We start from the raw sequence: 288,358 nt of genomic DNA, 5'->3' as shown, positions 1-288,358 counted from the left end.
AACACCAGATAAGTTTTCAGAATTGTATGCAACAGTTTACAGATGCAGAAACTGAGGTGCAAGGAGGTTAAGGGACTTTATTAAAGGTTGACAATACCATAATGTGGAGAGGCTAGGATTATAATTGTGAGCCACCACTGCTGGCTAGGGAGATTTTATTTTTTTTTAAAGTAATAAACATTTTTATTTATAGTTTGGGGTTTTAATTTTTATGCCTCATTCTCTCCCTCCCCTCACTGTTCCCTGAGGCAGTAAGCAATCAGATATAGGTTATGCATGTACAATTATGTAAAATGTTACCATATTAGCCATTTTGTATAAGAAAACTTGAATAAAAGAAAAAAAATGAAAGTGAAAAATAGCATGCTTCACTCTGTGTTCCATCAATATTAGTTCTTTCTTTGGAGGTGGATAGTATGTTTCATCAATAGTCCTTTGGGATTTTCTTGGATCATTGTATTGTTGAGAATAGTCAAGTCATTCACAGTTCTTCATCAGACAGTATTGCTGTCTCTCTGCACAATGATCTCTTGGTTCTGCTCACTTCATTATATATCAGTTCATACAAGTCTTTCCAGGACTAGGGAGATTTTAAAGAATTCAGAGGAATCAAGGGTCTAATGTGTAGTCTAGGTTCCACTGCATATACCACATTTCTACCTCCATAACAAAGTATAATGAGAGGTAGGGGAAAAAGGAGAAGGTGGAGATTGGCCCCGGCCTTTTTATCTGTGCAGACATAATAGGGGGCAGAGATCATCCATCATGTTCTATCATTTATTCTTTTATTGGCATGTTAGCTAGGCATAGAATATTACCAAAAAAAATTTCTTTGAGGACTTGAGCAACAAACACAGAAAAGAGAGCTGGAGAGGAAGGAAAAGTAAAGGGAAGAGGATCCAGAGCTGTATGCTGCAGTTGTATTTAACTCCTTCAGCTATTAATAGGTTTACCCTCCTTCGGCCCAATCTTAAGCTTGTGGACATTGAGTCTAAAGTTTCTATCAAGTCAACAAGTATTGATTGAGCACTTGCTATGTGCCAAGGCACTGTGCTATCAGATCCCCAGGCTCCTATTCTAACAGGCTAGTCATTGTGCCTTTTTTTCATTTTCTTTTTTGTTTGTTTGGTTTTTTTGTTTGTTTTTTGTTTGCTGGCAATGTTGGGCTAATAAGGCATCTAGGAGCAGAGATGGGTGCAATTGTACCTATCAGGCGCCAGCTGGATGAGAAGAAGTAATTTGGGGAAAGAACTGATAGAATATCTGCTGCTTATTTGAATTCCTTGCTAGTTATGTTGGATTTTCTTTTAAGTAAATAACATTCTTGCTTTATTAGGGTGTCGAATGACTAATTCTGGTTGCTAGGGGAAGTTTCAGGTGAAAGGAGGGAATTGTGTGACGCAGTGTATAGAGTGCCAATCCTGAAGTCAGGAAAACTAATCTTCCTGAGTTTAAATCTGGCCTCAGACGCGTATTAGCTATATGACTCTGGGCAAGTCACTTAACCCTGTTTGCCTCAGTTTCTTCATCTGTAAAATCAACTGTAGAAGGAAACTGCAAACCACTCCAGTAGCTTTGTTAAGAAAATCCCAATATGAGATCACAGAGAGTCGGACACAACTATAACAACTGAACAACAACAAAAGCAATGGTTTTGATAATGGATGCAAATGGACTATAGCGGGAGTTCTTGATCTATGGTCCATGAACCACACCTCCCCCCCCCTCCAAAAAAAAAAAAAGGAGCCCTTGGGTATATTTCAAAGGATTCATGAACTTGAATTTTCCAAAAAAAATTTTTGATAACTGTATTTCAATATATTAGTTTCCTTGTAATCTTATGTGTTTTATGCATTAAAAAACAACAACAACATTATTTTAGGAAGGAGTCCATAGGTTTCTCCAGACTGCCAAAGCAAAGGGATCCATATCACACACAAAAATGTAACAGGGGTATGACTTTGAGTTCCTTTTCTCCTTGTTTTTCCACTGGTCATTCTTTGCCAACCCTCGATCTTGTGCTACTTGTAGCACTTGACCTCCTTGCTCCTACTCCCATGTTTATGAAAAGTAATGTAATGTACTTGAAAACTTGTCAGATCAATAATTTATTTCTTCACTGCCTCATTTTCCAATGGAGAAATGCAAGACTTAATTTAAAGTCTGAGCTTTCATGATATTTCAGTGACAGAGTTAAAAGCTCCATGAAACTCAGTCTTTATTATCTTCACTATTATAAGAGATATGGACAGCAAGCAATACCCGTTAATTTTAAATCACTCCATATTTTTCTGGCTCATATTTCGGAGGCTGGATTGCTTACTGGATTTGTTAGTCATTGCTTCACAGCAAGAACAATTTCAGCACATTGGAAACTAGAGTTTGATTTCAACATTTGTTATTTTTTAAAAATCCCTTCTTACTACTGTGTAGAAATCCAATGCTTTTAAGTCTTTCTGTGACCTACTTTCTTAGTAGTTCTTTGGGTTAGTAATATAAACACTGTTTTCAAAGTGAAAATCATATATCAGGTATAAATTAAATTCCCAGAAACCCTCTTCTACTGCAAAACCATGAAGATGGAAGGATACTGCAAACAGCTAAGTTGTAGTTTAGGAGGGAAATGTATTCAGGATTTCTCTGGGACCTCAAACACAGCAGGCTTCCTCTGGGACTTTAGCATAGCAAGCATCACAGAGTGGGAGCTATAAAAATAGAATATGTATTTCTGAAGAAGTGAAAGACTTATTGCAGATTGGGAGTAAACTGTGTCTACTGAAGCAGCAGTACTATGCATGCAAACATAAAACTGAATACAACCCAGCCAACATGCTAGACAAATTTATCTCTTGGAAAATATTCAGCTCTAGCAAAAATACATGACTGCATTCGTCCAGTGATGGCTTTTCACACGGCATGTAAGAGCAATAGAGTAGTCATTTTGGTTAGATAAAATCTGGTTAATTATGAGTTAAATCAGGAGGTTTCTTTTGTGCCTTCTTTTAAGACCTATAAAAGGAAAGGGCACCAATTTTAGTAGTTTTTACATGCCCCTTGCAAAAGACCTGTGAGGTGGAAATCTACCTTCCCCCTATTCCTTAATAAGTAAAAGGGGGAGCCCAGAAGTGATGAGACCAAAGACACAAGAAGAAGGATTAGTTGGCAAGAAGTGCTACTTCTTATTCAGAGACCTGAGCAAATGGAAGATGTAAAGAAGTTTTGAGGTGTGGAATATGGGAGGCAAAGGAGCTTATGATAGATATTGTTATATTCTCATTAAAGTAGGAAGTAAGATCATGTGCTGGGAAAGGAAGAAAGGGGGTGGTTTGGTGGCCTTGAGGAGAGAAGTTTTGGAAAACATTGAATGGACAACAAAAGGGTTAATCAAAGAAGAATAAATATATTTCCAAGCAATTGATCAACAAGCATTTGTTAAGCACTAACTGTAGGGAAGGTACCATGCTAGGTGCTGGAGCTACAAAGAAAAAGAAAAACCAATCCTTGCTTTCAGGGATCTTCTATTCTATTTGGCAGTAGAAGTGGTGGTGAATGAGGTCACAATACACCCTTAAAGATAAGATAAAAACAGTAGATAGAAAGTAGCCTTGGAAAGAATGAGGAAGTCGTGATATTAATTATCCCTAGGTAATACTAAATAACTTGATTTTATAGTGGATACAGTCTGCATAGTTCTATTCAATAACATCAGCAGCAGCAGCATCGATATTCACTTTATGTGTATTATATAATTTTACTTTCAAGTCAATCCTTTGAGGTAGGTATTATAGGTATTATCATAGTTTTATAGTTGAGGAAACTGAGCATCCCAAGATCACATAGCTAGTATATATCACAGGCAGGGCTTGGGCTCAAGTCTTCCTGAGTCTGGGTCCAACACTTCACACATATGCATGAGAATAAGAATAGAGAAGTCAGATGGTGAGGTGACTCATGGTTGAGAATTAGGAAAGTGTGAGTGTGAAAGAACACAGGGAGAAGGAATTAAAAGGCAAACTGGGAAGAGAGGCCATGTACTGGGAGAAGAGAAAGATGATGAGGGAGACTGGAAGACATGCTGAACAGATTTAGGAGAAGTCAGAGAGAGGAAAAGATGAAAGAACAAGAGTTTGTGATCATAGAAAGTGACATTTCCAGTTTTGGTTCCCACTCTGCTGTTAGCCAGTTGTGTAGATGAAGTTGCCTTGTAGTCCATCAGTTAGTCAGACAATAAACATTTATTAGGTTCCTACTATGTGCCAGGCATGGTGCTAAGCACTGTGGATACAAATAAGAAAAAGAAAGATGGTCTCTGCCCTCAAGAATCTTATAATCTAATGGGGAAATGCAATATACAAAAGGAAGCAGAAAAGGATTGGGGGTGGATGTTATGTTTATAGGACAAAACCCAGCTGATGGAAAATGAAGAGTTTGGCTGAAAAGTTCTGAGCCCTCTATAAAGGAAGGCTTTGGGAGGAGTTTGTTGCTCTGCTCTCTGGGCAGAGCAAGTCCCTGGGCAAGTCACTCAATTTTTGGCTGCCTCAATTTTGTTGTTTGGTGGTTTTCCAGTTGTGTCTGACTCTTTGTCACCTTATTTGGGGTTTTCTTAGCAAAGATACTGGAGTAGTTGGCCATTTCTTCCTCCAGTTCATTTTACAGATGAGGAAACTGAGGCAAACAGAGTTAAGTGATTTGCCCAGGGTCACACAGCTAGTAAGTATCTGAGGCCAGATCAGGAAGATGAATTTTTCTGACTCCAGGCCAGGCTTTCTATCCACAGAGCCACCTAGCTACCCCTACTCCAATAGATACTTCTTTCCAAGCTGATTTCAGTGACTACCATTTGTCTCTGATCATTTAACCTAGGAGTCAGCCTGGATTCCTCACTGTCTCTCGCCCCTCATATTCAAGCTGTTGCCAAGGCCTGTCGATTTCACCACTGTAATATCTCTCAAATATATCCCCTTCTCCTCTCTGACATTCTAGTGTAGGCCCTCATTACCTCATTCCTAAATTATAGCAATAGTCTCCTGATGGGTCTGCCTGCCTCAGATTTCTCCCCATCCCAATCCATCCTCCATTTTGGAAAAGAAACTTAAGGCTATTGAAAGTGTCACACAGTTTCCTAACTGCAGTCTAGCCCATGTTCTTCTTCTTCTTCTTCCTTTTTTTTTTTTTTTTTTTGCAGGGCAGTGTGGATTAAATGCCTTGCCCAGGGTCACACAGCTAGTAAGTGTCAAGTGTCTGAGGCCGGATTTGAACTCAGGTCCTCCCGAATCCAGGGCAGGTGCTTTATCTACTGTGTCACCTAGCTGCCCCCTGACCATGTTCTTCTTCTTTTTTTTTTTCATGTTCTTCTTTATAGTCAATTCTATTCCTATTCATTTTGTTGGCTATCTGCAGAGGCAATATGTACTGACTGAATATATACACACACACACACACACACACACATATATATGTATATGTATATAAATATATATGTGTGTGTATGTAGACATACATATATAAATATGTATATATGTGTGTTTATATATATATACATATATATGCATATGGATGAATGCAATGATCTGTTTATCCTATTGCATGTCAATGTTTGTATGATAAGGAGTTTTCATCCACTTTGTTTTCCCAAGGTTAGGCCAAGGTCTTTTGAGTGATTGTACATGTTATTTATGAGGTTTTGTAGTGATTGAGGTCAAAATGCAATGCACACAATTATTATCAGAAATCAGGAATGTCTGGAGAACTTCACCATCTACAGGGAATGGGTAGGGAGGGGGTAAAGGGAGGAAAAGAATTTGAAACTGAAAAGTAAAAATTAAAAAAAATTTGTAAAAGGAGATTTTTTTTTGTTGGAGTAAAACTTTAAAAACTGTATTTTGCTCTATTGAAGGAAATCTTTTTTTTCCCATAGTCAACAAGAGGAAATCCCTCTTTTATTTGGACTCTGAGATGGATATCCTCAATGATAGTAGCAAAAATCTATAGGAACATATGTCTCCCTGTTTATATCTTTCTTGCTATTAATAATCAGGAGAACATTGAAGCAAGAAATCATGTCTGATCTTAATATGCATGAGATTCTTTGTTGAAGAATTAGAAAATTATTCTCTGGTAAAGACCTAATTTCTCAAATATATAAAAAACTGAGTCAAATTTATTGAAAAAAGAGCCATTCCTCAATTGATAAATGGACAAAGGATATGAACAAGCAGTTTTCAGACAAAGTAATTAAAGCTATCTATAGTCATATAAAAAAAAGCTCTAAATCACTACTGAATAGAGAAATGCCAATGAAAACAACTATGATCTATCAATACACACTTATCAGATTGGCTAATACAACAGAAAAGGAAAATGAAAAATGTTGGAGGGGATGTGGGAAAATATGATGAAATTGTATACTGATTCAACCATTCTGACAAGCAATTTGGAATTATGCCCAAAGTGCTGTAAAATCATACATAGGGGGCAGCTAGGTGGCACAGTGGATAGAGCACCAGCCCTGGAATCAGGAGTACCTGAGTTCAAATCTGTCCTCAGACACTTATACTTACTAGCTGTGTGACCCTGGGCAAGTCACTTAACCCCAATTGCCTCACTAAAAAAAAAAAAAAAACAACAAAAAAACCTCATACATACCATTACTAGGTCTGTATCCCGAAGAGAAAAAAAAAAGGAAAAGGAACAAAAATATTTATAGCAGCTCTTTTAGTGGTGGCAAAGAATTGGAACTTGAGGGGCTATCTATTCATTTTTCTTGCTTCCCCCTACTACAACATGAGTAATATGGAAATGTCTTCCATTACTTTATATTTGTAAGGTGTATTATATTTCTTGCCTTCTTAATAGGTGGGGGAGAGTGTGAAGGGAGGGAGGAATTTAGAACTGAAAACAAGAATAAAAAAAAGACATGGTTCACATAAAATGTAAATGAAACAACACAAAAAGACAACTGAATTCAGAATCAATGAAGTGAATAATATTGAATCCAGAGGTCAGATTATGCTGAATGCTGAATGTGGCAATCATGGGCAGACATTTGCTGTATTGGTTGTTTTTCCTTGACTGGTTTTGTTACAAAGAAGGGTTTGGGGGTAAGAAAATTAGCATAGGGAAGAGGAAAAATTATATAGGGAAATTATTGTGATGTAAAAAACCAAATAAAGATACTTAAGAAAGTATTCATGATATATAGGTGCGACTCCTATATAGTCTAGAACATTTTGTCCCTTTTTTCATTATTTTGATCCTAAGTCATATCTTTCAACGTATTTTTTTCACTATCCTCTTCTACGTTCATAGAGGCAGTATGGTATAGTGGATAGGGCTGGTCTCAAAGCCAAGAAGACCTTGTTAAAGTCACCTTTCTGACATATAATGCCAGTGTGAACCTGGACAAATCATTTAACTTTAGTACTGTAGGCCAGAGGTGACAGACATGTGCCTCGTGTTGCCCATAGTACTCTCCTGGAACCAGATTAAAATGTAATTGGGAATTATTTAATAAAATAAATTAAAATACAATGAGATAGATAATGTTAGTATGTGGGTTTCTAATTCATTATGTATCCACAAGAATCCTTGTGTATGGTTTAATGGCCCACCTTTTTATTTGAGTTTGATACCACTGTTTTAAGCAACTAAATTCCCTATGACCATAAATTGCTGCATTGGGAGAATGAATCTTTTCACCTGGGAGTTTCCTATATCAATGAAATATCAATTTTAGTGCCCAGTCCCTATCCCTTATCCTCTATAGCTACCTATGTAGTAAAGTCACTAAATATTAAAGCATATTCAAATATATCTGTAATCTTATCAATATTGATGTTCCTCCCAAGGTTGTGGATTACAGTTCACCCATACTTACTGGTCCTGAGCTTTTTTATCATGTCTTCCCATAAGTTCTTCACAGAGGATCCATCAAAGACATCAGTGCCTTCCTCACTTCCTGGATAGAGCACCAACCTTGGAGTCAGGAGGACCAGAGTTCAAATCGACCTCAGAAACTTACTGTATGACCCTGGACAAGTCACTTAACCCCAATTGCCTCCAAAAAAAAGACTGTATGATTCAACTTGATTGTGCATTTTTAAAATGGCAAAATGCAATAAAGAAATTACTCTGATTTGTTTATACATTTTTTTGGGGGGGGGGTTGGTGGAGCAATGAGGGTTAAGTGACTTGCCCAGGGTGACACAGCTGGTAAGTGTCAAGTGCCTGAGGCTGGATTTGAACTCATATCCTCCTGAATCCAGGGCTGGTGCTTTATCCACTGCGCCACCTAGCTGCCCCCAGTTTATACATTTTTTAAAAAGCAACGATAGTGAGGCTAGCAGTGGAGTTCCACTAGTGCTCCCTTGCTCTCACCATATGATCAGCCCAACTTCTTTTTCAATCATGCATTTTTTGATGACATCCTTTACTTCCTTTCTTCTTCAAATTTCCATATTGTTGATATTTTTGCAGCCTACTTAATACCACAATGTACTACTCCATAGCCCAGTGAGTGATATTCATTCTTAATTTGTCAGATACTTTAGTGTTCTATAATTCATAGCCATACAACAACACTGCTACAATACTGGCATTAAAAAGATGGGCTTTTGTCTCTTGGATAATTGTTTCAGGTATGTGTGATTCTTTGTGACCCCAATTGGGATTTTCCTGGCAGATACTGGCGTGGTTTGCCATTTCTTCCTCCAGCTAATTTTAAAGATGAGAAAACTGAGGCAAACAGGGTTAAATGACTTGCCCAGAGTGACACAGCTAGTCTGAGGCCAGATTTGAACTCAGGAAGATGAGTCTTCCCAACTTCAGGCCCCCCATCTATTCACTTAGGGGGAGTGCAAATAGTAATTGTTTTCTGTTCTGGCCAGAAACTCTGAGGGTCATCCCTTCCCAGAATGATACTTTTGTGATGGTAAACTATGCCATCTTTTGTCTCATTATTACTTAGCCCTTAGTTATTGAATGGGCATTGCCTCAGACAAACTAAGAACTGGGAAAGACCTTAATTTAAAAAGGCCAAGCTCACCCACTGCATCCTGGGCCGTTAACAGTTATCTTAACTCCTGTCTTTGATTTTGATGACTCTGGAGGAGGGAGTGAGGCTGACGATTTTGCACAGCTCTGACTCACTTAAACCCAATTCACCCCCAGGTCAAGACATCACCCTCTCCAAGAACAAAGGATGAAACAACAACCACCACTACCACCTGGCTTGGACAAGTTAGAGAGTCATTAAAGGATTTTTGTAATTTCCTGAAGGCCATACAGACTACTCCCCTTCTTTTTAATTATAGGCCCAATTTATTCTGTCCAAGATGTGTGTGTGTATATACATGTGTGTGTGTGTGTGTGTGTGTGTGTGTGTGTGTGTGTGTAGTAGTAGTAGTAGTAGTAGTAGAGAACCTTTGTGTACCAGGTTTCCATTTAGGTACAACTTCTTAGATTCTTGGCTTTCATTTATATGTATGTAGAGATATAAATAATATGGATGATTTTTATAGGTCATTCATATGACCGTATGTTGTAATCTGGACAAAAGACATTCTTCATCTACTTGGGTATTTTCTCCCCTGTGTAGATAGCAAAACCAAACTCTTTTGAGCAGTTATGTATCTCACGTAGGAGGCTTTGTAGTGTTCTGGGATTCGACACGATCAACATGATGTTATCCAACCAACAGGATTAAAGTATATGTTAATTTAATTAAAAAGGTTTTATTGTGTTCTTTAAATAATTTTCTGTTTTTTCATTCAAATAATTTTTCTACATTCTCACCCTCTGCAATAGAAATTGGCATATAAGTTGTAATTATATTTAAGGTAGGCTTTCAGTTGCATAGTGAAATGACCAAGAGCTCACTGAAATTGTATTTCTTGTTATTTTTAGACTTGACTCCTTTGCTGGTCTCTTCTAGGAGAACCTGCATGCCAGATTTCCATTTAGCTACAACTTTTTATATTCTTAGGTTTCATTTATAACCAAAATATCAATATTGATGTCATTTAGTATCTCCTGTGGTATGTCAACTCTTTGGTTCTTAGACAAAGACCTCACATTTAGAATACCAACTTTTAAATTAATGGTGTGAAATAGTGTATAGAAAGCTGATCTTGTAGCCAGGAAGACCTGGGTTCAAGTCCTACCTCTGAGACATACCAGTTGCATGACCCTGGGCAAGTCACTTAACCAATCTCTTAGTGCTCTAGGAATCTAAGAGTGTTAGTTGTAGAGAAGGCATTTTTCTGCATTGACAGGGTGAATTTCCTCAGGTAGGACTTCCTTTTATTAATGATATCATAGCTCCAGTACCAATCCCTAGCTCTTTATTATAGGGCCAAAGAAAAAATGCAGGTGATGATGAGAGTAACGGTTATTAAATTATTATAAAACTGTTTAAAAAGACAGGTGATACTGAGAGTAACAGTTATTAAGCTTGTTGTTTGTCCTTCATTCTTGAAGAGGATCATGACATCGGGGTGATGTCATGACTTTCACTGAATTGGATTTAAGTGAAGGAGGACTGTGCAGGGTTACTAACCTCATTCTCTTTCCAGAGCCATCTGGGTCCAGTGACAAGATATATATCAGGATGACTGGAAATGGCCCCTGATGTTTAAGGCAACTGGGGCTAAGTGACTTGCCCAGGGTCACACACATAGTAAGTGTCTGAGGTGAGATTTGAACTCAGGTCCTCTTGACTCCAGGGCCAGTGTTCTATCCACTGTGCCACCTACCCGCCCCAATTATTGAACTAACAGTTATTAAACTGTTTTTAAAAGGCAGGTAATGTTGACAGTGACAGTTATTAAACTAACAGTTATCAAACTGCTTTAAAAAGACAAGTGATGCTGGGAGAAGCAGTTATTAAACTAATAGTTATCGAACTATTATTGTCAGCATCACTTGTCTTCTTTTCTTTAGTTCTTCCATATTTACCCTAGAAGCAAAAAGTGTCCACATTCTGAGACTGACTAGGAGATTAAAAAAAAAACAACTCAGTAGGAAGAGACAATGACTAGCTCACTTGGACAGAGATGAAAGTGGTAGTCATGGGATTATTGATTGTGGTACCATGTATATCTGTACTTTCAACATATTGGATGAATGAATGGACCAATTCTTATTCTTCTTGCTCTTTTCAATCTTTTTAAACTTTATCATTGTTCCTTCCATCATTTCCCAAAGGGATAAAATATTAAAATAGCAAAAGAAGAATATTTATAATGGAATGCAATTTCCAAATGCAGAAAAATCAAACCAAACAAAAAACAACTCTGTGTGGAGAGAACCAGATTATAAGCAACTGTATGGCAGAGATTTCATCTTTCTAGAATTCATTATGGTGTCAGCTTGCTTACAATGTAGACTAGCTGGTAGAAAAAGAGCAAGGGAAGAAAAGGAAGCAGCCGCTAAAAGAAGGATGATGCTAACCATCTGGGGCTGACCTCAAGTATGGCCACATTTCTAGAATATATCTCTAGGAATCTAAGCCCTGAAAAGTATAGGGAGGGGGCAGCTAGTTGGCACAGCGGATAAAGCACTGGCCCTGGATTCAGGAGCACACCTGAATTCAAATCCAGCCTCAGACATTTGACACTTACTACCTTGTGACCCTGGGCAAGTCACTTAACTCTCATTGCCTCACCAAAAAAAAAAAAAGTACAGGGAAAAATTATTCTTTGGAGAAAAAAAGTGATAATTGTTATTTTGATGACATTGTCAGTAACTGATACCATATAACAAAAGCAATCCCAATGAGAACATTGCATTTTCAGCTCATATATACCAGGCATCACTTAGGGGTGTATTGTTCATTCTTTTGCACATGTGTAGCAAATGTAATATTTTAAAATCCTCCTGGAACAAAGTGCTTTTGTATTATTTTGTTTTCTTTTCCTTTCATTTGATCTCCCCACTCCCACCTAAACCTCCCCTTCAAAAAAGAAACCTAAGCTAATGCACATGGGCAATTATTTTTAAATCTAAAAAAAAAAAACCAACCAACGCAACCGTTGAGATACTTTTTACCATCAGACTATACTAAAAGATTCATAACCTGTATTGATTGTTCTTCCTCCCCCAAAGACTTCTCAACTTTCAACAAGCCTTTAGGCATCCCTATTCCCACACAATCTTTACCTCAAATTCCCTCCCATCTTTGGAAAGTCTTCCCCTTCTTCCTCTTCTTTCTTCCCCCTCCCCTGTATTTCTTTATTTTCAGGTTAAGATCGTAGGTGAAGGAAGTTATTTTTCCTTTTTTTATTTTGCAAAAAGACATGCTCAATAATAATAATGCTAATTGTACTATACTACTATTTGGCGCTACTTATCTCCCAGGGTTATTGTGAGGAAATTACTTTTTAAGTGTTAAAGCACTATACAAATAGTTCTCATTTTTCATGATTTAGAGCTAAAAGTTAACTATGGGAATATCTAGCCCAATACCTCCTCCCTTCATTTTGCACATAAGTGCTTAATAAATGCTTTTTTCCCTTCATTCCTTCATTTATAATGAGGTGGGGGCAGCTAGATGGCGCAATGGATAGAGCACCGGCCCAGGAGTCAGGAGTACCTGAGTTCAAATCTGGCCTCAGACAACACTTACTAGCTGTGTGACTTTGGGCAAGTCACTTAACCCCAATTGCCTCACTTAAAAAAAAAAAAAACAACTCAGTGGCTCATTTATAATGAGGCTAGGGGCAGCTAGGTGGTGCAGTGGATAAAGCACCAGTCCTGGATTCAGGAGGACCTGAGTTCAAATTTGACCTCAGACACTTGACACTTAACAAGTCACTTAACCTTCATTGCCCCACCAAAAAAAAAAAAAAAGAAAGAAAGAAAGAAAAAAGAAAAAAAGATAATGAGGCTAAAACACGGTTACCCAAGGTCAGAGATAGTGAGTAGCAGGGATTGAATTTGAACACAGATCCTCTGCCTCTGGGCCCACAGCACCTCATACATCATAAAGGGTTTTCTCACAGCAATACCGTCATAACACCACTTGTTTTCTTTTACAAATGAGGAAACTTTGGCTCAGAGAAATAAAGAAACGACTTAGTTCCCGCAGACAGTAGTTGTTATAGATTTAAAGCCAGGTTTCATCATTCTGAGAGCTCTTTCATGATCTGTTATTATTGCCACTAGTGATAGTTTGGGATGTCCCGCAATCTAACCATGATATGCAATGGAATTAAAAATTAAATGGTAGAGAAGTAGAATGGTGTGTCATCTGTAATATAGATGGGACTTGAATCTATGAGAATGTCTGACCTGGCTATGGGCATATGAGAAGAGCAGAGAAATAGGAACAGAGCTTTGGGGCCCAGCCAGAGGAGTTCACATGGTCAGGGAAAATGAAGGAGGAAGTAAAATTTGTGTTCATTACCCTCTCAGCTCCTTTCTCCTTCTGTCTTCTGGATCTTCTCCTTGACCCTCATCCCATTTTGAAAAACTTCACTTTCTTAGTTGTCAAATAGGAAAGTGAACCCCTGCTAAGACATTGAAAAATAACTGCTAGCATTTATCTAGGCTTTGAGGTCTGCAAAAACAGTTTTTATGTTCTATCTCATTTGATGCTTTAAAACAACAGGGTGAGGTATTATCCCCATTTAACAGATGAGGAAACTGAGACTTGGGGAAGTGACTTGGCCAGGCTCACACAGCTAAGTAAGTTTTTGAGGTCAGATTCATACTTGTGTCTTCCTCACTCCAGGTCCAAAGCTCTTTTCACTAGAATGGTTTAATATGAACTGATGGGAAGTGGAAACAAAAAAGCAGAAAAACATACACTATGATTACAATGATGGAAGTGAAAACAACACCAAAGATTGCCAAGCTTGAGTTAAAGACAATAACTATAAGTAGTTCACCAAAGCAAAGACAATATTATTTTAAGAAAGAGGATGAACCATACATGGAAGTCTACTATCCATTCTACAGAGAGATTGGATACTGGAGTGGTTTGCTATTTCCCTCTCCAGTTCATTCTACAGATGAGGAAACTAAGGCAAATAGGGTTAAGTGACTTGCCCAGGGTCACACAGCTAGTAAGTATATAAGACCTTATTTCAACTCAGGATGATGAGTCTTCCTGACCCCAGGCCCAGCGCTCTACCACTGGATACTATTTAGCTCATTTATCTGCCAAAGCCTTTCCTAAATCCTGTTTCTTACATTCTATTCTTTGTTTTCCTTAAGGATGACCACCTAGGTTAGCTTCTTTGTTAGGGCCTACTTGTCAGAAACATAAATACCCTCTACCCCTACAGTGGGCATCCATTTACCTGATTAGTTTGGGTTGGTCAAACAAGGATTGATTCCTCTGGAATGATATCTAAACTCTGAGTCTGAGGAAGAAAAATTACTTATCACTAGCTTTACACTGGTGCTTTGTATCTTGTAGGGGGTGAAGTGGGTAGAACACTCGGCCTGGAGTCAGGAAGACTCACCTTCCTGAATTCAAATCTGGCCTCAGACGGAGTGTTACTGTGTGACTCTGCACAAGTCACTTAACCCTATCTGCCTCATTTCCTCATCTGCAAAATGAGCTGGAGAAGGAAATAGTAAATCACTCCAGTATCTTTGCCAAGAAAACCACAAATGGGGTCATGAAGAATTGGACAACACTGAAAAATACAGAGATAGGGAAATGTCCTTCAGGGTCTGGGAAGGGCGGAGTTTAGGAGGAAATGGAAGGAGGCAAGCATGGGGTTGGAGAGGACTATTTCTCCATTGTTTGGGTAAAAGGGAAAAGGAATGAGTTACCTTTGGAAATCATGTCCTTAACTAATTTTTTGCAGCTACTGTTAGAGCTTTTCCACTGTGCACATTTTGCATGCAAAGGTGAGCTCTAAGCCTGGTTATAAAGAAGTCAAAAGCAAGCCTTTGATAAGGAACTAGTGCTGTCTGCTCTTGTTTCTGTCTTAAACTTTTTCTCCAAATTAAGCACATTGGGGAACTATGTACCTACTTTAAGGACAAAAAATGATGTTTGTATTAGGAGACTAGATCATAGACTGATGCTGGTCAAATCAGTGCACGTCTTTGAGGATCTCCCCACCTCCTTAATGTAGGGAAAATCCAATTAAATGAATTATCAGGCAAGCCGAAAGAAGACAAGGATAAAATAAAGTGTGTGTGTGTGTGTGTGTGTGTGTGTGTGTGTGTGAGTGCCATTGCCTGATAATATCAAACCCACATAAATATTAGAGATTAATGAGCCATTCTCCATCTTCCAGTTTTGAAAAGACTGAGGAGTAAATTAACAAGGTTTTTACTTTTGTAAGCTCTTATCTCAGCATGCTAGAATTTCTGCATTTAACTTCCATTAATGTTCTTCAATGCCAACATGACAACATGCACCTAAGACAATCTTTCCCAGTGGTGTTTCTAACAGAGAGATGATTAATCTGAATAAAAGAAAGTCATAAACCAAACGGGCAAAACTACTGTGGAAATGGACAGAAAGAGAATGTCATACTTTGTTTATAATTTTCTTTTATTCAAAATATGCTGGGAAACTGGGGAAAAGAAGAATCAGAATAAATGAATGGAAATTCAGAAAAATTAAATGGAAATAAATTATGATTTTTTTACAAGATATGTATATGTAGACCAAAATTACCTCCCTTCATAAACCATAGTACTGTAATACTTATTAATTCTGTTCAAGAATATTGAACAGGAGGGACAGCTAGGTGACACAGTGGATAGAGCACTGGCCCTGGATTCAGGAGGACCTGAGTTCAAATCCGGCCTCAAACATTTGACATTTACTAGCTATGTGACCCTGGGCAAGTCACTTGCCTCACCAAAAAAGAAAAGAAAAGAATATTGAATAGGAGATAATACAGAATGGTCCAAAACTGCCCAGAGATTTTTGAGATACTCTGTAAATACACATGTATTTATATGTAATTGTGTATGTATACACATATACATGAACAAATTCAAATACATATACATATATTTAAATATATGTTGTATATAACTGCATTAATACATTTGGTGCTTACTGTATGTGTCTGTATATATGGGGCAGTTAGGTAATGCAATGGATAGAGCACTGGGCCTGGAGTCAGACTCATCTTCCTGAGTTTAAATCTGGCCTCAGACACTTACTAGCTGTGTGACCCTGGGCTAGTCACTGAACCCTGTTTGCCTCAGTTTCTCCATCTGTAAAATGAGCTGGAGAAGGAAATGGCAAACCACTCCAGTATCTTTGCCAAAAAAAACCCCCAAATGTGTTATGGAGAATCAGACTTGACTGAAATGGCTGAACAACAACAAATGTGTGAATGTGTACACACATACACACATACTATATATATGTATATATATATATACATATATATATAGTTTGATATTGTTTATGTATACACGCACATATCTATATATCTATATAAACTGTATATATGTATATATTCAATGTCTTAATGCAAAACTGCACTTTGGAACATCACATTCTTCTGGGAATTTAACTGTACTTGCAATTTCATCATATAGTCAATAAGTCAACTAGCATTTATTAAGCACCAGTCTCTTTGCTAAGAAAACCCCAAATAGGGTCATGAAGAATTGGACATGACTGAACAGCAACAACAAAACTCTGAGTTTATTCATTATATTTTTGGATCTTCACTATTTATTCACGGTGCTCTCTTTGTATCAGAAACTGTCCCTTATTGGCATATTTTTTTTCAAGCGTTAAATCTTTTTCATGTGTTTATGTTCAGTCATTGGATCATAAATTTAAAGTTAGAAAGGATCTAGTATCCTATTACTTTTTTATAATAGGACGCATCTTGTAGACTGCTCTGCACAAAAATGGACAGCCATTATATATTGTTGACTGACTAATGTTATTAAAATTGTCACCTAGAAATATGGTCAAATGAGTCGGGTCTCTGTTAGCTGTAATTTTAGACCCCATTAAGAGAGCATTAGCCTTTTCAAGACACTAGGGAATACTTTAATAAATTACTACTTTATTCTAGTTCACTGGAATAGTGACAGTAGAATAGGATAGTGGTGCTGCTAGATAGAAGAGTCCAGGAAAAATTATAAAGTGAGAAGGTTCATCTTTAGTGATTCTTCCACCTTCTATCCTTTTGTCACGGGGGAAATAGGTGGTGGGTGTCCTTAGGTATTCCTCTTTAAAAAATTACAACTCTTAGGGGCAGCTAGGTGGTGCAGTGGATAGAGCACCCAGCCTGGAGTCAGGAGTACCTGAGTTCAAATCTGGCCTCAGACACTTGACACTTACTAGGCTGTGTGACCCTGGGCAAGTCACTTAACCCCAATTGCCCTGCCCCCCGCAAATAAAAAATTAAAAAAATAAAAAGAATTACAACTCTTGCACACAGTTCAATTGGAGTAAAATGATCTTTTATTTGGGTGCTGGAAAAAGTGACCAAGAAGGAAGTCAAAGAAAATGGCTTAGAGACAAGATTCTCTGAGACACCTTTCTCATCCAACAGAAGAAAGGCAAAAGCTTTTATAGATGGTAGATGGGGTGACCACCTGACAATGGAAAGTTCCCTTTAGGGGTGGGGAAACTTGAATGAGGGGTGGGATGGGAAAGGCTTGAATCGGAGTGGTGTTATCTCTATCCCCTGGTGCAGCTCAGGTAGCAGCCATGCCCAATGGGCTTCTTTCCCAGTGGGGTGGAAGAGGCTTGAATGAGGGGAGGTAGTCCTGACTTTAGGAGCTTTGTCCCTCTACTTCTTAGGTGTGTCCATCCTCTGGTTTAGCTTCTCAAGGAGAAAACCTGAGTTAGGCCAGACCCATAACACTTTAACATAACATATTCCCTTATCTCCATTTCTGAATGCTATTTCTTGGCTACTCAGGCTTCCTCACTGTACCTGATAGGCCTGTCCCTTTTTGGCCATGCACAATGTCCCAGATTCTTTCTTTTTTGCCTGCCTTCCTTCTTCACCTACTTTTTGTCATTATGCCACCAAACTAATTTGCTAAACTAATCTGAGCAATAGTGGTTAACCCCTTTCTATAATATAGGTATGTTGTAACTAGAAACTTATGAAGAGAATGATTTAATCAATTAATTAACAAACATTTATTAAGCACCTACCATGTGTTAGATGCTGGGGATATCAGTACAAAGAATGAAACAGCAAAGCGATGCAGTGCTTAGAGGGCATTGGGCCTGGAGTTTCATGGACTTGAGTTCAAATCTACCTGTATAGACATGCTACCTGTGTGACTGTGGGCAAGTCACTTAATAGGTATTTAATAAATGCTTGTTCCTTTCTTGCAATTAGTTGACATTCTAGTGAGGGAGACAAACATGTAAAAATATATTCAGCATAAATAGAAAGTTAATAAATAGATACATACATACATATACACACACAGAGGGCAGCTAGGTAGTGCAGTGGATAGAGTGCTGAGCCTGAAGTCAGGAAGACCTGAGTTCAAATCCAGCCTCAGGGGCAGCTAGGTGGCACAGTGGATAAAGCACTGGCTCTGGATTAAGGAGGACCTGAGTTCAAATCCAGCCTCAGACACTACTTGACACTTACTAGCTGTGTGACCTTGGGCAAGTCACTTAACCCTCATTGCCCCACAAAAAACCAAACAAACAAACAAGCAAAACAAATCCAGCCTCAGACTCTTACTAGCTATGTGATACTGGGCAAGTCATTTATCTTAGTTTCTTCATCTGTAAGATGAATTGGAGAAGAAAATGGCAAACCACTCTAGTATCTTTGCTAAGAAAACCCCAAATAGGGTAAAAAAGAGTTGGAAACAACAAAATGGCAATGCATGTACACATATACATATCCACATATATATGCACATATATATGTGTGTGTATATATATATATATACATATAAAATAAATGCAAGGTAGTTTGAGTGGGAAAGCATGAGTAGTTGGGGTGATGAGGAAAGGCTTCATGCAGAAGATGGAGTCTAAGCAGCATCTTGAAGGAAAGAAGGGACTCTGAAGTAGAAGTAAGGTAAGAACATTATGCCAGACACAGGGAAGAGTCAAGTCCAAGGGGAGGAAAATGGACGATGGAATGTCCTGTGGGAGGAACAGAATTTGACAGGATCCTAGAGTGGTGTAGGGACAATATTCAAAGAGGCTGCAGAAACAGATTGGGGCTACCTTGTATAGGGTCTTAAAAACTAAACAGAGAGGGGCAGCTAGGTGGCACAGTGGATAAAGCACTGGCCCTGGAATCAGGAGGACCTGCGTTCAAATCAGACACTTGACACTTACTAGCTGTGTGACCCTGGGCAAGTCATTTAACCTTCATTGCCCTGCAAAGAAACAAAAACAAACAAACAAACAAAACTAAACAGAGGTGTTTCTATTTTATAGAAGAGCAGTGATTCTTAACCTTCTTTGTGTCATGAACCCCTTTGGCTATCTGATGAAGACCGCAGTCCCTCAGAATAATGTTTTTAAGTGTAAAAAGTAAAATATGTATAATTACAAAGGAATCCAATGTTATTGAAATGTGGATATCAAAATATTAAACACACAAATTCACAGACCCCAGCTTACAAACCCTTATCTTAGAGGCAATGGGAAGTCATTGGAACTGGTAAAGTAGCCAGCATACTTTAAGTCAAAGAAATGACTAACTAGTAATCGCCAGCATTCAGATCATCTAGTGGGAGAATTCTTTTGAAATAGAGGCACCGGTGAGAACTGTTCATAGTGAGTTGAGTTTTTTTGTTGTTGGTGGTTTTTAAAGTAAGATCAGTTAAAGAGGCAATGTAGTGGGCTCAAATTTGAATGGGCTAAAATCTGTCAGACTCCTACTGTTTGTGTGACCTTAGGCAAGTATTTTTAGCCTCTGATCCTCATTTTCCTCATCTGTATAGTGAAGATAATATCTGTAGAGGTTATTTAATAAGCTCTTTGTGAATATCAAGTGAAATAACAAATGAAAAGCACTTAATGAATTTCAAAGTTTTATATCAATATTAGCTATTGTTATTATAGGTATAAATGGCTTTTAGTCCTTTTCCAATTCAGATAGTGATACACTTGATAAAGTTACAGCAATAGAAATTATACAGAGTCACATTTTATAGCAAGGAAGTCATTTTTGTAATACAAGATAAGCTGACTTTTGTTTTACTTCATTTGAAAAAAAGCAAACAAAATGTTGAAAAAATATTATTACTAATACTGTACTCTGTGATTTAGTCTCAAGTGCTCCAGAAATGGTTTTATTTAACATATATGTATACAAACACATGCAAACATACATACTCATGTGTACACACATACATGCATGTGTGTGTGTGTGTGTGTGTGTGTGTGTGTGTGTGTGTGAAGATTCATCTTCTTGAGTTCAAATCCAGCCTTGGATACTAGCTATGTGACCCTGGACAAGACACTTAACCTTGTTTGCTTCAGTTTTCTCATCTGTTAAATGAGCTGGAGAAGGAAATGTCAAACCATACTAGTATCTTTGCCAAGTAAACTCCAAATGAGGTTACAAAGAGTCAGACATGACTGAAAAATGACTAAGCAACAACAATTTACATTCAAGTCATTTATAGGTTGGAGAAAGAGATGTCCAAACTGGCATGCATATGCCCTCCAACATGACTCACTTCCCCAAGATTTCAGGTAACATTTATAGGAATCTTGAACAAAGAAATGACATCTTAAAATGCAGTTTGAGTTTAACATTCCCTCACTCATGGAATAAATAGAAGGACCGCTTTCCTTCCATCAATCCTTTCTCAATGGAGAAGGGTGGATCCCAGCACCAACAACATTAGGTTAGGTTAGAGAGGTTGAGATTTATACTAGACAATTTAAGCCACCGTCCTTAGTCCATTTCCCTAAGAAAAGCCTTTTTGTTTTCGCACTTACCACATTTCTAAGAAACATTTCCCAGGACTCTGGAAAGGGCTTTAGAGGAAAATATTATTTCTTAATATTTTCAGTTTTACAAAAAAATCAGATTTTTAATATGTTTGTACAATGCGAATAGAGAAGATGAAAGTCTGTCAGCAAATGAAGAGCCTGGGAAAAAAGCTGGAGGAGAAAGGTTGGTTTATTCTTATGATAAAATGTTTCATTAGAGTACATATTATATTAAATCTCTAAGAGATTGAAGTAGCATAGGTAAGTCAGTAAATCAAGAGTTTAATGCTAGATTAGGTGAGAGCTTGGTAGTTTGTAATAATGATAAGATGCTTAAAGCTTAAGGTCACTGATTATTTGGAAAATAGGAAAAGGTAAGTCTGCAAAATGGATTTCATGTTTGATAAACACAAAGTACCTGAAAATATAATCATAAGCGATAAAATTGAAAACTCTTCCAGTTCCTGAGGATTAGCTGGAACAGAGGCAGTGATTATTTTTTCTCCCCATTTGGTAACCACACAGTGCAGTTGATAGGGCTCTGGGCCTGGAGTCAGGAAGAGCTGAGTTCAAATCCAGTCTCACATACTTTGTTGTTCATCTTTCATTCTTGAAGAGGACCAATGACATCATGAGGGTAATGTCTTGACTTGGGGGTAAATTGGATTTAAGTGAGGCAGAGCTGTGCAAAATCATCAGCCTCGCTCTCCTCCAGAGTCATCAGAGTTCAGTGGCAAGACAAAAGTCAAGATGACTGTCGATGGCTCAGGATGCAGTGGGTGACTTTTGCTTTTTAAAATTAAGGTCTTTCCCAGGTCTCAGTTTGTCTGAGGTAACATCCATTCAATGACTAAGGGCTAAGCAAGAATGAGACAAAAGATGACATAGTTTACCATAACTAAAGTATCATTCTGGGAAGGGATGACCCTCAGAGTTTCTCACATACTTACTAGTCATGTGACTACAGACAAGTCACTTAACCTCTGCTTGCCTCAGTTTCTTCATTCATAAAAATAGGGATAATAATAGCACCTAGCTCCCAGGGTTTTTGTGAGATTCAAATGAGATAATAATTGTGAAGTGCTTAGCACAATGCCTGACACAGTAAGTTAGCTATTATTATGATTGCCATGTATAAATAGTCATAAGCATTCCAATGTCATTAATAAAAGAAGGCATGGTAATAAATTCATTCATTTTTCTAATAGAGACTTTTTAACTATTCTGCACCGTCTCCAAAATGGTCAATAAAGCATATGGAGTAAAAGTGTTAAACCAGATGTGTAACTAATCCTGAATTGACAAAGGACTAAAAAATAGTTATGTGGCCGACCTCATCAGCTACATTGCCTATGTTTAGCCTGCTCAGACTGTACTTTAGAAATGCTAGAGCTGATTCACAGAGTCAAAATGACTTCTACCAAAATCACATTATCTAAGGGTTTTGCTACATGCTGATATTCAAACTACTTTATTTTGCCATCTATCATCTATCTATCTATCTATCTATCTATCTATCTATCTATCTATCTATCTATCTATCTATCTATCTATCATGTATCAATCTATCATCTCCCTATCTAATTCAAGCTATTTTCTTTTTTCTTTCTTTTTTCAATTTTTTATTCATTGTAAACCTAAATACAAAACAAGAGAACAAGAAAAAGAACATTTCCATGTACACAGCAGAACATAGAAAGGATTCAAAATAAAATCATAAATTTCCATTTCAGACGGTTTGCTTAAAAAAAAAAACCTATGTAACAAATACTGCGTATTATTTTCAAAGACACCCAGCTTTTCTGTGCTTCTTTCTGTTTTCTTTTGTTTTCTGCTGTACATTTTTCAAAAATTCAAGCTATTTTAAAAGAACATTGGTTTGTCTAGGAATGGCTATTGTGTAATAACTAAGGGCATCAATAAAAAGTTATCTTAAAAAATACCTGACCGGGGGCAGCTAGGTGGCGCAGTGGATAGAGCACCGGCCCTGGATTTAGGAGTACCTGAGTTCAAATCCGGCCTCAGACACTTGACACTTACTAGCTGTGTGAACCTGGGCAAATCACTTAACTCTCATTGCCCCGCAAAAAAAAAAAAAAATACCTGACCAAAAAAAATTTATCCTAAAATCCAAAGAAGACAGGGGCAATGTGTGAAGGATTAGAGGACCCATCAAAAGTACTAAGTACACTTGTACCTTTGTATCTCTTAATTTAGTATCTATTCTTACTAAGTTCTTATCATTATATATTTTTGGATCATAGTAGCATGGATTTAGAAGTGAATGAGACCTTAGAGGGCATCTAGTCTATTCTCCTTGTTTTACAGATGAGGAAACTTAGGCCCAGAGAGGTTAAATGGCTTGCCCAAGGTCATACAAGTATAAAGTAGCAGAATTGGGATTCATACCAAGGTCACCTGACTACAAACACAGTACTTTTTCCTACAATACCTTTTATTGTCAAACAATATTTTACTGTAGTTGTAATTTCAGAATTACTGAATTGAGTAGATTTATTTTTTAATTACAATTAAAAAAAATTAACAAGCATTTATCTTCTATTGTTTTCCCTTCCCTCCCGTGAGAAAAACAAAAGAAAAACAAGACCTTTTTAATAAGTATACATAGTCAAGCAAAATAAATTCCCTGTATTGGCCATGTCCAAAAAATGTATGTCTCATTCTGCATCTTGAATCCCTTATCTTTCTGTCAAGAAGTCGATATCATTCTTCATCATCAGTCCTCTGAAATCATGGTAGGTCATTGCACTGGTCTGCATTCTTAAGTTTTTCAAAGTTGTTCATTTTTACAATGTTGTTACTATAGAAATTGTCTTTCTTGTTCTGCTCACTTTGCGTCCGTTCATACAAATCTTCTGAAGTTTCTCTGAAACCATATCTTTTATAGTTATACACCTCTTTGATAATATTTTAAACTGCTGTGAAAGCAATATGTTGAATTTGTTAAATAATTTTGAAAAGAAATCCAGGCAAATAATGGAGATTTATATTTTCATAGGCAATTCTCTTTTTCTGTATATGGAAACATTCGAGTTTGTTGATGTTTGTCAAGTTTAGAATAATAGAATGGTTATAGTAAAATATATTTCACATGGTTTTTCATATGCTAAACATATCCTACTTACACCTACTATGAGTCTTGCCATTGCCTCTCGGGTGATACACAATTTTATAGATTTGACTGTTCCATGATTATAGCCATATACTTAGAAATATTATTATTAATTTTTTTTATTGTTTTAGGGACCACCATATGCAATTCAGTGTACCTTCTTCTTCCTATTTCGTATCCAGCTCATTATCTATCTGCAATGTCTACATGAGATTTTATACCCTTATGGATCAGTTTTCCAAATAAAACATTAAAAATGGTTTTGTAAGACACTAGATAATATAGCAAGACCAGATGAATTTATATTTAACTTTGAGCCTGTTTTCAGCTTCCTTGGTGATAGCACAAATAGGTGCTTAATTCTTAATACATTTGGTTTAGAATAGGTGTTCTTAGCTTTTCTCTCACAGACCCCTTTGACAAGTTGGTGAAGTGTATGGACCCTTTCTCAGAATAATGTTTTTAAATGCATAAAACAAAATACATAGGATTACAAGGAAACCAGTTACAGTGACATACAGTTGTCAAAATATTTTAAAAGTTAAGTTCATAGACTCCTGGTTCGGAGACCCTGCTTTAGATTGAAATAGAATTCTAGATATTGACTGTATGGCAAGTGTCAAAGTGGTAATTAGAGTACAAAGGCTAGGGTTTATCTCTGATGTGCTGAAATTTCAAGACTAAAAAAGTGTAACTTATGAACGCATGCATCTTTATAGGAACAACTGAGCTTAGCACCCAGTTAACCATTATAAATTAAACCCATCTGTAGGTCATTATAATAAACAATTCCTCTCCCTCCACCCCAGATCAATGGAATTTCTCTCAATTACTTTTTGTATCATTTGCGCATTATCAAGATGAAATGAAGGCATGGGGTCATAGTAGATCCAGCAACTTAAATGGGCAGTTATAGCTCTGGTAAATGGTATTTATTCTGAGAGGAATGCTGTAATTAGTTCCCTAAGGGAATTAATTTGTCATCTCTATAGAATATTTTGGCAGTCAGGTGGTGTAGTAGATAGAACTCTGGGCCTGAAGTCAGGAAGACTCATTTTTCTGAGTCCAAATCTGGCCTTAGACACTTAACCAGGTATGTGAGCCTAAGCAAGACACTCTGTTTGCCTCAATTCCTCATTTGTAAAATGAACTGTAGAAGGAAATGACAAACCATTCTAGTATCTGTGCCAAGAAAAACCCTAAATGGAGTCATGAAGAGTTGGACACGACTGAAACGACTGAACAACAGCTAAAAATAGAATGTTTCACTATAGAAATAGATTTTTAAAAATCTTATTAAAGCATATATAAATATTGGGTTTTGTACAGTATGTTTACAGAATGGATGCAGTGAAGGACTTTTAATTTGTGTTAGTTTTTCAGACTATGGGTTTGATGAATACTTTTTAGTTATTTGTCAACAGTGTATTGAGTATTCAAATTTCACTGAAGAAAATTAAATGGTTTTTGCTCATGCCTTAGCTATTTAAAAATAGTCATGGTTTTTACCACTAATATAAAAATTTAAATCCTCAGAATTTCCCTAAAAAGCTGAAGTACAAATCTATCTGAAGATATACCCCCTAACATTTAAAAAAAAAACCAGGTTAAATGTTACCTCCTCTCTACCAAAGTTATTTTCACCCTGTTACTTATGACATGGTGTAGGATGAGGTTAGAAGACTAAACAAAATCTTGGCAACTTTTGAGTAAGGGTCCAAGGAGGGAAAAATGGGAAAATAAGTGGAAGAGATAACTCTACACTTTTTTGCCCTTACTGTATCTGGTTGTGAGAGAATGACATTTTGGGTTTAGCATAAATAGTCCTTGAACACTGAGAAGTTTCTGAAGTTGTTACAGATCTAAATCTAAATGATGGTGCTACTTTGAAGAATTAGGCATGTTGGGTCCCATCTAGTTAACCTAGTTTCATTGCAATAGTTTATCTTAATTTGTGTGAGGCAGCAGTTGGACTGATTGACATTATTACTTTAATTCCCTCAAAGAAACTATTGCCCTAAAAGCAACTGGGAACCTGATAAAGGAAAAAGCCAGTCTCAGTGGCTTGGCTTCTAGGATTCCTAAAAATTCTTTAGCCTACTAAGATAATCACATAGGGCTGAGTGAAGAATCCAGTCTCTGCCCCCCACTCATCCCCACTGTACAAACTACCATATGGACTTCTGTTTCCAGCTTTGTTTGGGGGTGGTTTCTATCGCTCTCTTCTAGGGAGTGACTCAGGCTGACCCTCTAATGTCCACCCCCCTTTAAGGAAGGTGGAGCATGGTATTTACCCAGGCCAGAAAGAGTGACCAGAAAGAATGAAAAACTGTGTGGGTGGAAGCTTCTCATCAGTGTGAAAGAGATTGGTTCCATATCAACCTAGGTGCAATAATCCTCCTTTCCCCTCTCCCACCTTGAGTTTCTACATGTCAGAAAGCTAGTTCTTCATCCTCAGTTCTCACTTTGATGCAGGCTAGGAAATTGTCCAGTGCTAATGATGTGGAAAAGAGAAAATGACATGACAGTAACTAGGGAAGATGTTAAGCATTACAAAAGCCTCATTCAAAGTTTCTTGAGCAAAAGTTTAAGGGGAAAAGGGCAAGAAGGCAGATATAGAAAGACTGGGAATGGGGCATGTACCCAGGTGAAAAATTCAGCAAAGAAACACAAAGAATGAAAAATGAGTACAGGATCCAGAAAATATCACAACATAATGAAGAAACAGTATACTTTCCCAGAAGTGGCCTGCATACACCCAATGCAAAAGAAAACAAGATAAAAAAAATCTATAGGACTCCCAGAAATAATACAACAATCAAGATATCCTAGAATAGTACATAAGAGAAATTTTAAAAAATGAAATAAGGATGAAAATTTGGACTGAAACTAAAGTGAAAATCAAAACTCTCAAAAAAGAAATCAATAAAACAAATGGTAATTGAGAACTCATGATAGAGAATATCTCTAAGAGAATAGCTGCTCTAAGAAACAGAATCATAAATTTGGGACACAAAAATATAGATGTATCAGAATATTTGGCAAAACAGAATTAAAGTACAGCATCACTCATAAGTCACATACAAATGTCCCTGTGAGTCATCAAAACAGTCTTTCACAAAACAAATAAAACTAATCAAAGAAACAAAAAGATGGGGAAAATAGGATGATCTTTGGTCATCCTAATAGATGAATGTGACAAAGGATAGAGTAAAGCTTTTGACCCTCAGAAGATCTACCTTGTTTGAAGTACATGAAAAGAAAAAAGAATGTGCAAGTGTATGTCCCATGATTGAGAGACTATATTCCCAAAGAGAATGAAAAGGGGGGAAAGAAGGAAAGAGAAGTAAATGGACATTTCTTGGAAAAGTGTGCCACAAATTAATAAGACTAAAGTTAAGATGGATGAGATGAAGAGAGGGAGAATTCTGAGTAATATTTTTCTCTGGACTGGGAGAAAAAAGGCTCAAATGATAAAAATACATAAATGAATAAAAAGGAAGAAAACAATAATATTTTAAATAAAATCAAGAGACTTGGAAGAGGCAATGAAATTAGAAGTTAGCAAAACTGAACTAACTTTCAGTTAGCAAAACTGAAAAGAGGAAATGAGTGATAATGAAAACAGAGAGGAATGTAACCTTTACAAACTCTGGGTATCCTTAACCTAATCATTCATTTCCTTAATCACACTTCCACTCTCATCTTCTAGTCAGGTCCCAGAGTAAGATTACCTATACATCCTAGTGTCAAGTCCCTCAACTAGCACTGGGGGCCCTTACCCTAACTCCCATTCTCACTGACAAGTCAGGTCCTTAAAGCAAGGCCTCATCTCCCCCTCAGGACTCATGGGGTAATGCAAAGGACTTATGAGATTCTCCTCTAATGTTTTTAGCTCAAACTTGGATTCTGTTATGCCATCCCCCATATTAATCACCAGTAAAGTCAGTATCTCCTTTGTATCACTACCAGTATCATTTAAACAATTAACATCAATTAGCTTTTACAAAGGCATATTTGCTGAGGATATATAGGAAGAAGAATAAAACTATTTCCCCCATCATCTTAGGGAACACTCTCCCTTATGTGATCTTGGTTCCTAAGGAGAATAGGCTAAAATTTAAAGCAATTGCCCTCACCAAGTTCACTTCTGAATGGATTAAAAACCAATGGATGAGCCAATCCCTCTTGGTTTCCTTTGATTCACTGCTCTACTGGATCAAACCAGTCACTTACAGCTTTGTTCCTCACTGAGCTTTGTGGCTAACAAACCTTGACCAGGACTTCTGTTGCTGGACACCTGGTGGTTCACTCTTCTGACCTTTCAGAATTCCAAAGGACATAGGCTAGTCCATTTCATTCCTAACACTCTCTTATGTAAGGCAGGAAGATTAAACACAACAGGAAGAGAAGCCACAGTGGGGCTATGTGTTTATGGCTTCATGTTGACAGGTAGAGTCCTTGACTCTTTTTCTCTCTCTTCCTAACTGGAGAGTTACTAATCATCCCCTCATTACACAAACACAACCAGGTAGAAAAGAGTGAGTGACTCACTATAGTTGTTCAGTCCCTTTTGAATGCAACTCAGTTCTGGGTCAGCATTCAATCAAAAGTCCATTTCTTCATGATGTATATAATTAGCAGATCCGAACAGCTATAGAATGCCTGTGTGTGCTCTGAAGTCCACATAGGGGATTATTGCATTAGGAGGAGTATGCATATGTTTATAAGTACTTGGCTTTCATGGACTAGACACACAAAACGAATAAATCCCGTAAGAAATAAAACAATCCTATTATTAAATAATATGGCAAATGATATGTCTACAATAAATAAAAAACTAAAAAGAATAGCAACTTAATATTTTCAAGAGACATTAATGTTTCTCTTTAAGAGCAAAATAAATCTAAGAGAAAAATAAACAAAAAACTCATATTGCTAAATGGATATTGGAAAAATTAGATGTAAAAAAATAATTCTGGAGTCTTATGAACATTAAAAAATACATGTGGGAGCAGCTAGGTGGCACAGTGGGTAGAGCACCGGCCCTGGATTCAGAGGACCTGAGTTCAAATTCGGCCTCAGATACTTTACACTTTACTAGCTGTGTGACCCTAGGCAAGTTACTTAACCCCAATTGCCTCACAAAAAAAAAAATACACGTGTTTCTTAGCATCAATGGCTCATTTACAAAAATGATTATGTATGAGGGTACAAAGACATCATAAGTAAATGTCAGAAGGATGAAAGGTTAAATATATAGTTTATATACTTTAATGTAATAAAGCAGTAATTAATACAAGGAACCTCAGCAAAAAATAGAGGCATAAATTTGGACTTAGTCGCAATATAATGAAGAATAAGTGGGACATAGGACAATCAAAGAAACAATTAATAAGTATGTAAAAGAAAATTATAACAATGAGAAAACCTACCAAAAATTTAGGGATGCAGCTAAAGCAGTCCTCAGGGTAAAAATTATACCTCCAAACAAAATAATGGAAGATCAATGAATTGTGCACATAATTTTTAAAAAATCTAAATAAATTAATAAAACTAAATGAAAAGAGAAGATGTAATTCTTAAAATCAGAGGGTAAATAGGTAAAATTGAAAGTAAACCCAGTAATAAAATGAAAAAAACAACCTGAGAGCTGTTTTTAGAGAATAACAAACCTGATAAGTAATTAGCCAATTTGATTTAAAAAAAAAAAAAGAACAAGTTGGGGCAGCTGGGTGGTGCAGTAGATAAAGCACTGGCCCTGGATTCAAGAGGACCTGAGTTCAAATCCAACCTCAGATACTTGACACTAGCTGTGTGACCCTAGGCAAGTCACTTAATCCTCATTGCCCAGCAAAAGAACAACAACAACAAAAAGAATGAGAAGAAGAAAATCAAATTACCAGAATTAAAATGAACCAGGCGAATTCACAATTGACAGAAAATTTAATAAAAATTATTAGAAATTATATATTTATATCCCCTCCTGAATCAGTGCCTTGTCATTGTGGAGGGGCTTGTGTAGCTTCATGAAACATGAGCTATGTCACACAAGGTTACCCAACACAGACAGATCATAGTGGAGAGTTCTGAAAAAAGATGATCCACTGGAGAAGAAAATGGCAAACTACTTCAGTATCTTTGCTAAGAAAATTGCATGGATAGTATTAAAATACTTAAAGATATGACATTGTAAGATGAGCCCCAAGGTTAGAAAGGCAATTTTCTTAGCAAAGATACCGAAGTGGTTTGCCATTTTCTTCTCCAGTGGATCAGAGGCCAGATTTGAACTCAGGTCCTCCTGAATCCAGGGCCGGTGCTTTATCCACTGTGCCACCGAGCTGCCCTGCAATAAAGTATTTTTAATAAAGGTATATAATCAATTTTTTAGACATAATACTATTGAACATTTAATAGACTACATTTTATTTATTTATTTATTTTATTTGCTTAATTAATTGATTGATTGATTTATATTATTTATAGTTTTGGGTTCCAATTTTTATCCCTCTTCCCTCCCTCCCTCCCTCCCCTCATCTTTCCCTGAAGCAGCAAGCAGATATAGATTATACACGTCTGATTATGTAATACATTACCATATTAGTTATTTTGTATAAGAAAACTTGAATAAAAGAAAAACATTAAAATGAAAAATAGCATGCTTCAGTCTGTGTTCCATCAATATCAGTTCTTTCTTTGGAGGTGGATAGTATGTTTCATCAACAATCCTTTGGGATTGTCTTGGATCATTGTATTGTTGAGAATGGTTAAGTATTTCACAGTTCTTCATCAAACAATATTGCTGTCTCTGTGCACAATGTTCTCTTGGTTCTGCTCTCATCACTATACATCAGTTCTGAAGTCATCCTGCTTGTCATTTCTTATAGGACAATAATATTACATCACTATCATATAACCCAGTTTGTTTAGTCATTCCCCAATTGATGGGCATTCCTTTGATTTCTAATTCTTAGCCACCATAAAAAGAGTTGTTATAAATATTTTTGGACAAATTGGTATTTTTTATTGTTTTGGGAATGTCTTTGTAACCCAGTCTTTAAAAGAAAAATGAAATGCTGAGGAGAAAAAGTCTAAACAGATTTACATTTCTACCAAATATTTAACAAGCAAATGATATCTGCTGTGAAAATATTCTTAATAATTGAGAAAGAGGTTCATCTACTTAAATTCTTTTCTGAGACAAATACAGGATTCATTTTGAAGTGTACTAATAGTTAGCTCTTTCTGCAACAAATATGTTCGTTCTATTAAAACTTTACTGCAGTTACAAATGAATTCATGCTCTTTCAAGATTTACAACTTATCCTGTGGCTGAAAAAGATGAATTAAATAATTCATTTTTGTGAATATGGAAGATTTCTAGAATCTAGTTTTGACTGTGAAGGAGTTGAAAATAAGTAATTCCTTGAAGCTAATGATGCTACTGGAAATGTTTGGTTAGTGTTCTAAAATTCAAACTCTTGAAATTACCCAATGAAACCCATAGGATCAGTTTTCTTCTATAATATAAAAAAGATACAATAGATTGTTTGGTTTTTACATAAGACATTTTATTATCTCCAAAAAACCATCAGTTGAATTTCTTACTGCTGTCAGTGAATACGTCTAAGCTTCATTTTTTTTCCCTTTAGGAGTACAAGTTAGTGATTCCTGGGTAGTCCTTGAAAACTCAATAGCTGCAAGACAAGAGTTTCAAAAAAGCATTCAAAATTCGAATATATGCAAACTGTAAAAATAACTTTTATTTTTAGACCTGTTCCTTTTTTTTTTTTTTTTACATTCCCATCCTCGTCCTCGGTTTCTTCTTCAGTAAGAGGGGTAGGGTCTAGATGCCCTCCTCTTCCAGGTGTAACTAACGAAAGCAACTTTTCTACGACCTCTTTCCTATCCTCAGTTGGAGTTATGGCGACTCTGCTCTTCGTCTACATAGTTATTAATAAGTATACAAAAAACTTGGAATGCCTACATATGAGGCCAGAAGTGAATTGAGGATGTTACACCTGGCTGAGCCCGGAGCAACAAGCACTTATTAAGATCCTACGACAGGCCTAGCCCATCTATACACATGAGGCACATTCTCACGCATCTGGTCCTCAAGTTCATTTACCCTACAGAAAAGGACACCCTCCATCTCTCTGGTAAACCAGCGATTGGAGAGAAGTGGTTCCGGTATCATAGCAACCAATGACCCCACCTACTTCCCTCCTCTTTCTCTCCTCCCCAATCCTGGGCCAGCTTCAAAAGGAAGAGGGAGGAGGTGGAGTGCCGTCGCCTAGGAAACAGTAGCTTGGGGCGGAGTTCCGTCACCTAGGAAACAGTATCTTGGCGTCTGTTTTCCCCTCCTGATGTTTCTGCGGTCTCAGGCTAGGATTTTTCCTGGCCATAACACATAGGCATCCGGACCAGACGCATGCGCGTGGGGAGACCGGCTTCTGTTTCTCCTGAGGGGACCTTGGAGGCGGAGAGGTGCCAGTATGTCTCCTATCCATGCTCCATCCTCCCCGCCTCAATCTTTCCTTCCCCACATCCATGGATCAAAGTGAGCCATGACAACTCTCTGAACCTCTAGAGTTTTTACTTTGTGTCCCAAGTCTGGGGAACAACAACAACAAAAATCTTTGAATTTTTTCTCGTTTAAAAAGTTTGATTTCCCCTAGGATTTCCTTTAAAAATATATATTGATATCTTTTGTTTTTACAGTCATTCCATAAACATTTATTAAGTGCTTACCAACCAGTTCCAGGCACTGTAATAAATTTGGGGGACAAAAAAAAGTTTTTGCTCTTGAAGGGCTTGGGCTAATAGGATAGACAAGGTGCAAATGACTAACAAAGACTAGATTTATACAGTATAAATTGAAGATAATCACAGACGGTAGGCACTGGAATTAAAGGGGATCCGAGAAAGGTTTACAGTGGAAGGTGGGGTTTTTAGCTGGCATCTGAAGGGAGCCAGGGAAGGCTAGAAGTAGACATGAGAGGGAACAGCATTCTAGGAATGGGGGATAGCCAGAAAGAATGCCAGAGATAGAGTGTCTCGTTCCAGGGATAGCAAGGAAATTAGTGTCATTGGGTAGAAGAGTTGGGGGGAGGGAGAGGGAGGAAAGATATAAAATGGGTGGGAATTTAGGGATTATGAAGGGCTTTAAATAATAACCAAAGATTTTAAATTAGGTCCTGGAAGTGATAAGGAGCTACTGGAGTTTCTTGAGTAGGGAGATGACTTGGTCAGACCTGACCTTTAAGAAGATCACTTGGACAGCTGAATGGAGAGTGGACTGGAGTGCTTTGAGGCAGGGAGACCTAGCAGCAGGCAATTATAGTAGTCCAGGCCTGAGGTGATAAGGACCTTCTCCAGGCTGGTGGCACTGTGGGAGAAGAGAAGGGGAGTTTAGAAGAGATGTTGCAAACAAAGGTAGAAAGACTGGACTTGAGAACTGATTGGATATGGAGGGGTAGTGTGAGAAAGTGAAAAGTAGAGAATGACAGCTACTTGACTTAGCCTGTTTTGTTAGAAGGATCATGGAATTCTGGCATTAATAGGAAAATGTAAAGGGGGGTGGGGAGGAGGTGATGAGTTCAATTTTGCACATGTGTGAGTTTAAGATGTCTACTGGACATCCATTTTGAGATGTTCAATAGGCAGTTGGAAATGTGGGACTGGGGGTCAAGAGGGAAGTTTTAGGGCTGGATAAATAGGCTTGCAAATGATCATCATAGTAAAGATCATTCAATCTCTATGTAGACTGGGGGCAGCTAAGTGGCCCAGTAGATGGAGCGCTGGGCCTAGGAAGACTAAACTTCCTGAGTCCAAATCCAGTTTCAGACACTCACTAGCAGTGTAACCCTGGGAAATTTACTTAACCCTGTTTGCCTCAATTCCTGATCTGTAAAATGAGCTGGAGAAGGATATGGCAAACCACTCCAGTATTTCTGCCCAGAAAAACCCAAATGGGGTCACGTATAGTCGGACACAATGGAAAAAAATGACTTAACCTTATATAAATATAATTATATATAATATAAATATATAATATAATATAAAAATACATTAGATAAATATAATATAATATAAATTTATACCTTATATAAATAGTATAGATAGAAAAGGTCCTATAGTACCTGCACAATTTGTGGGCATTCCCTGGATGAAGATCTAGTAAAGAAAACTGAGGAGTGGTCAGATAGGAGGAGAAGTAGGAGAGAGTAGTGTCACAAAAAGCCTAGAAAGAAGAGATTATCAAGGAGAAAAGGTTGATATTCTGATTATTTTTAGCTTTAATCAAAATCCACATGGTTACATTTGTTTTCATTTTTCAAATATTCTAAACAAATGCCCAGATAAAAGGTTACATTTTTAAAAAGGTACACATTACAATAAACTGACATTTTAGATAGCTCAACTTTTCAGTATTCCTGATGTATAAGTCAAATTCAGAGGTGACTTATTAGGTAAGGGAATTACATACAGAGTACTTCTCCTTAACTAGTCACTTTATTTTATTTTATTTTATTTTATTTTATCAGGGCAATGGGCGTTAAGTGATTTGCCCAGGGTCACACAGCTAGTAAGTGTCAAGTGTCTGAGGCTGGATTTGAACTCAGGTCCTCCTGAATCCAGAGCTGGTGCTTTATCCACTGTGCCACCTAGCTGCCCCGTTTTAATAACTTAACATTTTTTTTATCTTTTTTTTTTCACCATTTACAAGATTTGATTTTTCACACATAATATAAATTCATTTCCTGCAGATACTGTATATGATGCTATGGTATTGTACATTTTTTTCTTTTTTTTCTTTTTTTTTTTTTTGTCGAGGCAATTGGGGTTAAGTGACTTGCCCAAGGTTACACAGCTAGTAAGTGTCAAGTGTCTGAGGTCAGATTTGAACTCAGGTCCTCCTGAATCCTGGACTGGTGCTCTATCCACTAAACCACCTAGCTGCCCTGGTATTGTAAATTAAAGGAATAATTAAATATTCATGACTTTCCACCCACCCTGTACAAGAACTGAAAACTAGGATACAGTGTGGTGTACTAAGAAGACAATTGGATTTCAAGTCAGAGGACTTGTGTTCAAATCCTTATTCTGCCATTTAAAGTTATGTGACTTTGAATAAAACATTTCTCTGGGTCTACTGCTCTTGATATGTAAAAGGAGGTCTCTTAAAACTCTACATCTATGATACTGAGTCTCTGATCTTATTTAGGCTTTACCCATAGCCTTCTTCCCATACCTGTCTGGAAGAATTATAGTATAAACTACCAGATGAAGTCTTCTTAGGACATGGATGCTGGGAAATGTTTAACAACTGACTCTCTGGGGAGAGGAGGAGACATCTATTTGACATACTTTTAAGTTTAATCTGCATTATTTTCTCCATTGCTTTCTTTTTAAAAAAATAAAAGTATTTTCTTATTTTCCAGTTACATCCATCACTTTCTTAAGTCTAAGATTATCAACAGAATAAGTCGAGCCCCGATTTGTGGTGTTTATACATTTCTGAGGTGTAAATATACACATTGAAAATTTAACAATCAGCCCCAATAGATTATTGCCTGGGACTCAGCCTAAATTATAGTTTCAAGTGAACTTTACCCATTCCTTACTGGATAGTCATTGAAATACTTATTGAAGGCTTCCATCACTGTGCTAGGCACTAGAGTACAAAACAAGTGGCTACAAACATAAATATATTTAACTTAGCAAGTATTGATTAGAGACCTAAAGTGTGTAAAACACTGTGTCTGGGGTTGGTCATACAAAATGGAAAGAAAGTCCTTGCCCCCAAGGACCTTAGGATTTTGGGGGAGGGATTAAAAATCGACATACTTGAAACAGAGCAATAAACTAGAGTCTTTAATCAAGCTCTAAATGGCGTGATATTAGACTAATACATTTAATAATAGTACAGAAAAATAACATCAGAAAGGGAGAGATTAGAGAAATTACATCGTGAAGCATCTAAAAGGTGAGCTGTGCCAAGGCACAGCTTGGTAGAGAGGGTCCCAAGCAGGGTGCTATAAACTTGGCGAACACCTTTGAGAGCAGGAAAAAAATAGGATTTTGCAAGGGTTTTCTGAGTGAGGCAGATACTTAGAGGACTTACTTTTTCTTGCTCACCTCCCTTACTTTTCCCACAGCTGATACTCTACAACTTGGATATGTATTTCTTAAGTCATCTTCAGTTGATTTCAGCTTTTTTCCATTGCTCTGATTCTAGCTCCAGGAGAGCCAATCTTTCTTTGTGTCCCATCAAATCTCAAGTGTAGCGGGCTTCTGAGGAAGTGAAGATAGCAGATGTCATAGGTCACTAACAAGAGAAAACACAACCTATCAACTTCTCCTACTGAGAAGTTATCCTTACAACATCTAACCTATTCCATGTAGGTACGGTATATGACACTCTGAAATCAAATGCTCAATCTAAATTCTATTTTCTAAAAGAAAATGCCTCTAACTTCTTCCAGGCCTAAATAACAAACAGGCTTTAACTATGGAAAACTTGACCTTCTCAGAATAGATTAGGGATGGCTATCAGTATGCAGCAAACATAGCTGTTCCTTCTAAATCTTTTCAGGTGCTCCAGGAAGAATTTCAGCTTTTAGATTGATAGAATAGATTGGGGCTGGGGAAAGAGAAAGAGTGAGGGTAAGGTTCAGAGAAAACTCCAGATTTCCAGTTCTATCACTATTTACTGTATTCTGTTACAGAATGTATCTTGCTATCTTATAGTTCTTTAACTGTAGAGAATTGCCTTTTCAAATTCTCATGTGAATACAAAGCTTGAGGCAGGGAATAAGCTATTTTCTTGATTGGGAGTTGAGTGAATACATAATTTGTACAGGGTAAGCATGGTGGAAGGCAGTTATTGTCCCTAATAAGTATGTGGTTTTTATTGGTATCCATATATACAAAACCCTGGGTAATATTTAATACTAGTGTTTATCGTTTACTACCTGCAGGGATAAGTGAGGTTACAGAATGGATTGACTAAAAAATATGCTTGCTAGTATATGTAAATATCTGCATAAATTGCTTAAAATAACAAGTTGCCTAACATACTAAACTAAAGGAATTGTATTTGAAATGTTGGAACCCTAGCCCCTAAGTTAGCTGGGTATGAACTGAAAGATTGTTCCTTTTTAATGACTCAAACATTAGCCACCAATTGTCTAAGAAAGGGACTTTCTGTCTCTTCTCTTAAATTCATTGCTTTCAGGTACCTCCAGTCAGGATCTTAATTATTTTTGGCTTTGTTTTGTTTTGTTTTTGAATGTTGTTTGCTGGTTAATTTCCTTTGTTTTCCTAACTGGGCAAAATGTTCGTGTTTGACACTTCCATTAATGATGGAAGTCCCCCTCCGCATCATTATGTCTTTAATGGAAGAGAGGCCACATTCTTTAGGCAGTACTGGGCACTGTCTCAGGCTCTGATGCCATTCAGTTTCCATCTATCCACTCCAAAGTGCTTACTGTTTTTAGCCTAGAAATCCATACAGAAAATTAAAATCAATTGTAGTTTGTAACAGACTGTCATGGTATGATACTTATCTGTGTATAGGACTGCACATCTAGCTGAATGGAGTTTGCCTCTCAATTCTACTCTGTCTCTGGAGAGTCTAGGGGCTTGCTAGCATCCTTTATTTTCCTACACTTTCCTTGTTTTTATTTTTATTTTTCTCTCAAACTGTTTCTTCTTGCTTTTCTACTTTTCATGCCTCTGATCCAAACTCAGCTGGTTCACCTTCCCTTTTACTGTCTTTATTTTATACTTCTAAAAGATTTTAAAAGTAATTGTTTTAAGTATTCTTTGTAAATGTCAGTTAAAATAAGTGTACATCAATGGTTCAATAAATTAATTAGCTGAGGTAAGCACAAACCAAAATGAATGCAAGTAAAAACCAGAAGCTCTTGTACAGGTAACATTTATATACCGTCTTGCAGTTTACCTTTTTTATAACAATCATGTGAGATAGTACAAATGTTATATTTGTTGATATATTTATTATAATTTGTATTTATTAATATTATGTCCATTTTACAGATGAGAACAGTGGAGCCATCCAGGCATGGTGATACATGCCATTATGGTTGCTACTGGGTGGGGGGCACAGAACATTAGGTTCACTTGGACTCAAGAGTTCTGAATTGTAGTGAGTTAGACTGATTATAGGGCAACTATGTGGCACAGTAGATAGAGTGCCAGGCCTGAAGTCAGGAAGACAAGAGTTCAAATCCAGCTTAAGATACTTAATAGTTGTGTGACTTTGGGCAAGTCACTTAACCCTGTTTGCCTCAGTTTTTTTTTCTTTGTAAAATGAGCTGGAGAAGTAAATGGCAAACCACTTCAGCATCTTTGCCAAGACAACCACATACAAGATCATTAAGAGACAGGCATGACTGAAAACAACTAAACAATAAAAAACTGATTGGGTGACCATACCAAGTTTGTCACTGAGAGAAAAGACCCTATTTGGACTCTTCTCAAGAAGAGCCCTAAAGACAGAGTGTGAGTCTAGTTTCAAGCCCCACAACTTTGTTGCCTGAGCTTCCCAGCAGGGGACCCAGCACAGAAGGCTCTGAGGAGCCAAGGACCTGAGCCTTAGGCCAGAGCAGGGCCTGGAAAGGGGCCTGTGAGAACTGAGCTAAGCTGGGAGTTCACTTTGAGGCACCTGAGGTGATTTCCACATGACCCTGGTGTTCAAACCCCGACTTAAGTTTTGTTTCTTGACAAGTTATGTATGTTTATGTATGTTAACACAGCGCTGTTCTAGTGAGGAATAGATATTCTTGCCCAGAATAAGGTTAAGGTCTAGTGTCACAATCTGATTGGCCAACTGATGCAATCTGATTGGTTTTTACAGTTACCATATCTGGGAGGTTGGTACTAAATGCTGTGATTGGTTGTTTCTGTAATGCTATATGTAAATGGGAACTGTAATGTGATTGGTTGAAAGGGACCCTTGGTGGGTATAAATAATAGTGTGGGACCTCACTTCAGTGCATATTCTGGCACATTCAGGAGAGTGTCCATCTTCGAAGATGAATAAAGAAGCCTTCACCCACCCTCTGCTGCCTGCTTGGATTCTTTGAGCTGCAAGCTGATAGCAACACTTGAGTTGTGCAACACTATTTGAGCTGTGAGCTGCATTTCTAACATCACCAATATGAGTCCCTTACTGGGGGCCACCAGGCTGTTTAAGTAGAGTTGAACCTACTCAGGTAAGAAATTGTGTGGGTTAAAACTCCTGTGCCAATCAGTGGTACTATCAGGTCTGTGAGTAGTTACTTCCAATCTGAGTGAGATAGGGAGACACTGTCAAAAACAAAACAACCCCCCCCAAACAAACAAACAAACAAACCCAGAACCTGGAACTTCTAGTGGTAGAGATGAATTAGAAAGCAGGTCTTTTAACTCCAAGTTTGGGACTTAGATGACCTCCTGTATCAGGAATTCTTAACCTTTTGGGGGATCAACCCCTTTGGCAGTCTGGTGAAGCTAATGGACCCCTTCTCAGAATGTTTTTAAAAATTCTTTTTATTTATTTCATTAAATACTTCCCAATTACATGTAAATTTTTAACAAACATTAAAAAAATTTTTGATTTTCAAATTCTTTCCTTCTTTATTGCCTGCCCTTGAGAAGGCAAGAAATTTTATTTTGATTATACATGTGAGGTCAAGCAAAACATTTCAATATTATCTATGTTGTAAAAGAAAACACAAACATAATAAAACAATAAAAAGTAAAAAAGTAAAACAATGTATGCTTCAATCTGTACTGAGTTCCTGTGATTTGGGGGGGGCAGGAGGGGGCAGTGAGGGCTAAGTGACTTGCCCAAGGTCACACAGCTAGTAAGTGTCAAGTGTCTGAGGTCAGATTTGAACTCTGACCTCCTGAATCCAGGACTAGTGCTTTATCCACTGTGCCACCTAGCTGTCCCAATCTGTACTGAGTTCATCAGTTCTTTATCTGGAGGTGGATAGCATTTTCCATCATGAATCCTTATGAATTGTCTTGGATCATTGTATTGATCAGAGTAGCTAAGGCTTTCACAGTTGATCATCATAACAACATTGTTAATCCTGTGTTCAATGTTCTTCCAATCCTGCTCACTTCATTTAGCATGAGTTTATAAAAATCTTCCCAGGTTTTTCTGAAACCATCTTCCTTGTTATAGTATTCAATCACAATCATATACCACAACTTTTTTAGCCATTCTCTATTTGATGGGCATCCCCTCAATTTCCAACTTATTAGAAAAAGAGATTCTATAAATATTTTTGTATAAATAGGTCCTTTTTCCTTTTCTTTGATCTCTTTGGAATACAGAGCTAGTAGTGGTATTACTAAATGAAAGGGTATGCACAGTTTTATAGCCCTTTGGGCCTAATTCCAAATTTTTATCCAGAATGGTTGGGCTAGTCTACAGCTTCACCAACAGTGCATTAGGGTTCCAATTTTTCCACATCCCTTTCACAGAATTTGTCATCTTATTTTTCTGTCTTATTAGCCAATCTGATCAGTGTAATATGGTATCTCACAGTTGTGTTAGTTTACATTTCTCTAATCAGTAGTAATTTAAAACATTTTTTTCATGTGACTATTCATAGATTTTATTTTTTTCTTCTGAAAACTTCCTGTTCATATCCTTTGAGCATTTCTCAGTTGTGGAATGCCTCTTCTTTTTAGAAATTGTCTCAGTTCCCTACGTATTGGATAAATGAGGCTTTTAACAACTTGCTGCAAAATTCCAGGCCCCCCCCCCCCGGTTCCTGCTTTCTTAATAGTTTTGGCTATATTTGTTTCGTTTGTGCAAAAGTTTTTTTTTTTTAATTTCATGTAATACAAATTATCTATTTTATTTTCCACAATTCACTCTATCTCTTGTATGGTCCTAAATTCTTCCCATATTCATAAACTGACCTACACTTTCCCATGCTCCCCTAATTTGCTTGTGGTATCATCTTTTATATCTAAATCATTTATCTATTTTGACTTTATCTTGGCATATGGTATGAGATGTTGATTTATGCCTAGTTTCTGCCAAACTGCTTTCCAGTTGTTCCAGCAATTTTTGTCAAATGCCAAATTCTTATCCCCAAAACAGGTTTGGTACCTTATCAAACATTTTTACTATTATGTATTGTGTACCTCTCCACCACTCTATTTTTTATCCAGTACCAGATTGTTTTGATTATTACCATGTCATAATATAGTTTGAAGTCTGAAACTATCAGGCTGTCTTCCTTAACACTTTTTTTCATTGATTCACTTGATATTCTTGACCTTTTGTTCTTCCAGATGAATTTTGATACTATTTTTTCTAGCTCTATAAAATAATTTTTGGTAGTTTGATTGGTATGGCACCAAGTAAGTAAATTAACATAGGTAAAATTGGAATTTTTATTATATTGGCTCAGCCTACCTATGAGCAATTACTATTTCGCTAATTGTTTAGATCTGTTTTTATTTATGTGAAAAGTGTTTTGTAATTGTGTCCTGGGTTTTTCTGGCTATGTAGACTCCCAAGTATTTTCTATTGTCTTTAGTTATTTTAGGTGGAATTTCTCTTTCTATCTCTTCTTGCTTGGTTTTGTTGGAGACACACACACATATACACATGTATGTATGTATACTGATAATTTGTGTAGGGTTATTTTATATCCTGCAACTTTGCTGAAGTTGGTAATTGTTTAAACTAGATTTTTAGTTGATTCTTTAGGGTTCTGCAAAGAATGATAGTATTATTTCCTCATTCTCTCTCTCTCTCTCTCTTTTTTTTTTTTTTGCAGGGCAATGGGGGTTAAGTGACTTGCCCAGGGTCACACAGCTAGTAAGTGTTAAGTGTCTGAGGCTGGATTTGAACTCAGGTACTCCTGAATCCAGGGCCAGTGCTTTATCCACTGTGGCACCTAGCTGCCCCTCCTCATTCTCTTTTTATTCCTTCAATTTCTTTTCTTGTGTTATTTCTATAGCAAGTATGTCTAATATAATATTGAATAATAGTGGTCATAATGGACATCCTTGCTTGACTCCTGATCTTACTGGGAAGACTTCAAGTTTATTTCCATTACAGATAATGCTTACTCTTGATTTTATGTAGACAATACTTATGCCTTTAAGAGGGGTCCATTGATTCCCATACTTTCAAGTGTTTTTAATAGGAATGAGTATTTTATTTTTCCAAAAGCTTTATCTGCAACTGTTGATAAAATAATATGGTTTTTGTTGGTATTGATATGTGTATGGTCAATTATGCTGATAGTTTCCTTAATATTGAACTAGCCCTGCATTCCTGGTGTAAATCCCTTGTGATGTTTAAAATCTAAATGTGTTGTCTAAAAAAATCTAATGTGTGATCACCTTAAATTAGAAGCTTTAGCACCAGTTTTGGGGCATTAAGAATTTATTAAAGCATACTAGGTATTAGAAAAAAAGAGAACATATGGAGTTAAGAAAAGGCCTATCTAGCCTAGAGTTCCAGCCTGGTCTAGTTCTTCCTCAAGTCCTCCGCCACGAGCCTGCTTCAACCATGAACTCCCCTCAAACTGAGTGTGGAAGCTTTTTATAGGTCCGGAGCAGAGATGGTCCTTACACACTTCTTCAAGTTGATTGGTTGAGAGTGGTGTCCTGTTGATGTTGCAGTCCATAACCTCTGAGAACACATTCCACTCAGGGTTGGCCACTTGTGGTCTCAATTTAATCAACCTTAAGTAGGTTCAACTTCTGAGAACAACACCTCCACTCAGGGCCAGCCAGGTGTGGTCCCAATTTAATCATCGTTAAGTAGGTTCTCAGTCTCTCAGTCTCACCCAATTCAATCAATTCCAAATCAATCTTCAGGTGGGGCTCCTGGGCATCTGCCAAGTCCCATTATTTTATCACACCCTCCTGGTTATAGTGTATGATCTTTGTGACATATTGCTGTAATCTGCTTGTTAGTATTTTCTTTCTTTCTTTCTTTATTTGGCGGGGCAATGAGGGTTAACTGACTTGCCCAGGGTCACACAGCTAGTAAGTGTCAAGTGTCTGAGGTCAGATTTGAACTCAAGTCCTCCTGAATCCAGGGTCAGTTCTTTATTCACTGTGCCACCTAGCTGCCCCTTGTTAGTATTTTCTTTAAAAATTTTTGCATCTGGGGGCAGCTAGGTGGCGCAGTGGATAGAGCACTGGCTCTGGAGTCAGGAGAACCTGAGTTCAAAGCCAGCCTCAGACACTTAACATTTACTAGCTGTGTGACCTTGGGCAAGTCACTTAACCCCAACTGCCTCACCAAAAAAAGAAAAAAAAATTTTGCATCAATATTCATTAAGGAAATTGGTCTATAGTTTTTTTTTTGTTTTTGCTCTCCCTGTTTTGTGTAGCAAAACCATATTGTGTCTCAAAAGGAATTTGATAGGACTCCTTCTTTACCAATTTTTTTTCATAAAGTTTATGTAGTACTAGGATTAATTGTTCCTTAAATGTTTGGTAGAATTCACTTATGAATCTATCTGGTCCTGGGGATTTTTTCTTAGGGAGCTCATTGATGACTTGTTCAAATTATTTTTCTTTCTTTTTTTTTTTTAAATTTATTTATTTATTTTTCTGTTACATGTAAAGATAGTTCTCAACTTTTGTTTATACAAGCTTTCCAATTTCAGATTTTTCTCCCTCCCTCCCCTCCCTCCCCCCCTCCCCTAGACAGCAGGTAATCTGATATAGGTTATATATATATATATATATATATATATATATATATATATATATATATATATATATATATATATATATATATATATATATATATATATATATATATATATATATATATATATATATATATATATATATATATACACATAATAACATTAATCCTATTTCTGCATTAGTCATGTCATAAGAGAAAAATCAGAGCAATGATGAAAAACCTCAAAAAAGAAAAAAACAACAGCACCCAAAACAAAAGAAATAGTATGGTTCATTCAGCATCTATACTCCACAGTTCTTTTTTTTTCTTTCTTTCTTGGATTTGGAGATCCTCTTCTATCATGAGTTCCCTGGAACTCTTCTGTACCATTGCATCAGTGAGAAGAATATAATCCATCACAGTAGATCAACACTCAATGTCGATGATACTGTGTACAATGTTCTTCTGGTTCTGCTCATCTCACTCATCATCAGCCCATGCAAGACCCTCCAGGTTTCTCTGAACTCCTCCTGCTCATCGTTTCTTACAGCACAATAGTATTCCATTGTATTCATATACCACAACTTGTCTAGCCATTCCCCAATTGATGGGCATCCCCTCAACTTCCAATTCCTTGCCACCACATAAAGAGCAGCTATAAATATTTTTGTACATTGGGGTCCCTTTCCCCTTTCCATGATTTCTTTGGGAAAAAGACCCAAAAGTGGTATTGCTGGGTCAAAGGGTATGGACAGCTTTATCGCCCTTTGGGCATAATTCCAAATTGCTCTCCAGAATGGTTGGATCAGTTCACAGCTCCACCAACAATGCATTAGTGTTCCAATTTTCCCACAGCTTCTCCAACATTTATTATTTTCTTTTTTTGTCATTTTAGCCAATCTGATAGGTGTCAGGTGGTACCTCAGAGTTGTTTTAATTTGCATCTCTCTAATCAATAGTGATTTAGAGCATTTTTTCATATGGGAATAGATAGCTTTGATTTCATCAGAAAACTGCCTGTTCATATCCTTTGACCATTTCTCAATTGGGGAATGACTTGGATTCTTATAAATTTGATTTAGTTCCCTATATATTTTAGAGATGAGGCCTTTATCAGAAGTACTAGCCACAAAAATTGTTTCCCAGCTTTCTGCCTCCCTTCAAAGAGTGATAGTTTTGTTTCCTCCTTGCCTATTCTAATTCCTTTAATTCCTTGCTAAAGCTAACATTTCTAGGACAATATTAAATAATAGGGGTGATAATGGACATCCCTGTTTCACCCCTGACCTTATTGGGAAGGCCTCTAACTTATCCCTGTTACATATAATATTTGCTGATGGTTTTAGGTAGATACTGCTTATTATTTTAAGGAAAGCTTCACCTATTCCTATGCTCTCTAGTGTTTTTAATAGGAATGGGTGTTGTATTTTGTCAAATGCTTTCTCAGTATCTATTGAGATAATCATATGATTTTGATTAGTTTTGTTACTGATAGGGTTGATTATGTTGGTAGTTTGCTTAATGTTGAACCAGCCTTGCATTCCTGGTATAAATCCCACCTGGTCATAGTGTATTATCCTGGTGATCACTTGCTGTAATCTCCTTGCTAATATCTTATTTAAGATTTTAGCATCAATATTCATTAGGGAAATTGGTCTATAATTTTCTTTCTCTGTTTTTGCTTTGCCTGGTTTTGGTATCACCACCATATTTGTGTCATAAAACCAATTTGGTAGAATTCCTTCTTCACCTATTTTTCCAAATAATTTGTATAATATTGGAATTAATTGTTCTTTAAATGTTTGGTAAAATTCACCTGTAAACCCATCTGGCCCTGGGGATTTTTTCTTAGGGAATTCATTAATGGCTCTTTCAATTTCTTTTTCTAATATGGGTTTATTTAAGGATTTTACTTCCTCTTCAGTTAAAACCTGGGAAGTTTGTATTTTTGTAAATATTCATCCATTTCATTTAGATTGTCAAATTTATTGGCATACAGTTGGGCAAAATAATTCCTAATTATTGATTTAATTTCCACTTCATTGGTGGTAACATCACCCTTTTCATTTTTGATACTGGTGATTTGGTTTTCTTCTTTCTTTTTTTTAATCAAATTAACCAAAGGTTTATATATTTTATTGGTTTTTTCATAAAACCAGCTCTTAGTTTTATTGATTAATTCTATAGTTTTCTTGCTTTCAACTTTATTAATTTCTCCTTTAATTTTCAGGATCTCCAGTTTAGTATCTAATTGGGGATTTCAAATTTTTTCTTTTTCTAGCTTTTTAAATTGCATGCCCAATTCATTAATCTCTTCTTTCTCTTTTTTATTCATGTAAGCATTTAGAGCTATAAATTTTCCCCTAAGCACTGCTTTGGCTGCATCCCATAGATATTGGTATGTTGTCTCATTATTGTCATTTTCTTGGATATAGTTATTGATTGTTTCTATGATTTCTTGTTTGGCCCATTCATTCTTTAGAATGAAATTATTTAGTTTCCAATTGATTTTCATTCTACTTTTCCCTGGCTCTTTCTTAGATGTAATTTTTATTGCATCATGATCTGAGAAGGATGCATTTACTGTTTCTGCCTTTCTACATTTGACTATGATGTTTTTATGCCCTAATACATGGTCAGTTTTTGAAAATGTGCCATGTATTGCTGAGAAAAAGGTATATTCCTTTCTATCCCCATTCAATTTTCTCCAGACATCTATCATGTCTAACTTTTCTAGTAAGCTATTCACCTCTTTCACTTCTTTCTTATTTATTTTTTGGCTAGATTTATCTAATTCTGAGAGGGGGAGATTTAGATCTCCCACTAGTATAGTATTACTGTATAATTCCTCTTGTAACTCATTTAACTTCTCCTCTAAGAACTTGGATGCTATACCACTTGGCGCATACATATTTAATATTGATATTACTTCATTATCTATAGTACCTTTTAGCAAGATGTAATTTCCTTCCTTATCTCTTTTAATGAGATCTATTTTTGCCTGTGCTTTGTCTGAGATAAGGATTGCTACCCCTGCTTTTTTTACTTTATCTGAAGCATGATATATCCTGCTCCAGCCTTTTACCTTTACTCTGTGTGTATCTCTCTGCTTCAGATGTGTTTCTTGTAAACAGCATATTGTAGGATTCTGGTTTTTAATCCACTCTGCAATTCGCTTCCGTTTTATAGCAAAGTTTATCCCATTCACATTCACAGTTATTATTACTGACTGTCTATTCCCCTCCATTTTATTTACCCCCTTTGTACTTTTCCCCCCTTCTTTCACCCTATTCCTCCTCACCGACGTTTTACTTCTTACCCCTGCCTCCCCTGATCTGCCCTCCCTTTTTATCACCCCCCTCTCTTTTCTTTACCCTTTTCTCCCTTGCTTTTGTCCTCCCTTCTATCAGTCCCCCCACTTTCCCTTCCCCTTTTGCTTCCCTAAAGAATGGGCTAAGTTTCTTTATCCCAATGAATGTATATGTTATTCCCTCTTTGAATCAAATCTAATGAGATTAGGGTTGAAACAATGTTCACCCCTCCTTTCTTTTCCTCTATTGTAATAGGTTTTTTTTTTCACCTCTTCATATGATATAATTCATCCCATTCCACCTCCCCTTTCCTTTCCTCCCCTTAGACTCCCTTTTTAACCCCTTAATTTTTTTTTGTATCATCACATCAAAGACAATTTATATTTATACTCTCTGTGTAAACTCCTTCTCTCTGCCCAAATACATTTACAGTTCTTAAGAGTTATGAGTATTATCTTCCCGTGTAGGGATATAAGCAGTTTAACTTAATTGAGTAACCTTTTTTTCCCTCTGTTTACCTTTTTAAACTTCTCTTGAGTCTTGTATGTTAAGCTCGAATTTTCTATTCAGTTCTGGTCTTTTCACCAGGAAAGATTGAAAGTCCCCAATGTCATTAAATGTCCATCTTTTCCCCTGAACGAGAATGCACATTTTTGCTGGGTAATAGATTCTTGGCTGCAATCCAAGCTCCTTTGCCTTCCGGAATATCATATTCCAAGTCTTGCGGTCCTTTAATGTTGAAGCTGCCAGGTCCTGAGCAGTCCTGACTGTGGCTCCATGATATTTAAATTGCTTCTTTCTGGCTGCTTGGAGTATTTTCTCCTTCACCTGATAATTCTGGAATTTGTCTACAATATTCCTTGGAGTTTTCCTTTTGGGGTCTCTTTCAGGAGGTGATTGGTGGATTCTTTCAATGATGATTTTATCCTCTGATTCTATGATATCAGGGCAGTTCTCCTTAATAATTTCCTGGAATATGGTGTCTAGATTCTTTTTCTGGTCATGGCTTTCAGGCAGACCAACGATTCTCAAATTGTCTCTCCTCGATCTGTTTTCCAGATCAGTTGTCTTTCCAATGAGGTATTTCAAATTTTCTTCTATTTTTTCATTCTTTTGATTCTGCTTGACTGATTCCTGGTGTCTCATGGATTCCTTATCTTCCAACTGACCAATTTTAATTTTTAAGGCATTGTGTTCTTCAGTGAGATTATGCACCTTTTTTTCCATTTGGCCAAGTGAATTTTTTTAAGGCATTGTTTTCTTCAATGAAATTATGCACCTTTTTTTCCATTTGGCCAAATGAATTTTTTAAGGCATTGTTTTCTTCAGTGAAATTATGCTCTTTTTTTTCCATTTGGCCAGTCAATTTTTGTGCTTCCTTTTCCAAGCTGCTGATTCTTTTTTCATAGTTTTCTTGTTTTGCTTTCATTTCTCTCCCCATTTTTTCTTCTACTTCTCTCAATTGATTTTAAAAATCCTTTTTGAGCTCTTCCAGGAAGGCTTTTTGTTCTTGAGACCAACTCACCTTCCCTCGTGTGGCTTCACATGGAGGCAATTTGAGGGTATTGTCCTCATCTGAGTTTGCGTTGGTTTCTTCCCTGTTGATACAGATGCTCTCAATGGAGAGGGCTCTTTTTTGCTTCTTACTCATTATTGCAGCTTATTTATTTATTTTTTAAGTTGAGGTCTGCTCTTGGGGCACCAGGGTCCCTGTTTTGGGCTTCTTGTGCAGGGGTATAGGTGCTGTGTGACTGGCTTTTTACTTTGAGGCCTTTATAGTGTGTGCAGTTCGCCCCCCTGCACTTCCTGTCTGAGTGCTCGGCCAGGCGCCCGATCCCAGCGCCCGATCCTGGTGCCTGATCCAGCCTGACCCATTCGTGGCCCTCCCGGCTGGTGCAGGTAGGTTTTTCCAGTGTTCTTCTTGGCCACCAGATTTTTGAGCCAGGTTCCAGGGGCCTCAGTTGTTCGGCTGTGGCCCACAGCTCCTGCTGACTTTCCCTGACCCCCTTGGCGCTGGGCTGCTGCCCTGCGCTGGGCCTCCCTTTTGCCCGAGTTAGACCAACCTTTTCCTGAAGTCTTCTAAATTATCTCTGGTTGGAAGACTGTGTCTCTCTGTCTCTTTGCAGGTTCTGTAGTTTCAGAATCCATCCAGAGGCTTGATTTAATGTTCTTTTTGAGGGAACAGAAGGAGAGCTCAGGCAGCTTGCTGCTTCCTCTCTGCCATCTTGGCTCTGCCCCCCCTCCCCAAATTATTTTTCTAAGAGAGGGTTATTTAAGTATTCAATTCCTCTTCTGTTAATCTGGGCAGTTTATATTTTTGTAAATATTCATTCATTTCACTTAGATGGCCAATTTTACTGGCATATAATTGGGCAAAATAATTCATAATAATTGCTTTAATTTCATCTTAATTGGTGATGCATTCATATTTTTAATTTTCGATACTAATAATTTGGTGTGTTTTTTTTAAAAAATCAAATTAACCAAAAAAAATTAACCAACAGTTTATCCATTTTATTGTGTGTTTTTTTATAATGCCAGTTCCTAATTTTATTCATTAGTTGATTTGCTTTATTTTAATTTTATTAATGTAGCTTTTGATTTTTCAGGGTATCCATTTTGGGACTTTTTTAGAGATTTTTAATTTATTCTTTTCATGTTTTTTTTTAAGTTGTCTGCTCATTTCATTGATCTGTTCTTTCCCTCTTTTACTGATCTATGCATTTAAAGAATAAAATTCCCCCTAAGTACTGCTTTGGTTGCTTCTCACAAATTTTGGAATGTTGCCTCATCATACTCTTTGATGAAATTATTTGTTTCTATGATTTGTTGTTTTTTTTTTGACCCACTTATTCTTTAGGATTAGATTATTTAGTTTCCAATTATTTTTTAACCTTTCTTTCCATGGCCTTTTATTAAATGTAATTTTTATTGCATCATAATTTGAAAAGAATGCATTTAATATTTTTGCCCTTTTGCATTTGATTGTGAGGTTTTTATTTTACAATACATTATCAGTTTTTTGTGAAGTCACCATTTACATCTGAGAAAAAGGTATCCTCCTTTCTATTGCCATTCAGTTTTCTCCTGAGGTCTGTCATATCTAACTTTTCTAATATTTCATTCGTCTCCTTGACTTTTTCCTTATTTATTTTATGGTTAGATTTATCTAGCTCTGAGAGGGAAAGTTGAGGTCCCTGACTAGTATAGTTTTACTATCTATTTCCTCCTGTAATTCATTAAACTTTCTCTTTATAAATTTGGATACTATGCCATTTCCTGCATGTATATTTAATATTAATTTTAGTTCATTGTTATTGGTTTCTTTTAGCAAGATGTAGTTTTTCTGCTGATACCCTTTAATTAGGCCTATTTTTGATTTTGCTTTGTTTGAGATCATGATTGCCACCCCTTACTTTTTTACTTCAGCTGAAGCATAATAGATTCTACTCCAATCCCTTATTTTAACTCTGTGTCTGTCTCTTTTTTATAAATAACGTTAGATTCTGGTTTTTAATCCATTCTGCTGTTTTTGTTTTATGGGTGAGTTTATCCCATTCACATTCAAAGTTATGATTGCTAAGTGTACATTTCTTTCCATCCTATTTTCTTTCTTTTTCTTTTTCTTTTTCTTTTTTTTTTTTGTGGGCAATGAGGGTTAAGTGACTTGCCCAGGGTCACACAGCTAGTTGTCAAGTGTCTGAGGTCAGATTTGAACTCAGGTCCTCCTGAATCCAGGGCTGGTGCTTTATCCACTGTGCCATCTAGCTGCCCTCCATCTTATTTTCTTCTGTTTATTCTTATCTTTCCTTTTATCTTGTCCCTTCTCTAAAGTCTGTTTTGCTTCTTACCACTACCTTCTTTTTCTCTTATCCCCTTCCTGTTCTACTTCCCTTTTAGGAAAGATAAATTTCTATTACCAATGGAGTCTGAGTCAGTCTCTCTCTCTCTCTCTCTCTCTCTCTCTCTCTCTCCATTTTCCCCCTGAAGGATTATACTCAGTCTTGGTGGGTAGGTTATTCTTAGTTGTAATCCAAGCTCTTTGGCCTTCCAGAATATTATATTCCAAGCCTTTTGCTTCTTTAATGTAACAGCTGCTAAATCTTATGTGATCCTGACTGTGGCTACATGGTTTTTGAATGTTTTTTCCTTGATTCTTGAAATATTTTTTCTTTGACCTAAGAGTTCTGAAATTTGACTATAATGTTCCTGGGAGTTTTTGTTGGGGGGGGGTCTTTTTGAGGTGGTGATTGGTAGATTCTTTCTATTTCTATTTTACCCTCCAGTTCTATAGTATTGAGGCAATTTTCCTTGCAATTTCTTGAAATATGTCTAGGCTCTTTCATTGATCATGGCATTCAGGTACTCCAATAATTCTTAAATCTCTCCATTTTCCAGATCAGTTGTTTTTACTTTTGTTCTATTTTTTTCATTCTTTTGACTTTGTTTTATGGTTTCTTGATGTCTCATGGAGGTATAACCTTTGACTTGTCCAAGGAATTATTTTCTTCAATGAGTTTTTATACCTCTTTTCCCATTGAGCCAATTTGTTTTTTAAGGAATTCTTTTTATCAGTGAATTTGTGTACCTCCTTTTCCATTTGGATCATTCATTCTGTTTTTAAGATGTTATTTTCTTCAGGGTTTTTTTTCTTTTATCATGCTCTTATTTGTCTTTGCATCCCTTATTCCTTTGCTTTCATTTCTTTACTTAAGTTTTCCTCTACCACTCTTATTAATTTTGAAAATATTTTTTAGTTTTTCTAGGAATTCTTGTTGTGGTTATGTCCAATTCTCACAAACACACACACAGAGACACACACACACACACAAAACTTGACTTGTAATTGTTTTGACTTCATTGTCTTCTTTTTGATTGATCTTCCCTGTCACCATAATAGTTTTTTTAGGGTCAGGTCCATTTTTGGTTGTTTGATCATTTTCCCACCTTACTTCTTGATTTGGAACTTTATGTTAATGTTATGTTCTGTTGCCCTTATGTGTGTGGGGGGTGGGGAGGGCACTGTCTCAAGCTTCAGGCTTTTTCTTACTTCTGTTTTCAGAGCTAGTTCTGAGGGTTTCAACATTTTTGATGCTTCCCGGTTGTGTGATCTAAGGAGAAGTGTGGTCACTGCTTTCTTTGTCTGTACTGTGGTCCTTACCCAGGAAGGGCCCCTGATCTCTTGGAAGGGTAATCAACATTGCTTTTCAGGGTCCTTTCTCCCTTGGGACCTGAAGCCCTGGGACTGGAAGTGACACTGCCTCTCTCTCTTGACAGAAAGTATTTCTCTCTGCCCTTGAACCCAGAAATGGGTATAGACAATAGAGTTGACAATCTAGTGTTAACACATGGAATCTCTTTCTGACCAGTTGCCTGCTCTGTTGACCATCTCTGGATTGAGAGACCCTTGAAGCTACTGCTGCTTCTGCTGTTTCCACCTAGTCCTACCACTGGTGTTTCACCCATCCAAGCTTTGGATCAGCCTCCTCCACTGTGTCACAGATCCATATTTCTGACTTCTTAAGTAGGGCTGAAATAATGTGTCATCCTGTTGTTTTATTGGCTTTGCCACTCCAGGATTCTATTTGAGGCATTATTTTAAAGCTATTTGGAGGGGAACATTGTGAGAGTTTGGCTGAGTACTTCTCTACTCATCTTGGCTATACCTCTGGAAGATCAGAATGTTTTTCTATTCATAAAATAAATGTATAGAATTACAAAGGAAACCAATCATATTGAAATATAAAATCAAAATAGTTTTGAAAGGTTTACAGATGTCAGGTTAAGAATTTCTATCTATCCCAAGTGCCTCATGAAATAGAAAATACCACACAGACAAAGCAAAATTGTATTTTTACAATTTTATTGTCCCCATATTTATTCTTTTAAAATGTGTAGCTTATTCAACATATAAACTAATCTTTAAAAGGACTTTAAAATATCTCTGGGCTATTAGAAATACTTTCAAATCTTTAAGGTTATTGAACTATCAGCCCCTGCCTTCCTTAGATTTGGATAAATACTTTATTGATTCCCATTTCAATACTTTCCCTCTTCTGCTTTTTCTTGGAAAGTATAATATATTCATATTTCTCCTTTAGTCATGAAAATGAAGTGGAGGGATATGAAGAATGAGACAGAAATTATAGAGAGGCATCTTTCAGCTTAAAGAAAGGGGAAAAACTCCCTAATGATTGACACTATTTAAAGGATGAAATAGGCTTCCTTGGGTAATGATGGATTCCCTTATCTCTAGAGATCTTCAACTAGAGGATGGATATAGAATGAATCTTTGTAGAGGACTTGGACTTTATGGTCTCTGTGTTCCTTTTGGACTCTGAGATTCTGTGACATGACTAGGTGGCATTATTGAGGGCTGATTTTGGAGCCAGGAAGTCATGAGTTCAAATTCTGCCTCAGACATTTACTATCTGTGTGAACCTGGGCAAGTAATTTAATCTCTGCCTCACTTTCCTTGACTGTAAAATGGGGGCAATAAAAGTGTCTTCCTTACAGGATTGTTGTGAAGATCAAAAGAGATAATATTTGTAAAGTTCTTCACAAACCCTGAAGCTGTATATAAATATTAGCTATAGTTCTTTTTCATAAAAAAATTAAGAATCTAGAAGAAATTATTTTTAAAATATAGCAATTCTGAATCAAATAGAATTTATTGATGACAGATTCTCTTGGAATCTTGTAAATGACAACTTTATTGTCTTTGGTTTCTTACCGTCTCTTGTTTGAATTACTAGGAAGTGAGCTAACTAGTATTGTTTTTACCCCTGCGATTTGTACAGTGCCTTGTATTTGATATGAATATTTTCCTGGATATTATTATTTGATCTTTTGACAGATGAGAAAACTGAAGATTGGGGGTGTTAAGTCTGAGCCCCTATGGAAACTGAGTCTCAAACCCAGAACTTCGATGCAACTCTTTTAATTCTTCTGTCACACCATGATGCATCCTAAAGGAGAGAACTAAATAGTATTTCTTACTAACTGAAAATAAATGATCTCCCATACAAAGGTGGATATACTATGAATGACTTTTGGAAATGAGACTTTGAGCAATTTGAAGTAATGGTTTCATATCTCTATTACTATAACTTTTCTGATTGGTCTCATTTTAGTGGTCACTTAAAGGTGGCTTTTATTTTTCTACCCTTTTTTTGGTAATGATTCCTTATACTGCCTGCCTCCCTTTGCTTTGTTCGCATTTTACCCTGACCAGTTTGGATCCCTAAAGTTAGTGAGTTCAATTTGCTTTTAGAATAATAGGCTTAATTTTTTACTCAAGGTAAACATGCAATTGATTTCTTGTTCAGGAAACTGAAATAATTCAGGCCTTATTTACTAGTACTGACAACTTTGTTCAATTGATCTTATTATCTTTATATTTTTTCCAATGATAGGAAATTACACATGTTAGATGGTTAATAAATGCTTGTGGAATGAATGTTAATGACTGGTCATTTAGGGCCCCAGAAGAGCAACTCAGAAAGGCATAAAAAAATATCAATGTGCATGATGGATAGAAAAAGTATTTGCTTGAGAAAAGGTTCATATATTTTGACATTCTTAGTTGGTTCCTGTATTTTAACCTCCTCCTCTTCCCAGGTACTAGATTGGAATCTTTGCTATTTTGTCACCATTGTTTAATTCTAGCATCTTCTCTCTGTTATTTCCCATTTATCCTGCATATAGCTTATTTTGTATATAATCATTTAGGTCTTATCTCCTCCTTTAGATTAAAAACTCCTTGAGAGTAGGGTCTGTCTTTGGCCTCTTTTTGTATCCTCAGCACTTAGTACAGTGCCTGACACATAATAGGGCTTAATAAATGTTCACTGATCAATTGTTTTACAGTAATAATAGTATAACAGTCTGTTTATTGGGATGTTGTTTGCATGAAGTAGACAAGTTCACCTGCTGAGCTATGGTAGGAATCTTACTGCCTTTCCTGTGTCTCCCTCCCACCCTTGGACATTGCCATTCTTCCATAGTCATTCCTTTTCTCTCCTCACCTGGTATGACCTATTTTTAAATCATTGCCATTGACTCCATCCCGAGAGAGGGATCTCTCTAAGTTTGTGTGGAGAGCAATGGGAGGAAAAGGCTTTGTGACCACACCAGTCCGTGTCCTATTTGACAGCCATTATTATATCAAGCTCAAGTTTTGACTAGAAGAAAAGGACCATATCCATGCTTGTCTCACTTTGGTAAGGTATGTTTTATCAAATAGGACATCATATATTCACATAAAATATGAAATTATATTCTCTATGATATAGCCTCAGGGCCCCCAGCCAGTATGACCTCTTGACAATTCTGAGGGGGTAGGGGGATGGAGAAGATCTATCTGTTGTTCACCAGCTCCTTTTCTCCCTATCTCCCTGCTCCTGTATCTTGCAACTTCCTACATTCACAGTAGCAGAAGCAGCAATGATTGATCATATCTTTATCTAAGCTAGTATTCAAAACTAATTAAACAGAAATATAAATGCAACTTTAAAGAACAGAGAAAAGCTCTGGAATGGGAACTCACTTTCCTTGAGAGGGAGAATAGTAGATGAGAAGGGGAGAGGGAAGAAGTATTAATGTCATTGTTCTTAGCAAATTTAAATAGCTACAGTCAATCCATCAGCAAGCATTTAATAAGCACTTACTATGTCCCAGACTCTGTGCTAAGTATTGGGATTACCAAAAAAAAAAAAAAAAAGCAAAATCAGAGACCCTTGCAGAACTAACCTTTTAATGGGGGAAATTACATGAATAAAGTTTTACATACAAGATATTCATAGATTTGTAAATGAAAGATAATCTCTATGGGGAGGCACCATGGGGGGGTGGGGAGAGAAGATTTGGAAAGGTCCCTTGAAGAAGATGGAATTTGAGCTGAATCCTGAAGCAAGCTAGAATTTGAGGCAAGGAGGGTTATCAGTGTAGAGAACTGAATGGAAATGAGGGAAGAATTTAACCTGAGCTTTAAAAGAAAAAAAAAGTGATTTTAAGAGGAAGAAGGGAGGAGACAAGGCATTCCAGGCACATGGGATAGCCAGTACAAAGGCATGGGATAAGGAACTGATGGGTGAAGAACAATGTGAAGGTCAGTCTGGGGGATCCACAGACTGAAAAGGGAAGGGCAGTAATGGATAACATGGTTTGGGGCCAGTTGTGAAGGATCCAAAGAGAAGAGTTAATATTTGATTCTTATAGCATCCTTATGAGATGGTTGGTATGAGTATTATCCAATTTTATAGATAAATTAAACTTTTTACAGATAAAGAGACTGAGTTTCAAAGATGTGAACTGATTTGTCAATGCCTTTAGTCTTACCAAAATTGACCTTTGCATTTATTGATATTCTTCCTCCCAATTTCCTCCTTTCCATCAATTATTCCCTTTCTAGCTCTTATGTTCAACTATTACCTTTCTTCTGGTTCCTTCTTTTACTATAAACATGCCCAGGTCTCTGCTATACTGAGAAAACCTTCATTAGATTATATTATTCATTCAAAATTTCTCCTCCTCGTCATCACCCACTCACTCCTCTACTTCTTGAGATTTAGTTTCCATTCTAAATATTTTACTGAAATTGTTCTCTCCAGTTACCTTAATTGTCAAACTTGTTGTTCTCTTCTTATTACTCATACTTCTGGACCTTTATTCAGCACTTGACACTGTTGATCACCTCCTTTTTTATATTCTTGGTTTCTGTGACACTATTCTCCTAGATCTCTGTCTTTCTGATCTCTTCTTTTTTCTGCATTGATTGATTTTTCTCCTCCTATCTGCTGACTGTGGGTATCCCCGAAGGTTTTTTAATCTGTTCTCATATCTTCTCTACTGACACTCTTTCCCTTGGTGACCTCACTTCCATGACTTCAATGACCACATCTACATAAATGAACATAAAATCTATATGTTCATCCACAAAACTGAAGTCTTACATTCTCAACTGCTTTCTAGGTATTAAATGGTTGTCCCACTGAATATTATTATCCTTTTCCCCATTTCTCCACTAACTCCCCTATTTCTGTTCACCGATCCATCATTGTCCCAGTTTCCCAAGGATTTGGAACCTAAAGTCATCTTTGACATCCTTTTCCTTCATCTACCACATTCAATTAATTGCCAAATCTTAATTGATACCTTAATGATTTTTCTGAATATTTCCCATCTTCTTCAATAACCTAGCCTTCACCTTAGTTCAGTCCTTTATTATGTTTTTTCTGGACCAGAACAATAGCTTCCTAATTGGTTTTCCTCAATTCCATTTTCTTGCCTATCCAATCCATCCTTCATACATTGGCCAAAAATTATTTTCCCAACACATAGATCTTCCTAAGTCCTTTATTTGCTCAGAAACTTGCAGTAACTCCCACTTAGGAGGGAATAAGCATTTAGACACTACCTACTATGTGCCAGGCATGGTGCTAAGTACTTTACAAATGTCTCATTTGAGTCTCACAATGACCTTGTGAGGCAGGTGCTATAATTATCCCTCTTTCATAATTGAGAAAACTGAAGCAAACAGAGGTTAAGTGACTTGCCCAAGGTCACACAGTTTACTAAATGTGTGAGACTGGATTTTAACTCAGGTGTTCTTGACTTTAGGCTTAACACTCTACCCACCGGACTACCTAGTTTCCTATTGCCCAATGAATAGAATACAAACTTCTTAAATGGTATTCAAGACCATGGACAATCCACTTTTAATTTACCTTTAGAGACATTTCAATTTACATTCCCCAAACTATAAAATTTGCTATTTCCTTATCTTATTTTTTCTTTTTTCTTGCTTCTACATATTCACATGGACCTTTCTCTTTTGCCAGGAGAACATTCTCTTTACTCACTCCACCTGTTGAAATCCTTCATGGATCATCTCAAGTTTGACCTCTTCCATGAAACTTGTCTTTGATTCCTTCAGGTGAAATTGACATATCCTTCCTTAAATTTCTTGTAGGACTTTGTCTAGACCTCATTTATTATACTTATCATATTCTATTTATTACCTAAACTTGTCTTTTGTGTTTTGTAAAACATTATTTCATAAAAGGCCATGGGCACAAATAATAATATGGTCATTTTACTTAGGACTCACGCCAGCAGAAGATATGTGGTGTTTCAGAAGCCCCAGCCTTTTTACTTATGGAATAGGGTTAGAGATTGGACTTGATTTAATTAGTATGGGGACCCTCCTAGGGACTTTCTACCAATCCAGGTTGGTTACTTGTCTGTAAACTATAGTCTCAGAGTTGCCTATGGGACTGAGATGATAAGTGATTTTCAGTCTCAAATAGCCAGTATGGGTAAGAGAGACCTGAGCCCAGTCTTCCTAGTTTCAAGGCTAAATATCTAGTACACCATGTGGCCTCTATTTATGTACACATCATGCTACCTGCTATTAGACTGTAAACCCCTTAAGGACAGGAACTGCATTGCTTTTCATTTTTGTATCCTTGGGAACTAGTACTTAATAGTAGGTGCTTAATAATTATTGAATTGCCTCTGGTCATGTAATTCCTTAGTCTTATGGTTCTAAAAAACTGGGACCACAATCTCGGGTCTCATGTCTCCTGGTCTAGCATTTTTTCCCGTGTTGGTGGTTTCTTGGTTTCCATAGTTAGTTAATAGTTAATAGCTATTAACAGAACACCAGAGTAATAGAAGCTGTGGGTCTGGTCTCTCAATCCTCCTCAGTACTAAAGTGTTGGAACTTTAGAATTTTAAGGAATCTTAGAGATAGATGGTCATACTGACCCATGGAGGTGACAAAGAGAGGAAGAATTTTCCCAAGGTCATCCTTATTGACTAAATCATTTATCATAGTGCCTGTTACATAATAGGCACTTAATAAATGCTTGTTCATTAACCATCCACTTTGTTTTTAGGTATATAGTATCAGTGAAAAGATTCTTAATCTATAACTCGTTTGGAGATTGATCTGAATATTAATATTAGCTGAGCTATACTGTGCTTTATTTACAAAATACTTGACACACATGATTTCATTTAATCCTTGCAAAAACCATCTAAAATTCAGTTATTCTATGACATGTACCAAATTAAGACTTGGTTATCATATGGATACTGTATGATTTGCTTTTTGGGGGATAACCACTGTTGAAGAGCAAGATAGAAAAGAGTTGGCAATACCTAGAATTGTAGTTGTAGAGCTGTATGAGAAGTTAGAGAAGCCATCAAGTGCCCCTCCTACACACACACACACACACACACACACACACACACACACACACGCACACCCCAATTGTACAGGTGAGGAACTTAGACACAGAGATGTGAAGTGACTTGCTCAGAGTCACATGACTAGTGAAGGCCTGAGCCAGTATTTGAACCAAGTCTTCCTTGACAATGAGCTTGATACTCCATCCACTACACCATCTAGCTGCCACTTCTATTTGTGGGTCAGTTTTAGGAGTTAATTTCCACCCCCTCAGTCTTAGAATTGAATTGCTGGAAAGGACCTTAAACAATCTATTCAAACTCCTTCATTTTAAAGATGAAGACACCGAGATCCACAAAACGGGGAAATAAGGCGCTTGAAGTCACATAATACCTCACACATAATAAATGTTTAATAAATAAATGTTTGTTGACTGACATTGAGCTAGTCATTGAGAGATGTGGAACTAGAACCCAAGTTTTCTGACTAATCTGTTGGGGGGACTTGCAACCTGGATTGGGGAGGGGGGTATAGCTCATCACGAATCTTGTAAAAATAAAAAGATTTCTTAGGAGAGAGGAAAATATGGCCAGGGGATAGATCACTATGGTGACTATCCCAGTGGAGTAAGAGAAAACCTGGTCTTTTGTATTTTTACAAAACAAAGAAGAGGGAAGGGCAAGATAACTGTGACGGGATCTTTGAATAATGGGGTGTCAGTAAGATATGAAGCATCCATCCATATCACCTTGCAGACCTTAATATTGCTTATCTGTGCACCAGGGTCATGCTCAGCTGCACCCTATTCCTAAGGTGGGAGACAGAGCTGCTTTTCCCTTGGGAAAGTTTTAAGGATTCCTTTGGGGGTTGGTATCTTTAGGTTTCTTGGGGTCCCACTGCATTCCCACAACAAATCCAGGCTGCTTTCTGCTTATACTCTTCCTTTTTGCATTCAACCTATGTTTGGGTTACTTATTCCCTTGAGTAAGAACAGGTTAGACACAGAGAGAAAACAGCTTGCTTATGAATACCATCTGAAGTAACTAAGGGGCAGGTGAGGCCCTGTTCTCCTGCTTATTGCCCCCAATCCACTGCCCAACACCCATCAGTATTTTCTACTGATTAGAATGGAAAATTCACATTCATTTCTCTCTATTTCTCCCCTCACACATATAACTTGCAAGTATGTATTTTTACATTCACATTCTCTGCTTATCATTTCTCTCTGACTCCCTTAAGCTACATGACATCAATGTTTGCTCCATGCAAATATATTTCCTTTGCCCTCCCTCCTTTCTGTAGGGCCTCTCCTTTGTGCATCCCTATTTTGGCCTTGCACAGCAGCTGACATCTCCCCTGGATGGATTGGCCTCTTGTTAAGCCAAAATCTACGGCTGGCTGGGGCTTCTGAAGCACCACATATTTTCTGCTGGCTTGAGTCCTAAGTGCAGTGACCATATTATTATTTGTGCCCACGGCCCTTTATACAATAATGTTTTACAAAACACAAAAGACAAGGTCTCCTGCCCTAAGGACTGAGCAGTCTATAGATATACACGAGATGACAGAGAGTGATGAACTCTCTCCTCTTCTTGCTATACACTCTATCTTCCACTGGACTGAAGCTTTCCTCTTCACCCCCTGCCCCCCCTTTTTGTTTCATTTAATACCCGCCACCAAAGTACCCTATTACTGAGATAGACCAGGAGCTGACATGTGCCAGATTCACTCTTCTAAAAACACCCCCGAAATTCTCCCGTTTCATAATGCTGCTCACTTAAAACACCCCCTGCTTACTATATTTCTGTTTGGCTCTTCATCCAAGCTAGTATCATTTGTTTCTGTGGATTGAAAGCTTGTCAGCTCATGGGACCTGGCATGTATCAATTAGGAAGATGTTCCAGAAATAAGAGGCAGCTGGATGGAAAGCATGAGTTGGGAATTGGGCAGAGAATCAAAGGGAACAGTGACCAGAAGAGCTTCAAGCAGAATAGGCCCAGGGTATTTAGATTTGTGGACCCTGAACTCAAGATACCTTGTTTCTTTCCTTCTTTCCAGTTCACAAACACATAGTTTCCACTTTAGATAGGCTGGTCTCCTTTCCATTCCAGAAACAAACCATGTCCATTCTTATCTCTGCCTCAAATTGGCTTTATCTTCTATCATACTTCCCGCCCCCCTTTCCCCATTCCATACTATGGTAGGAAAAAACCCAATAACTACGCTGGACTAGCAGACAGAAGATCCGAATTCTAGTGTGACTTTGCCACTTAATGCCTATAGATGTTGATCTTATTATTTAACCTCAATAAGCCTTAGTTTCCTCATCTGTAAACGAGAACTGGCATGGGGCAGCTAGGTGGCACAGTGAATAGAGCACTGGCCCTGGATTCAGGAGGACCTGAGTTCAAATCCAGCCTCAGACACTTGACACCCACTAGCTGTGCGACCCTGGGCAAGTCACTTAACCCTCATTGCCCCGCCAAAAAAAATTAAATTAAATTTTAAAAAATAGAACTGGCATACTTACTGAACCTACAGGTGGTACAAATATGAGAGAGATAGCTAACATTTACTGAATGACAGAGTCAAGTGAAAATAGTTTTGAAAGGATAAACCACTGGGCCATATCTAATGAGGTGAAATGCAATAAGAATAGATAATTTATATATTTATTTAGCATTTATCTAAGGCTTTAAAGTTTGCTCAGTGCTCCACATATATTAATCCATTGGAAGCATGAAGCCTTATACTTGGGCTAAAGAAATCAACCTTGAAAGTACAGGATGAGGAAGAAAAGGCTGGATCAGAGTTGGTCTGAAGAAGATTTGGGGGTTCAGTGAATTGCAAACTCAGTGATTCAAAGTTGTGATATGGCGGCCAAGAAAGCCAATTTAATCATTTTTTTGTGAGGCAATTGGGGTTAAGTGACTTGCCTAGGGTCACACAGCTAGTAAGTGTCAAGTGTCTGAGACTGTATTTGAACTCAGGTCCTCCTGACTCCAGGGCCAGTGCTCTATCCACTGTAGCACCTAGCTGCCTGCCAATTTAATCTTAGTGTAGTGAGGTCATGCTGTGGGCTGAGTGTGGGTCCTGTAGTTAGGAAGATGTGAGTTTAAATCCAGCTTTAAACACTAGCTCTGTGACCTTGAGCAAGTCACTTAAACTGTTTTGCCTCAGTTTCCTCAACTGTAAAATTGAGATAATAATAGCACTTACTTCCCAAGGTTGTTGTGAGAATCGAGTGAGTTAATATTTGTAAAGTGCTTAGCACAGTGCCTGGCACATAGTAAGTGTTTAATAAATACTTGTTTCCTTTTCTGCATTGAAAGGCACAGTATCTAGGACTGGGGAGGTGATAGTCCCTTGGTATTCTGCCCTGGTGAGACCACATCTATAGTATTGTGTTCAGTACTGGTCACAAAATTTTAGGAAGATGTTGTTAGGCTATTGAACAATAGAGGAGAACAATAAAAATGGTGAAGGGCCTTGAGCATAGTGGGTAGAGAGTCGATTGAAGGTACTAGGGATTTTTAACTGAAAGAGAGAATCCTTATGGTATATGATTGTTAAGTTGTTCAGTTGTGTCTGATTCTTCATGACCCTATATGGTTTTCTTGGCAAAAATACTGGAGTGGTTTGCCATTTGCTTCTCCAGTGGATTAAGGCGAACAAATGTTAAGTGACTTACCCAGGGTCACATAGTCAATAAGTATCTGAGGCTGAATTTGAACTCAGGTCTTCTTGACTCCAGACCCAGCACTCTATTATTCACTGACCCATTTAGCTGTCTGAGGGTTTTGATAGTTGCCTTCATTTTTTTTTTTTTGGTTTTGTTTTGGTGGGGCAATGAGGGGTAAGTGACTTGCCCAGGGTCACACAGCTAGTAAATGTCAAGTGTCTGAGGCTAGATTTGAACTCAGGTCCTCCTGAATCCAAGGCCAGTATTTTATCCACTGCACCATCTAGCTGTCCCATGATAGTTGCCTTCAAATATTAGAAAATGCGTTTTTTTGGGAGAAGGAATCAGACTTCTCATGCTTGGTCCCAGAGGACAAGCAGCAAAAAATGGAAGTAGTAAAATAGAAAATTTAGACTTAATATAAGGAAAGACTTCCTAATAATTAGGGCTAACGACAACTAGAATGGGCCCTTCTGAAAGGACTCCAGCTCACTGGGATTGTTTAAGCAGAGGTCAAGACCATTCATTCTCAGGTATGTTGTAGAGTGAACTAATATGTGGGTTCTGGTGGGATCACATGGCTTCTGATGTCCACTCCCAATATGAGATACTGTGATTCTATCTTGCCAAACTAACTCAGAGCATTGTTATGAATATCAAGTGAATTCATGGAATAGAATGCCACTGGTGAGCTCTAAAATAGTATTCAAATCATATGGAATTATTATTACCTGATTAAGACTTGCCAAAAGCCTTTCATGGGGGCAGATAGGTGGTACTAGCCCTAAAGTCAGGAGGGAGTGAGTTCAAATCTGGCCTCAGACACTTACTAGCTGGGTGATCCTAGGCAAGTCACTTAACCCCCAATCACCTTTAAAAAAAAAAGCCTTTCATGACTTCTCCATCCTTCATTAACCTTTCATGCCTACAAACTCCACATTTATATAGTTCTATAGAACCAAAGTCATCAATGTTGTTCATTCATTCAGTTCTTTTTGTGACCCCATGGACCATAGACACTTCTGTTTTCCACTATCTCTTGAAGTCTATTCAAGTTAATGTTCATTGTTTCCATGACACTATCTATTCATCTCCCCTGCCATCCCCTTTTCCTTGTGCTTTCTTTTTTGGGGGGGTGAGGCAATTGGGGTTAAGTGACTTGCCTAGGGTCACACAGCTAGTAAATGTCAAGTGTCTGAGGTAAAATTTGAACTCAGGTCCTCCTGTCTCCAGGGCCACTGCACCACCTAGCTGCCCCTTGTGCTTTCAATCTTTCCTAACATCATCAATACTTTTAATTCAATTTAATCCAGTTCCTAACATTGCATCTCCCATCTCCATAGCTTTGTACAGGCTGAACCCTATGCTTAGAATGTTCTTCCTCCTCAGTGCTTCCTCTTGGAATCCTTAGGTTCATTTAAGAGTTAGCTCAAGGTCTTTCTGGATCCCCTAGTTGTTAGCACTCAGATGTTATTCTGTTCCATCCCCCTCCTTATGTAAACTCCTTGAGGATGAAGACTTTTAAAATTTTGATCATATCTCCAGAGATTAGCATGGTGCCTGGTACATTTGGTGGGATGAGAAGGGTTGGAGCTGGGATTTTCTTTGTCCTGGGAGTTTCCAGGAGGGAAAACTCCTTCTATCAGTTCAGATCAGGCAACTATTCTTTAAGATCTTATGGTCTTAAAGAATTGCTATATAGAGATTTGTTGGTGTCCAGCCAGAGGAGAAACAGAACTAGCATCCTGGGGCCAGCTAGTGAGAAGGTTAGCTCTGGCTTTCAGCTAGCAACATTTTGCTGGGGATGAAGTGGGAACTTCATGCAGACATTGTGGGTTCATGGGACTTGGGCCATAGGAACTGAAATGATTCTGTCCCTTTTCCACTAGAAACTTTGAGCATGAAGCCCAAGGAATGAAGTTGTGAACTCAAGTCATTAATGAGGCCAATCCAATAGGAATTGCTGAAATCTATTTTACTCAAGAAGCTAGCATCTGTTTAGATAGTCTCAATACTGTGTTATTAATTTTCATTTCCTTCCTTCCTTCCTTCCTTTCTTCCTTCCTTCTCCTTCTTGTAAGAGTACCTAAATTTGTTATATAAGTATTTTGTCCTTTTAGATTATGTGAAGTTAGGATAGAGATAAGAATCTTCATGAGAAATGAGAAGACATACACTATAATTAGATTTTCCTAGAGCTCAAAATTCTAAGTAGGGGTGAGATGCAAGGCAAAGTTGTGGCAGATTTGTGAAATATTGTATGTGGATGATTTTGAATTTTTGAAATCCTAGGTTAAACCTAGAGAAATCTAGGACTAGATAGGCTGTTTCTTCCAGATTAGTAGCAAAGTGCTTTGCACATAGTAAGTACTTAATAAATGTTTCATTCATTTATTCATTCTAGGGGGCAGTTTCCTTTAGCAGCTACATCAGCAACAGCTACATCCTCTTTACAGCTGGGGACCAGGATATTCCCTTGTGCCCTTCCCCTCCAACTCAAAAATGAGCTACTCTCTATCTTATAGATCTCTATTTCTTTTCCATTAGATTGTAAGCTCCTTGAGGGCAAGGACTGTTTTTTGCCTCTTTTTGTATCCCCAGCACTTAGCAAAGTGTCTGGCAAACATTAGGCACTTAATAAATGTATTTTTTTTTTGGCGGGGCAATGGGGGTTAAGTGACTTGCCCAGGATCACACAGCTAGTAAGTGTCAAGTGTCTGAGGCCGGATTTGAACTCAGGTCCTCCTGAATCCAGGGCCGGTGCTTTATCCACTGTGCTATCTAGCCGCCCCCAATAAATGTATTTTTATCTATAATACCCTTTGGACATAGTTCCAAATTTCTCTTGAGAATGGTTTTTTATCAGTTCTAACATCTCTGTTCTTTAGGTTCAGGAATCAGATAAGCAGTTGCACAAAGTGGACAGAGTGCTGGACATTCAGTCAAGAAGAAGTAGGGGAGTAGAAGAACTAGGTAAAGACCTGCTACTGACACAGCCTCAGTGTCCCCATCATGAAAAGGGCATAATTATACCTGTATTATGTACTGTACAAGGTTGATGACACTATGTATATAAATTACTTTTCAAACATTAATGTACTGTATAAACATCTGTTTGTCAACAAGTATTTACAAATAACTTGCCATGTGTCATGTACTATGCAAAAACTATTCCTTGTCCTCAAGGAGATTACATTCCAAGGGAGAGAGACCATATAAATGTCAGTTATTATTATTATTATTATTATTATTATTATTATTATTATTATTAATCAGGAAGGCAGCAGTTTGGGTCTCGAGTTTGAATCTCAGTTCTGCCACTTGTAACCTGTGTGGCCTTGGACAATTCAATTAACTCTCTAGACTTTATTTGTAAAAGAAGGAGCCGGGACTAGAAGAATTTTAGAGATCCTTCCAGCTCTAGATATAAGGGCCCATAATTCAATAAAGATTTTATTAAATATCTACCATGTACAACCAGACAGCCAAAACATCTGAAGGTGTTTTGGGGAATGGCATTTTGCTTTGCCAATATTCCACTGAGGAAAATATAGCTTGAGATAAATGTTTCTGACATGTCTTAGCCATAGAAACATTACATCCATATTAGATCTTTCTGCCAAGGAGTCTATTGTGTATTTTGCATTCCTACAATGCCAGCTCCTTTAACCTGGATGGGAATTCAAAGAGAGACAGATGGAGAGAAGAAGAAAGTGTTGCTATCTAATTTAATCTTCTTTTCAATGTCTCCAAGTGAATTTCATCACATCGTTTATCTGACTCACCTCCTTTCTTGTAAGTTTACCATTGTCCCAATGATAAAAATGGAATTTAAAATCTGATACTGTGTTCCTGGAAGATACAGAAAAATTAGGGGGGAAGAAGTCACATTGAGCTGTCAGAAACGTGACTGGCCCTGAGTAAAATTGTACTAAAGTCCAGCCAGGAGGTTACAGGGGAATTAAGATTTCACTGGGTCTATGAATCTCGCTAATGTGGATATTCTCTCCACCAGCTCAGGTTATGATCCATCCATGTCAGTTCTGTGGCAAAGCCAAGATGGCTGAGGAAAGGCAGTGAGCTCTCGAACTCACAACAAGATCACTCCAAAAAACCTACAAGTAATGCCACAGGACATTTCCTGGAGCAGCAAAATCCACAGAAGAATGTGCTGAAATAATTTTCCAACTAAAGATGGCTTAGAAGATTGTAAGGAGGAATCTGCTGTGCTGAGACAGGAGTGGAAACCAACCCCACAGTCACCCTGACACAGATCCAGTCCCAGGAAGGCCTCACCAGAGAAAGAGACCCCCAGAGACTCTGAATCAGCTGCAGTGCCAGTGTCGTCTGGAACTAAGCTCACAGTTTGGTGAGAGGGCTGAACCCTGGACAGTGGGGAGATTACAGGGGTCTCTGCTGGTGTTGAGGCAGAACTTGGGTTTTTCACCCCTGCTGGGAACCAGGAGGTAGGCTTGAGTAGCAGTGGTCCACGTGGATGAAGGGCACAGGCTTGTCAGAGCTAACAACCACAGCACACAAAGTTTTGCTGTCTGATTAATTAGCAATTTGGCCTAGGGTTATCTACAGACCAGGGAATAGACCAGGCAAGTAAAGAACCTGCCCCTCCTTAAATCATACCACCTGGGACCCCCTGAAGCTTGGGACAGTGCAGACTGGAAACAGTGCCCCACTTTAAGGAGCTAAAAGTCAAGTAAAAGAAAGGCAAGATGAGCAGACAGAGAAAGGTGAGGACCATAGAAAGTTTCTTTAGTTACAAGGAAGATCGAGGTGCACCCTCAGAAGAGGATAGCAATGTCAGGGCCCCTATATCTAAAGATTCCAAGAAAAATATGAATTGGTCTCAGGCCATAGAGGCACTCAAAAAAGACTTTGAAGACAAAATTAGAGAGGTAGAGGAAAAAGATGGAAAGAGAAATGAGGGTGATGCAGGAAAGACATGAAAAAAAAAGTCAACAGCATGAAAAGTCAAATGGAAAAGCTCTCTGATGAAAATAATTGCCTAAGAATTAGGATTGAACAAATAGAAGCTAGTGACTTTATGAGAAATCAAGACACAATAAAGCAAATCCAAATGAATAAAAAATAGAGGGCAATGTGAAATATCTTCTTGGAAAAACTACTGACCCAGGAGAGATCATTTGAATATTATTGGACTACTTGAAAACCATGATCAAGGAAAGAGCTAAGACATCATGTTCCAAGAAATTGTCAGGAAAAATTGCCTTGATATTCTAGAAGCAGAAGGTAAAATATAAATGGAAAGAATCCATTGATCATCTCCTGAAAGAGATCCCAAAAGGAAAATTCCTAGGAATACTATAGCCAAATTCCAGAGCTCCCAGGTCAAGGAGAAAATATTGCAAGCTGCCAAAAAGAAAGAATTCAAGTACTGTGGAGCCACAGTCAGGATAGCACAAGATCTAGCAGCTTCTACATTAAAGGACTGGAGGGCATGGAATATGATATTTCAGAGGGCAAAGGAATTGGGATGACAACCAAGAATCATGTATTCAGCAAAACTGAGTATAATCTTTCAGAGGAAAAAATGGGACTTCAATGAAAAAGAGGACTTTCAGGTATTTGTGATGAAAAGACCTGAACTGAATGGAAAATTTGACTTTCAAATACAAGACCCTAGAGAACCATAAAAAGTTGAAGTTGGGTGACATGCCAGGGGTCATACAGTGGCTGAGTGTCCTGTGTCTGAGGCTGGCTTTTGGCTGGGGTCCCCCTGGGTCTAGGGTGGATGCTTTGTCCACTGTGTCACTTAGCTGCCCCATGATGACATCTTTAGGGTAAAATTGAGGGGTTAGAGGAATGCACTGGGGGAAGGGGAAGGGCAGAGGTAGCATGAGGTGAAATCCCACATGAAAGAAACAGGAAAGGTGTTATGGAGTGGGGGAATAGATGGGGGAGGAGCAGGGCAGTAAATGAACTTTACACTCATCAGAATAGGCTCAAAGACCTTGATCTCATCAGAGTTGGCTCAAGGAGAGAATAACATACACACTCAATTGGGTGGAGTAATCTCTCTAATCCTGCAGGAAAATAGGAGGGGAAGGGGATAAAGAGAGAGGGGCAAAAGTAGGGAGGCAGATTGGGGGAGGGGACAGACAGAAGCAAATCCCTTTTTGAAGAGGTATAGGATGAAAGAAGATAGATAATAGAGTAAATATCATGGGGAAGGGAATAGGATGGAGGGAAACAGTTAACAATAGTAATCATGAAAAAGAGAAAAGGGGGGAAAATTGTACAAAAAGTATTTATAGCAACTCTTTCTGGTGGCTAAGAATTGGGAATCAAGAGAATGTCCATTAATTAAGGAATGACTGAAGAAGGTGTGGTATATGATTATAGTGGAATGGTATTATGCTATAGGAAATGACAGACAGGATGATCCCAGAAAAACCTGGAAAGACTCATATGAACTGATGTATAGTGAAGTGAGCAGAACTGGGAGGACACTGTGCACAGTGACAGCAGTATTGCTCTATGAGCAATTGTGAATGACTTAACTACTCTCAGCAATACAATGATCCAAGACAATCCCAAGGGACTAATAATGAAGCATAATATCCACTCCCAGAGAAAGAACTGATATTGATTGAACACAGACTTAAAAAAAAAGAGCACTTGTGGATTGTACATATATAACCTATATCATATTGGTCACTGTCTTGTGGAGGGAGGAGGAAAGGGAGGGAAGGAGAAAAATTTGGAAATTTAAAGAAATGTTTGTTACCAAATGGAATAAAAAAGATCCATCCATGTCTTATTGCTAAAATTCTTGTCTACAATAGGTAATAGACAGTCCATAGTGAATCTTCCCCTTTTTCTAGACACCTTCCAAGTCAGGGGTTCTCAACCTGAGGTCTGTGAGTTTACTTTTTTGGATAATTATATTTCAGTGTATTGTAATCCGATGTGTTTCATTTTATGCATTTTAAAATATTTCTGACTGTTTGCCCCCATGTTTGATCCTATAAAAAGTAGAGTGCTACAATAGAGTGCTAGGCCTGAAGTCAGGAAAACTCATTTTCCTGAGTTCAAATCCAGCCTCAGACACTTATTATGTGTGACCCTGGACAAGTCACTTAACCCTCTTTGCTTCAGTTTCCTTATCTGTAAAATGAACTGAAGAAGGAAGTAGCAAATCATTCCAGCATCTTTGCCAAGAAAACTCCAAATGGAGTCATAAAGAGTCAGACACAACTGAAATAACTGAATAACAAGAAAATTCCCTTCTGCATACTACAGTCCTAGACCTTCATTTTAATGAGATTTGCAGGTTCATTGTTAGCCATCTTGACCTTTGTCTTGCCTCTGGACTTTGATGACTCTGGCAGAGAGAGTGAGGCTGATGGCTTTGCTCAGCTCTGCCTCACTTAAATCCAATTCATGTGCAAATCAAGACATCACCCTCAGGAGTCATTGGTCCTCTTGGAGACAAAGGATGAACAACAATGAGATTTATATAAATTTATATAAATGTGATGCTTAAAATAACGTTAATATTCCTTCAAGCTCATTATAAAGGAGTCATCTTGGATAGAATCCTTTGATAGAGACTTTTTTGGGGGGTGGGCAGGGAAGATCAAGGTCAATGATATCCAGAACCACACCCAAGAAACCCTGGGCAGGGCCTTTCTTGACAACGAATGTGGAAAAATCACTAGACTTTACATTGTATCAATTTTCAGAATGTTCCTCGGCCCCGTGATCATGAAGAAATAGCCCACTAAGTACTTGGAATTCTTTACAGAAGCTTATAAATAAAATATCCAGTTATTGCATATATTTTCCCTTTGCTAGGAACTTTGCAATATAATATTGCAATATGATAACTATATTAGGAACTTTGAACATCATATAAACACAGACAGAGCCACTTCCATAGAAATTACTAGAATCCTAACAGGCATGTTGAAATTGACATCAATATGAACCTAATAACAGAACTCCTAAATGGCAGCTCTGAGCTATTTACTTTTGTAAAATCATATTGAGCGTAAATGCCTTTCTGGTTTCATTATCAGTATGATATATTTGGAACAGTCAAGGGGAAAAAGAACAACAAAGAAGCTTATATTCAGAAGGTAAGGATGCTTAAAATATTCTGGGCACCTTAACAGAAATAATTTAACCCAATAAGAAGATTAAAGAGGAAAGTCTTGAGTTTGGAGTCAAGCCCAGACCAAGAGTGTTGAAAGGATGGGAGGGGAGAAATGTGAAGCAAGGCCATTGTGGGGGACCAACCATCCCTACATGAATGAAAATCATCCAAGAACACACAAAAGAAATGAGACAAAGATGTAGAACTCCCAAAGCAAAGATTTCTATTTCTATCCCCAAAGACAGCATTACATAAATCCCCCACCAGACTATGAGCTCCATGTGTTTTTTGACTCTTTTTGTATCCCTCCCAGACTTAGTACATGATAGGAACTTAAAAAATGCTAGTTGACTGACTGACTGATATTCATTAAGGAGGCTAAAAGGGTTAAGAGATAATTCTAGCTCCCGGATCTCCCTCAGCTCATAGACCTCCCATGGGCCCCTACGTTGCCTCCCACTCAGGAGGAAGTAGATACAGAAGAAATGATCTTCCCTTTTCCCATTGTATATGAAAAGGGGTGAGTGATGGAGGAGGCTGAAAGGGTTAACAGATCACCTATCAACTGTAGCTAAAAAGGGATTAACAGATAACCTAAGACTTGATCAATAGTAGCTAAAAGGATTAACAGAGAAACTAAGGTTAGTGTTCTTATCAACAGTACAGTTATCTAGAGGGTTTGAGTCCCTATCAACCAAACCATCAATAGAGACAGTAACTAGGGACAATTAACCATTAATAGGCATTAATATTCCTAGATGACAGGACACCTAGAAAGCAGATCTTAAGTAAAGAGATATCATAAACACAGAGACCCTCTAGATCTGACAAGTTTAAGCACGTCTTTATGAATATGCACAGAAAAGGCCAGATGTGTCCTTAGGTTCACCTTATGACATGTAAACCCCTAAAACACACCCCTAGGGAAAAAGGTACCCACTTTGGAGGATGTCTTAGGAGCCCAGGAAGTCCAAATTAGGATAATCCTATGTACCTCCTCAAGGAGGAGATTAGGATAATGAGATAACCTACTTTTTCTTACTATAAATATAACCATTTTCCTCTCTCTATTTGAGATACTAATCTCCTTGGTGTCTCCTTGTGGCCTCACAATATATATATATATATTTTTTGCAGGCAATGGGGGTTAAGTGACTTACCCAGGGTCACACAGCTAGTAAGTGTCAAGTGTCTCAGCCAGGATTTGAACTCAGGTACTCCTGAATCCAGGGCCGGTGCTTTAACCACTGCGCCATCTAGCTGCCCCCGGCCTCACAATATTTTAATAAAACTTAGGAAACTGAGTCAGTGAGTCTTGTAATTCTTTGGGATGCCTCATGATCAATTTGATCAATTAAATTCATCCCCACATCAATATCAGGACCTTATATGACAGTTATTCCTTCTACGTCACCATATTGGGGAGCCCTTGTGATCTGAAAAATCTGTGTAAAATTTTTTGACCCTCCATTAGTATCAGAGAAGTCTGAATTATTATGGCATTAAAAGATAAAATAGGGTGATATTATACAATACTATACATATATTTTATGCATTTCTGAGCTTCTAAACTTTTTTTGTGTCATCTTCTGGCCTTCATGTGTCATTTGCATCTCCCGCCAAACTCTCCCCAGATTCCCTTATGTTCTTATGTTGACCCGAGCTACATCAAAAACATGATGGGGAAAGTTACAATGTGGAAGGGATAACTGTATTGTCCATGGAGCATTGCCTATGAATTTAAGTGAAACAGAGTTCTAGAAACAACCAAAGAGTAAAAAAATATGATAGGCTGGGAAATGTGGACATTGTGGCATTGTAATGTGAAAAAATAATTATTAATAATGAATTTCTTGGGAGGACACAGGGATCCAGTTTGTTTGTTTGTTTGTTTGTTTGTTTTTTTGCAGGGCAATGAAGGTTAAGTGACTTGCCCAGGGTCACACAGCTAGTATGTATCAAGTGTCTGAGGTCAAATTTGAACTCAGGTCCTCCTGAATCTGGGGGCCAGTGCTTTATCCACTGCACCACCTAGCTGCCCCCTTTTTTTATTTTTTATTTTTTGGTGAAGCAATGAGGGGTAAGTAACTTGACCAGGGTCACACAGCTAATAAATGTTGTGTCTAAGGCCAGATTTGAACTCAGGTCCTCTGAACTCCAGGGCTGGTGGTCTATCCACTGTGCCACCTAGCTGCCCCTAGTTCAGGAACTTTAGGTAATCTCTTTCAGAGCCAGCCCAAAGGTACAATAGAGATAAGACTCTTTGTGTCCAGGCCAGTGAAGTGAGGGGAGTAAAACCACACCTATCTGAATGTGCCCTTGCTCCTCTGGGTCTCTCCCATTAGACCATGATGTCATCATAGTAGAGCTCATTTTAATATGGAACACCCTCAGGTCATGTCAACCAATGAAATTGAATGATGCTAGCCAATTAGCTTTGATCAGAGTGTAAGAGCCACCTCTATCAGAAGAGGAAAGACAGACCACAAGGTGAACACCATTCTTGGCTCATACACTAGGCTGTCTGGTGGGTGAGCTCTCTCCTCTTAGGAAAGAATAGGAAATGTAGAGACAAAATGGCACTGGGCAGGGTGGGGTTGGCTTGGGTTAACTGTCATGCAGTCTATGCTCTTCTAGTATTTAATATTTAATAATAAATGCTTACTGTCCAAAATGGGTGCAATAGCCATTAATTTATCAGTAGCAATATTTTAGAAAAACCCAGTCTGGCCCCTAATAATTTAGCTAAAAACAGCTAGCCCCCTGAAATAATTTAATAAAAACGGTAATAATACTTTTCATTCATTCAACAAATGTGTTTAGTTTGTAGTGTTGGTTGCTTGGTTGGTTGTTGTCCTTTGTTCTCGAAGAGGACCAAAATGATATGGGCTTTGAAGGCTCTACCAGAGGTTGGGCACAAATAGTCCATGTGGACAATTGGAGTAGAGATGTCTCTAATCTAATAGGTAATGTCCTAATTGCTGTGGGAAATACAAAGTTTAGATAATTGAGGACCCCTGACTTCACAAATTTTATTGATTAGGACTTCCCATTTTACTTAGAGTTATCTCATAAGGGAGATAGTGTGTTGTTGTTTTTTTAATAGAACTTTCATTTTTATAGAGAACTGCCAGTGAGGAAACTCTGCCAATGAAGACAGGCACCTGCTCTGCAACTTACAGACTTAGAGAGGTGCATGGAGTACTGAGGGGATTTGCCCAGAGTCATAAAGTCAGTATTTATCAAAGATTGGATTTGAACCCAGGGCTTCTTGATTCTGAAATCTGTTCTTTATTCGTTATGGCAAGCTGTCTTGCACTGGAAGCGTGAAGTATGCCTTCAGGCAGCTAGGTGGCACAGTGGCTAAAGCAATACACCTGGATTCAGGAAACCCTGAGTTAAAATCTGGCCTCAAATACTTACTAGTTATGTGACCCTGGGCAAGTCATTTAACCCTATTTGCCACAGTTTCCTCATCTGTGAAATGAGTTGGAGAAGGAAATGGCAAACCACTCTAATATCTTTGCCAAAAAAAACCTCAAGAACAGGGTCACAAAAAAATTTTTTTTTACCACAAAAGAATAGGACATGACTGAAATGACTAAACAATAACATATGAGAGATGAGGAAGGAAACTGAGGGTCAGAGAAGTGAAGAAATGTATCCAAAATCCCAGTAAGTAAATTAAGTAAGATCCCAGTAAGTAAGAACAGAGTAGAGTCTTGAGCTTGAGCCTTGATCTCAGTGCTCTCCACTTGCCATGCCACCTATAATCAATTAATGCACAGCTATTTATTGTCCAATTAGCAAAGACATTGTGCTAAGGTGCTGTAAGAAAACATGATATTATTATAAGGAAAGTTTCACACATGCTGCCTGCACAATATAATATGCACAAAATGGCAATGTACCATTCATGATATAGTGTTACAGAAACGCAAGACTGTTTGAAAAAGAAGCCATTATGATGGCACAATTTGTTTAGGCTAGGTGTATATTAAGAATTCAGAGTGTGTGAATCCTAAAAAAAAAGGCTAGTGGTGCTATGGGGCAACCCACCCAAAGACAGGTAACTGTCATCAGCTTTGGACATGCTAATCATCCTAAGACATGTGCCCTACTTGGCATGTGGCATGTGGCATGCCAACACTCTTCACGGGGTATAAGGGAGAGAAAGGTGGGTTTAGAATGAAAAGGTCTGGGGGCAGCTAGGTGGCACAGTGGATAAAACACCACCCCTGGATTCAGGAAGACCTAAGTTCAAATCCAGCCTCAGACACTTGACACTTATTAGCTGTGTGACCCTGGGCAAGTCACTTAACCCTCATTGCCCCCCTCCAAAAAAACAAAACCCCCAAACAAACAAAAATCAAATCAAAACAAACAAAGAATGAAAAGATCTGTATTCTGATCCTAATGATGCTGCTAATGAGCCATATGTCTATCGGCAAGTTCTTCTGCCTCTCTGGGCCTCAGTTTTCTGGTCTGTAAAATGGCATTTGAACTATGACAACTCTTCAAGGTCTCTTTCTGTTCTAATATTCTATCAATCTATTTTAGAAACACTGGCTGACTCTGGGGGGCAGAGCCAAGATGGTGGAGAGAAACCAGGAAGCTGCCTGAGCTTTCCCATATTTCCCTCAAAAACAACATTAAGTCAAGCCTCCAAACAGATTCTGGAACTACAGAACCTACAAAAAGACAAGAGACACAATACTCCTACTTGAGATAATTTAGAAGACTTCAGGAAAGGTCGGTCTTACCTGGGCAAAAGGGGAGGGTAGTTCAGCCAACTCACAGACTCACCTGCAGCTTGAAACAGCTGCAGCTCAACATTGCGGAGACTGGGACAGCTGAGAGTGGTAAGAAGCTTGCAACAGTGACCCCTGTGCCCCAAGAGCTGACTTCATATTTATAAGTTTAAAAATAGGATACAATATGAGTAAGAAACAAAAAAGGACCTTTACCATTGACAGCTTATATAGTGAAAGGGAAGACCAAAACTCAAACTTAGATAAGTTTGTCAAAATGCCTACAAGTGAAGACTCAAGTAGGAAGATGATCTTGTCTCAAAACCAAAAAACCTTCTTTGAAGAGCTCAAAAAGGCTTTTAAAAACCAAATGAGAGAGATAGAAGAACAAATGGAAAATGAAATGAAAGAAATGAGAGTTACTCTGGAAAAAGAAGTACAAAAATTGACTGAAGAAAACAATTCCTTAAAAAATTCATTTGGCCAAATGGAAAAGGAATTGCAAGAGCTTACTGAAGAAAACAATGTCTTAAAAATTTGAATTGGGGGGCAGCTAGGTGGCGCAGTGGATAGAGCACCGGCCCTGGAGTCAGGAGTACCTGAGTTCAAATCCGGCTTCAGACACTTAACACTTACTAGCTGTGTGACCCTGGGCAAGTCACTTAACCCCAATTGCCTCACTTAAAAAAAAAATCGAATTGGACAGATAGAAGCTAATGACTCCATGAGACACCAGGAATGAGTCAAACAGAATCAAACGAATGAAAACATAGACGAAAATGTGAAATACCTCATTGGAAAGACAACTGACCTGGAAAATAGATCCAGGGAGATAAGTTGAGAATTATTGGACTGCTGAAAGACATGATCAGAAAAAGAGTCTAGACACCATATTCCAGGAAATCATAAAGGAGAACTGCCCTGATATTGTAGAATCAGAGGATAAAATCATCATTGAAAGAATCCATTAATAACCTCCTGAAAGAGACCCCAAAAGGAAAACTCCAAGGAATATTGTAGCCAAACTCCAGAATTATCAGGTGAAGGAGAAAATACTCTAAGCAGCCAGAAAGAAACAATTTAAATATCATGGACCCACAGTCAGGATTGCTGAGGACCTGGTGGCTTCAACATTAAAGGATTGCAGGGCTTGCAATATGATATTCTGGAGGCCAAAGGAGCTTGGATTACAACCAATAATCAACTACCCAGCAAAACTGATAATTCTCTTTTAGGGGACAAGATGGACATTCAATGAAACATGAAATAGGGGACTTCCAAGGTTTCCTGAAGAAAAGACCAGAACTGAACAGAAAATTTGATCTCCAAATACAAGACTCAAGAGAATTATAAAGAGGTAAACAGGCGGGAGGGGGGAAGGTTGTTCAATGAGGTTAAAGTGCTTACATGAGGGAGGATAATACTTTTAACTCTTGGGATCTGTATCTCTATTAAGGTATTGTTATTAAATTGACTTTGATGTGATGATATAAAGAAACTCAAGGGGCAGAATCAAAGGAGACTAGGGGGAGAAAAGGAAGGGGGAGGAATGGGTTTAATTCCATCTTATAAAGAGGCACAAAAGGAACCCATTATAATAGAGGGAAAGATGGGAGGGGTGAGCATTGTTTCAACCTTATTCTCATCAGAATTGGTTCAGGGAGGGAATAATATACACTCCCATTTGTATAAAGAAACTTAACTTACTCTTTAAGGAAGCAAAAAGGAAGGGGAAAAGGGTGGTATTGATAGAAGAGAGGGCAGGAGCAGGGGGGGAAGGGGGGGAAAAGGAAGGGCAGATGATAAAAGGGAGAGCAGATTGAGAAGCAAAACAGTGGTCAGGAGGAATAGGGTGAAAGAAGGGGAAAAGAGTAAAAACAGGGGAAAAGAGGATGGAGGGAAATAGTTAATAACCTTAACTGTGGATGTGAATGGAATGAACTCTCCCATAAAATGAAAGTGAATAGTAGAGTAGATTAAAAATCAAAATCCTACAATATGTTGTTTACAAGAAACACACTTGAAGCTGAGAGACACATACAGAGTAAAGGGAAAAGTTTGGAGCAGAATATATTATGCTTCACTTGAAGTAAAAAAAGCAGGGGTAGCAATCCTTATCTCAGACAAAGCAAAAGCAAAAATAGATCTAATTAAAAGAGATAGAAAAGGAAACTACATCTTGCTAAAAGGTATGATAGATAATGAAGTAATATCAACACTAAACATGTATGCACCAAGTGGGTTAGCATCCAAATTCTTAGAGAAGTTAAATGAGTTACAAGAGGAAATGGACAGCAAAACTATACTAGTGGGGCAGCTAGGTGGCGCAGTGGATAGAGCACCGGCCCTGGAGTCAGGAGTACCTGAGTTCAAATCTGGCCTCAGACACTTAACACTTACTAGCTGTGTGACCCTGGGCAAGTCACTTAACCCCAATTGCCTCACTAAAAAAAAACAAAAAACAAAAAAACAAAAACTATACTAGTGGGGAATCTGAACCTTCTCCTCTCAGAATTAGATAAATCTAACCACAAAATAAATAAGAAAGAAGTGAAAGAGGTTAATAGCATGTTAGAAAAGTTAGATATGATAGATATCTGGAGAAAATTGAATGAGGATAGAAAGGAATATACCTTTTTCTCAGCAGTACATGGCACATATTAAAAAATTGACCATGTAATAGGGCACAAAAACCTCATAGTGAAATGTAGAAAGGCAGAAACAGTAAATGCATCCTTCTCAGATCATGATGTAATAAAAATTACATGTAATAAAGAGTCATGGAAAGGTAGACTGAAAATTAATTGGAAACTAAATAATCTCTTCCTAAAGAATGAGTGGGTTGCGGGGCGGCTAGGTGGCACAGTGGATAAAGCACTGGCCCTGGATTCAGGAGTACCTGAGTTCAAATCCGGCCTCAGACACTTGACACCTACTAGTTGTGTGACCCTGGGCAAGTCACTTAACCCCCATTGCCCCGCAAAAAAAAAAAAAAAAAAAAGAATGAGTGGGTCAAGCAACAAATCATAGAAACAATCAATAACTTCATCCAAGAGAATGACATTAATGAGACAACATACCAAAACCTATGGGATGCAGTCAAAGCAGTGCTTAAGTGAAATTTTATATCTCTAAATGCTTCCATGAATAAAAAAGAGAAAGAAGAGATCAATGAATTGGGCATGCAACTAAAAAAGCTAGAAAAAGAACAAATTAAAAATCCCCAATTAAATACTAAATTAGAAATCCTGAAAATCAAAGGAGAAATTAATAAAGTTGAAAGCAAGAAAACTATAGAATTAATCAATAGAACTAAGAGCTGGTTTTATGAAAAAAAAAACAATAAAATAGATAAACTTTTGGTTAATTTGATTTAAAAAAAAAAGAAGAAAACCAAATCACTAGCATCAAAAATGAAAGGGGTGAATTCACGACCAATGAAGTGGAAATTAAAGCAATAATTAGGAGCTATTTTGCCCAACTGTATGCCAATAAATTTGAAAATCTAAATGAAATGGATAAATATTTACAAAAATACAAATTACCCAGGTTAACTGAAGAGGAAATAAAATCCTTAAATAGGTCCATTTTAGAAAAAGAAATTGAACAAGCCATCAATGAATTCCCTAAGAAAAAACCTCCAGGTCCAGATGGGTTTACAAGTGAATTCTCCCAAACATTTAAAGAACAATTAATTCCAATACTATACAAATTATTTGGGAAAATAGGTGAAGAAGAAGTTCTACCAAATTCCTTTTATGACACAAATATGGTGTTGATACCTAAACCAGGCAGAGCCAAAACAGAGAAAGAAAATTACAGACCAATTTCCCTAATGAATATCAATGCAAAAATCTTAAATAAAATATTAGCAAGGAGATTACAGCAAGTGATCACCAGGATAATACACTATGACCAGGTAGGATTTATACCAGGAATACAAGGCTAGTTCAACATCAGGAAAACTATCAACATAATCAACCACATCAATAACAAAACTAACCAATATGATTATCTCAACAGATGTAGAGAAAGCATTTGACAAAATACAACACTCATTCCTATTAAAAACACTAAAGAGCATAGGAATAGGTGGACCTTTCCTTAAAATAATAAGCAGTATCTACCTAAAACCATCAGCAAATATTATATGTAATGAGGATAAGTTAGAGGCATTCTCAATAAAATCAGGGATGAAACAGGGATGTCCATTATCACCTCTATTATTTAATATTGTACTAGAAATGTTAGCTTTAACAATAAGAGAAGAAAAAGGAATTAAAGGAATTAGAATAGGCAAAGAGGAAAAAAAATTTTCACTCTTTGCAGATGATATGATGGTATACTTAGAGAATCCTAAAGAATCAACTAAAAAACTACTTGAAACAATGAACAACTTTAGCAAAGTTGCAGGATATAAAATAAACCCACATAAATCATCAGCATTTTTATACATGACCAACAAAGCTCAGCAGCAAGAGATAGAAAGAGAAATTCCATTTAAAGTAATGGTAGACAATATAAAATACTTGGGAGTCTACCTGCCAAGACAAACCCAGGAACTCTATAAACACAATTACAAAACACTTTTCACACAAATAAAATCAGATCTAAAATTGGAAAAATATCAATTGCTCATGGATAGACTGAGCTAATATAATAAAAATGACAATTCTACCTAAATTAATATACTTATTCAGTGCCATATCAATCAGACTACCTAAAAATTATTTTATAGAATTAGAAAAAAATAACAAAATTCATCTGGAAAAACAAAAAGTCAAGAATATCAAGGGAACTAATGGAAAAAATGCACAGGAAGGTAGGCTAGCTGTACCAAATTTTAGGCTATAATATAAAGTGGGAGTCATCAAAACTATTTGGTACTGGCTAAGAAATAGAGTGGTAGATCAATAGGTTAGGTACAGGAGACACAGTAGTAAATGACTATAGTAATCTACTGTTTGATAAACCCAAAGACTCCAGCTCCTGGGAGAGGAACTCAGTATTTGACAAAAACTGCTGGGAAAACTGGAGGATAGTATGGCAGAAACTAGGCATAGACCAACATCTTATACCATATACCAAAATAAGGTCAAAATGGGTACAATATTTAAACATAAAGGGTAACACCATAGATAAATTAGGAGAGGAAGGAGTAGTTTACCTCTCAGATCTATGAAGAGGAAAACAATTTATGTCTAAACAGAAATAGAGAATATTATGAAATGCAAGATGTATGGCTTTGATTACATTAAATTTAAAAAGTTTTTGTACAAACAGAAACAATGCAGTCAAAATTAGAAGGGGGACAGAAATCTGGGAAACAATTTTTACAGCCAGTATTTCTTATAAAGGCCTAATTTCTAAAATATATAGGGAACTAAATCAAATTTATAAGAATGTAAGTCATTCCCCAATTGAGAAATGGTCAAAGTATATGAACAGACAATTTTCTGATGAAGAAATCAAAGTTATCCAGTGCCACATGAAAAAATGCTCTAAATTGATTAGAGAAATGCAAATTAAAACAACTCTGAGGTACCACCTCACATCTATAAGATTGGCTAATATGACAAAAAAGGAAAATAATAAATGTTGGAGTTGTGGAAAAATTGGAACACTAATGCATTGTTTGTGTATCTGTGAACTGATCCAACCATTCTGGAGAGCAATTTGGAGTTATGCCCAAAGGGCTATGGGAATGTTCATACCCTTTGACCCAGTGGTACCACTGCTGGGTCTGTATCCCAAGTAGATCATGGAGGAGGGAGAGGGACCCACATGTACATAAATATTTATAGCAGCTCTCTTTGTGGTGGCAAAGATTTGGAAATTGAGAGGATGCCCATCAACTGGGGAATGGCTAAACAAGTTGTAGTATATGAATGTAATGGAATACTATTGTGCTGTTAAGAAACGATGAGCAGGAGGAGTTCAGAGAAACCTGGAAGAACTTACATGAACTGATGCTGACTGAGAGGAGCAGAACCAGGAGAACATTGTATACAGTAACAGCAACATTGTGTGATGAACAATGGTGATAGAATTGGCTCTTCTCAGCAGTGCAATGATCCAAGACAATTTCAAAGAACTCATGATAGAAAATCTTCTCAACATCCAGAAAAAAAGAACTGTGGATCATGAGTGCAGATTGAACCATACTGTTTCTATTTTGGGGCCAGTTTTTTCCCCTTCTTTTTTTGAAAAATTTCCCTTGTGTTCTGATTCTTATTTCACAAGATGACTAATGCAGAAATATGTTTAATGTGATTATACATATAAACTATATCATATTGCTTTCCATCTTGGGGAGGGGGGAGTGAAAGGAGGGTGGGAGAGAAATTTGGAACTAGAAATCCTATGAAAACAAATGTTGAAAACTATCCTTACATGTAACTGGAAAATAATAAAATAATTTTTAAAAAAGAAGCACTGGCTGAATGATTGCACATGTATAACCTAGATCAAATTGCTGACTGTCTCAGGGTGAGGGGAAAGAGATGGGTGGGAGAGAATTTGGAATTCAAATATTTTTTAAATCCATGGCAAAAATTGTTTTTACACGGAATTGGGGAAAATAAAAAATTGTTCAAATCTTAAAAAAAGAAAATATCAGGTATTCCAAAAAAGAAAGAAAAGGAAGGAAAGAAGGAAGGAAGGAAGGATGGATGGATGGGAGGGAGGAGGGAGGGAAAAGGGAAGGAAAGGAGGAAGGGAGGAAGAATGGATGGATGGATGGGAGGGAGGGAAGAAGGAAGGAGGGAGGTAGGGAAAAGGAATGAAGGAGAGAGAGAGAAAGAAAGAGAAAAAAGGAGAGAAAGAGAGAGAAAGAGAAACACTGCTTGATGAAAGCAGTGGTCAAGAAAGAACATTGGAAGGTCAGAGAGAGATCTGATGTTTTGTCCTGGGGTTGCTCCATGAGTTCAGGTTGGGATTCTTCTTAAACTGAAAGAACTGTCCACTCTGCACACTGTGAAGGTTATCTCTTCCACATTGTGGGGGTTAGGGGAGCAGTGCCCCCTCAATCTGGAATATCAGAGTAAAATTTTTTGGCCCTCCCTTTGGATGAATAAAAGTCTGAATTATTGCAATATTAAAAGATAAAAATGTCAATATTATATAATACTATACATATATTTTATGCATTTCTGAGTTTTAAACTCTATTTTTTCTGCTGGTCTTTCCGTGTCATCTGCAGTTTCTCCCCAAAAATTCCCATTTAATTTCTTATGCCAACCTACGATTAAAACCATGATGAGGTTTATACTTACTAGCTGTGTGACCCTGGGCAAGTCAGTTAACCTTCTTTGCCCCACAAAAAAAAACAAAACAAAAAAACCATGAAAGTTCTGATGTGGAAGGGATAACTATCCTCTGATTTGGCCAGTTCATGTCTACATTATTGTGTTTAGTTTGGGTTGCTATGTTTTTAGAAAGAGGTAATGAACTAGAGATCCCTGAGAGGATTGATGAGGATAGTGAGCAGCCTTGAAATCGTGCCATCCAAGGATTAGTTGAAGGAGAAAAGAAGACTGGAAAGAAGATGACTCTGGCTGGTTCCTGAGTAGTATGAATAATGAATCCCCTCAAGCACATACATATATTCAAATTTGCACTATTTGAAGTTATAATTATGTAAAATATGGTCATTTGTTCTAGTCCAATGGAAATATGCCGAGCGAATAAGAATAATGTGACCACTTCCATAGGATTTATTATTCACACTAATCGGGACCTACCATTACCTTCGAAAAATTTAATAGCTATTACTTGGAAGAAGGGAATTATTCTTTTTTTATCATAAAAGTATTTTATTATTTTCTAGTTACATGTAGAGATAGTTTTCAACATTTGTTTTCCTAAGATTTCTAGTTTCAAATTTTTCTCCCTCCCTCCCCTCCCGCCCCCTTCCCCAAAGACAGGTTATACATGTACAATTACATTAAACATATTTCTGCATTAGTCATGCTGTGAAAGAAGAATCTGAGCAAAAGGGAAAAACCTCAAAAAAAGAAAAACAAAAAAAAGTAGAAATAGTATGGTCCAATCTTCATCTAGAATCCACAGAGAGCATATTCCATCATGAGTCCTTTGGAACAATTTTGGACCATTGTATTGATGAGAAGAGTCAAGTCTATCACAGTTGATCAGCACACAATGTTGTTGATACTGTGTACAATGTTCTCCTGGTTCTGCTCATCTCACTCAGCATCAGTTCATGTAAGAGAAGGGACTTATTCTTGACCCCAGAGAGGAAAACCAGGAGCAATGCATAAAAGTTGCAGGGCATCAGATTTCAGGTCAATACAATTTAGAGCTTCCCAACAACTAGAGCTACATGACAATGGAATACACTACCTAGGGGATAACAATACTGCATTCCCAGTATCACAGGGCTCTCTCACGGAGCTGTTGGGAGGAAAGCACTTTGTAAAATCTGTCTAGAGGCAGCTAAATAGAACAATGGATGAAGCTGGGCCTGGACTCAGAAAGACCTGAGTTTAAATTCAGCTTCAAACACTAGCTATGTGACCCTGGTCAAGTCACTTATGCTCTGTCTGCCCAAGTTTCCTCATCCGTAAAATGGACATGATAAAAATACCTCCCTCACAGGGTTGTTGTGACAATCAAATCATAGAAGACATTTGCTTAATAAATGTTTCTCCAATCCTGTCCCTGACCATAGAAATTACTATTCAGAGAGAGGGAATTCCCAGTCGCTGTTAGCAAGCAGGTTGGATGACCACTTCTCTAGAATGTTGTAAATGGGATTCTTGTATTGGGCAGGAGGATTGGACTAGATGAGTAGTTCTTAACTTGGTGTCCGCGAACTTTTTAAAAAATGACAACTATTCTTCAATTTTGTTGTTTTCTTTTGTAATCCTACATAGTTTATTATCTAGCAGACAGCTAGGTGGTACAGTGGACAGAACACTAGACCTGGAATCAGGAAGATCTGCATCCAGCCTACCTGCATGAATGGACCCTGGGCAAGTTACTTTCTTTCCTTCCCTTCCCTTCCCTTTTCTTTCCCCTTCAGTGAAAGTTAAGTGATTTGCCCAGGGTCACACAGCTAGCGTCAAGTGTCTGAGACAGGATTTGAACTCAGGTCCTCCTGAATCCAGGGCCAGTGCTTTATCCAAGGCACCACCTAGCTGCCCCAAGTTACTTCGTTTCTATTTGCCTCAGTTTCCTGAACTGTGAAATGGGGATACTAATAGCACCTACTTCATAAGGTTGTTGTGAGGGTTAACTGAGATAATATTTGTAAAGCACTTAGCATATTGTCTGGCGCACAGTAAGTACTATATAAATGCTAGTTATAATAAAAATGGCAATTATTATTAGTATATTATTAATGCATCTGAGATGGGGTCCATAAGCTTCATCAGACTGCCAAAGGGTTTCTAGGATTCAAAGAAGGCTAAGAATCCCTGGAGTATGATGGTTTCCCACTCTGAAATTCTGCGATTCTCAGAAACATACTGATCAGTTCATTTATTAATTCAATAAAAACAGAAAGCCAAAGCCAAGCCTGAAATCCCACCTGACATTTGGATCTAGAAGGAACTTTCTTGAAGAAATATCTAGAGAATACCTTCCAGATGAGGAGACCAATGGGACACCAAGAATGACTCTAGGGTCAGCAAGGATCAAGGACCTTGTCTTGCCATCTTTATCTGTCAACTTTCAGCTGGTTTCTCTCCAGTGGGAATCCAACCAGGAAAGACTCATTTTTAGAGAAAATGAGGGAAGAGGATAATGGTAGCATTAGCTTGAGTTTAGATACTGTCACAACAGAAAATAATGATTGTTAGTTAGCTTTTTCCTTCCTTTTCAAGCACTGTGGTAAATTCCTCCCATATCAAACTAGGAAGAGATACCCAATTCACATGTCATTATTCTTATCCATTGGTCTACATATTGACCTAATCCTGGTGTGCATTTACTAATTCACCTGAGAGGGGATATAATCAAAATTGCAACATAGGGAGAATTTTTATCATTCTTTTAAGTCTTAGTTTTGAATTTTGAAAAACAGTCTCACAACTTCCAAGATTCATAGATCAAAAGCAATGCAAAGTTAGGAGCTATTCCTTTGTATAAAAATTCCTTTTATCACAGCCTTAAAAAAAAGCACTTTGTCAGATTGTAACGCTTCCTTCCTCTCTTATTTTTACAACCTTTGCTGAAGATTAAAGGCAATGAACCTCCAGTGTCCAAAGGGCAAAAATAGGCAACAGATATATGTTCATCTGACATTTTACCTCAGTGTTCTCTCCTATAACGATTATTCCTATTTTGGGGGAAAAATTTTGAGTCTTTGCTAACTGTTTCTCCTGCAAAGTGACAAACTATATTTCTCCTTCTCCTTCTCCTCCTCCTCCTCCTTCTTCTTCTCCTCCTCTTCCTCCTCCTCCTCCCTCTTCTTCTCCTTCTCCTCCTCCTCCTCTTCCTTCTTCATCATCATCAAAAACAACAACAACAACAAACACTTAGTGAAAACCTATTATGTATGGGAAGGGCATTGTGCTAGGCACTAACAGGGATACAAAGAGGCACCAGATAGGAGTTCAAGCCTGGTATGTTTGTATAAGACTTTCTTCATTGGTGGAGAACATGGTTATTTGGTGTTGGATGCTTACATGAGTGTCAGAATTGGCTTGAGACCCTCAAAGAAGTGAGACATTTTTCTCCTTGCTTTGAAAGAGGACATCTGTGGTTCCAAACCTTACTCTTAATAGAAAAAGAAATGAAACTGGAAAGTAACAGACATGTCGGGGAAACCATCTTCCCCCTGCCCTCCCCCTGCCATGTTTCTAATTTGTAGCTTGCCTCTCAATACTTTGAAGAATATCTCCTTGGATGATATTGGAAACCCTCTTTTCCCATCTTTGTTTCTGTGTCTCTCTGCCTCAGTCTCTTTCTCTCTGAGATATCTTGCTTCCAATGGGAGAATTCATTTATTCATATTATCTAGTAAGTTCTAATCTGTATAACTTCTCTGATTTCTGGTTTTTGCTCCTTATTATTCATACTAGTCTTTTGTGTAACTTTCATTTTGTGGGAAACCTTGGAATATAAGCTTGGGGGTACTCCTTCCCCTTTAAGGGGTAGTGACCAGGAAAACAACTTAAACCTAAAAATGAAAACACATTCCCTAGACTAATAATATTTAGGAGGGGGAGAAAGATATAATTCTAGTCTTGCACCTTTTGAGGAGAGCAGAGAAGCCAGCCTGGTGGCCCTAATCTCCTGCTTCCCTTTAGGTGAGAATCAAAGTTTCCCTGGAGAGGTCAAATGAGATGCCAGAGATATATATTCATGCCTCTCTGCTGTCCTCATTTAGATTACCCAGGTGGACATACATAAACTATATGAACACATGTAGGGGACACAACCTACACATATATACAAAAAAAGGTAATGAACAATACATTACACAGGGCAATATATAATAAATTCTAAGGGTCTATGAGAATTCAGGAGAAAAAGTGATTACTATTGATTGAGGTAGTCATGGAAGATTTCTTGGAGGTAGTGGGACTTGAACTTGGCTTTGAAGGGATGGCGGAACTTTGACACATGGAAATGAAGACAGAGGCCATTCCAAGTAGGGGGAATAGCATGAGAAAAGTCTTAGGGGAATGAGTACGATGATTTGTTTGTAGGACGAGGAGTAGACCAGTTTGGTTGGAATAGAGGGTTGGTTTGAGGAAATAGAAAAATAGGGTTGGAGAGGCAGGAGGGATAAGACTGTGAGGTTTGGATGTCAGATAAAGTTTGTACTTTGTCTTTGAGAAATCCTAGTGATTTCTCCCTCCTCTAAATGCATATCACTGTCCCTTTATATCAATGACAGTTACTCATATACTTCTTTAACTCATGTTCAAGGAGAACTAGCATCTCTGGTGTGAGGGTTTGCTGAGCCCTTTTCAGGGATGCTCATCCATCTTTGGTGTCCCCTGTGGCTCCAAGAAACTGTAGTATGTACAGTGGCCAGACCCCAGTAAAACTGTCTCAGCAGATAGGCTAACTCAGGTTAAGGGTAACCAACAGGCCTCAAATGTGTTGGTGAGCTAGGGTGATGTCTACCCCAAGCATGTGATGACTTCCTCCAGGGGAATGGGTGATTGAAAACAATTTATTCCAACAACCATGAAAGCAACTGAAGCACGTGCTGTGGAGTGTTTAGAGCATGGTCAGACATTGAAGATGCCAGGGTCATCCACTGCACCCTGGGCCATCACTAGTCATCATGACTTTTGTCTTGTCACTGGAGTTCCAATGACTCTGGGAGAGTGAGGCTGACAACTTTGTGAAATTCTACCTGCTTCAATCTGATTCACCCACTAATCAAGACATCACTCCATGATATCATTGATCCTCTTCAAAAATAAAGGACAAATGGGGGCAGCTAGGTGGTGCAGTGGATAAAGCACTGGCCCTAGATTCAGGAGGACCTGGGTTCAAAATCCGGCCTCAGACACTTGACACTTACTAGCTGTGTGACCCTGGGTAAGTCACTTAACCCTCATTGCCCCGCAAAAAAAAAAAAAAAAAAGGACAAAGAGCAATGTGACCATTTACATTCCACGTATTTATCTCTTATCTCCCCAACCATACTCTGAGTACCTTGACAGTAGGAAGTATTTTTATTAACCTCTGTAGTCTCTATAGAATTTCACAGAATACATTGCATATAGTAGGTAATTAGTAAGTATTTGTATGTTTGAGTACTGTAACATTTTAATTCTAGACTCAAGAATAAAGGACCTCATCAATATGATGGATGAAAATGGTTTACTTTTTTTATATAAATGTATTGCTATTTTCCAAATATGGAATGCTTAATATGTCTACATACATATGTATGTATGTGTGTATACATGTGCATCTATGTGTGTATATCTCTATCTCTATGTTGATATGTCTATATTGACATATATATATATATATATATATATATATATAAACACATGCATATATTTTACAGAGGGAAAGTTCTTGTATACAAGACATAGACTTCCTTGGCATTCCATTGGGAAGTGACAAGAGACATAGGCTAGAAAGAAAGACTTGTGCTCCCCAAACCCAATGTGGTGTAATAGATATAGTACTTGTCTTAGAGTCAAGAAAACCTAAGATCAAACCCTTCCTCTTACTCTTTGACCACGTCACTCAACAGCTCTGTGCCTCAGGCAACTTTCTAAGACTGATCTACTAAGTTATAGACAGAGAATGACACACAGAGGAGATCAGTTCCTTGCTGTATTGACAGAAACCTTCACCACTGAAAACAGTTGGTCTATAAGTCTTGATGCTGATGGGATTTCATCCAAGGAGTTGGCATTGTTGGTAGTAGTCCCTTTTCAAAAACTCAAGGGACACTGAAAAAAAAATAGTTATAAATCCATAGGGTACCAAAATATACTTTAAAAGCAACCTAACTCAATGCAGCTGTCATCTTGAAAATAATAAGATTAACGATTATTACTGTGAGAAATAGAAAAACTAATATGGTCACTGATAGAAATATTTGCCATTCCTCTTTAAACTAAGCTACCAGACAGCAGAATGTTCAGCAGGCCTCCATGTATTTGCTTTTAATTAAAATGTGTTGAATGAACCATTAGCTCCAACTGAAGTAAGGAAGACAAATCAGCTAATTGACAACTCTAAACATGCTCTTTTGTACTCATTGGTGTATGTGATTAGAGATTTCCAGTTTAGTCCAGTTGAAATAATAATTTCACTGAGTTGTGTAAAACATCCAAATGTAGATTAAAAAAAAAGAAACAAAAGATCACAAAGGGAAAAGGCTAAGTCTTGAAATGTATGTACATATACAGTCTCGATGCTTGAATACATAAATTTGGGTTTTAGAAATCTAATATTAAAGTCAAGCTTTGGAGCAAGGTACTTTCTTTTTTAAAAAAATTTATTTTATTTTTAATTTATGGAATAAAACAAGCATTTCCAGAATATAATATAATAAAAAGATGATTGTACATGAAACTGCAAATCTACTATGTACAAGTTGCTCTTCTTTTTAAATATACAACAAAGTTATCATGTAAATTTCTTTTTTTCCTTCCCTCCACACCCCCACCCTAGAGATGGCTATCATTAGACAAAATAGGTATACAGCCCCCCATATATATATGTATATATATATACAAATACATAGAAATATGTACATATGTAAAATTATTCTATACATACTTCTATTTATTAGTTCTTTCTCTGAATGCAAATAGTGTTTTTCTTCATAAGTCCTTTATAGTTAATTTGGGTGCAAGGTACTTTCTTAAGAATAAAATGCAACAGGGGCAGCTAGGTGGCGCAGTGGATAGAGCACCGGCCCTGGATTCAGGAGGACCTGAGTTCAAATCTGGTCTCAGACACTTACTAGTTGTGTGACCCTGGGCAAGTCACTTAACCCCAATTGCCTCACCAAAAAAAAAAATAATAATAAAATGCAACAATAGCACAAAACTTGAGAGAGAGAGATAGAGAGAAGGTGGAAGAGGAGAAAGAGGAAGACAAAGGAGAGAAAGAAAACAAATATGAAAGGGAGAAAAAGACAAAGGAGAGAGAGAAAAGGGAAAAAGGAGAAAGAAAAGAATTCTGGAAGAGTAATAGAGAGTGAAAGGGGAAAGCACACAGGAATGAGTGAAAGTTAATTAGTTTAGAGTGTACCATCAGAAGCGATGCAGGCGGGCAGCTCGGTGGCGCAGTGGATAGAGCACCGGCCCTGGAGTCGGGAGGAGTTCAAATCCAGCCTCAGACACTTAACACTTACCAGCTGTGTGACCCTGGGCAAGTCACTTAACCCCAATTGCCTCACTAAAAAAAAAAAAAATGATGCAGGAATGTGTAGGATTTGACTACAATTCTAAGAATTTACATTTTTATCCAGCACACAAGGAACTAGCTCAGCTGCCTAAAGGAAAGAGTGTCTTGGGCATTGTGATGTACAGACCCAGTCCAAAGTGGAGCAAATATTCAGAGCAGGCTGTAAACAAGAGGCTTACAGAAGGCCTTTCCAAAGGATGGTGGCAGAATTCCAGCTGTGAGATAACCAGGATGCAGGCCAAGATCAAGGATGATGGAAATTGTCAAATATCTTTGGATATTTTGTGGAGATTAATCATTTGGCAGTGACAGACTCCTAGTGAATGGAGAGGGATAATTTGGAGTCAAAGAACACCCATACTCTTAACTGGAGGGGCAGGATATCAATGAGATAAATTAACTCCAATACATTTAGGGTTTATTTACAACTAAACTGCAAAGCCTCGATCTCATCCATATTCAATCAGAGAAAATTGTGGTTCTTCCAAGATGAGATATGAGCCAAATTTGGGGAGATGCAAAGGGTGACATCATCTGAAATGGTTGGAAATGAAGTGCAAATTTGAATATCATCTGTGTATAAGTGATAATTAAAGCTGTGTGAATCAATAAGAGCCAAGAGAGAAAGTAAATAAAAATGAAGAACAACAATGGGCCAAGTCATGGGGGGGTGGCATTTGACATGAAGGGGGAACCAAAAGAGGGAAGAGTTTGTTTTCATGTGAATGACCTCGGACACATAGGAACAGTACCACTTACATGACCTTGATCAGGAGGTTAATTAGTGGAACATCTTGAAGCTGATCAGAGTAGAGGACTTTCCCCTAAGATCCTTGTCCCAGGTACACATTTGCCATTTGGTTTAGATTTTGAAAGATTCACAAATTGGTCACTCATAGAATCATAGATTTAGATCAGGAAGGTGCCTTAGAGACCACTGAGTCCAACTTCTTCGTTTTACAGATGAGGAACAGAGAGGTTAAGTAACTTGCCCAGAGTCACACAGCTAATAAATGTCTGAGACAGGATTCAAACCCAGGTATTTCTGATTCTAATTCCAGCATGCTCTCCTCTTCACCTAACTAAAGCACCAATAGTTGAGGTGAAGTACATAATAATGGATGTAGGATTGGTCTTGGAGTCAGGAAGATCTGGGTTCAAGAACGGCCACTGATATATACCAGGTATGTGGCCAGAAGCAAATCCTTTGACTTGTCAGTGTCCCAGATAACCTTCTAAGACTCTAAGTTACAGACTAAATGCTTATCTTCTTTAGTAGAAAAAGATACAGCATTGAGAGATCCTTACACAGATGAAATTAGAGGAACCAGCTGAGTTAAGACAGTACAATGATGAATGAATGAATGAATAAAAAAGCACTTATTAAACAATTCCTATACACCAGGCACTGGGGATCCAAGAACAGAAGTGAAGACTGCTCCTGTTCTCGAAGAGCTTACATTCTAATAGGGGGAGAAAACCCATAAAGGGTAGGAATGGCCAGGAGTATTTTGACTTCAGAAGGTTTAGGGAGTGGTAGTATTGATTGATTATGGTTTCCAGCACTAGGAAACAGGGAAGGCACGGGTGGCAAGGTGGTTGTTGAGAAGATGGCAGGTGAGTAAAATGAATCAGGACTAGAACAGTGAGTCTAATATAGTGGATCAGGCATCAGCCATTCACCAAACAGTCACAAGGATCCTATGGTGGGAATCCAAGAGTTGAAAGGGTTGAGTCTGTGAGGTCATGCATGGTTTATAGTCCAGGTGGCAAAGAATCTGGCAATTAGTCAATGACATAAGGTCCATTTATCCAACTGAGTCTTTTTCTAATTTAATTATAATAATACCCATATCTCAGCCATTGGTCAGGCCACCATTAATAGGCAAAGTACAGCGTTTATAGATTCTTATGAATCTCAAAGTATTTTTAGTTGGATGTACCTTAGGGATTATTAATTCCAAACCCATGATTTTACTTATGGGAAAAATAAAGCTAATGAAAGGAAATGAATCATAGAATTTCAGAGTTGGAAGAAACCCCATAGGCCATCTATGCCAATCAATACTTAAGGAAGAATCTCCTTTATAACATCCCTAGGAAATGTTCATCTGAACTCTACTTAAAGACTTCCGGGTAAGGGGAAATGCTCCTTAAGCAGCCCATTTCACTTTTTGGACAGCTATAGCTGTTAGGAAGTTTTTCTTTACATCATCCTGCCTCTTTATAGCTCCCACCTACTGTTCTTAGTTCTATCTTCTAGGGCAAAGCAGAACAGGCTTAATTCCACTTCCATCTAACAACACTTCAAAACCTTTGAATGTATTATGTATTATGTCTTCTCTTTTCTAGAATAAACATCCCTAGTTCTTTCAAATGATATCTTTGTACAACAATCTCTAGGTTCTTTACCATCTTTGGGACTTACTCTCCTTTGTTAATGTCCTTCCTAAAAAAAAAAAAAATGACCTATCCAAGGTCATATAGTGAGTTAATAGCAAACCTTCTACCCAGACTTTTAGATACCTGCTACCCTGGAGACAGTTTAAAAAAAAAAATAGTTCTGGTGGAAGCCTCACTTTCATCTCGATAGGCATGTAACCTAGATTAATTAACCTGGGAGTATATGATCCAAATAACCGAAGTTATTTTCCACTTTGGCCACAGAGTATTACACTCCCCACCCTCTCCTAGAATGGTGTAGAACAGAGCACCATAGTGCTACTTCTTCAGCTTGGGTAACTTACTACATGAATCTTTTTCTTGTAAAGAATTAATTGTTATTTCAGGTTTTTATGCCTCGGCAGGCACTGGCCTGGGGCTCCGCAAACCGCAAGGTGCTCCACCCACTGGTTGTAGCTGTTGCCATGGCGCTGGCACCTCATGTCATCACCACTCACCCATGCCTACATGGGCCTGGCAAAATTATAATGACTGGAAGCCTAGTGAGGGTAGTCATGTGACTGTCAGAGCAACCAGCCAAATGGCTGGGGGCTGTGTGGGGTTTTCTGGGAATGGGGAGGTGAATTCACCATTCTAGCTGGAAGCTGCAAGGCGACAGGAGTTCTGCTGTGTATTCTCAGCCGATTCCTGGGTGGTGGTATTTTTTCAGGTTGTATAATTTCCCTTTCCCCATTTTATTTCCTTTCCCTTGATCCTACTGATCCTGTTTGTGTTTTTTTAAGTTCATTCTTGTTAAATAAATCCTGCTCTGTTTTGAGGTAGGCTGCCGGTCTTCTTCTTTGCTCCAATATTGCGGCGAGCCACTTAATTAACACTCCCCAATTAAAAGTTGGTCCCCACATTCTGATTCCCCCCCCATAAGTGCTAATGCCTCTCCCTCAACATTTATTTAGCATTTGATTTCTACATATTTGGCATTTACATATTTGTTTATATGTTGTTTCCTCTTATTGGAAGCAAACACCTTGAGTTTTGTCAGGGATCTTCGTGTCCCTAGTGCCAGGTACATAGTAGGTGGTTATTGATTGGCATGTTGATTGCCTGATTGATTTGGAATTAAATGATATTGGGATGAATCTTAGTTCTGGGACTTAGTTCCAGGGTGGGCTTGGTTAAGTGACTTAAACTTAATGAGCTGCAATTTCCACATCTGTAAAATGGTGGGATTGGACTAGATGATTTCAAAGGTCCTTTTCCAGGTCTAAAACTTACTATCCCCATGATCCTATAATCTTAAAAATAAAACACAGAGTAAACCACGAGGATAGTTCATTGTGATGGGTATTATTGTTTGATTTTGAATTTATTTTTGAGAAATAGTGCTAAGTTTCTAAATTCAATTTTTCCTTCTACTGTAAATTTACCTAGAGACCTAAGTAATTGTTGCCTACCTGAACGGAAATAATAGTAGTAATTACAGCATATTACTGGGTAATCAAATTGCTGAAAGCATTTGTTGCCATTAGCTTAAAGTGATTTTATTAAGCTCCTATTAATTCAGAAGAGCAATATATCATAGTGTTTGGCATAGCAATCCAACTAATAGCATAAATTCCATTTTACAGAGAAAGAGTTGAAAGGTAAAGCTAGGATTCTGAGCTATAGCCTTTCAATCAAGGATTTGGAATTTCTCATTCTCATTCCTAGCTTCGCTTTAGGAATGTTGTAATTTTTAACATTTTGGGGTTTTCTATTGGCAGAATAAAATCATGGGACTGAAAGGTATTTTAAGAATTCATGTGGGGGCAGCTAGGTGGCGCAGTGGATAGAGCACCGGCCCTGGAGTCAGGAGTACCTGAGTTCAAATCCGGCCTCAGACACTTAACACTTACTAGCTGTGTGACCCTGGGCAAGTCACTTAACCCCAACTGCCTCACTAAAAAACCAAAAAAAACAAAAAACAAAAGAATTTATGTCCCATTTTCAGAAGTGGAGGTGGATAAGAGAAGTATATTGCATCACTGTGGGGAAGTCAACTCAGTCCATGACTTATTTTCTTGTTTGGGTTTTTTTTTTCAGGGCGATGAGGGGTAAGTGACTTGCCCAGGGTCACACAGCTAGTAAGTGTCAAGTGTCTGAGGCCAGATTTGAACTCAGGTCCTCTTGAATCCAGAGCTGGTGCTTTATCCACTGAGCCACCTAGCTGCACCCCCCACTCCCACCCCTGCCATGACTTATATTCTTACAGAGTTGTCTGAGACACTGAAAGGTTAAGTGATTTGTTTCTGGTCACACAGAAGTGGGAATTAATCCAGTTCTTATTCAGTCCAAGGCTGGCCCTTTATTTACTAGTCCTTGCTGTCTTTCATCTAAAGTATGATCTCCTCAGTGAATAAATATTTATTGTACACTTAATCATATGCAAGGCAATGTGTTAAGGTACTGACAGTAGTCCAGTCTCTAATGGTACTGAATTCATTTTTTTTTCTTTAAACCTATCAACTGAGAGATCTTTTAATCAGTTTGCAAACTATTCATCAGTGTGACTTACAATCCCTGTCATAGTGAGGGTAAATCTGATTCTAGTGATCACAGGATAACCGCAGCTGCATGGGAAGGATTCTCAGAGGCCAATCTAGTCCCACACTTTCCCGAACAGGTAATCCTTCTATAACATTTCTAACAAATGGGCTTCCAACCACCTGCTCCAGGAAAGAAACTACTTCTTTTTAGGACAACCAGATCTACTTTTTCTCAGGGGTGGACTTGTGATTTCATTATTGAAAATCATTTTATGATGCCTCAATCTAGAAGTTCCTGACACAGGTACATATCTGGTGACTCACCTGTTACTTAAGAGTATTAGGAGGGCAGCTAGGTGGTGCAGTGGATAAAGCACCGGCCCTGGATTCAGGAGGGCCTGAGTTCAAATCTGGCCTCAGACACTTGACACTTACTAGCTTTGTGACCCTGGGCAAGTCACTTAACTCCCATTGCCCTGCAAAAAAAAAAAAAAAGAGTATTAGGGAACTGCCTTGGAGGCACTGAGAGACATGGTCACACAGGGAGTATGTCAGAAGCGGGACTAGGACCCAGAGTCCTCCTGGCTCCATTATTTACTATCTATTACCTTTCATTCCTTTACCTTTCATTTTAGATAGTTCTCAATGGCCCTGCCACATACAAAAACTTTAAACAATAGTCATTTTCATTTTTGTTGTTGTTGTTAAATAGACCTTGGTAAACATTGATAAACATGGACATTTCTACGTACGAGGAACAGAAAGATATTGCATATGAAATCCCATATCTCCACTTAAAGCTTTCATTAATTTTCTAAATTGTATTATACATTTAACATGTTAGTTTCAAAGGAGTCCTATCTATCTGTGACTCCTTCTGAATCTCATGTTCTCTGTTCATTTAAAAAAAATGCTAGGGACAGCTAGGTGGCAAAGCAATGAGGGTTAAGTGACTTGCCCAGGGTCACACAGCTAGTAAGAGTCAAGTGTCTGAGGCTAGATTTGAACTCAGATCTTCCTGACTTCAGGTCTAGAGTGCCATCCACTATACCACCAAGCTGTCTAAAAAAATGGAATTGTTTGGGGGCAGCTAGGTGGCACAGTGGATAAAGCACTGGCCCTGGATTCAGGAGGACCTGAGTTCAAATCCAGCTTCAGACCCTTGGGAGCTGTGTGACACTGGACAAGTCATTTAATCCTCATTGCCCTGCCTCCCCCCCCCAAATGCTACCATGATCTTTTCTTTCTTTTTTTGGAGTATTACTATTATCACTATCTTCCCAACTCCTTTCAAATCTCTCCACCCCCGATTAAAAAAGGAAAAAAACCCTTGTCAAAAAACAAGCATAGTCAAGCAAGACAAATACCCCACATTGGCCATGTGAATATATCTCAATCTGCACCAGAGAACCTTTTCAATTTGTATTAACATTTTAAATTTTCTGCTGACTGATTTCTCTCTGGCTCATTCTTACTTTTTTTTGGCCACTTTTGATCATTTGTGTTTGATCTTGTTCTTAGTCTATGCCTACATGCACAACTGATTTGACTCTTTTGACTAAAGTGGTCAGTTCAGTCAACCAACCAGTCAATTCAGATGAATGGGTCAGCCCCATTGTGCAGGCCTCTCTAAGGCTTTATAGTTGTTCAAATACAGTAACCTCTCTGTGTAGGGCTGCTACATGCTATGGATGGACAGCGAAGCTATCTAAGGTAAGGGTTTTCAGAATTAGCAAGGTGCACATTACATAGTAAATTATAGATGATTAAGATTGTATTCTTTATATAATTTTCATTATATGTTACTATAACATAATAATTTCAGTTATACTTAATTATATAATGTTAGTATACATAATATTATATTAAACACATAAAATATATTCAATTTAATTTTTCCTCAGCTTAAATTGGAAATTGTTCATTAGAATGGCACAGAACAAAGATGAAATTCATGTTTCCTGAACTAAATTCTTGATAGATATCTAAATCATTTATTTATATTGTGTGTTTTTAGAACTTTTTTAAAAAAAGGTATTCCAGTTATACTTTCTGGTCTCTCTGTACATGAAATATAACATATTATATATACACATACACACGTATGTACATATGTGTGCAGATGTTTCTGCATATGTGTGTATATTTCTTTTTTTGTAAGAAATCTTTGCTTTTTGCATTAAATATCATGATATCTATATCAGCTCCTTTCAAAAGAATGTTGCGTGGATTTTAAATGTTTCTTGACTGTTTTATTCTAATTCAACACTGTCATCCTTTTAGAGCCAAAGAGCAAAGGATGGGAAACCTGTAAATAGTCATTTGAACATGGGGTCCACTGAGCTTTCTTTCAATCTCTTTCTTCACATTTTAGGTCTGTGTTTCCAAAATTGTATTTGAAGAAGCTGTGGTGTTCCTTGTGATGTGAAGAAAGGTTCCATGAGAAAGTGCTTTCCTTTTTAAAATATTTAGAGGACTAGTGGTTAAGTAAATACCTATAGACAGTTTAAAAAACTGTGTGATTCATAGCACCTTCTGCTCCTTTCTTGAGTCAATAAGCATTTATTATAACAGGCACTGTGCTAAGCACTGGGAATACAAACACAAGTCAGAAAAGACTGGGGTGGGGGTGGAGAGTTAGGAGGAACTGGGGGAGGAGTGAAGAATGGCTTGCCTTCCTCAAAATGGAAGTGAGAGGAGGAGCTACAGTGTCAGATTTCTTGCAGGTGAGAAGGCAATTTAGCCTTGGTGGCAGAATACAGGCAGGAGCAGAATTGGAGGAGTAAAGGACGGATGATCTGGGCATTTTTCCAAAAAACACACACACAACAACAACAACCCACAAACCAATGGGAGGAGGGACCATGGGTTCTTAGGGGTCTTCCACCCTGTGGTGTCATGGCAGAAACAGAAGGGGGGAGGGTGACCACATAAGACTGAGGATTATTTTGCATTTAAGAAAATTTCATGGCTAGCCACAGCCAAAAGCTTTACTACCTAGCAGTCAAACTTTTGGTATTGAGTGAGCTGCTCTGTGTTTCCATGCTTGCACGGATGCTTCTGAAATAGCAGACTGTTGCCATTACTTGATTTGAAACTTTTCTAGCTCATTTAAAGCTAACCTCTGAAAACCCAGGATGACCTTGATGTCATGACAAGGAATTAGAGGGCAAATAAAAATATGTATTGAGAATTCTTATTGTGGATGGCAGTTTGGGAGTATGGAAACAGGCTTAAATTCCTCTCTCCCTTCACAGTCCTTTCATCCTGGATCCAATATATTTGTAATGCACTTTGAAGTCCTAATGCCCTCAGCAGTACTCAGGGGGCAGGTGACATCATGGATAGAGAGCCAGAAGAACATGGGTTCAAATCCAACCTCTGACAAATACTGGCTATGTGACCCTGGGCAAATCATTTGCTCTCTCAGTGTCCCAAGCAACTCTCCTAGACTACAAGTTTCAGAGAAGGGGATGTGCGTTAATAGATAGTTTCTTCATCTGAGAATTCTTGGTCCCAGTGGAATAACAAATCAACTACATAGAAAGAGTCTTTGGAGTCAAAGGATTGGAATTCATATCCTGCTTCAGTTAATTACTATCTGTGCTTGGGCAAAATAGAATCTTTAGGTCCTCCTGAATCCAGGGCTGGTGCTTTATCCACTGCACCACCTAGATGTCCTTGCCATATAGCACTATTAACTTCCTGTTAATTCATATCAGAGCTTCAGTCTCCTACCACCCCCCCCCCGATATTATTCAGATAAAATTTCATCTCTGTGACTCCCCCATTTTTTACTTGTAAAATTGATTTTTTAAAAACACAACTTTGCTTTTATCATTACTATGAGTTCATCTTGTTATATTCAGCCCAATCTTATAATAACTATGATGATAAAGATTATAATAATAATAACTAGCAATTATTTAGGGTTTTAGAGTTTGCAAAGCACTTGACAAGTATCTTATTTTATCCTCACAACAATCTTAGGATGTGGGTGCTATTATTCCCAGTTTATAGATAAGGAAACTGAGGAAGGCAATAAAGTGATTTTCCCAAGATCACATGGCTAGTAAATATCTGTGATTTGAATTTAGGTCTTCCTGATTTACTGTCATCTAGCCATCTTGTAGTTTATCAGGATCTTTTTGGATCCCAATTTGTCACCTAATAGGTTAACTGTACCCCCTACCTTTGTGTCATCTGCAAATTTGATAATTATGCTATGTCTTTTTTTAAGTCATTGATAAAAAGTGTTAGACTGTATACAGCCAAATATAGAACCCTGGGGCGCTACACTTCTTCCAAGTTGGCATGGACCCACTAATTACTGCTCTTTGGATCTCATCATTCAGTCAGTTCCAACTGCACACAGTGCGCTATTGTCCAGCCTAGTAGTTTCGAAAGTGAGGCATGCAAACTCTACAGGGTGCCCAAGACAATATGATGGGGTGGGGTAAGGAAATGTTAGCATCTTTATTTCCATTTATTTTTATCTTTAAAAAGAGACAAAGCTTTATTAATATTTAATATCTGGATTGACAGTTGTGTCTGCATTTGGTCCATGTCAGATGGTCATGTGTCACATTACCATGCACAAAGTGTCCTGAGGAAAGTATAGAAATTCCATGATGTGAGGGGGTTGAGAGTGGCACTTTACATTTGTAAGGCCGGATACTCCCTTTGGTTTCATCTCAGTATCCCCAGTGCAGAGAGCCTTGCATATAGTAGGTACTTGCTGTGTTAGATTGGGCTACTTATGTATTACTCAAATTAGGGGTCCAGAAACTATGGATTAATTTATTCATGCACTAAATAACATATCTAAAGAAAGCACTTTGCAAACCTTAAAGGTGGGGCAACTGGGTGGCACAGTGGATAGAGCACCTGCCCTGGATTCAGGAGGACCTGAGTTCAAATCCGGCCTCAGACCCTTGACTCTTACTAGCTGTGTGACCCTGGGCAAGTCACTTAACCCCAATTGCCTCGCAAAACCAAACCAAAACAAAAATTTTAAAGGCAATCTATAAATGCTATTATTAATCCTAGGTCTACCACTTATCAGTGTGACTTTGGGCAAGTCTCTTCTTAGCTTCTTTTCATATATAAAATGAGGAAGTTGGACTAGATGTTCTTTAAGGATCTTTTGACATCTAAGTGGAGCCATAGTGCACAGAGTTCTGGGCCAGGAGTGAAGACTCATCTTCCCGAGTTCAAACCTAGCCTCAGACATTTACTAGCTATATGACCCTGGGCAAGTCACTTAACCCTGTTTTCCTCATTTTCCTCATCTGTAAAATAAGCCAGAGAAGCAAATGGCCAACCATTCCACTGTCTTTGCCAAAATAACTCCAAATGGAGTCATGAGAAGTTAGGCATGACTGAAATGACTGAACAACAGCCACTTACTAGTGTGACCTTGGGTAAGTCTCTTCTTAACCTCTCCCAACCTTAGTCCCTCATATGTAAAATGAGTGAGGTTGGGCTAGATGACCTATAAGGACCTTTCAAGCTCTAAATCTACGATTCTCTACCTGATGCTAGCAAAAGACTCCAATTGCCAGAAATTGCTAATATACTAAATCAGTGGGGGTAGATGCCACTATTTAGGGGTCACTGGGGGAAAAAACATAATACAAAATAAAGCCGCCTTTTAACAGACATCAAAGAACACCAGTTGGAAGAGGTGGGGGCTGGTAGGAGGGTCTCAGGTTAGGAGCAGACATGTGTTTTCCATGTATTTTGTCACATTACCATTGATCAAAACTAAATCAATAAGAATGAAGTCCTTTCTCAATAAATAAAGCACCTTTCTCAATATATTAACTGCTGTTTCTGATTAGGGTTGAAACATCCTGGGCTGATGGAATAATGAACACCTCTCTGGTACTGTGCATGACAGGAAATTGAGCCATCAGGCTTCCCAACTATTATTTCTGCACTTTCTCCAACTGTAAATCCATCAAATATGAAAAGGAGGTGTATAAATTGTACAAAGTAGGAGGAAGGAGGAGGAGCTTCCCCCCTCCCTTACCCCAGGGTTTGCCCACAAATGTTCAGTCTCCGAAATGAAAACATCTGCTCTTGAAAGAGGGGGTCATTTTAGATGGGGAATGGAGCTAGATGTAGGTTTGCTTCCAAGCACCAGATTTCTTTCCCTTGAGTCTTTCAGCCAATACTTTGCTTGGATATGAAAGTAGTTGTTTTGCTTTTTTTTTTCTTTTAAAGATACTACTGGTGGTTAAATAACCAAAACTTAAATGTGATCATGTTTAGGACAAATATTATGAAAACTGCATAAGTCATATCATATCAAAATCTTGGCCTTTGTCAAAAAAAGAGATTTCAGAATCCATTGGATAGTTGAAAAATGCAATTCAATCCCATTTTTTCACTTTCTCTGCCAATTTTATAGCACTTCATTTAAAACAGAGTCTCTAAAGAATCAATTCAAATTAGTTTTACAATTTCCCCCCCAAAGATTCTGCTTTAAAATAAATTGAATTGGAGCATGTGACACAATGCATAAGCATAAAATTCATGTTAACTAGTTTGAGAGCAAACTTTTTGTATTATGGAGGCAAATAAATCTCATAGGACAGGGAGAAAAGTCGTCTTTGGGTTAGCTGTTGCTTTGACATTGGACAAAACACAGTCGGAGTTGTTAAAATGACGTAGGACATTTTCCTCCTGATATGATGGACAAGTATCACTTATGATGGGTACTTGAATTAGGGTAGTTCAGTGTATAGATATTTGAATGAGGGCTACTTGTGGGAGTTTTTAGGAGTTTTAAGATGAGAAGGAGCCTTGATTAGCTCCCTCCCCTCCTCTATGTCACTTCTTACATTTGGTGGCCAAAGCCTCTTCAAACTCATTGATTATATGGTAAGCCAGTGTTTACACCAGGGAGAGAAAAAAGAAGACAATCTCACCAGAAGACTTCTATGTCCAAATGAGATTTATTAAAGGATATTCTGTATAGCCAACTGAGAACTTAGAAAGGTTGGAGACAGGAAGGGCGCCTTCATCTCCCAACTTTGAACAGATATTGGAGTGGTCATTTGGTAGCACCTAAGGTGGTTTCTTTGCTTACCCTTGGTGTACAGAAAAAGTTCCACTTCTCACAGGTGTTAGGGATGATTCTTTGCTTTTTGGGTGTGGTAGCGACTGGTAGGGAAGCAAGGAATTATTTGTTGTTTCTGCTTCTAGAGCAATACTTTGGGATCTCTGAGATGGGGATAGGCTGAAGGAGCGAAGGAGGGAGAAAAGGAAGCAGAGAGAGAATAAAGATGTAGCCCATGAGTTACTTTGCTCTTATTCTCACATAGATAGGAGTTTTTTTTTTTTCATGGCTTCAGCTGCACTGTTGACATACTATCCCCTGCATAGGTGGTCATGACCTTGAGAAAAAAACAAAAGGTGTCAAATGTTCATGACCTGGATTCAGATTTAACTTCCAACCCATCTCGAGCCTCTAGGGTTTGCAGTAGGTGCAGTGAATAGGTTAACATTCACTCAGGAAATTTTATTTAGTACTTTACATATTGGGATATCTTCCATCTGAGATCAGTAGGCAACTGACCGAGACTAAAAGAAGCCCCAACACAATACTCCCTTGGGAACACAAAAGTTAAGAACTTTAGTTTTTTTTCTATAGCTAAAGCAAAGAAAACTTTACAGAATAATCATGAGAAGAACTTTCCATTGAATTGGACACTCACCATAAATCAACATGGTGGCACTACCAGTAAAGAGTAGCACTCAACAGGCTCCACCAGACAACCACTGTCAGAATCATTCCAAGATAATTCTGCAATGGCTTGTGTAGACATAATATCATTTTACTCAATCTTCTATGATAGGATTAAGATCTATCAGAGTTTCCCTGCAACATAGGTTGGGTACGTGCCTTCTTCCCTACTGCTATAGGAGTTAGTTTTCCCCTGGGGCAGCTAGGTGGTGCAGTGGGTAAAGCACTGTCTCTGGAGTCAGGAGGACCTGAGCTCAAATCTTACCTCAAACACTTACTAGCTGCATGACCCTGGGCAAGTTACTTAACCCCAGTTGCTTTAAACACCCTGGGCTATCTCCAGTTGTCCTGATGTATATCTTGCCACTGGACTCAGATGGCTCCGGAAGAGAGAATGAGGTTAGTGATTTTTCACAGCCCCCTCTCACTTAAATCCAATTCAGTGCAAATAATGACATCACCCTGTTGTCATAGTCCTTTTCCAGAATGAAGGACAAACAACAAGGAGTTAATTTTCCCTAAAAGGAGACAAAACTGCACCAGGCCCTGATTGACCACTGTTTTGCAGATGCAGCTTACTGGTTTCCCAAGGGCATTAAAAAAAGTTTCAGCTATGTGAAGGTCCCAGTCTCTGACTTGGTGGATTTCTGAGGACCATGTCCTTCTCCATATACTGCTCTGATGACCAGGCATGTTTTCATATGGAGGCAAGAGAGAAGTTAAGTGCCGCTATATCCTTGCTGCATTTTCTTGCTGTCAGGGAAAAGTAAACCTTTTGTTAACTGTTCAATGACTTGTGAGTGCCTCATTTCATTCCAATGTTGAATCGAATCTGAACTAAGAGAATACAGGTGTTAAAGCCACCTCCAACATCCTCCTTTTCAATAGCTATCACAATCATGAATGTGTAAAAGTCCCTTTGATAATGTTTATTCTTCTTGGTCAGACAGTATTAAACTTGATGCCTTGATTAAATCCAAACACCATTCCTAGATCTGTATCTATCATTGGGTCATAAATTTTAAGTTGGAAAGTCACTTAAAGGGCATCAAGTCCAACCTCCTCATTTTGCAGATGAGGAAATGTGATTTGTCTAGCATCACACAACTAGTTTCTGAGGTGGTATTTGAACTCGAGTCTTCCTGGCTCCAAACCCAGTATTGCATACACTGTGTCACTGAGTTGCCTCTAAAGCCCAATGAAGATACTGGGGCTTGACACATGCAACCATGTACTTTACCACTGAGTAGGACACATCTGCAGAAACTCACCCATTTCATGTACTTGATGTCCATATTTGATGGAATGGGAAAGGGGGATATGACTATTTAATGGAATGGGAAGCCGGTGACTGCTATGTGGACATCAAAGTTTGGATTCTTGCTTTTCCTATGTGATTTTGATTGAAAAAAAAAAACTTGCTATTTCACTGATGATCATGAACCTGTTAAAAGAGCCATTCCAATAAAATATAAGATCTTTAAGGGTAGGGACCATTTCATTTTTGTCTTTGTATCTACAGTTCTTACCACAGTGCCTGAAATATATTAGGTCCTTAGTAAATGCATGTTGAATTGATGCCTTAAGACCCTGAAGAAGCATATCATTAATGAACATATGAATAGATCTATGTCTTAGTGAAAGATGTTTGTATAGGAATTGTGTAGGAACTACCAATTTTGGCTTCATAATGAAGTAGTAAAGGTCCCTATTTTTCTCTGTTCTTCATTAGGGAACTCTTTTTAAATGCTATATAAAATGGACAGCTTTACTACTCATCACCTTTACTAAATTCATTTTCTTTTTGGTGGGGGGGGGGGTAGGGCAGAGAAGGTTAAGTGACTTGCCCAGGGTCATACAGCTAGTAAGTGCCAAGTGTCTGAGGCCAGATTTGAACTCAGGTCCTCCTGAATCCAGGGTCAGTGCTTTATCCACTGCGCCACCTAGCTGCCCCCAACTCATTTACTTTTAATGACATCTAAAGACATGAAGTCCACACCACAAGGTAGCACAGTTAAGATTTTACCTTACAGAGATTTACTATAAGATGCATTGTCTAAAGTGGAAAGGGAAGGGAGCAAGCACTTATTAAGCATCTTCTCTGTATGAAGAATTGTGCTGAGTGCTTTACAAGTGTCTCATTTGATCCTCAAAACAACCCTGGGAGGTAAGATGTTATTATTATGCCCATTTTATAGCTCAGGAAACTGAGGGAAGGGCTAAGTGACTTGTCCAGGGTCACAAAGTTAGTAAGTGTCTGAGGCCAGATTTGAATTCAGGTCTTCCCAACTCTAAGTCTAGCACTATAACTATCTAAAAATGGGGGCTGTTTATGGAAGCCAAACTTAAGATAATAATAATAATAACTAGCATTTATATAGCACTTACTATGTACCAGGATCCCTGCTAAGCACTTTACAATTCTTATCTTGTTTGGTCCTCACAATAAGCCTGGGAGGTAGGAGCTATTATTATTCTTGTTCTACAAATGAGGAAAGTGAGGCAAAAAGAAGCTAAGTGACTTTCTTAGTGTCTGAGGCTAGATTTGAACTCAGATCTTCCTAACTTCAGGTCTGGAATGTTATCCACTGTAACACCTTGCTATCTAAAAAAATGAAGCTGTTTCTATAAGCCAAACTTAAGGTCATTATGTTCAGTTAGGATTAGAAGGGACCTCAGAGATCATCTATGGAAGTGGACTCTAAAGTGGGGTATGCATGATGATTCGCTGAGGTGTGCGAAGAAACTATTAGCACTTCTATTTCCATTTAGTTTTTATGTGGAAAAAAATAAGAAAGAAATTAATTCGTACTTCATAGTAAGTTCCTGCCTGACTCCATTCTACCATGAAGAAACTTGGGGGACTCTACTTCTAGCCACGTGCCAGGGGATTGTACTGTGTGATGACCAAGAGTTCTCTAACTGACTGCTGAGCCTTAAGAACTGATGTCTTGGGGGTTATACAGAGACAGGCTACTGGGTTCTTTTTTTTCCTTTGGTGAGGCAATTGGGGTTAAGTGACTTGCCCAGGGTCACACAGCCAGTAAATGTTAAGTGTCTGAGGCCGGATTTGAACTCAGGTCCTCCTAACTCCAGGGTCGGTGCTCTATCTACTGTGTCATCTAGCTGCCCCACTACTGGGTTCTTAATGATCTTTCTTCTTCTCACTCCCAACTGTGAAGTATGAGGACTATTTAGATTTAGTCCCAAGAGTCAGCTGGGGAAGCTGGTGGCTTCCCTGGCTCCCACTGGGCCTCTATGTGAGCATCTGGGCCCTTTTGTCTCTATAATTGTTTTTTTCTCATTTTCTGTGAATGAGGATTTTAGGACTGGGAGGGACTTTGTTACTTACAAAAGGGCAGGAGGTCTTGAAGGCTTGTGAAATGACAGTTATGGTGTCCCCAGAGTATCAGTGGTTGACAGCAAGGGAAGCAACAGCATTGGAAGTGAAAGATACATTGATGACACACATTTATACAAAAAAATGGTCACTCAAGAGAGCAAGCGGCTTCAAGAAGTATGACCCCTTGCACCAGAGAGGAATACTGCCTGTGGACTCAAGAATGGACTTTCAGGGAATAAAGTACCAGAATTTGTGAGTAACTCTTTGCCACATATGTACCTTATGTTTTTTTCCTCCCCACCATTGAGCTCAAAGTTTGAGCCTACTCTTTCCAAGAACCTGTGCATATGTGTGGGAGAATGCACCCCAGGTTTTTTGAGGAAATGTTTTATACCAACTATTTTTCTTATACCATCTTAGTAAATACCTTTGCTAAATGCTAAGTAGTTTTAGTCCTGATTTATAATGGGAAGCACAATGGTGGGGATTCATAAATTTCAGTAGTAGGAATAGCTATCCATAGAGTTATCCCTAAACTAGATAATAGAAGTCACCCCTCTAGGGACCCAATCAACAAATGTTGAATGTCAATTGGAGGGAATATTCCAGTGACTGTTATACTATTATTTATTATATAAATTGGCACATATGCCCTCACTTAGTCTCTATGTCAGTTGGTCACATCATGCATAGTACCTGAGTATCCTAAGGAAAGAGTGAGTTCCACAATATGGAGTGGTTAACAGAGTAGCATCCTCATTTGTTTGCTCACTTTCAGTGGAACCTGATTGATTTCAGTTTATGGGCTCTTGGTTAATATCTCAGTGATATTATCTGGTTTTATATGCAAAAAATGGAAAAATGGCTTTAAAAAGACTCCTGCAAAGAAACTGAAGATAATACAAATAGTACAAATACAATTTGAAGTCAAGAAAATGACAGAGTCAATACTTCTACTCTTGATACAAGCTCTTTGTTAGCCATATTATCAGGTTAAAACGAGGATGATCTCAGAGCAAAGTACTTGGAAGAGCCGTTAAAGGTAAAGATATTATGCCCGTTTCTTAAAAAAAAAGTGATCCAAAGGTACTTTTTCTGTAATTAAAATGGTTGTTAGTAGAACACTACCTTGTAGATATTAAATGCATACACACAGATATACAGATACACAAATATTTAATCTTTCTAAGATGAGCATGATAATTTAACAATGAGTAAGAAAGCAACTACTTTTCAAAAAAAACTAGTGCTACATGAAAGAAGATTTTGAACATGGATATTAGGAAATATTTCTTTTGTTCTGAGATTTTTATACCTAAAATGATATGATGTCACCTAAAACACTCATCTCAGCTTACTTAAAAAAAAAGTTAGAAACAGAATTTTCTAGCCTGTTTAAGACTCTTCCAAATATAGCTTCCCTGGATTTTAAATCCATTTGTTAAATATTAAAAATCTAACATCACCTGGTTAGTTTGCAGTAATTATTGATTGACATTAGAGAAGATGAAAAGACAAATTTCAAAAAATCCTTTGTATAATTGGTGGATGAGACTGAAAAATGAGTATCATTATTTAATTGGTGAAGCCATCTATGATCTCTTTCCACTTGGATCTACATATCTTTGTGATGTACCTTTTTTTTTCTTAAAAAGCTATGACATCTATTACATCCAAGTATTGAAATAAATTGCTCTTAGAATGAAATTTCTGAATTATGACAATCACAAGGTGTTCAACTAAGATTTTAAAAAAGAATATAGCATATTCAATCAGATTACTCTATGACTTAATTAATAATAATATTTTTGAAATCAAAACATTTTGTATTTCTAAATAAAATGAAATTTATTTAAAATATTGTTTATTTAATTTTCACCTCATCCTTTAAATTTTCTGTTTTTGTATGTGTTTTTTTGTTTGGTTGGTTTTGGTTTTTTTGCGGGACAATGAGGTTAAATGACTTGCTCAGAGTCACACAGCTAGTAAGTGTCAAGTGTCTGAAGTTGGATTTGAACTCAGGTCCTCCTGAATTCAGAGCCGGTGCTTTATCCAGTAAGCCACCTAGCTGCCCCTAGTTTACACACACACACACACACACACACACACACACACACACACACACACACACACACACACGTGTGTGTATGTACATATATATATGTATGTGTATATATGTATGTATATAATTTTTTTGTGTGGAGCAATGAGGGTTAAGTGACTTGCCTAGGATCACACAGCTAGTAAGTGTCAAGTGTCTGAGGCCGCATTTGAACTCAGATCCTCCTGAATCCAGGGCCAGTGCTTTATCTACTGCACCACCTAGCTGCCCCTATTGTTTATGTTTTATAATGTACATGATAGAACAATACAATAGTATATGTATATCTTATAATTTATACCTATATATAAGGTTGTATGTTCAACGTGGGGTGTTTTTTTTGGTTTTGTTTTAATTTTTTTTTACTGATCATGGTACACATTTTAAAAAAATTTTAAAAGCTTGTAGACCACTGATGTAGAGGATGACAAGTATTCGTTGGCTATCATGGCACTTAGCAGGTCACAGGGTCATAGTATTAAATATTTAGAGTTGGAAAAGACCTCAGATGTCACTTTGTCCAACCTCCTCATTTTATAGTTGAGGAACCTGAGACCCAGAGTTAAGTAACTTGCCCAAGGTCACATAGATACTTATGTGTTGTTGTTTTTCCTTTCTTCTCAAAGAGGACAATGACATGGGGGTGATATCATGACTTACACTGAATTGGATTTAAGTGAGGGTGGGCTGTGCAAAGTCATCAACTCTCTCCTCCAGAGCCATCTGAGTCCAGTTGCTAGATATACATCAAGATAACTGGATGTTTAAGGCAATTGGGGTTAAGTGACTTGCCCAGGGCCACACAGCTAGTAAGTGTTTGAGATGATATTCGAACTCAGGTCCTCCTGACTCATAGGCCAGTGCTTTATCCACTGTGCCACCTAGCTGCCCTTATGTGTAATAACTCATTACACATTATTATGTGTAATTGCTTATGCATAGTAACTATTTAGTCAATGCACGTAATAAGCATCAATGTAAGGATTTGAACTCAGTTCACATGATTTTGAATTCAGCACCCTTTCTGTGAAAACAATTAAGTCAATTAAATTTAATTGTATGACCATTTAAATAAGGGAAATATACATCTAGGGGAGTAGGATAGGGATGGCCTTTTAAAAAATGCCTAAACCTGATATCCCTTGTGTTTTCAAATAAAAATAAAAGAGGAGGGAGGTATCTCATTTGTATCTAACCACCTTGATTAATGGCACTCTTGGTTTCTGCCTGGAAAAATGTTCTCACTGATTTCCATGGGGGCAATAACACACCAACAGCACACAGTAGAAACACCAAGTGGGAGTGTAGAACACATGTGAGATTTTCCGTCGATATCTTTAGAAGAGTCATCTTTTTTGAGAAACTCATTATTCACTTAATTATTCATTCTGTTTATTTACTGTATAGTTATTACACAAAAATATGGTGCAAATCCCTAGAATCCTCAAACACCAGATGCTGGTTTCTCTCTGTAGTCCCCAAAGGCACAGCCAAGCCATCGCTGTGAGAATTAAAACAACAACAACAACTAAAACCCAATTAAAATTGTGCCAGCATGTTCATTTCCAAGAGAAAAACCCAGAAAATTAATAAGCTCTTATTCACCCCTCCCCTTACTTGATTTTGAAAAAAAAAGGAGAGTATAATCAGTATTTCAATCACAGCTATGGTAAACTTTGCATTTGTATAAGGCAGGGGCTATGAAGCTCATATAATTTTATCCTTCTCAAAAATAAAATGAATGAAAAAAAGAGGCTTTTTGCTTCTTAGACTTTCAATTTGTCTAGTGTATTCAAAACTCAATAACAGAGAGCAGAGTAATTATATACCATTATTACCGAGTTACTGGAATCCCTGGTCACATAACCTCCTCCTATTGATCTAAGCTAAGACAAGGACCAGATGGTCTATTGCCTACCCGTATACTCTCACACATGGGTCAGCATTCAAAGGATCAACAACAACTCTGAATTCTTCAAATAAAACCTAATCTAGCACAGGTTAACTATTGAAGAGGAGGAGGAGGAGGAGATAAAGGGAAATCTGTTCAACTTAAGAGAAATGGTCAGCGGTTGTTGGTTTGTTTTTGTTTTTCCAATCATCAGTCATGGACAAAAGCAGTTGCCAAGACTACTAAAAGTATTACAATAATGGCTGCAGGGATCAGGAATATGGCCCCAGGGAAGGAGTTGAGGGTTCTCTAAAGGAGAATCTCATAGATTTGGAGTTGGAAAAGAATTTGAAGTTCATTTTTAGCAGAGGAATCTGAGGCCCAGAGAGGATAAGTGACATGTACATGGTCACACCCATGGTGAGTGATAAAACCAGAATTTGGACCAAAGGATTTTGACCCCAAAAGCCAGTGGTCAGAAGGTCAGGGCTAGCATGGGTAAGGAGGTAAAGAATAGCTTTTGGGAGTGACTTTGGTTGTGGTCTCCACAAGTTAATATAAATCAGCTCATTAGATGTACCATCAGTGCCACTATACATTTTTAATGGCTTCTACCCTTTTAATTGTTAATAGAGGTCTGCTTGAGAAGCCACATATTAGACCTCTGGTGACCCCTATCACAGTGCATTGGCAAATAGTAAGTAAGCGCCTAATAAATACTTTAAAAAAATTCATTCATTCACCTGAGATGCAAAGATACCACTCACTACTATAGATAATTAATTACTACTGAAAAGTCTATAGGTCTTCAGCCCCTCCAAAAGATAGTAAGAATATATTTGACATATATTCCTGCTAAAATGTATGAATATATTTTTATATAAATATCTTCCTGCTAAATATATAAATTTGTCTATCTATTTATTTAAATGTAAAGAACTTAAGCTCTGTAAACTATCCTAAATACCAAGGACATCCTCGTGAGGTCAAATCCCATCTCAGACACTTACTAGCTGTGTGACCCTAGACAAGTCATTTAATCCTGTTTGCCTATAAACATCTATAAAATGAGCTGGAGAAGGAAATGGCGAACCACGCTAGTATCCTTGCCAAGAAAACCCCAAATGTGGTCACAAAGAGTCGGGCATGACTTAAATGACTCAACAGCAACAAATACTGAGGGTAAGGGGTCTAGCTTGGGACTCTGGGGATTAGATTGTGATTGCTTATTTTCCTTTCCATTCCTGGTTTTATGAATGATTTCAATTCCTGGCATTCTGTACCATGATGCCTCATTGTGGTAGGGAGGTCAGCCTGGTTACTTGAATGCTATGCCAGTAGAACTCAGGCTTTGGCAGCTTCTATCAAGCGTGGGCTCAGAGGCAGAATGTGGTCGCTTCTAAGGCTCAGCCTAGCCAAGTAGGGCAAGTTGGACCAGCCTAGTCAAGGAAGGTAAGTTGGCTATTAGGTAATGGATTTTTTGGTTTTGATGTCCTATGAAACAGATTTAAAACAAAATAGCCCTTAGGGGGGCAGCTGGATGGCACAGTGGATAAAGTACTGACCCTGGATTCAGGAGGACCTGAGTTCAAATCCGGCCTCAGACACTTGACACTTACTAGCTGTGTGACCCTGGGCAAGTCACTTAACCCTCATTGCCTTGCAAAAAAACTCCAAAAAACAAAACCCAGCCCTTTACTACTTTGTTTTCACCATCTCAATGGGAGAGTAACGAGAAAAGGAGCAGAAGGCCTTAAGAATCCCATTCATTGTTCTTGGACCACCTACAAACATTATTTTAGCTTTTGATATTTTTAACTCATGATCCTTGTCCAATGGCCAAATTAATGCATACTGTGGGAAATTAACCATATCCACATTGGTATTTTCCACTACAAATGAAACAACAGCACATAAGAGAAGAGCTATTACCATCTTCTTTGCTTCTATACCCTAAGGACCATGGGATATTTCCATCTGATTTGCAGCTGAAACCTTCCATATGTGTTATCTCCCCCATTAGAATTTGAGCTCCTCAAGAGCAGGGTTTGTCTTACTTTTTCTATATGCATGCCCAGAACTTAGGACAGTCCTTCGTATATAGTAAGTACTTAATAAATGCTTCGTTCATTCATTCATTCATTCATAAAGAATTTGCAGTTAAATGGAAGGAAGTCTCACAGGTCCTATTTGGAGAAACAAAGAAGTTGGTAGAATCTCGGGGAACATTGATTATTTCACCTTACAGTCCTCATGATGAGTGCAAATAGATGGCCATAAAGATAATGGCCACTTATGTACCATCATCTATTGTACAGGATGGAGAAATAGAGAAAATCTATTAAGAACTTGACAAAATCCTCCAAACTAGGTCAGCATGTACCTTGATACTTTAATTGAAGTTGAACAAAAACTTATGTAGCCTTGTGGGCCTCCTTGGATATCATCTCCAGGTTTGGGGTTGAAGGTCAAAACCAAATCACTCAAAACCATGTCCTCTTGATGCCACTGAGGATGGGAGTCCCATGCTGCTCTATTGTCTCTGCTGGACTGCTCTTTGCTGGACATCTCTACTATTGCAGGGTGCCTTTGAGGTTAGCATCAATTATGTAGAAAGAGTCTTTGGAGTCAGAGGATTGGAATTCATATCCTGTTTCAGTTAGTTATTATCTGTTTGTGCTTGGGCAAAATAGAATTTTTAGCCTCTTCTTCTCTCACTCTTCTCCCAAGGGGGACTATTTCCTCCCAGGAGAAGCAGAAGGTTGGGTCTAAAAGCTTGGTCACTGTGCCTTTTGCAGAGAGAAGTGTCTAGCATTGGGCCAACATTATATCTGTCTGGGGCAGCTAGACAGTGCAGTGGATAGAGCACTGGCCCTGAAGTTGGGAGGACCTGAGTTCAAATCTCACCTCAGACACTTACTAGCTATGTGATCCTGAGCAAGTCACTTAACCCCTATTGCCTTAAACATCCAGGGCCATTTCCTGTCATCCTGATACATATCTTGTCACTGGACCCAGATGGCTCTGGAGGAGAGAGTGAGGCTGGTGACCTTGTACAGCCCTCCCTCACTTAAATATAATTCAATGTAAGTCATGATATCACCACAATGTCATGGTCCTCTTCCAGTATGAAGGACAAACAACAAGAACAGCAGCATATCAGCTGAATTGCTCTCTGCTACCATTTGCTAATCTTCAAACTCTTCAGGTCCTCTGCTGCTATCTGCTGTCATATGTTGGAATGAAGCTACTGGGCAACCTTTTCCTCTTTTCACACATAGTCCCTGCCAACACAGCCAAAGCCACATTTAACTGGGCAACCAAAAAAACCCACCAGTCGTTCTCATGCTAAGATTAATTAACCATGCCATTTCAACTTCTTTTCCTTTTTATGGGTTCAAGATTTAGTCTCTCAGTCTTTTTGACTTGGGGTTAGAAAATTAATTCCATCTCTCTGATAGATTGATCATTAGACAGGTCATTAGTCTATATCCTGGGGAATCTCCATGGAAAAAATGAAAAGGAATTTGTGATAGAGTGACAAGATTCTTTTCAACTATTATGTCTTGGTTGCCATTCAAAGCAACTTGGAATAAGATTGAAAGGGCCAGGTGGAGCCACAGGAGCCCATAACCCCTGTCCTAATTTCATTTTCCTGCTTTCAAAACTTTGGTATGCACTCCTGCTAGCAGCAAAGTTGACGGTCTCCATAAGCTTAAAAAGTTGAAGTCTAGAAAAGCACCTGGTCTTAACCAAAAACAGGCAGAAGAAATAGATGTCAAAAGCTTAAAAAAAAAAAGTTAAAGGAATTGGTTTTCAAGATTTCTTGAGGGGAAGATTCCAAAAGGATGAAAGAAATAAAAAAAATTACTTTTACCCAAAAAAGTGACCAGCAAGATATTAACAGACAACATACCATTTTCGTTTCACTGGATTGTTTTGGAGAATGGGCTAAACACATGATGAGGGGTTCTTTGGTGAAATCATGAGAAAGAAAATAGGGGCAGCTAGGTGGCTCAGTGGATGGACCACCGGCCCTGGAGTCAGGAGGACCTGAGTTCAAATCCGGCCTCAGACACCTAGCACTTACTCGCTGTGTGACCTTGGGCAAGTCACTTAACCCCAATTGCCTCACTTAAAAAAAAAAAAAAGGCAGGCTTTCGCAGATCTTTCTCTATAGTACATCATCTTCATAGTCCCACAATTCACTGAGATTTAGAATATGCCATATTCCATTGTACATAGTTTGCTGACTTGAGAAAAGGCATTTGACTTGACAGAAGAAAATGTAGCTTTAAAGACTAATTTCAGACCAAGTGCCACTTGGGTGTATATTAAAATCAGATAAGATGCTATGGCAATTATGACCATGGAGATATTTTTCTTGAAGATCTAATGAGGGGGCAGCTAGATGGTGCAGTGAATAGAGCACCGGCCCTGGATTCAGGAGGACCTGAGTTAAAATCCGGCCTCAGAAACTTAACACTTACTAGCTGTGTGACCCTGGGCAAGTCACTTAACCCTGATTGCCCCACAAAAACAAAACAAAACAAACAAAAAAAGATCTAATGAGGATCAACATTAGGTGAGACATATATATAACCCACATCTGATTGCTTACTGCCTGGGAGGAGGAGAGGGAAGGAAGGACGGATAAAATTTGGAACTCAAAACTATAAATAAAAATGTTTATTATTAAAAAATGAGTGTGATGAAAAAACAAAAGGCAAATAAAAAACAAAACTAAATACTAACAAACAAAACTAAATACTAACAAACAAAACTAAATACTAACAAACAAAACTAAATACTAACATGGAGGATGTCCTGAGCATAGTATAAATAAAAGACGTATTTTTCTATAAAATGGCAAAGTTTTCCAGATATTCACAGGTGACATAGTGCTGAGTTCTGGGTGCGTGACAACCATGTCAATTAAAGGGGACTAGCTTCACCATCCACACAGGAAAAACAAAATGGATAAAGATGAAATATTTTTCATTTTATATGAATTTAGATGGGTAAATCAATTGGTCTGCCAGCACTTATATTTTAGATCAGTACTACAAATAAGCAATAGACTAGGTCTGAGTTGAATAGGAGAAGGCTAGATTGGAGTGTTTTGGCAAATTTTCAGTGCTTTCCGATGATACCAAGCTAGTTATTGCAATGATGATATTTTTCTGGTGATGATATATGGTTATAATGGAACACCATGATCTTACACATAACATTCCATCTCAACCTCTGTTCATTTTCACAGGGAATGCCCTCACCTACAAAGCACCTTCTCCTGACCTTTACCTCTTAGAATCATTAGCTTCTTTCTAAGCTCAGTTGAAATGCCCCCTCCTACATGAGGCCTCTCCAGATATCCCCAGTTGCTAGGGGAAATGCCCCCTCCTCCACTATTTACTTTGTATTGTTGAATATTAAAATATAGTTTTTGTATCTGCCTGTCTCCTACAAACAGATCAGAAAATAATCTTTAATTTCTCCTACAAAATTTTTTTTTTCCTTTTTTGCAGGCAATGGGGGTTAAGTGACTTGCCCAGGGTCACACAGCTAGTAAGTGTCAAGTGTCTGAGGCCGGATTTGAACTCAGGTACTCCTGAATCCAGGGCCGGTGCTTTAACCACTGCGCCATCTAGCTGCCCCTCTCCTACAAAACTAATAAACAGATCAGAGAAATTATAATATCTTATAATATCTCCTACAATTGGTTCCTATACCTGTCCTCCTACAAATATAATAACCAGATTAGAAAACATGGTTAAGGGGCAGCTAGGTGGTGCAGTGGATAGAGCACCGGCCCTGAAGTCAGGAGTACCTGAGTTCAAATCTGGCCTCAGACACTTAACACTTACTAGCTGTGTGACCCTGGGCAAGTCACTTAACCCCAATTGCCTCACTAAAAAAAAAAAAAAGAAAAGAAAACATGGTTAAGAACCAGATCAGAGAATTTACTATCTCCTACAAGACAAACCAGATCAAAGACAGACAGAAAAAACTAAACACAATATCAATTTAATATTTTGTCCCGAGAAGAAATATATAACACATGATCATGTGGAGATTCCCTTCCTAAGAGGGAAGCTCAGCTCCCCTTCTTTCTAAGGGTTTTTAAGGTTCCTTTGCTCATAGGTTACAGAATAACTTCATTGGCATGATACAGATCAACCCAAAGAAAATATTACAAATGTCAATCAGTTAAACAGTACAAATCAGTTTGACAGCTCAACTTAAAGCAGATGCTATGGTTAGATTATGCAGAGACAATGAGGGGTATTATCAAAGACAAGGAAGTCTAGATAGTTCATCAGGAGAACAATAAGATCTATTCACTTTCTTGGGAAAGAAGATGTGAATAAGAATTTCAAGGGGGCATTTTCATTTCTTTATTCTCTTAGGGAAAGTAAATAGGGACTGTTGGATTTCACTTTGAAGTTTTTGAGCAAAGGGAATTTTGCTCCTATTAATCCAGGGTCTCATAAAATCCATTTGGATAACAAGGCAGCTCCATCCAATCCAGGTGGTCTATACATTCACATTAACAGTATATATTTTGCATCTACTTATATAATGCACATTATATATTTCCTCCAGTTGAATGCAAGTTCCTTGAGGGCAGGAAAAGTTTCCTTCTTTCTGGTCACACGATAGAGTCATAATAATACCTGTTGATTTGTTGATTGAACTCAGAAGAAACAGGATTGCAGGTGACTCAAGGAAAAATGGAAAGGCAAGTGCTGGAGCTGAGTATGCTGCAGATATTACCAATAATGATTTATATGTCAATAGTGTAAAAGGCATGGGCAGCTAGGTGGCACAGTAGATAGAGTGCCAGGTGTGGAGACAGGAAGACTCCTCTTCCTGAGTTCAAATCTGGCTTCAGATATTTACTGGCCATGTTACCCTGGAGAAGTCACTTAACCCTGTTTGCCCTATTTCTTTCCTTATCTGTAAAATGAGCTGGAGAAGGAAATGGCAAGCCCCTCCAGTATCTTTGCCAAGAAAACCCCAAATGGGGTCATGAAGAGTCAGACATGACTGAAAAATGACTGAACAGTGTAAAAGGGATCACTGAAGACATGCATAGCTGGAAAAGGAGGTGGGCTGCTCATGTAGTTAGTGTAAAGCATACAGGATGTGCAGCCCAAGAGCTTGTGATTATAAAAAAGAAATATTCCCCATGACTCAAGTGAATTGGTTAGATTTTGGTGGGAACTTCTGATTCAGTTTATATAAGGAACTTCTACATAAGGCAACTCTACTACTATGAAATGGTTTGTCCAGTGTCAGAGCTGGGACTTGAATACGAGTCTAACACTATTCCCATGATACCATGGTAAGAGCGATATTTGTTATTACTTTCTTATTAACATAATGTGAATTATCTATTTTATGAATCCATTTGTATGTCCTGTCGATTGCTTGGTGTAATAAGCTATGGATCAGACTAGATATATTAAGCAGTGAAACACCAGTGACATAATGATAGAAATACTGAAGAACCAGGAAAATCAGTTTTAAATTAAAATAAAATCATTTTCAGTGTCTCAAGCTAAAGGTCTCAAAGCTGCAGATCTCTCAGATTTGCAATGACATTGCCACATTATGAGTGGCATGGTGCCAAACCTGATGCCACCTCCAATATTTCAAGGAGGGAGGTTCCAACTGTTTCTCTGAGAGGGATGTGAAGTTCCACTGGGAAGCTTCTCTATAAAAACCAGAAGTGATTCAGAGGCAATAGGATCACTATTCACACACATCACTACAATAGATCAGTGAAAATCTTGTGCCACCAAACTATAGGTTCTGGATTATTGCCTTGCTATCTCACCAGGTTAAGTTTTCTCATGCTTGTCCTCAAAATTACCATGCCACCTTCCACCTGCTCATGGAGCCAATTGTTAAATTTTTAGTGTGAGTATTTACACTTTGGGAATCAACAGTGCTGAAAGATCAGGGTTTGCTTATTATTTTGTTGAAGGTATAGACTTTAGAAAGTGCTGAAAGAATGTTTATAATGCAAATTAAACTTAAAAGTATGTTGGGGGATAAAGTGCCAACCTTGGATTCAGGAGTACCTGAGTTCAAATCCAGCCTCACACACTTGACACTTACTAGCTGTGTGACCCTGGGAAGTCACTTAACCCTCATTGCCCCACAAAAAAAGTAGGTTGGGGGTACATTTCCTGCCCCCTCCCCCCACACCAGAGATCCAGTTAAATATTTGCCAGCATGCCCCTGGCTGCAAGTGTTATGGAAATACTGTGTTCTCTCTACTTCTCAGAGAATAAGCAGCTTTCTATACTCTAGCTCCTTTTCTTTTGGAATAGCCACACTGTCTCATCAGTTTAGATGGTGCAGTTAGTGGACACAATCAACTATAAGACCAATCCTATTAGAAATCCCACATCCTTGCATTTGTTATGTTTCATTGAACCCTAGTCGGGTGACCCTGGCATAATGAAATTACAACAGAACATGCTTGACAGTGTACAGTGTTCTACTCTTGGCTTAAGAAAAGCAAAAGCAGTAAGTAATACCTAGGGATAGGAACTGGACCTGTGATTTCAATAATACAAAGAACTCTCAGACAAGGAAATTCCCTCTATCAGTGCATTTGCCTTCTCTGCAACTTGTTAACTTGGATAATTGCTCAGAGCATTGAGTAAGTGATTTGTACAGGATCACATAACCAGTCCTCCCTGCACCACGCTGCCTCTTGTTCAGGGAGGACTAGCACGTCTGGTGTGAGGTCTTGCCCAGACCTTTTAAAGACTGCTCATCCATCTTTGTCGTCCACCTCATTCACCCGACTATTAGTTGTGGCTCTAAGAAGCTATAGCTTGCTCAATGGCCATACTCCGGTAAACTTTCTTGACAGACTAAACCAGGTTTAAGGTAACCAACAGGCCTCAAACCTGTCAATAAGTTAGGGGGTTAGGAGATGTCTACCCCAGGTATATGAAGACTTCCCCCCAGCAGAATGGGAAGATGAGAACAATTTACTCCAGCAGCCACAAAGGCAGCTGAAGCAGGCACTGTAGCATGCTTAGAACTTGGTCAGACATGAAAGATGCCAAGGTCATTCACTGTAATCTGAGCCATCACCATTCATCTTGATTTTTGTCCTGCCACTGGATTTCGATGACTCTGGAGAGAGAACGAGGCTGACGACTTTACACCACTCTGCCTCACTTAAATCCAATTCATGCATGAGTCAAGACATCATCCCATGATGCCATCTGACCTCTTCGAAAACAAAGGACGAACAACAATAAAACATGTCACATAGCTGCAAGCCAACATGTTTCAGTTTCCACCCTGATTAGTACATAGACTGTTCAAAATCCTAGGAATTCTAGGAAAGGGACTGTTTGGCTTATTTAGTCACCCACTCCTAGAAGCAAAGGAGTATGGGCAATAAAACAGTCCCAATTGCTGTTCTACTCATGTTATCCAGAAGGGCCACTTAGTCACAACTTTGGAACTCTGGACCCAAGACTTCTTAGTTTCTTCTCATGAAGGAATGAGGCATGGGATGCAGGGGTAAGTACAGACCGAGGCTCTTAGGGATGGTGCTTTTTTCTTTGCTGTCCTGTTGCTAATAGGGTCCTTTAACTGCTTCTTCTTGTGGCAAGCTCATCGAATTCAATTCAAGGAGGGTGAACTCAACAGCTGGCCCACTCTGAGCTATGCTGCCTTGGCATCTCTCTTTCCTTGACTTGGTTGGCATGTCACGTCTGCTTTGCTACCACACCCTATCACTTCTGCTCTGACTTCCAATTATCAGCCAAACTTGACCTCCTTCTCCATTGTCTCTGTAGTTATGGAGAGAGGGGGTATTTGTGGTGAGGGACCACTGCATGTCTTATCCCTTTGTGAGGCCATAAGCTATAGGAGAGCAAGCCTTATAGAAACTATCTAATCCAGTACCTGACCACAGGAAGTACTTAATAAATATTTGTTGAATTATATATTTACTACTAAATTTGTAAAGTACACAAGTCAGAAATGAAAACTGGATTTTGGGTATTTTTATGGATTTAACTTTTTTATTCAAGGGAGAAGGACCTGTCTTGAGCTGTAATACAGGGGATAGAACCTTTTCAATTAATTAATTTCAATTTTGATTCAATTCAATTTATTCTTTGTATAGTCCCCTAAATGACAAGTACATATTTTTTAAGGTGAGGGTCATGGTGTGAGGGGTGAGTTGTAATTTCATCTGGCTAACTGAATCTTGGTGTGGAGATGTCCTTCATCAATCCAGATTAACTACATATCTGTAATTTATAACCTTCTAGAGTTATCTGGAAGCAGACATGTTAACTTACCTCATGTGTGTCATTGGTTGAACTTGAGCCCAGCTCCCTCCTACTCCAAGGTTAGCCTTCTATTTATGACTCACTGCCTCTCTCTTACCTCTACTCCCATATTAATTACTGATTCCAACATAAAATAACAAAGTGTTTCATTTTTCAAGGATAAAGCCTTCTTCAGGTAAACTAATTAGAAATGTTGAAACCAAAGTAACTGGCTTCATGGAAACAATTTTATCTATGCAGCTGAGATATTCTTGACTCTCTGATAATATCATTCTTTGCAATGTGGATGAAAGAAGTTATTTTGGATGTAATTCTGACTAAGAGCAAGAAATATCCAAAGTTGTGAACCTTGGAAGGAAGTAACCACATTTAATAATAAGAGAGTATTGCCTAGTATGGTTTGCCATGCAACCTGGAATTTGGGAGAGTGAATTTCAAAGGGTTCAGAGAAAGGCTTGGCGGTGAGGGGCGGGGGGAATCTCATGGTCTAAGATTTTCCATGGAAAGTTAAATTCAAGAATGAAATTCTGGAGAAGTAACAGTGGTTTAAAGATACTTGCATTAATGCACAGGGAAACATATCAACCAAGTTAGATATTAAGAGACCCGTATACAACATGCAAGCAAGGGCAGAAAACGGAGGATGAACCTCAAAGTATGAAGGAATGAGAGTTTAGCTGAAGCTAGTGATTACTAAGCACTAAGGAGTACTAAGATCAACAAAAATGACTTTTTAAAGCTATGTTGGGGATAAGAAGAAGTTCAAAGGGAAATCACCTCTGTGTGGGGTAGATGGGATAATGTAGAGAAAAAATGCCTATTTTGCTTCTGATTTCTCTTAAAGTTAATTACTTTTACATTAGGAAGGAGGGAACCTTCTAAAAATATTAATAGGGATTTGAAATCCAAATTTCAAATATAGTAAGAGAGTATCTAAGGGCAGCTAGGTGGCATAGTAGATAAAGCCCCAGGTCTAGAGTTAGGATGACTCATCTTCCTGAATTCAAATCTGCCCTCAGACACTTACTAGCTGTGTGACCCTGGGCAAGTCACTTAACCCCTATTTGCCTCAGTTTCTTCATCTGCAAAATGAACTGGAGGAGGAAATGGCAAACAACTCCAGTATTTTTCCAAGAAAACCCCCAAATGGGGTCACAACAGAATATTTAGCCCCCCCCCCCCAGTGAGTTCAAAGTAGATTTAGATAAGCTATATCCTAGGGAAGTTTGTTTTTGTTTTTGGTTTTTTTTTTTTAGTGAGGCAATTGGGGTTAAGTGACTCGCCCAGGGTCACACAGTTAGTAAGTGTTAAGTGTCTGAGGCCGGATTTGAACTCAGGTACTCCTGACTCCAGGGCCCGGTGCTCTATCCACTGCGCCACCTAGCTGCCCCCTAGGGAAGTTTTAAATGTCATACCTGGGCTATTCGTAAAATCATAGAGAACAATGATAAAGAACAAGAGATGGACAAATATTATCCTTTTTTTTTTTTTGGCGGGACAATGAAGGTTAAGTGACTTGCCCAGGGTCACACAGCTAGTAAGTGTCGAGTGTCTAAGGCCGCATTTTCACTCAGGTCCTCCTGAATCCAGGGCCGGTGTTTGATCCACTGCGCCATCTAGCTGTCCCTCCATTAATTTTTTTTTTTAAATAAAAGAGAAAGTAGATTTTGGAAACTATGGGCTGGTGAGCTTGACTGATTCCTGACAAAATTCAAAAATGCCTTTGTAAAGAAACAGTTTATGAGCATTTGCAGTAAGTTGCAGAAAGTTTAATTTGCTGATTCTTGAGAACCAGTATGACTTCATCAGGACTAATTTCACTTCCACTTTTATGGGGTGACTAGGAGATCAGGAAAATGCCATAGATATGGTATGCATAGACTTCATCAAGGTATATTCCAATGTCTCTCAAGAAATCTTTGTGGAAAATATGGAGAGAGTATAAATAGCCATAGAATAATAAATTAGTGTAGTATAAAACCAGCTTCAGCTAACTGAATGACTAGACCAAAAAAAAAAAAAAAGGAAATGAATGGGCTGATGTCATCCTGGATGGCAATCAATGATGCAATGCCATAGTGCACTGTCCTAGGTCTGGGTATGTTCAACATTTTTATCAATTACTTGGATGAAGAAGTAGATGGAATGTTTATCAGATCTGCAGATTCTATCCAATTCAACAAACCTATTAAATACTTGCTATATTTAAGGCACTGTGTTTCGTAATGTGGACACAAGTCAAAAATAACTTAATCTCTGCACTTAGGAAGCTTATATTTTACGGAGAGAAGGGACAGAAGATATAGAACTAGGATGGAAAGTTAATAGTGGAAAGTGATCCAAATGAAAAGTGTCATAATACACCAAAAACTTTACTGGCTGGAATGGTAGGCTAGATTTAATAAAATAAAATTTATAATGGGAAAAATGTAAAGTCATAGGATTATAGGTCATTCCCTAGAACTGTAAGGGAACTTGTCCAATTCCTTAATTTTAGGTCAGTTGGAGAGGCTGGGATTTGAACCAAGGTATACTGACTTGATACTGGAGCTGTTAGGCGGTGCAATGGAGAGAGTATTGGGCTTAGAGTCAGGAAGATAAGTTAAAATCCAGCCTCAGAAATGTCCTAACTGTGTGACCTTGGGCAAGTCATTTAAGCTCTGTTTGCCACTGGAGAAGGAAATGGCAAAACACTCCAGTATCTCTGCCAAGAAAACTTCATGGACAGAAGTCCATAGGGTCATGAAGATTAAGACATGACTGAAATGATTGAATAACAGCAATAACACCAACATACTGACTCTAAATCAAGCATCCTCCTTATGCCTCTGGTATACACCCTTCCTTTCTCTTCTAACAGTGGCACCAACCTGATGCAAGCCCTCAAACATGGACTATTGTAATAGCTTTCTTATTTGTGTTCCTGCCTCAAGTCTCTCCCCATTTCAGTCCATCTTCCACTCAGCCATCAAAAGGATCTTTTTAAAGTACAGGCCTGACCACATCATCCACCTATTCAATAAACTCTGTTGGCTCCCTATTTCCTCTAGGATCAAATATAACATTTTCTATTTGGCTTTTAAAGCTCTTCATTACCAGACCCCTTCCTACCTTTCCAGTTTTTGTTTTTGTTTTTTGAGAGGCAATCAGGATTAAGTGACTTGCCCAGGCTCATGTAGCTAGTAAGAGCCTGAAGTTGGATTTGAATTCAGTTCTTTCTGACTCCAGGGCCAGTGATCTATATCTACTCCCTCCTTTCTAGTCCTCATATACCTTACTCTCTTCTACATACGCTGTGATCCAGTGACACTGTCCTCCTTGCTGTTCTTTCCACAAGCCCCTCCATCTCTCAACTCTATTGCAGTTTCACTGGCTATCTAGTCTATCTATAATCCTCTTCTTCCTTATGTCTCCTTTATAGCTTTCTTCAACTTTCAGCTAAAATAGCACCTTTAACAAGAAGCCTTTCTCAATATCCCTTAATGCTAATGCTTTGCCTCTGAGATTGCTATTGTTGTTTAGTCATTTCTCTTTGTGTCTGACTCTTGGTGATCCCATTTTCTTGGCAAAGATATTGGAATGGTTTGCCATTTGCTTCTTCATTTCATTTTACATATGAGGAAACTGAGGCAAACAGGGTGAAGTGACTAGGGTCACACAGCTAGTGTCTGAGGGCAGATTTGAACTCAGGAAGATGTCTTTCTGACCCCCAGCTGGGGAATCTATCCACTGTGCCACCCAGCTGCTCAATCTCTGAGATCGTCTCCAATTTATCCTGCGTACAGTATATCTTGTTGGTACACAGTTGTTTGCATGTTGTCTTCCCATTAGACTACAAACTTTTTGAGAAAAGGTGCTCATTCTTATTGTTGTTTTTTGGCCTTTATTTGAATCCCCAGTGCTTAGCGTTGTGGCTGGCATGTAGTATGCTCTTCATAAATTTACTTGACTTGAAGAAAGATTTCTTCTCTATAGAAGGGAACAAAAAAACCTTCCCAACACTTAAAACTGTCAAAAAGTATAATATGCTGCCTCAGTAGAAAGTGAATTTCCTTCTGCTGGAGAACTCTAAGTGTATACAGGATGACCTCTTGTTGGGGATACTGTAGAAAGGATTACCCAGGAATGGGGTGCAGTAGATGATCTGATCAGAGGTCTTTTCCACCTCTGAGATTCTATGGCTATTTTTTTTCTGAAGGAAAGACACACCACAGAACTTGCAGCACTATTGCAAACTGTTTGGTCGCTGTGAAACCACATGTAGATATTGAAAAACCCATCACCATATTATTCAATTGATAGTCACTTACAGGCAAGCTAGAAAGATCAATCAGCAAAAAAAGGGCTTTTGATATCTGCAATAGAGAGGTTCTTATGAACTCCAGAGGAGATATAGAGTGCTTTCATTTGAAAACATACAAAGCTAAGAGTTTTCCTTATTTGAGATATAGACATAGTTATATCTAAAACATACACACAAATTTAAGGCAATAGAATAGCAATTTTAGGTTGGGAGGTTGTTTATTTTTGATGCTCTCCAAGCACAGAGCAAAAAAGTGGTGTTAAATGAGTACTATTTGTTGTCTATTTGTCAGATTATCTATCTATCTATCTATCTATTTATCTATCTATCTATCTATCTATCTATCTATCTATCTATCTATCTATCTATCTATCTATCTATGTCTATATTTCTGACAGACAACACATTTTCTGTTATATATTTATATATAAATTATCTATATAATTTTTAGGTACTATACAATATTTTTATATATGATAAATATAGAAACATTTTGCAATTACATAACCAATAGTGATGATGTCGTCTATGTCAGTTTCTATTTCCTAACATCAAGGAGGATCCACTGGGTATTTGCAAAATCATGGGATCTCCCTATGGTGCTTTAAGTGTGTGTCCCTTTATTTCTTGAATGTTTTTGTAAGAGGAAAGAAGGGCTCTTGAATATGTTGGCTAAAGCAAAGACCTAGGAAGCTTGGAAACTGAGGGAGTGGGATGCATTGGAAAGACTAATGGACTTGGGATCAAGGGGGCAGGGTTTAGATTGAGGCTTTGACCCTTACTGGCTATGGGATCATGGGAAGTCACTTAAATTCTCTGAACCTCAGTATCAATATGACCTCCCTGAAGGCTGGGAATGTTTTTGCTATTCTTTGTACACCCAGAGCTTGGCATGGTGCCGGGCACCTGGTAATTGTTTAATAAATGCTTATTGACTATTTGTGAGAAAAACACTTTGGAAACCTTAACTTGCTATATAAACATAAGCTATTGTTAAAAAAACCCAACAAAACAAAACTGGAGGACCAAATGGTCCATTATCTTATCACAGGACCATAGATTTAGAACCCTTCATTTTACAGATAAGGAAACTGAGACCCAGAAGGTTAAATCACTCGCTCAAAGGCACAAAAGGCACATGGCTAATAAATGTCAAAGGCAGGATTCAAACTCAGGTCTTCTTGATTCCAAGTCTAGTGCTCTATGCACTATACCATGCTGCCTCTTTTTCAAGTTCTCCATGGGAATAATATCTTAGCATCATTTTAAGAAAAGAAGATAAAGAGGAAGTATATTAAATGCAATAAAAAAGTAACAAAATGTTCTTCATTTGGACAGACAGAGAAGGAAGGAAGGAAAGAAAAGAGGAGGGAGAGACAGAAAGAAAGAAAGAGGGAGGGAGGGAAGAAGGAAAGAAAGATGTGAAATAGGTTGTATATTTTTTTAAGTCCATTCAAATCCCAGTTTTGCTACTGACTATATGTGTGACCTCGGAGAAGGCATATTACTTCTTGGTTAATTTCCTTTTATCTATAATGAAGTTAGTATAACATGGCCTTTAATTCACTATGACTTGATGGATTAAAAAAATTAATGTTGGAAGAAATCTTAGATCTAGTCTATCCACCAATTCCATGCAGGAATCCAACCTTTCAGAAGTGAACATAATTATCTTTCAGCAAAAATTAGTTATGGGTCATGAATTGTAAAATGCAGGTAACAATCATTCTGTAATCTGGTTTTGGATGGAAAAATGGAGATAATAATAATCTTGGATTCTGATTCTCTATTTCAATAATTTGTGACCTCACGGTTCTCAGGCTGACATAGTCCTGTTCTTGCCCAAGATGACCCACGATGTTACCACTTCTCTGAACATCAGTAGAATGAAGTCTCCAGGGACAGCTAGGTGGCACAGGGGATAGAGCACCGGCCCTGGAGTCAGGAGTACCTGAGTTCAAATCCGGCCTCAAACACTTAACACTTACTAGCTGTGTGACCCTGGGCAAGTCACTTAACCCCAATTGCCTCACTAAAAAAAAAAAACAGTCTCCATTTTACATGTGGCTTGTTTTTCTTTTTAAGTATATAGTAGGTTCGACATATAACTTTCAAAGCTTTCTTGCTTGTTTGGGATTCTTTTTGTCTTTCTTTCTAGTCCCTTCTGTGCACTGAAAAATACTTCAATGATCTACTTTTCTTTTTTTGGGCCACCATATAGCTTCACACTCTCTTGCACCCTCTTCCCCAAATTTGAACAAAGGGAAAAACAAAACCCTTGCATAAAATATACATAGCCTGGCAAGAAATCCCCACATTAGCTGCATCTGAAGATTTGTATCTCAATCTTTTTATTCAGTTCATCACCTCTCTGTCAGGAGGTGGAAACCAAGTTGTCCCCTTGGATCGTTGTTGGTGACTGCCTTGATCAGAGTTCTCAAGCCTTTGAATGCTGTTTTCCTTTACAATATCGTTATTATTGTACATATCCCCCCCGCCCCCCAATTCTGCTCATTTCGCTCTGCTGAATTAGGTTTGTGGGAGTCTTTCACTGTTTCTCTGAAACCATTTCTTTTGTCATTTCTTATGGGTAATAATGGGCAATAATATCCATTACTATAATTTGTTTAGCCATTCTCCAGCTTACGGGCACACCTTTAGTTTTCTGAATGGCTATATTTTTATCACATGAGCCTTTTTCCTTTCTTTGATCACTCTGGGGTATAGGCCTAGTAGTACTATCATTGGTCTAAATGTGTAGTTTAGTGACTTTGTGTGCACAATTCTAAATTCCATTCCTGAGGAGCTGGACCAATTTTCCACCCAAAGTGCACGAGTGAATGTGCCTATTTTGTTTTGTCTTGTTTTATTTTTTAACAGCCCTTCCAACAATTCTCATTTTCTTTTCTTTCGGTAATCTTTGCCAATCTGATGGGTTTAAGGTAGAATCTCAGAGTTGTCTGAATTTGCATTTCATTAATCATTAGTGAATTGGGACAGCTTTTCACAAGGCTGTTGATAGCTTGGATTTCCTCCTTTGAAATATACCCATTCATGTCCTTTGGCCATTTATCTATCAGGGAATGGCTCTTGAGAACAGTACATTCTCTCCCATCCCAGGCATCCTTTCCAACCATGTGGAAAAACTGTGTCTGGCTGAATTGTTTAAAAACAAGTCCCTTTCATTTTTTGTTTTGTTTTGTTTTGTTTTTTTTGTTTTTGTTTTTTGAGGGGCAATGAGGGTTAAGTGACTTGCCCAGGGTCACACAGCTAGTAAGTGTCAAGTGTCTGAGGCCAGATTTGAACTCAGGTCCTCCTGAATCCAGGGCTGGTGCTTTATCTACTGCGCCACCTAGCTGCCCCCAAGTCCCTTTCATTTTGATGTGACTCCCAAGACAGTAAGCACATAACTGAAGCATCTTTTTGATACAACACTGCAAGGTCATCCACATATATAGTATGGGCAAAGTATATACCTGATCATTATGTTTTCTGAATAAGTCAACAACAACAACTACAACAACAATCTACATGCATTCATTAAACACTATGTGCCAATTATCTGTGACAAGTGCTGGGAAAACAAATACAACCAGAAAGATAATTCCTGCCTTCAGTGAGTTTGCATTCTAATAGGGGGAGATAAGACATAAAAGAGGGCTAAAAAGGGGGTGGGGAGGCAAAGGTACCATTATGGTGGCATGTTAGAAAAAGATTGCAGTGTAGACTACGTGGCAGGCCTGGGTGACTTCCTTAAATGGAAGTTCTGGGAGGAGCCATCCAATCAGAGGAAGAGGCTACAGGGGTGGGAACATTTCTGATGTGTGGATTGCAAGGCTAGAATAAGTCTCTAGGATGAAGAGGTTTCTACGGCAAGGGAGAGAAAGTCCTGGTGAAGCCTAGAGAGGAATAAGTGGTTTAATAGTGACATTAAAAGCTATCCGGATCAATGAGAGTCTGTTCCACACCCCCATGGATAAATATTGGATTGATGTGATAAACTTGTGTGCATAGGGTGATAAAAGATCTGAATTAAAGCTCAAATACTGTGCTGTGGTGTTTACTGGTTTACTCTATTTCTGGTGGGGTCTGCCTCTAAAGGCAATTTCTGGTGCTATTAGACTGCTTGATAAGATAGCTGTGGTTGCAAGTGACTAATGACATGGCGGGAACCTTTCTTATGACCAGGAAGTCAACCTCAGATCCAATAGTGAAATTTAATTACAGGTAGTAAGCTCCTCAAAAGCAGGGGATTTCTTTTGCCTCTTTTGTTTTCTCAATGCTTAGCACAGTGCCTGGCACATAGTAGGACTTTAATAAACGTTTACGGATTGACTGATTAAGCTCCATAAGGTGAGGAATAATGTCTCAATTCTCTTTGTGTCTCTATGAAGCACTGGGCAAGTGTTTTCCATATTCCATAATTGAATTCAACCTTTATTAAGTATCTCCTATGCTCAGCAAGTCATTGTTGCATGAGTTAATGATTCTAGATCTGTAGCTATGTAGGTATTTTGAGATATACAATTACGTTATCATATATATAAGCATACATATTTTTTACACACGTTCACAATGTATATCTGACAAATGAAACTCCATGACCTCTTCCTCTTCCATTGTCTTTCCTCTGTTCCAGCAACTATTACATTGATGAGAATAGAAACTATACTCAATTTTTACTATAAAGGTTTAAAAGTAACTTCTTTCTCTCAATTTAACTGATTTGCCCTTCAATAACCTCTTCCTTCAAATTCTCTTTACATTAATGTTTCTAATCAGCCTTTCCAAATGGAATTACAGTTTGGACGTTTCACTTTTTAATACATTCTCCTTTAAGGCTACTGGCCAGGTAATAGACTATCCTTTTATCAGTAATAATCTACATGTGATTATCCACTAGAATTCTAAGACACTTAAATTTTTATCATATCACATTCCAACTTCCTCTAATGCATTATTAGCAAAGAGACTAGACCATTATAAAAGCTAAAAGTCACATTAAAAACTAGAATCAAGAAAGGGTCTAATCACGGGGAGTGCATAATTAAAGTGATATTATTTGTAAATTGGAAGGATGCAAAATGAAAACATGCTGAATTATATATTTATAATCTATTAAGAACAAGATAAATTTTACAGTAGGCCTGAAAGCGGTTTCTCAAAATATTGGATGTTGTGTTGATCCCAAGCTAAATTCCTTGCTTTCTGGAATTTGGCGTAAGCAGATTCCAACATTCATGCTTCATTTTGACTGTAGTTCATTGCATATTCGAAGTCTTTAAAGCTGACATGTCCATCTGAGTCCTGATCTACTTCCCTGAACAAAAGAAAAAAAAGAGATTAAATTTGCTGATTAAAAAACTGCTTTTGGAGCATATGAGGGTATTTTTCTTTCATTTACAAATCTACACAGATATCTAAGGATCAACTGATTTAAAGTATCATCTGGTCAACCCCTCTTATTTTAGAGAAGAGGTCATGATGGAAGGCAGAGGTGACAGAAGATAGAGAAACCATTCCCAAATGTAGTATTTCATCTCCCATCTCTGATAGGCTATGCTGCGTGAATCTATATATTCCCTTATCACTTCTGCTTTATAAACTTGAGCTTCCTTGAAGACTTAACTCATGACCTACCTTCTAAGGAAAGCCTTCCCCATGCTCTTAGCTGTTAGTATTCTCTTCCTCCTTAAATTACATTGTATTTTTTTCCTTGAACATGTAGCATACATACCTCAGCCCACTAGAATGTAAGTTGCCTGAGGGAAGGAGCTATTGTTTTTCATGGTTTTTTTTGTGCCTCTAGTCTCTAGCACGAAGGCTTACAAACATGTAGTAAATTTTCGCTTTATCCTTACAACAACCCCAGGAGGTGGGTGCTCTTATTATCCTCATTTTACAGGTGGGAAAACTGAGGCACAGAGTTCAAAAAAATGAATGCTTGAATTGGACAGTTGAAGCAACTTGTCCAAGGTCACAGAGGAAGTAAGTAATAAGAGGTCCTCTGTTACCAGACCCCAAATTCTTTCTACCATACCACATTGCCTCTTCCTTTGTTTTGGAGTAAAAGCTGCTGCAAGGCAAGGGTTATGTCTCTTTTCTTTGTATCTACAATGCCCACATAACTAGAGCCATTGAATGCTATATAATAAATGTATCTACCTTCCATGTAAGGTATAAAAATCACTGAATTAATTCCAGAAGTTACATATAAAGTCATTCTTACTATTTTATAGCTGTACCTCCTGTTATTTGTTTTTATATGGAATTGCATATATTTTATGATATCTCATTGTAGTAGCAATAGTGGTGGTAGTAGTAGTAGTAGTAGTAGTAGTAGTAGTAGTAGTAGTAGTAGTAGTAGCAGCAGCAGCAGCAGCAGCAGCAGCAGCAGCAGCAGTAGCAGTAGTAGTAGCAGCAGCAGTAATACCAGTAGTAACTGGTTGGCATTTATATAGTGCTTTAAGATTTATGAAGTACCTTATAAATATCTCATTTTGTCCTCAAAACAGGAGGCAGGTGCTACTATTATCCCTATTTTACAGGCAAGGATACAGAGACAGATATAAAATGACTTAACCAGGGTCCCACAACCAGTAAATGTCTGAGGTCGTATTTGAACTCAGGTCCTCCTGAGTTCAGTACCTTACTCAATGTGCCACCTATCCATTTAATGAGAAATAAAGCCTTATGAGTACATGTGACAGTCCTAGGGAAAAAAAAACCCAACAACCAACTTTCTAATACAATTTAATACAGGACAGTGCCTATGTGGAAAACCTTTGTTTCCAAAGCCATCACAATATACAAATATTTGCATAAATTTGGTAAAAACAAAAGAACTTTCCTGATGAATCCAACTATAAAGTCACTTCCTAGAGAAATACTCTCCTTCCTTTCAAGATCCAGCTAAGGGTCACCAATAAGAGGCCTTCCCTTATCTTCTTCCCCCAGGAAGAGGGGACTCTCTCTACCCCCAACTCCCAGTTTCTTTACGCATCTCTGACTTCTCTTATATACTCTCTTTATTTTAGCTTTTCTAATCCCCCTAATAAACTATTGTCCTCTTGTGGTCAGGGGCTGTCTGATCTTCTATCTTTGTGTCTAGCACAGGGCCTTGCATATAAAAGGTGCTGAATGTGGTATTACAGAATCTCAAGAGTTGGAAACGACTCCAAAAGTCATCTGGACTAATTTGTCCCTAAATAGGAATCTGATCTACAAAATCTCTGCCAAGGGAATCATTCAATCTGTGTTTAAAGTCTTCCAGTGAGGCAGTTAATCCCACTTTGGGGCAGTTCAAACGGTTAGGAAGTTTTGTTGAATTGCTGCACCAACCAATTGGCTTAGGGGGTTGTGGGGTGGAGGTGGCTACACCTCCTGTCTGTGTAGGTCCCCTAAGCTCAAAGTCAGGTACTGTGTTGTTTTGATTCTGGAACAAAAACTTGGGCCCTTGTAGGACATCAAAGATAAAAAAGGTGGACAGGCTGCAGAAACAATATAGTGCATCTTCAGTTTAAAAACCACAAACATGTCTTTCAATGACTACTAATGGTGTTCACAGGAATATATCTGAAAGGATGTTTGATGACCAATTGTTAAGTGTCTCTGAATTATTAAAACCTCATGTATCATATATAACACTTATTGTCAAAACATAATATAAAAATGAAAATGAAAAATAGCTTTAAGGTTTGCAAATATCCCATTTTATTTATCATACAGCATTTATTGTATCATACAACATTTTATTTATTACACAACAACCCTCAGAAGTGAGTGCTCTTATTATCCTCATTTCACAGATCAGGAAACAGAAGCATAGAGGTTAAGTAACTTACTCAGGGTCAAATAGCTTTAAAATAAGCATCTTAGGATGGATTTTAACTTAGGTCTTTCTGACTTCAGGTCCAACACTCTATTCCTGTCTGCCTAAGATTAATACCTCAAGAACACCCTTTAATCCAGAGACCGGCCCAAGTTACAGAGGCCATTAATGTTGAATTACCTGTAAAGTAAGATTTTAAAATATCGAGTTCTAAAATAAACTGTCTGAAATATTTCATTCAAAAGTGCCCAAGTCTGTAACGGTCCTAGACAGTGTCATACCAATTTTTCACTGTTTTGAAATACAGAAAATCTTGACTTTTCTGTCCTAGACCAAGGCTCAGTTGCAATGAGTTGGTCCAAAATGACTGGCAAGCTTTGTAGCTTCATGTTACTTATTTGGTGAAATATTTCATGTTATGCATTACTAGAAACAGAACGATAAATCTTTTAGTGACTATTTAGTAATAACTGGTATCACACATTACTGTCTACAGAATACAAATTGCCCCTCTCATTAAATTATACAATTGAAGACTCCCAAGATTGCTGAAATATTCTTTCTTAAGAAGTGGATCGGATAAATGGAACCTTTCCTCTCCTTGACTGGGATATCTGAACTGCACATTTTACTGTGTGGTTTAAATGAACAATCCATAAAAGTGGCATTGAAAATACGCCATTCCTGATAATTCTTGGTTTATTCATTTACTGACATAACAGAATTGTGATGTACTTGCCTGATTTCAAAAATTCACTTTCAGTGATTTTTTGATCATAACATTATGTTATTTATTGCTTACTCTCCTTGTTTTCTTTGCTGGTGTTCTCCATTGCCATAACATTTAGACAATATTAAGCAATATAGCCAAGTAGTTTTACAATGGAGAATAGGATCGAGAGACCATTTTTAATTTACAGGTCAATACCCGTGTTTATCCAAATAATGTACAGAATGGGCTGCACTGTTGAATTTATGGAATTTTGGAATGTAGAAGGGTAAAATAGTTAATGTCTGATGACTTTTTTTCTCATCATATCACAGTGAACAAGGCTGGTAGTCAAGAGGAAAATGAAGCAAAAGGACGAATTTCATAGCTGTAATTTTAAAAGGGAAGATATATTATTACTTTATTTTTACTGCAGAAACGGAATTATTCTGAAGGAATATTCCATTGCACCAACACACAAATCATTCATGTGAGAGGAGAGCAGATGGATCATGTGGGTAAAATTTTGCAGTGATTTGGGGAGAGAAATAAAATACTGTTAGGAAGGCAGGAGGTGGAACATAAAGCTTCATTGTTCTTTTCCACAGGATTCTATGCTGACAAGTGCTTCCTCTAGTTCCAATTGTATTCTCCCCAAAAAAATCTGCTTCCAAAATTTTCAGGACACCATGCTGAGACATCTCGTCAATTGCAGATGTCTCCTATAGAGAATGATAATTACAGAAGAGTTTGATGAAATTTGTCTAGCCAGTTATTGAGTGCCAGATAGGTATAGATGCCTGTATTTGGAATTGTGACGAGATATAGAGAAGCTTTTGCCTTGAGGAGGTAGCTAGAGAGCATAATAGATAGAGTGCTAGGCTTAGAGGCAAGATCTGAATCTGAATTCCATCATAGATACCTATAAGCTCTGTGATCCCAAGTAAGTCACTTTCAGCCTTAGTCTCTTAAAATGGAAAGAAGGAAATAAACATTTATAAAGCACCTTCTATGTGCAAGGCACCATGTTAAATACTCTACAAATATTATCTCATTTGATCTTCACAGTGATCTGGGAGGGGGAGGTGCTATTATTATCATCCCAATTTTACATTTGAAGAAACTGAGGCAAAGTGACTTGCCTATTAGGGTCACAGAGCTAGTAAGTTTCTAAGGCTGGAGTTGAACTCAGGAGTTCCTGAAACCAGGCCTGGCACTCCATCTACTGTGCCAGCTACTTGTCTATAAACTGGGATAATAAGAAAAATTATAACAATAATACCTACCTCTCAGGATTGTTGTGAGGATCAAATGAGATGATATCTATAAAGGACCTAGCACAGAGAGTGGCATATGGTTGGTGCTTAATAAATGCTTACTTCATCCATCCATCCATCCATCCATCCATCCATCCATCCATCCATCCATCCATCCATCCATCCATCCATCCATCTGTTAAGGGCTAAAATTCTAGCTAAACTGTCTAAAATATCTAATGAGTGGTCGCCAATAAATTATAAGCTTTAGCAAGAGTTAGACTTTTAAGCATTTATTAAGGAGAATAAGAATTTGGTAAAGAGAGAGAGAAAGGCCTAGATTCTTATCTATTAAAGGGAGAGCACATTTCTAGCTCCGCTCTCCACCAGAGTCCAGAGGAAAGAGAGCGAGAGTGAGCGCCAGTCTCTTCCTTCCTCCTCCCACTAGTCCGCGTCACTTCCTGATGCCAAAGAAAAGACTCCTGGTCTTGCCCTCAAAGACCTTCGTTTCATGGGCGGAACTCTTCTACAGTAAGTCTCCAGCAGGTGGCGTCATTCCAATCGTTACACATCCATCCATCCAACCCTTAAGTGCTATGTAAATGCTAGCTGTTATAATTACCTAAGTGGACAAGGTGCTACTTGGAGATTAAAATATAAAATCAACACATCATTCTACTCATCAACTAGAGATCATCTACTCTAACCCCTTTCATTTTCTAGAGGAGGAAACCAAAACCCTAAAAGGTGAAATGACCAAAAGGTCCAAGGTCAATGAAATTAGAGGTCAGAGGTCTCCTGATCCTCTGGGGATCCTAGGATACTTTGTACTATACCACAATATTTCTTCATCCCCCCAAAATCATCTGAAGCTAGTACACAAGTTCTGTGGGAATTCAGAGCAAAGGGGGGGGACACTATTTGGATAAGATCATTTTTTTAAAAGATAAAAAGGGGGCTTCTTGGAGATAAACTTTGAGCTAGGTTTTGAAAGATGGAATAGGCAATGAGTTAGTGTTTAGATAGAATTTTACATATGTTAATTTACTTGATCTTCACAACAATCCCAGAAGGTGTGTGCTATTATAGATGGGGAAGCTGAGGCTGAATGTCTTGTTCAGAGTCACACAGTAAGTATCTGAGGCTGAATTTGAACTCAGGTCTTCTCTTCTCCAAGTCTAGTACTCTTATTTGTGCTATCTTACTGTCTAAAATCGCTAATATTTATTTAGTGCTTTATGGTTTGTGAAGAGCTTTACATAAGTTATCACAATTGATCTTCACAACAACCCTATCAGGTAGGTGCTATTATTGTCTCCCCTTTTACAGATGAGAAAACTGAGGCTAGGAGAGGTTAAGTGAGTTGCCCAGGGTCACATTGCTAATAAGTATGTAGGCAGGATTTGAAATCAGGTGTTTCTGATTCCATAAAGTAGGGCACTCTACCCCTTGTATTCCCTAAGAGCCAGTGTGATAGACATGGATTTGCACTATGGAGAGAGGAAGTCATTCCTTAAATGCCTGTGGAATAAATGGCAGAAGGAAACTTTTCTGATGCCTTTCAGTTCTAGAGTCTTCCCTGTGCTAATTATTTTAAATTTATTTAGGAAAACCTAAGAGGCAGCTAGGTGGTACTGTGGTTAGAGCACTGGGCTTGGAATCAGGAAGGCTTATCTTCATGAATTCATATTCAGCCTCAGACACTTTACTAGCTGTGTGACCCTGGGCAAGTCACTTAAGCCTGTTTGCCTCAGTTCCGCATCTGCAAAATGCGCTGGTGAAGGAAATAACAAACCATTCCAGTATCTTTGCCAAGAAAATCCCAAACGGGGTCATGAAGAGTCAGACAAGATCAAAATGATTGCACAGCAGCAGCAGCAGCTGGAAGACTAGGTTTCAGATTCTGCCTCTGATACTTATATTAGCTGTGTGACTATGGGCAAGTCTCTTAATTTTTCTTTGCTTAAGGGTCTTCCTCCATAAAATGGGAATAACACCTAGTGTAACTACCTCACAGGGTTATTATGAGTCCCAAATGAAATGAGATCTATAAAGTGCTTTGCAAAAGCCTGAAACACAATGTAAATGTCAGGTGTTATAATTACCTAAGTGAACAAGGTGCTACTTGGAGATTAAAATGTAAATTGAATATATGACCCCAACCCTTGAGAAATGTATGTAACCCAGTTGAAAGTAGGATTGAGCGGAGCATAAACCCAAGGTAATCTATAAATACTTCAATCAATTTGTCATCTCACTTTTGTAGATATCCCTCAATTGGTATGGATCACAACCCTCCCAAAGGTTCTGGAAGCTTTCAACTAGGTTTTTTTGTTTTATTTGTTTCTTTGATTTTTTTACATTTAGCACCTGGGGAAGGGAAGGGAGGGGGATAAACAGATATATGGAGCTTAAAGTGTGCCAGCTACAGTCCTAAGTGCTTTACAAATATTTCATTTGACCCTCACAACAGTCCTGGGAGGTGAGTGCTATTATCATCATTTCTATTTTACAGATGAGGAAAATGAGGCAAATTGAGGTTAAGTGACTTGCCCAAAGTCACACTGCTATTAAATGTCTGAGGCCATATTTGAACTCAGATCTTCCTGAAGGAAATAGCAAATCACTCCAGTATCTTTCCCAAGAAAACCTCAGATGGGCTCATGAAGAATGAAAATGATTAAACAACAACTTTCTGACTCAAGGTCTAGTGCTCTATCCATTGTGCCATCTACTAATCCTCATTCTTCCTACATGATTGGCTCAGCTCTGTGGAATTCTAAAACCTCAGAATTGGAGAGGATTCCAGTCGCTGTTTAATCTGACCCCTCACTCTACTAGCAGTCCCAAGTGATGACCCGGCCTTTTCTTGAACAACTCAAGTTATAGGGACCTTATTAAACAGCCAATTTCATTCATTCATATATATATATAATATTTTAAATAATAAACATTTTAATTTAAAGTTTTGAGTTTCAAATTTTATCCCTCCTTCCCTCCCTCCCCTGGCCCCTCCTTGAGACAGTAAGCAGATATAGGTTCTACATGTGCAATTATGTAAAACATTACCAAACTAGTAATTTTGTAAAAGAAAACGTGATTAAAACAAAAAAAAAATGAAAGAAAGTAAAGAAATAGTATGCTTCAGTCTGTGTTCAATCAATATCAGTTCTTTTTTTGGAGGTGGATAATATGTTTCCTCATTAGTCCTCTGGGATCATTGTATTGCTAAGAATAGTTAAGTCATTCACAGTTCTTCATCAAACAAAATTGCTGTCACTGTGCACGTGTTCTCCTGGTTCTGCTCACTTCACTATACATCAGTTCTATAAGTCTTTATCATTCTTTCTGAAATCATTCTGCTTGTCATTTCTCATAGCACAATAATATTCCATCACAATCATATACCACAGCTTGTTTAGCTACTCCCCAATTGATGGGCATTCCTTTGATTTCCAATTCTTAGCCACCACAATAATTTCACATATTGACAAATATAATAGTACAGTGTGAACTAAATATAAAAGTTCTTAGGCGATATATAAAAGGAATGATCAGAATATTTCTTAGGAAAGGGAAACATTAAGTGAGTTTTGTGAGATAGTGGTGGCAACTGATGGGAGGCTTTGAATACCTGGTTGAGATTAGATTTGAAAATGTAGGCAACCTAGAACCAATATAAATAACTAAATGAATGTGAACTGCATTTATAATATAGTCTAAGAAGGATTTCCTCCAATGCAGTGATTGATTGGTATTCTATCAACTTCTCTATGTGGAACTCCTATTTCAGAACTTTCATTTTAAAGTGCTTATCAAAGATTATAGAGAGAACTTCAAACAGATCCAGTTCCAATTCATTCAACTATATTCTGACAGTTGTGAAATCTATTAAAATACTAACATTTTCTAATTCATTGTATTAAAAACTACTTATAAAAAGACTTCATCACCGATGCAAACCTGGATATGTGTTCTCTTTTTAGCCTGATTTTACTAAGAAGGAATATGCCCTTTCCCTTTCCAGTTATGTATTGACTTAAATAGTTAAGGGTAAGTGTGAATTGTAGAGACAGTTCTATAACACTGTGTGAATCTTGTATTAAGCCAGGTCACATTGCTTTTCTAACATCATCTGAAATGGCTTCTCTAACATAGTCTGAAGGAAAACACTAATTGATAAAGAAATCACAACAGGTTAATTTTATTGTATAAGTAACAAATATTTCTTGCACGGAAAATTTCCATCCCAAAACAGAAAGGAAAGATGCTAACAAATTATCCTGACCATTGTTATCTCTTGGAAAATATGCTCCATGTAAAATGATTATTTTCAAAGCATGTGGTAATAGTTTCACAGTGCTCAAATTGTTCGGATAACTCAAGACCAAACCCTGGACCTTTTTTTTTTTTTTAACAACACTCGAAAACTAGCAGAAGGGACTATTTTTCCTTTTTTGAAGTTTTCAAATATTTTGACTTATGCTTCAGGTTTCATGTTGTGCCCACACAATTAAAGTGAAACAGGGTTGTGGCAATTTATTGGATGATTTTGATGAAAGTTAAATTTTAATAAAATGATTCAGGTAAGGGTAGTTTGGAAAAACAAAACAACTGAGTTATTTCTAGAGTAGTCCAGTCAGTCCGTGTCAGTCAGTCTGTCTATCATCTTTATCTCTTTATCTCTCTATCATCTATCTCTAACTACCTATCAACTATCAATGAATCATTCATCTATCTCTATTCTATCATCTATCTGCCTATGTGTATAGATATACATAGACATGTGTGTATATATTTACATATATGTGTATATGTGTACACACACATATATATTCTTTGCCTGAATTACTCAGGTTAATTCCTCAACACCATACTGAAGTGACTGGGGTTTTTTTCCAATTAAATTTTTTTCCTCCATCACATGTAAACAAAACTTTTTAAACATTGGTTTTTTGAAAGTGTTGAGTTCTAAATTCTCTCCCTCCTTCCTTCCCCATCCTTGAGAAGGCAAGACATTTGATATAGATTTTACATGTGCCACCATGTAAAACATTTCTATATTAGACATGCTGCAAAAGAAAATTCAGACCAAAAAACTCAAGAATAATAAAGTGAGAAAACTATGTTCCAACCTTCATTCAGACTCCATCAATGTTTTTCTCTGGATGTGGATAGCATTTTTCATAAGTCCTTTGAAATTGTCTTGGATCATCATAGTGCTGAGAATGGCTAAGTCATTCATAGCTGATCTTCATACAATGCTGCTGTTACTATATACACTGTTCTCCTGGTTCTACTTATTTTACTTTGCATCAGCTCATTTAAGTCTTCTCAGGTTTTTCTGAAAGGATCCTGCTCATGATGTCTTATAACACAATAGTATTCCATTACTCGTTCAGCTAGTTCCCAATTGATGTGCATTCCCTTGATTTCTGATTCTTTGCTGCCACAAAAGTAGCTGCTATATTTTTGTACAAATATGTTCTTTTCCTTTTCTTTTGATCTTTTTGAGACACAGACCTAATATTGGTATTGCTGAGTCAAATGGTATGCAGTTTGATAGCTCTTTGGGAATAGGCCCAAATTGCTCTCTAGAATGGTCAAATCATTTTACAACTTCACCAGTAGTGTAGTCAGTGTCCCTATTTTTCTACATGTGCTTTAACATTTGTCATTTTCCCTTTCTGTCATATTAGCCAATCTGAGATGGTACCTCAGAGTTGTTTTAATTTGCATTTCTTTAATAGTGACTTAGAGTATTTTTTCATGTGACTATAGAGATAGCTTTGATTTCTCCTGGAAAATGCCTATTCATATCTTTTGACCATTTATCAGTTGGGGAATGATATATATTCTTATAAATTTAACTCAGTTCTTTATATATTTGAGAAATGAGGTTTTCATCAGAGAAACTTGCTGTAAACCCCCCCCCCCCGCCCCATTTCTTGCTTTCCTTCTAATCTTGGCTGTATTGGTTTTGTTTGTGCAAACCCTTTTTAATTTAATGTAATTAAAATGAACCATTTTACATGCTGTAATACTCTTTTGTTTGGTCATAAATTCTTCCTTTATCCATAAATTTGTTAGGTAAAATATCCTATACTCCCCTATTTTGCTTATGTTATAGTGCTTTATGTTTAAGTCCTGCTCATTTTGACCTTATCCTGGTACATGGTATGAGATATTGGTCTATACCTAGTTTCTGCCAAATTGCTTTCCAGTTGTTCCCCAAATTTTTGTCAAACAGTGATTTCTTATCCCCAAATCTTTGATATTTGGGTTTGTCAGACACTAGATTAATATGGTCATTTACTACTATATATTATGTACCTAATCTACTCCACTGATCCACCACTCTATTTCTCAGCCAGTACCAGACTGTTTTGATGATTACCACTTTGTAGTACAGTTTGAGATCTAGTACTGCTAAACCATTTTCCTTCACATTTTTTTCATTGATTTGCTTGATATTCTTGACCTTTTGTTCTTCCAGATGAATTTTATTACTTTTTCTAGCTCTATAAAACAACCTTTGGTAATTTAATTGGGATGGCACTGCATTAAGTAAATTAATTTAGATAGAATTGCAATTTTTATTATATTGGCTTGGTCTACCCATAAATAATTACTATTTCTCCAATTGTTTAAATCTGACTTTATTTGAGTGAAAAATGTTTATAATTGTGTTCATATAGTTCCTGGGCTTGTCTTGGCAGGTAGACTCCCAAGTATTTTAAATTGTCTGCAGTTATTTTAAATGGAATTTCTTTTTCTATCTCTTCCTGCTGGACTTTGTTGGTAACATAAAGAAATGCTGATGATTTATATGGGTTTATTTTATATACTGCAATTGCAGTGACTCTTAACACCTGGTCACATCCACATCCTGGATGCAGAGGAGCCAACGCTAGAGTTTTTCAGATGGTATGTATGGTTCGCGGTGTGTGTTGATGGATGTATCTAGGTACCTCGCTGACTGTTGCGGTTATTTCCAAACAATAAACCTACTGACATTTTTTTTATTTTGAGACACCGTGACAACCATACAGACACCGTGTTTGATAGCTTCATCTGGAACATGAAGAACAAAAATCTAATGGTGAGGCAGAGGTCTAAAATAGGAAAATTTTTATGAATTGAGGTGGTGAAGGAGGGGAAAAAGGGAGGGCAACTCTCTCTTTCCCCCACTTCCCTCCCCCACAATTTTTTGACTGTCACAGGAAATAATTTAAATTTAAGTTGACACCATCACTGCATTAGAGCCAAAGCTGTTGTACTGACCAAACAGTGAGAGAAAAAAGAATACTTCATGGAAGGAGCCCCTGCCGGTGATGAAATGACCTGCCAATTGAAGATGTAAGGATGACAGTTTTTCCAACAAGCTGCCTTCCTTCTCCTCTGGTTAACCAGCTCTAGTCTAGTCCTTTCTTCTGGTAGTGCTTCCTTCTTTGTTGCTGAGAAACCCCTGCAGGGTTCCACAGTAATCTAGTTGGTAATGCGTATATTAATTTCACTCCTTTAAAGACACCAGTGTTCAGAAAAGCTACTCACATACTCAAGTAAACACAGGAAAGATCTGCAGACAATTTCTATTCCTTTTTAGATGACTATATGACTTAACATTGATGCATGACTTGTAGTGGAAAGTTTATTTTGAGAGATGAAGCCCTCAAGGAGGCATTTAAATTGTCATCAGCATAGCATGTCACATCATACTATCATTCAGGTATAAAGAATCTTACCACTTAGAAGAGGCTAGAGTGTTCTATTTGGCAAATTATTTTTAGAGCAAGTTTCAAATTAAATATTGCCTTCAAAAAGAATCTTGAAGTGTTAGTTTTAAGGAAACAGAAATGTCAGAGTTAACAAGGATAAGAATAGGAGCACTCTTCTTCCTTGATCTCTCTCTCTCTTTTTTAAAGATCATATCTCATTTAATCTCATTTATTCTGCCAATACCAAATAGTGTGATTAGACTGAGTTCCTTCAAGGAAGAGACTATTTCCTAATACATACACAGACTGACTGACTCTGTCTCTGACTCTGACTCTCGCTCTCTCTCCATATATCTATATTTATATCTATTATCTATAGGTATAGATATATCTTGTGCTAAGATACAGAAATGGGGGAATTGTATACTTGGACTTGAATTGGTAAAAGCATCGTGTGTGTGTGTGTGTGTGTGTGTGTGTGTGTGTGTATGTATGTCTTTCTCTCCATACAACCACACACACACACACCTTTTTGGTTGAAAAAGATAAAGCAATTTGATCTGCTGTTACTATAAGATATGCTGAGTTTTAAAACAAAAATCAAGTAAACTCTCTATCTCAAGTCCTTTCAGAGTTTAATCTTATTTATTTATGTACCTGTTTTACCTAGCCAGACCAGATTGTAAGCCCCTTGAAGGCAAGGACCATGTCTCATTTAGTTTTGATGGTGTCTTGTTTATTATTAGGTGTTTAACAAAGGTATATCTACTTCTCTATTCACTGTTTCTGATCATTCGTGAAATAAAGACACCCCTGAAAAAAGTGCTTAACATTAAAAAGGATTTAATAATTTAATCTAACAGTTAAGAAAGAAAAGCTTAAAAAATGTTTTCATTAATAAAAATGTAGAATTTAAGAAAGAGAGCACCAAAGGGGGCAGCTAGGTGGCGCAGTGGACAAAGCACTGGCCCTGGATTCAGGAGGACCTGAGTTCAAATCCAGCCCCAGACACTTACTAGCTGTGTGACCCTAGGCAAGTCACTTAACCCCCATTACCCAGCCCAAAAGAGAGAGAGAGAGAGAGCACCAAGATAGACTTATGACATAGGCACTAAGCATTTTATTAAACAGAAACAACTTATTAAATTTTTGCTATGGTTTCTGTGTGCTGTACCATATTATTTATTCTGTGGCGTCAGAAGGCAATGAAAGTCTGGATAAATAAACATGGAGATAAATGAAAAATAGCACTTTTTTGCCTCTGATTTCAGCTTCCTTCATTGTCAAACACTTTGCCAGAGTCATATGTGGGATATATGGATTGTCACATCAAATTATTTCCCCAATTGCTGTCCTTGATAGAGGAATTATGAAATGGGAAAATAATAAAATTCAGGTATCCTTAATAAGAAATCTAATGCCATGGTAATCAGTCCCTGAAAAATTGAGAGGACTTAACCAAAATTTAAACGGTGTAATCTGTCCTGTGTGTCTGAAAGTAGTTAAAATGCAATTTTGGGTTTTATCCAATAAACTAGTAATGTGAACAACCTTGTGCCAACCATTTAGGGGACAGTTTTAGGAAAGGGCTTATTGTTATAGGTGACAAAGCAATTTAAGCTTTTATCCTACTAAGTCATATACATTTTCTTTTGTATATATATGACAAGTTTGGTGAAGTTATCTTTGTCAGACTTTGCTATAAGATGATCAAAATCATGTCATTTTATATGATGCTCTTTGAATCGATCTCAAAATGACCTATTTGTTGCATTTCTGGTCTACTCTGTTCTCTACTTCTTGCCAAACCGCCCCACTCTGCTCTCCCCTAAACCAAATTTGTGTAACTATAAACATACTACTTAAGGAGGCAGCGTGGCTTGGTGAGTTATTAAAGACCCAAGGGCTGGTCCTCTTGTGGTCATTAAATAGTTACTTGATCTTTGGTATTTTACTCCTCCAGGTATTGACTTCCTCATCTGTAAAACGAGAGACTTGGACGAGGTGATTTTTTTGGTCCCTTCTAGCTTTAACATTCTCAGATTCTAAAGTAGATCTCCATTCTCCCCATTATTAACATGAATAAAGCATTCTAAAACACTCCCATTAGCTGAGTTACTCTTTAAAATGTAGTTCAAGTCTTTAACCAAAAGGACAGTTGTAAAGAACTATAAACATATTTAAACATAAATGGGGAGAAATAGTTCTGCCTTCAACACTGTGATCACTAAATGGAGATAAAGCCATTTCTATTTCAAATATATAATCACTTCAACAGAGATATCTAGTATCATCTTGAACTTGATTATGAGATAAAAGAAATGGGACAGAGATGGTAATCATTTAATCCCTTAAGAACTGCTATTCTGAAGAGCTTTTCACTCTATGCTCAATAGATTTCTAGCAGGTTATGATCCGGCTAGAAAGAAAGCATAATGATGAGGAAAATTATGTTTTTCAATAACACAGGCTTTTACAGTACCAAGTCCTTCCACAAAGGAGGCAATAAAACGAACTCTGACCACTTTAACAGATGGTGTAATGACTGAGCTCACAGACGCAGCCTTTTTGAAAGTACTAAGTTCATATCCTTTGACTGAGGGTTCAGGAGCAAGCCGAACTTTCAAGCATAATGTAGAAGAGATTATGTGTGGCCATACAAGCAAGCTGAGTGTTCCTTGGGTTCGCACGCTTGGAAAGATGGGCTGGGGTAATGAGATTTAATGAGTTTCACTTTGCTAATGCAACAAATAGAGGAGGAGTTGAAATTGGAACTACAAGCATCGAACCATTTCTAATACCCTGTTCATAAAAAGAGACTAACTATCCTATGTGGTAGGAAAATAGATGGAAAGGTATGCTTTCTTGAATGTCAGAAAACACCCATTGGAGACTGACAGTTGTTTCCCACTGTATTTTCAAAATGGAATATTTCTTTAAGGACATGATAAAATTATATAAGAACCTAAAACCTAAAACTACATAAATCCTAATTACATAAATTAGGTTAAAGAAAAGCAAAAAAAAAAAAGATTTTTGAAGGATTTTCTCTCTATTACCTTCTGGAATGACTATAATATTTTGATGAGTATTAAATACTCAAATGTCATGGTTCAGGAATTCCCTCCAGCAATCCAGATCACCACCATTCACACCTGCCCACTCTGTGCTGTTCTCAACTATGTTTCTCCAAGTTCGTCATTAGAGATACACACAACATGCCAAAATAATTTCTAGCCTTTTTTTGATACCACAATGGTAACAGGGGAGTCTCTCTTGGCATTTGATCAGACCATCTTCTCTTCCTACTATAACATTTCCTGATGACATCCATTACTTCAGTTCTTCTTTGGAGTTTTTCATGGATTATAGGTTTCTACCTGCTTATCTTATTATGTACCTTTCCATCACCCACTGTGTGACATTCATCTTTAGTTCTTTAGAGAAACCAGTGTTCTTAATAATAGCTTGACAAAACTTGACTACTTTTTTTTTCTTTTTTTTTTTTTTTTGCAGGGCAACAAGGGTTAAATGACTTGCCCAGGGTCACACAGATAGTAATTGTCAAGTGTCTGAGGCAGAATTTGAACTCAGGTCCTCCTGAATCCAGGGCCGGTTCTTTATCCACTGGGCCACCTAGTTGACTACTTTTAAGAAACAACATTACTTCTTATGTGCCTGCATAATCATTACCTTCTGGGAGAAGCTAGGTGGCCTGGTGGATAAAGCACCGGCCCTGGATTCAGGAGAACCTGAGTTCAAATCCAGTCTCAGACACTTGACGCTTACTAGCTGTGTGACCTTGGGCAAATCACTTAACCCCTCATTACCCTGCAAAAAAAATCATTTATTTCTATTCATCTATCCTTTCATTCAAACATTTACTGAGTACTTTCAAGTAGCAAAACCTAGGTTGTTTGGAAGTGGTTTTTGGAATACCAGGAATTCTTCATAGATTTTCCAGAAATTTTAGAAGCTTCCCAAGCAGCATGTGAATCACAAAGGAAAAGAACATTCCATTTCCCCAATAATATTACCTGAGGTTGATCCTTTTGAATGCCATGTTAATTGACCCTAGATACAAGGTTACTAGAGATCATAGGGCCATTCTCTTTTTGTTTTGTTTGTCTTTTTTTGTGAGTCCTTAATAATAATAAATTTACTTAGAATTTTCCCCAAGTTACATGTAAAAACAAATTTTCACATTGATTTTTTTAACTTCGTGTTCCAAATTCTCTTCCTCCTTCCCTCCCCGCTCCTCCTTAAGAAATCAAGCAATTCAATATAAGTTATACATGTACAGTAATGCAAAACATCTCCACATTAGTCAGGTTGTGAAAGAAAACAGACAAAATAACTTTAGAAAGAGGAACTAACAAAAAAATTATACTTCAATCTGTATTCAGATACCATCAGTTTTTCTCTGTAGATGGATTGCATTTTTCATAAGTCCTTCTGAAAGCATACTGCTCATCATTTCTTTCACTGTTATTATTGTTAACTGTATTACCCTCCATCCTATTCTCTCTCCTTGATATTTACTCTATTTTTTATTTTTTTCACCCTATTCTTCCTCAAAAGTGTTTTGTTTTTTACTGCTCCCTCCCCCAATCTGCCCTCCCTTCCTTCACCTCTCCCTGCTTATCCCCTTTCCCTGCCACTTTCCTGCAGGGCAAGATATATTACTATACCCATTTGAGTGTGTATCTTATTCCCTCTTTGAGCCAATTCTGATGAGAGTACAGCTCAGTCACTCCCCCGCTCCAACCCCATCTTCCCCTCTACTCCATAAGCTTTTTCTTGTTTCTTTTATGTGAGCTACTTTACCCCATTCCACCTCTCCCTTTCCCTTCTAGTGCATTCCTCTTACCCCTTAATTTTATTTTAAAGATGTCATCATGGGGCAGCTAGGTAATAAAGTGGATAAAGCATCAGCCCTAGACCCAGGAAGCCCCAAGCCCAAATTTGGCATAGGGCCATTCTCTCTGGAGCTTTTGATGATTTGTTCAAGATATTAATAATAACAGCTGATATTTATATAATACTTTAAAGTTTGATTTTGTTCTACTAGGAAAGAAGGATAATTGATGGATAACTCATATGCTCCACTGGCGTCCACACAATGTTAAGAGAACTAGAGGAATATCTATCCCCACATGTTGCATGGGCCTCTCAGAAAGCTTTATGGGAGGCCATGGACAAAAGTCCTATAAGATAGGCAAGTATGGGTGGGTTGAGAAAAGTACTATTAGTGGTAGTAGCAAGGTTTAAAGTTTTCAGTGTTTAACATAGGATACAGAATGTGAACCTAACAACAACTTATGAAGCTGGTGCTATAAGTATTATCCTCATTTGATAGATAAGTGAACTGAGGCTCAGAGAGGGTAAATGACCCACAACCAATGTGTCAAAGGGCAGGATTTGAACCCAGGTCTTTTAATCCATCACTCTATCCATTACATCACCTTTCCCCTGATCAAACTGTGACTCTGCTGCTAATACCTTTATATGGAGTCCTTTCTTCTGGTGGGGACACTAGCAGGAAAAGAGTAGACTACCATTTCTTTCCTTGGCTGATTCTTTGGAGCTTAGGTATTGATACAAAGATAAATTATCAGTTACTATGGCTTGAATCTTTTTCTGATCTGGGTGTAACTAAAAGTCTTTGGGTATGGTTTAATTAAAATAAAGCTTTAGTTAGAGTCTAGTAATTGTTTTTAAATGCTTTTTATAAGTTGTTTTGAAGCTTTGGATATTCTAAGTGCTTGTTTTGATCCTTATAGTAATTGATCTGATGTTTCTTCCTTTTCAGTTTTCTTTCATACTTTCCTTCTTTCCTTCCTTGCTTCCTTCCTTCTTTTGTTATAGGACAGTGGGATGTACAGTGTTCTCACTCATAAATCAGATTTAGATTATTATCTTGGCTCAGTCACTTACAAGTTGTAGGATCTTAGTGAAATCACAGAATCAAAGGATGTTATAGCTGGAAGGGAACTGAGAAATGATCTACTCCAATACCCTCACTCTAAGAATACTGAAATGAAGACAGATCATGTGATTTGCCCAGGTTACACAATAAGGAAGGCCAGGGCTCGAACCCTGGCCTTCTCTACTTCCCCATTTGTAAAATAAAGTTAATCACGTCTGTTTGCCTGTCTTATTGGATTTTCATAAAGATTAAATGAGATAACATATGCAAAATACTAGGTAAACCACAAATTCTATCCAAATAGGTGCTACTTTATTAACAATAATGTTTGAGTAAAGCTAGCTCAATCTGATTTATCCTGTATTTATTAGTTATGGAAAAATACTAAAATTATCTGGGTATTCTATTCAATTAGTATTTTTTGTAGAGTAGCTAACATGGAATGCTTATATGTTGACTTTTCTTCCATTAGCAAAAATAAGTTTTGGCATCATCCCCTCCTCGTTTATGTTCATCACTATACTAACATGAAATCTGGCATCAATTCAGCAAAGACGTATTCATTTAATTATTTATGTTTCAGTTTATAACATATTCCTAGTATTTATAACCTTTGGGCCTATGGACAGCGATATAAAACATAAAAAAATGAATCATGTTTTATAAAGAAAAAATTCCTTCTATTATCCAAAATGTCTTTTTAATAAAGCTCATCTATATGCTCAGAGAACTATAAAGTAATATAATGAGCAGAGTTATAAAATTAGAACACCCGTTGGAAAAGACAAAGACTGAGAGGAGATAAGAACACAATTTTTAAAACTATCAAGGCCTAAATGGTGTGACCATGGGTGTGTTTGTAAATTCGAGAATACTGTGACTAAAGTTTCAAGAAGATAGTTTGGGTACCTGATCCCTACCCCCACAACTACTCTTTCACTTTATATAACACTATAAAATACAGAACATATTATCTCAAAGGGAAGGAACAGTTTGAAAATATAATCTATTTATATATATATAATTTAATTTTGTTTTTGTCTACTGTGCCAGACAACAGAGAAGAGACAGAATATCCTTTTTTAAATTCTTCTTTTATCTCTTCATTTGCTAGGAAAGCAATAGTGTTTCACTGACTTTTGGTTTTAGATATGAATATTAAAGATATATTAAGTTAAAATTAAATAGGTAAGAAGGTGCCTTCTAGACTTCTGCTTCTTAGGATATTTAACATAAGTGCTGCTGTACTTCATAAAAGTATTTGATATGATCATGTTGTTTGAAATTTTATATTATTAATTATGTTTATTGTTTTTGTAAGGTTGAAGCATACTTTCATTCAAGCTATAAACTGAACCTGGTGAATAATCATCAAATAATAATAACAACAGCCAACATTTATATAATTCTTACTATTTGCCAGGCACTGTGCTAAGCACTTTGCAATTCTTAGCTCATTTGAACCTCACAACAACTCTGGAGGTAGATGCTACTATTATCCCCATTTAATAGATGACCAAACTGAGGCAAACAGAGATTAAATGACTTGCCAAGGGTCACATAGTTGATAAGTGTCTGAAGCCAAATTTGAATTCAGATCTTTTTTATTCTAAGCCCAGTGCTCTACCTCACTGCACCACCTAGCTGCCCCGTTTGAATATAATGCTATAGTCTCTTTGTTAAAAGTTTATTTAAAATTTAGCATCAATATACATGAATGAAACTGGTTTTCAACTATTTTTTTTCTTCACAATATTTACTACTGCAGTCCCTATCTAATTTGCCCATTTGATCTAGTACTTTATCTCTTGTCTATGCTCCCTTCTCTCTTCTGACACTGCTGTCATCTTGGTGTAGACCCTTATAACCTCATGCCTGCTACTGTAATCTCCTTGACTCAAGTCTCTCCCCATTATAGTCTATCCTCCACTCAGCTGCCAAGATCACCTACTTAAAGTGTAAGGTCTAATCATGTCATACATGCTAGTCAATAAACTTCAATGGTTCCTTATTACCACCAAAACTGAATAGAAAATGTTCTGGTTGGCTTTTGTGTGTGTGTGTATGTGTGTGTGTGTGTGTGTGTGTGTGTGTGTGTGAGAGAGAGAGAGACAATTGGGGTTAAGCGACTTGCCCAAGGTCACACAGCTAGTAAGTGTCAAGTGTCTGAGGTTGGATTTGAACTCAGGTCCTCCTGACTCCAGGGCCGGTGCTCTATCCACTGTGCCACCTAGCTGCCCCCTGGTTGGCTTTTAAAAACATTCACAACATGAATCCTTCCTGACTCTCCAGTCTTCTTACACTTTACTCTTTCTGTAGAGTACTATGATCTAGCCACATTGACTTGGTGTTCTTCGAATGTGATACTTCATTGCCCAATTCTATACCTTTGTGGAATGCTATATCCCATATACCTTTCTTTCTTTTTTTGGTAGGGCAATGAGGGTTAAGTGACTTGCCCAGGGTCACACTGCTAGTGTCAAGTGTCTGAGGCCGGATTTGAAGTCAGGTCCTCCTGAATCCAGGGCCAGTACTTTATCCACTATGCCACCTAGCTGCCCCCCATATATCTTTCAATCAGCTGTGTGACTATGAACATGCAGTGTCATATGGAAAATGGTCTACAAACATCTTACTATTTCCTTATGTTTCCATCAATGATACTTTTGAGAGGTACATAGACAGTTTTCATATTTTATAGAGATGAGAAAACAGTCAGGCATGTGGGTTAGTGTTTGCTGGTGTCTTCTATTTTACTATTCTTTCTTTAATTAAAGTACTACTTGCTATCTTTTTCATTATTTTTGAATTTTCCCCTTGAGGTATCTTGAAAGCTCCCAGATTCCTGAGTGCTTTAAAAATTATGTGACCGTTGGCAGATTTTTTTCCCTACATATATTTGGTAAGGTCCAGCTGCTTTTCTCAACTTCATCTTACATTCTAGTCATTTCCTCAAATGATGTATCTGAAGTAAGGTGCCAAAGTCTAAATAATGACAGTCCCATTATCATTGATAATATCGGTCTTTATATAGATGCTAGACATTCTGTTCTACTTTGTGTTGTTTTTCATGTTTTATTCCTTCAGGTTTAAACCATAGTTTTAGAATTTTCTATATTAGTTGGCTTTTGTTTTAGTGTAGATCTTAGTTTGTATTATTGAATGATGGTTTTGAAACTGGAAAATCCTTCAGAAGTTATCTAGATGAACCTGCTCATTTTATAGATGAGGAATCAGGTCAAAAAAGATTAAGTGACTTGAACAATATCACACATTAATTGGCAAAGCTGGGATTAAAATTCAGTTCTTCTGATTTTAAATCCCATGTTTTTTTTCCTCCCAATGCAAAGTGTTATCTCTTTGATAGCTTTTCATTTTTTAAATCATAAAAGTATTTTATTATTTTCTAGTTACACATAGAGATAGTTTTCAACATTTGTTTCTATAAGATTTCCAGTTCTAAATTTTTATCCTTCTGTCCTCCCCAAGAAAGCAAGCAATCTGATATAGGTTATATATGTACTATCACATTAAACATATGTAATGATTGGAATGACGCCACCTGCTGGAGACTTGCTGTAGGAAAACTCCGCCATGAGGAGAAGGCACCTGAGGGCAAGACATGGTTTTTCTTTGGCGTCAGGAAGTGATGTTTGCTTGTGGGAGAAAAAGGGGGCAAGGCTGGTGCTCTTGCTCTCTTTCATGAGGACTCTGGCGGAGAGCAGAGATAAAGATGCGCTTTCCCTTTGATAGATGAATCTAGGCCTTTCTCTCTCTTTTCACCAAATTCTTATTCTCCTTAATAAATGCTTAAAAGTCTAACTCTTGCTAAAGTTTATAATTTAGTGGCGACCACTCATTAGATATTTTAGACAGACTAGCTAGAATTTTAGCCCCTTACACATATTTCTGCATTAGTCATGCTGTGAAAGAAGAATCAGAGCAAAAAGGAAAAACCTCAAAAAAGAAAAACAACAACAACAAAAAATAGAAATAGTATGGTTTAATCTTCATCTAGATTCCACAGTTCTTTTTTCTGGATTTGGAGAGTATTTTCCATTACGAGTCCTTTGGAATTATCTTGGACCATTGTATTGCTGAGAAGAGTCAAGTCTATCTCAGTTGATCATCACACAATATTGTTGATACTGTGTACAGTGTTCTTGTTCTGCTCATCTCACTCAGCATCAGTTCACCTAAGTCCTTCCAGGTTTCTCTGAAATCTGCCTGCTCATTGTTTCTTACAGTAAAATAATATTCCATTACATTCATATACCCCAACTTGTTCAGCCATTCCCCAATTGATGGGCATCCCCATAATTTCCAATTCCTTGCCACCACAAAAAGAGAAGCTAGAAATATTTTTGTACATGTGGGTCCTTTACCCTTTTTTATGATCTCTTTGGGATAAAGACCTAATAGTGGTATTGCTGGGTCAAAGGCTATGCACAGTTTTATAGCCCTTTGGGCATAGTTTCAGATTGCTCTCCAGAATGGTTAGATCAGTTCACAATGATAGCTTTTTATTGTTAAGTGAAGCTGTATAACTTCTTGTAATTTTCTGTCATCTTCATCCATTATATTTTACCTTGATTTTGTATGCTAAACTAGTGCTCTGCTTGGCTGCTATGTTTTTCTACTAGGAAAAGAGAAGAATTATTTGCTCAATGGTTTCTGAGACCTTTTGACCTCCTCACTTGGCCAATTCTTTGGATAGGTTAACCCAGAGCAGCAACATACTTTGTAGAGTTTGGGGGTGAAGATTGACAGAGAGAAACAGAAACGAACCTGTCATGAAAGCATACTACAAACTACCAGGGCAGAAGGAGGAAATAGATGAGGAATTCAGGAAACAATAAAAAGCCTGACCCAGAGACATATTATAATTATTTGAACATCTAAAGCAGAGTACCTAAGGTAGAAATAAGCTTTACCTTACTTTAACAATAATTTCATTGTTTAAAAGACGTTTGATGGGGGAAGCTAGGTAGCGCAGTAGATAGAGCACTGGCCCTGGATTCAGGAGTACCTGAGTTCAAATCCGGCCTCAGACACTTAACACTTACTAGCTGTGTGACCCTGGGCAAGTCACTTATCCCCAATTGCCTCACCCCCCCCCCCAAAAAAAGATGTTTGATGAAGGACTTTGGTAACTTAACTATTCTCAATACAATGATCCAAGACAATCCCAAAGGACCAATGAGGGTGCATACTGTCCACCTCCAAAGAAAGAAATGATATTGATGAACACAGACTGAAGCATGTTATTTTTCACTTTCTTTCATTTTTTTCTTATTCACGTTTTTTGTACAAAAAGACTAATATGGTAATGTTTTACATAATTGCACATGCATAACCTATATCTGATTGCTTACCACATCAGGGAGGGGGGAAGGAGGGATAAAAATTGGAACTCAAAACTACAAATAAAAATGTTTATTATTTTAAAAAAAGATGGACAAAATGACAAGGGGAACTACTATTTCAGAGTTAATTCTAAACATTAAAAATAAACTGGTTGCTGAAGTAGAAATGAGAACATTATATATAAATTACTATTCTAATGTAGAATTTGTGATAAAGGAGAGGGAAGGATATCTCAACATAATCTGACAGGTACTTTATATTTTGGGGGGTGGGGGACAGATTTTTAGACAGTTCAAAGAAGGTATAGATAAGGTCCTATAAGCTAACGGGCTCTTAAGAAAGTTAATACAAGGGGGCAGCTAGGTGGCACAGTGGATAGAGCACCGGCCCTGGAGTCAGAAGTACCTGAGTTCAAATCCGGCCTCAGACACTTAACACTTACTAGCTGTGTGACCCTGGGCAAGTCACTTAACCCCAATTGCCTCACTTAAAAATAAAAAAAAAGAAAGTTAATACAGAAAGGATGGGGAGCTCTCAAAAATGTAATCTTAAGACACAAACAGAAACAATTTCAAAGAGGAATAAAAAGGGATATTCATCTAAAGAAACCAATATGGATACAGCGATAACTCAATGGATGGTATAGATTTTTAAGACATAGAATTAAGGGTAGACAGTGGAGTATGAATGAAGAAAGTGTTTCAAAGTCCTTTAAGAAGCCAATATCATTGAAGTTCAGAATAAGCTGAGACTGGTTATGAATGTTAGGAGTGTAAAAAAAGTTGGGATTACTTTTTCTTCTTTCTAGCTTTGACTGTATGGACCTTAGTCAGCAAGGTGATGTCTCTGCTTTTTAATATGCTGTTCAGATTTGCCATCACTTTCCTACTTTTGATTTCATGGCTACAGTCATCATTTGCAGTGACCTTTGAGCCCAAAAATGTAAAATCTGACACTCCTTCTATTGCTTCTATTTCTTTCAGTACATGATGGAACCGGTTACCAAGATCTTAGTTTTTTTATGTTAAGCTTCAAGCTAGTTTTTACACTGTCCTCTTTCATCCTCATCCAGAGGCTTCTTACTTCACTTTCTGCCACTGGAGTGATTATCATCTGCACATCTGAGACTGAAATTTTTCCTGGCAACCATAATTCTTGCTTTTGATTTGTCCAGCCTGACATTTTGCATGATGTACTCTTTATATCAGTTAAATAAATAAGGCAACAATATACAGCCTTGTTGGACTCCTTTCCAAATCTTAAAATACTCAATTGTTCCATGTTCAGTTCTAATTATTGCTTCTTAACCTGGATACAGGTTCCTCAGGAGACAAGTAAGATGATCTGGTATTCCCATCTCTTTGAGGACTAGCCCCGTTTTATTGTGATCCACACGGTCAAAGGTTTTAGTGTTGTCAAAGAAGCAGAAGTAGATGTTCTTCTGGAACTTTCTTGCTTTCATCATAATTTGGTGAATGTTGGCAATTTGGTCTCTAGTTCTTCTGCCTCTTTGAAAACCAGCCTGCTCTTTTGGTAATTCTTGGTTCACATATTGCTAAAGCCTAGCTTGCATAGTCATAAGCATAACCTTGCTGGCATGGGAAGTGAGTGTAATTCTCTGGTAATGTGAACATTCTTGGGCATTATTCTTCTTTAGGGTTGAGATGTAAACTGATCTCTTCCAGTCCAGTGGTCACTGTTGGGTTTTCCAGATTTGCTGGCATATTAAACACAGCACTTTAACAATACCATCTTTTAGGTTTTTAAATAGTTCAGCTAGAATTCCATCATCTCCACTAGCCTTACTGTTATCAATGCTTCCTAAGGTCCACTTTTCTTCATTCTCCAGGATGTCTGACTATAGATCAGTAAAACAGCTGGGTGGCATAGTGGATACAGCACTGGCTATGAAGTTGGGAGGACCTGAGTTCAAATCTCACCTCAGACACTTGCTAGCTGTGTGACCCTGGGCAAGTCACTTAACCCCAACTGCTTTAAACATCTGGGGTCATCTCTTGTCATCTTGATATATATCTTACCACTGGATTCAGATCACTCTGGAGAACAGAGTGAGGTTGATGAACTTGCAGAGTCCTCCCTCACTTAAATCCAATTTATTGCAAGTCATGACATCACCCCGACGTCATGGTCCTCTTCAAAAATGAAGAACAAACAACAAGAACCCCATCATTGTAGTTATTGGTTATGTTAAGATCTCTCTTGCACAGTTCTTTATATTCTTGCTACTTCTTAGTCTCTTCGATTTCTGTTAAGTACTTACATTTTTGTTTTTTATCATGTCCATTTTTTTTCATGAATCATTCCCTTGATATTTCTAATTTCTTAAAGAGATCTCGTCTTTCTCATCCTATTGCTTTCTTCTATTTCTTTGCATTGCCCATATAAGAAAAACATTCTTGTCTCTCCTTGCTATTCTCTGGAATTCTGCATTCAATTGGGCCATTTTCTGAATCTCCAGCGGATCACCTTTTATCAGAACTCTCCAGTATGACCAGTTTGCCTTGGATAATCTTGCATGACATAACTTAGTTTCAATGAACTACACAAGTCTCTCCACCATGCCAAGGCAGTGATCTAGGAGGGAATGGTTTACCTAGATTTCAACAAAGCACTGGGTCAAGTCTTGGTGAACAAGGTCATCCTTGTGAACAAGATATTGAGGGAATTTTAACCTTGATGTCAGTACAGTTAAGTAGATTCAGATCTAGAATAACTAGATCCAAAGAGTAATCCAACTGGGTTAAAAATCAACTGGGGGGGCAGTTAGGTGGCACAGTGGATAAAGCACCAGCCCTGAATTCAGGAGTACCTGAGTTCAAATCCGGCATCAGACACTTGACACTTACTAGCTGTGTGACCCTGGGCAAGTCACTTAACCCTCATTGCCCAGCCCCTCAAAAAAAATCAACTGAGAGGGAGGTTTCTAGCCAGGGAAATTTGTCCCTGGTGCTTTGTTGTTTATTAATGATGCAGTGAAAGACATGGAACAGATTTGCTAATGACACAAATCTAGTATGCTATATAGTTGTCATGTTGGATAACACAGCCAGGATCCAAAAAAATCCCAATCGCCTAGCATGTGGAGCTTATTCTAGTAAGATATACTAAAGTAGGGATAAATATCAAGTCCTCTACTTGGGTTCAAAAAATCAACTTGAGTCCAAAGGGTTAGCAGTGTGATATGGGTCAAAAAACCCCCTAATTCTGTTCTAGATTGCATTAAGAGAAGTATAATGCGAATAAGGAAATAAAAAATGAGGATGAGAAAAAGATAGTTGCAGTATACTCTGCCCTATCTGGACCACATTGGGTACAATGTGTCCAGTTCTGTGTAGCATTTTTAAGGAAGGATATTAATAGGATAAGAATTCCAAAAGAAGACTACTAGCAGAGTGAAGAGTCTAGGATATATGCTTACTTGTGGAGTTGTTGGGTCAAAGGGAATGAACATTTACTTTTTTAGCATTACTCTAAATTGTTTTTCAGAATGGTTGGACTGTTACACTATCAATCTATTACTATGCCTATCTTCCCATTTCCTTGTCAACATTGTCTATTTCCACTTTTTGTTTTCTTTGCCAACTTTCTGGGTGTGAGTGACACCCCAGTGTTGATTTGTAGTTCTCTTATTATTAGTGATCTGGAGCAACCTTTCTTGTGTCTTTTAAGCACTTGTAATTCATTTGATGTCAATGTGCTTGTATCCTTTGATCACTTATGTATTATATTGGGGAATGGCTCTTGGTCTTACATATTTGTGTCAATTTCCTAAATGTATTGTATACTAAATCCCTATTAGAATTATTTGGTAAAAAGATGTTTTTCCCTCAATTGGCAGTTTCCCTTCTAACCCTAACTTTATTGTTTTGTCTATACAAAAACATTTTATATACTCAAAATTATTTGTTTTACCTTTTATGATCTTCTCTATCCCTTGTTTGGCTAAGAATTCACCAGTCATAACTATGAAAGATGCCTTTATCCTTCTCCCTTCATTTAAAAAGAATTATGCAAGACTTTATATACTCTTGAACTTATGGTATAGGTCTAAACCTATTATTTTTTTGGCCAAGCAGCTTGCTGGTTCTTTTGGCTTTATGAATTTAAAGAGTGTCAATATGAATATAGTTCAGCTCCTCCACTAGTATTTTAACATGCTGTTTTATTGTTTAAAAATTGAACATTAAGGGGAAGCTAGGTGGTGCAGTGGATAGAGCACCGGCCCTGGAGTCAGGAGGACCTGAGTTCAAATCCAGCCTCAGACACTTGACACTTACTAGCTGTGTGACCCTGGGCAAGTCACTTAACCCCAATTGCCTCAGCAAAATAAATAAATAAATAGAAATTAAAAAAAAATTGAACATTAAGAGTATGAGAAAGGGGTGGCTAGGTGGAGCAGTTGATAAAATACTGGCCTTGGATTCAGGGGACCTGAGTTCAAATCTGGCCTCAGATGCTTGACTAGTAAGTACTAGCTGTGTGATTCTGGGCAAGTCACTTAACTCTCATTGTCCCCCCTTCCCCCCCACCAAAAAAAAAAGAGTATGAGGAGTCAAATGAATATTTCTAGATGGTCTGAAAATTGCCCTCTTTTCCTATTAATTTACCATAGTCACTTCTGGAGCAAAAGGGGGACTACATAGGATGGAGAACAATTTTGTATTTTTGTGTAGCTCATAGGTTGCCATGGCCAAATGACTGGCCAGTCTTATGGCAATGAGCACTTCTAGACTTAGGCCAGTCCTCAAACTGGAGAGTTTGTCACCAGGTCCTTACTAATCTCTTTTTAAAACCTCCCACAGCTTGAGCTCCATTGGCACAGTCTTAAAGGACCCAAGGTCACTTGTACATTATGATAAAACTTGCGAGGCCTTTTATAGAAAATGGCAGTAATATAATATTAACAGCTCATATTTACATAGTGGTGTTTTCTCTATTTCAGCATGAGGAAGCTATGCTTCAGAGGGGTAACTGATTTTTTTTTTTTGGCGGGGCAATGGGGGTTAAGTGACTTGCCCAGGGTCACACAGCTAGTAAGTGTCAAGTGCCTGAGTCCAGATTTGAACTCAGGTCCTCCCGACTCCAGGGCTGGTGCTTTATCCACTGCACCACCTAGCTGCCCCGAGGTAACTGATTTTAACACAGTCACACAGGTATTGGGTTTCAGAACTCTTACTTAAACTTAGGTCTTCTGACTCTAAGCTCCAGTATTCTTTCTCCTCTACAGATTCTATTGCCCTTCTGTCATATATACTGTTTCTAGAATTTCCTTTATGAATAGGATACTCTAACAATTTAGAGTGCCATATGCATTCTGGGTTTTTTTTTAATTATTGACATTTTTTGTTGTTATTGTTTTTACTTTAAAGTCATTTCTGGCTAAGTTGGATAAGGTCTGCATAAAAGGCCACTGAATTTTTCAATTACAGAGTCACTGGCATTCTGTCAGGAATGGGGACAGATGGCAGATTAAGTGTCTGACAGCAAAGTAAGTGATGAGGAAGGGGGCATACTGGTGTCCACCACGTGGTTATTTCATCACCATAACAGAAAACTGCAAAACATTCTGGGGAAAAAAATCTGCCAAGATATTTCAAAATGAGATATTAAGTATATATTTTTGGGGGGAGGGGGACCAGGGGTTAAGTGACTTGCCCAGGGTCACACAGCTAGTAAGTGTCAAGTGTCTGAGGCTGGATTTGAACTCAGGTCTTCCTGAATCCAGGGCTGGTGCTTTATTCACTGTGCCACCTAGCTGCCCCTGATAGTAAGTATACATTTGAAAAATTTTCACAAATCCTTTCATTACAATTACTGTCTTTGGGAAACATGCTCTTAGAATAATGTGAGTTTAATCAAAGCACTGGTGTATCAATTAGAACAATTTCATTAGAAAGTAACTCTCCTATCTAATCAATATTCTAGGTTTTGTTGTAAACTTTAGCTTTAAACACTAGTGGGGAAGATAAACTATTAGAGAGTGTTTTGAAGGCCTACAAGACTGTAAAGTAATGATTAAAATTTTGATTGATCTGGCAGAGCATTTAAATGGAAAGAAAGAAATCAATTGGAAATTAAGTATAAAGGAAATATAGAATGACCACATTAACGTTTCAGCAGCTTGAGATAAGAGAACAATGTTTAATCCCTAAAACACAATTGATTGAAGATAGACAAGGCCAAGCAAATCTTGGAAGATGGCAGGGGAAAAGGTAATCTTGGGCTCAACTTCTACTTCCACAGCTCAGACAAGAAAAATTCCCAAATATGTAACCAAATCAGGAATGCTGAGAAGAAAAGAAAAGAAAGAGCTCAAAAAGCCGATTCTTACAGGAAAAAATGGGAGCCCTTTAACCAGCTAATCTCTTTTCATTCCTAGTGCCCTCCTTACACAGCCCTCAGTTATGTAGGCCCACATCTCTCAGGATAGTTGCAGCAGTAGGTATCAACTTCTGGAGTTAACCCCTTGGCAATGTCATGGGCTGGTAATTCAGAATGCCCAGAGACTGGAAAGGGAAAGGGCTCAATACAGAGGGGCATGGGGCTCAGGAAGAAAAGACTGGAAGAAGGAGAAGTCTAAAGTATAGTACTGGTTATAACTAATACTTACAAGGATAAACAAGTTAACCAGCAGGAAAAAGAAAAGAATGGGTGACCAGATATAGAACATTGTTGGGAAGACCATAGAGGGGAGAAGTGAGATTTGGGTACTTGCCAGGAGAAAAGGAATTCTTTTAGCAGCATTTTGAAACAATCACACAGAGGCAGTAGGGAGTCAGAGGGGAACAAGAACAAACTGTTGGTCAAGGAGAGGTTTAGATACATCAAGAGAACAGCTTCACAATTTTTGCACAAAGAAGTCCAATGTAACAAAGATTAGAAGGGAAATTTAAAAAAATCTTTGCAACAAGTTTCTCTGATAAAGGTCTCATTTCCTACTCCTGTCCACCATGGGGCCAGTTTCCTGATAAGGATGGAGCAACTAGAAGGCTGGTAAGGGAGAGCTATGTCAAAACCTGAATTTCATCAACATATTTCTCATACTCCCATATTGTCATATTTCTATACTCCCATCTTCTCTTAGTCTCCACCTCACAGTGATACTGAACTTCCTACTACTGAAGACCAGAGTCCCACCCCCAACCTCAGCTGTTCATTCTCTCACTCCTATACAACCTTGACTCTAAACACCCTTCCCTCTGGGTTCCACTTCATCTCTGCTTTCCACGGTGTCTTCTTGAATTTCTGCTCTATAATTAAGAAATTGGCAACTAGGTGCAGTGGCATAGAGTGCCAGGCCTGGAGTCAGGAAGACCTTAGCTCGAATCTGGCCTCAGACACTTACTAGCTATGTGACTTTGGGCAAGTCACAGAACTGTTTGCTTCAGTTTCCTCCTCTATAAAATGAGCTGGAGAAGGAAATGGCAAACTATTCCAGTATCGATGACAATAAAACTCCAAATGAGGTCACAAAGAGTCAGTTACAACTGAAACAAATGAACAATAACAAAAAATTAACAAACTTTCTTTCATCTTTTACCACTTCCCATTCATTTTGTGTTCTTTTCATCTTCTGGCATTCCTTAAGAATGGCTTCTTTTGGATAACACTGGATACCTGACCATTGTTTCCAGTATTGTCTATATATTCTCTCAGGACTACAGATCTCATCTCAACTGGGCCCTCACTACAGCAAGACAATTCTACTCCTCCTTAACAGATTCCTTATTCCATTTGCCACGGCTGCTATTCCATACTTTCTCTGGTCAAGCTTCCTAGGCCATACCCTTCCCTCACCCTTTCAGTTGAGAACTTTGCTTCAGATTTTACCAAACAAATTGAGGCCATTCCCCAAGAGCTCCTGCTTCTCCCCCACTCCTCATTACACAACTCATTGATATCATCCCCTACTATCTTCTTTTTTACTCCAGTTTCTGATGAAGAGATAGGTCTTTCCCATATGAAAATCAACCCTGCCATAAATGTCCTTGCTCTTCTCTTCTGGCCTCTCCAACACTTCCTTTTGCCTACAAACAAGTTTGGATGACCTCTATCCTTAAAATGCTAACTAGATTCTACCATGCCCTCTAGCTATCATCCCATATCTTTTCTTCACATCTCAGCTAAACTCCTGGAAAAAAACCCCACCAACATATCTGGCTTCTGACCTGTCTTTCACTTAAAACTGTTCTCTTCAAGGTTACCAATGGTCTCCTAGGTGCCAAACTTAATGTAATCCTTCTTGACTTCTCTCATCACATTTCACCGCTGACGACCTTGTCCTATAAGATACTCTCTCCTTTCATGGTTTTACCAATACTGTTCTCTCAGTTCTCCTCCTACCTGTCTGACTACTTTTTCTCAGTCTCCTTTGTTGGATCAATCAAGCAATAAATCAAATAGATGTGCTGGTTATGTAAAAAGTGAGGACTGACAGGTGTCCAGCACCAGTGCCTCACTGGTATCTGCATTTTATCAGGAAAAAGTGAAGAAAGCCACATATTTGATGGCCAATTTGAGGGAGGATTGACAAAAGGTATAAAGTATGGGCAAGGGTAGATGGGTTGCAATCTACATTGTGGGAAAGAATAGTTAAACATGAGATCACAGTGTCATTTGAGAATATGAATAAAGTGTACTTCTTGCTTTTCATTGAGACATGAAATGAAACAATGCTTATCATCACAGAATATTAGAGTTAGAAGAGTCCTTAGAGATAATCTAGATGAACCCTCTCATTTTACAGAGGAGAAAACTGATCTAGAGACCCTAAATGACTTGTCAAACAAAGTTGATCCAGGTAATTAGTGGCAGAAGTAGGACTATTCTTGATTCCTAATCCAGAATTCTTTCCATTAGACCACACCATCCTTTTATCTATTACAATATAAAAATGAATCAAAGAACATTTTGCCATATTTTAAAATAGACTTTTAGGGGTAGCTAGGTGGCTCAGTGGATAAAGCACCGGCCCTGGATTCAGGAGGACCTGAGTTCAAATCTGGCCTCAGACACTTGACACATACTAGCTGTGTGGCCCTGGGCAAGTCACTTAACCCCAATTGCCCCACGCCAAAAAAAAAAAAAAAAAAGAAAATAGACTTTTAGATGAGCTTGCCCCCTCACTCATTCTCTCCCTTTCTTTTATTTGCCATCTGTCTTTATCCATTGGATCTTTCCCTGCTGCCTATATACATGCCCAACTCTCCCACATCTTTAAAAGCCAAGCCAAACAAAAAACAATCTTTGCTTGATCCTGCTGGCCCTTCAAACTACTGCCTGGTATCTCCTTTCCCTTTTATAGCAAAACTTCTAGAACAGGTTGTTTATACTTATTACCTCTATTTCCTAACTTCCTACTCACTTCTCAACCCCTTGCAATATTAGCTTTGGATCCTATCACATGACTGAAACTGTTCTCTCTACCGTTACTGACAATAGCTTTCTTGTTTACATATATACATACAAACATACAAATACATACATACACACACATATCCATCCATCCATCCATCCATCCATCCATCCATCCATCCATCCATCCATCCAGTGGTCTTTACATAACACTCCTTCTATCTGATCTACTTATTCCTTTTGAAATTATAGACCACACCCTCTTCTTAGATACACTCTTTTCCCTTGGCTTTGTCAAAAACTCACTTTTTGTTCTCTTCTTATGAGTCTGTTAATTCTCAGTCTCCTTTTCCACAATACCATCTTGCTTAAGCTCAGTTAAATGTGAGGTACCTATCCTTCTAGACTCTTTTCTGGGCTTCCTCTTCTTTCTCTATACCTTCTCTCTGGAAGATTGTGTCATCTCCTACGGGTTTAATTATAATCTTTGCATGAATGAAGCCCAAATCTATATATCCAACTATAATCTTTCCTCTGAATTTCAGGCCTATGTCATCAATAGCTTGCTGGATACTTCCAGCTGGATGTCGCATAGGCATAAGAAGTTAGATTCTGCCAAATCTAACCCTCCTCCAAACTTCTCTGTTTTTACTGAGGGCAACTTTCTAGATGCCAAGGTTTTCAACCTCTAACTCATCCTTCTCAGCCTGGACTCTTCTCCCTCTCGGACATACCCATATGCCAAGTCTTGTAGATTCCACCCCCACATTTATCACAGTCATCCCTTTCTCTCTACTCACACAGCTACTATCCTTGTTTAGACCTTTTCCACCTCTTGCTTGGCCTATTGCAATAGACTCTCAATTGATATCCCTGCTTCTAATCTACCTCTTTTCCAAGTCATCCTTAATCCACCAGCCATTCTAGTGACTTTGCACAGCTCTTCCTCAACTGAATCCAATTCACTGCAAGTCAGGACATCACCTCCTGATGTCATGGTCCTCTTCAAGAAGGATGGATAAACAGCAACAACAACGATGACAATGCAATGTGACCCTGGTCAAGTCACTTAACCTTAGCCTCAGTTTCCTCATCTCCAAAACAGGGATAATACTAGTACTTACCTCATAGGGTTGTTTTGGATTTCAAATGAGATCACTTATGTAAAAAATTTTACAAACCTCAAAGAGCTATATAAATGTTAGCCATCATCATCATTATCACCTCTCCAGTTATTGCCCTCTATCTCATGAAATTACTTTGAATTTTTAGATTCATTTGCATTTACACATCTGTATATACATACATACATATATATTTATATTGCATTTTCCCTCAGTAGAATATAAACACCTTGGGGCAGGGACTGGTTCATTTTTGTCTTTCAGTCCCTAGCAATTAGCATAATACCCTGAATATAATAGGTCTTAACAAATGGTTATTTAATTGAGTTGAATTTTATTTTAGGGAAATTTTAGAGAATGCAGATCACTGATTAAGAAGATGGAAAAGGATTTATCACATAGCTAATTCTAATCATTAAAATATCTCACTATCTTGAAAAACTCTAGGACTATGACTTATTTCTGAAAATGGCAAAGACTTCTGAAGAATTGTTTTTTCCATCTCTATTTTCCTTTCATTTTCTCCCTCTCACACACTATCTCCTAACAATCTTACTATATAAATGATTCATCTAATCTAGCATTACTCAAGCTTACTGATTATTTCACAAGAAATTTTGCTCAAGTAAAAGCTCTAAGATAGAGATTCCTTAATTGGGTGAAGGTCTGAGGTGACCTACTTATTCAATTTTTTAATTGACTTAGTTGTCAACTCAATCAATGTTAGTTCCTTGATTCACAGTGTTTGTTTATGTCTTATATCTTCATGCATTTTTAAAAAAGGTATTTCTCTAATCAGTTTTGTCCAAATCTACTTAATCAAAAGCCTAGGTATCTAAAAGTGCCAGAAATAGTCATATGGCATCTTTCTTCCTCAGCTGTACACATCCAGATGAGATATTGCTATAGCCTTTCATTCCTCAAAAGGTGTTAAGATGAATTTACCTGAATTTACCTGCTGTTTCCCTAATCTCGACACAATGTCAGTTCCTCACAAACTCACCTGCTGTTCCTGGCTCTTTATTCAGATCAACTCTGCCTTTTTACTGATTGTGCTCTGATACAGCATCTTATAATTTGTTTGCAAAATTCCACAATGATTATGTATTATGAATACATAATTCAGCCAATGAATTTTAGATATTTAACATTTAATATTAATTTTAAATTGTTTTATATAAATTGTTAGATTATTTTATATTTTACTGAGAAAAAATAAGAAGTTAGTTGATTAATTTTTTTTTAGTGTTCAACTAATTATGGCATCATATAACTACAGCTACTATACAGGTCCTTAAAACACACAATAATAAGGGGCAGCTAGGTGGCGCAGTGGATAGAGCACCAGCCCTGGAGTCAGGAGTACCTGAGTTCAAATCCGTCTTCAGACACTTAAAAAAAACCAGACACACACATACTTACTAGCTGTGTGACCCTGGGCAAGTCACTTAACCCCAACTGCCTCACTTAGAAAGAAAGAAAGGAAGAAAGAAAGAAAGAAAACACACACTAATACTCAGCACTTAATTTTACTTTTCACCTTTTTTCCTCTGTTTTCCCCCTACACTTGTTTCCCTTCACTACTCCTTTAATTACTCTGCTGATGTTTACAAGACATATATCTTCCCCCCACGCCTGCTTTATTTCTACAATCATTTATTATAAGCAAAGCAGGAAAGAAAAAAAAATAACACGACTTACAAATTTCTAAAAATGTTAACTAATGGAAGCATTTAACATTGACAACTCAAACAGCAATTAGTAATCATAAGCTAAATAAACAGCAATTACTAATGATACTGTTGGTTAACTTTAAAAGGGAAAAAAATTGATAAAGGATCTAAGAGGGAACGGCCCTTTTTAGATTATAAACTTCTTGAAGGCAGAGATATTTATATTTATATATTTTTTTATTATATTATATTTTTTTATCTTCCACAGTGCTTGTGTGCAGACATTATTTACTCAATAAATAATTCCTGAATGAAAATTTTCATGCAGTTAGATAAGAATAAAAGCAGGGGGCAGCTAGGTGGCACAGTGGATAAAGCACTGGCCCTGGATTCAGGAGGACCTGAGTTCAAATATGACCTCAGACACTTGACACTTACTAGCTCCGTGACCCTGGGCAAGTCACTTAACCCCCATCGCTCCACCAAAAAAAAAAAATAAAAGAATAAAAGTGACTGTTATAATCACATTTTTTTCCATTCAAAGTTAACAAAAGCTAAACTTCATATATATGGTTAGAATAGTTAATGATAGATACACATGCCATATTTCTAGAAGGTTAACCAAAGCTCATGACTTCTTACTGAATTTTGTCGATTTCCCCTCTTCTTGTACTAACTAGATTTTTCCCATCTGTTTAATTATAAAATAATCCATTAGGATAGCATAACACAGACGGCTACCAAAGCTGTTTTGTATGGACAGATGGAATCACAGTAATATCATCTTCAACATATGCCATTGTTCAAGAAAGGTACTATTTATTAAAAAGAGAACAGAAAGGTTCGGGAAAGAAATCTGGACAGGTAGCTACAGAATACAAATTTGGTAAATGTAGGTGACAGTAGCACATTTCTCAGATATCTATCCAAAGATCCGTGAATAACCATAGTACCTACTCTAGCCTCTCTTTTCTTCTCAGTTTTGATCCCATAACAAAGCTGTTCAGTCTTGCATTATCTCTTACTCTAGGATCCCTTGTGCCTTTGTCTTATTGCTTTTTGTAAGAGACCGGCCTTATATCAGCATTCCCTTGGTTCAGGTGCAACAGGGAAACAGGGGCCCTTCAGCTTTGGTAGATACAGCTTTCTTTGCTTCCTTACAGAAAGGAGTCTGGTCAGCAGGTCATTACAATATGGTAATTTGTGTGGGCTCTGGCATCACCAAGTATGAGAGGTCTAGAATCCACCTAGCTGGAATTTTTACATCCTCAAAGTGACCAAGAAACTTTGTCAAGGAAGCGGGGACATACTGGGGACAGTTTTGTCTCCTGTTAGGGAAAGCTAATCCCTGTTTGAGGAGGGAAAAAAGGCCTACCCCATGTTGGGAGAAACACTAGTAGATATTAGTCCTATCACACTATTCATACCTTGAAAAGTCCAACCCTGGGATGCCTTCTCTGTTCCTACTCACCATGCTGCTGAATGCTGCTAAAGGAAGTCATATAGCCACCAGGATGGAGTCTGACATAAATTTTTGCTATTTAAACTTAACTGGCCAGCACTGATCTACAGCAATCTTTTTACTTTTCCCTTATTGATTTCTATCACACTCCCTGCAGTGGCCATTCAAAACCTTATCTTCAAGGCTGCTATTGCCATCCCTTCCCTCTTCGCAAGGACTTTACCTCCTACTTTTCTGAGAAAATTAATACCTTTTGCTTTTAGTTCTCTTTTCACCTTGTTCCACACTTCAAAATCTCTCTACATTGTGCCTTTCTTCTTCCCTCCTCCTTTGAGTAAGAGAATTTTATCCTCTTACCATTTAGATACTAATTGTATCCAAGTCTTCACTATCACAAAAGGTATACATGGCTAACTTTTAACAATTATCAATGGCCTCCTTGGGGTGGGAGCCAAATTATGGAATCTCTGGGTCAAAGGGTATGGACTCTTAAGTCGCTTCACTGGCATAATTCCAAATTGCTTTTCAAAACAGTTGCACTTATTTCCAGCTCTATGAACAATGCACTATATATCTATCTTCCTCCAACATTTATTATTCCTATCCTTTTGATCTTCGCCAATTTGTTGGGTGTGAAGTGAAACTTTGGGGTCATTTGGATTCATATTTTTAAACTGGCAATTTGTAGTACTTTTTCATATGGTTGTTAATACCTTGTAATTCTTTTGAGAACTGTTTGTTCATATATGGTCTTAACATATTAAGAGAAGACACCTTGCTAGAGAAGAGGCTTTAAGGCTTCATTTTGTCCCACCAAGCCAAATGCCTTTTTTTGCCTTTTCTCACCAAACAAACAGCAGAATCTTGAACTCTCGTAATCCCTTAGTCAATTGTGTAATTGTGAAGACAAAGACTACCAAGGACAGTCACCTCCATAAGCCTGACTGTTTTTCATCTCATTTTCATTCAGGATATCATCAAGATGTGCATTTATCTTTCTCATATAGATTTTATAGAGATGAGAAAGTAGAAATATGGATTGGTGGCTGCTAATATTTCTCTAATACCTCTTTAATAACAATACCATCCATAATGTTTTCTATTCTTTTGGACTCTCTCCCTCTTCCCCAAGAGATAGCTTGAAAATCAAGTCCTGAATGTTTTGAAATAATGTCATCTCCAGCACAGATTTCTTCAGTATGTATCAGGTCAAGTCCATCCATTCTTCCTGACTTCTTTTTCTTAAGTGATGGTTCTAATTCTGTATATAATGATTGAGAAATAAAGAAGTAGTTTCTAAATATGATGATCCCACAATCAGCAATGATGAGGATAGATCACTAGAAACAACGGCAAATTTGATATACCTCATGTTATTTGCTGTACCATTTCCAGTATGATCAATAAAAGCTTTGGTGATGACCCGGCTTGATTTTGCATTAAATTTTCTGCAGACTTGTTTTTTCCTCCATTGTTTTTCTTTGTTTTGTGTGGCATAATCTGTCATTTGCAAAACCTCGTCTTAAATTCTCTGGAAATGATCTTGCTGCCATTCCTATTTGGTAAGGAGATAAAATACTTGCTAGTTGAGACAGTTTGGGGGCTTTTTTGTCCTTGCAACTATTAAACTAGTGACCATGAAACATCCCTAAATTGGTGATAGGTCACTGTTTTTATTTTTATCTATTTTTCAGGTATTTTTAAAAATCAATAGTCTATATAGGTATTTCAGGTTGGAACTGAAACTGAATGAGTATGTTCTTGTCTTAGGCTTTCTTCTAAATTGGTTCTGACTGGGGATAGCTGGGTGGCACAGTGGATAAAGCACTGGCCCTGGATTCAGGAGGACCTGAGTTCAAGTCTGGCCTCAGATACTTGGCACTTACTAGATATGTGACCATAGGCAAGTCATTTAACCCTCCTTGCCCTGCAAAAATAAAAAAAAAAAATAAAAATAAATTGGTTCTGATTTTGACCCTTAACTAGTTAACGGTCTGACAAGCACAGATGACTTCTTTGGGGGGGGGCAGGGCAATCAGGGCTAAGTGACTTGCCCAGGGTCACACAGCTAGTAAGTGTCAAGTGTCTGAGGCTGGATTTGAACTCAGGTCCTCCTGACTCCAGGGCCAGTGCTTTATCCACTGTGCCACCTAGCTGCCCCTGACTTTTTTTTGAAAATAAATCCCCCATGGATAGTAAGTTATTTCTGTCTATTGAGATGTAGATTGCTCAGAAACAGAATATATTTTGGTCTCTTGTTTTTTAATTGCCAATCACATTTTCCAAAATGTTCTTTTTCCCTCTTCCCCTGTGCGCTCCTATACACTTAAGTCACTTACTAAGTGATCACTGAGGTATATTTTGTCCTGATCTATCTCTACTTCTTCATCCCCCACAGTAGAGATTAGCACATAAACTGCAATTATCTTCATGACAGTCTTTTTCTTTAATCTCATCCAGAGCACTTCATGATGAGCTGTCCAAGGGTTAGGTGACATGCTGTTGCTTGTTGCCTTTGGGTCAATGATGAAACCAACTCCACCAAGTCTTTTCTTTTCTTAAGGAGAACCTGTCACTTGTTCTTCCATTTAGTTGCAACTTTTTAATGTCTTCTGGCATAATTTATAATAAGAATGCCAATATGGATATGTTTCAGTTCTTCCATTAACATCAACTAGTTGGTTCTTGGATAAAGATCTCACACTCTCTCAGCAGTCAAGCTGATGTTTACAGATGTTCTAAAGACTGATTCTTGGCAGTCCTTAGTTATGTTTCATGGGTAGGCATGGACAAAGAATTAATTACTTAGTAGTGTACTTGCTATGGCTGAACTTTTTTTTGCACTGAGCTGGGCTGGTCCACAGGCAGCAGATGCAGTTTGTTGCCATGCCTGGACTCCAAACCACTTTGGCTTGTTAGAACCTGCTAATGTTTGTATTCTTATGGCATATCTTTGAGAAGCCATGATCACCTTGTCACAATGTTGAGCCACTAGAGAAGATCTCTAACAGAAGTCAATAATGATATATTCAGTTCACAGTGTATAGTACTTTATGACTTACCAAAGTGTGTTTTCCCCCTGATAACTTTTTGAGGTAGGTAGTTTATGGTAGTTTTAAGAAATATTTTATAGATGAAGACACTGAGACCTGGTGACTTGCCCACAGTTGAGAGTGATTCATGGAAATTACATTTCGGCTCTAGTAATTCTACCAGTTTTGGATGCAAATGACAAGACCATTGTCTAAATCAAATTTCCCCATCCTGTCCTCAAGAAATAAGGAAAGACTGTCAAATGTCTTGTGGAAATACAAGCATCATGGTGCAGCAGAACAAATATTGCATGTGGGATCAGGAACATGGGGTTTACTTCCAGTCTCTAAATTTACACTTAGTAGTTATATGATTGTAAGTCACTTTATCTCTGATCCCCAGGTCTCTTTGTCAAATGGAGATAATATTAATTGTACCACTTACTTCACTGTGTTCTTGTAAGGCAAGTTCTTTAAAATCTGAAGGCACTACATAGATTTGCACATAGTAACTTGCTAATAAATGTTTCATTCATTCATTCGCCAGTCCAATAACTACATCTGTCCTCAAATACCACATTCTACTGAAAGAAGGTAGGAGAGTTTCATCATCTATGCCCCGGAATTTATTTTGGTCATTGCATTTAGCAACAACAGCAACAACAGCAACAACAGCAACAACATCCAGCATTCACACAGAATTTTAAGGTTTGCAAAATACTTTATAGTGTTATTTCATTTGATCTTAAAACGACTCTGTGAGGAAGGTGCTATCCAATTATTCCTGTATTAAAGATGAAGAGACTGAGTTTGAGAGGTACAGTGACCTGCCCAGAGACACACAGTTAGTACACACTGAGGCAGAATTTGATTTCAGGTTTTTTTTTTACTCCAAGTCTAATACCTTACCAACTATGCCACCTAGACAATCAGCTAATTGGCCTAATCTGAGTTCACTTGTCTTTTTGTGTTTTCATTAATATTACTGTAATCATTGCACATGCCATTTTCTTCGTTCTGCTTTATTTTGTATCAGTTCATATGTCTTGTGATAATTTCTCTGATTCCCTCACATTCATTGTTTCTTATGATATAATAATATTCCATGATGCTCACAAGCCTCAATTTATTCAACCATTCCCTGATCAGAGGGCACTTATTTTCTTTCTCTAGTTTTTTGCTACCACGAAAATGCTGCTCTGAATATTTTGGCTTATCTGGGTTCTTTCTGACTTTGACTTTCTTGGGGAGAATGTCCCAGTGGTGGCATTACAGGACTAAAGGACATGAACAGCTTAGTAGCCTTTTCTCACATCATTCCATATTGTTTTCCAGAATAAACCTACAAATAACCTGTTATTTCTTTTCTTGGAGAAACAAAAATCTAAGTCTTAGAGAATATAGTTCATTTTTTTCCTTTCTGGTTAAATTATCAGGACATATAAGAACAAAATACAACAGTGTGGGAAAACAGTTTAGCAAATAATCTCTCTGTTGTATTTCTTATAAGATGGCTATATCATTTCTGTTGCTAATGTATAGTCATATTTGTTCTGAAAATAAGCTATTACAATTTTTTCTCTCTGTGGACTCATGCTGCAACAAGTAATATATTAGATATAATTGGAAATGTGCACAATGCCAAGAAAATGTTTGTTTCTTTTTACAGGAACTTTAAAGAGATTGAATTCTGAAGTCAGTAGCTAGACCTGTCTATATTACCTACCACTGTGTATTTCATCTGTATGGAATCTGCATAATTATGTCATATTTATGCCCTATATATATGTCATAAATATATTTCAAAATTTGTATTTGAAAATTTATAGTGGCAAAGGAAAGAGATCTTTTACTCGCTTAATCTAACACCTAACACTGAATTATGAAGGTGGAATGTTGTTTTTCAGTCATTGAGTCATGTCTGACTCTTCATGACCCCATGGACCTTAGCACACCAGGCCCTTCTATACTCGACTATCTCTTGAAGTCTGTCCAAGTTCACATGCGTTGTTTCCATGACACTATGTATTCATCTCACCCACTGCTATCCCCTTTTCCTTTTGCTTTCAATATTTCCCAATGTTAGGGTCTTTTCCAATGAATTAGGTCTTCTCATTATGTAGCCAAAGTATTTAAACTTTAGCTTCAGTATTTGACCTTTCAGTGAATAGCCTGAATCAATTTCTTTAAGTATTGACTGATTTGATCTCCTTCCTGAAGAATATGGAATGTATCAATTAATAAGTATCATATGTAAAATAGATGTATAAGAAAGTTCTTTGAATATATAAAAGCTCTGGGGCAGCTAGGTGGCGTAGTGGATAAAGCACCGGCCCTGGATTCAGGAGTACCTGAGTTCAAAGCCGGCCTCAGACACTTAACACTTACTGGCTATGTGACCCTGGACAAGTCACTTAACCACTAATTGCCTCTCAAAAACAAACAACAACAACAACAACAACAACAAAAAAGAATATGTAAAAGTTCTGAGCTGCAACTTGATTACCTTTTCCTTCTTAGCCCCACCAGAAGGGGTTTGACTTGGAGGATGGGGAGCATGGAGAAACCTAACAAAGGCTTTTGGGTACACATTAGACTGTTCAACTGACCCTCAGCTGCCCACCTTACAGTAGGAGCTTTTAGGAGCCAGAAAAGAATAATTGTTGTTTTTGAGTCATTTCAGTCCTGTCTGACTCTTCCTGACCCCATTTGGGATTTTCTTGACAAAAGGTACTTGAATGGTTTGCCATTTCCTTCTCCAGCTCATTTTACAGATGAGGAACTGAGGCAAACAGAGTTAAGTGACTTGCCCAGGGTCACAGAGTTAGCATACTAAGAAAAACCGTTAGATGAATGTTGGACAAACAGAACACAAGACCACACTGGGTCACAGTGGCCATGAGAGAGAATGATTAGCATGCAAAGCTAGGAAGCAGTGAGAAGTCAGTTGGATCAACTGACATGATTCTGTCAAAATGCTAAGGCAACCACTAGGCCAAGGGTAGGACCTTAAATGTGTAAGATTCAGGAAATAGTAATGGCTATATATATATATATATATGTATGTATGTATGTATATATGTATGTATATATGTGTATGTGTGTATCTATTTTACATGTCTGTGTATACATACATAATATATGAATGAAAAATCAGTGTCAGCCAAGCAACATTTTGGCCTATGTTTATATTTAGAAAGTCTATATTTAAAACAGAACTAACTATCACATCTTCTTTGAATTTACATCAGCAAAAAAGATAGGCAGAGGTGAATGTTTTATCAGGAAATGGACATCAGGATCTGAATTTTAAAAATATTTCCCCTTTCAACTTCTCTGTCACATAATTGCCATCGTCACAACAACTCACATTTATATAGTGTTTTAAGGGTTAGAGAAAAAACCAAACCTAGGTCTTGGATACAATAAACAACTAAGGAAAGCCTGCAAACTCAGGGTATAGAAAGGCTTAATGAGTTTATCTCATAACAACTGCACTGGAGAGATGAATTCACAATTTCACTGAAGAAATTTTATTTTCATCTTATGGATGATTTGGGAGAATAATTGATTCCAGGAATCAATTTGTAATCATGCAAAACACAACACATCTAGGCTTTTGGAATCAAATCTTCTTACTATCACTATCACCATCACCATCAAATTATAAAAATATAAAAATAAACAATGAAAGGTATCTACTAGCCTTTGAATCTTGAGTGTTAATTATGTAAGACAAACACAGTGCATTTAGAAAGAATGACATCTTTTTAAAGAATGGGAATGTAATACTTTTAATGTGTGGTTCTCTGCATTTTAAATATGTAAATCAATGAAGCAATAAATTTGTTCGTAATAAATAGATTTTTTTAAACCTAGGGAGACTGTAATGTTTATGACATCACTGTGGATGAACATAAAAGCAAACAACAAAAGCACATAATGATGGATTTGAGTTACTCAGAAGAAATTAATGGTTTGGTAAATAGAGATGAGCACAATTGGTGGGAATCCCATACTGCTAGTTAAATTGGTTACAGTCTAATAAGGACAAATGTGGTGTAAATGGTCAAGGTTCAAAATAAAAAGTCTCTTAAAAGGACAAGCTGAAAAATGCTTCCAGAATATGCACTTTCCCTCTTGTGCTGTGGTAAGAAAAAAGGAAATGGAAGTAAATCTTTGAACAAATGGACATAAGCTGGAATCACTGTCCAACATTTTGCACTTTAAGCACCACTTATTCATTCATTTCACCTCCATCAGTGTTCTGAATTGCTCAGGAATTCATCCAAGTACAAGACTTCAGTGAGACCTTTGCAAATAGATTGTTTGAATATCAAAGAGGACAACTTCAGCATGCAAAGGGCCAGGCAAGATGTTTTGAAAAGTTTTCACCAAGTAGTAACTGAATTTAGAAGTAAATTAATATGGTTTTCAAGGTGATTCTTCTTATTGGGTAACTGCTTCTATTATTTATGCAGAAATGGCTTTATTTATCTTATGTAAAGAATTAATTGTTATTTGAGGTTTTTATGATCCCATCTTTTGGCTAGAATTAAAAAAAAACAAAACAAACCTCAACCCGCTCGCTGGCCTGGGGCTCTGCAAACCGCATGGTGCTCCACCCACTGATTGTAGCTGTAGCCATGGCGCTGGCACCTCACATCATCACCACTTGCTGATGCCTACGTGGGCCTGGCAAAATTATAATGATTGGAAGCCTAGTGAGGGCAGTCATGTGACTATCAGAGCGGCCAGCCAATTGGCTGGGGGCTGTCTGTGGTCAGCCTAGGGTCTGCTGGGAAGGAAGGAGGAGATTCGCCATTCTAGCTGGAAACTGGAAGGCGATAGGACGCTGCTGTGTCCTGGGCGGTTGTGTTGTTCAGGTTGTATAATTTCCCTTTCCCCATTTTATTTCCTTTCCCTTGATCCTACTGATCCTATTAGTGGTTTTTTAAGTTCATTCTTGTTAAATAAATCCTGCTCTGTTTTGAGGGAGGCTGCCAGTCTCCTTCCTTGCCCCAATATTGTAGCAAGACGCTTAGCTAACATTCCCCAATTAAAAATTGGTCCCCACACTTATAACTCTTGCACTGCTTTTTTTTTGAACTATGAAGTCCACTTCAGCATAACATTCTTATACTTGGAAAGACGGAATTTCTTGTTATAGTAATTAACTGAGTCTTCTTGAAGCAATTCTCTGATACATGAATGATAGAATACATAGAATTGTGTTCATCTTTCTTTCAAATAATACCACCAAACCAATTTTTTCTTTTCTTTTTTTTTGGAGGGGGGGCAGGGCAATGAGGGTTAAGTGACTTGCCCAGGGTCACACAGCTAATAAGTGTCAAGTGTCCGAGGCTGGATTTGAATTCAGGTCCTCCTGAATCCAGGGCCAGTGCTTTATCCACTGCTCCACCTAGCTGCCCCCCAAACCAGTTTTTTCTTAAAGCAGCATGAAGTTTAAACTTGTTGTTAATATGCTTTAATATCCTGAAAAGAAGCATTTCTCCAAGTATTATTATCCTAGGGTCACATTTGTATGTTTTCATTCGTGTCTGATTCTTCATAACTCCACTTGGGGTTTTCTTGGCAGAGATACTAGAGTGGTTTGCCATTTCCTTCTCCAGTTCATTTTATACAGATGAAGAAACTGAGGCAAACAGGGGCAAATGACTTGCCCAGAGTCATACAGCTAGTAAGTGTCTGAGGTCAGATTTGAACTCAGGAAGATGAGCCTTCCTGATTCTAGGCCTAGCATTCTATCCACTGTACCACCTAGCTGCCCCTCACATTTATATACTTTTTCATATTTACTAACTGCTTTTCTCATGATTCTGTGAGGTAGACAGTATGAGCATTATTATTTCCATTTTTCAGATGAAGAAAACTGAGGCTCAGAAAGGTTAAATCCCTAAAGTTATGCAGTTAGTTATATGGCAGACTGAGGGATTGAATGCCTGTCAGCTGACTAAAAGTCTGAGGTCTTTTCCACTGTGTCATGGTGCTTTTCTTACTCTTGCAATGTTTCTTTTATGTTGGCTCTTTATATGAGTAGAACTTTTTCCTGACATTCTTTTTTTTTCTTTCAGGGCAGTGAGAGTTAAGTGACTTGCCCAGGGTCACACAGCTAGTGTCAAGTGTCTGAGGCTGGATTTGAACTCAGGTCCTCCTGAATCCAAGGCCAGTGCTTTATCCGCTGCGCCACCTAGCTTCCCCCCGCTGACATTCTTGAACTAAGAATTATCTTGCTGCCCTTGCTACTGGATGGAAACCCTAGCTAGGTACCAAGAAGTTGATTATCTTGCCTGAGGTAATAGCAATTTGGGGGTAGATTTAGGTTCCTATGGAAAAGCCTCCAATTTTTTAAAAAAAAATTTAATCTTTTGCTTAGTCCACTGAGTCACACTGCTTCTTTACTTTTAGTTGCATTAAAGCAATTAATTTGGTGTAGGGATCTAGGGAAGTTTACAGTAAACACTTGATTTTGTGGTCAAGCAATTAAACGTGTGAGGTCCCAACCCTCTGCCTGATCATTACCTGAAGGACATTTCTATCAGCCCAGGAGTGATTTGTTGGGGTTGTAATGTAGCCAGTCTTTTTACTTCTGCTGCTGTGGCTGCTGAAATCTTGGCTTGCACCCAAATGTCCCACTTGGGTTTTGTTCAGGAAAGAGTTCTTCCAGCTGCTATATTTGTTCCACGATTACATGTATGAGCTTCCAGAAAGCACAAGATCACCCATCAAATGAAAGGCTTTGGTTTCCAGTTCACATAAAGAGATAAAATTCGAAACCAAGGAAACAACAAAATAATACTAAATGAAGGGGCTAAGAATAAATGAAAGAGAATGGTCTTTATGATGAAAGGGCAGCGGTATATCCTGATGCTGAAATGCTCTGGGAGAAGGAAAAATTGATACTATGCGATGATTGTAGTATCTTTGTGCCATATTTAAAAGCACATTTTAAAAGGGAGTCAATCATCCTTCCCTTTAGTGTAAATAATTTGGGTCAGAGCAAGTTGAATAAAGTGAAAAATGAGTCTGATTTTTAAAAGAGGGGTTTGCATTTAAGCTTTTATGGATGTGTTTTCTAAGAGTGGGTTGGGTTTCATTTGGGAAACTGCATAGCCCTTTCAGTGATTCTAAGATGCTTGCTGCTACCAAACCCTACTTTGTTAATGCCAATATTCTCCCAGTGATAGCAGAAGGCTGTTATTCATGGAACATTACTGTCTTCAAAGAATCAAAATGATAGGTACCCCAAAGGGCAATGGAATGACATGGTGAGTGCAAATGGGGACAACTAGGTGGTGCAGTGGATAGAGCAAATGGAAAAAGTTTAAGAAGCCCTGGTCTATAAGCACATTAAAAAGGTGGATCTTTTAATTTCTTTCTTTCTTTCTTTCTTTCTTTCTTTTTGTGGCAATCAGGGTTAAATGATTTGCTCAGGGTCACACAGCTAGCAAGTGTCTGAGGCCAGATTTGGACTTGGGTCCTCCTGACTTCAGGGCCAGTGTTCTATCCACTGAGTCACTGAGCTAATCTTAGAGGGAAGCTGACATAAAAGATATTATTAAAGATCTATATGATTCAAAAAGGAGATAGACAAGTCATATTGTCAGAGTGAGTTGCCACACATGGACAGCTAGAATCAGGAAGACTTGAGTTCAAGTCCGGCCTCAGACACTTCCTAGATGTGTGACCCTGGGAAAGTCACTTAACCTCCTTCTGTAAAATGGGGATAATAATAGTATTTACCTCCCAGGGCTGTTGTGAGAATTAAATGAGATAATAGTTGTGAAGTGCTTAGCACAGTGCTTGGTAAATTGTAGGTGCTATATAAATATTATTTACAATTATTATTATTGGTATCTTCAAGATATTAAAAAGGACAAGAGAAATGTTTGGGATGGGTGGTCTATGGATGAAATGAAGGGCATAGATGAGAATTCTGGAGGAGAAGGTGTGGAATGGCTGCAACCTGCAAAGAGGGAAGGAACACACACACACACAAGGGTACATATCTATCACAGAACCCTAAGGGAAGAGTCACAGCTATTGAAAGTAAAAAAAAAAAATAGAAGAGTTATTTAATGTTTGTCAAGGAACAAACCGAAATTTTAATTGTGTTGTTATCAGGTTAGGATTAAAATGGGAATAAGTCACACAGGAAAGAAGTGAAGAGTATACAGTAAATAATAAAAGCCAGATCTGGTAAACATTTCCCTTTGAAGAAAAAAAAAAAAAGATCCAGAGAGCTTACGCATCTGAGAAACTCTGAATCAAAAACCAGCAAGTGTCCATCTATACTTGGAAAAGAAACCTTCCATTTTATCAGATGGTTTTTCTGGATTAATTCTGGTGAGATTTGTAGTCAGCTAAAGAAATGGAAAAATATCTGGCCTCAGAGACTTGACGCTTACTAGCTGTATGACTGGGCAAGTCACTTAACCCCCATTGCCTGGCCAAAAAAAAAGAAAGAAAGAAATGGAAAAATAAAGCAATACTTTAAAATGGATACAGACAACATAAAAACAGAATGCTTAAGAGTACCGGAACTTATGGAGTATGCATCTCTATTCAAAGTAGTATTGTGTCTGCCTCTGAATTTTCCATTTGAAGTTTTGACCAGGTGATAGTTATATGAATATACATACACAAACACAATCACATTCTTAAAGCTTTTTGCAGTCTTCAAAGCACTTGACACTCCATTATGTGTTTCAATATGTCTCTTGTAGGTACAAGTATTCTGGTTACTTTGGTAGCCAAGGCACTTGGTCTTACCTCTATATAAACAGTAGAACTAAAGTCATACAAGTTTTCCAAAAAGGCCTCAGGAGAGCTCCTGACATAGATGAGATGCACTGGCAAATGGATGGTCCATTATTTTATTTACAAGCCGTTCCCTCCCACCCCATATCAGGGCCATTGAGATATGACAATAGGCAATGACAGGACAGCTGATGGCCGCTAGGTGGCGCAGCGGATAGAGTACCAGACTTGGAGTCAGGAAGACCTGAGTTTAAATCTAGCCTCACTCACAGACCAGCTATGTGACCTTGGGCAAGTCACTTAACCCTGTTTGCCCGTTTCCTCATCTGTAAAATGAGTTAGAGAAGGAAATGGCAAACCACTCCAGTGTCTTTGCCAAGAAAACCTCAAATGGGATCATGAAGAGTTGGACAGGACTGAAACGACTGAACAACAAGAAGACAGGACAGCATTTTTCCTGAGTACAGCTGTAGTTTCTTCTTCAGCATCCTCCATCATGAGTCAGATGGAATATGGTGAATAGCAATTTTTTTTTGGAGGGGGGGAATGAATTTGTGATGTCATGGGTGAGAAGAGCTCTAAGGGAGGAAACTTCCTCTATCAATGCAGATTAACAACTTTTCTGCAACTCACTTTCTTGGTGGGTCTGTTTTAAGCTTTGAGAGGTTGTGACTTGTCCAGGGTTACACAGCCAGTGCATATGAACTTGAACCCAGGTCATCCCAATTCTGACATCAAGCATTCTATTTACTATGCCATAATGCCTCTCAGAAGCTAATATTTTCCAGGAATATGGAATACTGAACAAAGATCTTGTTTCTGAGGTACCTACCATCATTCTGTTCTTCTGGAAAAAAAAAATAGTGTGGAAAAGACTCAAAGCAGGTCATAAAAGGAATCTTCCAGCAGTGAGTAAAAGTTTTGTTGTTTTTTGTTTTGTTTTGCGGGGCAATGGCGTTAAGTGACTTGCCCAGGGTCACACAGCTGATAAGTGTCAAGTGTCTGAGGCCAAATTTGAACTCGGGTCGGTGCTTTATCCACTGCGCCACCTAGCCGCCCCGAGTAAAAGTTTTAAAGAGGTAAATTCAGGCTTGCTATGAGGGAAAACTTTCTGCTGTTATCCATAAGGGAAATGGGTTTGCTAATAGTGGGTTTCCTCTCAATGGAGGCTTTCAAGCAGGGTGGATGACCACTTACTGGTTACAGTTTAGTGGAGATTGTTTTCTTCAGGTATCTGTTGGACTAGTGGGTTGTTTAGGCCCTGCTGATTTTTCAAATCCTGCAAAACGATAATCCAGGGCAAATTTAATAATTTTTAGATTAGAGGCTATGTCTCTTTTATTTCCCTGTAGCTAGGGATCAATTTTTAACATTTTCATCAAGGTTAAGAGCTGAATCCTTTCAGTAAGTCCTCAAGACTATGTCTCTGACAGATTTGGCTCCTAAAGTTGCAAGGAAGGTGTGGTGGGAGGTGCATTTATTTTACCGACTGTGTGATCTTGGGCAAGTCACTCTCTCAGCCTCAGAATCCTCATCTGTAAAATGGAGACAATAATGGAACCTACCTGTCAGGTTTGTTACAGGGATCATATGAGATTGCACATGTACAGAACTTTGCCAATGATCAAAATATGAACTAAATCAAAGGTAAAATCTCTACCATTATGATAGACATCACCACTCTACCCCACCACCAGCAACAGATCAATCACAGATTTTCTTCTGTTCCTATCCTCCCCGGCAGCTCTTTCTTTAGGTAAACTCCTCTTAGGACTCAGCATCTTTAGCTTCTTCCTTGAACATTCCTGGTATTATGGTGAGTTGGGCAGGTAACATGCCTTTCCTCTAGATACCCCGTTCGGTTTTCCATATCCAACTTAAGGACCAAACAAGTAGGCACTATTTCAGAAGGAAGTAAACCTATTTGTGGCTAGCTGGGAAGAGAGAGAAGATGTGGGGCAAATTTCTGGGAAATCTTTGTAGAAGTAAATAAGTAGTTTTGACAAAGATGGGCATGTTTTTCCCTGTCAGATGTTACTTTAAATGATAAGAGATTGCCAGGAGGTAGTAGACAGAGAACACTGTTAAGCCAAGAATAGACACTACACTTTGGTAAAACCAAAGTAAAATTATTAGTGGTGGGTTAGGTCTAAGTAATAGCATTTTAAAAAATGAGCCTGATTGGGGCAGCTAGGTGGCGCAGTGGATAGAGCACCGGCCCTGGAGTCAGGAGTACCTGAGTTCAAATCTGGCCTCAGACACTTAACACTTACTAGCTGTGTGACCCTGGGCAAGTCACTTAACCCCAATAGCCTCACTTAAAAAAGAAAAAAAAAAGAGCCTGATTGATGGTTACATTGTGCACAGCACAGAATAAAATATGGATCTTCACCAGAAGGGACCATTTCAGGGACCGTAATCAGCCATACATGTTGTTTTATGGGAGTTTGGTGGTTAATAGATTGTGTCTTGTTATGATCCTCAAGTCAGTCTCCTTTCCTTTAATCAGTGAAAGTTTCCTGGAGAAGTTGGACTAGAATGGAGAAGAATGTTTGGCATTTAAGGAACTTCACAACCTGGCTCCCACCTATATTTCTAGACTGATTTGACATGACATTCCTTCCCACAGACCAAGGCCTAGACAAACTGGCCCATTTGATGTTTCCTGTATAAGACATTTTGTCTCCTATTCCCTTCCCTTGGAACAGGCTGTCCTCTATCTATGAAATTTGTTCTTAGCTTTTTTGTACTTCTTGGAATTCCTAAGACCCTTCAAAGCTCAGCTCAAATCTATCTCCTCCTAGAAGCCTTTCATTTTCTGTTGTTAGTGCTCTTTTCCCACACCTCCCTTTCCCTCATTGCTCTGTTCTTTGTATCTCTTGCATTTACTTATCTGAGTCGATGTTCCTCCCCAGTAAATATAAATCTTTGAATACAAAGACTCTCCTTTTTGTCTCGGATTCACTTCAGAGCCCTAGGTATTTGGCACACACTTGGCACACAGTAGGTATTTAATAAGCGCTCATTGAATTAAACTGAATTGAATTCAAGAGGCTAACTAGCTTTTATCATTCAGGTTTTAATTGATCAGAGCCCCAGAAGGATTCTTAGAGCAGAAATTATTATCTTCACTGTGGCATTCTTGCCAAAGCAATAATACTGCCTATGGTATTTGTCATAGACCAGATGAAATCAACCTCAAGATTGGCAGTGTGTCATGACAGAGAAAACCCCAAAAGACTTTGTGAAGTTAGGATACTTTGACTTTAAGTGTGGGTTCTGCCACTGACTAGCTGGGTGGCTTTGGGCAAGTGCATTTCACCTGGATGGTTCTTATGAAGGGGGTGGACTAGCTTATTTTCTAAGGTTCTCTCCCGCTGAAGTAATCTTTATTTTGTAGGTGGAGAAACTGAGGCTGAGAGAAGTTATATAACTTCTCCAAGATCACACAGATAACTAGTGGAAAGTTAAGTCTAGAGTTCTTCGAAATGACTGGACCAGAAGCTAGGAGACTTTTCTTCTCATTTCTACTCATAACTGGTTGGTATGACTTCAGGCAGGTCATTTAAACTCTCTTCATCTTAGCTTTCTCATACATGAAATGAGGGAGACGAATCAGGTGATCTCTAAGGTTTATTACAACTTGAAAGTTCTAGGAAGAGATAATCATTTTACTATAGCCACTTATCTTGTGTGAACAAATAAAACTCCAATGCCAAAATTATAGATGGGGAATTAATAGCTCTGGGCTCTTATCTCAGTGTGTCGAATATCTCTGGACAAGAAGTTAAATAAATGTGACCAGCAACTCTGTTTTAAGCATGTTATAAATTTATACTGACATTTACTTGCTTTCATGAATTCAGATCCTTGCCCAAAATCTTCTGAATTAGTCTCAGTGTTTTCATGTTATGACTCCAACATTGTAGCTCTAAGGTTTTAATGTCCAATTTAACATAATTTCCTAGTAGTTTAAAAAATAACCCATTACCAACAATGCAAAATTCCTTTAAATAACTACAGGCAGTGAGTCAATAAAAATAGCTCCAACTGGTTCTATTTTCAACATATCTTTTGCCTAAAAAAACAACATGACATTAGAAAGTATAGACATTAAATGGGTGAAAAGGCTGGTTTTGCCGCATGTCAACTTCTTAACAGAGGGTTTAAAGTTAAGAACATTCAAAAGGCATATAAAGAACTTTCGAATAAGTTATAAAATTACCAATAGTATATAATAGAAAAGAAAGATATAGATGAATAAGAAGGCATTGAATTAGGAGTTAAAGATTTTACTTGGAATTCTCGAACTCTTTCTCATTTTGGGGAATTTAGAAACTCCACTCCCTCCTATCTCTTTAAAATAACAATTTTTAATGAGTAAACTGAAGTGAGAACCCAAAGAATCAGCGATATTCTTGTACAAAGAATATTGAGCCATTTTTTCTTTTCATTTCTTCCTTTTATATGTCACAAATTTTAACATGCAGTCCCAAACTACAAGGCAGTCTTGGTCAGGAGGCATAAGAATAATAACCAAGTATTTTTATATCATTTTAATGTTTGCAAAGCACTTTACATATAGTATCCTATTTGATCCTTATAGTAAAATCTTTCTTGACTGGTTCCTCCAAAGAGAAACAGAAGATTTCAAGAATTAGAAGCAAGTTTAAATACATTTTCTACCAATACTAGAAAGCACAACTGACTATTATGGAAAGTTTTGCCTTCAGTTCTAGGTGCTGTCAATCTAAGATATCTTACGAGAGAGTCACATGGAAAAGGAACAAGGTAGATATGAAGTCTCTCAAATTATTATGGTTGCTACGAAAAAAAAAACTTTTGAATTTAAACTCTAGGAGGCATGACGTAAGCATTACTGAAAATAGAAATCGCAGAATTTTTAGAACTCAATCAATGACCTAGAAAACAATTTCAGATGTCAGTTAAATATTGAAAATGTAGAATCAAAGAATACAAAAATGTTGTTTTCTAAATGGCTTATAAAAATGTTTTGTGCAGGAATGTAGAAATAGGTGCATTCCGATTAAATGGTATTAAAATAAACTAAAGCACTATTATACAACATAGAAGGGAATTTGACATTGACGAGAAGAATTCAACATAAAGGAGGAGCTACCTTGAAAAAGCGTATTATGGGAAAGTAATTGAAAAACTTGTGTTAACCAAATTTCACTTAGTTTCAGGATCTATATGGTATTTTTCTACTACCACTTTGCTTAAATTCCTTTAAGGTCACTAATTAACTCAGCCAACTCCAGGGGTTTTTTCCTTTGCATGTATACATTTTCCACAACTTCTCTGTGGGAATGTGGGGATGTTGCTCACTCTTTGTTATTCAACCATTCTCTTTCCTTGCCTTCCATGACACCATCATCTCCTGCTTCTCCCCTATATACTAGCTGTGGATTCCCATAGTTCCTCTTCCATCTACTGCCTCATCACAACATCGGCTACATTATGCTCTTTTAGAATTCACCACCACTGAAAGGATCATTCACTTCATGGCTTCAATGATTATTTCCATGATGGTGCTTTTCAAATATACATTTCCAACAATGACTGTATCACCAATTACCTTCAGGATTTCTTAGCTTGAATTTCCTTGCATTACTCTAAATTCAACTTGTTTAAAGCTAAATTCCTCAGCCCTTCCCCCAAATTGGTTTTCCATACAAACTTTTCTATTTTTATAATATGGAATCATTATTCCCTTTATCCCTTAGGCTCCCAATCTTCAAATTTAAATTTGGAAAGTCTCTTTTGCAACAATGAAAAAATGGAAAAGTACCTATTTACACAAAAATATTTATAGCAGCTCTTCTCATGGTGGCTAAGAATTGAACATTGAAGGGATGCACATCAATTGGAGAATGGCTATGGGGCAGGTAGGTGGCGTATTGGATAAAGCATCAGCCCTGGAGTCAGAAGGACCTGAGTTCAAATCCGGCCTCAGACACTTGAAACTTACTAGCTGTGTGACCCTGGGCAAGTCACTTAACCTCAACTGCCTCACCAAAAAAAAAAAAAAAGAGGGGGGGGGAGAGAGAGAGAGAGAGAGAGAGAGAGAGAGAGAGAGAGAGAGAGAGAGAGAGGGTGGCTAAAGAAGCTGTGGTATATGATTGTCATGGAATGTTATTATGCTGTAAGAAATGGCAACATGTATAAACTATATCTGATTGCTTACCACCTCAGGAAGGGGGGAGGGTAGGGAGGGAGGGAGGGAGGGAATAAGAGAGGGATAGAATTTGGAAGTCAAAGCTTTAAATAAACAAACAAATAGATAAATAAATAAATCAAGGAATGAATAAATATATAAATAAATAGATAAGAAATGACAAGCAGGATTATTTCATAAAAATCTGGACTTACATGAACTGATGCAAAGGGACGTGTACACAGCAACGGCAATATTGTTTGATGGAGAATTGTGAGCTATTCTCAGCAATACAATGATCCAAGACAATCCCAAAGGACTAATGATAAAGTATACTATCTGCCCCCAGAGAAAGAACTGATATTGTTTGAATATAGACAGAAACATACCATTTTTCACTCTTTCACTTTTTTCCTTTTATTTGAGTCTTCTTGTACAACATGAGTAATATGGAAATGTTTTACATGATTGTACTTGTATAACCAATATCTGATTGCTTACTATCTCAGGGATGGGGGGATAAAATTTGGAACTCAAAACTTGAAAAAATATTTAAAAAGTTATTTAAATATGTAATTGGGGGAAAATAAAATAAATATGATTAACAAAAAGTCCCCTTTGGCTCTCAGGTGCATCCAGTTTATAAGGTCAGCTGTAATACTTCTTAGATTTGGCCTTTTTACTACATTTCAATAGCAATCACCTTAATTAATTACCTTATCACTTAACTAATGAATCACTGTAATACACTGCTTGCTTCTAGTCTTTTCATCTTATATATTACAGCCAGGTTACATTTTAAATACTTCAGTGGATTTGTGATGTGGAAGGTGTGGGTTCATCCTCCAACAATTCAATCCCTGTATATACTAGTCTTCATGAATTGCTATGATTAAAACATTCAGCCCTTTGTGGTCAACCTGGTGAAAAGCCTCTTAGAATTTTTTTTTTTTAAGTGAGGCAATTGAGGTTAAGTGACTTGCCCAGGGTCACACAGCTAGTAAGTGTTAAGTGTCTGAGGCCGGATTTGAACTCAGGTCCTCCTGACTCCAGGGCCGGTGCTCTATCCACTGCGCCATCTAGCTGCCCCAAGCCTCTTAGAATTTTGCTAGACTCATCCTCAAATAAAGGACATGTAGTCTATTGCAATACCCTGATAAATACCTAGGTGAACCCATGGCCACCTTCATGTCATGATGATGAGTTGTAGTAATGGTTGGATTAATTGTTCCAAAATGCCATTTTTATGGTGGATTAGAGACAGTTATCCAGCTGAACTCTTTCAACATTCTCCTCCAAACAACTTTAAAACAATGACTCAAATCAAATTATGGAGTGGCACATCCAAGTGAAGGTCAAGGTAAGACATTTTTGTGGCCTAAGAAAATTTAGGAGGTTGGCAGGAGAGGTAATCAGGAAAGAGATCATAAGAGAAACTACATTTTGCTAAAAGGTACCACAGACAATTAAATAACATCAAATGTTTTTGCAATAAGTTTCTTTGATTAAAAAAAATGTAGATATTTCTCAAATATATAGAAAACGAAGTCAAATTTATAAAAATAAGAGCAATTCCCCAATTGAAAACTGGTCAAAGGATTTAAGAAGGCAGTTTTTGGTTTTTTTGTTTTGTTTTGTTTTGTTTTTAGTGAGGCAATTGGGGTCAAGTGACTTGCCCAGGGTCACACAGCTAGTAAGTGTTAAGTGTCTGAGGCCGGATTTGAACCCAGGTACTCCTGACTCCAGGGCCGGTGCTCTATCCACTGCGCCACCTAGCTGCCCCTAGGAAGGCAGTTTTTAAAAGAAGAAATCAAGGTTATCTATAATCATGTGAAAAAATGCTATAAATTACTATTGATTAGAGAAAGGCAAATTAAAACAACTCTGAGGAAGCACCTCACACCTATCAGAAATGACAAATGCTAGAGAAGATGAAGGAAAATAGGTATACTAATGAATTGTTGGTAGAGTAGAGAACTGGCCCAACCACTCTGGAGAGCAATTTAGAACTATGACCAAAGGGCTATCAAATGGTACATAACCTTTGACCTAGCAATACCACTACTAGGACTGACACCAAAGAGATCAAGGAAAAAAGAAAAAGACTTATATGTGCAAAAATATGTAAAGCAGGGTTTTTTTTGGTGGCAAAGAATTGGAAATCAAGGGGATGCTCATCAACTGGGGAATGGTTGAACAAGTGGCATATGATTGTGATGGAGTACTACTGTGCTATAAGAAATGACAAGTGCCTGGTTTCAGAAAAACATGGCAAAACTTATATGAACTGATGCAAAGTGAAGTGAGAAGAACCAGATCATAGTGCATGCAAGGTTGTAATGATGATCACCCGTGAAAGACTAGGCTACTCTGATCAATACAGTGATCCAAAACAATTACAAAGGACTCATGATTAGAACTGATGAATTCTGTGAATCAAAGTATAATTTTCTTACTTTATTATTTTTGGCAATATGGCTAATGAGGAAATATATAATTGATATATTGTTTGCCTTTTCAGTAGTTGGGGAAGGAAGTGAGAAGGAGACAGAATTTAGAATTCAAAATTTAGAAAGAATAGAATGTCAAAATAAATAATAAAAAATTTAAACATAAAATGCCATTTTATGCCACTTCCCTTTATTCACAAACATTAATTAAGAGCTTGTTATGTGTACTGAGAACACTGACTGATGTAAATAAGACACAGTTCTTGCCCTGAAGGAGCTTAAATGGCCTTGCTCAAGAACAACACATTGCATATTGGACTAAGTCCAAATTCCTTAGCCTGTCATGCAAGATCTTCCACCAACTGGACACAGACTTTTGGCTCTAACCCAATCCATTCAACTTTACATCTCTCATTCTTCTTCAGCTTTAGCCCTCTGCTCTACTCCATGGCCTTCTGCATGTATGACACCAATTTCTATCTCTGCCTCTAGAGAATGTTATTTCTTCTCTTTTCTTTTTCTTTTTTTTTTTAGTGAGGCAATTGGGGTTAAGTGACTTGCCCAGGGTCACACAGCTAGTAAGTGTTAAGTGTCTGAGGCCAGATTTGAACTCAGGTACTCCTGACTCCAGGGCCGATGCTCTATCCACTGCGCCACCTAGCTGCCCTTCTTCTCTTTTCTAAATCTTTTGTTTCCTTTCAGATCCAGCATAAGTAAATCTATGGTAGTCTCTGCCTCCTTCTAAAAAGCATATAATGATCTCAGGTCAAATAAGAGGATTGCAGAAGAAAAAATGGTTATTTTATTTTATTTTTTTGCAGGGCAATGGGGGTTAAGTGACTTGCCCAGGGTCACACAGCTAGTAAGTGTCTGAGGCTGGGTTTCAGCTCAGGTCCTCCTGAGTCCAAGGCTAGTGCCTTATCCACTGCGCCACCTAGCTGCCCAGTTAATTTTGATTATATACAGTTAAAACCCTTTGTTACACACAAACGTAATACAGCTAAAATTAGAAGGGAAACAGTTAACTGGGAAAAACATTTGTCTCAGGTTTTTCTGATTAAAGGCTTCATTTTGTTTTTTAGAAAAACTGGGAAAGACTTGTAGGAACTAAGGCAGAGAGAGTGAAGTGAACAGACCTAGGGAAATTTATCAATAACAATAACATTAATAGCTTAATAATTTATAAATAACAACTTATAAAATAACAATACTGTAAAGACAATAATGCTGGCTGATGTAGGACCTCTGAATAATGCAATGACTAGTGGACTGAGGATGATACATGCTTCCTGGCTCATGACCGAGAGATAATGGACTCAAGATGCAAAATGAGAGATCTCTATATTTGGACATGGCCAATTGGAGTATTTGTTCTTCATAATGATGCATGTTTGCTGTAAGGATTTTGTTTTCCTTTCTTTTCTTTTTTCCCTCAATTAGATGGAGAGATAATAAATGCGTGCTAATTGAAATTTTAAAACAACCACATCGGTGTAAAAGAAAAAAATAAATTGTAAAGCCATCTGCTAATTTACTCCAGATAAAATAAGAGTATTCAGTCTGTACTACCTTCTCATACCTGTTTACATATTGTTTTATCACTATATCTAACTTCTCTCCCCAAGTGGAGTGTCAGCTTCTTAAAGCAGGGATCAGTTCATCTGGGTCTTTTGTATTCTCCCAGCTATCATATCACAGTGCCTAGCACAGAGGAAGTCAATACAAGTTTGTTGGGCTTCACTGAATTATACCAATGTTCCAGTATATTAAATTGCAATTATATAAAGATTTGGTGGAAGTAGAAAGCACATGTTGCTTTATTTCCAATAGTAGTTTTCATTTCTTTCAAGTGTATGCCCAGAAAGAGATCCATAACAAGAAGTAATTTTTTTTAAGATTAGAAAAATCATTAGAGAAATCATCTTGCTAATGAATTTATATAATGTTTTAACATTTGCAAAGTACTTTACAAACATCTCATTTTATTCTCACAACAAATCTGGCAGGTAGGAACTATTATTATTATACCAATTCTTGAAGATGAGGAAACTGAGGCAAATAGAGGTCACAAGAGGGATTTGAATTCAGGACTTCCTGACTAAAGGTTCAGCACTCTATTCATTGTAACACCGAGCTAATTTAAATATTCTGCTGAAGTTTTTTCCTTTCTGATCTTATCATTCTGCAAGAAGACTTTTAGTATCTAAGTAGCTGAGAATTGATGACACTGGCAAATGTAGGAAGGATAAATTGTGTCCAACCTCCAGTGGGTCACAGAGTTACTTTTCAAATGGGAAATGAATTCTGAGAGGAAGTAGCCTACTGGGAAATAAAAGCACTCTGTGAAAAACTAGACGTTATGATGAATTTGGAGTTCCATTGCCTAATCTGAAATAAATGTATAATTTACAATTCAGTTGTAGTGAAAGGAAAATGTATTATTTTGAGGAACCATTGCCTTTAAAATGTGTGTTCAAATCATCAAAAAATTTTAATAAGTCACAGATTCTTTAATAAGTCACAGGTCTTTTTCAATAGAGCTGGTTTCTAAGTTTATGCCTGTGCTACATAGACTTAATCACTTCCAAGACAAGACTAGCTCTTGGTGAGATTGTCTGAGGTACAGATTACCTGAAGAGATGTTGCAGTAAAGGGGGCTGTTCAAAATCCCACATGTGTGAAACCTAATATTATATGCATGCTACAATACAGATTCTTAGAAAATTCCTTTGTTTAATAACATCATAGATCTAGACCTGGAAGTGACCCTCATAGATCAACTACATAGACCAACCTCTTCACTTTTATGGAGAAAGAAACTGGAGTCAAAGTAGGCTCAGTGACATGTCCAAGGCCAATAGAAGTAATATACATCAGTGAGGCCATCTGCCTCCACAGCCAGCTCTATTTTCACTTTATTACACTGTTGCCATACTCTTTCTGCAGATATCAGTTTTTAGGATGAAGGAAAAAAGATAAAGATAACTGGATAATATGGATGCAAGGAAGCAGTAAGCAAAATGGAGGATTAAATTTAGTTTTATTATTTTTATTTATGTTTAGTTATTTATTGTTTTATTTATTAGTTTTATTAAACTAAGGAGTTTAGTCCATGTGCCCAAGAGTACAGCAGGAAACTCAATCACTGTTAGAGAATTTGTCTTGTAATAGTTGCACATCTAAATGTCTCCATGTAGACAGGCTTCATGGTGAATGCTTGTAATCCTTGCTATTGGGGAGGCTGAGGCTGGTGGATCATTTGAACGTGGGAGTTTTGAGCTGCAGCAGGTAAAGCTGCAGTAGGTTAAGGTGTGTGTACAAAGTCTCACACCAAAATGGTGAATCCTTGGGAGGGAGGCCCTATCAGGCTGCCTAAGGAAGGGTAACCTGGCCTTGGTCAGAAACAGCCAATAAAAGCTCCTGTGTCCATCAATAGTGGAAGTGCACTTCCATCTTGGGAGAGATATACAGACCCAGCCTTATAAATAAATAAATTAATTAATCAATCAAATCATTGAATAGGACAAATATAAATGTATCCATACAAAAATCTGAAGTGGACAATAGTACAGAACATTGTAAGGCACTAAAGCTACCATGTTAATCTTTATAATGTCCAAATGTGACCATGTCACTTCCCTGCACAAAAACCTTATGTGGTTTTCTTTTGCCTAAAACATGAAATATAAACCCTTTGTTTTGGTGCATAAGACCCTTCCCCCTTCTTTCCTACAGCCTTCCCTTATCTGGCTCCAATTGTTGTGCCTTCTTTCACATGGGGGTCATAAAGAGTCGAACACGACTGAAATAACTTGAACAACAACAAAAATCTTAGTTAAAATACCATAGGTAATTGAACTAGAGGGGGAAAGCACTTTGGAAATCATCTAGTCGATTTCCAGTGGAAATAAAAAACCCCCACAAACCTTTAATTATCTTAATAATATATTTTAATTCTCTCCCTTCCCAGGTATATTTGTAGAAATTATTTTTAATATATTCAGTGACCCAAATTCTTAAACAATACCTCAATACAAATAGCCTCAATACAAATCTGTACAGTCTTCAAAGATTATTTTCAGCACCCTTCTTTTTCTCTGTTCCTCTCTGTCCTAATTCGGTGTTCTTGTTCCTGGAGTTTGCTAGTGCAGTTGTATGTCCTGAGGCCCCCCATCATGAAGCAAAATGAGCTCATTCATCCTGAGGGGTTAGCAGCTTAATGTTACTCACTGGCTACAGAGATGGTATAGTTGGAGTAAGCAACTGTTACATCACCAAATTTCAGAATTAGAAGGGACCTCGAAAGTCATCTGCTCCAACTCATCCCTGAACAAGAACAATGTAATTCTGCAGTGAGAATATAGCATGTGGTTAACTACAAGGATTGAAATTGGGAAAAGTGTTAGGAAAGCGGTCAGGACAGAAATATTGGTCAGAGACAATATATATGGAGGGTAGAGGGATTGGGGGTCATGACAGAGAAGGAAAATTGCTTTTGGTCGGGGTGAGACATAAGGACAGATGGAATGACAAGAGGTTATGGCTACTCTGTTTGACTGACTAAGGGGGACAATCTGTGGGTAATGGTGAGATCCATGGAGAAGGTACCTGAGGTAGAGTGGAGTAGGTTATAGGTTTTAAGAAGATTAATAAAATGGGAAGCCGGAGTACTTGTGGAGGCATGAACATAAGCACTGCAATCTCCTATGTGTGGATAAGAGTTAAAGAGAAGGAGATAACAGTCAGGTGTTGGGTTCCTTGGGAAATGATAGAGAATGACACAGGATCTAGTACACAGGAACCAGCAGGATCTGGAGAGGTTGAAAAATGTAACTGAAGAGGATTGCTAACTCACGGTAGAAAAGAGAGAGTTTGAAAGTGACTGTGCGAAGCCCCTTCACAAGCAATGTGGTATGGGGTGTGAGAGAAGGACAAATCCGTGATAGAGAAGGTAGCTAGCGATGCAGATTGGACGGTCACATCCACGCTAGGATGAGGCATTGGATAGACATTAAAACGTATATGAAAAGCTAGAGAAATCTGCCACCATTGAAACATGCTCCAAAAATCGGGGTACAAATGATCTTTCAGGAAAGGCTCAATAAGATGTTCTCTCTGAAATTTTAGTAAAGAATCGAAGATTGTTTACCAGCTCTCACTCCAGCATTTAGTCTCCTTATTTAATGATGCTTGCAAGCTTAAGGGGCTTCCTGTGGGAGGCTTAAGGCAGATATCGTTGTACTGCATTGTTTCAAGTGCTCTGCAAGTTAGATTAAAGTATTCATTTTGTTTATTTTTCCATTGCTGAATAAAAGCAAACCTACATGTATAAGGATAAAAAATACTTTGCACTTCTGCCTTTTGAAGCCCATTACACATAAAGTAATTGACTTCTCTCATGGGGACCAATTATAAATCAAGGGAGAAATTACACTCATTCATAAATGCTTTCAACACAACAGTAGAGACAGCTTCACTATTCATCAATGCAATGCTTTTTTTCTTTTTTGTTAACAGAAGTTAATTTGATATTCACACTCATTCCCAATTCATTATATTAAAAAATTAAGCCAGTTCAAAGTCATCAAAAATACCTCTGATGTTTATATTGTCACAAGTGTTGGCCCCTAACACTTCTCAGATGAGGAAATGCATGTTCCGTTTATCTGTAACCCCACTTTTAAAGAACTGGTTTTGCACTGAAGAACTCTAAAAATTCATTAGAAAGGTCATAGTAAAAAAAAAACCACAACACCCTAAGCTTAACAACCAAAACCTATCACAATATTCCTGATGAAGTATATAGACATGAGAAAGTCAGTTATAGGGGTTCCCATTTATCAATAATGTGTAACTTTTGAAATTCAGGATGCCATGTCAGAATCAATTTCTGCTTCCATTTTATTATCACAATAGCAAATAAAATGGATAAGTTTCAGGACTGTCATTTGATACTTGTTGCTTAAGTAAAGGGTCACTGTGTTAAACTCACAAAATCAACCTTGGACTATATGGTGGGGCTCTGTTTCTGCAATCATGAGGATGAATAATCAACTTCCAAAAGGACCTTGATGTAACCTTCAGTGTGGTGTGTCTTGGGCCAAGGTAACAAGATGGTGGCTAAATTCTGGGGTATGTATATACAGCAATTTGGTTCACTCAAGAAAAGGTGTAGTATTGCCTCATGCATTTGGGTAGAGGGGAGAATGTCAGTGGGCAAAGATTGTGGGAAAACAGTTTATGAGAATGCACAGAAATATCCTCCTGTGAGTGAAGAAGACATGGGCTGGTTTATATATTGTCTTTTTACTTAGTAGATTCTTGAGAAGTTTTTATCTGGAAATGATGATGATGAACTATAGAGGAAGACATATCAAATGAAGATCACTCTTAAGACTAGTGGGAAAAATCAAACAAACTCTTTCAAAAGTATCATGAAATATAATGATCAGAGATAGCTCTAAAATTCTATAAAAGTGAAATACTATGGATCTGAATTAGCATCAGAATTACTCTTCTATTGTTTCTCCTGTACAGTGATTTCTAGATACAATTTTGTTTATGGGCAACAGTCAAATCGCTTTCTTGCTGAAGTTTTAGCTGCTTGAGGTACAGAGACCAGAACATGCTTTGTAGAGGGTTATAGATAGAAATTTATCAAATATCATTGATGGTGGTACTTGTGTTTGGTAATACATTCATAGCAATTAAGGAATAATGAGTAAACAATCTATGTCAGCTATATTTTTACAAACGTTAAGGAAGATGGTCAGAAGATTTTATTCAACATACCAGAGATGAGAAAATACACGAACTAATTCTCTAAGTGTTAATAGCTACAGAAAAGGAAACATTGCAGCAACTTCATTTCTCAATGAGTTATAGATTTTAAGAGATATTGTGGTATTAGAGTACATTCAACTTGGAGTCTGAAGAGCTGGGTTTGAGTCTTAGTTCTACCACTTTTTATGGCTATGGACAATTCAATTCAATAAACATTCATTAAGAGCCTATCATGTGCCAGGTACCAGGCTAAGCACTGAGGATATGAAGAAGTTATGGTACAAGAGAAAGAGGGGTGGCTCTGGAGTTAGAAGAAGTGGGTTCAAATGCTTCCTCTTTCACCTACTACCTTTTGGGCAAGTCACTTATCTTCTCAGCCTCAGTTTCTTAATTTTATTGTTGTTGTTGTTGTTTGTTTGTTTGTTTTTTGCAGGGCAATGAGGGTTAAGTGACTTGCTCAGGGTCACACAGCTAGTAAGTGTCAAGTGTCTGAGGCTGGATTTGAACTCAGGTCCTCCTGAATGCAGGGATGGTGCTTTATCCACTGCGCCACCTAGCTGCGCCCCCCCCCCCCGCCAAGTTTTTCAACTAATAAGCATTTATTCTTCCTTTCCCATTATACCTCCAATGGGGAAAAAGAGAAAGAAAAATAAAACCCTTGTAACAAATATGTCTCTTTCTGAATCTTGTAGCTATCACTTTTCTATGAGGAGGTGCTTCTTTTTTAAAATTAAATTTATTTCATTAAATATTTCCCAATCACATTAAAAATTTTTTCTTCAACATGTCCTGATTACAAGCAGTATTTTCAGATGAAATAATACCTGTGGTGTGAAAAGGTAAGAAATGACAACTATTTAAAACCCATGCGTGATTCCACATAGTGGCAATCAGAAGCTAGTTGTGTTTAAAGACTATTTGAGAGGCTCATGTCTATAATGTGTATTTCAAGGGAATTCTTGAAAAGGAAGAATGTTTAATAGGGTGAACAAATGGTTGGTTGACACAAAAGATGGATTCTCATTCCAGTTTTGGAGTTTATATGCTGTGGGGTCTTGAGCAAAATACTTAATCTTCCAGTGGCAGTTTCTTTCTCTAGAAAGCACCAATGTATTGTTCACTTGAGATTTAATTAACGTTTGTAAGACTTAAAAACCCATTGACAGATGGAACTATAAAATTACTGCAAAGTATTATTCAATGTTTGTATGGCCACTGAGTCTCACTAATCTAGTATTGACCACCACGTTTGCAGGGAAACCTCTTTCTCATTTATATTTTCTTCCAATTTCTTCCTTTTTTCCTGAACCCTTTTCATCTCCTATGTTACTAATGTACTGACCTTCCACAATTTGCACTGCATTTATTGCAATTTGTTCTCATTTCCCAGAAAGGCTTGGAGAATAGGGCCATTTTGATTGTGAAACTAGCCTTAGGGAGTGGATACTGCTGAGCGTGAGTGCTTAGCTTGCCAGAGATACATGGCTCCCCTACTGCAGTCCCACTGCCTATGTTCCATAAATAAGGTGTTAGTAAATGGTTAACACATTTAGACATGTCTTCTGAGCTGATGTCCAAGCTAACAATGAGAAGTAAATGAACACGTAATAATCTGACCCTGGCAAAGGCTTTGTTGGTCTCCTGAAATATGCAAAACCTATACTTTTATGCATTGAAGGATCTATGATTTCACTGATGTAGATGCTATATTTGTTCTAATCAAGAGAGGCTAGAGCATTGGGTTGAATATAATAAGATAAAATTCAAGTGGGATAGATGTAAAGTCTTAAACTTCTATTCAAAATATATATTTTGCAAATACTAGGCTGAGGAAGCATGGCTAGATAAGTCTGCCAGGAAAAGATCTAGGGTTTTTAGGAGATTGTAAGCTTAAGGGAAAACCAAAAGTGTGATGAAGCACACATATCATGGGGCTGTATATTAAGAGAGGGATAGCTTCTAGGAATATGATGCTGATGGCTTCTTTGTCCTTTGCCCTGGTCATACCACATCTGTTTTACTTCATTCTAGAAGGTATTGTTAAAGAGATGGTTGGTGGACATTTAGAAAGGGAGACGATTACAAAGAATTAGCATGGCTTCATCAAAAACAGGATGTGTCACTTGCCCAGGCTCACACGGCTAATATTTAAGGGAATTTCTTATCAAGTTTTCCTGACTCCCAGACAACACTTGACCATAATTTCTATGCCATGCTGCATATAGAGGGGAAAAAAGTGAGCTGGGTCAATTTCTAACCTAAAGAAATGAGGTATTATCTTTTCAATGAATGAAAATTAAACAAGTTTGGTCATTAAGGTTATAAAATAGTCCTCAAAACAAGAACAGGTCATGCCAGACTAACCTCATTTCCTTTTTTGATAGGATTAACAAATTAGTAGTTGAAGGAAATGCTGTGGGATTATCTAGACTTTAGCTAAGCTTTTGATAAAGTATTTGATACTATTTTCTGGAAGATGGAGAGAAATGGATTGGGGTCTGTGCTTGGCTCTGTGGTGTGTAACATTATTATCAATGACTTGGATTAAGGCAAAGTTGGCTCATCAAATCTGCAGATGACTCAAAGATGGGAGGGAAAGCTAACACATTGGATGACAGGGTTAAGATCTAAAATGACTTTGACAGGCTAGAGCAAATTCAGCAGGGTTAAATACATGTAAAAATCTTGCACTTACATAGACAAATAAATTTCCCAAGTATAAGATGAGAGAGGCTGTTCTGGAAAAAAAAAAAAAGGTCTAGTTTCAGTGGACCACATGCTCAATTTGAATCAATAGCATGATGAAAAGCCCAAAATGGGATCTTGGGTTGTCAGAAAAACAACTAGAGCTACTGAAAAGTGGAAGGGGCTGCCTAAAGAGATGGTAGGCTTTTACTTGGATGTTTGTTTTTTTTTTAGTGAGGCAATTGGGGTTAAGTGACCTGTCCAAGGTCACACAGCTAGTAAGTGTTAAGTGTCTGAGGCCGGATTTGAACTCAGGTACTCCTGATTCCAGGGCCGGTGCTCTATCCACTGCGCCACCTAGCTGCCCCTACTTGGATGTTTTCAAGCAAAGCCTGGATGGGTGACTAGTTTTCAGGTATGTTAGAGGCAGCTAGGTGGTATATAAATAGTACATAGAGCTCTGGGATTGGAATGGGAAAGATCTGAGTTCAAATCTGGCCTCAGAAACTTATCCTGGGGTTCTCTGTGCTTTAGTTTTCTCATCTGTAAAATGACGATAATAGAAGCAATTATTTCTCAGGGTTGTTTCAAGGAACAAATGAGATAACACGGAAAGATCTTTGCAAGCCTTGAGGCATCAAATCAATGTTACCTCTGATGATGGTGATGTTATAGTAGATATTACTTCTGTATATCAGCTGCAATGGGAGGTCCCTTCCAATTCTCAATTTCTATGATTTTGTTCAGTTTTGAAAGGACTGTGATAAGCTGGAAAGCATCCAGAGGTGGTAAACCAGGGTTGGTGAAGGACTGCAAGTCCATGCCATGTGAGGATTAGTTGAAAGAAATGGGTTTAACTTGGGAAAAAATAGAAGACTCAGATGCAAAATGACAGTCATATTTAAATTTTTTTGAAGAATTATTTTGTGGAAGAGGGGTTAGACACATTTTCTTTAGTTCCAGAAGGACTGAAGCTTCAATTAGGCAAAGCCAGATATCAAGAAAAAGACTTCTGGGGCAGCTAGGTGGCATAATGAATAGAGCACCTGCCCTGGAGTCAGGAGGACCTGAGTTCAAATCCAGCCTCAGACACTTGACACTTACTAGCTGTGTGACCTTGGGTAAGTCACTTAACCCCAACTGCCTCACCCAAAACAAACAAACAAAAAAGAAAAAGACTTCCAACTATCTCAAAATGAAATGAGTTGCCTTAGGAGGTGGTAGGGTCCCCTTTACTGGAGATCTTTAAGCAGAGGCTTGTTGTCTATGCTATTGAATTGATTCTTTTCAGGAATGGGTTGAAGTAAGAGGTCCCTTTCAAGTGTAAAATTCTGTGATTCCATGATATGTAAAGCAGTTGCCAAAATAAGGAAGTCAAATGACTCTCCAGGACTAGAAATCAGGAGAGAGACCAGGGCTCAATATATAGATCTGGGAGTCATCTGCATAGAGATGAAGACTGAGGGGTGATAAGATCACCGAGAGAGTATATATATAGAGAAGAGAACTGAAGACAGAATCTCAGGCGACAACCATAGTTAGCAGGCAGAACATGGAAAGGGATACAGCAAAGAAGACTGAGGAGGGGCAGCAAGACCAGTGGAAGGAGAGCCAAAAGAGAGCAACAACACCAAAATACAAAGGGGAGAGAAGATTCAGGAGAAATGGGTGACTAACATTGTCAAAAGCTGCAGAGAAGTCAGAAGGATAAGGATTGAGAAAACACCACTGAGTTTGACAATTAAGAGATTATTAATAATTTCAGAGAAAATATTTTCAGTTGGGTGATAAAGTCAGAAGCCAGATTTTATTGATAAGTGAGAGAAGTAGAGGAAATTACTACAGACAGATCTTTTAGGAGCTTAGCTGTGAAAAGGAAGAGATATAGAAAAACAACAATGTATAGAGGCACAGATGGATTAGAAAAGGCTTCATTAAGGAGTTATTATTTGAGGTATGTCTTGAAGCATAAGTAGTAGTATCTTTTTAGTGGGGCAACTAAGTGGTGCAGTGGATAGAGTCCTAGGAATGGAGTTAGGAAGAACTGAGTTCAAATTCAGCCTTAGACACTTACTAGCTATGTGACCCTGGCAAGTCACTTAATCTTGTTTGCCTCAGTTTCCTCATCTGTAAAATGATCTAGAGAGGGAAATGGCAAACCACTCCAGTATCTCTGCCAAGAAAACCCCCAATGGGGTCACAGAGAGTTTGAAATGGCTGAACAACAACAATAATCCTTTATTATTATTTTTATAATATAATTTTATAACTTTATTATTAGTTATTAGTCTATTTAAAATGTTTATAAATGGATTCCAAATGAATTCTCTTAAAATATATAAAAATACTAACATTTTAACTATCAATTGTGCTAAAATACTATTTATTAATAGTAATCAAGCTACCTGCTTCTTAGGAATACTCTTTAAATTATCATAATTTGATATCTAATAAATAAAAAAATCTGCCTGAAAGACCATTAACAAAATAGGAACATTTATCTTAACTTGCTTTGAAGTCTGAATTCATTCTCCATCTTTGCTTTTCTCATTTTTGCCTTATCCCTGATTGTATAAGACACGTCTTCTTTTAATTACATTTATTACTTCCTTTTTCATCCGTATCCCCCTTTTATTGCTTGTTGCTAAGATTATGCCGAACAAAGATATACATTATCTTTGAACATTTTTTACTTTGTATCATTTCCCTTCCTTACTTTTGACCACATCAAGATTGACCCACATTGAACTTTATTCTTTCTTGTGGATTTTCCTTTTTTATAAAAGCATCATTCTTACACCATCATTCCTTTGATCATTTCTCAACCATCTATGGCTATTTCGTCTCCTTTTTCTATTCCGTGCCATGTTTCGTTTAAGCACTAATGGACAGGATGGATCTTCCCCTTTATGATTCTCTTTTGAGTTTTTGCTTTTTTGTCTCTTCTCTTTTATTTGTGTTTAGGGAACTTAAAAACAGACCGATGCATGAAATTTAGCTCTACTTACAATTTATTTATTTCTTTGAATTCTTGAGCTTGGTTCTTTTTTGGTATCATCAGTATCTGCAATTACTTCCTTCCACCTCTATCTTTACTTTAGGTATTAATAACTGACATTTAGAGAGAGTTTTATGATTTGCAAAGCACATTACAAACATTATCTCATTTGATCCTCACAACAACCCTTTGAGGTAAGGAACAGACTGGATATAGAGGTAATTCTGCTCAGAACTAGACCAGTGGGCCTGGAGAGATTAAGTGGCTAGTCCACAGACCCACAACTAGTCTGCATATGAGGTAGGATTTAAAATCCAGGTCCTCCTAACTCTTTCCATACCTTCCATAGATTGTCATATTTCTTCTTTCAGATTCCTTTTTTTTCCTTTGGCTGTGACATTCTCTGTGGTGCTTTTAAAACCACACTCCCCTTCAACTATTAATTCAAATTATCTACATTCTTATTGAGTTATAGTCTCTTTTAACCATTTTCTTTTCATCTAGTAGGAAAAAATAATAATGCCAGAAAAGCTTAAACCATTTTTTTCCATTTGTATGCTTTTAGATTCTTCTACACTATCTTAGGAATGGTGATTTATTTATGAAACAGCAGTATTCTTTTTTTTTTTTTTTTGCAGGGCAATGAGGGTTAAGTGACTTGCTCAGGGTCACACAGCTAGTGTCAAGTGTCTGAGCCCCATTTGAACTCAGGTCCTCCTGAATCCAGGGCTGCTGCTTTATCCACTGTGCCGCCTGGCTGCCCCAGTAGTATTCTTTAAAGTATTAAAAGAGGTCTTACTTGTTAATATTTTTTTTGCTATAGACTAACAGATAATTTAACTGAATATTCAATCCATTTGAAAACACAATTAAAATGCCAAACTAAGAAGCAGAGATGTGATTAGTTCACTCAATTAATAAATGTTTGAGTATCTACTATAGGCAAGGTACTACTATGTAAAAACACTGAAGAGAACAAAAAATTTAAGAAACTATCCCAGCCTTGAAGGAGCCTCAAGTCTATTGGGGAGTATATAATACATAGGTAAATAATTATAATGTAGGAAATTGTAATAACTAATAAACATGCTGGCATGTATAGAACATTGACATTTGCATAACCTCATTTCATTTTCACAACCAACCCATTTTTGGATGGGGAAACCGAGGCTCAGAGAGCATGTGTCTAGTCAAGTATCATACAGTCACTACATATCTGAAAGCAGGATTTGAACTTTGACTCTAATTCACTATACCATGTACTACATGCTTTCTTTATGGAGAAAGAATATAAAACTGTAATAACAGAGGTATGAATTGCCATAGAGGCAGCTAGGTGATGCACTGGATACAGTGCTGGGCCTGGAGTCAGGAAGACTCATTTTTCTGAGTTTAAATCTGGTTTCAGACACTTACTGGTTGTGTGACCCTGGGCAAGTCAATTAACTGTTGGCCTCAGTTTCCTTGTCTGTAAAATGAGCTGGAGAAGGAAATGGCAAGCTACTCCACTATATTTGCTAAGAAAAGCACAAATGGGGTCACAGAGAATGGGATAAAACTGAAATGACTGAACAACAACAAATGAATTGCTATGAAAGCTTTGTGGAGGGATAGATAATTTCTCGTTGAGAATCATGAAAGAGTACTATGAAGGAGATGACTATGAAGGAGATGAATTTTGCTTTGAAGAATAAACAGGGATTGAACAGGCAAAGCTTGAAGGAGGCAGATTGGTTTAGCCAGAATGCAGGGCAGGTAAAAAGAAAAACAGCATAGTACAGTTAAGAGTTTGGAGTTCAAATCTTGATGCTGCTTTATCTATCTGTATCACTTTGGGCAAATCATTTACATTCTATGGTCCTCCGTTCCATCATCTGTAAAATGAAAGGACTAGAGTAAATAATCTTTAAGATTCCACAGGGGCACAGAGGTGAATAGAGGCCAGCCTGGAGTCAGAAAGACCTGAATTCAAACTGACTTCAGATACTAGCTCTCTGACCCTGGGCAAGTCACTTAACCCTGTTTGCCTCAGTTTTCTCATCTGTGGAATGACCTGGAGAAGGAAACTACAAACCACTCCAGTGCCTTTGCCAAGAAAACCCCAAAAGATGTCACAATGAGTCAGACGTGACTGAAAATGACTGAAAAACAATGAGGTTCCTTTCAGGTCTAATCTATGATCCAAAGAAGCAGGGGATAAAACTGCGAAAATGGGTGGGTCCCTCATGTGAGAATCCTGAATGTCAGACTTTAGACTTTTGTCTAAATGTCAGTATAGAGTCTTCCTTGATCTGAGCAGATATCATTATTTCTATTTTTTGTCTAAAATCAGACTGATTCTCCTTTTATGGCTTTAAGTGATATAGCACATACTTTGGAAAATGGATTGTCTAAATTCTTGCATTTCTTCCCATTCCCAAAGATATCTTATGGAGGACTTTACTCCAAAAAGATGGTGAATTAGATTGAATGTTAAGAGAAGACACTAAATAATATTCCTAAAAAAGGAAAAAAAACCTCTCCTAAATCGTAGGTTATGACCTCTTCTATTAAAGAATGAATTTGGATCTGCCAGCTCATCCTCAGGACTCTGTCTGGGGGAGATACCCAGAGGTAGTGAGACTTCTTAAGTACATGAGACCTGTACTTTTCTTTTACTCATATAGAGATCTGCCTACGTATGCTTCTTTTTTTTGGGGGGGGGGTTACTTAATGGATCTCTTTCAGGCTTCAAGAGATAGTCCTTTATTCCTGAATTGTGGGATTTTAGTAAATTTCACGTTCCATACCCTCATCCATTCCCCTTCTGATTTTTTTAGGCTTTCCAGATGGATGAATCTTAATTTCTTTAGCCTGTCCTCATATAGTATCATGCCTAGCTTCACCAGCTTCATGCTTTAAGGGCAGATTGAGAAGACTTGCAAAGGGAAAAAGAATCAGAAAATTCAGTCAAGCAGCGTGTGACTATCACAGCTTTGTAATTTTTAAATTGTGAGCTCCTTGAGAGCAGAGATTATTATTAATTATTATTATTTTGCCTTCCTTTGTATCTCCAGTGCTTAGCACAGTGCCTGATATTTAATAAATATTTGTTGATGTGACCTTAAGTGTTTGAATAAAAGGTCAGTCTGGACACTGGAGGTGGTTTTGTCTCTACGATTATCACCTTGGGCAAAAAAAACTTCATCTGTTTTGGCCTCCCTTTCTTCATGTTAGATGACTTCTAAGGTCCCTTCCGGCCATAAATCTATAAGCCTAGGCTCCTTCATTTCCTATGCTGCCAATGAAAACCTGACAGGTGGCAACTCTACTCTTTTCAGATCTAATGAAAATCAAATATAATATCTCAGGCAAACAGATTGCATCTAGATAGAATTAATTTATTTTGCTGTCTTTAACAAATCTCCTTATGAAGCAGCATATGTCTTGATTCACAACTGGCTGCACCTGATTCCATATTCATAAAGTGTCTTAAATATTCCAGGCCCATGTAAATAAACACAATCGTGAAACAAGAGTGGGTTTTTTTTTGCCAAAGGTTATAACTAGAGATTTCTACTCTCATTCTCCTTCACCATGCTTATCCAAACCCTTTGTCATGACATAATTTAAGTAGTATTTCGCCCCCTATAAAATCCATTGGGAATTACTAAAGCATTTATTAAGAGATACTAGTAAAAGCCACTATTACCCTAGCATATACTCCAGAAATTCAGACAGGTGGCATATAGAATGCCAGCTTAGGCAAAGAATCAAAGACAGGTGACTAAGGAGGGGAAAACAATATTTAGTCAGACATTAAACATCTGCATCCTCTTTTGGCCCATGCGTTAACATTCAGGAGCTTTCCTTGAAGCTACAATGTGTTTTCTTATGGTAAGTAGCAGACTGCTTCATGTCATTGGAAGGGAAGTGATCCAAATTATCCTTAGAGGATGATGATCTGTTATGACCCAGAAAGGGTAATCTAGACTGCTCCCTGAAGACATCATCTAATGATTTCTTAAAAAGGCCGACAACATTCTGGACATTATCCGGGAGAGGGCTTCAAGGAAAAAGAAAGCATAAGCATTATTCTAGCCTTTAAATCAATAGTCGAAGTATTCAATGTATTTCTTACTGTAACATCTCAGGAGAAAGAACAGAGACAGAGAAACCTAAGGGAGGGATAACTGAAAGGATCATCTCTGAATCTTAATGCCATGCACAATACCTTATATAATAGTAAAACACTTAATAAATATTTGTTGAATGGAATCAAGGAGATAATGGGCTCTTTGGTGAGGAAATTTGAAAACAATTAGAATTCTTCATTCTGGAAAAACAAAGCCTGGCTGAAATCCACAAAGGCATTCTTTTTTTTTTTTTTTTTGGTGGGGCAATGGGGGTTAAGTGACTTGCCCAGGGTCACACAGCTAGTAAGAGTCTGAGGCCAGATTTGAACTCAGGTACTCCTGAATCCAGGCCCGGTGCTTTATCCACTGCGCCACCTAGCCGCCCCCCACAAAGGCATTCTTAAAAAAAAATCTCTAGTGGCTGTCTACCACTTTCTGCATAAGGTTCAAATTTCTCTGTCTGACTTTCAGGTTCCTGTATCATCTGGGGTCACATTACCTTTTTGGCCTTACTCATTTTATTTCCCTCCATACACCCTGTACTCCAGGCAACTATCTACCTGTGGAGCTTCTCTTAAACTCTGTTCTCATGCTGTTACTGGTGCTAGAGTACAAATCCTGACTCTGAAATATATATATGAGCTCAGGTATTTCATAGTCCCAGGTCTCAGTTTCCTCATCTGTAAAACGAAGGTGCTGTACTAAATGGCCTCCAAGGTCCCTTCCAGTTCTAGATCTATGAGTCTATGAATGTCACCCCCAGTTCTCTTGGACTATGGAATTCATATGCAACTTTTCAAGCCTAACTCAATGTTGTCACTTCCACTATGAAATCTCACCTAACCTTCCTCAGATCTTTATTGCATTCTGTTTTGAAACCCTCTAACATCCTGGTGGTATAAATAATATGTATTGGCTAATTTTTGTGTGTGTTCTCACACTACTAGACTATAAGCTCTGACATAAAAAATTGTACAGGGATTCACTGATAGGAACTACTGCCAATCATTCTTATCAACACGCAGAGACATTTTAATAACTGGTTTATTATATGCATGGAGCACAGTCCCTTGGTAAATGACAACCAGTGGGCCTGACCAACATTTTCAGAAACCTTTTATTGCTTTTAGTTACTAGGCAGGATGGATACAATGGGATTTTGCAGAAGGCAGAAGGGGAAGGTAAAGATTTACACATCAAATAACAGATAGCAGGAGGGGAAGATCTACATCAGGTAAAATAATAAACTTATCAGCAAATACTAGAGGATTTAACTGGAATTTGCAGACTAACCATTAGTGCTAGAGTTATGGCTAGTGACAAAAAAATGCTCATCATAAGTAAATAAAGTTAATAAAGCTGAGCCAGAACTTCTTCTATCACTAACCAGTTAATCACCTGTGCTAAAATCTGATGTCTCAGCTAAATACTGTAAACTCTAGCTAGTGATATGACCTGCTGTCTCAAGTCAATGGCAACAATACTAAACCTCTCCAATGACAGCCTGAAGAGGGCAGACTCATCATCTTATCCAAAGTCCTTACCTTCCCACAAGTATGCTAGACACAGAATTTGATAAATATTTGTTGAATTGAACAGAATAAAAGGTTGGGCTAGGGCAAACAGGAACTTGTTCCCCAAATCCTAGAAACATAGAATAATCTTTTTTTTTTTTAATTTTTTTTTTAGTGAGGCAATTGGGGTTAAGTGACTTGCCCAGGGTCACACAGCTAGTAAGTGTTAAGTGTCTGAGGCTGGATTTGAACCCAGGTACTCCTGACTCCAGGGCTGGTGCTCTATCCACTGCGCCACCTAGCTGCCCCAAAACATAGAATAATCTTAAAGATAAAAAGATGTAATCTTAGGACAAAGAAAAAGAAGGTACATCTTGACCTCAGAAATTTTTGATTACTACTGTCCTCTCCCCCAAGTCCTTTCTTCCTGGGTTTTTGTGACATTATTCAATTCTAGTTCCCTTACTTATCTAAATACTTAGTATCCTGTGCAGGATCATGTGTGTGTGTGTGTGTGTGTACTCCTATCTCTATGCTCTGTCTTGATGACCCCATTGACTTCAATGGGTCTAACTTGTAATCTCTATGCAGATGGTTCCCCAAATCTACATATCCAGCTCTCATATCTCATCAGAATTTCTGTTCTGCATTTCCAACATCTTTACCTAGATTTCTCAAAGTCAGTATATTCAAAATAGAATCTGCTAAAGCCAAAATAACCTGCTACCCCCAACTTTGCCCCACTTCCTAACATTTTTAAATATAAATTTGTATTGATACTTTTTATTTTTACATCATCTATAGTTTTCAATGCTTATTAATAGTTTACAGTTATTTAAAAAATCTTTTTGTTCATATTCTCAAACAACTTATCTTTTAGGAGATATTTCTGCCAATTGCCATTATATCTTGGATATGAGATTCTTATGATAGATATTTGATAGAAATATTCTTTCCAGTTGACTTTTCCACTTCTTAACATAGTTACATTAAATTTGTTCATGCAAAAGCTTTTCAATTTCATGTAATTGAAATTATCTATTTTATCTTTTGCTTGTTTGACTGAGAAGTCATTCCTTAACCACAGTTGTCAAAAGTACCTGATTTGCACTATTGATTAGAGAGATGCAAATTAAAACAACTCTGAGGTACCACCTGACACCTATCAGATTGGCTAATATGACAAAAAAGGAAAATAATAAATGTTGGAGAAGCTGTGGAAAAATTGGAACACTAATGCATTGTTGGTGGAGCTGTGAACTGATCCAACCATTCTGGAGAGCAATTTGGAGTTATGCCCAAAGGGCTATGGGAATGTTCATACCCTTTGACCCAGCAATACCACTTTTGGGTCTTTTTCCCAAAGAGATCATAAAAAAGGGAAAAGGACCCACATGTACAAAAATATTTATAGCTGCTCTTTTTGTGGTGGCAAGGAATTGGAAATTATGGGGTTGTCAATCAACTGGGGAATGGCTGAACAAGTTGTGGTATATGAATGTAATGGAATTCTATTGTGCTGTAAGAAACAATGAGCAGGAGTTCAGAGAAACCTGGAAGGACTTGCATGAACTGATGATGAGTGAGATGAGCAGAACCAGAAGAACATTATACACAGTATCGTCAACATTATGTGTTGATCAACTGTGATAGACTAGATTCTTCTCACCAGTCCAATGGTACAAGAAAGTTCCAAAGGACTCATGATGGAAAAGGCTCTCCAAATCCAGAAAAAAAAACCTGTGGAATATGGATGCTGATTGGACCATACTATTTCTTTTGGTTTTGGTGCTGCTGTTTTCCTTTTTTGAGGTTTTCCCTTTTTGCTCTGATTCTTCCCTTATAATATGACTAATGCAGAAATATGTTTGATGTTACACACACACACACACACACACACACACACACACACACACACACATAACCTACATCAGATTACCTGCTATCAAGGGGAGAGGGGGAAGGAGGGGAGGGAGAAAAATTTGAAATTTGAAATATATAAACAAATGTTGAAAACTATCTCTACATGTAACTGGAAAATAATAAAATACTTTTATTAAAAAAATACCTGATTTGGCTGCCTACTAATTTTTCTAGAGTATGATTTTCATTATTCAGGTCACATATTCATTTCCAGTTGTGTTACATTGTGTAAGATGCTGGTCTAGATATAATTTCTGCCAGACTGATTTGCAGTTTTCTCAGTAATTCTTGTCAAATAGAAAATCCTTTATGAGGCCATTTATGTTTTAGTTGATCAAACAGTGAGTTATTGGTTCGTTTTCCCCCAATTTTTCCTTCATTGGTTTACTTTTCTATTTTAATAACAACAACAAAAATAATATTAGCCAACATTTATATAGTGCCCACTATGTACCAGGAACTGTGCTTTACAATTATTATCTCATTTGTTCCTTAGAATAACCTTGGAAGGTGGGTACTATTATCTTCCCTATTTCACAGATGAGAAAACTGAGAGAAACAGGTAAAATGACTTGCCCAGAATCACACTGCTAGTAAGTGTCTGAAGCTGGATTTGAACTCAGGTCTTCCCGAATCCAGGAAGACTCCCATACTCTGTGCCACCTAGCTCCCTTCAGTACCAAATATTTTTGAAGATCATTATTTTATAATATTGTTTGAAGTTTTAAAATGCTATCTTTCCTTTGTTCTAACTTTTTCCCATTTTTTTACTTGATATTTTGGATATTTTCTTCCTCCAAATCAATTTTGTTATTACTTTGTCAAATTCTGTAAAATACCCCCTTGGTAGTTTTGAGTGATATACCACCAAAACTGTTCACTGGTTTCAGTAGTATTGTTATTTCCATTATAGTTGCATAGTGCAAACACGAGCACTGAATACCCCTCTAATTATTTAAGTTGGTTTTTTAAAAAAAATTTCTTTAAGGAATATTTTGCAGTTGTATTTTTGTAAGTACTGTGCTTGCTTTTTTCAGATTGACTCCCAGATATTTTAGATGTTTTATAGTTATTGTGAATGGTACTTTCCTTTCTATTACTGCCTTCTGGATTTTGTTATAGCTTTACAGAAATGATGTTGGCTTTTGTAGATTTTATATCCTTTTACTTTGCTGAAGTCATTAATTGTCTACATTAGTTTGTTTACTTATTCCATAGGATTTTGTAAGTAAACTGTCATTTCATCAGAAAATAGGGATGGTTTTGTTTCCTCTTTGCCTATCCTTATGCCATTAATTTTTTTTTAATCTTACTGCTACTATTAGTATTTCTAGAACTATGTCAAATAACAGATGAGAAAGGAAAAAATTACTATTTTTACTTCTACATTTGTTGGAAAAGCTTCTAGTGTTTCCCCATTGAATTTACTGCCAGCTTTTGGTTTTTAAATAGATAAATTTTAGTATATTACCAAAAGAAAAAAAAACAACCAACCTTTCCATGCCTATGCTTTGTAAGGTTTTTAGCATAAATGACTATTGTACTTTGCCAAAGGCTTTTTCTGCATCTCTTCCTATAGTCACATGAATTTGAATTTGTTACTTTTGGTAGTCTTAAAAAATTAGGTACTAACTTCAATTTTGAATAAAGCTCAGCAAAGAGAGGAAGAAAGACAAAGAAATCAGTCCACCACTTTCTTCTTTTAAAATGTTTGATACCAGGGGCAGCTAGTTGGCGCAGTTGATAAAGCACCGGGCCTACATTCTGGAGGACCTGAGTTCAAATCCAGCCTCAGACACTTGACACTTACTAGCTGTGTGACCCTGGGCAAGTCACTTAGCCATCATTGCCCTGCAAAAAACAAAAAAAACCAAAAACATAAAATGTTTGATACCAATACAAATATGTGACTGTCATGAAATATATACACTTTAACTGTATGCAGTATTTTCTGGCCTCCCCTAAAGTCCTATTTTCTGGGCTTTGCTGTGGTACAGGTTCTGCCAGTGGAAGATAGCTCTGAAAGATCTAGTAAGCTTCAGATATGGATTCAGTAATGGGCTGTGTGCCTGGCATTTGAAGAACAGACTAGCTAAATATAGTCGGGCATTTAGCTAAATGCACCAGGAGATTGGTCTCTAGGTAAAGATTTTTTTTTTCCTGAGAGCAATCAATGAAGATCATTCTGTAATGCATGGAAAGGCTGTAGTTTTTGCTGGGAGGAGTTTCTGCACCAGGGAAATGATTCACTTCATGAATCTTCTGATGTGCTACAGTGTTTCAGGCCCTTTACTTTTATGATTAAGTTCTTTCTTCAGTCTGTTCTTCAGAACACTGCCAGAGTAATTTTCCTATGGCATAAATTGAATCATATCCTTCTTGCTTGGGAACCTTTTGTAGCTCCCAACTGTAAAGCAAATAAAATACAAGCTCATTCTCCTGGTATCAAAGGTCTTCCACAATGTGGCAGCTCTTAATTTACTCATCTAGCCTTGTCTTACATTGCTGGTCTTCATGCATCCTTTGTTCCAGCCAAACTGGATGCCTTGCCTTTTACCAATTTTGTTTGGTCCCTTCTGAGTATATCATCCTCTACCACTGGAAGAGACTCTCCTCACATTTCTCTACTTGGTGAAACTTTGCCTTCTGTCAAGATATACCAGAGGAGTTTCCTCTTCATGAACTCTTTTTGCCTTGTTCTCTCCAGTTATGCAATCTCTGCCACCTAGAAACTCTCACAGAATTCTATTGGAGCTCTCCTCTGTTTGAGGGAACTAGGTGGTACAGTAAAGAAAGAGCTGGGCCTGGAGCCAGGAAGGTCTGAGTTCAAATCTGACCTCAGATACTTAGCTGTGTGGCCTTGGGCAAGTTATTTTAACTTCTACCTGTGGCAGTCTCCTCCACTGTAAAATAGGAACTAAAAATAGAACCTACCTTGCAGGGATGTTTGGATGATCAAATCAAATGAGATATTTGTAAAGGGGATTAGCACAGTGCCAGGCACATAAGTGCTAAATGTTTATTCCTTTTCCTTCCCTTCACCATTTCCACCCCCACCCTGTACTTTACTTTGCATTCTATACATGGGCAGAACAATTGATCTTTCAGAAACTCAGTTTACCCATCTGTAAAAATGTCATAAGAGTTGTACTATTGATCTCATACAGTTGTAAGAAAAGTACTCAGAAAAACTTTAAGCACTATATACAAGTGAATCCATATCATTGTAACATCCTATCCCCTCAACTAAACAGTAAGCTCTCTGAGGGTAAGGACCTTCATATTTGAATCCCAGAACCTAATACAGTGTTTTTCACATAGTACATGCTTAATAGATATTTGCTGAAGTACAGCAAATGGTCACTGAGATGATGTTGCAGACTGATAATTATTCAAAAGAGTGTACAGTAATAGCTGGACACATTCTCCAAATACTAACATGATAAATCACAACAAAAAGCACTGGAATTGCCAGACCTTGTTAAATAAAGCATTACTCATCTTTTTTCATTTTTCTGTATCTATTACAGGTATCTCTTTAGACAATTTTAAACCTAGAAGCCTAGCATCCTGCCCAATAAATCAAAATATGAAAATTTTAAAAAAGCAACAACTAGAAAGGAAAAGTGTATGGGAAAACAAATTAGTTAAATATGTGGTTGCTAATGAAATAAAACCGTGACTCCTTCATTAACCTTGTTCATTAAATTGACTCTTTATCAGAGCCCATTTAAAATGTTTAGGAGCTTGAATTGCTATTATTGAAATTAGCATTTTGTAGGCAGTGCACAATGAATGGTGTTCTGAAAAAGTAAAGGCACTGTGAGTAGTATGTGCTTTAAAAAACATTAATATTTACACAAAATTTAAGATAAAATATTTACGTATCAACACACATAAGCCAAATGGTTAAAATTTAGATTTCATTTTTCAAATAAGGCAAGTAAATATTAAAAAGTTAAACAATTTAGTTTAAGATGTCTGCAAAGCTTTTCTTCTAGGTATTAATATTAAACTAAAATACTTAAATGCATATATATGTATATATACACACACACACACACACACACACACACATATATATATATATATGAAACCTGTCACAAAATTCACCAAATGTATTAATTAATTACAAACATTTATTAGGTGTTTACTGATTACCAGGACCTATCCTCATCACTGGAAATATAAAGAAAAAGCAAAAACATTCCTTGCTCTCCACTTTATTTGCCCCTGTTATATTTATACATGAGAATGACTAGTATTTAAACACCATTAAAAAACAACACCACTTCTTCCTTGCAAAGCTAAGTCTGAACTGACAATATTACACTGAACTCTACCAACTAAAGAAGTGGAATTACTGAAATAAATTCCACATTTATAGAAATTGAGAATATAATTCTAAAGTAAGTCAATGATAAGGCTTAGGGAAAAGAGCACTAGTCCAGGACTCCAAAAGAGGTAGTTCTGGAATAAGATCTGCTAAGTATAAGCTGTGTAAGTTTAGCTAAATTACTTTATATCTACTGAACTGGGTTTTCTTATCTGTAAACTAAGTCCCTTTCTGGATCTAAAACTATGATTTTATAACAGATTAAAAAAATTTTTTAAAGAGTCCCTAAGGAGATCTATTTGGCTTACTATTTGAAGAAATTAAATTGATTCTGTATCACTTTATAATCAATTTCATTCTGTAATTGATTCTGTTTTCTATTACTGTCCCATTCTGTGTGATTGCTCAGGCTATATTTCTTTGCCTCTTTGCCAATGAGCTAAATTTAAAAGTTCAGGTTTCCTACTAAATATTGTTCTATTCTTGCCTCAAGGAAATCTGTTATCCTTGAGGGATGCAGGTGGACATCAGGGAGTCTGGTCTAGTATCATTATACCACCAAGCTATCCTCCAAGGATGTCTGGTTTGTTATCTAAAGGAGTCTGGTGCACTACCCAACTCTAACCTTGTAGGTGGACTCAAACAATGAATATTTAGCTCACTAGTCATAGGAGAGAAAGAGGGCATTGTTGTTAGCCCCTCATTTCCAATTTCTAACCAATCATGTCATCCTCAACCCCACGGTGCTGCTAAGCCCTGTAAACAAATGCATTATTTTCCCCACTTACACAATTCTGTTCTTTGTTCTCATGTACTTTCCGAAACTGTATGAAGGCTAATATGCCCTACTTCAAGGTCTTTGGTTATTAAGAGGCCATTTACCCAATTTATTGGTTACTACTAGACTAATAAACCGATCATGCTCACACCACTGTTTCTCAGTTTACCTTAATTTTCAAATGTATAATATTTCGGGGCAGCTAGATGGCGCAGTGGTAAAGCACTGGCCCTGGATCTGGCCTCAGACACTTGACACTTACTAGCTGTGTGACCCTGGGCAAGTCACTTAACCCTCATTGCCCTGCAAAAAAAGAAAAAAAAAAAAACAAGGCATCAAATGTATAATATTTCTATTTGTTGCCAAAGGAGAAATGATAAAAACCTTTAAGACATATAACCTCATTACTTTGTGATGAAGACAATGAAAGCCATGTCATTGTCAACATGCACTTGAGATTTTGGGAGAGTAGATTTTCAAATGTTCAGACAGAAGACAGGTAAGGTCTAATGGTCTAATATTGGTCCAAGAGGAATGGGTGGCAAGAATGAAACTTAAGACACATTTAGAAATCATTTTGGTGATGGAGGTGTTAAGGGCTAAAATTCTAGCTAAACTGTCTAAAATATCTAATGAGTGGTCGCCAATAAATTACAAGCTTTAGCAAGAGTTAGACTTTGAAGCATTTATTAAGGAGAATAAGAATTTGGTAAAGAGAGAGAGAAAGGCCTACATTCATCTATCTATTAAAGGGAGAGCGCATTTCTAGCTCCCTTCTCCGCCAGAGTCCCTAGGAAAAGAGCGCGAGTCAGAGCACCAGGCTCCCCCCTTCTTCCTCCCACAAGCAAACGTCACTTCCTGATGCCAAAGAAAAGACCCATGATCTTGCCCTCAAAGACTTTCACCTCATGGGCGGAGCTCTTCTACAGTAAGTCTCCAGTAGGTGACGTCATTCCAATCCTTACAGAGGAGAGACTGACATAACTGCACAGAGAACTCACTAATGAACTCGGATTTTGGGGGGGGGGTAGAGGTGGGGCAATGGAGGTTAAGTGACTTGCCTAGGGTCACACAGCTAGTAAGTGTCAAGTGTCTGAGGCTGGATTTGAACTCGGGTCCTCCTGAATCCAGGGCCAGTGCTTTATCCACTGCACCACCTAGATGCCCCTAGGAACTCAGATTTTAAGATATGTATAAGAAGAGGTTCCAAAACAGACTCAGAACTACCCCAGATAGTGTTCTTTAGGGCAGTAAACAATGAGAAGGGAAATGGTGTTGGTGACTTATCGACTAGATGGATTCCAGTAGGCTTTTTCTGTGTCCAGGGAAATTGTAAAAATGAATCAATAATTCTCTTTTTTCAGCCAGTAGGACACTGCTCCCCCCACCCCAATGAAAACAAAACAAAACAAAACAACAACTCTCTCTTTCTCTAAATCTCTATTCTTCTAGACACAGCCTGCAGCATTTGTTCAATAACAGCAGAAATGCAATGATAAACCTATTTATCCCAGCAGTGGACTTAGGACATAAACAGAAAGGTAAACAAAGTTTTTAGGAACAGAGATAAGCCTTGTATGCCCTGAAGGAAGGCTTTAGGAGGAGTGTGGGAGTCTAAAGGGAGATGGGGAATGATGATCTGCCCACACAGCCTCATTCTTGACAATCTCTTGGAGCTGTCTCCACATGCTTATTGACAGCTACTTGCCATCTCTGGCTCTGTGGTGGACTCACTGCTCCTTCTGCCCTTTCCATGCTGTTCCTCAGTATCCCTTTAGGATGGGAGGGGCTAGTTTGTCCATCAAATCTGGCTCCATCAGTCACAAGGTCAGGGCAAACTCCTTGGGAGACTGAGGAGGGGAAGCCTAGGGGTCTTTCTGCCCTCAAATAGTAGACATACATCTTCAGCATCAGGATCACTTGGGCAATGCCAAGAGCACTGCACTTGTCACTGGAGGAAATGCCATTGTTTCCCCCATTATAGAAATCCATACTTGCTGGGAGAAAGGACCTTAACTCTCTAACCTGTCATGTTGGTAGGTCTTAGGGTTAACTTACCTAATGACCTGTTGTATAAGACTGCTTGTTTGCCCTATCTCTTTGTTCCATTAGGAACTCATGCAGCGGAGGCTTATGAGTAAGGCTTTATTTAACCATAGTAAACTTCTTGACTTTTCCCTCTCTTTCTCTATCTATATTATTTTGTAGAGTAAAAGCTTATCATAGTCTCTACTAACTTCTGTTTTAAAACCAAGGTATTCTACCAGAGAAACAAATTTCTCAGTAGACTTAATTGAAAATTTTGGAGTTGGCAGGAGTTATAAAGGTGACTATTCTCATTCTGGGATGTTGGACTTCATCAGCAACATTGTGACTTAAGGGGAATGATTTCCAGAGATACTAGACCCTATCATTAATCTATGGTATTCTTGTCCCTCTCTTATTCAATTTAACTTTCTGCTCAATGAACAAAGAAAAGTTTCTGGATCTTATGGATTCCCTAAGTCCACATGGACAGCTCATGGAAGCTTGTTGTCTACAGAAACTTAGAATGTTATAACTAGATGGGACCTCAGGGATCATCTAGTCACTTATCTACAAGTAATAAATTATATACTCCTGCCTAAAAACATGTTTAATTCAAGTTATCTGATTAGATAACAAATTAATTCAAAGTGTTATCAAGGACAAAATCACTTACAACAAGTTTACTTAAAATGAGGGACACCAGTAATAAGATACTTAGAAACTGATGTCCCTCAGGAATGCCACTGAAGTGAACACTACTTTTCAATTTATGTATTTTTACCTTGCTAATCTTCCACATCAAAAATGGAAGAAGAATCCATTCCTTATTTTAAATCCAGCTATTAATTTAATTAAGTTTTGCTACCTTGAGATATTACATTATCTTCTAACCAAATTACCTTGTACTTTCTAGCAGTGGCATTAGCTATCTCAATATGCAGCAGAGATACTCTTGTAGTGCAAAAGATAGTGAGGTAAAAACAATGTGAGCACATTATTGAACAAAAATGCTCAATGTGATTCCTTCTTCCATCCTGGAAAAGGAGACACAACACCTTAGATCAATCATCAGGGATGAACAATGCCAGCCAATTCTGCTTTATAAATGAGTCAGGCTCCTATATCTCTATTGCAGAAGGAATAATTGTATTTACAGACAGCACACATAAAGGATGAAGCTATAGTTTCCACTCTTCGAAGGAACGTCACTTAACTCATTTAGTTTTGGAGGTTAGCTAGGGTATAACTATAGTGCAGTAGCAAATTAAATTAAAAATTCATCATTTTCCATACTTAGCCTGTTAAAGCTAATAGGCTTTCAAATAACGAACATAGACAGAATGAGAAAATACCTTATTACTTTAAAAATGAATGATTGTGCTTAATTTGAACAACTATAAAAAACCCCACCCCTAAACTCTATGCTACTTTCTACTAAAAAATAAACTCTTAGAAGTAATAGTCTCTCTTTGTTGTTGTTATTGAGTCATTTCAATCGTGTTTGACTCTTCACAACCTCATTTAGGGTTTTCTTGGCAAAGATACTGGATTGGCAAAGATACTGGAGTGGATTGCCATTTCCTTCTCCAGCTCATTTTTCAGATGAGGAACTAAAAGCAAATGGAGTTAAGTGACTTGCCTAGGGTCACACAGCTAGTAAGTATCTGAGGTCAGATTTTAACTAAGGTCCATCCTCCTGACTCCAGGGCTGTTTCTCTACTCACTTGGTAAAACATGGCTTGCTTTCTTAAAAACAGAAAAAGTGTCACAAGTTCTTGATAATATGACAATACCAAGACAAAACTTATAGACCAAACTATTTAATAATAGCTAACATTTATATAGTGCTTCCTATGCACCAGGTGCTGCGCTAAATGCTTTATAATTATTACCTGATTTGATCCTCACAACAACCCCATGAGGTAGGTGCTATTATCATATCCATTTTATAGATCAGGAATCTGAAGCAAAGAGAAGTTAAGTGACTTGTCCAGGGTCATACAGCTATTGTGTTGAGGCTGCATTTCAACTCAGGCCTTCCAAGCTCCAGGAATCCATTCACTGTGCCACTATTAACTATTTCCCTGTTAACTGTCCCTGTTAACTATTTCCTTGAGTTAAGATTTGTTAGAATATTAAAAACTTGGGGGCAGCTAGGTGGTACAGTGGATACAGCCCTGGATTCAGGAGGACCTAAGTTCAAATTCGGCCTCAGACACTTGACACTTACTAGCTGTGTGACCCTGGGCAAGTCACTTAACCCTCACTGCCCTGCAAAATAAATAAATAAATAAATAAATAAACAAACAAACAAATAAATAAATAAATAAAAACAAACCTTACTCATCAAATGTATATGTTGGATTTTGCTCAGGTAACTTAACTATAAAAGGCAAAATGAAGCCATGTGGTAGAACTTGGAATCATGTCACACTTAATTGTAAAGCAACTTTGTCAATGGTTGAATGGAGTAAAAAAATCATCTATCAATACTGTGGCTTAAAGGTAACTATCTGGGTGACAAGTCACTTCAACTTCCTGAATCTCAGTTTCCTCATCTGTAAAATTATGGCTAATACCCAACTCATAAAGTAGTTGTAAAGCTCAAGTGAAATAATTTATGTAAATCTATTTTGTTATCATGTATCACTAGGCAAATGTTAATTATCTTTCATATTAGATAATCTATAGGTCCCCTTGTAATTAGCAAAAAATGGAACCAAGGGAAGATCAATAACTACTGACTTCTAGTCCTACTTTCTCATCTATTTAAAAGTATTATGAGAATAAACTACACATGCATCTAGGATATGGAAGGATTTGAGGGAAGGAAACATGCAGCAGGTTTTCACAAGCAATATTCCACAGTACTCTATCATTACTATCATACAGTTGACTGAAAGTTAAAGCAAACACAAGATCCCACTACCCTTACTCTACAAAGACTTTAGAAAAGCATTTGATTTAGTAAATTTTAAAAGTGCCTTCAAGGTTTTCCTTTAACCAGGTGTTTCCCATGAATGCTCTAAAATGATGCAAGACTCCTTGAAAAATATAATAAAAGGGGGCAGCTAGCTGGCACAGTGGATAAAGGACCAACCCAGGAGGACCTGAGTTCAAATCCAGCCTCAGACACTTGACACTTACTACCTGTGTGACCCTGGGCAAGTCATTTAACTCTCATTGCCCCTAAAAAAAATACATATACACATACACACATATATACACATACATACATATATATATACATACACACACACACATAAAGAGATAGCATTGTTCAATGACTTTCTGGTCATTAGTAAGGCATAAAATGGGGACACATTACTCTCAGAGAGACGATGTAGTATAGAGGGATTCCATATAGATGGTGAGTTCTTAGGGAAGCCCCTTGTCTGCTGATGACATTTTGTGAACTGCATCAAAGGTCAGCGAAGTGCCTCCTAAGTGAGATCTGCAAGACTGCACAAGATGTTGGTCTACCCATCCACACTGGAAAAACCAAGTTGATGAGGAATTCCTATGGTCCAGGTTATAACATGCAGTTGTATGTACAATCAAATGAGCTCACCTATCAGGCCATATATCTGGGACAGACTCTACAGAAACAACGAGATAGGCCTAGAATTGAATAGGAGGAGGAGGAGGAGGAGGAGGAGAATGGGTTCCTCCTCCTTTGGGAAATTGCAAAGTTTATTAAAGAATCCATTCTTTGAGTGGGCAGCTAGGTGGCGCAGTGGATAGAGCACCAGTCCTGGATTCAGGAGGACCTGAGTTCAAATCCAACCTCAGACACTTGACACTTAATAGCTGTGTGACCCTGGGCAGGTCACCTAACCCTCATTGTCCCCCCCCCAAAAGAATCCATTCTTCTCCCTGAAACAAAGGTCCATGTTGTTAATATGAATATCTTTCCAGTATTCTATGGCTACAAGTCATGCAGCATTAGATCATCTGGAAAATCTGAAAATTAGTATTCCTCTCCTGTATGACAACAATGGAGAGCTATGTGATGAGTGTGAGTGAGCTATGCCATATTGGAAATGAGGTGGAGGAAGACAAGCAGCATGAAGGATGTAATAAAAAATATATATGCGTGAAAAAGAAGATGGACTGATCACATAGTCAGAATGAGGCACCAGCAATGGATGTTGCATTCCACTGGCAGTCTTAAAATGACATGAGAACTTACTAGCTGTGTGACCCTGGGCAAGTCACTTAACCCCCACTGCCCTGCAAAAAAAAGCAAAAAAAAAAAAAAAACCCCAAAAAACAAACAAACAAACAAACAAAATGACATGAGAAAGAAAGGAAAGTCCTTGACATGTTGGGTGGATCCCTCATAGCAAATTTATAGGCAAACAGGGACAAGAGTCTCACAGGAGGTGGTCAGATTTAGATGGGTTGTGATCCTTATCACTGTGGGGAATGGCCCCATTAATAAGATCACAAATCCAGGGGCAGCTAGGTGGCACAATGGATAGAGCACCAGCCCTAGAGTCAGGAGGACCTGAGTTCAAATTTGGCTTCAGACACTTAACACTTATTAGCTGTGTGACCCTGGGCAAGTCACTTAACCCCAACTGTCTCAACCAAAAAAAAAAAATCACAAATCCACCTCAGTGCTTTTGAGATTATGAGGTTCCTTCCATTTCTCCAAATGAAGGTTTGTATGATAACATGACATTTATATATGACTTTACAGATTATAAAATTTTTCTCACAATTTGAACTAACCTCTTAAAAAAAAAAAGGAGGCATATTCTACAAGTGCCCTAGCTTTAAAAAGCAGGATAAGATGGATAGAGCACCAGCCCTGGAGTCAGCACTGGCCCTGGAGTCAGGAGTACCTGAGTTCAAATCCGGCCTTAGACACTTAACACTTACTAGCTGTGTGACCCTGGGCAAGTCACTTAACCCCAATTGCCTCACTAAATAAATAAATGAAATTTTTAAAAAGCAGGATAGGTCAGTCATCACAAAATTACCTACGTGTTCCTTATCACTAACAACCCCATGAATAAAACAAAAACAAAAACAACTATTTGTGCTGAGAAGAGATGATTCAGATTTTTAAAATCTTATACAAATACTCCTCCATAGCCAATAGGAAAGCATTTTTTTTTTTTCAGTATCAGCATCAACAAAAACAGAAATAATGAAGTTGAGAGGAGGGATTGGCTTAAGGGAAAGAGAATGAGTTCAGTCCTGGACATGTTGAATTTGAGGTTTGAGGGACATCTAGGTGGAGAATCCACTAGGTAGTTGGAAAAGCAGAAATAGAGCAAGGGGTATTGATTGGTGCTGAAAATAAAGATTTGGAAGGTAATAAAGCCAGAGGAGTAGATGACATCAGCTCTGAGCCAGAGCAGTCAGATGATAAGTACCTCTGATTAGGTAAGCTAGGCTTTGTTCAAAATAGAATGTTTGCAGAGTATCTAGATCCTTCTCTGAGAAGTCTAGCTACCTAGCAGAGATTCAGGAATCTACCTGAGCTTAGAAACTGAAGTGTAAAAATTGTCAAGGAGGTAACTGTTTATCCCACTTAGCCTGATTTTTCGAAGCTTCTGTCTTTTTTATTGCAGTGGCTTACATTCTCTATCCATAGCTGGTCTGGCCATGGGCAGGGTCTACCAAATTTTCTTAGGATTCAACTACTCTAATGGACCCAGGAGAGGACGGTATCAAGTATACAAATATAGGGGTTAGACTTGGTAAAAACAAAAAACAAACAAAACAAAACCAGGATCAAGGACATAAGGAAAGGTGGGGAGAATGGGTCAAGACCAAGATATTTTAAGATATTGAGAAGAGAAAAGCAAGCTTAACAAGGATAGCGTCTGTTAATGATGGCACTATTAAAACAGAATTTAAACAAAACAAAACAAAACAAAACAAAACAAAAAACAGAATTAGGAGAGGCAGCTAGGTGGTGCAGTGGATAAAGCACTAGCTCTGGAGTCTGAGTTCAAGTCTGGTCTCAGACACTTACTGCCTATGTGACTCTGGTCAAGTCACTTAACCCCAATTGTCTCCCCCCCCCCCCAAAAAAAAAAAACCCAAACAAAATGTAATTAGGCAAGCCTGGCCAAAGATCTGGTCTGGGAAGAACAGAGGGCCTACCTACTTTCCTGCAGGGTCTAGCTCAGGGGTACCCCCATCCTCCATGAAATCTTCCCCAATATCTCCAGGTGGAAGTGATGTTTCTCAAATATTCTTTTTTTTTTTTTTTTGGTGGGGCAATTGAGGTTAAGTGACTTGCCCAGGGTCACACAGCTAATAAGTGTCAAGTATCTGAGTACAGATTTGAACTCAGATACTCCTGAATCCAGGGCCAGTGCTTTATCCACTGCTCCACCTAGCTGCCCCCTCTCAAATATTCTTAAGACATTTTTTCTGAACCATTCCTTGGCCTCTATCACACTGTACTTTGCATGTTACTCATCTGTGACCAGTGTCCCCTCTGTTAGAATATCTTGTACATAATAGACTCTTTTTTTTTTTTTTTTTTTGCGGGGCAATGGGGGTTAAGTGACTTGCCCAGGATCACACAGCTAGTAAGTGTCAAATGTCTGAGGCTGGATCCGAACTCAGGTACTCCTGAATCCAGGGCTGGTGCTTTATCCACTGTGCCATCTAGCTGCCCCATAATAGACTCTTTTTTTTTTTTTAAGTGAGGCAATTGGGGTTAAGTGACTTGCCCAAGGTCACACAGCTAGTAAGTGTTAAGTGTCTGAGGCCGGATTTGAACTCAGGTCCTCCTGACTCCAGGGCCGGTGCTCTATCCACTGCGCCATCTAGCTGCCCCATAATAGACTCTTAATAATGTTTTTCAAGTATTACAAATAATTCTGGTCAAAGTGAGACTGAGGTGATAGAGAAAATTCAAAGGCATTATCAACCTTTCTCCACAGTGGCCAATTTTGAATAGACTAATGAACCAGGAATATTCTAGGTCAAGAGCTAACATAACTGCTTTTGTCATACAAGGGAGCGTTATCATATACATCTTATTAAGGATGCTCTGCACAACCAACCTCTCCAGTGATCTCTTTTCAATGACGTTCTTATTCAGCTCTCAACAGCATCACGATATAGACAGTTCATAACCTGGGCAAGATTCCACCTCTTTAGTAAATTCATAACTGGAACCCATTAAGACCAGTTGAGCCAACTGATCCATCTGTATTATACTTGAACATCTGCCAGTTAACACATTTTTCCTGGAGCAGACTCAAGTAGATTTAAAATTTTGTTTTCCATTACAGAGAAAGTTAACAGAAAATACTGTAAAAAGGTTTTATACTAATGTGCAACATACTAAGGGATCACTGGGTATAAAAGGTTTGGTGTTAATGTTAATACTGAATAAGCTTTCATGCTAATAATGTGACAAAGAGGGCCAAAAAAGCCTCAGGAGAGATGTATGTTATCTAAAACTGAATGGCCTTGCAGGTCAAATAAGGCTGATTCTCAGTCATGGAGGGTTTGATTATCAAGACATCAAATCGTTCAGGTCTCTACTTTTCCTTATCTCTCTTTTTTTGACTTTGTAGACTATTTCACTGTTCATTAGCAGTTTCATCAAATGTAGGTCAAGGGAAATTAAAGGAATCACAGAATCGAATTTTCAAGCTGGACGGGTTACCTAAGAAATCATCTGTTCTAAATGCATTATTTTGTGGATGAGGACATTTGCTCAAGGTCAGATGGTTACTAAGAATAAAGCTGGGACAGACTCCCGAGGTTTGATTCCCAGAGAAGTACTCTTTCTATTGCCACTGAATTGGGAATTAATACTAGAAAAGAAGGAAGGAGAAGCATTTTTTAGTATCTACTATGAGCCAGGCAGTGTGCTAAGGACTTTACAAGTTTAATTTAGTCCTCACTACAAGACTGCAAGGGAGATGCTACTATTATCTCCATTTTACAGTCGGAGATATTGAGGCAGAAAGAGGTTAAATCAGGTTCACCTATGTAGTAAGTGCCTGAGGTCCAATTTGAATCTTGGTCAACAGCCAGCCCTAGAAAATAGGTTGCTAGGATGGAAATGATGAGAACATTGGGGAAAAGTGACCACTGAATCTTAGAATTTGTGATGAATTATCAAAAAGCTGGGCTTAGAGGACAGGCACCCTAGATCTTGGCAAAGAAGATTTCAAAGGGCTTAGGATCCCACGAACTAAATAAAATTTTACAGGGAAGTCAGACTTGGAGAGATGCGAAGCTCTCAAGAATGAACTTCTGAAGACAAAAAAGACACAATTGCAATGAGAAGAGGAACAAAAGGAGAGTTGTCTAAAGAAGCAGATGTGGATGTACTAGGAACTAGGTGACCAATTTAGTTTTTTTTTAAAAAGACACGTGGTATTAAAAATAGAGGAAAGGTCAGGCAATGGAGGATGGATACGAAGTGTGGCAAAATCATGTAAGAATAGCTTTAGGGACATTCAAGCAGAAAATGAGCTGAAGTTGGGAAGGACAGCTAAGGAGAACAAAAAATATTTTTTTTTGTGTTTAAAGTTATGATAAGAAAACCAGAAGAATAATGGAAGAGATGGGCCTGTCATTCAATTCTTTATTTTCCTTCTGTCTCCTCTGCCAAGGAAAATGTTCTTTAGATTAAAAGGGAGAGAAAAAAATTGCTAATAGGGCGTTAAGACCCAAGAAAAGTAGCAAGTGGGAGAGCTCCCAGTTGCCCTCAGTCAGGGTTAAGTCACCAAGCCCAGATGAGTCACATCTAATAGTGTATTTTTAATAATACTAATATTAATAATAATGTTTCATAACCAGTTCTCTGGAAAGGGAAGACATACTTTTAAGTTTAATCTACATAGTTTATATTTTCTCTATTATTTAAGTCTAGACAATTAAGAAAACAATATATCAAGCTCTGATTTGTACCATTTGTCAACTTCTGAAGTATAAATGTTCACACTGAAGATTTAATAATCCAATCTGTTCAACCTATCCCTGATCACATCCCAGGGTACCAAAAGAATGGTGGATGTAATTCATGGGCTACTAGAGGCAGCTAGGTGGCACTGTGGACAGTGTTGGACTTAGTGCTAGGAAGACCTGAGTTCAAATCCAGCCTGCTTTAGATACTCACTTAGCCGTGTGATCCTGAGCAAGTCATTTCACCAGTTTTAGTTTCCTTACCTATAAAATAGTAGCAACCACCTAATAGGGTTTTTGTAAGGATCAAATGAGCTAACACATGTACAGTGACTCGTAAATCTAAAAGCATTACATAAGGCTAGCTTTTATTATTGATATTGCTATCATTGACACTAACAGGGGTTAGTATTAATTGGTGGTTTGTATCTTGTTCTCCACAATCTTTGTCTGTATCTTGATCTCCATGATTATGGAGACTGGAAGAGAGCAAATGTATCAATTATTTTTTTTTTAAGGGATGTGATGAAATAATAGGATTTAGCAGATACTCAAAGACCCACCTGGAGATTAATCGAGACTGACTGAATCAAATGAGAGTGATTGACTGCTGATTAAGCCTATTTCAAGTTAATTGGATTGTAATCACACCTGGCTAGCCCTTAAGAAGGTATTGTTCTCAGAAACTAGACTGTGAACTCAATTTGAGAATACCTTCAAAGGCAATGGATTTGGATGATGCCAACCAATCACCTTGAAGCAGTGTGTAAGGACCGCCTCTGTTCCAGAACTATAAAAAAAGCTTCCACAGTCAGCTTAGAAGGAGTTCCTGATTAAAACAGGCTTGTGGAGGAGGACTTCAGGAAGAACCCAACCAAGCTGGAACTCTAGGCTAGGTAGGACTTCTTTTTCATAACCTTCTGAACTCTTTGTAAATATCTGTATGCTTTAATAAATGTTTAATGCCCAAAGACTGGTGCTAAAGCTTCTAATTTAAGGCGACCACAATCTAGATTTTAAACATCACAGGGAAGAGAATAGAATCTGTCCACAAGAATCCAGGGAGAATAACTTTGCTTTCTGTTAAGATTCCAGAACATATTAAAATATGCTAAATGAACATCTTGAAGGGAAGCTAGGTGGTGCAGTGGATAGAGTGCTGGGCCTGGAGTCAAGATGACTCATCTTCCTGAGTTCAAACATGGTCTCAGACAATTACTAGCTGTGTGATCCTGGGCAAGTCATGTAACCCTGTTTGCTTCAGCTTCTTCATCTGTAAAATGATCTGGGGAAGGAAATGGCAAACCACTCCAGCGTCTCTGCCAAGAAAACTCCAAGCAGGGTGACAAAGATTTGGACATGCCTGAAAAATGACTGAACAATGACAGAAAATCTTAAAAAGGAAGATTTGCACAAGAAACAACCAGCATGGCTTCCAGAATTCCAGATCAACTTCATTTCCTTCCTTGATAGGAAAACAAAAGTGGTAAAGAATATTGCAGATATACTGTAGGTTAGCTAGTATTTAGCAAGGATTTGACAAAGTCTCTCATGTTATCTGTAGGGACAAGATGGAAAGATATGGGCTAGGTGTGTGTATGTGTAGCTGGTTGAATGACTTGCATGATTGATGCCAATTTTAAAGTAGGCTTCTACTAGAGGGCTCAGGGGATCTATGCTTTTGCCTGTGCTATTTAATATTTTTATCAGTGACTTGAATGAATGTATAAATATTAAAATAAGCATTTATTAAGTACTTACTATGTACAAATTACTATAAATACAAATAGAAAATTAAGACAGTCTCTGGTTTCAAGGAGCTCACATTCTCAACACATACTGGATTTCAACATGCTCTCAGCGGGGCAGCTAGGTGGCGCAGTGGATAAACTACTGGCCCTGGATTCAGGAGGACCTGAGTTCAAATATGACCTCAGACCCTGGGCAAGTCACTTAATCCCCAATTGCCCTGCAAAAACCAAAACCAAAACCAAAAAACAACATGCTCTCAGGAATCCCATCACCCTACAAGATCAACATCAAACATGAAATTCCTTGCCCCTGGGTAACTGGAGAGAGTGGAGAGCTCCCCCCAGAGCCTGTGTTTAAGGAGGATGACCAGGGCAGTTGTCAAACCATTTCCTAATCAATTGTACTCCTCTAGATTTCATCATGTCCCAGGCAGGTACACATACCACCTCCCCCATTCTCAGCTTCTTTTTACATGTTTTCTTCCTCCATTAGATTGTGAAGGTAGGGATTTGTCTTCTGCTTTTCTTTGCATACTCAGAGCTTAGCACTCTGCCTGGCACATGGCAGGTGCTTAATAAATGTTTACTGACTGATACATATGGAAGGTTTCAGCTGAAGGTCAGATGCGAAAGTCCCATGATCTTTAGGATGGAGCAGCAAAGCAGAGGGTGATGTCTCTACTGTCATTTCCACTGAGAGAATCTTATCAGTCTCTTATACTGAACCATTTCATTTAAAATTGGTTGGGAAGGGGGCAGCTAGGTGGCACAGTGGATAAAGCACTGGCCCTGGATTCAGGAGGACCTGAGTTCAAATCTTACCTTAGACACTTGACACTTACTAGCTGTGTGACCCTGGGCAAGTCACTTAGCCCTCATTGCCCCACAAAAAAAAAGTCAAAAATGATTGAGAAGCAGTTATTCCACAGGATCTTGGGTTCAAGATGTGCTAAGCTATTTCCATTGGGGTCTGCGGGAGGTTGAGTGAAGGTAGAGATGGCATGCCAGAATGAATGGCAGAATCAGGATGAAATATCTCAACAGGCCAGAAAATCAAGACTAAACTAAGAAGACGAAATGTAGGCACCAGCTAAAGAATGCTTTTAGATCAGACAATTTCAGGTAATTAATAATAATAATAGCTAATATTTATATGACATTTACTATGTGCCAGGCATCTTTTGTATCTATGAACTGCATAGCCATACAGTTTTAAAATGGATAGATAGCAATATTATTTAGCTTTGTAATTAAGAATAGCCCTATTTTCAAAGGAAATCTGAAATTTCCCAGTAAGGGTATAAATATGGAGAAGATTTCAGAGAGAGGATGGTGACTCCTTCCTTGCATTTTGGTTATGTCCATATGTCTTCCTGTTTCATACATGAATATTAAGACGAGTTATTTTCCTTGTATAGACATAGTCACAAGATCATTTTCTTGATCACCTTACTTTCTCACATGCCTTTGTATGACAGAAGTTATAAATAAAAGTTACTAGTTAATTTGAAATTACTCATTTTTTCAGCCTATAGAGTTTTTGGAAAGAAGAATGGTATCTTGGAAAGTGAGTTTATTGATCTACTTGAGAGAATATGAGTGTTTCTCTCTTTACTTTCTCCCCCTTCTCTCTACCACCAAACTGATATTCCTAAGTGACATGACCTTGTCTCTCCCCTAACTCAAGAATCTTCCTTAATTGGTTCCCTCCTGTCATTGGGATAATATACAAACTTCTCTGGCATTTAAAGCCCTGGACACTTTTGATCAAAACTATCTTTCCAGATGTATTTTATATTCTCTCTTTCCTCCTACACTCCCCCCACCCCTCACCTTCCCATATGGTTCGGCTGAATTGGCCTATTGTTGTTCCCCATATGGGATGTTCCATCTCTCTCTCCTTTGGGCTTTTACACAGGCTGTGTAACCCATACTTCAAATGCCTTTCCTCCTCATATCTACCCCATGGAATATCTCGTTCCTTTGGAGACTCTGCTTGGGTGCTATCTCTTGTGTGATATCTTTCCTCATTCCCTCTCAGTTGTTAATGCTCTCCAAATGTCCTTAAATTACTTAGTATTCAGTAAACTGTCCAAGCACTGATTCCTAGCCTAACCTTCTCAATAGAATGCAAGCCTCTTTTGGACAGGGATGAGTTTATTCATGTCTTTGTTTCCTTGGCACAGAGCACAGTGATCTGTATATAGTAAGTGCTTAATAAATGTTGAATCAAAGTGAATTCAATATTAGAATTCCTTAAACCAGTTTCCTAAACGTATTTCTTCACTATCTTTTCTTTTTAATATGATACGATTTGACTCTTCTCCCTACTCTACTCTCTTTTCAAGTCTAAAACATCCAGTGTTCATTTTTCTATCCTCATTCTCTTTGAAACCTTTTTATACCATTAATCATTTCTTCCTTTTAAAAACTTTCTTTCCCTCGGCTTCACTGAGATTCTATTACTCTGGTTCTCTATCTTGTGTTCTCTTCCTTGGTTTGTCTTTCTCATCCTAACCCCTAATTTTGTGGGTATCCTCTAAAGCTCAGTTCTCAATAGTCTGTGCTCTCAATATATTCTTTCCCTTGTGGTAATGAAGGTTTCAATTATCAACTTTATTCTGAGGCTTACTGAATTCAAGTTTGGAGCCCTGCCTTCTTATTTAGGAATTAATCTGGGGCAGCTAGTGGCACAGTGGATAGATCACCAGTCTTGAAGTCAAGAGGACCTGAGTTCAAATCCAGCCTCAAACACTTACTCGTTGTGACCCTGGGCAAGTCACTTAACCCCAAATGCCCCCCAAAACAAAAAAAAAATCCCTTGTTTCTAGCTTTGTTCAGAACTTTTTAGTCCCTAGGATAATGAGTTGGAGGTGAACACAGGACATGTAAAAATGCATTATCTTCCTTATAAAGCCAATACTTTTTACCATTCCTAATTTATCATATCCTTTTCCCAATCACCAAATATAAAATTTGGGAGGTATTTCCAAGTTCTTTCTCTCATAATTCCTAAATTAAAGTTATCACCAAATTGTGCTGATAATCCTGTGCCTTTCAGATTTGGACCTTTTCTGTTCTTGCTGTCTTCGATCTAGTCTAGGCACTCAACTTAAAAAAAATGCCTGGAGATTTTTGGTTAAGATGTCAATTTGGGGGGCGGCTAGGTGGCGCAGTGGATAAAGCACCGGCCCTGGATTCAGGAGTACCTGAGTTCAAATCCGGCCTCAGACACTTGACACTTACTAGCTGTGTGACCCTGGGCAAGTCACTTAACCCCCATTGCCCTGCAAAAACAAAACAAAAACAAAAGATGTCAATTTGGAAAGTTGTGGAGGAGCCTAGCTCTTCCACATATACTATAGTAAAGAACTATAAAAGACACCAGATCAAATAATGATCAAGAAATCCAAAAAGAAGCAACAGTAAGTTTCTTCACCTAGCCCAGGACAGGACAAAAGCTACCTGAAAGTCTGTTGGCATTAGAAGAAGAATCCTAGCAGGAAATCCAAAATGAACACAGGTGAACAGGCCAGAACGTGGCCAGTTCTCTAGCTAGTGACACTTTAGTGGCACCAGAAGCCTACAACAGCACTCCATTCTTGGGGTCCAGGACCTAGCAGGGCTATGACTGGGACACTATAGGAGGTGGTCAGAAGCTGGTGGTACTCTGAAGGTCTAAAGGGGGCTGGAACTTGTCATACTTTGAGTTCAGACACTCCATTGGGAATGGAATCAAAGGTAGGATTCCAGAAAATCAAGGTTAGTACCAAACAGAAGCTGACCACCCGATTCAACAATGCGAGGGGAGGCAGAGTCCAGCCCTGGCACAAAGACATAAACCAAGAACTGAGGCTAGAGATATGAGTGAAAAGAAGACAGTGAGCACAATGAATAAATACTATGTGTCAAGAAACACCCAACAACTATCTAAAAGAAGAAAGTAACTATGTAATAGCTATAAACAGAACTTCAGAAATAAAAAGGTATGATCAGTAGTATCTGGAATACAATGAAGCAAGAAACAAAATGAAATGAGAGTCCTGAAGGGAAAAAGATGACCTTACCTAAGCAATGGATTCCCTGAAAATTACGATGGAGTCAAAAAATCTGAATACATCTATGAAATAACAGGAAAAAGTAAGGGAAAACAAAACAAAACAAAACAAAACAAAAAACAGAACATTGAAAAAACAAAGAAGAAAATGTAAGGGAAGGTATATAATACAAAAACAAATGACAAAAAAAGGTTTTAGGTGATAATTTTAAGAATCATCAAACAACCTGAAAATCATGATCAAACAAAAAGTCTAAGTAGGTACCATGTTTCTTTCTTCTTTTTTATTCTGAATTTAACTTCTTTGCCAAGAAATCCCCAAATGGAGTCATGAAGAGTTGGATGTGACTGAAATGACTGAACAAAACAGGGACAAATTTGAATCAATAGATAAAACTTAGGAGCTGATTATTTGATAGATAAAACCAGGAACTACTTATTTGAAAAACTAATAAAATAGAACATTGGCTGATCTGATCTTTTTGAAAAAGAAAAGAAAACCAAGTTTTCAGTTTCTTAAAATGAAAAAGGAGACTTCACAACTAATACATAGGAAAAAAATAAATTGTTAGTATCTATTTTGCCCAGTGGGAAACTAGGTGGGACAGTGGATAGAGTGCTGGGCTTGGAGTAAGGAAGACTCATCTTCTTGAATTCAAATCCAGTTGCATACACTTACTGGTTGTGTGACCCTGGACTATCATTTATGTTTAGAACCACTAAATAGCATAAGGATAAATGGATCTTTCCTTAATATTGCAAACAGTACCTATCTAAAGCAAAGAGTCACCATTATATATAATGGAGAAACATGAAAGGCCTTTCAAATAAAATCAGGGGTAATGGATTCTTATTATCATCCCTTTTATTTGATATAAGTATAGAAATGCTAATAATAAGATAAAAACTGAATATGCATAGACAGAGGGGAAATATGGTTTTTTGCAGAAAATATGTTCTACTTGGAAAACTCTAGAGATTCAACTAAAATTAATTAAAACAATTAATAATTTCAGCAAAGTTGCAGCATATAAAATAAACATGTACATCTTCAACCTTTCTGTATATGAGTAAGAAAACCCAGCAAGAAAAGACAGAAAGTGAATGTCCATTCAAAATAGTTACAACATATATTAAAATTTTGGTATTTATGTGATCCACTCACACACAGACAGAAACTATGGGAATACAACCGCAAAATAGTATTCACAGAAATAAAGGCAGACCATAACAAATGGAGACATGATAAGTATTCATGCTTGGGCTATTCTAATATCCTGAAAATTACAATATTACCTTAAACTAACTAAGCTCATTGCCATACCAGTCAAACTACCAAAGAGTTATTTTATAGAAACTATAGTAGTTGTTCATCTAGATGAAGAAAAATTCTAGAATCTAGAGGAATAATGAAAAAAAGTAGGAAAGAAGGAGGCCTAGTGTGGGTTTTCAAACTATAGTATAAAGCACTAATCATCAAAACTATTTAGTATTGGTTAAAAACAGTAAAGCTGATTAATGGAACAGATAAAGTACACAACATATAGAAGCAAACGAACCCAAGAACATAGTGTTCAATATTCTCAAACACCCTAACTATTGGGGTAAGGTTATTATTATTATTGCTGTAAGGTTTTATTATAAAAACTGCTGGAAAAGCTGGAAAGTCATCTCACAGAAATTCCTTCTGTGATGTAAATCTTCACAGCAGTAAGCTCCAAAAGTACATAGGATATAGATATAAAAGCTTAGATCATAAAAATTAGAGGAATAGGGCAGGATATACCTTTTACAACTATTGATATGAGGATAATTTTTCACCAAACAAGCAGATCACAGACATAAACCAGCTAACTTTGACAAGTTAAAACCGAAGTTTTTTGCACAGACAAAATACATGTAGTTAGAAGTAGAACAATACCTAAAACATTGATCATGGAAAATTATTTTAGATGCAAGTGTGGGGAATAGTTTATAGTGGGTAGACATTAAAATACAGAAGTCTAATATGAAGAGAGATATGGTAATCTGAGTAAAATGTTAATTTAGATTAGACCAGGAACTTAGAAAAAGGGAAAATAGGAATTTAAGCAGTTAAAAATTATGAAACAGCTGGACTTGTAAATAGATTATTTATGAGTGATGAAAAATATTAGTCTGAGGTTTTGAAACTGGAAATAAAAGAAACTCTATCTATAGTGATCAAATACATAGAGGAATAGTGGGAGAACTAGAGTTTTACCTTAATTATATTGATTTTGAAGAGAAGTAGAATGTACAGTCAGTGGTCCTAATGATGTTGACTGACAGGAAGCATTCTGGGATTCACAGACTAATTTGAAAGTTATTGTTGGAAGAAGCCATCAAGTGGATGAAGTCTTTTAAAAAGGGGGTGTAAAGATTTCTAGGGAAGAATCTTGAGAGTTATTATGTTCATTACTTTCAAGACTTCTAGAATTCATATTTTTAGAGTTGGAATGATTGCTACAGGCCATATGCTCTCTTTTTTTTTTTTTAGTGAGGCAATTGGGGTTAAGTGACTTGCCCAGGGTCACACAGCTAGTAAGTGTTAAGTGTCTGAGGCCGGATTTGAACTCAGGTACTCCTGACTCCAAGGCCGGTGCTCTATCCACTGTGCCACCTAGCTGCCCCAAGCCATACACTCTTAATACCTTCATTTAAAAAACTACTAATGCATAGCCTAGAGAAATCAAGTGACTTGCACTGTATAGAACCAGAGTTAGAATCCAGGTGCCCTGGCTTCCATTGCAGTCTTCTTTCCACCATATAGCACACTTAAAGGATTTTCTACTTGGAAATTAAAAAGAGCCTGACCAAAAGGGATCAGATATAAGATAAGTTTTCAATAGGGTAAGGAGGCAGGTGGGGAGAAGGGCTAGAAAATTGTAAGCACCAAGGATATGAAAGAGGGAAAAGGATACTATGAAAGAGGAACAAAGATACTCTGAAAAGGGAAAAGGAAGAGACCATTGAAAAGGGGATCAGCGGAAGGGCTCATTGAAAACAAACTTCTCTTCCTTTACAATTCTTTGGATAGAATTGGCCCCATGCCCAAGAGCCTGCAAATATAAGCAATGTTGGAAAGGACTAGGAAGAAAAGAGAAAAAACATTAGAAGCTCTGTATATTTAATCAATGATTTTTGTACAAAGGTTTAGACATAAATAAATAGCATGGAGTTAATAGCACAGAGGTTGACGATATGAAAAATGTAATGGTTGTTAACTTTTAATTATTAAAAATTAAACCTATGAAGCTAGGTGACTCAGAATCAAGAGTAAAAAATAAATTAATCAAAGGCTACTGATCTTAGGAAAGAGTAAAATCAACTAAAGTTATACCAATATTGTGAATTAAGCTAGCAAAAGTATATCACAAATAGAAATAAAGATGGGGTGGGGGGTGGGAAGGAAGATGAAGGCTGGAAGGGAAAAAAACTTCACAAAGTAAAACAGACAAAAGACAAAGCTAAACAAACAAAAGCTAAACCAAATAAATACATTTTGCAGTGTGCCCTGGAGGACTGCCAAGAAGAGTGAATTCCAACAAAGAATGCTGTGCCACTAGTTCTGAAACCTTCAATTCCAAAAAACCCAATAGCAAGAGCACCCTGGCCAATCCTAATTGACATGAAAATATATGGAGTTACAAAGGAAGCCTCAGGGACATTTTTCTCCTCCGTTTTACTGATTAATACTAACAAATTCACCAGGACGTGATCATCTTTGCATTTAGTTTACTGGTAGTAAAAGTAAAAAGAGCCTTGGAAGGTGGGTCAGAAGATCTGATTTCTAGTCCAGGCTCTGCCACTAAATTGTCCTGTAAGTACCTTGGAGAGATCACTTCTCTGCTGCTCACCTGATAGTTGCCAAAGGACCTTTCCAGTTCTTAGATAACTAAGATTCTATTATTCCCAGCACACCATATTTAACCCACACATTTCTATTCAGAACTTGATGTTGGTCAGACTGGCAAAGTAAGGAAGCTGAGGAGAAAAAGCTTTATAAATCTGTAGTCTCTTTTGGTTAGCATTACCTTGAGACCCTAAATTTAGACCTATACTCAGCTGAAAACACTGGGGAACATAAGAATCTCGATTTCCAAAGTTTCTCTATGCTAGTTTTATTTTCCTATCAGACCTCTTTAGAGCCCCTTAAAATATAACTGTTAAAATTGGAGGGGGCTGGCATTAATACATGAGAGGTGATTGTGGCATAGCGGACAGAGAGCCAATCTTAGAGACAGGATAAAATGGGTTCAAGTTTGACTTTGACCTGAATGTTGACTATGTGATTCTGGACTGTTCAGTTGATCTCTCACTGCCCCCAAGCAATTCCAAGTTGCAGAACAGGTGCAGAACTGCATTGCTAGAGTGAGTGTCCTTACTGAGCTCTATAAACCAATAAAATCACAGGTATGGTTAAAAAAAAAAAAAAGAAATTAAGCACCAAAACAGCATATATGACCTGTTCTCCCAAAAGATGAAGGGAAGAAACAAACAAAAACACAAATGCCTGTTTAAAGCTATGAAAATTTAAATTATCTCCCTGCATGTAAAATGATGCTCTATTTAAGATGAAAGATAAAAACTTGTGTACATGACTAATTGTAATGATGAAAGAATGCAAGACAGTTGCTTAAGAAACGAGAACAACAAAGGGATAAACTACTGCAGGCATCACCAGAACTGGCATGACATTGCACTGTGTACTATATTGCCATGGCAACTAGCAATGGGAAGATGAATGTTTCATATTCACTCAGCTCTGCAGTACATGTCTATAAATCAAACTTGCATAAAGAACACAAGATTTCTGCTGTGGGCTGTACCCAGAGCCAGTTTATTTTCCTGTTCCTGTATAATTATGGAAAAGAAGCACAAAACAATGAGGTCATTTTTAGTATGGAACAAAACTCAAAAATTACTAAAACACCTCTGACATGTGATTCCATTCCATTCCATTCATCTAGCAGGAGAAATGAAGCAACAAATTCAGGGTACGAATGGAAATCCTGTTTGCATATATTCAATGAGGACACAGAATAACTAACTATATAAGAGGGGTACGGTCTCCCTGGCCTTTATTATTGTTTTAAAATGCATTTAGGGCATCTTAATTATTAATTCCTTCAGAGTTGCAGCCTAAGTTTTCATTTTGATAATTTGCAGGCACTGTCATTTCATGTTCAGCAGAAAGTTCACTAGGAATAGACTAGGAATAGCTCCTTTGCTTATATCATACAACATCTCATAATTAAGGAATTGAGACAAATGACTACATCTCTATACATAAAGAAAACAGTTATCATATTTTTAAAAATCAAAGGCTGTCTGCGATTTCTGGAAAACATTTCTTAGGAGATATTAAACGATATACCAGCTAAAGCACTTATTTAATGGTTATATGATTTCATCAGCCCTTCTGAGCTTTACTTCAAGGGAAAATGTATGCAATTTAGCCAAGAAAGCACTTCTATAACTGAGTTTTCCATATGAGTAATATATGTATATATGTGAGTACCATATATCAATGAAGTCAAAGATCTAGTTCTTATCTCCTTTATGCTTACACTATACTACACACACACACACACACACACACACACACACACACACACACACAAACACGATTTAAAAAAAAAACACTAACTCAACTATCAAGATAAAGGCTCATCAGAACAAGTATGCCAGTGATGGTTTGCAGCTATCTTTTCTTAAGTCTTAGTACTGGGAATTATTTCTAAGACTCAAGAAAACAATTAGACCCATTTCCCTTGGTGGGAAATGTTCTAGATTCTTAGGTTCCTTTCATTTCTTCAAAAGTACAGAGACAGATTCTGAATGATAAGTATACTGGGCTTACAGTCACATTATTTTTTTTAAGAACAGACCAATCAATCAACAAGCATTTCTTATGCAACCAATATTGACTAAGCCCATCACTAAAAATGGCACAAAGCCTATTTATAAGGAGCTTATATTCCAATGGGAGAAACAAAAAGCACAATATATAAGTATATACAGAATAAATATAAAGAGAATAGATACAAATCAATACAAAGTAGTTAAATATAAGGTAGTATGGAAGGGAGGACACTAACATTTTGGAGAGATCAGGATAGAAAGTGGAGGTTCAAATAAGGAGGGGGGAGAGCAGTCCAGGAGGATGACTGGGGCTAAGGCACAGGACTGTAAGACAGAGATGTATATGAGGAACAGAGAGAAGTATAGTTTGGCTAGATGGCTAGAAGAAAGGAGTAATGTCCAGTGAGGTTGGAAAGATAGCTAAGGGACATGTTGTGAAGGGTTTTCAAAGCTGAAAAGGAGTCTATACTTTATCCATGAGGCCATAAGGAGCCAATGGAATTTATTGCATAGGGAAGTGATATTGTTAGATCTGAATTTCAGGAAAATCATTCTGGAAGAATGGTGGTACCTTCAATGGAAAGAGGGAAGTTTGGAAGAAAGAAAGGTTTGGGAGGAAAAGCGATATAGCCCTATCAATGCCTCTATCATCCAAATTTACAACTTCCATGGAAAACCTCCCATGTTATATTTCCTTCTCCATATCCAACAGGGATGTTGTTCTTCTTCTTGCCAAGGCCAACCTCTTCACTTGAATCTTGATGACATCCCTTCTTATATCCTTCAGAACCATGTCCCTTTGGTCATTGTCACTCCCCTCACCTTGATTCTTGCTTTCTAGAAATCTGTCCATGTATTCCCAATCATAAAAAACCAAAAAGAAACCTTCCCTTCATCTAGCTGTCTTCTTGAGCTATTATTCTATGTCCTTTCTTTCTATTTTGCGGGGGGAAAAAATCTTCACATTATTACCTCCTATTCACTCCTCAACCACTTGGAGTCCAGTGGTCTTTCTAACTACTAATTAAACTTTTAATTACATTAGATTGGGAGGTTCTTGAGAACAAGGACTGTCTTTTGTCTCTTTGTATCTCCAGAACTTAGGACAGTGACTGGTATATAGTAGGTGTTTAATAAAGGCTTATTGACGAATTACTAAATCCAGTAACCTTTCCTTAGTCTTCATGTTACTTAACCTCTTTGCTGTTCTTGTCTCTACTGACCATCCCTTTCCCTGGATCTTCTCTTCTGCCTCAGTTTTTGATACTGTTCTCTTCTGGTTCTTTTCCTACTCATCTGGCCATTCCTTCTCAGTTTCTTTTTCAGGATCATCATCCATATTTAAGGGTTGGGACCCTTAAATATGGATGTCCTCCAGATTTCTGTCTTGAGCTCAGCCCCTTCTCTCTCTTTCTTTTCTCACTTTTATGCATATTACTCTCAAACTAACAAATCAAAACCTCATTACTCCTCCGACTTCCAGTTCTATATCACTGACTGCTTGTGGGACATGTACACTTGATGTCCCGTTTGCATCTCAAACTAACTAAATTCAAAGAGGGCTTATTGTCTTTGTCCTGTATCCAGAGTTCTTCCAAACTGCTTTATTTCAGAAGAGAACATTCTATTCCCTCAGGTAGGGAACCTTGGAGTCATCCTTGATGCTTCACTTATCCACTGAACCCAATTTGCAATCAGGTCTTGTTGATTCTATCTTCATAACACACATCACATCTGTTCCTTTCCTTCCATTCACATAATCACCCTATTCATACCCTAATCACCTCTCACCTGTACTAATAGCTTCCTAAATGAATTACTTGCTTCCATCCCGTCCTTTTCCAATTCATCCTCCAAACAGCTACTAAAACAATCTTCCTAAAGGAAAAGTTTGACAATGTCACCACCACCCCTCCTTATTCAAGAATATTCAATGGCTCCCTATTAGTCCTAAAGAAATATAAAATTCTTTGCTTGGCATTTCAAGTCTCTCTCACAATGTAACTACAACTTACCTTATTTCACATTAATCTACTGTATGCAGTCTGTATTCTAGCCAAGCTGACTTACTTTCTGTGTCTGAACTCAATATTCCATCTACCTCCATGCCCTTGCATAGTTGTCCCCTATGTCTGGAATGCTATACCTTTTCATCTTTGTCTCTTAGACTCTTTACTTACCTTCATGGCTTAGTTCCTTTTCAAGGTGTGAATTCTAGTGGGAGTTCTTCCGTGATCCCTCTAGTTGTTAATGTCCCACCCCACCCCCGAAAAAAAAATTATTTTGTATTTTCTTACTTGCTTATACACATCCCCTCGTAAAATGAGGGGAGAGACATTCATTTTTGTCTTTGTATCTCCAGTACCTAACACAGTGTTTTAAATCTAAATTATTTAATAAATTCTTATTGAATTGAATAGCATGTATTTTAAAATGGTCATGAGTTGGTGTTAGCCTTCCATCTTTAATTTATTCCCACTTCTATTAGAAAGAAAGGTTTGGTGGTGATGGTGGGAGGACACAGGAGTGTATGTTTTGGGAACTGAATGTAACAAAAATAAAAGTCATCAACAGGACTTCAATAATTATATGTGGGCATAGGTTTCTTACTAGCAGGGGACCAAGGGCAAGTCAGTTTAATCTCTTGGTTTCCCCATTCATTTAACAGGAGGGATAAATAATTCCTGTAGCACCTAACCTATAGGGTATTGTGAAGAACAAAAAAATTTCAAACCTGAAAATCTTATATGAATGTCAGTTATTAGTACTGCTGCTACTACTACTGAGATGACAAATACAATTATGACCAGTAGTCAGTCAGTAAGCATTTATTAAGTGCCTACCTAGTATGTGCTAGTCACTGTGCTAAGCATTAAGGATATAAAGAGAGGCAAAAAACAGTCCCTGCCTTCAAGGAGCAATCTAAGCTAATTAATTAATCCATTCGTTTCACAGTATATGTAAAATAAGTAAGCAACAAAACATCTTGGTGGTGCTAACAACATCTAAAATTATACATATTCTTTTATATGTTGTCTATGTGTTTGAGTATAATACAAATTGGTTAAACATATATGCATATATACAGGTATCAGCATATGTATAATTTTGAATGTTCTGGGGTAACCAGAATGTTTTGTCACAACTAACTCACATATACTAGGAGCTGGTGGACTGGCAGCATACTCCATGAGAATGAGGAAAAAAAGGACCCCGAGAGGTTAAAGTTACTAATCTCTTAATGGCCCTATGTACAGCTTTATATAAATCATTTCACTTTTCTGTTCCTAAGTTTCTTATCTTTAAAATAATGGACTTCAAAATGTTATGACTCTGTGACTTATAATATGTTCCAATGAGTGAATCCTGGCCATTTGGGGCCTGTAGGGCAAACTAAAGGGCCCTGCTCTAGTCTAAACATTCCTTGGGAGTATGCTCTGAACCTGATCCAGTTTTGGCTGTCTATGGTTGCAGGAAATAGGTTTAAAATACTCATCTACTTAAAGTTCCTATAAATGATCAATTACCCAGTTTGGTAATGGACCACCTGTGGTAACTATACTACAGCTGATCTTATTTTATGGACTTGAAGAAAGGTCAGGTTCAGTGAGTTATATCCCATGCTTAATTGGTGGATGTTCTGTTAAACTATGGATAACCAAAAAATGATGCATAGTGATGGTGTACCTAGGATGATGGGAAATTGGCACTTTACCTTTTCTTTTTTTAAACCAGAGTTCCCACCGACATAGTAATGGTAGGTCTGGATTATAATTATAATTTTTATTTTTAAAAATCAACAAATTATTCAAATCAGAACTATTTCTTCTCATTTAACATTAATAATTACTCCATCTTTACAGCTAGGTAAGCATGTAAAAGGCCATTTGGGGGACAGAATGGAACTCTACTATATGTTTTAATTTAAATGCTTTATGTAAAGACTAAGAGGAATTTTATAGAATTTTCATTAAAGGTTATTTATATTGGATATTAACGATGGTTGGCTAACCCTCAAGATGTAAGAATCTGGCATTAACCTTATGGTATAAATATTCTGAGTATAACACACATTTGTTAAAGTAAATCTAGAGATTAGACACCTTTTAATCTTCCCTAGTTTATCATGAGAACATTTAGCACCACCCACTGGTTAAAAAGTTCCACTGCAAAAATAAGTCTTTGAGTCAATAAGCTTTGCATGTTATTTAGAAATTTCTAAATGTATTATAATAAATTGAAAGAAAAATAATTTATTCATCATCAAACATAAAATTAGAAAGAACTTAATTCTTGAACCCTAAGCGTCTGATATTCCACACTTTACTCTGACTAGTCCACATAAAAATTAAATATAATTAAACTAGTCCAACAGAAGATGAGAAACCATTGCATGTTAATACTCCAATATTCCAATTAGTCTGTGATTCCAATGATGTGGGTATTTCTTGAAATGATGCAGTTCATTACCCCTTTATGCCAGCCCACCTAATGAAACTCAATTCCATAAATTCATTCCATATATTCAACATTGAGGGTCTATCCAATGTGCTGAGGGGTTTTCCATCTATTCTCTTTACACTGGGTGAATAATGATAGATCATATAAGGTACCCACTGGTTATATCTTGCTCCAGTTATGAGACTGGCCATTGTGAAAAACTATATCTGTTTTTCAACTAATATGTATTTATTTTCTTTCCTTTCCATCTCCTCCCAGCCTAGAAAAAAAAAAAGAACAAACAAAACCCTTGTAACAAATAATTATAGTGGCCCAAAACAAATTCCCATATTGGCTATGTTTTAAAAAATGAGTGTCATTTTTCATACTTAATCCATCACCCCTCTGTCAGGAAATGTCAATTATTCTTACAGACATACATTTCACTGACATTCCTTACACAACTTCTGCATGATTTTTTGTTTGCAGTGTTTGTGCTTCTGCCCACCACGCATCTCTTGGTAGCCCTTTAGGTTATCTTCAACTTAAATTCTGCAAGACTGCAGTATTCCATGACTTGGAGCCATCCATCACTACTTTAAATGAAATCAGAAGACAAAAGGAAGTTATAGCTAAATGGAAAGATGGCTTACAGGTTTTCTGTGGAGACAGAGTTGGTTTTATTGTGCATACAGGCAACAAGAAAAATTATTTAATGTGACATTTGGTCATCCATATTGCAGGGCTCATGTGATATATTTGCAAAAAGACAATTATGAAAATAATTGTAGTTTATGGGTCAGCATCAGTTGCAAAAGATGAAGAGAGAGAGAGAAAGAGAGAGAGTGACAGAGAAATTTTATGAGAATTTGATAAGACACTCTAAATTAAATCAACATTAATTCAGATACTTGGTCGCTTCTGGAGAGCATGTCAAGGACAGCGAAAAACATGTAGGGAAAATGGTTGAGACATAAGGAATGAGTGCTTGTAGAATGCCAGAAACCCTATGTCTATTCATCATGAATATAATATTCAAGAAAATAATTCAAGTACTGGACATGGTGGGCATTTAAAAGTACCACATTTAACAATACCACAAAAACAAACTATATTTTGACAGAAAACTAATTGTTACTAATATGGGAAGCATGCCAGAATTGGCCAGTCATCTTTACATACTCAACTTGACAAAGTAAGGATCAAATAAATAAAGATCAAAATTAATGTAAAGCTACAATAAAAATAAGAAAAATATATGGTATATAATCAAAACAGTTCCAAAGTCACCTATTTAAAAAAGTTACTGGTGCTAAAAAAGGGGAAATGGATGAAGGAAAGAAAGGGCATTAAAAATAAGTATAATTTCATATAGAAGTTTAATTGATATAAATTAACTGCCAAGACAAGGAGACCGGAAGACCCTAGAAACTGCCTGTACCTATAGGCCAGTAAACACTTGGTCTCCTTGTCAAGCATGGAGACATGGCGGCCAAAGGCAACATTAGTTTAGAACATGAAATGGTTTGTAAAACCTTATTGATAGTACAACATTATGAGTAGCATTGCCTCAAAAAAAGGGGGAGACAATGGAAAGAAAAACAATTTTACTTAGTTTTAAATTGGGGGGGTGGGGCAGTGAGGGTTAAGTGACTTGCACAAGGTCACACAGAATAGAGAAGGGTGACATAATTTTGAGGGCATTGAGGGATAACTGTCAAAGTGTGCAAAAAAGGGGGAGGTTTGAAAGATGGGGAAAAATTATGGACCAAGTTCTTACCTAAAAAAAGGCAATCAAAATATCAATAACTATTGATCTATATGTCTACTCTCCCCTCTATATAGAATTTTTGAGTGAATAATCTACAGTGCCATTGTGGGCATATTCGATGATCATATTAGAAGGGAACAGGCAGAATTTCACAAGTGATATTTAAAAGATTTAATGATTTTGTTCAGCCACATCTAATTATTGATATCAAATGAGGCAAAAGACAAGGTGACATGTTTATCAGTATGAAAGAGGTCAACATGGGAGCTAGGTTGAAGAGAGATTCCCTATACAGAGTTTGGTCCTACTGACGCTCCTGTGTACAGATGAGATTGTGATGACTGGATCAAACCCTGGAACAGTGGAAAATCTCCTAAATGAGAACCGAAATCACTCAAAAGAACTTGGCCTGTTTACATTGTAAAAAAACAGTGGATGAAAAATGCCTTTTGTAGAGACTATAATATGCAATTGGATAGACAAGCAGTTCATCCATCAGTGTACGTCTATTTGTCTGTTTGCTTGTCTATCTATACTATCTGGGAGAGACTCTAAAAATAGATCTGTCTATCTATGAATGACAGACTCTGAAAATGGACAATCAGCTGATCCCAGAAGTAAATAGGTAGCAGCCTGTGATGCCTTTGGTAAATTGCACAGTTCTTTTAATGATACCAAATCTATTCCTGAAACACTGGCTCATAATAGCAATATTCTTCCAGCAAGATTGTGTAGCAATGACTCATGGAATACTATAAGTTCCAAAGAATTCATGTTGTATGTCTTTGCAGAGCTGAAAATAAGATATGTAGCAGGCATGCAAACCATGGATCCTGAAAAGGAATGATACAGAAGTGATATAAAGGATAATATCAGAATAGTATAATATATTTTTATAAGACTGGAAAAAATAATGGGCTGGACACATACGTAGCAAGAGTGAAGGACAAGGGATGTGCCTATATATTCCACTGCTTCCCAAGAAATGTGAACAGAATGTGAAGAAGCCCTCCCCCCTAGAACATTCAGTGAATTTATAGGAAGACATTGCTGAGAGTCAAGTAACTTGAGTGTGCATAGACTGGTAGGCCTGTGCCTGCCTGCACTGTTGGAGGGAGAACGGTCACACTGGTGAAATCCTCCATTTAGGGGGATATTGAAAGAGGAAGATCCAAATAAATCGAAATGAGAATCTGTGTGGGGGATTTGAAACTCATTCCTAATGAGTTTTACCTTGTTAGATTCATCCCAACCTTCTGGCCAGCAGAGATCTTTTGGGAGTCTGAACTGTATCATCTAACCTGTTAGCTATTCTTTTTCTTTCTGTAATCCACAAATATGATAGGAATTCTATTTATGTGTTCATAAAATCACTGATAAAAATGTTAAACAACACAAGATGAACCACATTTCACACTGGAACATTCTGCTAGAAACCTCTTTCAAACTGACAATGGTTCCTTCCTCTCCTTAACCACTTTTTTTGGGGGGGCAGGACAGTGAGGGTTAAGTGACTTGCCCAGGGTCACACAGCTAGTAAGTATCAAGTATCTGAGGCAAGATTTTAACTCAGGTCCTCCTGAATCCAGGGCCGGTACTCTATCCACTGCACCACCTAGTTGCCTCGCCTTAACCATTTTTTGACCTGAAGTTCAGAGTTGAGGTAGAAGGTACTAATGTTGGAAAGATGATAGAAGATGACTGCTATGTATACACACAGGTGAGTATGTGTATATATTTCTATGTGTATATCTACCTACCTACCTACCTATCCATCCATCCATCCATCTCTCTATCTATGGGAAGGGGTCCTGCACCATGAATCTGGCAAGTTCTCAGGTCTGTTGCAGAATTAAGAAGTCATTTGTCTAGAGCATTAAATAGAGGAATGGGATATCAAAAACTATGAACTTGACCTGCAACTCAAACTCTGATAGTAGTGAGGTCTTGGACCAGTAATTCACCTAAATCCATCCCAGTACACATCTATCATATGGCAGGTGGATGGCATAGAAGGACAGACTTCTGGACTTCCAGTTAAGAAGACATGAGTTATAGTCCTGCCTCTGATGCTTATCACACCTGTGGGACACCGGGCAAGTCATTCTATCTCTCTTGGCCTCAGTTTCCTCATCTGTAAAGTAGGGATAAATAAAAGCACCTACTTCACAGGGTTGTTACAAGGATCAAATGATAAAGCATGTGTAAAGTTCTTGGTATATCTCAAAGTGCTAAATAAATATTAATTATTATAAGAGTTCATAGTTTTGAAAAGTACTATTATAGGTAAGACACATAGTAGTAATACAAGATTTTTCACCCAGATTACTATCTGCAGAGAATGAGAAATATAGGGAACCCTTTTCTCTAAAGGCAAATGTCATGAATATATGAATGTTGTACAGAAATGAATAACTCCTTGGATGAATGGAAGGATTAACTATAATTAGTCAATAAGAAACTTTAACAAGCATTTTATATTTTGCAATGGGTAAAAACGTACAAGGGTTATTACCAGAAGAACAATTTGTTCTACTATATATGTAGATGGGGAATAGGATACTTCAGCAGTAACATTTGTTTAAGCAAGAGGTTAAAAACGAGGCAGGATGGGAATCGTTTAACATAGTGACTGTCTCCTGGGAATGCTATTTGCCAAACAGACAGACCACATCTGTATTCATTCTGTATTGAATTCTAAAAGATACCTGCAAAGCAAACAGAGATGATGAAGGAGATGGTTGAACTGTTGTCTAGGGCAGATACTGCGGTAGAATTCTGAAGTTTGAGGGGATCTCATCAATCTAATCCAACAACTCATAATATGAGTGGAAATGAAGACACAGAATGGCATTATGACTTGCTTGTCCAGGGTCAAGCGGCAGACAAGCTAACACTCGAATTCAAGTTTGACTCACATTTTCAGGTTCTTTCCACTAAACTATCCTGCCTTCAACATGATTCCAATGTTGCATTTGAGAATTGTGTGATGAATATAAATATAAATATATACATATATATGATACATCAGGCAATCTGGTATGATGTAAAGAGGGCTGTATTTGCAGGAATGATTTGGGTTCAAATCCTGCCTAAACTAACCCTTTGTTGTGTGTAATCATGGCCAAGTCACATGCTCTCTCTTAGTTTCATTTTCCTTACCTATAAAATAGATGATACTTATAATATCAATAATACTCATAATAGCAATCTAACAGGATTGTTATAAGGCTCAAATAAGATAATGTATATAAAAGACTTTGAACACCCTGAAAATACTGTATAAATGTGAGATGTTATAACTATGATTAGAAATATGCATCATATACACAGCAGAGAACTGGGCAAAGAGATAATTAGCATTCCTCACACTTGAAATAAGGATAGATCATTCCCCAATCAGGTAATGGAAATTCCTAATTAAACTCTTGACTAATGAAAGCCAATCCATGCATTCTGATTGATAATGCCTAATCATCTTATTCTTTATTTATAAAATTACACATAGGATATATAAGACATTGATATTTTTATTATATTAATTAGAATCATTGCCCTCTAAGATTTGTTTTCTACTCCAATTACAATTAGAAATCACAGGTATTGATTCCAATGGTTTAAACAGTTGGGTAAAGTAAACTATCAAACCTTAAAGATGAAGCTATAAGTATCACCAAGGCAACAAAATCAGTCCTCTGTGGAATTCATCTTTTATGGGATGAACAGCAAGATGAATTCTAATGATGAATATGAAGAATTGTGATCATATGCAGAAAATCACTCAGCACATATTACACACAAAAGATTCTCTGAATTTCCCTTTAGCAAAAGTGGACATGGGGTCGATTTAAAAAATTCTCAATATGCTTCTCATGCATAATTGACAAAAGTGGGAAGAGAAAGTTGGTGGCAAATCAAATGTCCTGTTTACCAGAAAATAAATAGCAAGGCTCTCACTGCAGAGAAAATGAGCACCTTCATAAAAACAGATAAACGGACAGCTACATTTCATTGTCTTTTGAAGTCAAACGTCAGGTATTAATGATTCACTACCTGCGTGATGACAAATATCACAATGATCAGTCTCTTTGGTATTGTGCACACATGCATGTAAATAGAGGCAAATCTGAGATGTGAGTAGTACCCCGTGTTATGTAGAGGAGGCGGTCACTGTAATACAGTCTTGATCTTAAGGTCAATATGATTAAATTTATATATACATATATATGTATAATTGTATATATATATATAGATAGATAGATATAGATATAGATATAGATGTAAACACACATACACAAGATCAAGATGCATGGGATGACTGAGACACCTCCTTTGTTCAAGTCTGGAGGGGAAAACAGTGTGAAACAAGTCATTAGAATTGGACATTGGCAAGAATTGACTGCAGGCAAGGTGTAGACTACAGAGAAGTTGGGCTCTTCATAAGAGGTACAGATGAATGCTTTGATTTGAAAATGCTACCTTAAATCTTCTCCCTGTAGGCTTCTCAGCACTGTAACACTTTTCCATTCAGTGGAACAGAGAGTTTGTCAGCTCACTGATACCCAAGCTCAAATCAATCCTTTCTCTTAATTTGGTTGTGGGGTGTTTTTTTTTTTGGGGGGGGAGAGTAATCTCTCTTTTTAAAAGAAATTCAAACATCGAGCTTCTATTCCCACTTAACAACCTTATATTGAAAAAGCATTATTTTCGCTTAAAAATAAGTTCTAGTAATCCTTTGTGTCTTATGGTAGCTATATGTGTATATGGCTCCCTTCCTGAATTCCTCCCTTGTAATCAAATTAGTTAAGCAGAAATAATTGACATGGACACTGTGGGACAACGTATGCAACTAACATTCTGCTCCTTTAGTCTTGTCTCTCTTCCAAGAAGAAGGAGGAAGGCTTCATTAGGTTTCCAAAGACCAAAACTAGTTAATACAATCACTCAAAATGCAGCTTCCAATAAAGGGATGATTTAACAGAAAGTGACGGTCATGCTTTTTTCACCACTCCTAAGAGTTAAAGGTTTTTCATGTGTACTTTGACCTCTAGCATATAACAAATGAGGTTTCTTGAATCCCAGAGCTCTATTATAATGGTCACTAATCACCTTAGTTTGGGAGTAGAAAGCTTTGTGATGCTTCAGTATTTATGCTTTACTTCAACAACTGGCATTAAGCCTCAGTATTCACCACCTGATTGGGGATTGGGGCAGGGGGAAATCAGAAGGTAGGCCTTTTGTACTTTTTGCATGTTGTTCCATCACTAGGGAAAAGAAAAAGCAGCCTAGAGCTGTATGCCAACTGTCAGGTGGTGGGGGAAAACAGAAATTTCACTGCTTACATTCAGAAAGAGAAAGCTCCCAGGCAGTTAGAGGTAAACATATCCTATCGTAGAGAAAAATGCCAGCCCCAAATACTGTAGGGTGCCCATTAAAGAGCTGTGTTAAGAAAGAAGAGCTTACCTCCTGATGACAACCAAGACTAAAATATGAATTAAGCACCTCTGAAAACAGGGGAAAGTTAGTGATGAGTTTGTGAAAATGCTTGTAGAAACTCCTATTATGTTCAGCTCCGGGCACCGTAATTTTAGGCACTGACAAGCAGCACTGCATTCAGACAACATGGAAAAGGCCTCCCAGCCGCACCATACAGGAATCAAAGAGCACAATTTGCAGGGAGGCAGACTTTGACTCACAACCAAAATAGAATGGGCTCCTCTAGGAGGTACTAAGTCACCCGCCCCACCTTAGAATTTTTCAATGAGATGTAGTGATAACCACTCATTAAGGAGGTTGTTGTGGGGAAAGATGCTTCAGACTCAGCATACCACAAAGGTTTCATTATCTCCTTCTCCCCTCAAATCCAGCTTCAAACTCCCTACTTCAGTGGAGGTGCCAACATTCTTTTCCAGTCACCTAGATTCACACCTTCTGAATGTTCTGCTCTTCAGTGTTCTTTACCCCCTTATCAGTTGCCATGTTCTGTTAATTCTATCTCCACAACACCTCACATATGTCCCCTTCTTCTCCATTCAGAATATACAATGTTCAGTCAGTCAGTCAACAAGAAGTACAATTAAGCACTTGCTTAATGTGCCAAAAATTTTAATTCAGGTCCTCGTCGCCCCTTATTAGGACTACTGGTCTGCTTGTCTTTTTTTTTTTTTTTTTTGGCTGAGGCAATTGGGGTTAAGTGACTTGCCCAGGGTCACACAGCTAGCAAGTGTTAAGTGTCTGAGGCCAGATTTGAACTCAGGTCCTCCTGAATCCAGGGCTGGTGCTCTATCCACCGCGCCACCTAGCTGACCCACTTTTTTTTTTGTCTGTCTTAATATTCTCACCTCAATATATTCTTATGGAATATAAATGAATGTATAAAAACAGTATATAAAGGAAGATTAGGGCAGCTCAGTGTCACAGGGGATACAGTGCTGGGTCTGTATCTTCCTGAGTTCAAATATGGCCTTAGACACTTACTAGCTGCCATGTGACCCTGGGTGAGTCACTTAACCCTGTTAGTCTCAGTTTTCTCATCTATAAAATAAGTTGGAGAAGGAAATGGCATCTTTGCCTAGAAAGCCCCAAATAAGGTCATGAAAAGTTGAACACAACTGAAATGACTTAACAACAACAAAAAAAGGAGGGAAGATTTATTGTCTATTAAGGGTTACTGAATTCAGCAAATTCAGTAAGTCAATTAAACAATACAAATTCATTAAGTATCTGCTATGTGTAAGCAATTGTACTAGGTACTATGGGAGATAGTAGGCAGTATGTGACATGGTTCCTATATGCAAAGAAAGGGTCACTGAATTCAGTGATAGTAAGTCAATTAATTGAATAAATATTCATTAAGTATTTGCTATTGGTAAGGGCTGTTACGGGGTCCCCTGAACTTGTCTTTTCGAGTTGCCATATCTTCCAGAGACCCAGAGCATGGAGGAGGCCCTGAATGTGTCAAGGACGAAGCTTTCCCTGAGCTGACATAATTTATTGTTGCACCCCAAGCTGTACTCCCTCTGTGTCCTGAGGAGGCAAAATGGGGGCCAGGGATAATGCTTGTGCACCTGGGGTCCTTTACAGGTAAGCAGACCCTCCCATCTTCATAATCTAGCAGTTCCCAAGGGAAAAGACTGAGGCTTTTGCTATCCCCTAGTTCCTTCCCCATGGGGAGTGATCTTGTCTTTTTTCCCCACCTCTGCTGCCCTGGTCCCCCTCCCATGTCACGCCCCTTCCTGCTATACCCTCCTCCCTTAGTCCTGCTATTATAAAAATGTAAACCTCTATAAAGACTGGGGTCCCACATGCACATTCATTCCTCTGTAATAAACCTGCTTTTCACATAAGTCTTGTGATGCAGTGACTGCCTACTGACATTATGTATAACCAACAATACTAAGTACTAGGTGAGATACCAGGCAGTACATGACACAGTCCCTGTGTGCAAAGAGCCCGGTCTAGAAGTACATATACATGCAAAAGCCTACTGTAGGATCACAGAAATTCATATCCAGAGAGAATCACAGAGATCATCTAGGCCAACCTCTTTCTTTTTAACAGATGAGGAGACTGAGGCACAGGACATTAAATTCCTCGCTCAAAGTTACATAGCTAGTGAGTGGCAGAGCCAGGACTAGCAGCCAAGTCTCCTGACTTCTAGGCCAAGTTCAATAAGAGGGTGGGAGGAGACACAATTAGGAAAGTAGAATGGTATCAAGTTGTACAGGGGCTTGGCCATTTGGATAGTGAGTTTATCCTGTTGATCCTGCAGAGTTGTTGAAGGCTTTGGGGCAGGGAAATGACATCAAAGGTCATTTCAAGAACTTAAAATACAGCTGTTACCGAAAAGAAAGATCTCTTCATTTAAAACTTTACAGCTCTAGAAATTAGTGGTCATTCCATTCTAATTCTCCTTACGTGAACTCAGTACTAATTCAGGCTGAAAAGAATTTATCTGTTTTAATAGAACACAAGCTCTTTGAGAGAAACAGAGGCTTCCCATTTGTCCCTCTATCTCCAGGGCCTAGCAAAGTGCCTGGAACCTGGGAGGTATTTAATAAATGCTTGTTGATTGACTGATTGACTGGCCTTGAGCTATCTAATAGGCACAGAAAGAGGAGATCCTCAATAGCATTAGTTTCCTAAGAACTCTGGACTATATATAGGCCTTAAAGCAATGTCTCAGATACAATATTTTACATTGGGGCACAACTATTGGTTCTGTAATTGACAGATAAGTTGCCAACACTGAAGGAAGTCACCATCAGGTCTTGAAACCTTCGTGCTAAAAATGTTATAACCTTTTTAGGGAGTTTTTGTAAGCTAACAACTCTTTTCATTTTCTATGACTTCTAAGCATGTGAACCTGTGTGTTACAGAAATATTCTAGAGCTCTTACCTGAAAGCTTCAAGCACTATCCTTTCAGGCAACTTGGGAGCCACTTGTCTGAAGGCTTTTTTGAAATCTTCCAAAGTTAAAAATCCACGATCTTATTTAAAGCAAAATTAAAAAAAAAGATTTGAATTATTTGTTCAGATGTAAACCACTTATTGTATTTTCAGAGATTTCTTTTGTATAAAAGACTTGCATCAATAATTTCAACCACAGTATTTGTATCAAGCTTTTGATTGGTGATAGTGGTGTTCAGCAGTGTCTGATTCTATGTGACCCCCACAGGCTTTGTCCATGGGGTTTTCTTGGTAAAACTACTGGAGTGGTTTGCCATTTTACAGATGAGTAACTGAGGCAAACAGAGGTTAAGTGACTTGCCCAGGATCACATAACTGGTAAGTGTCTGAAGCTGCATTTGAACTCAGGTCTTACTGACTCCAGACCTGGTACTCTATTATGCCACCTAGCTTCCCCTTTATTAAAAAAAAAAAGAATTTAGAACAGACCAATAAAAGTGATAATAGCAAGCATTTACATAGAATCTCAAGTTTTGTAAAATGTTTTACATATTTTTTTTAATTTGATCTCCACAACAACTCTATGAGGTAGGTGCTGTTACTGTCTTCACTTTACAGAGTCACCCAGCTAGTAACTATCTGAGGCAAGATTTGAATTCAGGTTTTCCTGACTTCAGGTCCAGTACTCAATAGTGTGTCACTCAGAATCTTGCAGAAAATCCAGTGTTCTTCCACTGGTTACATATCTGTAGTATACAGTGAACTTTCTTTTATCAGTAAACTAAGGTAATGGAGCCAAGAGCATTGAAAAGGTTTCTCCAAGCATAAAAATACCTTTGAGCAAAATACCTTTCACTGTGTTTTCATAATTTATTGCTATATTCTAAGGAGAGCCTTTTTAAATAAGGAGTGCCAATTTACTGTTGCATGTCTTTTGTTCTAGAAGAAGACCAATGACATCAGGGAGGAGATATCATGACTTGCAGTGAATTGGATTTAAGTGAGGCAGGGCTGTGCAAAGTCACTCTTTCCTCCAGGGTCATCTGAGTTCAGTGGCAAGACATAGATCAGGATGACTGGAGATGAGCCCAGAGGTAGTGGGAGGCCCTGGTCTTTTTAAGCTAAGGTCTTTCCTAGATCTCAGTTTGTCTGAAGCAACACCCATTCATGAGGCAAATGATGGCCTAGTTTGCCTACTCAAAAAAAAAAAAAAATCAAACTGTTAGAGTAAGATCCTCAGACAATTTACTAATCTATTCTGACTGTAAAATGAATAAAGTCATCATTCTCCTCTATTTCCAAGGTATAAGTTTTATTCACTTTGAGCAATAATTAGTGAAACTAAAGGTGGCACAGTGGATATAACACTGGGTTTGGAATCAGGAAAGACTCATGTTAATGAGTTCAAATCCAGCCTCAGACACTTATTAGCTATCTGGCTCTGGGCAAGTCACTTAACCCTATTTGCCTCATCTGTAAAATGAGCTGGAGAAGGAAATGACAAACCACTCTGGTATCTTTGACAAGAAAACCCCATGGACAGCAATGGAATGCTGTAGTCCATGGGGGTCAGGAAGAGTCAGATACGACTGAAATGGCTGAACAACAAAAAATGATGAAGGTGAGAGAGACAAATGGCATATTTCAGGGAGAGGCAGGCAGAAATAACCTTTTGACTTTGATGCCATTGGCAAGACTCACACCTTGTTACTTCAAGAACCTCTAACTTCATACCTGTGGGTACTCCCTCCCCTTTACTGATGCAGAGCTAGATGGTTTTTGAAAGTGATTGTGGGTGACTTTAGTGATGAATCCCTTTGATTTTACCTCAGCTGGTCCCTGAGTAACAGAAATACAGTCCATCACCAGGGTTGTAATCAAAACCTTTTCTAACATACATTCTTAAACTGAATTCTTTTTCTTTCTTTTTTTTTGGGGGGGGGGTTGAGGCAATTGGGGTTATGTGACTTGCCTAGGGTCACACAGCTAGTAAGTGTCAAGTATTTGAGGCCACATTTGAACTCAGGTCCTCCTGACTCCAGGGCCAGTGCTCTATCCACTGTGCCACCTAGCTGCCCCATAAACTGAATTCTAAAAGATACCTGTAAAGCCCACAGAGACAAGGAGATGGTTGGACTATTTGGGAACCCAAAGTCACTGCTATACTAAAACATTAGGCAGCCAGGTGGCACACTGAATTGGAACTGTGTGACTGGGCAAGTCACTTAATCTCTGTGTACCTCAGTATCCTCCACTGTGAAATGATGATAAAGAGTATCTACCTCATAGGTTGTTGTGAGGATTAAATGAGAGAATATTTATAAAGCACTTACCAGAGTGTCTGATACATAATAAGTACTTAAAAATGCCTGTTCTCTTCTTTTCCCTTCACCCAATAGGGTATATCAGGGTAGGACTTTAGAGGAATTATGGCCATGACCTCCTCGAAAATGTGAATTTTTGCAATTGTAAAATAGAGGAAGGAAAGAAACAAGCACTTTTAAAGCACCTACTGCATGCCAAGCACTGTGCTAAGCACCTTTACAAATATTATCTCATTTGATCTTCAAAATAACTCTGGGAGACAGGTGCTATCCTTATTTCCATTTTAAAGTTAAGGAAACTGAGGAAAGCAGAGGTTACACAACTTTACCAGAGTAACACTTCTAGCAAGTTCCTGAGGCTGGACTTGAACTCAGGTCCAAGTGTTTGTGTCTGCTCATCACTTAGCTGCTTCTAGGCAACTCCAAAAAAGAGTTTGGAGATGGGCTGAAATTCTTACATATCAAGTGGCTAGTAAGTTCTAGGATTTTCAAGTTTTAATATCAAAGTCTAGAACTGTGATTAAATTAAAAACTGCTTTTAGGATGTGAAGTTTTTAGTACATTTTAAGTTTTCTGTATTTTTTTAATCCTCCTAAGCCAGGATAAAAACTTTCAGGTTTGTTCTTTAGGTTTTATTCAGGCTAGCCAGGCCTCTTGGCTTGCTCAGAGGTTAAAAATATTGCACCAGTCAAGCCATTTAGCCTTGGAATTGACAGAATGTGGACCTACACTAAGTCCATAAGTGGCAGCAGGCCCTAAAGAACAACAGCCTCTGAATTAAAGCTGTCAAGGAACAGATGACGGTAAGGCTCAGTGGAAGTATGTGAGCCACAGGGCCTTACGCGCAATCATTCTGCAAGGTTGTAGGGGAGTCACTAAGAAGGACTGATGACAAATCAGAAGAATATCAATCAGAAAGAAAGAAACATGACTGAGCAAAACAGAAGTGAGCAATGATAACAGGACCCAACTGTGGAATCATAAAGAGAAATGGCGTACACTGGGAAAAGAATTAGGTTCTGAACTAAGAATCAGGCTTCCCCAGTTCTAGTATTACCCCTAGCTAATGCTAGTTGTGTGATGTTGGGTTAAGGCCATCGGATCTGTTTCCTTATTCAAAAAATGAGAGATAGATTAGATTGCCAAGGTCCTTTCAGCAATGAAATTCTATAATTTAATGAGTCTTTCAGAGAACAACATTCTAAAACAGAATTAGTTCTAGGTAAGTGATGGAATTCAGAAACATACAATGAATATGGCATTCAATTTCTACTAGTTATAAGCCACCAACATGGTTTGTACTTGAAAAATGTTTTAAATCTATTTTCTTTTGCTACTTAGCAATAAAATAAAGATATGCCATTGAAATCCTTTTATGAGTAAAAACAAACAGACCATAGTGGGAACCAAGGTATTAACCTTGACTTAGTGCCATTGAAGACCCCTGTCCTTGGTTTGTGGGGTCCCTACGATGACTCAAAGGAGTCCAAATGATCCTACTTTGGCTGTTCCTGATAGGCACAGTACTCTCAGGAACCTCTACCATTTCTGAGAACCTAGCAATATCTGGACTTGGAGAAGAGGGTAAGGATTGAAGCCGGATATTCTTACTTATTTTTCAAATGAGAGTCCCAAGCCAACTCTTAAAATGATCTCATGGCCATCCTTTCCCTTCTCTACCCCAACCTAAATTATAATTCAGGTCAAGCTTTATTTTCCTTTAATATACTCTTACTTATAATTCCGTGTATGATAAATGTCAAGCACTTAAGAGAGAGTGGTCTTAAAAGTCACATATTAGAGATAATTATAAATGGACAAGAAGAAAAATCCTAGAAGCAGTATTTAAAGCAACCATTCCAGAATAGAAATATTCTACACAAGTATATTTCATCAAGTAAATAATGAAATTAAAAATATACATGTTTTTAACCAGGATGATTTTAAAACACTCACATTGGGGGAAGCTAGGTGGCACAGTGGATAAAGCACCTGCTCTGGAGGAACCGAGTTCAAATCCAGCCTCAGACATTTGACACTTACTGGCTATGTGACCCTGGGTAAGTCACTTAACCCCCATTGCCCTGCAAACAAAACAAAAACAAAAAAACACCCCCAAAACCCAAAACACTTACATTGTCTGTCAAAAGCTGTGAAGATCTGTCTTATTTCATTCTGATGGAGTTGGGCTGACTTCTTTCTCTGCATGAGTTTTATAAACTCTTCAAGACATATACCTAGAAATCAAAAGAAAGATGGTTTCTCTCTTTTAGAAAAGTAGGTATAATAGCTAACATTTATATAGTGCTTACTATATATGTGCAGGTATTTTATAAATATTATCTCATTTGATCCTCACAACAATCCTGGGAGGTATATGCTATTATTATCCCCATTTTATAGATGAGGAAATTAAGGCAAAGAGGTTGAGTGACTTGCCCTGGGTCACACAGCTAGGAAGTATCTGAGGTCACATTTGAATTCAAGGCTTTCTGACTCCAAGCCCAGCTCTCTATCCACTGTACCTTATAAGTGCCCCTATATTTAAGTGAAGAGATTTTCAGAGTACCGAGTTAACTAATTTTGACTTAATTTTGGTTAAAAAGGATATTATTCTCAAAGACTTATAAAGCTGAAGATTATGCTAAATATTATACCTAACATCAGACATGAATAATAGAAAAATTCCCCCTGCCATTGGTGTGTACTTCTTTCACAGAATTGGGAAGTAAACTGATCCTTCCTCCAAAAGAGTTGTGTGTGTGTGTGTGTGATTCACTATTGAATTCAATAAACAGGCACAGATACCACTTATGAAATAAGGTCTTAACTTTTCTTACTTTGCTTTCTTGTATTCCTTTTTTTAAGTAATAAACATTTTTATTTATAGTTTTGGGTTCCAATTTTTATCCCTCTTTCCCTCCCTCCCCTTCCCCCTCTCTGAGGTGGTAAGCATTGAGATATAGGTTATACATGTATAATTACATAAAACATTACCATGTTAATAATTTTGTATAAGAAAACTTGAATAAAAGAAAAAATGAAATAAAGTGAAAAATAACATGTTTCAGTCTGTGTTCAATCAGTATCAGTTCTTTCTTTGGAGGCGGATAGTATATTTCATCAATAGTTCTTTGGGATTGTTTTGGATCATTGTACTTTTGAGAATAGTTAGGTCTTTCACAGTTCTTCATCAAACAATATTGCTGTCTCTGTGCACAATGGTCTTGCGGTTCTGCTCACTTCACTATACATCAGTTCATACAAGTCTTTCCTAGCCTTTCTGAAATCATCCTGCTTGTCATTTCTTATAGCACAATAATATTCCATCACCATCATATACCACAGCTTGTTTAGCCATTCCCCAATTGATAGGTATTCCTTTCTTTATCTAATTTTTTTTTCCTTCTTGGATATCATTACGATATTTTTTCTGTACCTGGAGATCAGGTCAAATAACTAATTTCTCAAAAGTCAATATCAATTGCACACCACAAATATAGGTGGAGAGAATACTATATAAACACTAGAACTGGCACCATCCCCAGGACTGAATAAACCCCATGATATATTCAGTCACCATAGGCCTGGATTCCTGTGACTGTCACAATAAATTACCAAGTTGGATACTATAAGGTAGAATACTATACTTACAGTGACTACTAAAATAAACTCTAATGATATTTGTAGTGGTTTTTAATGGCAATGGTGGGATTTTTTTTCTTTTTATTTTTGTGGGGCAATGAGGGTTAAGTGACTTGCCCAGGGTCACACAGCTAGTAAGTGTCAAGTGTCTGAGGGCAGATTTGAACTCAGGTCCTTCTGAATCCAGGGCCAGTGCTTTATCCACTGCACCATCTAGCTGTCCCCTATATTGCTTCTTTATGAATATTTTTTTTTCTGAATGTTCAGTAACAAGTTGAGTTTAAGATGTTTACAGGACATATAGTTCAAGATATCTAAGAGACAGTTGGAGAAATGAGATTGGAGATCAGCAGATTAGGGCTAGATAAGTAGATCTGAGAATTATTAACACAGAGATAATAATTAAAGCCATGGAAACTGATGAGATCACCAAGTGATATAGAGGGAAAAGAAAAGAGGATCCAGGACAGAACCCTTAGAGACCCCCACGGTTAGGTGATGTGACATGGATAAAGATGCATCGAAGGAGAATGAGAAGGACCAATTAGACAGGTAGGAGAACCAGGAGAAAGTGGTGTCATGAAAACCTAGCAAGAAGAGAGTATCAAGGAGAAGAAGTTGATATTTCTAAATAGTCCATTCACTGAACTAGACGGCATTATTTTTAGCTTTAAGCAAAAACATCATGGACACATTCGTTTTCCTTTTTAAAAACCTCTAAACAAATGCCAGGGGAAAAGGTCACATTTTATGTAAGTAGTTAGTACAATAAAATGACATTTTAGATAGTTTGACTGTTCAAGATACCTGATATATAAGTAAAAGCCAGAGGTAATTTATTAGGAAAGGGAATTGGATACAAAGTGTATTTCCTTAACGAATCATTTTAACTAGTTTGCTGAGAGGAAAGAGAGAGGCACCATGGGAGAATGATTTAGAAGGGGATTGTTATCCAGAGGCAAGCCCAGAAGCCTTCTGTCTCAGAGCCCAAGACGAAGATATGGTTAATGCCCTTCCTGGGTCTCAAATTCCCCACATGGGCCCTTTGCTTTCACCTGAGTATCTATGTGGGGGAAGGGGTATCAACTACTTAGCCCTCTTCATAGTTATTCCTTCAACCAGTAAAGATTATAATTCTTCAACACCTTAGTAGACAGTGGCTAAAAAATATTCATAATCTGGTGGCCAATCTATCTGGTAATGAGTCTCTCAGCTGTCTAGTCAATTAGCATTTATTAAGCATCTAAGAAGTGTCAGGCACTGTGCTAAGGCAGGGGATATAAAGAAAGGCAAAAACCAATCTCTGCTCTTAAGGAGTTCACAATCTAAGTGGGGAAGGCAACATGCAAACAACTATGTATATACACTGTAGGAGACAAGATCTGGGAAATGCTGCCATTTTGGTGGGGCCTGTCACAACTTTTCCTACAGAGATATAACCTTTGACAGCCTAAGGACACTTCTATGCTTTTGCTTTTGTTCTTTATCTCTTTATGATCTGGTGAGGTTTTAGGAGTAGGTTTTCCATGATGATAATACTTCAAATAACCGTGGTTTCATTAGTAGGCACACTTCTACTGATGCAGATCACAATTCTTGTAGGACTTTGGAGAGGGGCTTGAAAAATTTCCCTGGTTGAAAACAAAAATCACTCCTCTTTGGCCTAGTGATGAGCCCCTTTACACTTAGATAGGCGGTACTAAGATGATGGGTATATAATCTAGCACAGTCCCATGAACAGGAGGCAAAGGATCAGGAGGGTTTTACATAATGAATGGGACCCAAAATATTTAAGGAAATATCATGGGCCTTTTTTAAGCACATAAGATTCAGATGCTTATAACCTTAGAAAGCATAGAACTGTTTGCTTGGTGAAATGGATAAAAGAGAAATATTGTGAATTTCACTACAATGGGTCACCATATTCTTTCAATTTCCTTTCAGTTTACCTTGATTTTTGTCCCAAACAAGTATTGTAGTAATAGAACATCCTTATATAACTTTCAGGGCAGTTAGGTGGATAGAGTGCCGGGCTCAAAGTCAGAAAAACTCATCTTCATGAGTTCATATGTGGCCTCAGACACTTACTGGATGTGTAACCCTGTGGAAGTCATTTAACCTTGTTGGCCTTAGTTTCCTCTTCTATAAAACAAGGTGGAGAAGGAAATGGCAAACCACTCCAGTATCTTTGACAAGAAAAGCCCAAATGGGATCACAAAGAGTCAGACATGACTGAAACAACTGAACCTTAACATAGAACTTTCAAGGATGACATCATTCAATCCACCTTCCTGATGCCAAAGTCATTTTCTTTAATGACAGATCTAACTATTATATTCCCCCTCCTCCTGTGGTTGCTTACTGCCTGTCTTGGATAAAATATTCTTCTTTTTGGCTTGTAAACCCTTCCCAATCTGTTATCAACCTACCATTCCAGTCTCAATTGCGCATTACCCCCATTCCTATACTATCACCTAGGCAAAATAGCTTCTATCTTCTATGTTCAAGCCTTTTTACACTGGCCAGCTATGATGCATGGAGTGCTCTCCTTCTCACCTTTTCCTCACAGAATTCCTTATTTCCTTCAAAACAGCTCAAGTACTTTCTTGATTCCCCAACTGCATACTAGCTCTACAAACTACTTTGTACTTACTTTATTTGAATAAATATATATACAAATATAAATATTTCTTTACACATACATAAACAAAAAATACATTTATTTAAACTGCAAGCATGGGTCCAAATAGAATGGCAATATAGTTTTATCATTAGTTATGCTAATTTAGCAATTCCTCTCATACAGCTCTTAGAATTACATATGTAGATTCTGTGCTAATCTAAAATAGGTTTATGTCAGTTTGAAAAGTAAAACTAAGATTATTTTTATTGGTAATAATGATGAGAAAGCATGGGGGAAAATTCAACGTACAGATAAAGACAGAAAGAAAATGATACCAACCACGGCCACTTTCTTTTATAGTAATGTATATATGTAAAAAGGGAATTCTTTGTAGGCTAAATGTTTCCATTTGTCTTTGTACAAAATAGGAAGCTAAAAGAGAAGAATAAATTTGATGTAAGAAATCAATTCTTACTAATGAAAAATGGAAATGAAGAATAAGCCAGAACTGGGGATTAATGATCTAAGAGAAGAAATTTTAAGTCAGAAAACTAATTTTTACTATTATTTAAACTATTACCAAATTCATCAAAACCACTCAAGATAAAAAGCTTCTCACTACCTAAAAGATAAAATCACAGATCCTTAGCCTCACACTTAAGGTCTTCAAAACTTATTCCCAAACTACCTTACCAACCTCATCTTTCATTCACCTCTCATTTAAACAGTTCATCTAGAACATATCTTGCTTATTTTTGCCTTTGTACCCCAGTTAATTTTAGGGACACCCCTCATTCTTCCTGTTTAAATGTTAACCCTCCATCCTTTGGGGGCTAGTTAAAGTGCCATCTCCTTGATGAAGGCTTCCCAAACATGTCTAGCTTAAGTTTCCTGAATTTATTGTCTTCATAATTTACTTAATTAATTATACTTGTATTTTTTTATATTTGTGCCATCTTGTCTCTGAAGGTGGAGACTGTCTTGTGCTTTTTTGTAGATCACAGTGTCATACATATAGAAAGTCCTCAATAAGTGTTTGTTAACTGAATGAATTTGTTGTAGATGAAATGAAATGATATGTAAATACAAATTCAAACAAGAAAAACTTAGCTGGATATGGTAATGAATAATTATCATGAATAATGAGGAGCCTGAAAGGCATAAATGGTGTCTTATTTTTATTGTTTTAACCCAATTCAATTCAATTCAACCAATATTAATTAAAGGACCTATTAAGTACAAGCCACTATATTAAGGACTGGGGATAGGACGACTAAAACGGAAGAGTTCCCTCTCTCAAGAAACTTACATTCTTGGGGAATAAAACATGTATACAAATAAGTAGATACTAAGTAATAGTTTCTTTTTTGTTTTTTGTTTTGTTTTGTTTTTAGTGAGGCAATTGGGGTTAAGTGACTTGCCCAGGGTCACACAGCTATTTTTGTTTGTTTGTTTTTTTAATCATAAAAGTATTTTATTATTTTCCAGTTACATGTAATGATAGTTTTCAATATTTGTTTTCATAAGATTTTTAGTTCCAAATTGTTCTCCTTCCTCCCCTTCCCCCTCAAGAAAGAAAGCAATCTGATATAGGCTATATATGTACAATCACATCAAACATATTTTTGCATTAATCATGTTATGAAAGAAGAATCAGAACAAAAGGGAAAAATCTGAAAAAACAAAAAACAAAAACAAAAGTAGAAACAGTATGGTTCAATCTGCATTCAGGAACCACAGTTCTTTTTTCTGGATGTGAAGAACATTTTCCATCATAAGTTCTTTGGAATTGTCTTGAATTATTTCACTGATGAGAAGAGCTAAGTCTATCACAGTTGATCATCACACAATTTTGCTGTTACTATGTACAATGTTCTGGTTCTGCTCACTGCACTCAGCATCAGTCCACTTAAGTCTTTCCAGGTTTTTCTGAAATTTGCCTGCTCATCATTTCATACAGCACAATAGTATTCCATTACATTCATATACCACAACTTGTTCAGCCATTCCCCAACTGATGGGCATTCCCTTGATTTCCAATTCTTTGCCACAACAAAGAGAGCTGCTATAATATTTTTGTACATGTGGGTGCTTTTCCCTTTTTTATGATCTCTTTGGGATACAGACCTAGTAGTTGTAATAGTTTCTTTATGTCCATTTTTAAGCATCTATTCTCAGTTCTCTTCTACCAATGAGCTTAAAGTATTGATATGTATTGTCTATCTCCTTTTCTGTAGAGGGATGCTAAATTATCATTTAAAGGAAAAATACTCTATTTACCACAAATGTTTCTAAAGCTCAGCGACACTACTTTTATTAAAGAGTGATACAAATCTATATACGATTGCTCACTGCCTCAAAGAGGCGGGAGGGTATAAAAATTGGAACCCCAAACTATAAATAAAAATGTATATATTTTTTTTAAAAGTGATACAACCTGGCTTTTAAAAGCCCGCATAATTTGAAAACAAAGCAGAAAAAAAATACTGTCTCCACATCTGTTCTTATGTTATCTTTATGGATACATGAATATAAAAAATAAAAATGAAAAAAAAATTATATTACCTGAAGCATTTGGATCTATTGATGTCATAACAGAATCTGCTTCTATCTGGAACAGAGAAAAAAATGTAAGGTTAGTAATCTTATCAGTTCTTTTAGAGGTTAAGGTTAATGATTGATTGTTGGAAAAATATGAATTTAATGAGAAACCAATATTGCATACTTAGTAGATTATACAATAACTCTGATGGAGTCCTTATATATTTACTATCAAAATCCATAAATAGGCATTCAGATTTTCTTCAGAATTGGTGTGGGGGGGCAGCTAGGTAGCACAATGGTTAAAGCACCAGCCCTGGATTTAGGAGGACCTGAGTTCAAATCTGCCTTCAGACACTTGACACTTACTAGATGTGTGACCCTGGGCAAGTCACATAACCCCAATTGCCTCACCAAATAATAATAATAATCGGTGTAGGAAGGGTATTGGGGATCATTTAGACCAGGCTTGGAAAGAAGTGACTTGTCCAAGGTCACAAAGGACATTTGTAGCAGAGCCAGCACTGAAAAAAAGGTTTGCTGATGCTCCAGGGTTTCCCAGCTGCTGTAGCCAAAAGGTTACAAGGAATTGTTGTTTGTCCTTCATTTCAAAGAGGATCAATGACATCACAAAGTAGTCTTGATTCATGCATAACTTGGGTTTATGAGGAATAATTAGTAAGTAACTGTGTTAAGCTACTAAAATATTCCAAAAACAGTCGTGTTAATGAAAAAACGTATGGATTGGAAAGAAAGAGTAGTGTTGGGATGGGAAAAGGAGGGAGTATTTTAGTACAACAGAAAACTCTGAAAGAGTATGTCTTGGGAAGTAAGGTGTAAGAAGACTGCAAAGGTAGGAGGGAGCTAGGTTGTTAAGTCTCATCATTTCTACCTTCCTATCACATTCTGTATATGTCCCCTTCTTTCCTCTCACACAACCCTGACCCTGGTTTAGGTCCTCATTACCTTGTCTAGAGTATTGCAAATAGCCTTCTGATGGAAAGGACACTGCATTTGGAGTAAGAACTGTATTAAAATCCCAACATCGCCACTTAACACCTTTGTGACCTTGGGCAGGGCTCTCAGCCTCAGTTTCTATATATGTAAAAAAGTGACTCATAAAGTCCTTTCCAGGTTTGAATCTAAGATCTTATGAGTGCATAAAATGTGTATGTTTTGTATTCCTGTCTTCAAGTTTCAGCTACAATTTCCTTATCTCTAATGCTTTCCTGATTTTCCTTAATGTTAGGACTTTCCCTCTGAGAGATCTCTGGTTTATCCTTTTTATATCTATCTTGTCGCACATATCCCACACATATCTGCCTATCTATTTATCTATCTAGACATATATGGGATACACCCCCCCCTCTCTCCATATATATATATCTTTGAATACAACTTCCTCACTAGATTATGAGCTCCTTGAGGGCAGCCATTGCTTTAGCTTTTTTTGTATCCCCAGTACTTAACACAGTGCCTGGGTGCAGCAAGTGATTCTGTTGACTCGTTATAGGCAAATAAATGCTTCCTACTCTCAAATTGGGGACTGGTAAGATTTCTATGAGAAAACGTTAAGGGGACTGAGGTACACCTCTCCCCTTTCCAGATTATTAAGCAGAATAAATTGTTTTTTAATTTTAAAAAGGAGAGAAAAAAGTTTTAATGTGAAAACAAAAAGAGGGGAAAGATCTGAAGAGTCGGAGGGGAATCCTGCTCTGTGTCGGGGGAAGAGGAACAGGACCCTGAACATTTGAAGCTTAGATGTACATATAAAGCTTCTAGTCAGGATGATGAGCTGTATGCTCTGAAAAGAAAGCAGCTGCATGTTGTCAAAGGAATTATGTTGTAGATCTACAGGTGCTGTGAGGTGAGAGATAATCTCCAAGGGTCAGGGGAGAAAAGAGAACGACAGTGGGGGTGAGTGACGCCTTGCAGAGGGGCCACTGAGGCAGTGACTTGTCTATCTGATAACAATAATAGAGAGGTCGGCTGTCTTCCCAGGGCACAGAGCCAAACCATGGAAAAGAACCTTCAAGACTATCAGCCCTGATGACCCACATCTGGTGATTCATGGGGTGACAAATGACATTGCTTGAAAGAAGCAGGAATGAACTGCCAAAGATCACAAAGTTTTGTGCCAGAAACTGAATTTCGTTAGTCACACAGGTGGCATTGTCATTACAGCTGGTCCTTGGAAAGCAAAGGATTAAGAAGAGAAAGGCAGATAAATTGATGCATGAGAATGGAATTTCTGAAACATGGCTTAAAAAATAAGAATGACAAGCTTGTGGCCAGTTATACAGTGTACCTAACAAGGGCTGGTAAGAATGTATTTGCCTAGAGCGTAATCTAAGTGTGACCAAAATGGCTTTAAACTTAGAAGGAAGGTGGAGGGAGGGAAAGTGGGGAGGTTACAAAAATGCTTGAGCGCTCCCCAAGTCAGATTCATACTAAAGAGAGATGGTATAGCATAGGAAGGAAAGCAGAAGAGACACCCAACAAAGAAGCCAGAAATAAACTCAGAGTCTGAGGGGGTCTATATGCAAATGCTTACAGCCCGTGGAAGAAGCAAGATTAACTAAAGATACTAATACTAGGATGCAGAGTTATTTGTTGTTCTTACAAAGAAGGAAGAGAGAGGGAGGGAGGGGGAGAGGAGAGGGGAAGTAGACCAGGACTTGGCTGAAATTAAAACACACATGCAAAAACATAATACACACATTAAAAAGTGCAACTACAAACTTGAATGGGGTGAACACATCCATAATAAGAAGGGTGCCAAAATGAATTAGAAAGCAAAACCCAGTAATTTGTTAAGATTCCTAAATAACTATATCAAGAAGTTGGAGGATAAAAATACCAATGAACTAAACATGTGAGCCCACAGACTGGAAAAACAGCTGAACAAATTATGGAGTATTAATGCCATGGAATGTTATTGCAATGTAAGGAAAGATGAATATTAAGAATTCTTTTAAAAATCCAACTTGGTAGGATTTGTATAAACTGCTTTTAAAAAATCTAAGAACAATTTACATGAGGACCACAATAATGAAAAGGAAAACAACATATAGGGACAAATATCAGTATATATTCCCCCCCACATATATATACATACATATATATATATATATATATGTGTGTGTGTGTGTGTGTGTGTGTATATTATACATATATGCGTATATGTATTTATATATGAATTAAGGTTATTCCCAATAGATAAGTGGTCAAAGGATATGGATAGTTTTCAAAAGAATTGTAAACAACTCACAACCAAATGACAGAATGCTCACTAATAACAAAAATCCCTAAGAACAAAAGAAATGCAAATCAAAACAACCCTGAAGTTTCATCTTGAATCCAGCAATCAGCAAAGATGATAAAAACAAGAGTAGTCCAGGTTGGATTGGTTATGAGAAGGTACTTGTGTATTGTTGGTGGAGCTGTGAATCAGTCCATCCATTTTAGAAAGCAATTTGGAATTATGCAAATAAAGTAGCTAAAATTCCCATACTTTTTTTTTTTTGGTGGGGCAATAAGGGTTAAGTGACTTGCCCAGGGTCACACAGCTAGTAAGTGTCAAAGTGGCAAGTGTCTGAGGTTGGATTTGAACTCGGGTCCTCCTGAATCTAGGGCCTGAGCTTTATCCACTGCGCCACCCAGCTGCCCCAATGTCCATAGCTTTTAACCCAGAGGTGCCATTACTAGACTTAGACCGTATAGGGGGGTCATTGATGAGAATAGATACACCCAAATACTTATGACAGCAAAGAATTGAAAACAAAGTAAATGTCCATCAATTGGGGAATGTCTAAATAAATTGTGCTACATGGATTTAATGGAATATTACTGTGTTAAGAAACAACAAACATAATAAATACATAAAAGGCTGGAAACATTAACATAATTTGATGCAGAATGATATAAGCAGAGCCAAGAAAACAATATACACAACTACAAACATTTAAATGAAAAGAATTACTACCATAAAAAAATCAAAAGTGAATATTATAACATTATAAAGATAAGCTTGCCCCTGAAGAAGAAATATGAGGACCCTCCTCCCTCAACTCCTTTGCAGAGGTAGGAGATAACCACAACCATGGCATTTTGTATATATTTTCAGACTTTTTTTTACATCTTAATTGGTTTTGCTAATTTTTTATCTTTTTATTCTTTCTCTTAAAAAACAACATTATTTGTTCTGTGGGACGGCTGGGTCTCTGGGAGGGAGGAGGAGGGTAAGGGGAATTGGGAGACATTGGTGATGTAAAAACCAAAGAATAGCACTATAAAAATTATTTTTAAAAAAACCCCACTTATCAATGCTGTGAGCAATCATGACTTAAGAGGACTGAGGATGAAGCATACCTCTTCCTCTATACAAATGGTAATGGAATGGCATATAGAATGAGTCATAGTTAGACATGGCTAGTATATTTTTGTTTTGCTCAACTATACATATTTCTTACAAAAGTAATAAATATTTAGGGAAAGGGGAGTAATTTTGGAGATGATGGTAGCATAAAAAAAGAGCATCAATAAAACATTTAGAAAAAAAACCTAAAAATTAAACATGCAGCTTAAAAAATCTAGGAAATTTCCAAATAATCTTCAAACACAGAAAAAAAAAATGTCCTAAAAAAAAAAAATTAGGGATGTTAGTGCTCTTTTGAATCACACTGAAGTTTCTTGATGTTGTTTAATGATTTCTGAAGCATCCACATGATGATCTTTTATTACAAAATGTTGATCAACTTTTCTTCATATAATAATATTTCTTTAATGCATTTTGGTTTCTCTGCTGCTGCCTAAATAAAAACCTTCATTTGCATGTCTGCAGGGTTTTTATTTAGGCTTTTTCTTGTATTCCCACTTACTCTTTGGTCCCTCCCCCTCAAGGGTATAGGTGCACAGGTCAGCCAGTCTCAATATTAGGAGATAGATATGTGGGTCAGGGGGGCAGGTCACTTCCCTGGATAACTTGGGGGAGAGGAGGAACCACAGCTAAGTTTCCTTCCATCAGGCCTGATATACTGTTCCCCACTAATCCTCAGCTCTCAATGCTACACATGGCTATCCCTTTCCCACTTCTATATCTTTCTTCCTTTCTTCCTTTCTTTCTTTCTTTCTTTCTTTCTTTCTTTCTTTCTTTCTTTCTTTCTTTCTTTCTTTCTTTCTTTCTTTCTTTCTTTCTTTCTTTCTTTCCTTCTTTCCTTCCTTCCTTCCTTCTCTCTCTCTGGCTCTGTCTCCCTCTCTCCCCTTCTCTTCCTTCCTTCTTTTCCTGTGACTGAGAAGCAATATTGCTGTTTTGTATGGTGTCCGGGTGTGTTCAGGTAAACTCACTGCAGTCCTGGCCCTTTGTCTTGTTTATTTGTTTTTCACTTCTGTTCAACTCTTTGTGACCCCTTTTCTGGTTTTCTTGGCAAGGATATTGGAGTGGTTTGCCATTTCCTTCTCCAGCTCATTATACAGATGTGAAAACTGAGACAAACACAGTTAAGTGACTCACCCAGGGTCACACAGCTAGAAAGTGTGCTAGAGTTGAACCCAAATCTTCCTGATTCCAGGCCCAGCACTCTATCCACCAAGCTACCTTGTTGCCCTAAGAACTAAAGTTTTATATATTCAACTTAAAATATTAAAGTTGCAGAAAGAAAAATTTAGGTTTGATGTCAAGATAACCTTTTTAACAATGAGAGCTGTCCAACAGTGGAATAGACAGTGGCAAGAAATGGAAGGTACCCTTCTCATGAGAAATCTTTGAAGATAAGCTTGAACACTACTCATCCCATACACCGTTTTGGGGATTCCTTTTAGATATGGGCTAGACAAGTTGCTTTCTAATGTCCTTAACAACTCAAATATTTTGGGATCCTGTTCCAGAGTAGATATTTTCTTCAGAAATGTGTTAGAGATGTCAGGGCTGGGAATGGGTCTCTCCCAACTCTAAAAGTCTGTGCTTCTAATTTTCAAGAAGTCATTCATCCTTTACAAAATTGGATTATATAGAATTCATTATTCTTTCAAAATTGTTGTATTTTACCTCTCTCTTGATAGATTCCCCCCCCCCCCCGCGCCATTTCTATATTTTTGAGTTCTAAGCTGGTCATTTTGATGATTTTCTTTAAAAATGCTATTTTGGAAAAACTTTCCCTCTTGTGTCCTAAGTTGTATTTGTTGTTGTTTCTTATTTCAGAACTCTGAATTCTGACCTAATTTTCATCTTGAGGTGGTTTTTAAAAAAAGTTTTACTTTTTTTCACTCTAGAGTTTTAAAAATTTATTTATAATTTTCTTATTTCTAGAAAATTGGAAGGAGGATTTGTTTGGCTTTTTTATTGGTGTTTTTGGGTTTCTTTCCTTTAAAATACAACATTTATTCATTGTATTTAGGAATTTTCTGGACTGGTTGCTCCATTTTCCTTCTTGTTTGTTTGTGGGTTGGGTTTTGTTTTGTTTTGTTTTTGGTGAGGCAATAGGGGTTAAGTGACTTGCCCAGGGTCACACAGCTAGTAAGTTGTCACATGTCTGAGGCTGGATTTGAACTCGGGTCCTCCTGACTCCAGGGTCCGTGCTCTATCCACTGTGCCACCTAGCTGCCCCTTCCCTTTTCCTTCTTTATGAGTGCTTTAAAATCTACTATGGCTATCCCTTCTGTGGGGGTCAGGGGCATTGTGCCCTGTAAATTAGAAAATCTGTGTGAAATTTTTTGGCCCTCTCTTTGTACCAGAGAAGTCTGAATTATTATGGTATTAAAAGATAAAATATGTTGATATTAAACAATACCATATGTTATGGACCTAGTGTACCTCAGAAGTTTTCTGGGGGAAATCAAGGAACCTTCTCCTAGAGAAGCTAAACCAAAGGACAGACACACCTAAAGAGATAGGCCCACTGGGTGTGGCTGCTGCCTTTGTGATGGAGATGGCTGCAGAGATTGGAGCTGCCTCTCCTAGAATTTCTCCCAACCATCACCAGTGGGGGACAGTCCTCCCCCAATAAGGGAACTTTCCACAGACAGATGGTCACCTCATGGGACCACCATTGGCCCTCTATGAAAGTATCTGCCTGTCTTCTGCTGGAGGAGAAAGGTATCTCAGAGTGCCACGCCTCTGTGCCATGCCTTCTTCCCATGTGAAGTCCAAGGATTTCTCTCTTGGTTTCCTTTCGCTAGTGCCTAAATAAACTATTATTTTATTCTAATTGGATTTGGGTGCAAGAGGTTGTAATTCTTTAAAGAGGAATTCTTAAAAATTCCTACCCCAAGCCCTCACAAATTTTCCCCACAACACTATACATATATTTTATGCAATTCTGAGCTTCTAAACTTGTTCTGTGTTGTCTGCTGGCCTTTGTATGTCATACGTGGCTTTGGCAAAACTCCCCAAAATTTGTCTCCCATTTAATTTATCATGCTGACCTGTAATATATTGAAATTGCGATGGGGAAAGTAGAAATGTGGAAGGGAAAACTATAGTTGGGCTACAACAGGCTCTCTTTCTTATACTTTTTCTCCTATTCCTGTTACTTTAAAACTCAGGCTCATTGTTTGAACCCTCATGCTCCCACAGTCAGTCCATTTTTCCCCTGCACAGACTCTGAAGCCTGGGTGGTAGGGTGTCTCAACCACCTTAAATTGGGGAATACTGATCCTTGCTTAAATTTCACAGGGAGAGGACTGATTATAGTAAGGTTGTTTTTTGTTTGTTGTTGTTTTTTAAATGAAGTTCCTACCCTGCCAGTTAGCTCTGAAGTTAAGAGATTCTTGGGGGACAAGGTCCTCCATTCATGTTTTTCCCCTTTGTTCATGTGCCCAGACAGGGAAAAAGCTACTACAGCTAAAGTTTAAAACCCAAACCCATGAAGTTGATTGTCCTGGTTGTGCCCAGGGTGCTAGCTAGGGCACTGGGGCATGGAAGATTCAGGCACTTGGCCCTCCATTGCTACTTCAGAAGGCCTTAATTGTATGGAGATCTTTCCATTTTTTTCCTTCTCCTTCTAGCTTCAGTTTAGTACATTTCTAAAAAAAAAAAAGAATGTGAGAGTACATTTCTCTTCATTTTGAAAATTTTGAGATGGGGGCTGCCAATTGCATGACTCCTTCACTGTTTGATTTGGGGCAAAGGTAGGGCACCAATGGGGAGAGTAGAGAATAACTGAAGAAACAACTCCCTCCCCCCCCCCCCGCCTCCCCCCGGGGCAATGAGGGTTAAGTGATTTGAGCAGGGTCACACAGTTGGTGTCAAGTGTTGGAGTCAGAGTATGAACTCAGGTCCTCCTGAATCCAGAGCCAGTGCTTTATCCACTGCACCACCTAGCTGCCCCAGAAACAATATTTTTAGGTACAACCTAAAGGACCACATTTATGATCTTAAGATTTAAAGTTTGAAAGGGATTGTAGACATATAACCCCCTCATTTTACAGGTGAGAAAATTTCAGTGTGGAGGATAAAATAACTTGTCTAGAGTTCCACAGCTAATAACAGAGCTGAAATCTGAACCCAAATTCCAATTCTAAAGCCAGACTTCCTTTCACTATACCATTTCTTGGGTTACTTATTCTTTATTATTCACAACTAATTTATACCAGATAATTCAACAGTTAATGAAAGAGCCGTAGATAACATTTAGTTTGGCATTACTTTAAGAGAAGAGTCCCGTTTAAAGAAAACTTTTAATATGTTCTCCAGAATGTTTATTTTTAAGTTATTTGAACCCTGATAACACTTGAAACTTCCTCCACCATGAATTTTTCAACCCACTGTGCAACATTTATTTAGCCCTCTGAATTTGTAATATAGTCTCTGTCTGACTATCATATATGTGAGAATGTGGCTAATTTCATAAGGTGAGCAATCCAACAGAGGTAAAATGGTTGAATGAAGAAAGGCCTGGCTATCAAGCTATGCACTAAGATGTCCAAAGGGAGATAGACCACTCACATAACCATGAAAAAGCATGAGAAAGAAAAGAGAAATCGCTTTTTTAAAGACCACAATAAAATAAAAATAATAAAAAGAGAAAATGATCAAAATGAAGAAATGTAGTGATACAGTTAAATATATATATATATGCACAGGGGGCAGCTAGGTGGCATAGTGGATAAAGCACTATGAGGACCAGAGTTCAAATCCAGCCTCAGACACTTAACACTTAACTAGCTGTGTGACCCTGGGCAAGTCACTTAACCTCATTGCCTCCCCCCACTATATGTGTGTGTGTACATATACATACACACATATATATATATAAAATGCTGCAAGTGAAGCAGTTAAAGTACCATTTGATCATTAATCAAATAGCATTTACTAAGAGCCTACCATGTAACAAACACTGTGTAATTGTTCACTTGTGTCTGATTCTTTCTTATCAAAGATAGTAGAGTAGTTTGCCATTTCTTTCTCTGGCTCATTTTACAGATAAGGAAACTGAGGCAAACAGGGTTAAGTGATTTGTCCCGGGCCACATAGCTAGGAAGTAGCTGAGGCTGGATTTGAACTCAGATCTTCCTGACTCCAGGCTTGGCACTCTATCCAACAGGGCACTGTGCCTTAATACTATCCCAGAAGTAACACAGATGGAAAAAGAAACAATTCAGGATATTGGCATTTGAAAAAAAAAATTAAGCCAAAATTATCATTGTTAAGAAAATCAAAAGGTTAAATAAAAGAGAGAATTAAAAAAAACAAACCCCAAATCATTGGAGAAATGAAAGCTAGATTTAAAGATGCTTTTTGTTGTTGTTCTATCTTTTAGTGAATTTTAAGATAGTAACAATATGGGGACAGCTAGGTGTCGCAGTGGATAAATCACCCGCCCTGGATTCAGGAGGACCTGAGTTCAAATCGGGCCTCAGACACTTGACACTAGCTGTGTGACCCTGGGCAAGTGAATTAACCCTCACTGCCCCCCCCCCCACCAAAAGATAGTAAAGATATAACCCATTGTAGGATATTACTTTAAAAAACAAATGAACATTTATTAAATGTTTACTACATGCTAGATACTATGCTAAGTGCTGGGAATACAAGAAAAAGCAAAAACTATCCCTGCTTTAAGGAATTTTTATTATTCTTTTCTTTTTAAATTTTGAGTTCCAGACTCCCTCTCTCCCTCCTATCTCATTCCCTACTCACTGAGAAGGCAAACAATAGGATATCAATTATACTTGTAAAACCACGCAAAACATAGTTCCAGATTAGCCATGTAGCAAAAAGAAAGAAAAAGCCAGAAAATTATACTTCAGTCTGCACTCAGAGCTCATCAGTTCCCTTGGAGGTAGATAGCGTTTTCATCATGAGTCCTTCAGAATTATCCAGGATCATTGTATGGATCATAGTAGCCAAGTCTTTCCCAGTTGATTATCATTACAACATTGCTATTACTGTGCACAATGATCTCCTGGTTCTTCTCATTTCACTGTTCATTAGTTCATGTGGGTCTTGCCATGGTTTTTTCGTTTTGTTTTTTGTTTTTTGGCAACCAACCCCCTCGTCATTACTCATAGCACAGTAGTACTCCATCACAATCATATGCCACATCTTCTCCAGCCATTCCCCAACTGATGAGCATCTCTTCAATTTCCAATTCTTTGCCAGAACAAAAAGAGCTGCTATAAATATTTTTTACAAAGGTCCCTTTTCTTTCTCTTTGATCTCTCTGGGGTACAAACGTAGTGGTGGTATTGCTTGGGTCAAAGGGTATGGAAAATTTTATAGCCCTTTGGGCATAGTTTCAGATTGTTCTCCAGAATGATTGGGTCAGGTCACTGTTCCACCAATAGTTCATGAATATACCTATTTTCCCTCATCCTCTCCTGCATTTGTCATTTCTAATATGTGTGAGGTGATACCTCAGAGTTGTTTTAATTTGCTTTTCTCTAATCAATGGTGATTTACAGTATTTTTCATATGACTATAGGTAGCTTTGATTTCTTCTTCTGAAAACTGTTCATTTGTTTGATCGTTTATCAAATAGGAAATGACTTCTTTTTATAAACTTGACTCAATTCCCTATATATTTGAGAAAATAAGGCCTTTATCAGAGAAACTTGCTATACAATTTTTTGATATCATTGTCTATGGTACCTTTTAGCAAAATAGAGTATCAGTGATTATCTTTCAGTTAGATTTATTTTTGCTTTTGCTTTGTTTCAGATCATGATGCCACCCTGCTCTCTTCACTTCAACTAAAGCTTAACAGACTTTGTTCTAGCCCTTTATTTCAACTCTCTGTGTATCTGCAACACTCAAGTGCTTGTTTCCTTTCTTTCTTTAGAGATGGTAGGAAGTTGCACAATAAGTCTGAGACCATGAAAGGTGAAGATGAATGCTTATCAGTCAGGAGGCCCAAAACTAAAGAAAGATAATAGCTTACCAGGTTCCTTCTATTAGGCAAATGGGATTTAAATGAAAGGTAGCATGACATTGGGAGAAATGTTGCATTTGGAGACAGGGAAGACCCCCCCCCCAATATTTTCCAGTGGCCTCAGGCATAACACTTAATTTCCCTAAGCTTATTAGCTCACCTGTTAAACAGGTATAAAAATACCTAAAGTGCCAATAATATCATGCAGTTGTGGTAAGCCTCAACTGAGGAAATCCATGCATATTTGTTATTTTCATGCCTAAGTAGGACAATCAAGTTCATGATGGCCAATAACTGTTAGAAGTAAATATAAACCAAGGTCTTTCTGACTCCCAAATTTAACACCCTGTTGACCATCCCTCCCTATGCCTCTTTAACATAATTAAAGAATATTTATGTAAAACTATTAAATAAAATATGCACAAGTAGAACATAGTAGAACATTTAAAATGAAATCAAGAAAATAACACAATCATATTTAGCTACAGTGGTTTGCAAATTAACTGGGACAAAGTAAACTAAATTTAGACTTATAGGATAAATCTCGTAAAACTTTACATTTTAAAAAAAATTTGATATGCAATATGACCTCCTTTTCTGCAATCAGTTGTTTTACATAATCTTGCACTGAGTACACAAGATTTATATAAATATATATTCTTTAATTCTTCTCTTGAAAACACACTGGATAATTACTACACATGCATTTCATGAGCAGTCTATTTTTCCAATTCCAGTCTTGATTTTAGCCCATAAATTTTCAATTTAAAGAAGGCAAGTTCCTAGGCCACTGAAGCATGTTTGTCTCTACCATATGGAAAAATATCTTAACCTTTTGTGATATGTGATAGGGTGTAGGCCTGTAAGGTGTTACTGAATCTCTAAGAATTTCATTAAATCTGTTCCCTCTGAAGATCTTTGCTTGTTAGTTGAAGATTAATTTGATTGTTTCACAGCAAGTTTGTCAGTCAACAAACATTTATTAAACACCTACTATGTACCAGGTACTGCGCTAAGTACTGGGGATACAAAAAAGGCAAAAGATATTCCCTGCATGCAAGGGGCTCACAATCTAATGCGAGAGACAAACCAACAAATATGTACAAATGGACTACACACAGGATAAATAAGAAATAAATAAGAAAAAGAAGGCACTAGAAATAAAAGGGATTGGAACAGGCTTCCTGTAGAAGCTAGGATTTCAGCTGGGACTTACTGAAAGCCAGTAAATAAAGATGAGAAGGGAGAACATTTGAGGCATGGGAGATAGCCAGAGAAAATGCCTGAGTGATGGAGTGTCTTGTTCACCAAAAAGCAAGGGGACCAGTGTCACTGGATTGAAGAGTCTGTGTTGGGGAATAAGATGCAAGAAGACTGGAGAGGTTTGAGGGAGCTAGATTATGAAGGAGTTTGAATGCCAGAGGATTTTGCACTCGATCCTGGAGGTGATTGGGAGACACTACAGTTTATTATGGGAATAACATGGTAAAACGTTTTTCTTTCTTTGGGCAGGGCAATGAGGGTTAAGTGACTTGCCCAAGGTCACACAGCTAGTAAGTGTCAAGTGTCTGATAAAGCACTGGTGCTTTATCCACTATGCCACCTAGCTGCCCCCAAACCTGCACTTTTAAGAAAATCACTTTGGTGACTCGATGGAGGATAGACTGCAGTGGGGAGAGTTGAGACAAGCAGATCTACCATGAAGCTTTTGTAATAATTCAGGCATGAGACAATGAGGGCCTGCACCAGAGGGGGTAGCAGTGTCACAGGAGAGGAGGAGAAGAATTTGAGAGATGGTGTAAAAGTGAAACTGACAGGCCTTGGCAACAGCTTGGATATGGAAGGTGAGAGATAAGGAGGAGTCAAGGATGACACCTAAGTTGTGAGTCTGAGGGACTGGGAATATGGTGTTGCCCTCATCAGTAATGGGGAAGGCAGGAGATGGGGAGGATTTAGAGGGAAAGATAATGAGTACTGTTTTACACATCCAGTTGGAGATGTCTGATAAGCAGTTGGAGATAGGAGACTGGAGGTCAGAGATTTGAGAATTGTTGGCATAAAGATGTTAATTAAATCTATGGGCACTGCTGAGATCACCAAGAGAAGTACAATGTGGGCCAAAAGTCATGAAGGGTTTTAATAACTTCTTCTTCTTTTTTTTTTAAGAAACAAACATTTATTTTATTTTTTCCAGTTACATGTAAGGGTAGTTTTCAACATTCATTTTCATAAGATTTAGAGTTCCAAATTTTTCTCCCTCCCTCCCTTTCCTCCCCCCTCCACAAATTCGCAACCAGGTTATATTTGTACAATCCACCAAGTGTTCTTTTTATCAGTTCTTTCTATGGGGGTGCATAGTAAGCTTCCTCATTAGTTCTTTGGCATTGTCTTGGATCATTGCATTGCTGAGAGTAGTTAAATCATTCACAATTGCTCTTTGAACAATACTGCTGTCACTATGCACAATGTCCTCCCAGCTCTGCTCACTTCACTATACACTGATGTTCATTAGTCTTTCCAGGTTTTTCAGGGATCATCCTGTTTTCATTTCCTGTAGCACAAGACCATTCTACTACAATCATATAGCACAGCTTTTTCCATCATTCCTCAATTGATGGACATTCCCTTGATTCTCAATTCTTAGCCTCCACCAAGAGTTGCTATAAATATTTTTTGTACAATTTCCCCCCCTTTTCTCTTTTTCATGATTACTATTGTTAACTTTTCCCCTTCCATCCTATTCCCCATGATATCTAGTCTATTATCCATCTTCTTTCATCCTATCACTCTTCAAAAGGGATTTGATTCTCTGTCCCCTCCCCCACTCTGCCCTTCCTTCTTTTGCCCCTCCCTCTTTATCCCCTTCCCCTCCTATTTTCCTGCAGGGTTAGAGAGATTAGTCTACCCAATTGAGGGTGTACATTATTCCCTCCTTGAGCCAATTATAATGAGATTAAGGTCTCTGAACCAATTCTGAGGAGTGTTAGGCTCATTTACTGCCCAGATTAAATAGATTATTCTACCCAGATGGGTGTGTGTGTTAGTCCCTCCTTGAAGCAGCTCTGATGAGTTTAAGGTCTTTGAGCCTTTTTTGAAGAGTGTAAAATTCATTTACTGCCCTGCTCCTCTCCCATCTCTTCCCCTACTCCATAAGCCTTTTCCTGTTTCTTTCATGTAGGATTTCACCTCTGCCCTTCCCCCTCCCCCAGTGCATTCCCTTCACCCCTCAATTTAACCCTAAAGATGTCATCACCTAGCTAGGTGACACAGTGGACAAAGCATCACCCCTGGACCCAGGGGGATCCCAGCCAACACCCGGCCTCAGACACAAGACAGTCGCCCACTGTACAACCCCAGGTATGTCCCCCAGCTCCAATTTGTTATGGTTCTCTAGGGTCTTGTATTTGAAAGTCAAATTTGCCATTCAGTTCAGGTCTTTTCATCACAAATATGTGAAAGTCTTCTTTTTCATTAAAGTCCCATTTTTTCCGCTGAAAGATTATGCTGAGTTTTGCTAGGTAGGTGATTCTTGGTTATAATTCCATTTCCTTTGCCCTCTGGAATATCATATTCCATGCCCTCCAGTCCTTTAATGTAGAAGCTGCTAGATCTTGTGCTATCCTGACTGAGGCTCCACAGTACTTGAATTCTTTCTTTTTGGCAGCTTGCAATATTTTCTCCTTGACCTGAGAGCTCTGGAATTTGGCTGTAATATTCCTAGGAGTTTTCCTTTTGGGATCTCTTTCTGGAGGTAATTGGTGGATTCTTTCAATTTCTATTTTAGCTTCTGCTTCTAGAATTTCAGGGCAATTTTCCCTGAGAATATCTTGGAAGATGATGTCTAAGCTCTTTCCTTGATCATGGTTTTCAGGTAGACCAATAATTTTCAAATTATCTCTCCTGGACCTATTGTCCAGGTCAGCAGTTTTTCCCAGAAGATATTTCACGTTGCCCTCTATTTTTTTATTCATTTGGATTTGCTTTATTGTGTCTTGGTTTCTCATAAAGTCACTGGCTTCCATTTGTTCAATCCTAATTCTTAGGCAATTATTTTCATCAGAGAGCTTTTGTACCTCCTTTTCCATTTGGCCAATTTGACTTTTTTCTCATGTCTTTCCTGTATCACCCTCATTTCTCTTTCCATTTTTTCCTCCACCTCTCTAACTTTATCGTCAAAGTCCTTTTTGAGCACCTCTATGGCCTGAGACCAATTCATATTTTTCTTGGAAGCTTTAGATATAGGTGCCCTGATGTGGACATCTTCCTCTGAGGGTCCACCTTGGTCTTCCTTGTCACTGAAGAAACTTTCTATGGTCCTCACCTTTCTTTGTCTGCTCATCTTGTCTTTCTTTTACTTGACTTTTAGCTCCTTAAAGTGGGGCACTGTTTCCAGGCTGCAGTATCCCAAGCTTAAGAAGTCCCAGGTGGTATGATTTAAGGAGGATTAGGTTCTTCACTGTCTGGCCTGTTCCCTGGTCCATAGGTGACCCCAGACCAACTTGCTAATCAACCAGCTTTGTGTGTTGTGGTTGTTAGCTCTGAATGAGCCTGTGCCCCATCCCTACCTGGGCCACTGCTACTCAAGCCTACCTCCTGGTTCTCAGAAGGGGTGAAAAATCCAAGTTCTGCCTCAGCACCAGCATAGACCCCTGTAGTCTCCCCCCTGCCCAGGGCTCAGCCCTCTCACCAGACTGTGAGCTTAGTTTCAGATGACACTGGCACTTCAGCTGATTCAGAGGCTCTGGGGGTCTCCTTCTCTGGTGAGGCCTTCCTGAGACTGGATCTGTGTCAGGGTGACTGTGGGGTTGGGCTCTACTCCTGTATCAGCACAGCAGCTCCCTCCTTCTGACCTTCCAAGCCGTTCTTGGTTAGAAGATGATTTCAGCACATTCTTCAGTGAGTTTTGCTGCTCCGGGCATTTTCCTATGGTGTTATTTTTAATAACTTCTTTGTTTTCTGTTTTTCATTTACAATTCCATACCATTATATACAGTCTATATAGGAAATGAATTTAGATTATGTGTGAAAAATCAAATCTTGTAAATTGTATAAATTATTTGAAAATAGTTTTCAAAAAGTTATTAAAATATCAGATTCTTTTGTCAATTTTGGCCCACCCTATAGTATAAAAGGAGGAGAGAAGAGGGCCTAGGACACAACTCTGTGGGAGATTTAAGGTTAAAGGGCATGATATGGAGGAAGATTCAGCAAAGACTACAGAACAGTCAGAGAGGTAGGAGGAGAACTTGTAGCTAGTGGTGTCCCAAAACCCTAGAGAGAAGAGAGTATCAAGGTGAAGAGAATGATTAACAAAGGCTGCAGTTTAAAGAGAATGAGGAAGGAGAGATTTGGCACTGGATTTGGCAACTAAGAGATCCCTTGTGTCCCTGGAGAGAACAGTTTCAGTGGAATGATAAGGCTGGAAGACAGACTGTAAGGAGATAAGAAGAGTGTGAGGAGAGAAAGTTGAGGCACCCATTGTAGATGATCTTTTCAAGTCCAGCCACAAAGGGCAAGAGCTATAAGATGAAAGCAGGTACGTGTGGGGACCAATTTTTAATTGGGCACGCCGAGGCATAAAAACCTCAAATAACAATTAATTCTTTACATACGGAAGAATCAAGTGAGGGTTTTCTGAGGCTGGAAGAGGCAAGGTCATGTTTATAGATGATAGAGAATAAGCCAGTAGAGAGGGAGAGATTGAAAATAAGTGAGAGTGAGGCAGCTGGATGATGCAGTGTATAGAGCACCGGCCCTGGATTCAGGATAACCTGAGTTCAAATCTAACCTCAGACACTTGACACTTACTACCTGTGTGACCCTGGGCAAGTCACCTAACCTTTATTGCTCCACAAAAAAAGAAAAGAAAAGAAGCGAGAGAGTGGGGATGACAGAGGAGCAATCTGCTGGAGAAGGGATGGAATGGGATTGTTTGAATTAAGTAGAGGGTAAGGAAGAGGGCCTTGGTATGGAGGAAGGCCAATTCAGCCCTTGAGACAGGGTAAAGGAGGAGGTACCTGCAGAAGGAACCTGATAGATGAGGACTAATAGTTTGTTAGGGCTGTTTCCATTTTCCACTACACTTTTGTCTTTTGGCCTACCTTTTCCTGTTTCATTGTGGGGCTTGAGTCTTGAAATGCTTGACCTTCTATAGTCATTGCAATGTCTCTGTCATTAAAGGAGGCTTTTTAAGAGCTACAATTCTCATGTTTCCTTGCACTAATACCTATTCTCCAAACCAAAGAATTTAAAATTGAGCAGAAGAGAGCAATGAAACATGTACTTATAGCACAAATCCCAGCATGAAACCCAGAATGCAACCGATAGAGAACTAACTAAAGGTGGTGAAACCAGCACAATCTGCTTTTATTTGGTCAAGAGGAGCCTTCTGAGTCAGTCTGGTATTAGCAGAAGTATGGCTACTGCTGTCAGGAAATGGAATCTTATAAATATAATCACTTCTCCTAAGTAACTCACATACCACTGTGAAGCACTACAATAAAAATGCTAATAATCCCCAAACTAATTTACACATTTAAAGCAGCATGAGTCAAAATACCAATAGCTTATTTAGTAGAATTAGATGTCATCATTTCATATGGAAAAGTAGGCAATAATATCAAAGGAAGGGGGACTTATCCTTTAAGATTTCAAAATGTACTATAAAATGATAGTTATAAAAATTGTCTTATACTGGGGAAATATAGAAAAATAAATTAATGAAACAGAATGTAGAGAATTCAGAAAGAGAACTCAAAGGAGAAAAATAGTTTTCTGTAGATCTTTGTGTCTTGGTTAAGGACTTTAAGGAATACTTAAATTAGAGAAGTCCCAGAAAGGAATACCCTTCTCCCACCCCCTTCTCCCCCTTCCATCATCACACAGTATATGTCAAAGGTCAGGGTTTACTTAACCTAGGTCTTCCTGGCTTTAAGGCTAGCTCTTTATTTCCCTTTTTTTTTTAATGAAAGGAAAGGCATTTGTTAAGAACCTACTATGTGCAAAGAACTGTGATAAGAACTGAGGATGCAAACGGAAAAGCTCCCGTTCTAAAAACGAGTGAGAACATGTATAAAAGGATTCAGCAGAGGTCCTTAGGGTGCAATGGCAAAGCAGATGGTAATGCATTGTCCTTATGTCATTTACATGAATAAACTACATTAGGTTGTGATGTTGAATCATCCCACAGTGGGGAAGACTTTGGTGTCAAGAGCTTTCCTTTCTGGGCCTTCAGGCAGCTCTCTATTTATTTACTAAGTCAGCAGTCTTCCAATTTAGGTTGTGGCTTCACCTAAAGAAGCATGAGATCATTCAACTGGAGGGTTGGAACGTGGTTCACATTTCACCTTCACCATAAGAGCCAATTGTTGGTCTTATTTCTAAAATAATCGTGTCTCTATCCTCATTTCCCAACACTCCTGCATTCTCTCCCCTCCCCTCCACTGAGCAGGCTCCCAATCTTCCCCAGGATCCTTTAGGACAGTTATAATTCAACTCCTCTTCAGGATCCATAGCAACAGCTTGGCAGATGCCATTGGAAAACCCACCTCTCCACTTCCCCCTTAGCATATCCCATACCATCTATCAAAGTACTTCATGGTAGTACTCGTGTGTAAACTCTCTTCCCAACTCGCCCACTCCTATCTCCAGTTTTCATTTAGATGGGAAAGAGTGGGTCCCACAGGATGCACACGTGGGAAAATGGGTAGTTGTCTCCTCTCAATGGGGATATAACAGTCAATCATACTCCTCCTGACCTGTTTTTAGGACAAAGATCTCAGAACCTCTCCTCCCCCTCTGGCTAACAAAATCACATGGTTAAAGGAGCCCTGGTCTCAATAAAGTCCACTCCTGAGTTATGCCCATATAAGGAAGAGGGATGGGAATACTGCGTTCTGATTAGCTACTTTTTGCACATAGATTGTAACCCTTGAGTAATTGGACCAATGATGAAAAAGGGGAGGCTCCAATTGTGCTAGGAACTAAGGTTTAAAACAGGGCCTGCGAGCCCCCTTCTCACAAGAAAGAAATAAAAGAGCCTTTGTCACATCGCTACTGAGTTCCCAAGAATTATTGAGAAGAGGATTGTTTTTCCCTCACACACATCACCCACAAATGTTCTACATCCACTTTTATAAACTCTAAAATTCCTTTAGCTGATCAGAACACAATTTCTAATCCTGCTACCTCTTGGTTTGTTCACAGATTATCACCCCTATACTGGCAGGATCAGAGGAGAGAAGGGAGTATATTCTCTTTTCCCTCCAAATTACCTTGTTTGGTGTTCAGCTCTCAAGCCCTTCATTGTCATGTCTATGCAAATGATTCCCATATCTAAATAACCACCCTTAGCTCCAGTCCCACATGACCAACTCCCTGCCTTTTGGACATCTCGGACCAGACATTTTATAAGCATCTCAAACTCAATGTGTCTGAAACAGAACTTATTATCCTTTCCTGCAAAACCTTTCCCTCTTCTGAACTTCTCTATTACTGTTGAGGGCATCACTATCTTCACAACTACCCAGACTGCCAACCTCAGTGTCATCCTTCATCTATCACTAACATCCCACATTTACAATCAATCGCTGAGTTGTTTCTGCCCTCATAAGTTGTCATATATGTCCCCTTCTGGTCACTCACACTGCCACCTCCCTGTTACAGACATTCACCGTGGACTATTGGAGTAGCATTCTGCTTGTTCCCACTGCCTCAAATCTGCCTCATACCAACCCATCCTTCACTCATCGACCAAAGTTTTTCCTAAAGGATGTGTCCGAGCACTTTAAATTCCCCGCCCAACCCTATGCCCCCACTCAGTTAACTCTGGTGGTTCTGTCATGGGGAAAATAGGGTAGGGGGTTTGGGCTAGGAGTTGGGATCCTTAGGAATTCCTCCTTAAAGAATTATACCCTCATGTACACAAAACCAATAGAATAAGGTAACAGTTTATTTAGGGGCTGGGGAAGGGAAACCAAGAGAGAAATCCTTGGACTTCTCATGGGGAGAAAGGCATGGCACAGAGGCATGGCTCTGAGATACCAATCTCCTCAAGCAGGAGACAGGCAGATACTTTTATAGAGGACTGATGGGGGTGACCATCTGACTGTGGAAAGTTCCCTTAGTGAGGGAGGACTATCCCCCACTGGTGGTGGCTGGGGGAATTGGGTGAGGGGTGGCTGAGGATCTCTTCAAGCCATCTCTCTGCTCCTCCTCCCACCACAAAGGCAGCAGCCTCACCCAAATTCATCTCCTCAGGGGTGAGGGAGAATGGAATGAAGGGTGGGAGTCCTGGAACTAGCTCATTCTGATCTGGTTCCACTTATCTTTTTAAGTGTGTCTGTCCTTTGGTTTAAGTTTCTCAAGGAGCAGGTTCTTTGATGTGCCCCCAGAGAACTTCTGAGGTGCTATGAGCCCATAACAGTTCCATCTTACCACCAGGATCAGATATAAAAGCTTCCAGTCTTCTTATACTTTGTTCCCTCCCACATACTCAGTAATCCAGCCATACTGAATGGTTAGCTTGCTCTTGCTTGCACAAAATACAACACCTCTCAACAATATGCTTTTCACTGGCTGTTTTACTGGTCCCACCCCCAACACCCCAGCCTGAAATACAATCCCTCTTTACCCAGGCTTCCTGGCTTCCCCAAAGACTCAGCTCAAATCCCACCTTCTACAAGAAGCCTTTGCTGGTTCTGTCCTCTTCATAATCCTCGCTGTCCCTCCAGTTCCTCTCAGGGCCTTCTCCTCTATTAATCAACACTGCTAGGTGGCACTGTGCTGGACCTAGAGTCAGAAAGACTCTTCCTGAGTTCAGATCTAACATACTGGCTGTGTGACCTTGGGCAAGTCACTTAACCCTGTTTGCCTCAGGTTTCTCATCTGTAAAATGAGCTGGAGAAGGAAATGGCCAGCCACTCCAGTATCTTTCCCAAGAAAACCCCCAAAAGAAGTCATGAACAGCTGGAAACAACTAAACACCAACACCAACATATCTTATATGCATACCTTTTTACTAGTGGTCTCTCCAATTAGAATGTGAGCACCTTGAGGGCAGGAACCATTTTTTTGCTTTGTTTTGTGTCCCAAGAACTTAGCACTGCCCCTGGCACATATTAAATACTTAATAAATGCTTGATGACTGACAAAGCCCCACCCTACTTCAGGGCTTTCCATCTCTTACCAGGACTTCAGCAATAGACCTCCCTGTTTCAAATCACTTCCTCCTCTAATCTATCTGGCAAATACCAAGCAAAGTGATCTTCCCAATCGTGGTCTGGCCAATCACTCACCTACTCAATAAACTCCAGTTGCTTCTTATTGAGTCCAGGATTGAATATTGTTTTATTACTTTCAAAATTTCTATTTTTGTGTACATTTTGTTAATATACATGCTTGTAAATACATAAACACAACAAAGTGTTTTCTATAAACATTTACACTGATAGTATTTGATCAAAAAAGTTTAGAGATCACTGAACTAAATAGTAAAAAATAATTTTACTAGAGGCTGCCTTATGTATTAGCAATAGAATATATGCTCCTGGGGGCAAAGACTATCTTATATTTGAATCTAGTGTCTAATACAGTGCCTGGTACATAATAAGTAATAAATGTTTGTTGATTAATTGATTGACAGTAGAAAGAACACTGGAGTGGAAATCAGGATTCTGGGTTCAGAATGGCCCATCACCATGGCCAGAAAAAGATGATTTTTTTTCCCCCTCTTATACTAAGTCTTGAAGATCATGTACTCAATTGAAAAGGGTATGTAATCTGTATCAGCAAAGAGAGTAAAGCATACCATTTTGGAGAGCAATCTGGAATTGTGCTCAAAGAGTTATAAAACTGTATATACCCTTTGACTCAGAAATATTAGGTCTCTTTCCCAAGGTGATCAGGAAAAAAGGAAAAGAACCTATTATGTTCTAAAATATTTATAGCAGCTCTCTTTGTGGTGGCAAAGAACTGGGAAGTGAGGGGATGCTCATCATGGGGAATGCCTGAAGAAATTGTGGTATATGATTGTGATGGGATACTACTGTGTTATAAGAAATGATGGACAGACACTGATTTTAGAAAATCATAGAAAGTCTTACTGAAAGAATGAAGAGTGAAATGAGTAGAACCAAGAGAACATTGTATACAGTAACAGCAATATTGTTTGAAGAATAACTGTGAACGACTAAGCTATTCTGAGTATTGTAAATATTCAAATCAACTGCAAAGGACCTATGAAGGAAGATTTCATCTACTTCCAGAGAAAGAAGTGATAAAGAGAAGTATGCATAGTATGGTTTTACACACACACACACACACACACACACACACACACACACACACACACACACACACACACACACTCTCACACAGGTGGGCAAAATAAAACAACAGCAAATTGGCTATGGTGACAAAAGATAGTCGATGTTGGAAGGGATGTGGAAAGATGAGCATGCTAGCGCACTAATGGTGATGCTGGAGTTCTGAAAAAGTAATCTGAAATTAAGAAAGGAAATCTTATATTCTTTTTACTCATTAGAGATTCCTGAGAAGGTCAATGACAAAAATAAAGGCTCCTGGACATATTTATAAGCAGCATATTTTGTTTCCATAGCAAAGAACTGGAAATAAAGTAGATGCCCTTTGATTGGAAAACAGCCAAACAGGTTGTGATACTTAAACAGAATGGGATGTTGCTGTAGTCTAAGGAACAATGAATATGATGAATCTAGGGAAGCCTGGGAAGATAGAAATTAATACAATGTAAAGTAAGCAGAGCCAGGGAAACCTTATGTATAATGACTACAGGCATTTAAACAGTAAGAATTGCAACAGAACAACTGAGACTGAATGCTGCCAAGTTATAATGACCAAGTTATAATGGCCCTCATAAAGAGGTATGAAAAGGCATCTTTCCATCTATTTGCAGAGGTGAGGGCCTTTGGATGTAAAATACTCAACATAAACGTCAGGCTTTTTCCAGGTTTTTTTTCCTTTCTTTATACTTTGTTTTCAGTGATTGTCATGTGGGAGGGATAGGTATAGAGAAACATTAGGAAATGTAGATTAAAAACTAAAGATATCAACAAAAGTGTATTTGTTTAAAGTAAATGACTACCATTAATAAAGTAGGCAAAGTTCTTCTCTGGACACGTAAGTTTAGCTACCTGTACACCAGTACTTAAATATCTGTAATATTCTTAGATTCATATTGTAAACTACTTTTTAGCAAAGGCAAGATAATATTACTGCATATTTTCCATCATTAAGTGTATATTAATAAAAAATAAAATGTACCTTTGAGGGTTTGTACCCAAACAGCATGACTACAGCAACTTTAAAATCTTCTCTGCTTAGATAGCCTTTTTTATCTTCATCACATGCTTCAAATACCTAAAGAATGGTAAATATATTTAGAGAGCAACAGAACTGTGTCTAGCTTTTAAATTTTTGTCTTCAGTTTTAGTTGATCTCTGAAAGGGGATCAAAAACTCAAATGAAAAGGGTGGGATGGTCAAGGGCTCTTTTTCTCACCAATGAGTTATAGCCATGAAATTTCTCTCCTTTTGGAACCGGTAAGGAATCAATTCAATATAACATTAGGGACTTACTATGAGCAAAGCACTATACCAGGCTCAAGGTGTGAGGAGAGGTTAAGAGCAGAATTGGAGAAAAATTGTGTTCTATACTTAATTTTTAAGAGTAGCATGTTGGGGGCAACTAGATGGCGCAGTGGTTAAAGCACCGGCCCTGGATTCAGGAGTACCTGAGTTCAAATCCGGCCTCAGACACTTAACACTTACTTGCTGTGTGACCCTGGGCAAGTCACTTAACCCCCATTGCCCCGCAAAAAAAAAAAAAAAAGAGTAGCATGTTGTTGCCACCTTGTGTCTAAAAAGCCGTAAGTTAGTTAATATCAGCGACTCTACTCCCCTATGGCCCCATTCACTATCCTAGTAACTTTCTGGATGATGATCATGATGGTGGTGATGGTGATGACGACTATCATCACTCTAAAGTTTGCAAAGCACTTTACAAATATTCTATTTTATTCTCACCACAACCCTGGGAGGGAGGTGCTATTATTCCCATTTTTCAGAGGAGGAAACTGAAGCTTAGAGTAAATGATTTGTCCAGAGATCCAAGTATTAAATGTACACTCCTTGAGGGCAAGGATTGTCTTTGCTTTTGTATGTCTATCCCCAAAGTACAGCACATAGCACACGTTTCATAAATGTTTATTTTTCATTATAAAGGATGCAGTTAGTCCCAGTTCTCAAGGAGTTGCCATTCATTCGGTTGGGTGGTCCAGTCAATAGGATTCTCGAAAAGCATCCAAGAACTTTACGACCTGGGAGTCCACTCTCTTATTTTGCAGAAGGTTCCTCCAAGATCTGGCCAGAAGTTATTTTTTGGGTACTAGACATCAGGGCTGGGAGAGGAGGCCCCGTTTTTCTGACCCCTCCCCCCCAAGCCCCCTCATCCCGGCTGCCTATCTCGGGGCGGGGCTGGATCGTTCTCACTCTCAGATCCAAGGTCAACTTCCCAAGCTCGCAGCCAGGGAGACACGTACTTTTACCCACTTCCGTCGATCCGAAGGCCGAATTTCACGTCCAGTGCACCAGGCTCCGGTCTCGACCGCAAACATCTCAAGGCGCCTGGAGCAAAGATGTAGGGTCCGAGCCTCACTGGTCAAGATCTTCAGGGACTCACTCCCGCGGGAGGGAAAAAAAAAAGCCAACTGCCGCTTAGCAACGCCGATGCTCCTCCTATTGGACTGCCACTGCTCGCGTCATTTCAACCCTGAGATCCTATTGGTCGCATGCTTTTCGCTTGGCCACGCCCCTTCGCGAAAGGGAAACTATCCCGAACCGGCAGGCTTTGGGGCCAAGTCGGTGCCTTCTTTAAGCTCCTCCTACATTCCTTCTCCTGTGTTGCTGTTTATAGAGACGGGAATCACCGTCTGTTGGACCGAAGAGCTCGAAGATCATCTGGTAGGTTTTGGATCCGTAAAGAATAGTGTATTCTTTCCTGCGTTCATTCAACAAATTTTGTTGAGCTCCTGCTTTGTACACGGTACTTTGGCAGACTGGGAAGAATGTGAATAAAACATGCAAAAGAATAAAAAAGACTCCCGTGTAGACATTAGTTGGAATTATTTGACTGGGAGATGGGTAGGAAAAATCTGCATGCAGCTAATGTATTACTTTAGGCGTATGGTGTAATTTAAATCAATCAACTGGGATTAAGGAAAGTCCCACCAGGGGGCAGCTAGATGGCGCAGTGGATAGAGCACCGCCCCTGGAGTCAGGAGTACCTGAGTTCAAATAGGACCTCAGACACTTAACACTTACTAGCTGTGTGACCCTGGGCAAGTCACTAAACCCCAATTGCCTCACTAAAAAAAACAAACAAACAACTCCCACCAGGTGTCAGGTTCTTTGCTCCGAGGATACCTTGGAGGTGTTTACTACTTGTTTGTTAGCTGGTGCCTAATTAATGTTTGTAGCTGGGTGAAACGCTGGATTTCAGTTCAGATACCCACTCTACAACCTGGGCCAGCCTTCTCGGGGCCTCCTTTGTTAAACGAATAGATTCTAAGGTCCCTTTCTTACCTCTAAATGCTCTGAGTCTATGAACTGACTTAGAAGGAGCAGAAGTTTCACAGGCTGTGATACCGTACACCTCTTTTCCCAGCTCTGTCCACACAGAAGGACTCCTTTATACCTAGGTGTAAATGAGTGGAAACAGTGAGGGATGGATGAGCATTTTGGGTAAAAAGAGGTTATAAGGCAGTACTTGAACTTCTCTGACCCTAGGAGGAGGGCACTAGTGAGTCCTACACTCATTTAATTTAGTACTGTCACCAGCAATTATTTTTGAGCCTTCCTGCTCAGGTTTTTCTTTACAGCACAACAGAAGATGATTGGATTTAGAGCAGGCAGATACCTTAGAAATTATTCAGAACAACCTTTTAAGTTGGATGAGAAAACAGGTTCAGATAGGTGATTTACCCAAAGTAACAAAGTTTTTTAGAAACAGTCTGAACTCAAATTTATGTTGTATGACTCCAAATCCAGTGCTTCCCAGTTGTCACTGGTTATCTTAAAAGCTTAATAATCATGATGATAGCTAGCATTTATAGTGGGGTTTAAGATTCATAATGCACTTTACAAATATTATTTTATATGATACACCAACCCAGGGAGGTAAGTGCTATTATTTTTCCTCATTTGACAGATGAGGAAACCAAGGCAAAAGAAGTTAAGTGATTTGCTCAGCATCACACAGTGAAAGTGGTGAAGT

At 37.9% G+C, this 288,358-nt stretch overlaps 1 protein-coding gene across 1 annotated transcript; it reads right to left on the bottom strand.

Moving 5' to 3' along the window:
- Positions 1-127,330: 127,330 nt before the first annotated feature.
- EFCAB11 (EF-hand calcium binding domain 11) lies at positions 127,331-286,838 on the bottom strand. Its single transcript, XM_043988372.1, has 6 exons — positions 286,626-286,838; positions 285,350-285,445; positions 261,705-261,750; positions 255,007-255,108; positions 250,537-250,627; positions 127,331-130,610 (listed from the first exon to the last, which is right to left on the bottom strand). Exons 1-6 carry the CDS (start codon positions 286,698-286,700, stop codon positions 130,529-130,531), a joined length of 492 nt encoding a protein of 163 aa, XP_043844307.1. The 5' UTR covers positions 286,701-286,838; the 3' UTR covers positions 127,331-130,528.
- Between the last annotated feature and the right edge of the window lie 1,520 nt (positions 286,839-288,358).

The sequence above is a fragment of the Dromiciops gliroides genome, chromosome 2, assembly GCF_019393635.1.
Source record: "Dromiciops gliroides isolate mDroGli1 chromosome 2, mDroGli1.pri, whole genome shotgun sequence".
Lineage (NCBI taxonomy): Eukaryota > Metazoa > Chordata > Mammalia > Microbiotheria > Microbiotheriidae > Dromiciops > Dromiciops gliroides.
Note: the sequence above shows the minus strand (reverse complement) of the source record. Positions and strands in the feature narration are given on the sequence as shown.

Bases quoted from the DNA above. Each gene is read 5' to 3' on its own strand.
- EFCAB11 (XM_043988372.1), bottom strand. From the start codon at position 286,700: ATGTTTGCGGTCGAGACCGGAGCCTGGTGCACTGGACGTGAAATTCGG. The intron at 255,109-261,704 runs GTAATATAATTT...TTTGATTTCTAG, and splicing joins AATAGATCCAAATGCTTCAG to GTATATGTCTTGAAGAGTTT. The intron at 130,611-250,536 runs GTAAGAGCTCTA...TCTTTTGTTCAG, and splicing joins ATAGTGCTTGAAGCTTTCAG to GGAAGTAGATCAGGACTCAG.